The 280,571-nt window shown below is 36.4% G+C and overlaps 17 protein-coding genes and 2 long non-coding RNA genes across 40 annotated transcripts; 3 read left to right on the top strand and 16 right to left on the bottom strand.

The window, feature by feature from the left end:
• Positions 1-2,178: 2,178 nt before the first annotated feature.
• si:dkey-199f5.8 (beta-1,4-galactosyltransferase 3) lies at positions 2,179-25,843 on the bottom strand. The gene is made up of 7 exons (XM_048152367.1): positions 25,675-25,843; positions 14,459-15,526; positions 12,667-12,902; positions 8,563-8,750; positions 8,026-8,148; positions 4,126-4,230; positions 2,179-3,737 (listed from the first exon to the last, which is right to left on the bottom strand). Exons 2-7 carry the CDS (start codon positions 14,715-14,717, stop codon positions 3,569-3,571), a joined length of 1,080 nt encoding a protein of 359 aa, XP_048008324.1. The 5' UTR covers positions 14,718-15,526; positions 25,675-25,843; the 3' UTR covers positions 2,179-3,568.
• A 3,467-nt stretch (positions 25,844-29,310) lies between these two features.
• Positions 29,311-30,783, bottom strand: LOC125243080 (26S proteasome regulatory subunit 6B-like). The gene is made up of 3 exons (XM_048152368.1): positions 30,491-30,783; positions 29,756-29,811; positions 29,311-29,613 (listed from the first exon to the last, which is right to left on the bottom strand). The coding sequence occupies exons 1-3, from the start codon at positions 30,708-30,710 to the stop codon at positions 29,500-29,502; spliced, it is 390 nt and encodes a 129-aa protein (XP_048008325.1). The 5' UTR covers positions 30,711-30,783; the 3' UTR covers positions 29,311-29,499.
• A 266-nt stretch (positions 30,784-31,049) lies between these two features.
• On the bottom strand, positions 31,050-35,326 carry LOC125243081. Of its 2 annotated transcripts, none has more exons than XR_007178973.1 (3): positions 35,146-35,326; positions 32,796-33,016; positions 31,050-31,094 (listed from the first exon to the last, which is right to left on the bottom strand). It is a non-coding gene; the product is annotated as an uncharacterized LOC125243081 (long non-coding RNA). The 2 variants fall into 2 exon arrangements; XR_007178972.1 differs by lacking the exon at positions 31,050-31,094 and adding an exon at positions 31,333-31,541 and having other exon boundaries at positions 35,146-35,317.
• Positions 35,327-38,969: 3,643 nt separating this feature from the next.
• Positions 38,970-45,123, bottom strand: LOC125243660 (26S proteasome regulatory subunit 6B). Its single transcript, XM_048153453.1, has 11 exons — positions 44,993-45,123; positions 43,903-44,001; positions 43,581-43,767; positions 42,449-42,595; positions 42,217-42,326; positions 42,036-42,129; positions 41,646-41,813; positions 40,515-40,591; positions 40,249-40,417; positions 39,512-39,567; positions 38,970-39,383 (listed from the first exon to the last, which is right to left on the bottom strand). The coding sequence occupies exons 1-11, from the start codon at positions 45,026-45,028 to the stop codon at positions 39,270-39,272; spliced, it is 1,257 nt and encodes a 418-aa protein (XP_048009410.1). The 5' UTR covers positions 45,029-45,123; the 3' UTR covers positions 38,970-39,269.
• Positions 45,124-46,597: 1,474 nt separating this feature from the next.
• Positions 46,598-48,270, bottom strand: LOC125243709. The gene has a single exon (XM_048153520.1). The coding sequence runs from the start codon at positions 47,802-47,804 to the stop codon at positions 46,650-46,652; it is 1,155 nt and encodes a 384-aa protein (XP_048009477.1). The 5' UTR covers positions 47,805-48,270; the 3' UTR covers positions 46,598-46,649.
• A 3,089-nt stretch (positions 48,271-51,359) lies between these two features.
• On the top strand, positions 51,360-71,483 carry scn1ba (sodium channel, voltage-gated, type I, beta a). 3 transcript variants are annotated; one of them, XM_048153485.1, is made up of 7 exons: positions 51,360-53,145; positions 62,426-62,523; positions 62,979-63,145; positions 65,702-65,939; positions 67,689-67,830; positions 69,616-69,687; positions 69,777-71,483. In XM_048153485.1, the coding sequence occupies exons 3-6, from the start codon at positions 63,032-63,034 to the stop codon at positions 69,680-69,682; spliced, it is 561 nt and encodes a 186-aa protein (XP_048009442.1). In that variant the 5' UTR covers positions 51,360-53,145; positions 62,426-62,523; positions 62,979-63,031; the 3' UTR covers positions 69,683-69,687; positions 69,777-71,483. The 3 variants fall into 3 exon arrangements, with proteins under 3 accessions (XP_048009442.1, XP_048009440.1, XP_048009441.1); XM_048153483.1 differs by lacking the exon at positions 62,426-62,523; XM_048153484.1 differs by lacking the exons at positions 62,426-62,523; positions 69,616-69,687.
• LOC125243683 lies at positions 66,910-69,689 on the bottom strand. The gene is made up of 3 exons (XR_007179083.1): positions 69,569-69,689; positions 67,683-67,816; positions 66,910-67,524 (listed from the first exon to the last, which is right to left on the bottom strand). It is a non-coding gene; the product is annotated as an uncharacterized LOC125243683 (long non-coding RNA).
• A 3,853-nt stretch (positions 71,484-75,336) lies between the features above and the next one.
• Positions 75,337-112,280, bottom strand: gramd1a (GRAM domain containing 1A). Of its 5 annotated transcripts, XM_048152379.1 has the most exons (23): positions 112,094-112,280; positions 110,032-110,166; positions 106,188-106,638; positions 105,669-106,091; positions 97,441-97,639; positions 95,224-95,244; positions 95,041-95,125; positions 94,825-94,928; positions 93,604-93,699; positions 93,390-93,470; positions 92,454-92,572; positions 89,887-90,148; positions 88,302-88,464; positions 88,006-88,149; positions 86,231-86,352; positions 82,831-82,973; positions 82,640-82,743; positions 82,332-82,562; positions 81,363-81,447; positions 80,438-80,449; positions 80,204-80,311; positions 80,005-80,125; positions 75,337-77,388 (listed from the first exon to the last, which is right to left on the bottom strand). In XM_048152379.1, the coding sequence occupies exons 4-23, from the start codon at positions 106,082-106,084 to the stop codon at positions 77,293-77,295; spliced, it is 2,712 nt and encodes a 903-aa protein (XP_048008336.1). In that variant the 5' UTR covers positions 106,085-106,091; positions 106,188-106,638; positions 110,032-110,166; positions 112,094-112,280; the 3' UTR covers positions 75,337-77,292. The 5 variants fall into 5 exon arrangements, with proteins under 5 accessions (XP_048008336.1, XP_048008337.1, XP_048008334.1 ...); XM_048152380.1 differs by lacking the exon at positions 80,438-80,449 and having other exon boundaries at positions 105,669-106,638; positions 112,094-112,270; XM_048152377.1 differs by lacking the exons at positions 110,032-110,166; positions 112,094-112,280 and adding an exon at positions 108,687-109,961 and having other exon boundaries at positions 105,669-106,638.
• Positions 112,281-115,860: 3,580 nt separating this feature from the next.
• si:ch211-225p5.8 (uncharacterized protein LOC555567 homolog) lies at positions 115,861-120,811 on the top strand. The gene is made up of 5 exons (XM_048151864.1): positions 115,861-116,216; positions 116,624-116,790; positions 117,188-117,425; positions 117,511-117,670; positions 120,349-120,811. The coding sequence occupies exons 1-5, from the start codon at positions 116,165-116,167 to the stop codon at positions 120,392-120,394; spliced, it is 663 nt and encodes a 220-aa protein (XP_048007821.1). The 5' UTR covers positions 115,861-116,164; the 3' UTR covers positions 120,395-120,811.
• On the bottom strand, positions 120,697-122,680 carry LOC125242861 (PYD and CARD domain containing). The gene is made up of 3 exons (XM_048151865.1): positions 121,956-122,680; positions 121,268-121,312; positions 120,697-121,090 (listed from the first exon to the last, which is right to left on the bottom strand). Exons 1-3 carry the CDS (start codon positions 122,224-122,226, stop codon positions 120,825-120,827), a joined length of 582 nt encoding a protein of 193 aa, XP_048007822.1. The 5' UTR covers positions 122,227-122,680; the 3' UTR covers positions 120,697-120,824.
• A 325-nt stretch (positions 122,681-123,005) lies between these two features.
• Positions 123,006-128,371, bottom strand: caspa (caspase a). The gene is made up of 7 exons (XM_048151860.1): positions 127,978-128,371; positions 125,103-125,281; positions 124,744-124,920; positions 124,325-124,559; positions 124,095-124,211; positions 123,759-123,868; positions 123,006-123,642 (listed from the first exon to the last, which is right to left on the bottom strand). The coding sequence occupies exons 1-7, from the start codon at positions 128,246-128,248 to the stop codon at positions 123,535-123,537; spliced, it is 1,197 nt and encodes a 398-aa protein (XP_048007817.1). The 5' UTR covers positions 128,249-128,371; the 3' UTR covers positions 123,006-123,534.
• Positions 128,372-128,834: 463 nt separating this feature from the next.
• Positions 128,835-132,706, bottom strand: LOC125242859 (ETS1-related protein). Of its 2 annotated transcripts, none has more exons than XM_048151861.1 (8): positions 132,396-132,706; positions 132,074-132,157; positions 131,317-131,427; positions 131,150-131,227; positions 130,866-131,063; positions 129,987-130,226; positions 129,756-129,874; positions 128,835-129,425 (listed from the first exon to the last, which is right to left on the bottom strand). In XM_048151861.1, exons 2-8 carry the CDS (start codon positions 132,153-132,155, stop codon positions 129,153-129,155), a joined length of 1,101 nt encoding a protein of 366 aa, XP_048007818.1. In that variant the 5' UTR covers positions 132,156-132,157; positions 132,396-132,706; the 3' UTR covers positions 128,835-129,152. The 2 variants fall into 2 exon arrangements, with proteins under 2 accessions (XP_048007818.1, XP_048007819.1); XM_048151862.1 differs by having other exon boundaries at positions 131,317-131,394; positions 132,396-132,646.
• A 2,259-nt stretch (positions 132,707-134,965) lies between these two features.
• Positions 134,966-153,178, top strand: fli1rs (Fli-1 proto-oncogene, ETS transcription factor-related sequence). 5 transcript variants are annotated; one of them, XM_048151856.1, is made up of 10 exons: positions 134,966-135,154; positions 143,229-143,434; positions 143,914-144,083; positions 146,081-146,284; positions 146,458-146,529; positions 150,482-150,550; positions 150,674-150,736; positions 150,850-150,897; positions 151,990-152,073; positions 152,211-153,178. In XM_048151856.1, the coding sequence occupies exons 1-10, from the start codon at positions 135,137-135,139 to the stop codon at positions 152,732-152,734; spliced, it is 1,458 nt and encodes a 485-aa protein (XP_048007813.1). In that variant the 5' UTR covers positions 134,966-135,136; the 3' UTR covers positions 152,735-153,178. The 5 variants fall into 5 exon arrangements, with proteins under 5 accessions (XP_048007813.1, XP_048007815.1, XP_048007816.1 ...); XM_048151859.1 differs by lacking the exon at positions 134,966-135,154 and adding an exon at positions 135,263-135,405; XM_048151855.1 differs by lacking the exon at positions 134,966-135,154 and adding an exon at positions 135,414-135,657.
• A 2,756-nt stretch (positions 153,179-155,934) lies between these two features.
• On the bottom strand, positions 155,935-161,163 carry zp3d.2 (zona pellucida glycoprotein 3d tandem duplicate 2). 2 transcript variants are annotated; one of them, XM_048154130.1, is made up of 9 exons: positions 160,395-161,163; positions 159,852-159,967; positions 158,736-158,839; positions 158,485-158,659; positions 157,165-157,276; positions 156,924-157,012; positions 156,769-156,842; positions 156,222-156,457; positions 155,935-156,071 (listed from the first exon to the last, which is right to left on the bottom strand). In XM_048154130.1, exons 1-9 carry the CDS (start codon positions 160,917-160,919, stop codon positions 156,051-156,053), a joined length of 1,452 nt encoding a protein of 483 aa, XP_048010087.1. In that variant the 5' UTR covers positions 160,920-161,163; the 3' UTR covers positions 155,935-156,050. The 2 variants fall into 2 exon arrangements, with proteins under 2 accessions (XP_048010087.1, XP_048010086.1); XM_048154129.1 differs by lacking the exon at positions 155,935-156,071 and having other exon boundaries at positions 156,107-156,457.
• Positions 161,164-163,968: 2,805 nt separating this feature from the next.
• zp3d.1 (zona pellucida glycoprotein 3d tandem duplicate 1) lies at positions 163,969-171,450 on the bottom strand. 2 transcript variants are annotated; one of them, XM_048152672.1, is made up of 9 exons: positions 169,602-171,450; positions 167,137-167,249; positions 166,954-167,057; positions 166,689-166,863; positions 166,486-166,597; positions 165,241-165,326; positions 165,094-165,164; positions 164,284-165,013; positions 163,969-164,196 (listed from the first exon to the last, which is right to left on the bottom strand). In XM_048152672.1, exons 1-8 carry the CDS (start codon positions 170,154-170,156, stop codon positions 164,343-164,345), a joined length of 1,887 nt encoding a protein of 628 aa, XP_048008629.1. In that variant the 5' UTR covers positions 170,157-171,450; the 3' UTR covers positions 163,969-164,196; positions 164,284-164,342. The 2 variants fall into 2 exon arrangements, with proteins under 2 accessions (XP_048008629.1, XP_048008628.1); XM_048152671.1 differs by having other exon boundaries at positions 163,969-164,179.
• A 133-nt stretch (positions 171,451-171,583) lies between these two features.
• On the bottom strand, positions 171,584-216,323 carry dyrk1b (dual-specificity tyrosine-(Y)-phosphorylation regulated kinase 1B). Of its 3 annotated transcripts, none has more exons than XM_048152668.1 (11): positions 215,569-216,323; positions 186,409-186,554; positions 185,361-185,480; positions 185,045-185,233; positions 184,311-184,458; positions 182,373-182,659; positions 181,834-181,980; positions 180,148-180,309; positions 176,333-176,636; positions 175,009-175,112; positions 171,584-174,916 (listed from the first exon to the last, which is right to left on the bottom strand). In XM_048152668.1, the coding sequence occupies exons 2-11, from the start codon at positions 186,469-186,471 to the stop codon at positions 174,164-174,166; spliced, it is 2,277 nt and encodes a 758-aa protein (XP_048008625.1). In that variant the 5' UTR covers positions 186,472-186,554; positions 215,569-216,323; the 3' UTR covers positions 171,584-174,163. The 3 variants fall into 3 exon arrangements, with proteins under 3 accessions (XP_048008625.1, XP_048008623.1, XP_048008624.1); XM_048152666.1 differs by lacking the exon at positions 215,569-216,323 and adding an exon at positions 195,127-197,451; XM_048152667.1 differs by lacking the exon at positions 215,569-216,323 and adding an exon at positions 195,127-197,446 and having other exon boundaries at positions 180,169-180,309.
• Positions 216,324-219,336: 3,013 nt separating this feature from the next.
• Positions 219,337-226,563, bottom strand: alkbh8 (alkB homolog 8, tRNA methyltransferase). Of its 2 annotated transcripts, XM_048152670.1 has the most exons (12): positions 226,366-226,563; positions 225,211-225,445; positions 224,992-225,123; positions 224,718-224,813; positions 224,075-224,179; positions 223,927-223,997; positions 223,488-223,594; positions 223,094-223,245; positions 221,525-221,781; positions 221,255-221,404; positions 219,707-220,040; positions 219,337-219,602 (listed from the first exon to the last, which is right to left on the bottom strand). In XM_048152670.1, exons 1-12 carry the CDS (start codon positions 226,486-226,488, stop codon positions 219,559-219,561), a joined length of 1,806 nt encoding a protein of 601 aa, XP_048008627.1. In that variant the 5' UTR covers positions 226,489-226,563; the 3' UTR covers positions 219,337-219,558. The 2 variants fall into 2 exon arrangements, with proteins under 2 accessions (XP_048008627.1, XP_048008626.1); XM_048152669.1 differs by having other exon boundaries at positions 219,337-220,040.
• A 1,080-nt stretch (positions 226,564-227,643) lies between these two features.
• Positions 227,644-231,682, bottom strand: fbl (fibrillarin). The gene is made up of 9 exons (XM_048152677.1): positions 231,513-231,682; positions 230,455-230,640; positions 230,212-230,352; positions 230,032-230,126; positions 229,772-229,942; positions 228,713-228,845; positions 228,514-228,626; positions 228,246-228,391; positions 227,644-228,043 (listed from the first exon to the last, which is right to left on the bottom strand). The coding sequence occupies exons 1-9, from the start codon at positions 231,520-231,522 to the stop codon at positions 228,019-228,021; spliced, it is 1,020 nt and encodes a 339-aa protein (XP_048008634.1). The 5' UTR covers positions 231,523-231,682; the 3' UTR covers positions 227,644-228,018.
• A 4,682-nt stretch (positions 231,683-236,364) lies between these two features.
• zgc:162160 (uncharacterized protein LOC561782 homolog) lies at positions 236,365-266,384 on the bottom strand. Of its 5 annotated transcripts, none has more exons than XR_007178996.1 (5): positions 265,905-266,384; positions 246,925-247,058; positions 245,317-246,193; positions 243,593-243,720; positions 240,275-243,491 (listed from the first exon to the last, which is right to left on the bottom strand). XR_007178996.1 is itself a non-coding variant. In XM_048152674.1 (4 exons), the coding sequence occupies exons 2-4, from the start codon at positions 247,000-247,002 to the stop codon at positions 237,384-237,386; spliced, it is 1,311 nt and encodes a 436-aa protein (XP_048008631.1). In that variant the 5' UTR covers positions 247,003-247,058; positions 265,905-266,381; the 3' UTR covers positions 236,365-237,383. The 5 variants fall into 5 exon arrangements, 3 of the variants coding, with proteins under 3 accessions (XP_048008631.1, XP_048008632.1, XP_048008633.1); XR_007178997.1 differs by having other exon boundaries at positions 240,275-243,486; XM_048152674.1 differs by lacking the exons at positions 240,275-243,491; positions 243,593-243,720 and adding an exon at positions 236,365-237,739 and having other exon boundaries at positions 265,905-266,381.
• Positions 266,385-280,571: the final 14,187 nt, after the last annotated feature.

The following is a 280,571-nucleotide window of genomic DNA, read 5'->3' as shown; positions in this document are numbered from 1 at the left end:
GTGTTCTACGTCAGAACTCATTCTGCATCCGGCTCATTAATGGCCGACGCGTTCTGATGTAGAACCCGGAAGCACTGCACTGTTAGATTTTGCGCACAAAAAAGGATTCTCGTCACTTCATAATATTAAGGTTGAACCACTGTAGTCACATGGACTATTTTAATGATGTCTTTACTACCTTTCCGGGCCTTGAAATTTGGAATGACATTGCTGTGTATATAGGGAGATCAGAAACCTCTCAGATTTCATCAAAAATATCTTAATTTGTGTTCCTAAGATGAGCGAAGTTCTAACGGGTTTGGAAAGAGGGTCAGTAATTAATGACAGAATTGTCATTTTTGGGTGAACTAACCCTTACGATCATCCAACGCTATTCTTTTTATGAGGGTTGTAAAGATTTTTTTGGCAGCAGTTTAATCAGTCTTTTAAAAGTGTCATTAAAAACATCAGTTAGACCCTTTTAGAATTGCACAAATCTCTAAAACACACCAGTCACAAAACACATGAGACATTTAGTACATTAACATTTGTTTTATTAAATCATCATAAGGCCGCTGAGTAGTGTGCAGACTTCTTAAAGAGAAACAAATGCCCCGCGCTTAGAGCACCGCCCACTGAAGAACTCAAGATTACTGACGCCAAGTAAGGCACATTTAGAAACATCTGATCCATCACCCCACCTGAGTAATGTGCAGCCTGTCATCTGTACATATCAAACTATATCATTCATGGATGAGGATTTTCAAAGTACCTTCTATGATGATGATCTGAATAACTATCAAATATAAATTCTCAATGTGACGAATAAACATCTCGAGTCACCCATTACATCCCACAATAACTCAAATCAAAAGAGTATACAGTCATTACACTCAAGTGATATTCTACGTGAGCCAACAGACTTGGGTAAGGGACAGATTTAATTAACCTGACCATTAATGGCCACCTTAACCTTTTGTAATTAAGAAAAAAAGACTTACTGTTGAACAAAAAAAAGAAAAGAAAACATGCTTGTTAAAAAAAATGCTATGATTTTTTGGTATCTCTGCCTCAATGACATCCAATGACTTCTTTCAGTGACCCAACACCATATTTTTTCAAATGCCCCATCACAAGCTTCCAACAGCATACACATTAGTAAAGAAAGGAGCAATACCTCCACCATTCACATTCACACAGAGAACAGCAGCAATCGGAAAACAATGTATGATCAAGTTCTCTCAGTCTCACAAACACATTTGATGGACTGTCACAGAGTCTGTTTCACCATGAGACTGAACAATACAGAAGACATTTAGAGGCTAGACAAAGACAAGGCATGGCAAAAACAAGGTTAACGTTTGCCTGTGAAGGCCAGGATTCAGTCTTTAAATATAGGAAATGCACAACTTTTTTTCTTCTTTTTTCAGATTATGCCAATAATGGGTCTCAATCGTGAACAAGCAGAACAACCAATCTGTAAATTGTTTGGTTGCATTGAATGTGTTGTGAACATTAGCACATGCAATTAAAGGGGCTAGTTTACATAGGAATGGTTTTATGATTTGATAGCGCATACGATTCCATGCAACAATTTATGTAAAAATGGTTTTACAAACATTTGCGTATGAAATTTTAAATTCAACAATTTACGTAAGAATGGTTTAACAAATATTAACGCATTTGATTGAACGCGATAATTTACACAACAACGGTTAAGGACATTCACACATTCAATTTAATGTAACAATTTTCTTAAGAATGGTTTATGAATTTTAACATTTAATTTAATGCAAAAATTAACAATGATTCCAAGATTGTTGGCGCATTCGATTTTTTACACCAATTTACATATGAATAGTATGGAGCCCCGCACATGACATCAAGAAAAAAGTAAACTGTGCGCACAATTTACTAATTCGTTCCCGCGATTTGCTAAATTGTGTGCACGATTTACTATTTCATTCCCTCGATTTGCTAAATTGTGCGCACAATTTACTAATTCGTTCCTTCGATTTGCTAAAACGCGCACACGATTTACTATTTCGTTCTCTAGATTTATAAATCATGCGCATGATTTATAAATCAAGGTAACGAAATAGTAAATCGTGCACACAATTTAGTAAATCAAGGGAACAAATTATTAAATCGTGCACACGATTTAGCCTACTATTTATTTCCTGCACGTCATGTGCGGGGCTCCGTAGAATAGTTTTACAAATTTACGCAAGAATAGTTACGGACATTTGCGAATTTAATTTAGGTAAGAATGGTTTCACAAAAATTAGTGCATTTGATTCAAGGAACAATTTATGTAAAAATGGTTTTAAGAACGTTAGCGTATTCAATTCAATGCAACAATTTACATAATGATTTTACAGTTGTTAACGCATCTGATTCATTACACCAATTTACATTAAAATGGCTTTTACAAAAATTAGCGCATTTTATTCAATGGGACAATTTACTTACGAATGGTTTTACGAATAATTTACACTTGTGTTTCATAAATGAGACTTTCTAAAACCTTTCGAGTAACGAGGATTCTAGGCATTTCTAGGCAAATTCTTTGAATAAGTGTTGGACTGAAATGGGAACATGGGTTGAAGGGCACGCACTCTTCATGAAGCCAACCCCAACGGAAACAACATGATGCACTCTGCAATGACGTGGCATTCTCTCACCAAGAAGAGGAATACAGCTACATTCAGTAACCCTATTACTAATCCAAAGCAAATGACAAAACCAGACACAGCCAACCAATCATAAAAAATAAAAATACTCATGCAGATAAAATACAATGTGTTGAGTAATTCATGAAAATGAGAGGCAGCGCGTTGATTATAAAAGCCAACGTTACTACTAAGACAACCAAAGGCAAAAAGGAGAACATCAGTATATGTAGAGTGGTTATTACTACCAAAGAGGCCAGTTCTGAGTGCGTTACTTGAAATGAAAGATATAACAAAATATCACCCCACCTGCCTGGATAACAATACAGTACATAATCAGGTTGTTAAGTACTAATTTACTGAACAGGAAATGCACCAGACTCACAGAGTAGTGCGGCAAACAATGTTGCTTATGCAGTACATCGGCCTGCTTCGCTATTTCCATCATATGGCATTAAACAAATTTTACCCTCGTCCTCACCCTACTACAAGAGGCTGAACCTGCGATTCAATCGTCATGAAAGAAATGTAAAGAGAGAGTGCAGCTTGACTCTAAGGCAACAGAGGTTTTTAAAATGGTGCCCATTGGCACAGAGGATGTATGAACAGTCTGTCCGTCAGGAAACACATCCTTCCTGCAGAGTGGTTCATTACGGATTCTGCGAAGCGGTCAGTATATGGACCAGTTAATGAAGTTTCTGCAGCATCCTGACTGATAACATGAACCAGTGAGCACAGGATCAAAATGTCAAACTTTGGAGAAAGAAATAGAGAGAAAGGGCAGAGAATCATGGTACCACTAGATGGGCCCACCATTACAGCAGAAAAGTCTGTGGTGCAGTAAAGGCATGATGTCCCGTGAATTCACTGGCCATGTGCACGTGGGCGAGTGGTCTGCAGGCAGTGCGGCATTGGCGCTAGGACTTGTGCCTCTTTTTTTTGGTCGGGTGCAGCCCTGCCTCGGTGCCGATGTTGACCGTAATGTTGGTGTAAAGCGGTTGATAATCCCGGGACACGATCTCATATTCCACCGTATTCATACCGTCATTTTTCCACGTGTGCCGGGTCTTAGCCAACATGTTAAACCTGCATGAGAGCAAACAGCTTGAACAGAGGAAGTACTAGGAGATGATGTCATCGTTTTAAACCGAAAATGTGTTAAGGTGTGATCACATTTTTTTGTGGGCGAAATGCAGTCATTTCAATAGGAATGCGTGCGAATGGGAATTTCGCGCAAGGGCAAAATATTTCCAAAAATGATTTCAACGTTGACCAATGGAAAGCTGCTTGAAGCTGGTTGCTTCATATCACACTATTAACGACAGCCAATGAAGCATTGTAATCGAAATTTCATTAATGTGACCATACCTTTATAAATGTGCAAATTTTACAATGGAGGACTACAGAAAAATGTTGAAAGGCATCTTGTCAATGGTTGTTGTGCATTTATCAGATGGTTGTAATGTGACTCTACCTTTTTGGATTCTCTTCATTGCCTTTGTCATGCTTGTGTTTGATCATTTTATATCGACCCACTTTTAGAGACGGACGACTGATCAGCATTCCTCCAAGTGAGACCCTGAGAAGATGAAGAATGTTAGACAGCGTGCAAAAAAGCAGGAGACACTCAGGATTGAGTAACTCGTTCCTATTCGATTCATGAGTGTGAATTTCATTGAGTGGGCCACACCCTCAGGAATCTGCATTTGCAATGTGAATCAGAATGGCAGGAAGAGGACTTTACTGAATTTTATTCAAAGAAATTCAACACAGATAATGCATTCTGGGAAATGAGGAATTCTTCCACTCTGGTCCACAAAAGTTAATTTACTAAATGTGATGAAATACACTACAGTTAGCTTAGGGTCAGTAAGATTTCTTTTTGAAAGGAATGAATACTTTTATTCTAGCCTGGGTGCCAGCCCGAAACCCGCCCACAACATTTTTTGGACGGGAAGTTCGGTCTGGACTCGATCCATTGTGGAGTAATTATGCTCGGCTCCCAGAAGGCCGAGCCAATCAAATTGCCAGGGCGGGCTTTAATCGATGATGGACAGGCTATCTGCGGTTACGTAACCACCCACGTCATCAAAGAGCGCTTGGGTTGAATTGGTTTTCACCAACGATGACTGCAGCTGGAGAAGTAAGATGTTTAGATTCCGCTATCACGTCTGTAATAAAAGAAATCGACAGCGCATTAATTTTAAAAGACGAACAAAGAACCGCAATCAAGGCATTTGTCGATGGGAAAGATGTGTTTGCCGTCCTTCCAACGGGATTCGGCAAAAGTTTAAGTACAAGTTCAACATACGTCACTTACTGCGTTGCTCTGATTGGTTGTAGGTCTATCCAATTGAGTGCAGAGTTTTTTTTTTTTACTGGTTCGGTTAAGACACGCCCCATAATTCAAGCGCAATGGAGCAGTATCAGACTCACATTCTGCCTAGAATATGAGTATGACGAAGTCAGGCTTCTTTTATTCAGCAAGGGTGCATTGAATTTATCAAAAGTGACAGTAAAGACATTTATAATGTTAAAAAAAAAGATTTTTATTTCAAATAAACATTGTTCTTTTTAATCCTGACAAAATATATAACAGTTTCCCCAAACATATTAAGCAGCATAACTGTGTTCAAAATAATTAGAAATGTTTCTTGAGCACCAAATCAGCATATTAGAATGATTTCTGAAGGATCGTGTGACACTGAAGACTGGAGTAATGCTGAAAATTTAACAGGAATAAATTACATTTTAAAATATATTACAATATAAAACGGTAGTTTAAACTGTAATACTATGAAACAGTAGTGTATATAAACTAAAATTTTATAAGTGGCATTTAAAACATCTAAATCTTCAAACTTAAAAGCTTTTTAAACTTTTTTCTAGGACTGTCAAATCACATCCAAAATCCAAAAAGTGTGTTTACAAAATATACGTGTATACTATGTATAATTATTATGTGTACTTAAATACACACACATACATATATTTAAGAAATATTTGCTTGTATATACTGTATATATATTTATATTATATATAAATATGACATCATATAACAAATTTTCCGTAAATATTACACAGTACAGTCCAAAAGTTTGGAACCACTAAGATTTTTAATGTTTTTAAAAGAAGTTTCGTCTGCTCACCAAGGCTACATTTATTTAATTAAAAATACAGTAAAAAACAGTAATATTGTGAAATATTATTACAATTTAAAATAACTGTGTACTATTTAAATATATTTGACAAAGTAATTTATTCCTGTGATGCAAAGCTGAATTTTCAGCATCGTTACTCCAGTCTTCAGTGTCACATGATCCTTCAGAAATCATTCTAATATGCTGATTTGCTGCTCAATAAACATTTATGATTATTTTCAATGTTGAAAACAGTTGTGTACTTTTTTTTTTTTTCAGGATTCCTTGATGAATAGAAAGTTCAAAAGAACAGCATTTATCTGAAATACAAAGCTTCTGTAGCATTATACACTACCGTTCAAAAGTTTGGGGTCAGTAAGAATTTTTATTTTTATTTTTTTGAAAAGAAATGAATACTTTTATTCAGCAAGGATGCATTAAATCAAAAGTGGCAGTAAAGACATTTATAATGTTACAAAAGATTAGATTTCAGATAAACACTGTTCTTTTGAACTTTCTATTTATCAAATAATCCTGAAAAAAAATATTGTACACAAATATTGTGTACAATTGTACACATTAAATGTTTCTTGAGCAGCAGATCAGCATATTCGAATGATTTCTGAAGGATCATGTGACACTGAAGACTGGAGTAATGATGCTGAAAATTCAGCTTTGCCATCACAGGAATAAATTACTTTGTGAAATATATTCAAATAGAAAACAGTTATTTTAAATTGTAATAATATTTCACAATATTACTGTTTTTTACTGTATTTTTAATTAAATAAATGTAGCCTTGGTGAGCAGACGAAACTTCTTTTAAAAACATTAAAAATCTTAGTGGTTCCAAACTTTTGGACTGTACTGTACTGTACTGTACATGCGTGTGTGTGTGTGTGTGTGTGTGTGTTTATATATACATAATAATTATACACAGTACACACACATATATTATGTAAACACAAACTTTTAATTTTGGATGCGATTAATCGTGATTAATCGTTTGACAGCCCTACTTTTTTCCAAACTTTTTTCAAGCCAACATTCTAAGTCAGACTTTGCTTTTTGAGTTAAAAACTACGGTTATATGACTTTTAGGGCAGCACGATATTGGAAAAAAATGGACATTGTTATATTTTGTTTTTCTACGATATATACTGCAACATGAAAACAATTCACCAGATGATTTGAATAGCTGTATTTGGAAAGAACTATTAACTGTAGAATGACTGTGGTGATTTGAGTGCATCTGCATAGAAAATAATAAACATTACAAGCATAGATAAATACAATAGAACAGAGCAAAGATACAAATAAAATCAAAAGGGCTTTGTGTTTTTCAGGTAAGTCTAACAGTATTCAGGTACAGAAACTGCCAGATGTAAAATAACACTGCATAAATTAAATATAATTAATAATAACTAATGAATGAAATATAATTAATCTTTGTTAAAGCACAAAAGTGATTTTCCTTTTTGTTGTTGACACTAACCCTAACGGCAGCAGGAATGTTAAGCTGCTGTCACTTTAAGAGCTAATGCATGTATCCAATATAATGATATGTATCAGTTTTCTTTCTCAATTGTTTACGTTCACTTAAGACATAAGCGATGAGGATACCCGCCGAGACTGGCATTTTGATAATTTTGTGACGTATGTATCCATTCAGGAGTGTTCCGAATTGAGTTCTCTTTTGCGTCTTCTTGAGCTTGAATGCTTTAACCATTACAGAGTGAAAGTGTTTAAGTCTTGAAATATTCTAGCAAGTTTAAACTTTGCAATTAATCTGGGAATCAAACTATGGGGTCTGGTCCGTACAGATCATGGATCAACTACGATTCCTATAACTTGACATCACACATCCTGCGATGCGACTATCGTGGATGCACAAATCGCTCATGTCAATGCCGAAACGATATATTGTGCAGCCCAAATTAATTTCTTTGTATTTTAATTGATTTTAAATGTACAACATAACAGTATTTGATCATTTGCAAAGTGGCTGAGCTGGTAAGCCATGACTCATAATTTTAGAAAACATCAGACCACACAACTCACTCAAGCTTTGAACTTGACAAAGCTAAGAAAGACAGGTGGTTCACGGCCAGCTGCATCACAAAGATAGATCTCCTCCCACACAGACCGCTCCATTAATGTACACACCCACACACACACAAAGCATCTGTGCACACACTCAACTCACCAAAGCAAATAAACACTCAACCACTCACCTGACACCGATGTCATCGTCCTCACCACCCCAGCCCCAGTAATTGTTTGGAAAACCATTCATCTTGAGGTACTGATCAGGGGTCAGAGCTGACACTCCTCCAAAATACATCTTATAAGGCAGTCTGAGTGATAAAAGGAAGGAGAAATGGACAAAAACACTATAAATGTATTTATTCAGTTTAGTAAAGTGACTGGTTAGTGTTTTATGAGTGTTTGTTATTATTTTAGGGTTTTTTGTTGTTGTTGTTTGAAAGTCACAGTAAAACTATATCATCAATTATTTTTGCTGCTTTTAATATATACATTTTATGTGAGAATCCAATAATATATTATTTATTTATTTATTATTTTAATATTTAATTTGAACGTACATAAAATGGTAAGAGTCAAATTCTTATTTATTCCACAAATACATGTGTAAATTGATCTGATAGTAAATCATATACATGTACATAATCTATATGTGTAGGAGTTGAAGTAGAATACAGGCAAATGAAGTCAAATGAAATGCAGATAGAGAGCAGCTGAATACTGACTTGTAGCCAAATTTGTCCATGGCAATGGCGGCGTGTTTGGGGTGAGCATCGCAGACGTAGGTGTTACGGTCATCTTCGGGAATAAGGTCCACGTCATGAAAGAAGAGGCAGTCCCAATCCTCCTCCCTCATGGCCTCACGAAATCCCACGTTCATCAGCTTTGCTCGGTTAAAGGTGTAATTACCAGCCTACACACAAAGAGTGTCATTGTTATTGAACAAATTATAATGATAAGATATACAGACTCAGCAGTGTAGCCTGTACATACATTTATACTCATAAAAATGGGCTGAATCTAGAATGTGGTCAGGATTTTCAGAGAAGAGACTAAGGATTACGGTCTAATCCTTGCCCTCTTGATGTGAGGTGGGAATATCAAAGTCAGAAACATACGCAAAGAGATTATTTTCTTCTGATGGTAATCCATCGTTTTGTAGTCTATGAACAGTATTTATTTGAAACAGATTTTTTTTGTAACAATGTAAAAGCCTTTTCTGTCACTTTCGATCAATTGAACGTGTCCTTTCCGAATAAAAGTATTAATTTCTTTCTTTTAAAGTCTACAACGCACAAAACATGTGACTAAATAAAAGTTCAACTCAACTAGCGCAAATGGGATTTCAATCTCATCGAGCCTCTCAGGTCGGGAGCAAAAACAATTCAATTCAAAACTCTGCAAACATTTCATGCCGTACATCTATAATCCTACATAAAACTGTATTAACCTAGGAAACCAACAATAATAAAATCAAGAAAATGTAGCCCAGGGAAACAGGTCTGAATCTGGCACACTTAGGATCATTGTTGTTCACTAAAATGGGAGATCAGCAGGGGGAGAGCAAAAGATGACCAGCGATTGACCCGTCAGAGTGAGTTGCACAGGTTTGCATCTAGATCGACAGCAATAACAGGATAAAGTGATTACAACTGGCTCTTACAGGAAACTGCAGGAGGCACAGTTGAGTTGTATTAAAATAGAGCTGAATAACTGATATGTAACCAAGCAACAAATACATCTTTGTACAACATGTAAAACGGTGAGAGCACTGTCTAAAATTAACACTCAGCAGGTGCCGAATGAGAATAAAAATTTGCTTTGGTAACCAAAAAAAAACAATGTATGGCTTAAATTAAGGTCTGACCTTTGTTGATGTGAAGGACCCTAGTGGAAAATAAATATACTAAAATTATTTGAAATATATTTATTTCATGCCAAGTATACGACAAATACATTTACGTATTATGTACTTAATAAAAAATACCTTTTGGTATACTAAAGTACTACTAAATACTGCTATTAAATACTGCTAAATTGGAACAACTAACTTTGTACTTAATGCAATTTTGTGGAAGTAGTGCTGAGGTCCAACTAAAGATATACTGAAGTATATTTGTTTGTGCTAAAGTGGATCTATTGCAAGTATACTTTAGGTACACTTTAAATATCTTGCATTTAAAGGCAGGGTAGGTAAGAAATTTTGTTCCAAATTTGTTTAAACTTTCTATATATATACATGCATAATTAAAATGTAAGAACTCTGATAAAAAGAGTATAAAAATCGAGTGACTCTAGACCGTTTAATCTGTATTAAACACAGCTCATTATTTCCATCCGGGACGAAACATAGGATTGGCTTAGGCGGCTGTCACTCTCTCGCAACCATGGCAACCACCCTTTTGCCACACATGACCTGCCCACTTGCGCGCGCACGTTTGATTTGGGGAATTCAAGAGGCATGGATCCTAGGAATACCAAAACAATGGCAGAGAAACAGCAAGCAAAATTCACAGTACCGGCCTATGCAGTTAGTGAAGGCAAACCAGGCAAAAAAAGGAAGACAGTAACAGTACAAGAAAAGGCAATGAACAAAAAGTCTTTGGATAAACAAAGAAATAAAACGCGAGTTAATATCGGCGTGGCTCTCCAGCGATGGCGAGAACTGAGGGAACTCAAGGGGCTGAAAAGTGACTCCTTGATGGCTTTATTTCTGCTGGACAGGTAAATCTTTCTTTTTGTATTTTGATCATACATATTTTTGTGTTTATTTTTTCATGAAGCATGTGTCATTAGCACACGTAGCTGCGTAATATAGCTAACATAACATTGCTTAGCGAGCCGTAGTAGAGACGATAAATAATCTATAGGCCTAGCACAAGATGATAGCTATAGTGTTGAATTGTGCATAATTTTGCTTTAGATAACTAAATACATGTTTAACAGATAGTAGGCCTAACGTTACTCCGCATCTAGGAACTTTTCTTAGAACTATATTTACCCTCTGTCTAACTCTTTTACCATGTTCACCTGTAAGTTTACCTGCACGTTTTTTTTCGCCTTTGTTTTGTTTTTATATTCTCTACCTATGTTTACTGATGTCTTTATCTTGTATCTGTGTGTGTCGTACACACTTTGTTGTATGTGTGTGTTATTATTTTGTGTAATGCAGTTGTGAGTTGATATTTGAGTGTATGTTACTCTGTTTATCTGTAGAACAACGTATATGTTATGAATCTTACACGAAATTCATCTTCATCACAGTGTAAATGATGGTAATGGAAAAACGTGTATCATGCAACCTGTTTTTAGCTTTGCCTTATAGATAACTAACTCGTTAGCGAATTAAATTATGTTTATCTTCATAATTATAAAGTTATTTTTATTACATGTGATTCTGACATGATGTCACTACATGCACTGTGCTCCTTCCTCTCCGCTCGTCTCAGGTAAATAATGCGTCTTCCAGCTCAGTGGTCGGAGTCGCACGTTCATGCGTTTTGGGGGCGTGGCTTTGGAAGGAGCCCAGAAGGGAGGGGGTGGAGTGAATGGAAATAATGAGCTGTCTTTAAAGAGGTCTACAGACACTCGATTTTTATACTTTCTTTTTCAGAGTACCTACATTTTAAATATGTATTGATATATAAATAAAGTTTAAACAAATTTTGAAAAAAAAGTTTTTTATACATTTTTTACCTACCCTGCCTTTAAAGACAGATTTTATTCAAAGATCATACAGTCCGTATCAATAGTGACATTAAAACACATTTTAGGCTTAATATTAAGAAATGTGCATTGCGCAATAAAGAAATGCTCCAAATAAAATTTAATTCTAATTTTTATCAGTAAGTGACATGTCAGTAAATATGTTAATAGATTTAAACTATACTTAGTATGAAATAAATGTATTTTAAATATATCACTTTTTTACTAGGGGAATCAAATCAGAAAGATACAAATGGTCTACTACAGAAAAGATCAGACATTTTTCAGAAGAGTGTGATTAACAATTTCTGGAAAATTTACCATTAGCAATTTAGCTATGAAGCCTGAAGTTTTTCATTTCCTTTTTGTACTTCCTGAACACTGTCGTACTTCCTGAATAACAAAATGAATATGAGGAACAAACTTGCAAAATTGTCAATACACTGAGAGACTATTTAATGCTGAAAGTTACACAATGACCCATTGGCCGTAAATATTTCTTGCTGGTCATGGAACTGTATTTTGAATATTTACGAGCAGTACTTTTTTTTGTGTGTGGAAAACATTTAAGTTTAAAGGGATAGTTCACCTAGAAATGAAAATTCTGTCATCATTTACTCACCCTCATGTAGTTCCAAACCTGAATGAATTTCTTTGTTCTGCTGAACACAATGGAAGATATTTGGAAAAATGTCAGTAGCCAAACAGATCTCGTCCCCCATTTACTTCCACAGTAGGAAAAACAAGTATTATGGCAGTCAATGGGGGGGGCGCGAGATCTATTTGGTTACTGACATTCTTCAAAATATCTTCCTTTGTGTTCAGCAGAACAAAGAAATTCATACAGGTTTGGAACTACTTGAGAGTGAGTAAATGATGACAATTTTCATTTTTCGGTGAACTATCCCTTTAAGTTTTTGTCCAACCCACCTCCAACACACCTGAACCAGCTAATCATGGTGTTCAGGGCTGCTTGATAATTACAGACAGGTGTGTTGGAACAGGGTTGGAACTGAAATCTGCAGGACGGTAGCCCTCCAGGAGCAGGGTTGGACACCCCTGCTTTAAGTGTTTTCTGCATCACCAAATAAAATCACAATTATAATCACAGACTGCAGACACACCTGGTGAATGACATAGATGCCATAGCTGAGCTGCTGTCGCTGTAGGAAGGGATGCAGATAGTAGAGGAGGAACTTGAGGTGGTGCTCCCTATTTCTGTGGGGAATGATTACTGCAGTGCGATGGCGTGCCTCACAGTTTGGTGGCCTGTAGCGCCCCCCACGGACAACAAGCGGATTCTTCCTCTCAACCTCGGCAAGCTTAAGCCGAGAGGGGAAAGTGACATGAATTGGTCCACCTGAACATAAGAAAGGAGTGTGAACAAGAAGGATTGACTTCACTTTAAAGGGTTACTTCACCCAAAAATTAAATTACTCACCCTGATGTCATTCCACACCCACTGGTTCTGCTACGCCGTTTACGTCCAGCGCTTCGAGGTTCTACATCAGAAAGCCAGCTCATTACTCGCCGGCTCCTGCTTCAGCAGCACACGCACATGCTCACGTTACAGCGTCGGCCAATACTGAGCTGGCGCTCTGACGTAGAACCAGGAAGCGCTGAACGTAAAACAGCGTAGCAGTAAGGCAGGGGAGGAGAAGCTATTGTTGAATCAAGTCGTTATTTTTGTTTTGTTTTTGCACACAAAAAGTATTTTCATGGCTTCATAACATTAAGGTTGAACCATTGTAGTCACGTTGACTATTTTAACAAAGTTTTTGAATTATGATAATTACGTTGCTTTCTATGGGAGATTTTTAAAAAAAAACATGGATTTCATCAAAAATATCTTAATTGGTTTGTCTTTCGGATGAAGAACGACATGAGGGTCATGAGGGTTTTTCATGGTTTTTTGAAGCTTTGATTGTGTTTATAGTGTGCAATATAACATGTGTTCATGTTTCGCGTGTAAAAAAACTGTATTTTTCACATAATTTACTTATCTGTATACCGCTGTTTCCACTGTCAGAAAAACGGGCTGATGACTTCCTTGTTCTATGAAGTCCCTCCTTCAGAAATACGTAACGAGTTCTGATTGTGCCAGTGGTTCCTGTGTTGTGATTCGACAGCTCTGAGCGCACCGTGCCCGGAAAAGTCACGCCTCTTACCATAACGTGGAGATGCACGCGCTCAGTGTTATTGTAAACATGTCTTTAATTTTACCCTATCAATTTGAGCCGGAATCAGACCCGGTGATTGGACTGCGGGATGAAAATAACAGCGTTTCGACGACATGGCGACAAACACACTCTACAAACGCAACTCTTGTGTATTCCTGTGGGCGGAGGTTAGTTAAACTGTTTTAGTGACGTCATTAAAGAAGGAAGTAGAGGGATGTAGTCCAAACTGGCCGTTTGATGTAGGCGACTTCTGTTCAATAAAATATCTCGCTTGGCATTGAACTTTGAGCTTTAAAATTTTACAGAGTTTATTTATACTCTAACAACAACATTACACACTAACTAAAGTTTGAAACATGGGATCACGAAGAACGGGACCTTTAATTATTTACAAGGTTCCCATATCTTTTGACCGTTTAATTTTTTTATGAATCTTCCAGGTTTTTTTGGGGGGGGGGGGGGGGGGGGGGATACTTTATTTTTATTAATTTATTTATACATTTATTGAATAGCAGCTTTTTTTTCCTCAATTACAAAAAAATGGAAAACAAATAAGTAAAATTGAATAAATAAAATAGTGTGTATATTTCCCTTTCTTTTCATTTAAAAAAAATAATAATTATCAGTTATACCGGAAAGAAGCTCCTCTGCATTTTATTATGACACTGATATGATGCATTCACAATAGAGAGAGATCAGAAACTTGATACACTATTGAAGGAGTCATCAAACTCACCAATCAGAGGTGACTGCTTGGGGCAGTAGGGCATGTCCTCTTTATTAACAGGAGGACCTAAAAGGGAGAGGTTGGCATACACATCCGTGTGGTTGCGTCCACCGACTGAATGTCCCATCGTAGAATCAGGCTTACGGAAAATCCGGAAAAAATATGACACTCTTTTCTGGTAGCCTTCTCTGGAGAGAAGAGCCATGACCACTAACTGGACGCCCAAGAACATGATCAGGTAACGCCATTTGGACTGCAGCGTGTACATGGTGACGGAACCGTTCAGTGGAAGTAGTGCACCACGTTTGAGAGTCAGATGAACAGTCTGAATAAATTTAGGTTTGATAGGTTTGAGGAACTGAACTCTACGGTGGTCTCATTCCTTGTATCTCAGATACTTCAGACTGTGACTCTTTTGCATGCAAACAGAAGAAATAAATAAAACCGATATGTCTTGGAAAGCTATAAGGCCTGGAGATGTAAACAAAATCTTTTCAAGGATTGGATCAGATATGTGGAATAGAGGTAAACAATAGTTCAATGGAATATAAGGCACTTTAGATGTGATGAATGAAATGGCAAAGGAGAGGTATCATTTATTCTAACAGACGTTCAGACCTGCTGCAGGTTGAATTAGATTTGCTTTGCTCACTGGCAGTCTTTAGCCTATTAATGTACAACTCCAAATAGAAACTCCCAGTGGTCCTCTGGTGTTTTCATGATTCAATGATCTACTGAGCTTCCGTCAAGCTCCACCAAAGCCATAGGAATTGGAAGGTTGCGTTGACTTGCTGGAAGGAAATGGATTGTTTTGTTCCCAGAGGGTTCTCAACAGCAGCAGCCCTGTAAAAGTCTCATGGCCCCTACAAAATAAAGCATGGGTCCAGGGTACTGTTTCGTGTTGGTGTAAGATAGTGAGTATGTCTATGCGTCTTAGATGTGTAGGAGGGGAAAACAAAGAGGAGGGGGGAGGGATGACATCCAACACCCCCAGCTATTGTCTCATTCTGTTGCTGTGCAGGGGGAGGGTCCAACACCCCGTCCAACACCAGCTGGTCCAATGACAGGAGTCAGTGTCTGAAAAACAAAGAGGAAGACATGAGGAGTGACCCAAAACAGAGGCTTTACAACATGTTAAGTTTTGTTTATTTGCCTCCATACTGCATACTAATTCACTCATGCTTCTGGATGATCAGGGTACAAAACTTACAGGGGTCTTGACATTTTTGTGAAAATGCTGCTTTAATGAATAGCGAGACATTGGAATGCTTTTTGCAACTAACATGCGAAGAAAGCAGGTAAAGAATACCACAGTCGTAAGGATAGAAAATATACACTACAGTTCAAAAGATCTGGGTCGGTACAATTTTATTTTTGGGTCAATGATGTGACGGGCCATTTTTGTCCAACAGCCTTAATAATAATAAAAAAAGATATGACATCCAAAGTATGTAAGGTATGTATCTCTTTTATCAAATCCAAAAGGTATATATATTATTTTATATATATATATATTTTGCTACATATAAAGGTATTTTAAAGATTCTGAAGTGACAAAAGGTCATTTGGTTTAACCGTCCAAAGGCCAATACAGCCACTTATCCATCAATATCTTAAAATGTAATAGATGTATATATTTTTTTTTAACCTGGCATGATTTTATAACATCATATATCAACATAGTGCAAAATGGTATTAAAATTATGTGTAGAAGTCGTTGCTTTGTTATGAGAAAGAATGTCCGGAAAAATGAATTTCTTTGATGTCATTTGGAGTAACCAATATAAAGGGACCGTTTTGGATCAAGTCATGCGGTCAGTATCATGTGACAGGATGTGCCATCATTCAGACACCTGCAAAGGACCAAATGGTCATGAAGCAATGTAACTAACTCTCTTTTAACTTAAAAATTAAATTAAAAATTTATGTTTTCACTTGCCCATACGCATGTCCCGAAACTTCCGGTCATTCGGTACAACCGCTGTAACATTGAAACATGTTGTAATATTTTAAAAACTTGTACTAATTATAAAATGTTTGATTGTTCTTTTGCTAGCTAGACATCAGCCTGGTAGCAGTTTCTGAAAATATCGTCATTTGGTATAACCAAAAGTGTCATTTGATAAAACCGAAATTTTGGTTAAACTGGCTAAAATGACAAAAGCAGTGTTAATTGATTATAAAAAAAACACAATCTCATTGTTAACACTTAATAAAACTTTAAAATTAATTATGTTATTATTCGTCAATGACCCTTTTAAAGAAACTGATGCTTTCATTCAACAAGTATGCAGTCAAATGAAATTCAAATTATAGTAAAGACATTGATAGTTACAAAAAAAAAAAGTACAAAAAATAAATTGTTTCAAATAAAAGCTGTTCTGTACAAATTCTATTCATCAATATCATGCAAAAAAGGTGGTTTCCAAAAATTGAGCTTTACCATCACAGAAAAAAATAAAATATCTGAAATTAAAATAGCAGTTATTTTACATTGTAATAATATCTCAAAATATTACTGTTTTTGACTGAAATTGATCAAATAAATGCAGCCTTAAAAACAAAACTTTTTCAAAAACAAATCTTACTGACCCCAATTTTTTGAACTGTAATGTATATAATAATAATAATAATAATTTATTGAAATGGTTAAGGCCAGTAGGAAATATTTATAGCCAGTAAATTTCCTCAAATCACACCTCATTGGCAGGTGTGGCAAAAAGTTTATTTTGGACCCTATGTACAACAGTTGGAGAGCAAACACTACCAGCTTGTGTCGCTCCCCCCTCCGCTCCTCTAAAATGTGTTTAGATGAATAAAGCCTGCACTTGGTCATGGCTGACTTCCCAGACCCAGGCCTTGTCCAAGGGGAAGGAGGCAAACACCCTCAGCAGGATGGCAGGAACTCTGTAAGATCAGTCCCGAAAGCCACATCACCCCTGCTGTGAATTCTGTCCCACCACTACCAGGATCACTCGCTGGAAAAAGAGACCTGGGGCTTCAAACAAGCTTCATTTAATCTTCCTGACACAGTCTGGTGGATCTGTACCTACAAATCAATTACAGCTCATTAAAACCACCACTCATAGGCCGATAATCCTAATCTGGGGAATAGCGCAGGGATTGGCGGATTGGCACGAAGATGAGGCGACGGTGTGTGGAGAAGAGTCATCTCTTACTAATCTCATCTTCAGCTGATCCTTCTCACCCTTGTGGTAAGGCTTCAGTGCTTCCAGGAAGAATGAGAGTTGGTTTATACATCTCTATGTGATGAAGGAAGATCAAGGAGAGGAAGCTAAATAGAGAAGCAATAAGGGAAAGGTTGGCTGGGATACTGTAAATGGCAACTTTCCACTATGGTCATTTAAATGAAGTCAGAGAGCACGAGGTTTGACTTCGTGCTGACTAACACACACACAATCTGTCTCAACCTCACCCATTATAAATGGACATTAAAAGGTTATTTTCTATTCTAGTTTCTACTTAATGTCTATGAACAACATCTGTGCCATAATTACCACTGACAATCATTTCTAAAAAAAAAAACCACACATATTTATACATATATATATATATATATATATAAATAAAAAAATGATATTTAGACCATAAATACAATAAACTCCCTTAAAGAAGTCTTGCTTCTAAATTCATACCTTTTCAAAGAGAAGCTACATTTTGGTGCGTCTCTAAGAAATATGTTACATTGGGGTCAACCCAAAACCAACCACTGTATAACTACAGTACACATTGTCAAAAAGACAATCTGATATGTATTCATGAACATTAAGTACACAAAACATGCCTCATTTTGAGATTAACACAACTGATAATTATTATTTTTAGTTCAGTAAATGAGATTCATTATGTTGACTCAGTAACCACTGAATCATTCAGTGAAGGATTCATGACTGATTCAAGGTTTACTGACATCTTTTTTCTCATATTCAATTCAGAGTGTAAAGTAAAATATGATTTCTTGGTACTAGATATTTGACTACTAAACAGGTTTCCAATTCATAAACTGCAACATTTTTGTCTGTAGTAATTGACAATATACCAGATGTGGAACATAGTACACATTAAATTGAAAATAACCACAACGTTGCTTTAAACATCAGTGTATAACCTCCAAGTGATGCTCTGACATAATCTGGCAAGATAACCATCTCCGAAGCCAACTCAAATCTCATAATCTTTGTAGCATTAATGATACCAAAAATAATAATTGAATACGAGGCACGCAACGAAAACAAAAAGCCTTCTGGGAAGCGTAGTCAAGCATAGCATGTCTGTAACCTCTGGACTGGAACAAAGTAACAGTCTTACTAAGCCACATAGAGATAGGAAGAAAGATGGACAGATAACCTATATTAAAATGGGATAAAGAAGATGGAAAGAGAATAGTATGTCCTTTCCCTGCCAGAGCACGTCCCCCCCCCGTCCTCCTTCCATTCTGGATTCAAAGGGACAGCACTGACATGACTAACTCCATCTTCACAAGCCAAGACACACAATCTTTTATCTTATTCCTTTCACTCTCCTCCCTCACACAGCAGTGTGCATCTATACAAGTCAGGCACAATGTACCATGCCCAAGGGCTTTAATATTATATTTATATACACACAACATAGACCACTAACAAACACAGTATAATGGGGAGATGAATGGGTAAACAAAAAGTGCATTAACATAAATATAGTGAGAGATCTTTCCTGCTGCGCAGCCCGTGGCGACACATGTGACTTTGCTCAGCAGGACAGGAGAAAAGTGAAGAACTGCATGAGGCTTATATGAGGCACCAATAGTCAGGCTTGACTGAATAATGAGATTGCATCTGCGCTAGCGTCTAACAAGACTACATTACCATCAGCCAATAACTGTGGCTAATTTAACATAAGTGGTCATTCTGCTTTATGTATATTCTATTCTTGCCAATGGAAATTGGTTTCATATATTCTTTCTGGTTACATATATCATGTGAATTGTGCAAAATAATTTCATAACCTTATATATTTCTTATATTAGTTCATGTATAATCTTATTTTAAAATAAATTTGTAAAATCAAATTACGTGATTACGTAATAATCACAACAACAAGCTGGTTGTTTTTTTACATATAAATATGTAAATATAAATGAAAAAAAATCTCCTATTTTCAGCATGAACAATCAGTTTAAGAACATTCCTAGATCATTACTAAACATGCTACTAGAAGTACGAAAAGAAAGCAAGTATTTTAAGCAAAAGGAAGAGTGAATAAAGTTGAGAGGCTTCAAACCATAAGAATTCTAAGCCAAGTCAGTGAGACAAATGAAACGTCGGCTGGAGCTACACGAGCATCTGGATCCCATGTGTTAGATTATGAGAACGGTAAGAACAAAGGAGTTTGAGAAGATTGGATTCCCTGGATCCTGCAGCCCGCTGTCAATCAAATCTTAAGAGAAAACAATCCCTCGTTTTCCTGCTTCACTGTCACACAAGGTCAACAGTCAATCTATCAGCCAATTCACCAACATCTGTCCATGTATAGCAAAGCATGTTCCTCTAAAGCCTACAAGATCATTCAAATACACACCATCTGTACAGTAAGCTACAGAGCGTACAATAGCAATATGTAGCACAACACAACACCAGTATGTAACTTCACAATGCCTGAATGGCTGAACTTTTCAAACACGACTACAAAAGCCAGATTGTGTCACAAAAGTCTTAAAACAACAAACTACACCTTAAAAACAAATGTCATTAACACACGGACACATACAAGAGCAGACATCCAATGCTTGTTTGTTTTTCAGTCAAGTAAAACTGAATGTCCAAAGGCTTAGGTCTCTTTTCTAAAAACCTTTTTTAAAATAATACATCATTAGTACATAAAAATCCCCAATAAATTCTTAATCCCTCCTTATTCTACCTTGTACTATCCAGAGCAATGGCTGTTACTAGCACTTCTCAAGTTTATTGCCTCTTTACAGGGTCATAAATTGAGAAGTCAACTTTTCCTTGAGCTTTTGATATATAAGAGGTCATCGTACGAATATCCTGCACGTTTCAGAACTGAAAACTTCCTTGTTAGTCCAATAAAAGCTTTTATTGCCACCAGGCCCACTGAATGACTGATCCTGGAATGTGCCTATCTATAAATAGGTGAAACGCCACCTCCGCAGAAGAAATCAACACCTACTTCATCATTGCAGAATTAGCCCCACCCACTGGCATGTTAGTGAGATGAGGAGGAGAGAATAGCGATACAACAGGACAAAAATAACATTACCTTTCAAAGGATACTTATGCTAGGAATATGGTTATTTATTTTCAACAATGTCGTGCCATGATCTAAATCTAATGCCATAGATCTAATGTAATGCAGCACTTTTCACGATTAGTCAACCTTGAGAGCTGTAATAGTAAAATATGCTAAAAGAGCGAGTAATACTCAGCTATTTCAAATGGAAAGATGTTAGCCGGTCATAGCAGTGGGTGTTTACACTGAAGTCTCACAGCAGACACGCCCCTAAAACAGATTGGTCATTTTGTAAAAAAAAAAAAAAAAAAAAAAAAAAATTATATACTTTTTAACCACAAACACTCGTCTTGCACTGCTCTGCGGTCCGCCACGCATGACGTAATCATGTTAGAAAGGTCAAGTGTGACGTAGGCAGAAGTACCGATCCAGTGTCTAAAAGGAAACGTGCAAAGATTAAGTCAAACGGCCTTTACAAAAAAAAAAAAGGTAAAACAAAGATGTCGGACAATTTTGAAGTTGAAGGAGAAAATGAAATGTAGTTTTTCACCCTACCGCGGTACTTCTGCCTACGTCACGCGTGATCTTTGTAACGTAATGCATGGCGGATCGCAGAGCAAGCATTTGTGGTTAAAAAAAATTTTCTCTTTCAGTAGATAAGACCCTTATTCCTCGGCTGGGATCGTATAGAACCCTTTAAAGCTGCACTGAAACTGCAATTTGGACCTTCAACCTATTGGTCCCCATTGAAGTCCACTATATGGAGAAAAATATTGGAATGTTTTCCTCAAAAAACCTTAAATTTCTTTTCGACTGAAGGAGGAAAGAAAGACATGAACATTGGAAGAAAGAAAGACATTGGATGGCATGGGGGTGAGTAAATTAGCATGAAATTTTAATTCTGAAGTTAACTAATACTTTAAATCCAAAGCCATTATCGAAGGAAGACATAATATATAGACATAGTGTCGTCATCTTGTATGATCTCATACCTTTCTTTTTAGATTTGTCCTTGTGATCTGAAATAATGTTACCTTAGGGGGGAAAAAACATCTGCGCATTGTGGAAATTTGCATCTTGGTGCTTTCATCCAGAACGTTTAATGCAATATCCTGAAATATTTGCATAAAAAAAGACAGATGGAAATCCCTGAATATCACATGTGTGTGACAAAGAATTCCTGATCAAATTCTAGATCCAAAAGTACGATTTAAAAATTAATAAAATGCTAAACATAAATTAAAATAGTATAAAATGACACAGCTGGGCACAGACTGTTTCATAATTTCAAGTGTAAAAACAGGTCTGAACTCAAAGTACATCAGAACAACTAAAGGGAAAGAGGTCACACTTTAAGAACTATGGCATTTGGCTGTCACAACTTTCACTCTATCAAATCCGGAGCATTTATATAACATCTCTGCACATAACCTGAAGGGAAAGTAAATGCTATTGCTAAGCATGCCAAATCCAGACAGACTTGATGCAACAGAAAATGGGATCTTCCTTAATAATACACATACAACATCAGAGTTGTTTGCGTAAGCTATGGGTCCAAACGCATCAAGGAAAAAAATATCAATATCCTGATCCAGGATGGCAGCGGGAATAATGGTGACGCAAACAATCATTTGTGGTGCTAGAGGATTTAGTTTGTGCCCACGGCTAGAGTACCAGGAAATATTTTCCCTTAGCTATATTACTCAGCTTACTAAAGCTGCTTTTGATGTCTCAAATGGAAACAATGAGTGGAATCAACATAATGAAATTTATATGAAATTTCATAATGCATGAAGGTTTGAATTTCGTGGACAGAATTTGAAAGATGACACTTTGTTTCTTATCTAAACTAACAAAACACAGAGCTTATTGCGATTATTGGTGGTTAATGCTGGTTAGGCATGTGACGGTATCAAATTTTCATGTTGCGATAATTGCTGAAGCTTTTATCACGGTATACGGTATTATTATTGAAATAAGTTGCAAAAAAAAAAGTGTTGTCATAGTATAACAGGTTTAAGAACTTTTTTCTTATAACAAAAAGAACTCTGAATGTTTAAATACAATAACACAATACAAAAAAAATTATAAAGTAAAATATTTCAAACAGATTAAAGTGCAAAAAAATTATAAAGAACAACAGGTAACACTTTACAATAAAGGTTTCATTATTTAACATTAGTTACTGCATTAAGATTTAGCAATAGCTACTAATATAGCGTCTAATGCTGGTTAAAAGTGGTTAGGCTACAATGCATTACCGTGTGCGCCCCCTTCTGGATTGGAGTGTGGATCACCTGTGACTGACTGTATTCGTCATCTTACTGTATGCACCAAACCGTGACGATTCGGGAATCGGAAAAAAATATGTACCGTTACACCCCTACTTACTAATGTCCATACTGTCTGCGAAGGCAACAAGCTGGAAAGTCTTTGCAGAAAACATTCCGGTGACTCAGTAAACCAAGATATGATGATCCAGTGATTGAACAAGCATCATAAAAAATAAAAATAAATCACAGCACAGCTTCCACATGGTGACAGCAAGTACACAAAACCAAACTCTGCTGGGGATAACAAGTCTTAAAATGCAACTGGTTGATGAATTCCCTTGTTACATAAGCAACCAACAGAAGCCAAATATCTAGTGTAGTGAGCGAGTTCAAGAACATAAGATCTTCAAGAACGCCAGAAAAGGTTTTCAAAACCTAAATCCTTGTACTGTTTCCCAAAGTTGGAATGTAGAGCCAGCAAACATTCTGACTCCTCCCCAATGTCAATGTATAAAGTAGAAATTAACTATTAACTCTCAACAAGGGTTATAATTTCTTTGACCTTGATGGTTTAAAATGAGACGGCTGAGTCTGACGCAAAGCCACACATTTCACTGACCCATTTTGGATTTCGCTGTTCCTACTTTGTGACCTATACACCACAAAGCTACAGGGAGAGCAAAGCCTAGAGAGCAAGAAGAACAACCTGCTGCTTGGATCTGTAACCAAGCGATAAGATCCAGGGGGACAAAAAACGTCAACGCATTAAAAAAAAGTCATGGTATCACACAGGAAAACAAAGCACAGCTATTTATTATCAGGAATAGCTTAAGTGTGCAATAAAAAAGGACTAGACAACAGCTTTCGCCAGTGAATAACCACACGTTCCTACCTGGTGAGTTGATTAAATAAAAATAAAAATAAATTTTAAATTAAAAAACAGATTTCTAACAAATCTGTCTAGTCCTTAAGCAGTTCATAAATCACCTACAAAGGAGCACAAATATCATGAATTCATAAGCCTCCTTATCGCAGTATAAATCACCTCTTCCTCTAAGGAAGCTCAAAGCACTTAAAAGACATTTCATTCTTCATGATGTTTTCCAAGAAGTGTTTAAACAGACTAATTTAATCTACTCACTGTGACATTTACCTAAACTGTTCTGCCAAACTATCAACCAATAATTTATGCAAAACCTTTATGCATTGCAAAATACTATGAATTTGCATGGCAAAAGGTGAAAACAGAGCTGTCAGGGTAAACTACTGAACAGGTTTTTCTTTTTCGAAAATAAAACTATTAAAAAAACAAAACACACTTTATGTCCACTTCAAGTATTCCCACAACAGATGACAATCTTTTTATCCATTGTTACTAATGTTTATAGGACCTGAATTGCAGAACCTGTTCTGTCTTTACTTTAGATTGGGTGACATTATGTTCCACAATCTTGAGAAACCAAATACCAGATTAACCTGAGGAAATGCAAATAAACCTGTTCACCAGCACTAAGCAAAATGCTGGGAAACAAATGGTTATTTACTAAAAAAGTTGCTTATCATAACACATCAATAATCTGATAAACAAAGTGGTATATCTTATTCTGTAGCTGTAGACAACAGTAAAAATAAAACACCAGTTCACCAGCACTAAGCAAAATGCTGGGAAAAAAATGGTTATTTGCTAAAAAGTTGCTTATCATAACACATCAATAATCTGATAAACATAGTGTTATATCTATAGCTATATCTGTAGCCATAGACAACAGCAAAAATAAAACACAGACTGAAAGTAAGCATGTATTATATTTTGTAGTGATGGAAATCTACACAGACATTAGATAACATCAGAATTAGATAACATTAGAATTATATAACAACACATTTTTAGATAATTACTGATTTTTAATTGTTTTTTATTTCTGCTGTTCTTTAGGTTTTGCTGTATGGGGTAAATTTTGTTGTAAAAGTAACAAGCAAAACAACATAAAGTACTTATTTAAGTAATTACTTAAAATATTGGGTAACACTTTATAAATAAGTTCCCATTCGTTAACATTAGCTAATGCATAAACTAACAATGAGCAATACATTTTTTACAGTATTTGTTAATCTTAATAAAAAATACAGCAGTTTATTGTTAGTTCTTGCTAGCTGAGGAACCTTCTTGTAAAGTCGTATATATCCATTAATAACAACAGAAATTATAATAATATAAAATTATATTTTTCTTGATGTAGTTTATTGATCGTTAAGTAATTTTTGATACAAGTAGAACTTATAACATTTAAAAATCTAAGCGATAATCTAATAATCGCTAGCTGTCGATCTCTAATAGACATGAATATGTATCAAGATAAATATAGATTAGGTGACAGTTATGTCGTGATAATTGTTTAACAGTCACAGCTGGATATAATGACACACTATAGCCGCTGAGGTTGATGATGTAGGCGTTATTAGAAAGCTGTAAAACGGGGAAAAAAAGTCATTTGCCATAAACATGGTGTTGTTTCGCTCCTTAACTTGAGAGGAAACGATGCTGAGCAGCCCACCGTCACAGAGTCAGTGCAGTTAGCTACAGCAGGCTAGCACAACTGGGGCTTCTCACATACTCACTAACCATCCAAACGGTGGCAAAATTACACTTCAACAAAGGCCAAATGAGTGAAAAAGATCTTGATATTAGACTTGAGAACTTACCTGATTAAACTCGGACAGTTTGGTGGACTATTCGCCCAGATATTCCGTAACTCCTGCCTATTTGTATGACTTCGTCGACTCCGACTGTTGTCCTGTCGGAGTTGAAAGCGCCCAGCATGCACAGGAAGTGATGCGCGCTCACGTTGCTATGCTGTGCTGTAGTCAGCGAATGTGCGCGCAGACTAGGGAACTCTTCCCTTTTATCTGTAGTGAGAGTTGAAACATTTTATGGATGAAAACAACATCCTCTGCGTGTTTCTTTGTGCTATAACTCTGATATAACATTCGTCAAATAGCTAAAATCCATTCATCCATAATTATAGTGCATTAATGTAATGTAAAGCAGTCCTAATAGAACTTAACTGTCTCCTCAGGATGATCATGTATTATTGTGATTTCATCCCTGTAGCTCATTTCTAATTGTGGCTAAACTGATGGTGTTACTCAACCTATGTTACACCACTATAGTACCTCTTACACCAGCCAACCACCTTTCATAAAAGATTATTCCCCCCTGAAAACTTCTACTTCAATCTGAACTATAGATAATCATTAATGGGTAATTTATTTGACATCATTCCTTTATGGAAAATTAAGGTGCAGCAAAGTCACTGCCACAGTCAAAGGCTATGACACATACATATCAGTTTGACATAAAGTGCAGGTAAGATCATAATCCAACATGCCTATAATCAGTGGCATATAATAAAGTTCTTTAGCCAACTGATAAAAGCAGTAGCAAACAATGTAATTATGAATGAAGTGCAACAGCACTGAGCCTAAAGCAGAGTAGTCATTCCAAATTAATTCCATTAATTAAAATACACTTAAATGCCAATTTTAGATGTTTTTTAGATGACATAATAGAGCAGAGCTTTGTGGTTAGGGGCATAGGCGGCGACACAACAGATACTCTTTCACAGCTCTGTCCTACAACTGTCCAGGCCTGCTGAACCTGTTTGTATCCAAAAAAAAACATGGATGTACAAGACAATGGAGGATTGATTAGCCTACAAGTGGCAGTCATACATACTGATAGGTGAACCTCATTGCACAATACTGAGAGGGTCAATGCACATATTATTCATTATCAAACTCCATCTTGTGGTGAAAGCCAGTAATACAAATTGAGACTGAAATAATTCAACTTGCGGTTCAAAATAAAGAAATTAGGTTTGGTTTGAAATAGAGGTTTAATTGCATTAAAATTAAAACCATAAAAATGTGTTACTGAGTTAAAATATATACATATATAAACGTATTTTATTTTAGCAAAGCCAAGACAACATTTCTCATTTTCATTTAGTTTTAACTTAATGTACTAAGAAAAAAACTGAAACTGAAATAAAAAATGAATAAAAACTATAGACATTAAAAAAAAAAAAAAAAAACTAAATTACTAAAACTTCAACTAACATTAAAATGAAAACAGAATCAAAATTAATCAAAATATTAATAAAAACTATAAAAGTATCTGAATTATACCAAAATAACACTGGTTTATATGCAGTGCTGGGTAGTAAATTATTATATGTAAGCTGGGTTACATAGTCAGATTCCAAAAATTAAATGATCAATTATGAACTAATTCATTTGATTATATTATGTGTTAAAATACTCATAATCAGACTAGTTACATTTTTGCTGATTACATGACTACTTAATATTCACAAAATGGCAGTAAATGATTCATAATTCATTGATTCACCCTAATTCTTTTCTTTTCTTTTTTTTTAAATCAAACAGTAATCAGATTATATTACCTAAAATGTGTAATATATTACGTTACTAACTACAACTTTCAATTTTGTATTCAGTGATGGACTACAATTTGAAAGTCTAATCAGTGCTGTCAGCACAGTGTATATGCAGTTTGGTATATTAATTTCTACAATGGTCCAATATTTATACGTATTACATGATTTTTGCTGTTTCAGGATTTTTTCAGGAATCATAATCGATTTAAAGGTGCCCTAGATTATGTTTTTAAAAGATGTAATATAAGTCTAAGGTGTCCCCTGAATGTGTCTGTGAAGTTTCAGCTCAAAATACCCCATAGATTTTTTTTTTTATTAATTTTTTTAACTGCCTATTTTGGGGCATCATTATAAACGCGCCGATTTTATGCTGCGGCCCCTTTAAATCCCGTGCTCTCCGCCCACAGAGCTCGCGCTTGCCTTAAACAGTGCCTTAACAAAGTTCACACAGCTAATATAACCCTCAAAATGGATCTTTACAAAGTGTTCGTCATGTATGCGTCGGATTATGTGAGTATTGTATACTGTTATATTGTTTACTTCTGATTTTGAATGAGTTTGATAGTGCTCCGTGGCTAACGGCTAATGCTACACTGTTGGAGAGATTTATTAAGAATGAAGATGTGTTCATGAATTATACAGACTGCAAGTGTTTAGAAATGAAAATAGCGACGGCTCTCTTGTCTCCGTGAATACAGTAATAACCGATGGTAACTTTAACCACATTTAACAGTACATTAGCAACATGCTAATGAAACATTTAGAAAGACAGTTTACAAATATCACTAAAAATATCATGTTATCATGGATCATGACAGTTATTATTGCTCCATCTGCCATTTTTCGCTATTGTTCTTGCTTGCTTACCTAGTCTGATGATTTGGTTGTGCAGATCCAGACGTTAATACTGGCTGCCCTTGTCTAATGCCTTTTATAATGTTGGAAACGTGGGCTGGCATATGCAAATATTGGGGGCGTACAGTCGTAACAGTCGGGTTATGTTGAGATTCGCCTGTTCTTCGGAGGTCTTTTAAACAAATGAGATTTATATAAGGAGGAGGAAACAATGAAGTTTGAGACTCACTGTATGTCATTTCCATGTACTGAACTCTTGTTATTTAACTATGCCAAGATAAATTCAATTTTTCATTCGAGGGCACCTTTAAAGTATTGCTGAAAAGTTATCAAATAACCTTCACTTCAGACAGTATGTGCAGACAACTTTCTAGAGGAAGAACTGTTCATAATGAGTAGTTGAAAAACCCCTCCCAGTTGGTTTGAGTTTAATGTGGGACTAAATATTCACTATATGGTTCAAATCTGGACTCTGACCAGGCCAAAACATGAGCCTGATGGACTTTTTGGTTGTCTTTGCAATTTGGGCAAGAGCATTGTCTTGTTGAAAAATAACATCAGATTGTTCCTCTTTAGATAATGACTTTTCACAGTAAAGCAGCTCACCAATACCAGCAGCTGAAAAGGCTCCCCACATCATGACATCTTCCTCCATGGTAGAGATGCATTCATTATTATATTTCTCAAAAGATCATCAAAGACACCGCTCTGGTGCATCACCATGCAACTCTTGTTTTATCGTGATTCATCACTCGACACAACTCTGCTGAACCACTTCTAAATCTAACTTCCCATATTCATTGGGTCTTTGGTGGTTTTCTGAGACAGTGTTTGTCTAGCTGTCAAATATTAAAGTTCTTCCTAAATTCCCTTTAATTTCTGTGCTGAAACACACTGAAACTATTACCTGCCAGCATACATTAGGGTTGTTATCAAAAACATGTTTATTTAGAAAATTTTAATGGCTGTCTTTGAGAAGGTCTTTCTTCATTAATCAGAATACATAAAATGCTTACAAGATGTGTATGTTTGTTTTCCATCCATATTTTATATAATGTAAATCTGAAACAATCCTGTGAAATCAAAGTCCCAGTACAAGCAGTGTAAACCCTGAAGGTTTAAATCAAGTGTTATGTCCTCAACATTACACTGTACGTACAAATAAAGGCTGAAACAAACAGTAAAAGCTAATGCTGATATCTAGTTGAGTATTCTACTTGTAGAACTCGTGTTCCTGCTCGTCTTTCTTGATAACAGTCTTGTAAGCTTTCTCGAAGTCCTTAGCCAGCACAATGTAACGGTTTTCACGCACAGCCAGCATACCAGCCTGTAGACACAAAAGAAACAAGATTGGTCAAAAAAAGAGAAACATATGCTTGATGAAGAAATGTAGATCACAACTAAAATATAAACAAATAAACCTTTTTTTTTTTTTTCTTCAAATGAACATATAGTGTCTTCTAACTCACCTCCTGGCAAATGGAGTTGATATCTGCATCAGAGATCTTGTCGGGCCTTGCAACATCTGCATTTTGGTTAAGGGCAATTATAATCACATATAACAGTCTTATAGTCACATATAACACTCTTGTAATAGAAAAAACAATACCATTCAAAATTTTGGGGTCAGTAAGATTTGTTTTTTATGTTTTTGAAAGAAGTCTCTTATGCTCTCCAAGGCTTCCTTTATTCAATAAAAATACAGTAAAAAAAAAAAAAAATGGTAATAAAATGAAATTTAAAAAAAAAGTAAATTTATTCCTGTGAATGCAAAGCTGAATTTTCAGCATCATTACTCCAGTCTTCAGTGTCACATGATCCTTCAGAAATCATTCTAATATGCTGATTTGGTGCTCAAGAATGTTAAAAACAGTTGTGCTGATTAATATTTTGGTGAAAACTGCGTTCAATTTTTTTAGGACACTTTGATGAATAGAAAGTTCAAAAGAATATTCAATAGAACAAAATCAATTTTTGCAATATTATAAAATGTCTTTACTGTTACTTTTGATTTAATCGCATCCTTGCTGTTTAAAAAGTATTAATTTTTCAAGTTTTTTTTTTTTTTTTTACTGGCTCCAAACTTGTGTATTTTGTGAATTTTTTTATTTTACTCTCATGTATTGTTTTCCTAATTTCTTCTTCTAAATCATTAAATATAATCATATTCATAATGATAACTTCATTTAGGGACAAGAGGATACAGTCCTCCAGATCAACCTCTTCGGAGAGGTTCATCTTGCTGGTAATGGTGGTGAGCACCAGACGTTTCTGTCGACGGTCAGGCAGAGGAAACTCAATCTTACAGTCCAGTCTACCTGGGTGCAAAAGGGCTGGGTCCAGTGTGTCAGCCATGTTCCAGTAATCCATTTCCTTAGTCTGCTTGTCTTCAGCAAACTGTTTGCGGGCTTTCTTGTGCATCATCTTTAGAAGAGGCTTCCTTCTGGGACGACAGCCATGCAGACCAATTTGATGCAGTGTGCGGCGTATGGTCTGAGCACTGACAGGCTGACCCCCCACCCCTTCAACCTCTGCAGCAATGCGGGCAGCACTCATGTGTCTATTTCCCAAACACAACCTCTGGATATGACGCTGAGCACGTGCACTCAACTTCTTTGGTCGACCATGGCGAGGCCTGTTCTGAGTGGAACCTGTCCTATTACACCGCTGTATGGTCTTGGCCACCGTGCTGCAGCTCAGTTTCAGGGTCTTGGCAATCTTCTTATAGCCTATGCCATCTTTATGTAGAGCAGCAATTCTTTTTTTCAGATCCTCAGAGAGTTCTTTGCCATGAGGTGCCATGTTGAACTTCCAGTGACCAGTATGAGAGAGTGAAAGCAATAACACCAAATTTAACACACCTGCTCCCCATTCACACCTGACACCTTGTAACACTAACGAGTCACATGACACCAGGGAGAGAAAATGGCTAATTGGGCCCAATTTGGACATTTTCACTTAGGGGTATACTCACTTTCGTGGCCAGCGGTTTAGACATTAATGGCTGTGTGTTGAGTTATTTTGAGAGACAGCAAATTTACACTGTTATACAAGCTGTACACTCACTACTTTACATTATAGCAAAGTCTCATTTCTTCAGTGTTGTCACATGAAAAGATAAAATAAAATATTTACAAAAATGTGAGGGGTGTACTCACTTCTGTGAGATAGTGTATTTCACTGACCCATTTTGGATTTTGCTGCTTTTTCCTACTTTGTGACCTATACACCACAAAGCTACAGGGAGAGCAAAGCCTAGAGAGCAAGAAGAACAACCTGCTGCTTAGATCTGTAACCAAGCGATAAGATCCAGGGGGACTAAAAACGTCAATGCATTAAAAAAAAGTCATGGTATCACACAGGAAAACAAAGCACGGCTATTTATTATCAGGAATAGCTTAAGTGTGCAATAAAACAGGACTAGACAACAGCTTTCACCAGTGAATAACCACACGTTCCTACCCGGTGAGAGGATGAAATAAAATAAAATAAAAACTTTTCTAAATTAAAAAAAAAAAAAAAAAAAACCTCTCTTTCTAACAAATCTGTCTAGTCCTTAAGCAGTTCATAAATCACCTACAAAGGAGCACAAATATCATGAATTCGTAAGCTTCCTTATCGCAGTATAAATCACTTCTTCCTCTAAGGAAGCTCAAAGCACTTAAAAGACATTTCATTCTTCATGATGTTTTCCAAGAAGTGTTTAAACAGACTAATTTAATCTACTCACTGTGACATTTACCTAAACTGTTCTGCCAAACTAAATTTAAGCAAAACCCTTCTGCATTGCAAAATACTATGAATTTGCATGGCAAAAGGTGAAAACAGAGCTGTCAGGGTAAACTGCAGAACAGGGTTTTTTTTTAAAAGAACGCTTTTTCACAAGATGTGATATAAGTCTAAGGTGTCACCTGAATGTGTCTGAAGTTTCAGCTTAAAATACTGCATAGATTTTTTATTATTCAATTTTTTAACTGCCTATTTTGGGGCATCATTAAATATGCGCCGATTCAGCTCGTGTCCCCTTTAAATACTCGCGCTCCCCGCCCCCAGCTCGCAACTCTATAATACATTGCATAAACAAAGTTCACACAGCTAATATAACCCTCAAAATGGATCTTTACAGAGTGTTTGTCATGCTGCATATCAGATATAGTAAGTATAGTATTTATTTGGATGTTTACATTTGATTCTGAATGAGTTTCATAGTGCTCTGTGGCTAACGGCTAATGCTACACTGTTGGAGAGATTTATAAAGAATGAAGTTGTGTTTATGAATTATACAGACTGCAAGTGTTTAATAATGAAAATAACGACGGCTCTTGTCTCCATGAATACAGTAAGAAACAATGGTAACTTTAACAACATTTAACAGTTCATTAGCAACATGCTAACGAAACATTTAGAAAGACAATTTACAAATATCACTGAAAATAGCATGATATTATGGATCATGTCAGTTATTATCGCTCCATCTGCCATTTTTCGCTATTGTCCTTGCTTGCTTACCTGTATAAAGTCTGTGTGCTGCTCCAGACGTTAACATATGACAATAACAGATGACAATCTTCTTATCCATTGTTACTAATGTTTATAGGACCTGAATTGCAGAACCTGTTCTGTCTTTACTTTAGATTGGGTGACATTATGTTCCACAATCTTGAGAAACCAAATACCAGATTTTCCTGAAGAAATGCAAATGAACCAGTTCACCAGCACTAAGCAAAATGCTGAAGAAGAAGAAGAAGAAGAAAAAAAAAAAAAAAAAAAGAAGTAAGCATGTATTATATTTTGTAGTGATGGAAATCTACACAGACATTAGACTCAGGTGAATAATATAACAACACTCATAATGTAAATAGACTAATATAATTTTTAGATAATTACTGATTTTTTTAAATTGTTTTTTATTTCTGCTGTTCTTTAGGTCTTGTTGTATGGGGTATATTTGGTTGTAAAAGTAAAAAGCAAAACAACAAAAAGTACTTAAAGGGTTAGTTCACCCAAAAATGAAAATGATGTCATTAACGACTCATCCTCATGTCGTTCCAAACCCGTAAAACCTCCGTTCATCTTCGGAACACAGTTTAAGATATTTTAGATTTAGTCCGAGAGCTTTCTGTCCCTCCATTGAAAATGTATATACGGTATACTGTCCATGTCCAGAAAGGTAATAAAAACATCATCAAAGTAGTCCATGTGACATCAGAGGATCAGTTAGAATTTGTTGAAGCATCGAAAATACATTTTGGTCCAAAAATAACAAAAACTACAACTTTATTCAGCATTGTATTCTCTTCCGGAATTCTTTCCATTGAATTGATTCCATTGAATCCTTTCATCTGTCAGCGTTGGTAATGCACTTTTATGTCGCCGTGGTTGTTTTTGGTGATTAGGACATCCGCGACATTTTGAAGCATCGGAAATACATTTTGGTCCAAAAATAACAAAAACTACGACTTTATTCAGCATTGTATTCTCTTCCGGGTCTGTTGTCAATCCGCGTTCACGATTCCGCTTCTTCTTCTTCTTCTTTCCTGTTTTACAGCGGTTGGCATCCAGCTCATTGGTGCATTACCGCCCCCTTCTGCTCCGGAGTGTGGTTCATGACTCCGCAGTGACGCTGCTGGCGAGTTATCTGGTGCGCCCGAGCTTCGTTTACAGTCTGAGGGAGACGCACGCTGTATTCAAGCTATTCTACATTGTTTGTATTTTGGTATTGCTATATTTTTTAAAATGGTGCATTAGTGTGCATGTCGCGGATGTCCTAATCGGCAAAAACAACCACGGCGACGTAAAAGTGCAAATGATTCAATGGAATCAATTCAATGGAAAGGATTCCGGAAGAGAATACAATGCTGAATAAATTCGTAGTTTTCGTTATTTTTGGACCAAAACGTATTTTCGATGCTTCAAAAAATTCTAACTAACCCTCTGATGTCACATGGACTACTTTGATGATGTTTTTATTACCTTTCTGGACATGGACAGTATACATACATTTTCAATGGAGGGACAGAAAGCTCTCAGACTAAATCTAAAATATCTTAAACTGTGTTCTGAAGATGAACGGAGGTTCTTACGGGTTTGGAACGACATGAGGGTGAGTCATTAATGACATAATTTTCATTTTTGGGTGAACTAACCCTTTAAGTAAAGTAATTAATGTATTGGGTAACATTTTACAATAAGTTCCCATTCGTTAACATTAGCTAATGCATAAACTAACAATGAGCAATACATTTTTTTTTTTTTTACAGTATTTATTAATCTTAATAAAAATACAACAGTTTATTGTTAGTTCTTGCTAGCTGAGGAACCTTCTTGTAAAGTCTTATATTTCCATCAATAACAACAGAAATGATAATAATCAAAATATATTTTTCTTTATGTAGTTTATTGATCGTTAAGTAATTTTTGATAAAAGTACAACTTGTAACATTTAAAAATCTAAGCGATAATCTAATAATCGCTAGCTGTCGATCTCTAATAGACATGAATATGTATCAAGATAAATATAGATTAGGTGACAGTTATGTCGTGATAATTGTTTAACAGTCACAGCTGGATATAATGACACACTATAGCCGCTGAGGTTGATGATGTAGGCGTTATTAGAAAGCTGTAAAACGAAAAAAAAAGTCGTTTGCCATAAACATGGTGTTGTTTCGGTCCTCAACTTGAGAGGAAACGATGCTGAGCAGCCCACCGTCACAGAGTCAGTGCAGTTAGCTACAGCAGGCTAGCACAACTGGGGCTTCTCACATACTCACTAACCATCCAAACGGTGGCAAAATTACACTTCAACAAAGGCCAAATGAGGGGAAAAAAGATCTTGATATTACACTTGAGAACTTACCTGATTAAACTCGGACAGTTTGGTGGACTATTCGCCCAGATATTCCGTAACTCCTGCCTATTTGTATGACTTCGTCGACTCCGACTGTTGTCCTGTCGGAGTTGATAGCCCCCAGCCAGCATGCACAGGAAGTGATGCGCGCTCACGTTGCTATGCTGTGCTGTAGTGAACGAATGTGACTAGGGAACTCTTCCCTTTTATCCGTAGTGAGAGTTGAAACATTTTATGAATGAAAACAACATCCTCTGCGTGTTTCTTTGTGCTGTAACTTTGATATAACATTCGTCAAATAGCTAAAATCAATTCATCCATAATTATAGTACATTAATGTAAAAGAGTCCTACTAGAATTTAAAGGGATAGTTCACAAAAAAATGAAAATTACCCCATGATTTACTCACCCTCAAGCCATCCTAGGTGTATATGACATTCTTCTTTCAGACAAACATAATCAGGGTTATATTAAATAATGTCCAGGCTAATCCATGCTTTATAATGGGAGTGGATGGTGCCCCAAATTTTAAAGACAGAAAAAATGCACTCATCCATTATAAAAGAAGTTCACATGGCGCCGTGGAGGTTAATAAAGGCCTTCTGAAGCGAAGCAATGCGTTTGTGTAAGAAAAATATCCATATGTCAAACTTTATAAACTGTAATCTCTAGCTTCCGCTAACTGTCATATGCATGTTCACGAGAGAGTGGCATCCCAGCTTATGACGTAGGACGCATGCGCAGTGTGAGCTCTGGTGACGAACACAGAAGTGCAGAGGAGAGAGCAAAACAAAACACCGGTCACAAATTAAAAGTACAAAACTAGCCCAGCCATATTTGTTTGAACCAGAGTATACCAACCAGGAACTCCGAGAGATGGAGGAGGCTGCAGCAGCAAAACAAACTGAAAAACTGTTGGCCGAGGCATGTTTATATTGTCGGAGTAAATCCCAGTCAACTAGCGAAAACCACGTTAGCCAAACCCCACAAGTCACATCACCAAAAACATTAGGCTAAGAGGGAGACAACACACCCAGTAAGAAAACCGCGCAACTGAAAGTGGTAGAAGACGCAACAGGGTAGAGAGCTCGCAGCAGCCCGATGGCAAAACTCACAGGCAGTAACCCGGATATTCACAAGAAATCAGCATTTTAACACTAATAAAATGTAGAGTATAGCTCAAATAATTCGCTTCTTCACGTGGATTTTCTTTGCTGTACAGAACTTGGTTCTCGCGAGACTAGCATATTCTCACCGGAGCTCACACTGTGCACGTGTCTTTTACGTCACAAGCTGGAACACCACTCTCTCGTGAACGCGCATACGTCAGCTAGCGGAAGTTAGAGATTACAGTTTATAAAGTTTGAAATATGGATATTTTCACAAACGCATCGCTTCACTTCAGAAGGTCTTTATTAACCCCCCGGAGCCGTATGGACTTCTTTTATAATGGATGAGTGCATTTTTTCTGTCTTCAAAATTTGGGGCACCATCCACTCCCATTATAAAGCATGGATTATCCTGGACAGTATTTAATATAACTCTGATTATATTTGTCTTAAAGAAGAATGTCATATACACCTAGGATGGCTTGAGGGTGAGTAAATCATGGAGTAATTTTCATTTTTGGGTGAACTAAGCCTTTAACTCACATTGAGCCAATTCAATAAGGCTGTCTCCTCAGGATGATCATGTATTATTGTGATTTCATCCCTGTAGCTCATTTCTAATTGTGGCTCAACTGATGGTGTTACTCAACCTATGTTACACCACTATAGTAGCTCTTACACCAGCCAACCACCGTTCATAAAAGATTATTCCCCCTGAAAACTTCTACTTCAATCTGAACTATAGATAATCATTAATGGGTAATTATTTGACATCATTCCTTTAAGGAAACTTAAGTCACAGTCAAAGGCTGTGACACATACATATTAGTTTGACAAAGTGCAGGTAAGATCATAATCCAACATGATTAATAATCAGTGGCAGTAGCAAACAAAGTAATTATAAATGAATTAATTAAAATACACTTAAATGGCAATTTTAGATGTTTTTTAGATGACATAATAGAGCAGAGCTTAGGCGCATTGGCGGCGACACAACAGATACTCTTTCACAGCTCTTCCAGGTCTGTTGAACCTGTTTGTATCAAAAAAAAAAAAAAAAAACATGGATGTATAAGACAATGGAGGATTGATTAGCCTACAAGTGGCAGTCATACATACTGATAGGTGAACCTCATTGCACAATACTGAGAGGGTCAATGCACATATTATTCATTATCAAACTCCATCTTGTGGTGAAAGCCAGTAATACAAATTGAGACTGAAATAATTCAACTTGCGGTTCAAAATAAAGAAATTAGGTTTGGTTTGAAATAGATGTTTAATTGCAATCTATTAAAACTAAAACCATAAAAATTGTTACTGAGATAAAATATATATTAAAAAAACTTATTTTATTTTAGCAAAGCCAAGGCAACATTTCTCATTTTCATTTAGTTTTAACTTAATGTACTAAGAAAAAAAACTGAAACTGAAATAAAAAAATTAATAAAAACTATAGACATTTAAAAAAAATAAAAAATAAAAATAAAAAAAAAATTACTGAAACTTCAACTAACATTAAAATGAAAACGGAAAATATAAAAATAAAAACTAAATCAAAATATTAATAAAAACTATAAAAGTATCCCAAAATAACACTGGTTTATATGCAGTGCTGGGTAGTAAATGGTTATATGTAATCTGGATTACATAGTCAGATTCCAAAAATTAAATGATCAATTATTAACTAATTATTAATTTGATTATATTATGTGTTAAAATACTCATAATCAGACTAGTTACTTTTTTGCTGATTACATGACTACTTAATATTCACAAAATGGCAGTAAATGATTCATAATTCATTGATTCACCCTAATTCTTCTTCTTTTTCTTTTTTTTGAATCAAACAGTAATCAGATTATATTACCTAAAATGTGTAATATATTACGTTACTAACTACAACTTTCAATTTTGTATTCAGTGATGGACTACAATTTGAAAGTCTAATCAGTGCTGTCAGCAATCTATATGCAGTTTGGTGTATTAATTTCTACAATGGTTCAATATTTATACGTATTACATGATTTTTGCTGTTTCAGGATTTTTTCAGGAATCATAATCGATTTAAAGTATTGCTGAAAAGTTATCAAATAACCTTCACTTCAGACAGTATGTGCAGACAACTTTTTAGAGGAAGAAGAGTCAGTGTTGTTTCACTTAATGTTAATGACTTCAAACTGTTCATAATGAGTAGTTGAAAAACCCCTCCCAGTTGGTTTGAGTTTAATGTGGGACTAAATATTCACTATATGGTTCAAATCTGGACTCTGACCAGGCCAAAACATGAGCCTGATGGACTTTTTGGTTGTCTTTGCAATTTGGGCAAGAGCATTGTCTTGTTGAAAAATAACGTCAGATTGTTCCTCTTTCGATAATGACTTTTCACAGTAAAGCAGCTCACCAATACCAGCAGCTGAAAAGGCTCCCCACATCATGACATCTTCCTCCATGGTAGAGATGCATTCATTATTATATTTCTCAAAAGATCATCAAAGACACCGCTCTGGTGCATCACCATGCAACTCTTGTTTTATCGTGATTCATCACTCGACACAACTCTGCTGAACCACTTCTAAATCTAACTTCCCATATTCATTGGGTCGATGGTGGTTTTCTGAGACAGTGTTTGTCTAGCTGTCAAATATGAAAGTTTTTTCTAAATTCCCTTTAATTTCTGTGCTGAAACACACTGAAACTATTACCTGCCAGCATACATTAGGGTTGTTATCAAAAACATGTTTATTTAGAGTTATTATGGAAAAAATTTTAATGGCTGTCTTTGAAATGGTCTTTCTTCATTAATCAGAATACATAAAATGCTTACAAGATGTGTATGTTTGTTTTCCATCCATATTTTATATAATGTAAATCTGAAACAATCCTGTGAAATCAAAGTCCCAGTACAAGCAGTGTAAACCCTGAAGGTTTAAATCAAGTGTTATGTCCTCAACATTACACTGTACGTACAAATAAAGGCTGAAACAAACGGTAAAAGCTAATGCTGATATCTAGTTGAGTATTCTACTTGTAGAACTCGTGTTCCTGCTCGTCTTTCTTGATAACAGTCTTGTAAGCTTTCTCGAAGTCCTTAGCCAGCACAATGTAACGGTTTTCACGCACAGCCAGCATACCAGCCTGTAGACACAAAAGAAACAAGATTGGTCAAAAAAGAGAAACATATGCTTGAGGAAGAAATGTAGATCACAACTAAAATATAAACAAATAAACCTTTTTTAATGAATATATAGTGTCTTCTAACTCACCTCCTGGCAAATGGAGTTGATATCTGCACCAGAGATCTTGTCGGGCCTTGCAACATCTGCATTTTGGTTAAGGGCAATTATAATCACATATAACAGTCTTATAGTCACATATAACAGTCTTCTAATACAAGAAACAATACCATTCAAAGTTTTGGGGTCAGTAAAACTTTTTTTTTATGTTTTTGAAAGAAGTCTCTTATGCTCTCCAAGGCTGCCTTTATTTAATAATATACAATGGTAAAAAAACTGGTAATAAAGTGAAATATTAAAAAAAAAAAAAAAAAAAAAAAAAAAAAAATCCTGTGATGCAAAGCTGAATTTTCAGCATCATTACCATCTTCAGTGTCACATGATCCTTCAGAAATCATTCTAATATTCTAATATGCTGATTTGATGCTCAAGAATGTTAAGAACAGTTGTGCTGCTTAATATTTTGGTGGAAACTGCGATACATTTTTTCAGGATACTGTGATGAATAAAAAGTTTAAAAGAATATTCAAAAGAACAAAATCAATTTTTGCAATATTTTAAAATGTCTTTACTGTTACTTTTGATTAATTTATCGCATCCTTTCTGAATAAAAGTTGTTGTTTTTTTTTTACTCACTCCAAACTTGTGTATTTTGTTAAATATTTTCTTTTACTCTCATGCATTGTTTTCCTCATTTCTTCTTCTAGATAATTAAATGTAATCATATTCTTAATGAGAAAAAACTTCATTTAGGGACAAGAGGATACAGTCCTCCAGATCAACCTCTTCGGAGAGGTTCATCTTGCTGGTAATGGTTGTGAACACCAGACGTTTCTGTCGACGGTCAGGCAGAGGAAACTCAATCTTACGGTCCAGTCTACCTGGGCGCAAAAGGGCTGGGTCCAGTGTGTCAGCCCTGTTGGTGGCCATGATAACCTGTCAATGAAAGAATAAATCAGAATGTCAACAGGCTGATACTGTCATAAAAAAAACAAGAAATGATGACGAAAAAAAAAAAAAAATTCTCTCTAACCTTCACATTCACATTCTGGTCAAACCCATCCATTTGATTAAGGAGCTCAAGCAAGATTCTCTGCACTTCTCTATCAGCTACAAACATAGGGGGAAAATAAATAAATAAAGAAAGAAAGAAAGAAAGAAAGAAAGAAAGAAAGAAAGAAAGAAAGAAAGACAAAAGGACAGATTTTCAGTGAACAACAACAAAAATCTTAGTAGAATTGAAATACAGTGCATAACTTGTGAGGACAACAGTTTAGATTTACCCTAAATATGTTCTTCAGGATGTCATGAAACGAAGCATGATTGATGAGTGAATTATGACAATTTATATTTTTTGGGCAATATGTACACTTCTGTTCAAAAGTTTGGGGTCAGTCAACAAGGCTTCATTTATTTGATCAAAAATACAGTAAAAGCAGTGACATTGTGAAATATTATTATAGTTAAAAATAACTTTTCTATTTTAATTGCAATGGCAAATTTTGGCAAAGCTGAATTTTCATTTGGTGTGCTGCTTAATATTGCTGTGGAAACCATTTTATATTTTTTCAGGATACTTTTCATGAATAAAGTTAAAAAGAAAAGCATTTATTTGAAATTTTTTTTTAAATTATTTATTTATTTATTTATTTATTTATTTATTTCGTCACAAATGTCACTTGATCAATTTAAAGGGACAGTTCACCCAAAAATGAAAATTCTGTCATCATTTACTCCTCAATTTGTTCCAAACCTGAAAAGATATTTTGAAGAATATAGGTTGATGGACCCCACTGACTTCCATAGTATGAAAAAAAATAAAAAATAAAAATACTATGGAAGTCAATGGGGTCCATCAACTATTTGGTTACCGACATTCTTCAAAATATCTTTCAAAATATATTTATCAGGTTTGGAAAAACTTGAGGGTGAGTAAATGATGACAGAATTTTTGGGCGAACTATCCTTTTAATACGTCCTTTCTGAATAAAAGTATTAATTTCTTCAAAAAATAAAAAATAAATAAACTTTTGAATGGTAGTGTATAATATTATGAATAATAGTTTATTATTCATAAAAAAAGTTAAGATATCACATAACTAATATACCCAAGCAAAAGCTTTGAAAGGTAACAGAAGTTGGAAAACCTGAGAGGGACGCATACCTCCAGTCTGTGCATCAAAACGCTTGGTAGCAATGGCATCAATCTCATCAATGAAGATGATGGCTGGGGCATTCTCTTTGGCCAGTCGAAAGACATCTCGCACCATGCGTGGACCCTCACCGAGATACTTCTGCACAAACTCAGATCCCACCACACGAATAAAGGCCGCTATAGAACATAAAAACACAATTACTGAAGTTGTAAAATTACCACGTGCTTCAGATCTCATTTATTTCCATCAATGTTAAGGAATGAACTTCACAGTCCCCACAGTGAAAAGTGAAACCATATCCGTACCAGCTGGGCATGCAACGGAACGATTAAGCAACAAGAACAGTTTGGCCTGTGGAAAGCCGGCAATTGACAACCTCTAACCACAACTGAGTCTACCTGTAGTGTGGTGAGCCACAGCTTTTGCCAACATAGTCTTGCCACAGCCAGGTGGGCCATACATGAGCACTCCTCTGGGTGGGTCAATACCAATCTGAGAACAGAAGCAGAAACTGAGTGGACAAACAAAGCTGCTACACACCTACTTATTTTCCACAAGCACTTGAACGCACATACTAACCTGTTTATAAAGCTCAAAATGTGTGAGAGGTAGCTCCACGGCCTCTCTCACTTCCTGTTTCTGGATGTCCATTCCTCCGATGTCTGCGTACATCACGTCTGGCTTCTGATCTAGAATCAGGTAGAGTAGAAACGCATTAAAAGTAAAATATTAAGACGGAGGTGCAACTGACTTAAAAGTAGGGAAATTAATATAATAAATACAGGATGAACAAGGAACTGTTTGAGAATACCTGAAGTGAGCATCATGATGCTGCTGTCAGCCTCTGGAGGCAGAACGTCCACCAGAGCATTGCTGTGCTTGTGCAGCGCAACAGAGGCATTGGGCTTCAGCAGCTCTCTGTCAATTGTGCTCAGAATACGAACATAATAATTGGACCCTGAATAAATAAATAATAATAAAAAAAGTACCTCATTACTGACAAAGCCAAATTGTGTAGTTTCAAATAACAAAACATGTACAAATGTCATAAAATTTCTTATGTACACTAAAGCATTTGGCAGATTATTTTATCCAAAGCAATTTAAGGCTTGTTCACACCAAGAATGAGAACAATAAAGATAACTATAACAATAACTACATTATCATCTACACTAGCGGATGATATCGTTTGCTTGATGCATGCAAGAACCAATGAGGTTCATTCTCGTGTGTTACAGAGCACGTTTGAGTTTGTTCAAGCAGGTTCAGTTAAGCTTCTGTTTATGTTCACTGATCAATGTTTATATGTGAATAAAAGCCTAATATATCATACATATCATATAAATCGATTGAGTCTCTTCAGAAAATTTGGACTAAACCGCTCAATTCATATGGATTAGCTTTACAATCTCTTTATGAACTTCAAAAGTATCAAAGTGAGAGTTGCGCAGCTGTCAACAGAGGGACAAAAATATCTCAGATTTCATTAAAAATATCTTAATTTGTGTTCCAAAGATGAATGAAAGTCTTATGGGTTTGCAACAACTTGAAGGGTGAGTAAATGATGACAATTTTCATTTTTGGGTGAACAACCATTTAAGCTCTTTAAAGTTGGATGGATTCTGATGTTTTTATCATTTATCAGTTGGAAAAAATCATTCTGAATGTGATTCCAACAATATTGTTTATCTTTGCCATCATCATTACAGTTGTGATTTTTTTTTTTTTAATATATTTTATATCTAATAGACACTAATCTATCATTACATTATCATCCTTGGTGTAAATGGACCTTTACAGTGCATTCAATTTTAAGGTATGCATATTAAATTTCATGATTATACATGTTAAATTAAAGCCATTTTAAAACTTAAGACAGAGTTAATTAAAGCCTACTGATAATACTGTAATCAATATTATTACATAAAGATCAATCCTCTTACCTGTGGTCGAGCCCACAATGGCAGTATTCTGGTCGACTGCTTCCAGGAACTGTCCAATGACCAGAGGGATGCTCTGTATCCTCTTCACCTCCTCTTGGGCATGAAGGAACTCCTTCTTCAGATTCTTCTGTTCATCTTTAATATATTCCTCCTGCACCTCCAGAAACTCCAGCTCCTGCTGCAACTTCTGCAGTGTGGGAAATGAGGGTCAATTAATATTGGTGATTATGTGTCAACAAGTGGGCAGGTGTATTCAAATATTCAAAGGACAATATTGTGAAAGACAAGTAGCATGTCAATAACACAATCAAAACTCACAAACCTTATATCTGCTGTAAAGGTCCTCAAGATCTTCTGGTTCAGGAGCCAAGAAAGACAAGCCGGTCTGGGGCCTTGAATTCAGCAGGGCCGGCACATCATCCTGTAAATCGTCATCCAGAAAAAGATCACAAATACATAGGTGCAAAGCAATGTTTCATGAACATACAATTAAATTAAATCTAAAAGAAAGGTTTTTTTGTTTTTTTTTTATAATAATCAGGATGGAAATGGGGGGGATTTCCATCATTTATCAATCATTTAGCCCCCAAATGCAACGCAAATCTCATACATAAAAATAGTGGGACAAAATTTTGCTTCTGTGGTTCGAAATTATAAAATAAGGCCCCAACTAGGGTCCCGCAGTGAATCTCGGCCATTTCCACCACTGATAATAATAATAATATTAATAATAATAACAATTATTTTTATTAAACCTGACTTCTTAGTTAAAAATGTTTTTATTTAATTGTATTAATAACAATTTACAAATAATTAGATCACAACTTCACACATAATTAACATAACATGCATAACAGATCATAAATTAATGCATATTCAAACTGTTATAACGAGTATCAAGAAACTGATATATAATTTATATATTCATACATATTGAAAATTGAAAGTGCATGCACTACAGTTCTATTAAGCGTTATATAATGTTTGTCATAAGATGTTAATGAAATGACAAATACAACTGATAAACTGCTATGCTACATGGCTAACCTAGAGGTTAACCGATGTATAATGTGTGAACGAGTAAAGAAAACATTTCAAAATAACCATATATAGCTCAAATATGAACAAAAATAAATAACTGAATTTGACAGATTCGCAATGAGTACTAATCTTATGTAAATTAACGTGAGAGCACATGCTAACGCTAGCCGATGTCAGAGAATGGCATGACTGAGCATTTGCGGCGAGCTGAATGAATCGGCATCTTTTCACTGTTTATTTTAAGCTTCAGAGTCGTGTTCTTGCTATATATGTGTTTTGTTTGTGTAGGCTAGAACTTTTTAGAGATAATAGTGGTGTATATGCCAACCCTGTCTTTGTAAAATGCTTAAAAACACAGCATAACATCTCACCTGAGGTTTCTCAACCAACACTCCGCCGTCCTCCATGTTTGCTTGTAGCAACTGACGTCACGTCGCAGAATATATATATGAAGTTCCGTAAATAATCACAGGGTCCTAAAGGCCACCAATTTCTTACGTGTTATATATATGTGACCATTTTTTGAAATTGTGAGATACAACTATTTGAAAATCTGGAATCTGAGGGTGCAAAAAAAATCAAAATATTGAGAAAATCGCCTTTTAAGTTGTCCAAATGAAGTCCTTAGCAATGCACAGAGCTGGGTAGTAACGGATTACATGTAATCTGGATTATGTAATCAGATTCCAAAAATCAAGAACTTGTAATTAGAGTAAACTACTTTTTAAAATACTCATAATCAGACTACAGTTACTTTTTATGAATTACATGATTACATATTATTTACACAATAGTAGTAAGTTCATTGATTCTCTAATTTTTCTTTTTTTTTACCTTTATATTTTTTTCATAATAAACCTGCCGCTTATATACATTCGTGATTCTTCGGGTTTTTCCAGCGGTGAGGGGGAAATATAGATGAATCTATATGAAATATAGATTATATATATATATATATATATATATATATATATATATATATATATATATATATATATATATATGTGTGAAATAATAATAATAATTGAATAATAATAATATATGAAATATAGATAAAATATTTGATGTAGCAGTGATATTGCTGTGAATTTCATGTTTTTCAATATTTGGTTTTTGTAATGTTGCTGTTTTCTAAATTTACTTAATTTTAAGTAAACATGTTTTAAAATCATAAGATGTGATTTTGTTTAATTTAGTGTTACTATCAGCAAACACTAACAGGTACATTAGTGTTAGTATTTTGAAGTATTAACTGTCCATACATTGCACTTTATTAAAGAATATGTTGAGGCTCTTGTTGGTGAATAGAATATATTTTTTCTTTGTATCTGTCAAAATAGTACAAGATTATCCTACAATATGTGACATCATGTAAATGTAATCCAAAAGTACTCAGATTATGTTACCAAAAACGTGTAATTATATTACTGATTACAAATCTTGTCATGTAATTTGTAATCAGTAACTGATTACAATTCATAAGTAATCTACCCAGCTCTGGCAATGCATATCCACTCAAAAAATACATTTTTGATATATTTACGGTAGGAAATGTACAATATATCTTAATGGAACATGATCTTTACTTAATATCCTAATGATTTTTAGCATAAAAGAAAAATCGATAATTTTGGCCCATGTATTGTTGGCTATTGCTACAAAGCCTCAAAGATGAAGCCTTTTCATCTATTGGTTTCATTTGTGTGTATAAATCACACTTTTCATGCCCCAGTTGTGTGGGAATAATATTTAATCTACTGCCGTTGGATACAGAATGTTATTTCCATTAACCAAGGTTTGTAATGGCTGTTGTCTGTTGTTTCAATAGGCTGACATATTGCAAATATGATTGTTAAATAAGCTTTTTCTTCAATTTGTGCTATACAATTAATTGTGAAATGCTGTTTAAATAATGATTAAGCATTTTTAATGTACATTTCATCCTGTCACCTGTTTATCAACAAAGAACATTTTAGATGCACATTTTTTAATATCTTTTTCATCATGTTTTCTTTGCGTGTGGATGCTTTATAAGCTTAAAGACAGGGTCAGGGGTTTAAAACTGGTACAAGCAGTAGAGTCTGGCTTCTTGTCTACAAAGGAAAATCTTTTGACCAGAGGATGGATTCTTTTTGGTGGCTGAGTCCTCTTGATCTTGACATCCTCATCATGAAATGGACTCTGAAAAGACACGGGATTCCTTGCCACAACAACACTGCCTCTTTTCTGTGGGTCAGCAACAGGTTTCACAGGAACACAGGTTATTTCCAGAACAGACATGTTCACAGCAACAGGACGTTCACACAGAGATATGCGTTTGTCCACCTTCACTGGTCTACTTGCGAGACTGGGCAGTCGTGGTAAGGAAAGGTGAGCAATGGCTTGCAGATCAGACTCGCATGAAGGTTCTGCGATGTTTCTCTCCAACACATCAATTAAATTTGTACAAAGTCTGGGCCCTCGATGTCCTGGAGGTCTTTCATCTGAAACAGACTTCTGTCCTGCTAAAATATTCACAGAAACAGGCATGTTCGTGAACACAGGAACAGGGTGTTGGCGCAGAGACGTATGTTTGTCCACTCTCGCTCGTCGACTCGCAAGATCACCGAGAAGGGATAAGTAAGGGTCAGCACTGGCATTCAGGTCAGACTCACATGAAGGGTATATGATGTTTTTCACTGACATTTCCATGAAACGCTTAGGAGACCAGGCTCCTTGATGCCCTGGAGGTCTTACACCTGAAACTGATGTCTTTTCTTCAGACTCTGGCAAAAAGCAATGTCCAGCTGACTTGTTTTGTCCAGCTACAGGCTTCACATGAACATGGGTTGGTTCCAGAACAGGTATGTTTGTGAACACAGCAACAGGGCTTTCAGACAGAGACGATTGTTTGTCCACCCTCACTGGTCGACTTGCAAGACTGGGTGTTGGTGGTAAGGAAGGGTGAGGATTGGCTTTCAGGCCAGACTCACATGAAGGGTCTGTGCCGTTTCTTTCTACCACATCCATTAAATAGATAGGAGGTCTGGGACCTCGATGTCCCGGAAGCCTTTCACCTGAAGCCGATTTCTTTTGTCCAGTATCTGGCAAGACGGAAGGTCCAGAAGGTCTGCAGAAAATCTGTTTGCCTACTAGGCATAGCAGTGCCGGATTCTGGAGAGTATTTCTTTCTCTGTACCACATGTTTAAATGCTGGAGTGAAGATTTCTTCAACAGCAACAACAAAATTGGCTTGAATGAGCAATAAGCAAGCAATAACAACAGTCAGATGCTAAATTAAGGTCTTTTCACCAGGATTCTCTCTAATGTATAATGTCCATTATGATGTCAAAATCTAGAATAGAATGTAGGTCTTGAACCTTTGAGTTCACGTGCCTTCAGACACGTGACATTCTATTTATCCTTCTGATTTTATCTGGTCTGAAATGCACGCATTCTAGTGCACATTAATTTATTTTTTAACATCTTAATCGTTAATGTTGTGTCAACCTCGCCAAATAAATAAATATAAAGCGGAACAAAATCGTTTCGTAGCGTTTTGCAGACATTAAGAGGTTTCCTCACAGAAAGAATTGTAGCTCAGACTTAAAGTATTAACCAGGAAAAGCAATTCAATGTAGATATAATGCTATATATTTTACAAAATTATATATAAAGGTTTCATTTAAAGTAGCCTACATACTTTGCACGTGAGTATGATACAGTTCCCATTCTTTAATTTCGCTGTAATTGTGCCTCACCTCATTAAATGAAAGTGTGTCTCCCCCTAGAGGTGAAACCCCGGTATTACAACTAGCTTTAATTCGGTTCAAAATAAAATTAGCCTACTGTGGATTTACTCGAACTCGTTCCAAACCTGTAATTTATTCTGGCGAAACGAAAAGGATAATATATCTTTGTGAGGAACATATGAAAATTTCAGTCCCTTAAACTCCAGAAACATAAACATGCTCTTCTTATAGCTAATTATGCATAAGACAGGTCATGATGTTCGATTCGCGAATGAATCATTCGTTTATGTCAAATCTTTCATGACTCGGATCCAATGGTCTGTACTGAATTTGGTCTTTTAATATCGCTTTCCAAGTTAGCGTTTTAGAATATCCCCTTCAGACGACTTGAAATAGAGTGCCAATGTATGTATGAATGCATTGTAGTCCATCCCACTACTGCAATGCATCAATATGATAATTCCAGAGTGCTTTCCAGGTGAAAAAATACTATAGAAATGTATAGTAAATACTATAGCGTTTTTGAACCATACTGTAGTAAAGTACTTGAATTAATTTGTTGTGGTAATTATGTAGTTTCTGTGGTAACATTTAACAACTATGGTAATATAAACAAATTACTTTACCCCATACTGTGTTTTATACAACTATTATACTACAATACACTACAGTAGTGTAGTAAAAACTAAAGTACAGTATCTCTCAGAAGTGAGTACACCCCTCTCATTTTTGTAAATATTTTATAATATCTTTTCATGGGACAACACTGAAGAAATGACACTTTGCTACAATGTAAAGTAGTGAGTGTACAGCTTGTATAACAGTGTAAATTTGCTGTCTCTCAAAATAACTCAACACACAGCCATTAATGTCTAAACCGCTGACCACAAAAGTGAGTACACCTTTAAGGGAAAATGTCCAAATTGGGCCCAATTAGCCATTTTCTATCCCCGGTGTCATTGTTAGTGTTACAAGGTGTCAGGTGTGAATGGGGAGCAGGTGTGTTAAATTTGGTTTTATTGCTCTCACTCTCTCATACTGGTCACTGGAAGTTCAACATGGCACCTCATGGCAAAGAACTCTCTGAGGATCTGAAAAAAAGAATTGCTGCTCTACATAAAGATGGCATAGGCTATAAGAAGTTTGCCAAGACCCTGAAACTGAGCTGCAGCACGGTGGCCAAGACCATACAGCGGTGTAACTGGACAGGTTCCACTCAGAACAGGCCTCGCCATGGTCGACCAAAGAAGTTGAGTGCACGTGCTCAGCGTCATATCCAGAGGTTGAGTTTGGGAAATAGACTGCCAGCATTGCTGCAGAGGTTGAAGGGTGTAAGAAAGCCCTGAAGACAAACAGACTAAGGACATGGATTACTGGAACCATGTCCTGTGGTTTGATGAGACCAAGATAAACTTATTTGGTTCAGATGGTGTCAAGCATGTGTGGCGGCAATCAGGTGAGGAGTACAAAGACAAATGTGTCTTGCCTACAGTCAAGCATAGTGGTGGGAGTGTCATGGTCTGGGGCTGCATGAGTGCTGCCGGCACTGGGGAGCTACAGTTCACTGAGGGAACTATGAATGCCAACATGTACTGTGACATACTGAAGCAGAGCATGATCTCCTCCCTTCGGAGACTGGGCCGCAGGGCGGTATTCCAACATGATAACGACCCCAAACACACTTCAAAGACGACCACTGCCTTACTAAAGAAGTTGAGGGTACCTAAACCCTATTGAGCATCTGTGGGGCATCCTCAAACGGAAGTTGGAGGAGCGCAAGGTCTCTAACATCCAGCAGCTCTGTGATGTCGTCATGGAGGAGTGGAAGAGGACTCCAGAGGCAACCTGTGAAGCTCTGGTGAACTTCATGCCCAAGAGAGTTAAGGCAGTGCTGGAAAATAATGGCGGCCACATAAAATATTGACACTTTGGGCCCAATTCGGACATTTTCACTTAGGGGTGTACTCACTTTTGTGGCCAGCGGTTTAGACATTAATGTTCAAAACTGTCCTGTTACACCGCTGTATGGTCTTGGCCACCGTGCTGCACCTCAGTTTCAGGGTCTTAGCAATCTTCTTATAGCCGACGCCATCTTTATGTAGAGCAGCAATTCTTTTTTTCAGATCCTCAGAGAGTTCTTTGCCATGAGGTGCCATGTTGAACTTCCAGTGACCGGTATGAGAGAGTGAGAGCGATAACACCAAATTTAACACACCTGCTCCCCTTTCACACCTGAGACCTTTTAACACTAACGAGTCACATGACACCGGGGATAGAAAATGGCTAATTGGGCCCAATTTGGACATTTTCACTTAGAGGTGTACTCACGTTTGTGGCCAGCGGTTTAGACATTAATGGCTGTGTGTTGAATTATTTTGAGGGGACAGCAAATTTACACTGTTATACAAGCTGTACACTCACCACTTAACATTGTAGCAAAGTGTCATTTCTTCAGTGTTGTCACATGAAAAGATATATTTACAAAAATGTGAGGGGTGTACTCACTTCTGAGATACTGTATATTACAGTATTTATTACAGTTTATCAGTTCACTATAGTTAATACTACACTATGCTGTAACATTCATTAACAAAGTGTTGTAAATACTATAATTTATACCGTACACTACAATTTACTATAGCATGGTTCAAAAACACTATAGTATTTTTTCACCAGTGTTCTTATTTTTTCAAAAGCTTAATGGGCCTGTTTTAAATAGCAACATGGACACATTTTCCCCTGATAGCTATTCAAAATAATGTTGTATAATGTAAAATGTGTGTCCGGTTGATTTTGGCAGAGATGCTGCTTCGTATTAACATGATGGGATTGCTCCCAAATGTCTAGACTCTAGAATAATCTGTTCTCGAATGATCCGAGCGTCATATACTCTAAAATAAAGAATATTCGAGATAAATCGCGTTAACCCCCCAGACATCATGCTTTCCATCCATCCCACTACTGCAATGCATCAGTCTGCATATCCCTCCCCCATCCCTGCTCCCTCCCAGTCCCTCCTCGCCTATCCCAAACGCAGCATCCTTCCCTCTATACAGCATAAGATATCGTCAATGAATGCACCACGTTTTGTCTCAACGTGTGGTGCTCCGGTCCAAACGGATTCTTTTTGTGTGCATCATAATTTCAGTACCGAACATTTATGCAGAACAATCTGGTTAATTTTCGTGACCCTGAAATAAACGTGGCGTGACCGACAGATTGCGAGCGAAGCGACTTCATCCACTGAGAAGCCGTTGTTTTGGGATCGAAACCAGCTGAATGAAGACTAAACGTGGGGACGAAATGTTGTTGTGACTAAATACGTGTGGTAAACGGAAACGGTAGGCTGAGAGATATTCAAACCACAAACCAAGGACCCCGAGGTCACGTTTATTATTGTTGACAGGGGAAATACCGTCGACGTTGTTGGTATTTGCATCAGCCTAGGTAACGTCGTGCCCACTGAATATTTTTTTAAAAAGACTATAGGGAATGTAATTGAAATGATCTTTAATTCATACATAATGTAGACGCATGAATGATGTATTATTAGCATATTTTTGGTGATCATTACGCATATGCTTGATGGAAATACAGACGCTTTGGCGAAATAACAGATGGCATGAGCATAACTACATCCGGTCATAGTAAACATTTACTGCAACTTCATATGCATTTATTTAAATGAGAGAAAGACACAAACATTAAATAGGCAGCCTGCTAAATCTGCTGTTGATATTTTATGTACAAATCAATGTAAATTGCCTCATTTCATATACATTTAGCAGGTCATTTCTCTTCATATTTGGCTAAAAGTCTATAACTTATAGTTAAAGTTGATATATCCTTGCGTTCACACATTAACAGAAGCAATAATTCACAAAATACATAAGCAATAAATATCATTGAGTGTAGAAGTGAATGCCTGAATGTATGTCTGCATGAAGCCAAAGACACATAATCATTAATGAGATTCATTTTCCATTTTAAACTCACTGTGGCAAAGATTGGATCACTTCAAATGTTTTTTTCTCAGGTTAAATCAGTCAACCGATGTTTAAAATAGCGCAAAATCCTTAGTTAATGCTTGTCTTCCATCATCTGCATCAATTTCTCATTCAAAACTAGATCACAAACCTCAGCTCCAAGTCTTCCACTGTCAAGAAAACTTTGTCGTTTAGTGAATATCTCACTATATATTTTAGAAATCAGATTAGATATTGATCAGACTATTTTATCACTATAAAAAGTGTATTAATATCATTATTAAGTAAGTACTGGCTAACATAAATAGGTCAAGAAGAACAGCTACTGACTGAAACTTGAGTCTGGCCTCTCGGCTCTTTTTTCTTTCATGGAGTAACTGAATACTCTGGACTTGTTGGATCGATCTCCTGCACAGAGGGCGTCACATCTCATACTCCCTCACCGGACTCCCTTGCTCCTCATCAAAACACTCATCTCCCACCCGACAGGAAGGACGGGTGGAAAACCTCATCAGGGTCTGAATTAAAAAGGAAGCCCACTGTCATCTTCTTGCCTGAACTGTTTTCCACACTGTCAAGCTCATCTGTTCACAGATCCAGGGGACGTATTTCCTTCGCAGAGCTCCTGTCTCACTGTGGACTACTTGCAGAGACCTCCTGCTCTTCAGTTCGAGCCTGTGTTTTGTGTCTGTGTTTGTGTGTGTGTGTGAAAGACAGAGACACGACTCTGAAAGCAACGGCTATCATCTGTGAAGATGTCTGCAGTGCGGCTTCTGTGGGTCCCTGTGCTGTTGTGTTTAACACATGGTGAGTGTCTTAACCGCACCATCAAACAATTGAGACACATTTCAAACCTCACAACCTTTATCTCTGTCTGTCTGTGTCAATCAGGCCATGATAAAACTGCAGGTAGCTGTATAGCAGGAATACACTTTCAAGCTAAATTGTATCTTCTGCTGTCATGCATTGTGATTTTAAAGTATTTTAGATAGATAAACACACTAGACACTATAACAAAGATAATGTCAAATTACATCAGATATATACACATTTTTTAATATTATTATTTATAGATTTCATACTTATATTTTATAGTGTGTGTATATATATATATATATATATATAAATTTTGGTTTGACTGTATATATATATATATATATATATATATATATATATATATGTATATATGCAGTCAAACCAAAATTTATTCAGACACCTTGAACATTTCATTCATTAATTCAGTTCATTCACTATAGTTTAAAAAATGGTAATAAAATATGACAAGATCTCAGAGTTAAACTGTGTCAGAAAAAAACATTTCTTAATTATGTCAGATAACGCTTAAGCAAAACATGGTCAGGTCAAAGTGTCTGAATAAATTTTTGGTTCCAAATTTTTATAAATTTTACTGGTAGTCCACTGTATGAAGAATTTTTGGGTATAATATGTTACAGTTTACTTTATTTTGCTATCCTCACTTACATAAATGAACTATAGTGTCCTGCACCCACTAGTAAAAATATATAAAAAATGTCTGAATTATTTTTGGTTTAACTGCATATATATATATATATATATATATATATATATATATATATATATATATATATATATATATATAAATAATACACAGTAAATACATTATATATTAAATTATATATAATAAAAATAATATAATATATATAAAAATCACTGTATCATCACAAGAAGTAGCTCATGTATTGAATTATTAGATGTTATATTAAAAAAAATGCAACTGAAGTGATTAATTGTTTTCATAACTCCCAATCAAGGTATTTTAGCACCTGTCCAGTAGTAGTATGTTTTTGCTTTTTGTTTATGCAGTCTTAGCTCACAGCGGGTGTGTTTATGGGTTTTTCGGGTTCCCAGATTTTTGAGTAAAAACCCAAACCAGCTGTCACAGTTTATAGAGCGTGTGTTGATGCTAAAATGGAGCCATGGGTGATCGGGGTGGTCCAGACAGAAATATAGCTCTTGCCCAAGCTTGGTTGCTTGTGTCACAAGCTGTTATTATCTTCCAGTTGGTCGTGAATGCTTTGTTTTGTGTTGCGATTTGTGAATACTTGATTTTGTGGTGGGTGTTCAAAATATGTGGCTGTCAGTGCTCGTTCATAGCCTGAATATCATTCGACTTTGACTGTAAGAAGGGCAGTGATGGAAATAAATCGCTCTCTGGGGAACAGGTGTTGCCAGTTATAACGTAGTGATAGATGTCCTAGTTTACGCAGTAGGGATTTGTATCTCTCCTCTTGTGTTGTGCCGGGACACCCATTATGAGGATATCTGTATTTCCTGTACTAGTAGCAGGTTATGTAAATCCACCAGTTATCAGCTGCTTACATGTTAAACATGTTTTACCATGTCAAACCAATGGAAGTCTTTATTATTTTGTATGCTAATTATCTTATCTTATCTTATCTTATCTTATCTTATCTATAAACAAATGTAATATTACTTAATTTTTATTTCCTTAATATTTGATGTTATCACACTCTAAGGAAGGAGTAAAATTGTTGGAGCAAAAGGTTAAAAGGAGAAAGCCCAAAAGGAGAACTGTTACACAACTGTACTTGTGTAACACCATTTTGGTACAGTAAGTCATCTCACAGGATCACCAAAGAAAAAGAAATTTAAGAAACCAGTTTTATTCAGAGGAGATGAAACGGAGGAGTGAGCATAGGCAGATGGAGAGAAAGATAAACCATGTGTGAGAATGAAAGCGTGAGGCAGAAAGACAGTCCCCTGTGTTCGCCTTGTATTATATAGTCTCAGAATGTCCAAACTACAGTATCTGATCGGTCGGTGTAAATTATTTCTAAAATTTAATGGCAACGTCACCATATAATCGGATATTACAGCGACGTTCCCCCAGGAGCAACCTGAGGTTAAATGCCTTTTTCAAGGGCACAACGGTAATGGCTTATCATGACCTTCCCATTGCTGAGCATCAAATGAACAATCCATCAATTGATATTCCAAACCCATTTGCTGTTATTTTTTACCATGGAACAAAACAGAGATATTATTTAGAATTTTTGTAAGGTCATTTTATAGGGACCATGTCTGTCAAGCTCCAAAAAGGACAAAAAAGCACAATAAAAGGCAATAGTAGTTGAACAGCTGAATATGCAGAATGGATGTTTAGATTTTAGAGCTAATGGTGCGTTCAAATCATGTTGGAAAGATCATGTTTAAGAGTTAAATGGCACCACAAAGTCATAAATACCAGTGGGAATCTCAAGATTTTCTTTGAGCCTCGATCTTTATGAGTTGGGGGCGTGTCAGTGAGAAACATGGCGGAATACCACAATACTTGTAGGTATTTAGCAGTGATTTTGTCAGGCTTTTTTATTTACAACCAAATAAGCTAATTGTCTGCATGCACAAAATATGGTAGCATTGTAATATAACAATATAATATGTAACGATAAAGTTTACAGTGGCTTCCTAAATTAATTAAAAACATAAAAAAGCAAAACACACCGATGCACATTCTTTGTTCTTTATTTTCTAGAAGTAGAGTTAAAAATCCTTGCTGTATTTTTGTGTAGTAAATTAAGAGAAGGTACACTGCCATTTGCTATGACGAAAGTGACTTTACACCCAAGAGGACTTGAACACACATCAGACAAAGAAGATTATTAATAAATACAACATAAATCTGGGTCTGTTCCTCATAAGGATGGCTATATCTCTTTATAAAGTTTGGAGTCAGTATGTTTTGTTGTTGTTGTTGTTGTTTTTGTAAGAAATTAATCCTTTCATTCAAAAAAGATGCATCAAATTGATCAAAAGTTAAAGTAAAGACATTTATAATGTTACAAAAAAATTTTTTTCAAATAAATATTGTTCTTTTGAACTTACATTTGAAAATTATACAATTATATTACAATATTACTGTTTTTACTGTATTTTTTGATCAAACAAATGCAGCTTTGGTGAGTTAAAAAACCATACAGACCCCAAACTTATGAACGGTCATGTATCACTTACATTTTTAGAGCTGGTAAAGTGCCCATGCACTCACACAAAGATGATGTCCATTTACCAGCCATCAAAAAAAGTCCCATAGAGCATTGCTATTATCGACAAAAACAAGTAGTGCAGTCTCACAGTGGATATTTTATGTTGCTGTGGATTACATTATTTAGTGTTGAACTGTGCTACAGCATCCAGATTGTTTAAATGAAGACTAATGTAAATCAGGACCTGACATTATCACAGTCTCCGTGTGTTTCTCACACTGTGCGAGTCTCCACCGATCTCAGTAGACGCCTACTGTGATAACAGTTTCACTGGCTGTTTAACAGCTGTATCATATCCTGCTCTAAACACAATACTCCAGGAGTGCCATTAGTGTAAGTTCAGAGACCGTATGGCTTAGTGCTGGACGATGCTGTGGTTGTTAATGTATGTTTGTTGCATGTTAGTGAACACTGATGATTAGCTGGCCGTGAGTGTTCTGTTGTTCTGTAGGAAATGTGGAGTAAAGCAGTGGGAGGTGGATGCAGCAAAGAAACACTGGCAGAAAATAGTCTTGATTGAAATATGTGCACAGACCAAGTGAGATCTGCAATGCTTATGTAGTTTCTAATAAGGCTGCAAACTATATTGATGCCATATCTGCCTATGTTGGAATTGTTGGTTTGCATCTATTGTTACATTTAGATTACTTTTGTCATCATCTAGCGCTCACTTAAAGTAATTTCACTACTGTACATTAAAATGTTGTGACACAAATTAATTAGTAAAAAATGTAAAATTATTGCTTTTATTTATTTAGTTATATATATGATTTTTTTTTTTACAAAACAGTGTAGAATTTTAATATGGGCAATATATTATACAAAAAGATATATTTTCTTTATTTTGCTTTTTTTGCATTTTATATTTTCTATTTAGACAAAAAATATAGAATAACATCATTTGTAAATATATATTTTAGACAAAATGGTGTAAAATTTTAATATGAGTAATTTGTTTATTCATTTATTATTTATGAAAATAATTATCAGCTTATATCGACTCGAATTTTAATGCATCTTGATGAATAAACCCCTTTTACTTTGAAAAAGTTAATAAAAATATGCAAAAAGATATATATATTTTTTTATTTTGCATATTTTAGTAAAAAATGTAAAATTATTGCTTTTATTTATTTAGTTATATATATATGATTTTTAATTTTTTTACAAACAGTGTAGAATTTTAATATGGGCAATATATTATACAAAAAGATATATATTTTTTATTTTGCTTTTTTGCATTTTATATTTTCTATTTAGACGAAAAAATATAGAATCATAACACGTCATTTGTAAATATATATTCTGGACAAAATAGGGTAAAATTTTAATACGAGTAATTTATTGTTTATTCATTTATTATTTATGAAAATAATCATCAGCTTATATCAACTCGAATTTAAATTTTAATGCATCTTGATGAATAAACCCCTTTTACTTTGAAAAATATGCAAAAAGATATTTTTTTTTATTTTGCATATTTTTTATAAGATTAGTTTTTTTGCATTTTATATTTAGACAAAAATATTTTAGAATTATAACATAGGTCATTTATTATTTATGAAAATATATCAATCAGTGTTTTAATTGTAATTTCGGTGCATCCTGATGAACAAACCCCAGAACCCTAAGTATGAGCAATTATAATAAATAATGATTTAAAAGCAAATAAAGATTACAGTGAAGAAATTGTATAATAAAATAAACATGATAAAAAAAATGCCAAATGTATTTTAATTTCATTTAACAAGTATGTCTTGCTGATCAAGCAATCTATAATGGATCTACTGGCCAACTGTCAAGACAGCACTACAGAGCTTCAGCAGACAGGAAGGCTATTTTGCTGATTAGACCTAGTTGTAAAGCCTAGAAAGGCTGGGGGGAGAAGAAAGATGGCTATTAATCATTTAACAGAGGTTGAAAACGGAGGCCTAGAAACAGGCAAACCAATGAGGAGCAAGGTCTTTGTAATCTAAGCAGATTTTCAGCAGAATCCAGCACTATCACGCTCCTTCGGAAAGCAGTGATGCAGTTTTCTTACACGTACAAGTCTGGCACTGTGGAAAACTGTAGTGCATGTGAGGAAAGGTGTGTCTGAGTGCACGTGTGCGCGTGTCGGAAAGAGGATGAGACGATGGGGGAGGATGGAGAGAACGAGGATGCTAAATCTGGGCAAGGGTGAACAAGGACATACTGTATGAAGGACTGTCTCTTGTTGGTTTAATATTTATGGCAATTGCAGCCCACTCGTTATCCCAGCATCAAGAATTGATTGTGAGAAACCCAGTGTCTTAGAGCTTAAAAAGAAGAGGCTTCATCTTTAGATCTGGTCGCCTAGGGAAATATCACTGCCGTTTGCCATTTACCCTCAACTAGTGGGTCACCAACAGTATCATTCATTGTAGATTAATTTTAGAGATCAAAGACTAGAGTGGACGGAGATGAGAATATGTGGGTTCAACAGGACGATTGTTAGACCACAGTGACTAGAATACTGGCCAACATCATATCACATATTGGGCGACGTATCAAAGAGCTTTTGTTTCTATGGAAAGTCTCCACCCTGGAGCTCAGTGTTTGTCACAGGTCTTTGCCATTTCCCAAGAGACCAGAGTGTATATGTCACTGCTATACAGTTTGAGAGTGCTGGCTGGCATGGAAACGTTGTCCTCAGCTGCTTGTTTTCAAGTAGCAAGCCTGAATCAGCTCTCAAAAGGCTTTTTCTTCTCTTTCTTTGAATCTCTCATTGCACCCCACAGTGTTCCTGTAGCTCAAACAGTAGAACATGTTACGAACAACACCAAGGTCATGGGTTCAATTCCCAAGAAATTTATAACTGATCAAATGTTTATATTGAATGCAATGCAAAATTGTAGGTCTCTCACTTTTCCGTCCAAAAAAGCATGCTGAAGCAATTGTAAAATGCGCTTAAAGGGTTAGTTCACCCAAAAATGAAAATGATGTCATTAATGACTCACCCTCATGTCGTTCCAAACCCGTAAGAACCTCCGTTCATCTTCAGAACACAGTTTAAGATATTTTAGATTTAGTCCGAGAGCTTTCTGTCCCTCCATTGAAAGTGTTTGTATGGTAGACGGTCCATGTCCAGAAAGGTAATAAAAACATCATCAAAGTAGTCCATGTGACATCAGAGGGTCAGTTAGAAGTTGTTAAAGCATCGAAAATACATTTTGGTCCAAAAATAACAAAAACTACGACTTTATTCAGCATTGTCTTCTCTTCCGGAATCCTTTCCATTGAATTGATTCCATTGAATCCTTCCATCTGTCGGCGTTGGTAATGCACTTTTACGTCGCCGTGGTTGTTTTTGGCGATTAGGACATCTAAGACATTTTGAAGCAACGAAAATACATTTTGGTCCAAAAATAATAAAAACTACAACTTTATTCAGCATTGTATTCTCTTCCGGGTCTGTTGTCAATCCGCGTTCACGACTCCGCTTCTTCTACTTCTTTCCTGTTTTACGGCGGTTGGCATCCAGCTTATTGGTGCATTACCGCCCCCTTCTGCTCCGGAGTGTGGTTCACGACTCCGCAGTGATGGTGCTGATGTAAGACGCTGCTGACGTGTTATCCGGTGCGCCCGAGCTTCGTTTACAGTCTGAGGGAGACGCACGCTGTATTCAAGCTATTCTACATTGTTTGTATTTTGGTATTGCTATATTTTTTAAAATGGTGCGTAAGTGTGCATGTCGCAGATGTCCTAATCGCCAAAAACAACCACGGCGACGTAAAAGTGCATTACCAACGCCGACAGATGAAAGGATTCAATGGAATCAATTCAATGGAAAGGATTCCGGAAGAGAATACAATGCTGAATAAAGTCGTAGTTTTTGTTATTTTTGGACCAAAATGTATTTTCGATGCTTTAACAACTTCTAACTGACCCTCTGATGTCACATGGACTACTTTGATGATGTTTTTATTACCTTTCTGGACATGGACCGTCTACCATACAAACACTTTCAATGGAGGGACAGAAAGCTCTCGGACTAAATCTAAAATATCTTAAACTGTGTTCCGAAGATGAACGGAGGTCTTACGGGTTTGGAACGACATGAGGGTGAGTCATTAATGACATAATATTCATTTTTGGATGAACTAACCCTTTAATTCCACTCTTTAATGCATTAATTCAATCCTGGGATTAAGCGGCCATTGTGCAGTCTTATCTGGAATAAGTTGCATAATGTAATCTCTGTAAAAAGGGGTTATGTAATGACCCTGTCCCCGCAGTGACATTGACAGAAGTTTAGACGGCAATTTTTGACAGGTCTGACTGAAATGTCTTCTTTCTTCCCTCCCTTTATAGTGTCCTTTAATGTGCTTATTTCAATTTTTTAAAAATCCCCAAATATTCTTTGCTTTGCTCACTAAACATCAAAATTCAAATTTTAAATGCGTTATTAATCTTATTGTGATGAATGCAAATCAACCGATGCATAGAACCAAGCCCCTGTCCGACATTTTTTTCTTTTTCAATAATCTGTTACACTCAGATGTACATCAAAAGAAAGAAAAGATCTGACGCTACTTACATTTTATCATGACTTTAAAGTTAATAGTTAAAGGATTAGTTCACTTTAGAATTCAAATGTCTTGATCATTTACTCACCCCATGTCATCCAAGATGTTTATGTCTTTCTGTCTTTCTTCAGTCAAAAAGAAATTGATGAAAACCTTCCAGGATTTTTCTCCATATAGCGGACTTCAATAGGGTTCAATGGGTTGAAGGTCCAAATTGCAGTTTCATTGCAGCTTCAAAGGGCTCTACTCGATCCCAGATGAGGAATAAGGGTCTTATCTAAATATAAAAAAAAATTATATACTTTTTTTAACCACAAAACAAATGCTCATCTTGCGCTGCTCTGCGATGCGCCACGCATTACGTAAACACGTTGAAAAGGTCATGCGTGATGTAGGCGGAAGTACCTAGCAAGTGTTTACAAAGCAATCGGATAAAGACTTAGTCGAATGGCCTTTACAAAAAAGGGTAAAACATCGATGTCAGGCAATTTTGAAGTTGGAGGAGAAAATGAGATGGAGTTTTTCGCCCTACATCATGCGTGACCTTTCCAACGTGATTACATAATGCGTGGCGGAGCGCAGATCTAGTGCAGGACGAGCATTTTTTTTTAGAAAATGACCAACCGTTTAGCTAGACTGGACTCTTATTCCTCAGCTGGGATCATGTAGAGCCCTTTGAAGCTGCATTGAAACTGCAATTTGGACCTTCAATCCATTGGTCCCTGTTGAAGTCCACTATATGGAGAAAAACCTTAATTTCTTTTCGACTGAAGAAAGAAAGACATTAACATCTCGGATGACAAATGAGTAAATGATCAGGAAATTTTAATTCTGAAGTGAACTAATCCTTTAAAAACAATAATAACACTGTTAAATGAAATCTTTAGCAAAAATGTACAAATCCATTTTCATACTGTACATTACAATGTTGTGATGCCTCATTATTAAAATGATTTGTTTAATGATTTTATTTAGGCATGTAGTATAGAATTTAAATATCAGCCAAGGTATTTATTGGCTTGCTTAATAATTTACATGTTTTAGGAATGTGTCAGCATGATGTGTTTATACCCTTCCTCCCCTTTCCTCTGAATTTCTGTATTGATAATTGTTTTTCCTCCCCAAACTACCTTTCTTCTTCCTCTCCGCAGCCAATCAGAAGCCAATAAATCAATAATCTGTCAATGATAATTCGTGATGTGATGGATATAACACTGAAAACGTTTAACTTCTCCCTCTTTCTCGTTTTCTTCCTCTTTTGTCTTCCAGTTGTTGTGGCACCAATTTTGACTTTTTTTCTCCTTCCTCCTTTTCTATCAGCAATCAAGAGCAAATTATAAATGTTGTTTTACTGAACATTACAGCAAAGAGATGCCCGTAAAAAAAAAAAAACGAAATAGCAGGACGACTGTATTTAAAGCTGTAGCTGTGATTGATGTGTGTGCAATGTTTTCTGTCCCTCATCTCATTGCACATATATAAATACTTCTCCAGAGGTCAGAATTGCAAAAAGGTCATTGGTTGAGAGCGATGCAGATGTCTCTGTGGAAACTGCAGGGTGAAGTGTGAGAGAAAGATACTTGGAATATCAGGTGTGTTCCTTTCTACAAGTGTTTGCGTCTTCTAGGCATATATAGAGACTTGCATCTATATATGAAAATAGATTAATGACTAAAAAAGGGTCACAACTCACCGCTAACAATTTATTTCCCCTCAATGCTTTCTGAAGACAAAAAAAAAAAATTAAGTAAATACTATGCTCTGAGATGCACAGTTAATTAGGATGATTTTAACTGCATAGTTTTTATGAGTGGAAATAAAGCTTGCAAGAAAATGCTCTGCCTTGAACTAAAAGCCAGCATGCATAATTCCCAAAAAATGGGAACGCATGCAAAAAAAAAAAAAAGATAAAAAGAGAAGATTTAGACGTACTAATGCCTGTCAGTTCAAAACAAAAAAAGTGGGCATCAGTAAGACTTAGAGCATTTTAAGAAATGAAGCATATGTGTCTACGTTTCTGTCACTGAACGTCTTGTTCTTCCTGTAGCTTGGCTCTGCCATGGGGCGTGTGTGGAGGTGGACTCCGACACGGAGGCAGTGATGGGCGATGGCTTCAAATTGGGCTGTATCTCTTGCAAGATGAGAGGGGAAGTGCCGGCCTCTGCCACAGTGGACTGGTGGTTCAGGGCCAAAGGCGAGAGTGACTTTACACACGTGAGTATGAGACCAAAGACCAGATGTTACAGCTTGACTTCTTGTCTAAATATATCTGCTCCCCCAGTACAATGCAATACCTTAATTAATGTGCAGATGCTTTTTACATGTACAAAAGCTCTAGTACAGCTGCATGCCTACTGACATGCACACAATAATCAATGCAACTTAATTATTTCCATGGAAAAATAAATCATCTAAACCAGATTTGAGCAGATTTGAGACTGCTGCATTTTTATGCAAGGCCAAGATCATGCATTATTTATGACCATCTTCGTGGCTAGAAGTGAATTATTGCACATCATTTCTAGCAAAGAACATTCTCGAGCAGTATCAGTGGACACAGAAGAAGTCCTCTGCCGTTAGAACAACTAGTTCTACTACCTAACCTCCTAAAAACTGCAGTGTCCACACATAGGTGTTACCAGGGCTTGACATTAACAGCCGTCGAATGCGGGCGGATTTCAGCAGTGGCTTGTAACACAGCCATTCCTACTTGAAGGCTTGAATTTTTTATATATAAAAATATATATATTTGAAATATTTAATATTTTTATTCAGTTTCAGTCTTTTAAAAAGGCATCTGAAATAATAAACTAAGTGCAATGTAGTGTTGTCAAAAATATAGATTTTTCGATTGAAATATCAGAAAAGCCTCCAATACTCGTTTTCCGCAAGATAGATCGTGATCTCTCTGACAGCGAGTTGACACGCAAACCCGCCTCCCCTCTCTCACTCATTTCATTTGCTCCGGATGAATATTGTTTGTGTTACAGGGCTTGAATTACGGCGTGGGATTGCGCCGAATTTTACTCACACCCAAAGTGCGTGCCCATAAAGCCGCCTCTTAGTACTAAATTGAGTTCTTTTTCGCTGCTTATTGCACTTGAACAGTCAAATACAACAAAAAATAATGTCAAAATGGAGGTCTTGGCGGGTATTCACATAAACACAGTCAGTTATGTTTTAAGTGAAAATTAACAGTTGAGAAAGAAAACACGTGTAACAGTATAATGGATCCGTGCGTCAGGTCTTAAAGGGTTAGTTCACCCAAAAAAGAAATTAATGTCATTTATTACTCACCCTCATGTCGTTCTACACCGTAAGACCTTCGTTCATCTTCAGAACACAAATTAAGATATTATTGATGAAATCCGATGGCTCAGTGAGGCCTTTATAGAGAGCAAAGCCATTCAAAGACTTTTCAACAATATCTATATGGGCCGATTTCAAAACACTGCTTCATGAAGCTTCTGAGCTTCTTTTGTTTCGAATTAGTGATTCAGATCTCCTATCAAACGGCTAAATCATGTGACTTTTGTGCTCCGATTCACTGTTTCGATTCGTAAAGCTCCGAAGCAGTGTTTTGAAATCGCCCATCACTAGATTTTGTTGAAAAGTCGTTATTTTGGCATTTTTTTGCTGCACAAAAAGTATTCTCGTCGCTTTATAATATTAAGATGAACTCACATGAACTGCTTCAATTATGTTTTTAGTAGCTTTATGGACCTTGAGAGTTTGAATGGCTTTGCTCTCAATAGAGCCTCACTGAGCCATCGGATTTCATCAAAAATATCTTAATTTGTGTTCTGAAGATGAATGAAGGTCTTACGGGTGTAGAACGACATGAGGGTGAGTAATAAATGACATTTTCATTTTTGGGTGAACTAACCCTTTAAAGTGAGAGCAGCCTAATAAACCTGCTGCCAAATTATGAGATAATATTAAAAATATCTATATGGAAGTTTTCCCCATGCTGATTGGCTATTAACTTTGGAAAACCACTAGCCACAGTGGCTGTTGAGCAAAAAAGTTTATTTCAAGCCCTGGGCGTTACACAAGCCTCTTTCAGTGTTATGCCATAGTCCTTTGTGAGAGACAGTTTAGCATTGAATATTACTAGAATTGTATTTATGTAATAATGAAAGAGAATGAGATAATTGTTGGCTGTTAATATTTACTAATTTATTAATATTTTTTATTAATGTTTCAATAATTCTATCAAAATGTGAAATTATTGGTATATTAAAAGTAAAGCAAAGCAAATGCTTTGTCCTGCAATTTTTTTGAGGTTTCCACACTTTTTGACCAATACATTTCCATGACCTCTCCAGATAATCATACAGGATAAGGATTTGTAAACCACTTCATAGATATTTAAATGTAATAAAGTGTAAATGTAAAAAACGTAATCGATTATATTTCTTAGTGTCCAACAGCAATTATGTTATCATTGTGGTTTGTGGCAGATTTCACTCTACCAAAATCTAGCCTATGAACTGATTTAAAACAGATTTTTATCATTGCACTGACAATTTTAGAAAACCAAAATTGATAATTACATTTACAGCTTTTCCATGACAGTCATCTTCATAGTTCTCTTCTGTAGACAGGGGGCAGTGTAGAGCAAAATACAGACAACAGTCAATCACTGACCTTGTCTCTTTTAACAGCTATTTATAGACACAAAATGGTTGTTTTGGGTACTGGATCAAATATTGTGTCCTTCACACTGGTTATTTGCCATAGCAGTCTCACTCTTTTTTCTTACAATAGATCTACAGTTATGCAGATATGGAAGGCTATATAATGGACGACCGCTTCGTTGATCGCCTAGCCTGGAACGGCAGTAAAAAAACTGATGATGTGCAAGACGGCTCAATTTACATCCTCAACGTCACCTTCAATGACACCGGCACCTATCGATGCTTCTTCGACCGCACCCTCGTCTTCCCCAATTACGAGTTCCGCACCAATGCTACCAAGTTTATCATCCTCACTGTAGTGGGCAATGGTATGTCCATCAAAAGAGAATGAAATTTTTATGAAAAGAAACAAATGCAAACAGGTTTTGAAATTAATTAGGCAGGTACAAATCAGAGTAAGAGCCGGACAGAACACACACAAAATCCTCTGCAATACAGCAAAGAAGCACAAGGTTGTGTTCATAAAGACAGATGAGTCAACACGGAACAGAAATGCCTTTGTAATGTCAAAAGCAAGGACACCGTCATTGCCTTTACATGGCCCTGAAAGCAAAGTGTTTTCATAGCAGCAGCATCAGGGCTTTTTACCATCTGTGTCCTTGACTCACCAAATGCTTAGTGTTTTGAAAGCAAGGATTTTTAAGTATCTAATGCATAATTTTATTTGATTTTTTTCTTATTCAAAATTTACAGTATTTATTTTGTGGATTGATGTAGGAACATTAAACATTTTCTTTTAGCTTTTTCTGAAATCAGTACATTAACTTCCCCAATAATCCTAGTGTGTTTTGTGAGGAATTTATTATTATTATTTTTTTTTTTTTTTTCCAGCCTTGGCAAGTGAAAAGAACCTGTAACCAAACTACCTATGCTTGTAGGAAAACAATAATCAAAAAGTGAAGTACAAATCACTAAAGATGCTGATAATGTTCCATTTGTTGTCAACAGTGTTGTTTTTGTAAACTAAAACTATTATATATAATGTTTGTTAATTAAAATAAAGCTGAAATAATATAAAATACAAATATTAGTTGAAAAACAAGGGAAAATTAGCCTTGGCAACTAATGGAAATAAAATGTTTAAGTACTAAATAAAAATAAATAAAATACTGAAACTACTAAAAATGGAAAAAAAAAAAAGAATATTTAAAAAAAACTAATAAAAATGACAAAACTAAAACTGGAAAAAAAAGAATAATATATTTATAATAATAAAAATGACAAAACTAGATAGCAAAATTAAAATGAAAACTGAAAATAAAAATAAAAGCTATTTTTTTAATTTAAAAAAAAAAAAATATATATATATATATAAATAACTATATATAAATATTACTAAAATAACAATGGTAGTGTAAGGAAACCAGGATCTATGGAAGCCTATTTCCACAAATAAAAATAAAACGGTTGTTGTGTCTTTGATTTCTCTTGTAATAATGTTATATCTCACAATTAGGACTTTATTTCCTACTGTAAGCTTCATCCCCCGAGTACCTGTTATATTTTTGACTCTGAGGTAAAAACAGGCTTCTATAGGGTAAAATCCCAAACTAATGTACAATATTAAACATTTTGGCAGCCAGTGATCACAAGGCAAAATCTCCTTTTATAGTTTATGAGGGAAAAGAAAGTGTAGAGTATTTTTGACAAACACTTCTCCCCTTTAATACAATGCAAAATGAATGGCCAAATGATCAAATTGTAATTTTTGTTGGAAGCCACACTCAAAATCAACTTCTGAGGGACTACATTTTCGGTTTGACTCTTCTGCTGAGAACATCTCATGTCACATATGCTGACGTGTCTTTACTTCCTGTCAGAGTCTGAGTCAGGCCTACATCAGCACTGATGTCACTGCTGATGTGTCTGTATACTGACTCTGAGTGCTGAAACCTGCACAAATATGTACTTTAAACTTCCTTCTATCAATGTTTGATCATAATTTTAAGTGTAGTAGATCAAGTCTGATCAGACCAGGTGTTAAGGATTATATGAAAATGTCAAAGTTATGAAAGAACCAAATATTTGAATTGAATTTTCATCTCACTTACCCCTAGCTACACGAGGTATGGCGTCCATCTTATCTGAGATCATGATGTATGTGTCAATCATCGGGCTGCAGTTATGGCTGGTGGTGGAGATGGTCTACTGTTACAGGAAGATCGCAGCAGCGGGAGAAGAAGCGCTGAGAGAGAGCGAGTGAGTCACTTATTTGATCAAACATCCAATAAAAATGGTAATATTGTGAAATATTCTCAATAACATTATAATCAATGTTGAAAACAGTTGTGCTGCTTAATATATTAGTGGAAACTGTGAGACATTACCATTGAAAAGTCTGAGGTCATTTAAAGGGGTAGTTCACCCAAAGATTAATATTATCCCATAATTTACTCACCCTCAAAGCATCCTTGGTGTATATGACTTTCTTCTTTCAGCCAAACTCAATCCGAGTTTTACTAAAAAAAAATACCATGGCTCTTCCGAGCTTTATAATGGGAGTGAATGGAACCAGAGATTTTGAAGCCCAAAAAGCTCATCCAGTTTATAAAGTTTTAAATATGGATATGTTTATTACAAAAACCTGCGCTTCCATTCAGAAGACCTTTATTAACCCACTGGAGCTGTATAGATTACTTTAAAGGTGCCCTAGAACTTCTTTTTAAAAGATGTAATATAAGTCTAAGGTGTCCCCTGAATGTGTCTGTGAAGTTTCAGCTCAAAATACCCCATAGATTTTTTTAATTAATTTTTTTAACTGCCTATTTTGGGGCATCATTAACAATGCACTGATATATAGGTTGCGGCCCCTTTAATTCTCGTGCTCCCCCTCCCCCGGAGCTCGCGCTTGGCTTGAACAGCATAAACACAGTTCACACAGCTAATATAACCCTCAAAATGGATCTTTACAAGATGTTCGTCATGCATGCTGCTTGCATACATCAGATCATGTGAGTATAGTATTTATTTGGATGTTTACATTTGATTCTGAACGAGTTTGATAGTGCTCCGTGGCTAACGGGCTAAAGCTAACATTACACACTGTTGGAGAGATTTATAAAGAATGAAGTTGTGTTCCTTAAAAATGAAAATAGCGACAGTCTTGTCTCCGTGAATACTGTAAGAAACGATGGTAATTTTAACCACATTTAACAGTACATTAGCAACATGCTAACGAAACATTTAGAAAGACAATTAAAAAATATCACTAAAAATATCATGTTATCATGGATCATGTCAGTTAATATCGCTCCATCTGCCATTTTTCGCTATTGTCCTTGCTTGCTTACCTAGTCTGATGATTCAGCTGTGCACATCCAGACGTTCTGCCCTTGTGTAATGCCTTAACATGAGCTGGCATATGCAAATATTGGGGGCGTACACCCCGACTGTTACGTAACAGTCGGTGTTATGTTGAGATTTGCCTGTTCTTCGGAGGTCTTTTAAACAAATGAGATTTATATAAGAAGGAGGAAACAATGGAGTTTCATTGACTCACTGTATGTCATTTCCATGTACTGAACTCTTGTTATTCAACTATGCCAAGATAAATTCAATATTTAATTCTAGGGCACCTTTAATTATGGATGGATGAACTTTTTTGGTCTTTAAAATCTCGAGCCCCATTCACTCCCACTATAAAGCTTAGAAGAGCCAAGATATTTTTAATATAACTCCTAGTATATAATTATATACTATTTCAAAAAATTATATTCTTTTGAACTTTCTAGAGTCTCTCTAGAGAAATAATACAATATCTGAAGGATCATAAGACACTGAAGACTAGAAAAAAATTATATTTCCGCCTGTCTTTTATTAGTTTCCACTGCTTTTCTTCCTTCAAATCTATATTTCCCACAATCCCAAAGCGATCTATATTTTTCTGCAAGCTGCTGTTCTCAAAACAAGTTCTTGTTGCTGTTCTTTTCTTCATTACCTTTTCTCTTCCTTCTGCCTTTCTTTCCCTGCTTCCCATTCTCTTAGGGCGGAATATTTAGCTATAACCTCGGAGAGCAAAGATAATTGTGCAGGTGTAGCGGTGGCAGAATAACACAGGTGGGATCGTTAAATGTAACTCTTATGGTCACATCTGGACTTCCTCTATTTCATGTCTGTTTATCCATCTGCCTTTTGTTTCATTTCAGGTCCAAAAAAAGTCTCAAGCCAAAAGCTTGAAGATATGTCCACTATGACATCACCAACGGCGTCCTCAATCACCATCACCGTATGGCACCATCACTGCCATAACCACAGGGCCGCTGTTTTCACAATGACTGTGACAGAAACGCCATTCTAAACCATCAGGGAAATGCAGTCACATATTACTAAAAAATGAAGTGTTTTTACCCTAGACAACAATTTGAGGTTAACAAATGAAAGCATTTATTGGTTCAAGCATGATTCTGTAACACTGAACATAACAAATTGTACCGAACATGACTTGTACATACGTGTTTCAGCTTTTAACACCGTTTTGCTTTTTTCCACATGAGAACTCAGCTTTAAATGTGATGAAAATGAGCCACCAGTATATCTAAAGAGCCAGAGGACATCAGAAATATTATAGTGTATAAAAATCTGCAGGTCACTAGTATATTTACTGAGCCAGAGCGAAAACATATATATATATAAAAACATGATTTAATCAAATCGAATTATATATGTGAAAACATATCTATATATATATATATATAAGTATTCTAAAGATCACAAATATATATGTAATATATAAATAGGAAAAATAGAAAACTTATTAACATATATTAGGGGTGTAACGTTGAACATATTCTTTCGGTTTAACCACTGGAGAAATTTTCTGTATGCTAAATGTAATTTGAAACTGAGTTTCCCTCTTTGAATGAGAAACTTGTATTTCACAGTTGTATTCTAATGAAATTCACTCCAGTATTTCAATTTCTCAGTGAGTCTCAATTTATCTCCACAGACGAGCGCCGGTGTTGTCCCGACTTCTGACCCCCGCCAGATACCCCCTAAATCCGTGGGGTTACGATTAGGCAATCAAGTAGCGGCTTCAACGAGGGATAATAATTTGGGAGGGAGTCGAAATTAGGCACAACACCTGTGCACATTAAAATGGGACTGCAAGAATTCTGACTAAAATATACATTTTGCATCCAAAATTGGAAGCACTTCAAACCTCTTCCCAACAAAACATTGAATAGCAGCAGGAACAGTGTTTTGCAGCAGTATTGACAGACTTCTATATTTAAAGGGAAAACATAGTTTGTTCAGTAAAGCAAAAAAAAAAAAAAAAAACCCACCAAACTGTGACTTCAAAACCGAGGTACGTAATTTTTGCGTATACCGTTTCACCCCTAATATATATATAGAAGGAGAAATCTCATGTTTGGCAGCTAGGGACTGTGATTAGCATTGCATAGCTAATGCCAACTTAATAATAACAACGCACATCTACAACAAGAGCTTCCTATCTGTCTACAGTCCTTCTCACATACAGGGGACTTGAACCAGAACTAACTTAACTAATCACAGGTAAGCTAACCATAACTATTAAAACTTTATTTCTAAAACAATAGTTCACTTAAAGGTACACTATGGAACTTTTGCTGCTCTACCGGGTAAAAAAAAAAAAAAAACTGAATGCATTTTGCTGAGGAACATTGTTTTGGTTGTGCTTAGGCTCTGAGTGAGTGTACAGATGAATATGACCCTTCACAATAGATATTGCTTTACAGTGAACTCTGTTAGAGAGCTAGAGTTTATCTGTTTAATAAAATAACGTACCTTCACCACTGCCACTCCCACACCATACACATGTCAAGCAATAATAATATGGGGGCTGTTTACACGACACCGTTTTCAACTAAAAATGGAAAAAATGTTGTGTTTTAGCCATTCATTTACATGACAGTGTAGAAGAACAACACATTCGTGTTTACAACTGTGACAATGAGCGCTTACCAGGATCAACTAAATGCCGGATTTTCAAAAGTATGTGAAGTTTGCGGCTCCATTGTTGCAGTAAACTTGCACAACGAACTATTCACAACGAATAATTTATTAGATGCACGGCGGTCTGTTATTGTCATATTGTAGGGACATCGACTTTACATTTTCACGCCCCTAAACATGACTCGGAACCAGACGAACTGTGATTGGTTGCATTACATGTCAGTCAAACATCCTCTTGGGCGGTCCTTGGCCAATGAAAGCTGCGATAGAGTCCAGACCTTCTGCGTCAAAATCTCTGTGTAAACTGTGAAGGCATGCACATGCGTATTACGTGTTTAGTTTATCCATCTTATTTTTCAACATGGAATTAAAGGTGCAGTGTGTAAATATTAGCGGCATCTGGCGGTGAGGTTGCAAACTGCAACCAACGGCGCTCACCCCTCCCTTTTGAAGCAAAATAGAGAAGCTATGGTGGCCGTCTGGCCAACACAAGTCAAAGATGTCGTCGTCTGAGACAGCAGAGAGTACATTAACCAGTCTAACAAAGAATGTTCTCTGCTTCTAATAAATCTAATAATTTGTGTGTATTCAACGTAGTTACGATGCAAGCTGCCTCTAAAAACACGAACAATTTAGAAGAACAACACTATAGTGATGAAACGTGCTCTGTAGAGTGTTTGTCCATTTAGGGCTGCTGTAGAAACATGGCGACCTAACTTGTATGGGGACCTGTGGTGTATGTACTGTAGATATAAATGGCTTATTCTAAGGTAATAAAAACAAAAGTTAATTATGTAAGATCTTTATACACCACTGAAAACATAGTTAAGTATATTATATTGCATTTCTGTCAATAGATCCTCCCAAATTTTACACATTTATGCATTTTCTATGAATGTGCGAGACGCCCGTTTTAATAGCCGCCCGCAATAGGGAAGTAATGAGAAGAATATCGAAGTGCAGTAAACTATAAAAAATAAAGTGGATAGGCATGCACGTCTGGTGCGAGTGCTCTGTATAAGAATGCGAATATGCAGCCTTTAGCCTCCTTGTTAGAGCATCCGATTCCCACGCCGGAGACCCAGGTTCGAGGCCCGCGCAGAGCAGGGTGAGTAGGACCTGGGTGAGGGGTTACATTGGTGCCGTGACCCGGATGGGAGTGAGGTTTAGGGGGGTGAGTGTAACGGAGGCCAGCTAGTAGTCGCTGTGTGAGTAAACCTCACTCTGATCTCAAGAGATGCTCTAACGACTGACACTAGAGGTTGCAGTCTTTAGCCTCCTTGTTAGAGCGTCCGACGCCCACGCCGGAGACCCAGGTTTGAGGCCCGTGCAGAGCGAGGCGAGTAGGACCTGGGTGAGGGGTTACACAGGCGCGTAATCTTTCTTTACAAATTGACATCGCCAACTACTTGTCTGGCATGCGTAATACAGCGTTTTTAGTCATTTTCTCCGATCCGTGTGAACGGGGATAGTTTTGATAACGTTGTCATCTGTACAAAGAAAAAAAGTTTTCCTTTTTTTTAGTACATCGTTGTCATGTAAACGTACCCTCAGACTAGTGTTGGGGTGGAGATTATAGCATCATTGAGAGTTGGTTTAGTGGTGGGGTCCAAGCATGCCACATGAGTCCTGAAAAGTGAAGCCAAAGTGTCTTGTTCGCCCCCAGGTGGCTGGATGCAGTATAGGTCATAAACCCCGCCCTCTCTATGTAATGTAACGGGAAGTGAGACAAACTAAACTATCAACTGCAATGTTTACCTAGGAAACTCGTATTTACGATACTTCCGAGAGCACGTGGAGGCAGGATAAGTCACAATTTCCCGCGAAAATGATCCCGTCGGGTCTAAAATACAAACACTTATAATAGGCGTAGCATTGTGAATCAGGGTTAGACAAAAACAAGTTTTGGAAGGATTGATTACTTGACTTTTTTTAAATGTTAATTTTGAACAAAAAAGTTACATAGTGTACCTTTAAATTGTTATTTGCATTTACAAAACACCACAACCAGCTCTCTATATTTAGTCTTTACTGTCTTGGTATGAAACAGTAAAGATATTCAGCATTATAAAGCACAAAATATCTGTTCTGGGTGAAAAGCAGACATTGGCAGTAGCATATAAAGCTATTTAAATCGTTCTCTTAAACGAAACAAAAGCAAGGCATATGAATGTCACATACATGTTATAATCATAGACGTGAAGAAACTACATTGTTGTCTAAGATTTCATAGTCTAGTTCACCTACCGAAACTAACGTGATAAATATATTAAGAATGTGCCGTAGATTATCTGTCTGTGCTATAAATCATTTCTGTTGACCTGATCATCCCCTTCCCTTTTCGTTTTGTCTTTGCTTACAAGATAATCAAGGGCTGCATGAAATCAATTGAGAATGACTCAAAGATTAAAGGACAGACGCGCAAGTCTCTGGCTGTTAATGCATGATGATTTCAAATGAAAACTGAATGATAAAGCAGGAATCAATTGTATTAATTCACAAGTGCGGTAAAAACCTTCCAGTCTTTCCTCTCCCTCTTAGTAGCCAATTTTTGGTAGTGACTACAGGGGGCAGCACAACACTGCCAAAGTCTCGCTGCCTTTTATGCCTGAATGAACATTCTTGAGACTTCCTAGCTCTGGTTTTCTTACTTTTATATCTTTCATTCGGTGGTGGTTAAATTGGTAGATTTCTACTGCATGACTTTAGGTACACTTTTATGAACACCGAGTAACGCTGGATCCGTCTCATCATTCCTGACCGAGCAAAACCACCACCACTACAGCTTCTTTTAGTGCTGTGATTACTAAAACATAGATGGCATCATATTAACACTTAGATGTGTCACAGAATATCATCTGACAATGTCTGCACCTCTGTGGGAGTCTGTACAGTATATGCACTTAACGACTTAACGGCCTCAACTCCAGGATGCATTTCATGTTGAAGTGAAAATGTTGCTTGCCAAATAAATTATGACAAGACAAGATCGTATGAAATAAAATACATTTAAAAAAGCATCTGATGTTCTCTTTTTCTGAATGTTTGCTGTCTTGACCATTTGGGGCAAGTAAGAGTGTTTTTAACATTTCAAAAGATTCCCATTTCAAATACGGGCTGTTCTTTTGTCAAAAACAAAAAAAAACATATTAGTTTCCAGTAGCATATTAGCATATTCCAAATCAGCATATTAGAATGATTTCTGAAGGATCATGTGAAAATTCAGCTTTGCCATCACAAAAAATAATTTTAAAATATATTAAAATAGAAATCAGCTATTTTGTAACTTTTGTATTATTAAATTACTGTAATATTTGGCATTACTGTTTTACTTTTCAATTAATGATAATTTCATTATAATAAATAATTAATCATTATATTTGTACTTATTATATTTTGAAAGAAATAAAAACTTCAACTTGTTTCAGAGTAACTGATATAAACACTCAAATTAATATTAACACACATTAACTAAATTCTGAAGATTAAATTAATATTTCTTAACTTTCTGAATGTTATTAACTTATATAATTACTATTAATATTGAACATTAAACTGGTCTCTTAGCATTTTCTTTTCACAAAGCACAAATTCAGTGCATTTTCCTGCCCTTTTTTGATTCACATATATCGGCCAATAGCCGATTATTGGCTGATATATCGGTGCATCTCTAATATATATATTTTAGATAGATAGATAGATAGATAGATAGATAGATAGATAGACACACACACACACACATATTCTTTTCCAATTAGTAATTCACAAACATTTTCTCTTTTTTTGGCATTTTTATTATACATTTGTGACTGTCACAAGTCATCTTTACAATCGTGTCTATACAATACATCCCACCTTCGTTCTCTCCCTCCTTGACCCAAATAAATAGCACATGCTTTCATCACTCAGCAAGGGCTTTGCACAGCAGCGCCCGCAGACAGACATACAGACAGACACTCTGATAACACACTCAGAGGAGGGAGAGATCACTGAGGCTGAAGGGCAGGACAATAATGAAATGGCCGGACAGGGGACATCAGTAACAGACCATCCAAATGAAATAATCAAACATAAAACAGAGAGAGAGAAAAAAAAAAAAAAAAAATCAACTCAAAACATTTAGGTGAATCTCACCAAGCCTGTCAAGAAATTCAAAATAAAATCAAAAGAAAAAATAGAAGTTTTTTTTTTAAAAATTGTGACAATTTTTCATGATTTCCAATTGCTGAAGATTATTAATATATATATTTATATATTATGTTATTTATACCACTTGACAGTATTTGTTTTACTGCTTTAAAATGATGCTTGTTTTAATTTAAAAAAGTTAAAATAATATTAAAAATAGTTCGGACAGGATGATTTTTACTGCATTATAATGAAAAGCAACAAAAATAGATTTGATAAAAATGTAATTAAAAATAATTGAGGGGTGCTTAATTGTCAGGAAGAAAAAAAAAAAAAAAAAAAAAAAAAAAAAATATATATATATATATATATATATATATATATATATATATATATATATATATATATATATATATATATTAATTATTGATTTTGAGGTGAAGCACATGGACATGTTCTCTGTGAGATTCGCCTACAGTGTTGAGTGAAATGTACATCACAATACTCCTGACCTTGAGTTCTGCTTGGTCCTAAACGTCCAGCCCCAGGAACGACTGAAGTTCTCCGATCTGTGTGTATGTTCAGCTGCTCGAGCTAACAGTAACTCTGAACAGTTCAAGTTTGATCCCAGTGAAACTCTATAAGTTTCCCGACACCTCGACTACATGAAACAGCTCCTTTCACCCCTAAGTCATAAATACACAGGGTTTTAAAACAACAATAATAACTAAAACATTAGGGAGAAAGAAGCAATGGTTAAAACTGTAACATTGTGTAAAAACAATCGTCACTCTGATACTCTACCTTAAGTAACAGCTGCACGTTTTACTTTTTTTGCATTCTTTCTTGTAGATTAACTTCTAATTGTCATTACAATTTTTCCACATGATTATTGCTAAAACGGGAATTCATATTCATAGTACTCGTTCCACCCATTTCTACATTGGTCCTCGTTTGAGCAGAAACACAATGACGTTAGACTAATTCAAGTCTATTAAATAAATACTGTAATGGTCTGACACGCTTTGAGCAAGTTTCAGTAACAGCTCTGAAATCATCAAAACAGTAACAAAACAGAAGAGAAAATGAAATTTCTCTTCCATGAAAACATAAAAATACGTTCGTTGTGAAACGACAGGTTGAGAGGTCTCTCGGAGCAGACTGGAGGTTGATTTCAGACCACCTCAAGAAGGGAAAGACACTTCCCTCTTTGAAATCTTTAACGCATCTCTCCGAAGCTCTTTTTTAAGGTCCACGATGAATTGCAGTTTCCCACAAGCTCACGTTGAGCTTCCTCAGACACAAAAGCGGCTCAAGATGCAGCACAGCTGAAAGTCACAGATGCTCCCATACGTGCGTGTTATTGCTTCAGACCCAGAGTTCATGATATTCAGATTGACAGAAGAGTTGAGTTTGTTTGTAGTCCTGTAGCTGCTGCTGAGACACTTGGGTAACCTAAAAGCTACCCAAATCAATCCCAATGTTAATGTCACTGAGTTGAGCACCATCTCCCATCCATGATTTGCTCCCTTTGTGGACGCCTATGTCATGGTGACCAGAGTTAGTTAACGGTTCGGTGAAGGGGTTACCGTATGTTCTTCACTGATCCGTCAGTGTGTCCGCTGCTGGATCAGACTCCTGCTGCACCTCTGGTGTGATCATTCCTCTGTGGAGCTTCTCCAGAGACTGCTTCATCTACATTAGATAGATAAAACAACATGACATCAAAATGAACCCTTTTTACTTTCATAATAAATGTCATTTGTCTTATTTGTACACTATTTATCATAAAGAAAATCTAATAACCTAAGCCTAATCTGGTTTGTTGTCCCAGCCTGCTCTTTGAAAAGGGTTTTGGGCACTTCAGAGAGACATGGCAAGGTTCCGGCAAACCAGCTTAGACTGGTTTACGTGTTTTTTTCCACAGCAGGAACTAAAGTTTGTTTTTAAAACCTTTCATTGAAATGTATCTTTCTTTACATTTTTTGCAATAAAGAACAGAACATTTACAAGATTAAAGACAATAAGCTAAATATTCTAAGAGGGTTACACATGAGTTACACATTCTGAAATAAACTAAAGGAAGTGGAAGGATTTATTCTTTAAGTGTGTTTCCAGAATTTTTTATGTGATATCCCAAAATGCGCATAAAAATAGGTGGATGAAAGCTATTGTCAAAGACAATATACGAAGGGCCCAATTTTATCGTACTAAATGACAAAGCTGCTCATTTTCAAACTTTCTAATGGTTTCATTGACAAAAACTAGCGTGGAAATTTAGCAGTATATAGTATTTTATTCTAATAATTTATTAAAATAATGTTCTGAGTTAAAATATATAATTTTTATTACCAACGAATTTACATATTATATTTATATGATTTTTCTAGTCATTTGTCATTAAAGTCTTTTTTCTTAAGAGCTTGACATTACTAGGAAAAAAATATATTCATTATAAAAATGTCCTTGCCTTTTTAATATTTTATTAATTTATTATGTTTTTTTTTCCAGGTCTGGAAATCACAAATGGAAACACATATCCATGTTTTCCCAAGACCATGGGAATCCTAGTCCATAAATTAAAATAAGAAACATGACATCAGCTTACATCTTGATTTTTTTGTTGTTGTTTTAACATAAAGCATTTTAAAGTGGGCCTCGGACAGTTGAGAATCACTGCAGGACAAAATCTCAGAAAAAAGTACTAAAAAGAGTAAATGTTCACACACTGATCTTATTAATCCTAATTTCTTTTCAGAAAATACAAAAGTTTTGACTGCCTGATGAAGACCTGAGCATCTTAAAGGGTTAGTTCACCCAAAAATGAAAATTATGTCATTAATGACTCACCCTCATGTCGTTCCAAACCCGTAAGACCTCCGTTCATCTTCGGAACACAGTTTAAGATATTTTAGATTTAGTCCGAGAGCTTTCTGTCCCTCCATTGAAAATGTATGTATACTGTCCATGTCCAGAAAGGTAATAAAAACATCATCAAAGTAGTCCATAAGTGGGTTAGTTAGAATTTGTTGAAGCATCGAAAATACATTTTGGTCCAAAAATAACAAAAACTACGACTTTATTCAGCATTGTCTTCTCTTCCGGAATCCTTTCCATTGAATTGATTCCATTAAATTGATTCCACTGAATCCTTTCATCTGTCGGCGTTGGTAATGCACTTTTACGTCGCCGTGGTTGTTTTTGGTGATTAGGACATCCGTGACATTTTGAAGCATCTAAAATACATTTTGGTCCAAAACTAACAAAAACTACGACTTTATTCAGCATTGTATTCTCTCCCGGGTCTGTTGTCAATCCGCGTTCACGACTCCGCTTCTTCTTTCCTGTTTTACGGCGGTTGCCATCCAGCTTATTGGTGCATTACTGCCCCCTTCTGCTCCGGAGTGTGGTTCACGACTCCGCAGTGACGCTGCTGACGTGTTATCCGGTGCGCCCGAGCTTCGTTTATAGTCTGAGGGAGACGCACGCTGTATTCAAGCTATTCTACATTGTTTGTATTTTGGTATTGCTATATTTTTTAAAATGGTGCATAAGTGTGCATGTCGCGGATGTCCTAATCTCCAAAAACAACCACGGCGACGTAAAAGTGCATTACCAACACCGACAGATGAAATGATTCAATGGAATCAATTCAATGGAAAGGATTCCGGAAGAGAAGACAATGCTGAATAAAGTCGTAGTTTTTGTTATTTTTGGACCAAAATGTATTTTTGATGCTTCAAAAAATTCTAACTAACCCACTGATGTCACATGGACTACTTTGATGATGTTTTTATTACCTTTCTGGACATGGACAGTATACCGTACATACATTTTCAACAGAGGGACAGAAAGCTCTCGGACTAAATCTAAAATATCTTAAACTGTGTTCCGAAGATGAACGGAGGTTCTTACGGGTTTGGAACGACATGAGGGTGAGTCATTAATGACATCATTTTCATTTTTGAGTGAACTAACCCTTTAAAGGCATAGTTCACCCAAAAATGAAAATTCTGTCATCATTTACTCAACCCTCAAGTTGTTCTAAACCTGCATGAAGTTCTTTCTTCTGCTGAACTCAAAAGAAGATATTTTGAACAATATAGGTAACCAAACAGTTGTGGTGCACCATTGAATTCCATAATCATTTTTTTCCATACTTTTTTCCATAGATTCTTTAAAATATCTCCTTTTGTGTTGAGCAGAAGAAAGAAATTCATACAGGTTTGGAATAACTTGAGGGTGAGTAAATGATGACAGAATTTTCATTTTTGGGTGAACTATCCCTTTAAGTTTAACACAGGAACACACCTGATCCAGAAGTGAGACAGAAGACTGTAAAATCTGCTGCCATTTGTTCATCTGGGCCTGGTGGAACTGCCTCTGGAGCTGCAGTACCTGCGCCCACTCTCCCGCTGACTGGGGCAGAGGGCTGCGGAGAGAGAGATTATTGATTCAGCATGCTAAAATACAGCATGTGTGTATAGCCACTTGGTTAGTTTTAATATACCTGTCTGTTAAAGAGTACGAGTGCCAGGTCTCGAGCGTGTGTGCAGCCCGCTCGAGTGCCCAAAGTTTGTAGAACAGCATCATGTTCAGAGCCACCAGAACCACCAGACTGGAGGAGGAAGAGAGAAGCGATTTAAATATAGTCGTCTGTACTCAATGGTGTAATAGCAATCGTGTTTCGGGTCATGAAAAATATGTGTGTGTTTTCCTTGAAGCACAAAGACAGAGGCTCTACCTGACACAGATCCTATACGCAGGAGGAAGCGAGGAAAGCAAGATGAGAAAGAGAGGAACAGCAAGGAGAGATATTAGTACGCAAAAGAAGGGAGGAACAGAAAAAGAGACACAGACACTCTTTAGGTGATGAAGGTGTTATTATAAACGGCGTGTAATATTACTACGCATGGAAAAGTGTGTTAAAAGGGATAGTTTACTCAAATATTATTTCTAATATCATATACGCACCCTCACGTCTCACAGATTTTTTTCTTTAGTGGAACACAAAAGGAGATATTTAGCAGAATGTCCATGCTGCTCTTTTTATACAATGAAAGTGGATGGGGACTGGAGCTGTTAAGCACTAAAATTACTAAAAAGTATCATTAAAGTCGTCTATATGACCTGTATCCTATATTCAAAGTTTTCCAAAGCCGTATGATAGCTTTCTGTGAAAAATGTACTCATTTACGTAAATATTTACTGAATAATGAGCTTTAAAGCCCCAGTCCCCATCCGCTTTCATTGTATGGAAAAATGCAGCTAAAGAAATTCTGCTAAACATGACTTTTTGTGTTACACAGAAGAAAATGTGTTTCATATAACACGAGGATGAGTAAAAGAAGACAGATCTTTCATTAACGGGTGATAAATGATTCATAGGCTTCACACGGATCCTAAAAATAAACATCAAAACATGTTGTCCACCATGTTAGTTAATATGGTACATTCTAATCTTCAGAAATCAGAGCAGAGCTTAAAGTCCTAATGGACAGAAAAGACACTGCCACATCACATGATGACAACCTGGCAGCCTCAATGAGCTCAGATTGAATTTTGTTCATCTAAAGGGAGTCTGATGACATCAGCAGTTCACATTAACGCTGACATTACAAATGCACACAGAGTAATATTTACAGAAAGCCAAAGGTGAAAACACTCACATGAAGCTCACAATGAGCAGGATGGTGGAGATGCCATTGTTGCCGGCTCCACGCCACCTCTCTCCCAATTTCACATACTGAGCACCTGGAGAAAAGGAAAATGACTCATTAAACAGGCATGTGATCAGCTACAAAAAAGAAGGAAAACCTGAATTATTAATTATTATTATTCAAAATATGATTTATATTTTATTAAACTATAAAATGATATAATTAGAGCTATTTTAGTGGAAAATATATATAATATATATAAATAAATATATTTATAATACATATAAATAATATAATATATATATATAAATATATAAAAATATGGAAAACTACAGTAATTCCAGTAAAAGCATAAACAGGGATGTTATTCTTATTCAATTCTATAATATTTGAATATTGTTATTCAAAATATAAGTTTTATTTAATTCAATTTCAATTATATAATGATTAAACAAATCAAAAGACATTCTACGATTGACAGTGATATTAATAGCGATGTACTGTATTTATTAATAATAATATTTTTTTGAAGAGCAACAGTAAAATTAATATTAATATTTATGGCTGTCTTCAATTAAAAAAGTAAAACTTGAATTATTAATTATTATTATTAATTTTTATTATTATATTAGATTTATCTTATTACATTTTAAAATCATAATTATTTTTTTTTTTAAAAATCAATAAAAATAGTAATATTGTACTATAAAAAAAACTTTATAGTACAATTTATTTTACAGAACAACAGTAAGGGTGTCTTAATTTATTTCTTGCTTTCAAACATTTCAAAATATTTTTATTATATATTTTTTTCTCAATTATACATTTGAGGTTCCGTATAAACAGAAAAATCACATCCTTGAGTCCAGTAAAAGCAATTCCACATCCCACCACTAGATGTCAATGTGTTTCTCATGGACTCATAATCCACATTTTACGAAATTCAGTTCTCATGCTCCCCTGCGTCGACTGACTCACCAGCTTCTCTCCTTTCACGCTCGTCTCCAATTCCTCGGTCACCCCGGTCCCCACCACCTCCTCCCGCTCCATCCCTTTCTCTCTCCCGCTCTCCCGCTCGTCTCGGACAGTTGCGTTTGCGTCTGCGCAGGCCAGAGGGAGTCTTGGCGGAGTCTGTGGAAGGCACTTCCCCGGCACTCACTACGGAAACCTCCGACTGTAACAGTGTCTCCAACTTACACACCTCCATCTCTGACAAGGAATGGAGGGGATCATTTTTAGCACCAATTTCGCAATAAAGATTTACACTGAGACGAGAACCTGCTTACCCATGTGTCTGTAATACTCTTCAATGCCGCTCCAAGTGTTCTTCTCTATCAGAGCTTTCACAAGACTCCACGGTTGCTTCCTGTAGCAGATATCAGACGAGACCCTGCAGACACACACACAATGGGTCCCTCAGCGGTGTTTGCATTTGAAGCATAACAATACATGCATAACAATGGCCAGGAAGTTCTACCTGAGGCGGCTCTTGTGCTTGTTGACAGAGGTGAGGCAGTATCTGTGTACAGTGTAGAAGTAATCCTGGTAGGGGATGCCTGAGGTTATGACCTCTGAGTCCACCACGTAACACTCCCCCCGGGTGCTGCTCTTGTGGAGAGTCTGTGCAACATGACAAAATTCACCAAACTGACCTTACCACCTGCTTAAACCCGTCATTAAAGGAAAGTTCTGGGTTCTGTTGTCCCTCAGTTTGTAAAAACAAAAACTGTGTCTACATTAATGCACTTACAAAGGAAGTCTTTAGCATTTGGGAATATTAAAAGGCAGAAATATGAAGCTTGTTTTTTCTTAAGCATTCATATGTTAATGTGTGTTATTTGAGCTGTAACGGTGGATAAATCATTTTAGGGATGGATTTACTGTTCTAGGTGGATGAACTTCTAGTTATAAGTAAACCAAGTAAATAGGGCTTAACATTAATATTAACTAGGGTTGAAGAATTAAATTTAAAGGATTAGTTCACTTTCAAATTAAAATGAGCTCAAGCTTTACTCACCCTCAAGCCATCCTAGGTGTATATGACTCTTTCTGATGAACATAATCTGAGATATTTTAATAAATATCCTGATGCATCCGAGCTTTATAATGGCAGTGAACAGGGTTCACGAGTATGAGCTGAAGAAAGTGCTTCTATCCATCCATCATAAACGTGTACTCCATACAGCTCTTGAGGGTTAATAAAGGCCTTCTGAAGCAAAGCGATGCGTTTGTGTTGAAAAAAAATCCATATTTAACAAGTTATGAAGTAAAATATCTAGCTTCCACCAGACCACCTTTCGTATTCAAATTACGAAGAAAGAGTAAACTGGCGTCGCATCAGTTACAGGGAAGGTGTAGGACGTAGCGCAAGAAACTAGATATTTTACTTCATAACTTGTTAAATATGGATATTTTTTTTTACACAAATGCTTCAGAAGGCCTTTATTAACCCCCCGGAGCCGTGTGGAGTACATGTTTATGATGGATGGATGTGGATGGAGACACTTACTTCAGCTCATACTCGTGACCCCTGTTCACTGCCATAATAAAGCTTGTATGCGTCAGGATTTTAATGAAAATATCTACCATTGTGTTTATCAAGAAGAAGAAAGTCATATTCACCTAGGATGGCTTGAGAGTGAGTAAAGCTTGTGCTAATTTTCATTTGAAAGTGAACTAATCCTTTGACTGCACAAGTTTAGTAAGCTATTTTAGTCTGATGTTAACATAAATAGTCATGGTTTCACTGACAGGGCTTAGATTTAGCCAGGATTAGGCCTTTGATCAATTAGGACATTTAAGTAGCTTTTATAAACATGCCTTAGAAAAAAACATTACTGCATCTTGAGACAAAACAAGGTCACTGACATATTTTAAGATATGTCAGTGTAAGTTGCTTTCAGTTAAAACTGCTCAAACATTCATTTTAGTCTGAGACAAGGTTTAAAGAAATTGTTCACTCAAAAAAGAAAAATCTGTCATTATTTACTCACTCTCAAGTCATTCCAAACCTGTAAGACTTTCATTCATCCATAGAATGCAAATGAAGATCTTTTTGATGAAATCTGAGAGCTTTCTGTCCCTCCATTGACAGCATAATCGTTTTGAACTGCGAGAGTTTTACACTTTCTTCGTAAGTTGAATACGGAAGCTAGATATTTTACTTCTTAAATATGGATGTTTTTTTTACACAAATGCTTCAGTAGGACTTTATTAACCCCCCGGAGCCATGTGGAGCGCACGTTTATGATGGATGGATGTGGATGGAGACACTTTCTTCAGCTTCACACTCATGACCCCTGTTCAATGCTATTATAAAGCTTGCCTCAAGATATATATTAATATTTCTCAGATTGTGTTCATCAGAAGGAAGAAAGTCATATACACCTAGGATGGCTTGAGGGTGAGTAAAGTTTGGGGTAATTTTCATTTGAAAATGAAATAATCCTTTAATGCCTCGTCTGTGAAACAGGGGGTTAATGTTTAAATATTGTAGATATAAATGTCTATTTTAATACTTATTTTAGTGCAAAGCCTTAGAGCACAGACTGCATCTCTATAAACTGCATCTATTGTAATTGCATCTCTATAAATAATTTTTTGTTGTCAAAAGTCAAAAATATTTTTTGTGATGTCAGTAGCACTTGTATTTAACCTGCAACATTTCTTGATCTTGTTCATAATAGTCTATGATATAAAATAATAACAGTCTATTACATCAAAGATCAGGGTTAAAACTCCATTTTAATTGTATTTTAATGCATTTTAGTGGCTATTTTCTTTTAAATGTGAAGCAATTATTATGTGTTATCTACGGAAGAGAATTAGGGCCAAGCAATAATAAAAAAATAAAACCATCTCGAGACTTAAGTTGTTAAATTTCGAGAAAAAACTCGTTAAATTTTGAGAAAGAAAGTCGAAATAAAATGTTGAGAATAAACTCATTAAATTACGAGAAAAAAGTCGTTAAATTACGAGAACAAATTCGTTAAATTATGGGAAAATTGTCGTTAAATTTCGAGAAAAGTCGAGATAAAATGTTGAGAATAAAGTCATTAAATTATAAGAATAAAGTCATTAAATTACGAGAAAAAAGTCGTTAAATTATGAGAACAAATTCGTAATTTAACGAATTTGTTCTTGTAATTTAACGAATTTTTTCTCATAATTTAATGACTTTATTCTCAACATTTTATCTCGACTTTCTCTAAATTTAATGCATTTTTTTCTCGTAATTTAACGAGTTTATTGTCAACATTTTATCTCGACTTTTTTCTCGAAATTTAACACATTTTTTTAAAAATTTAATGACTTTATTCTCAACATTTTATCTCGACTTTTCTCGAAATTTAACAAGTTTTTTTCTCGTAATTTAACGAGTTTATTCTCAACATTTTATCTCGACTTTTTTCTCGAAATTTAACAACTTTAATCTCGAGATGGTTTTTATTTTTTTATTATTGCTTGGCCCTAATCCTCTTCCAGAGTTATCAGACTTAAAGGAAAAGTTCACCTAAAAAGCAAAAAAAATCAGTTATCATCTACTCACCCTCACATATTTTCAAAGCTGTATGACTTTCTTTTTATAGTTGAACACAAAAGAACTGTTTTTGTCCATACAATCCAAGTCACTGGGGTCCAAAACAATAATGGACCCCGCTGACTTTCATTTGTACAGGCAAAAAAAAAAAAACATTTGTCTAAATAGCTTCTTATTTGTTTGACAAAATGAAATACATACAGGTTTAGAACAACGTGAGGGTGAGTAAATGGTGACAGGCTTTTAATTTTTTGGGTGAACTGTCCCTTTAATAAAAATTAGGGAGACTGAGGAACAGCTGAGATTAAAACAAAGAAAAAGAGCTGTGTGGACCCACCTGTGTTTCCACTACAGGAGCGGTTTTTGGGCCCAGTGGGTTGTTGATGGCGATGGTGTAACTCAGAACTCTACTGCTGCTCCCACTGCTGCTGTCCTGCTGCCACTCGTGCACAGAGAGATCTGAACCAATCACACGAAAGAGGGAGAGAGAGAGAGAGAGAGAGAGAGAACAGAAGCAGAAAAAGAACAGTTAGGGAAGAGGGAGAAAGAAGGGTGTGTGATTACAGTCAGAGCACTTGCAGGGGCACAGAGAAGGGGGCAATTATCCATGCAGACAACATAGACAAAGAGCTCAGCACGGGAAAAAACAATTCTCACACTGTGGTACGGAGGCGATCATCTCTTGATTTATCATGAATATTTTTGACATTATTTGATGTACAAAGTTACCAAGAGAGAAAAAAAGAATGAGATCATGGTACTTTATGCTATAGAACACAGTGAAACCAAATAGTCGAGTTCTCATTATCCGCTCCAAAAGTCCCCTATAGGACACACAGCATGAAAAGAGAGAAAGGGAGGGGGGAAATAGGACACGTGGGATCTGAAAACTGCAGGAAAAGGCAATAACAACACAGCAGAACCGGCCATGCATAGAATAGTCAGCAACACAGTTGAAGATAAAATGCAAGCAGGAACTCCAGTCCACTAGGTGCAGCATTTCAATAAGCACAGTATGCTAAAGGGCTGCTACAGAGTGCTACAATAGGGTTCTGGGAGAAAAAAAAAATGTCATTCATAATCTTCTACATAACAATCGATAGAGCGGTGCAGGTATGACGTCAGAACCAGGAAGTCTAATTCGTTGCTGGTTCATTTGAGATTTTCCTATTGGGTTTTTCAAATGTATGTGTAAAATAAAGCCTGTGGTAAACATAACTTGACTATACTTTGATGTTTTGTTCTACAACTTCAAGTACACACACCCATAGCGAAAGCGCAAATTTTGAAGCAGTTATGTTAATTTTTGAAAATGTATGTTTTTAATAAACTAGATAAGACAGCTTGGGGTGTGAGTGTGTGCAGTGTACGCTGTAGAACAAAACGTCAAAGTATCATCAACTTATGTTTACCACAGGCTTTAATTTACACATAAATTGAAAAACCCCATAGGAAAATCTCGAAGGAACCAGCAGCGAATTAGACTTCTCGGGTTCTGACATCATATCTGCACCACTTAATTATACATTTCAATTTAATTAATTACATGATATGCTTTGGAATTAAACTTGCGTAATCTTTTAGGACACCGTGTCAAATTAGAAACTTTTAAAGACAAGGTTGTTTAACAATAATATATGCTTATGTAGAATCCATAAGTGTGTAATTTTACTTTTAATATGCTTATTTGCTGAACTTCCGACGCGAGACCCATCAATCAGAACTGTAACCATAGTAATGGGTTACAGTAACCTCATTTACTGAGGTACAGTATTTTTAATGTTACAACAATATGGGATGTAAAAGCATAAAAGATAGTAGAGATTTTTCCTGATCAGGAAACATTAAAAACACTATAAATCAAACTAATTTTATTATATAATTCACAATACTTCAATATAATTAATATCATTCATATTTACATTTTTATATCTATTTAATAATTATACTTTATAATTCATCAGATTAATTCATTTTATTCCTTGTCTTTTTATACCATTTTTATATATATTTTGTTAATTAAATATTGTACTGTAGTGATTCAAATCGGAAAATGAAAGTATGTAGAAGCAGCAAGAATGGAAAACTCAGCTTCAAAAAGACTAAACTGACCAGTGAAGTGACGTTGTGAGAAGAGGTGCTGTATGAAGTGAGTGTCTGAGAACAGAAGGTCGTAGAGCTTGTCAACGCTCATGCGAACAACCGTGTTGATATGCAGTCGGCCGTTGAGGTCCGGACAGAAAGACTCCACCTCACCTGTGGAGAATAAAAAAATTTTTAATCAAGGACATAGCTACTTAACACATTTATCTAGTCTGTACAGAGAATGGTTTCAAATCTTCTTTTTTTTTAATCTGAGAATTTAAGGTCACAGTTTGTTCTAAGAAACAAGGAAGACAAGCACTCACTCTCATCCTGAGTGTCAGAGGAATTGCTGGGGTCAGTTGGGAGCTCCTCATCATTGGTCATATCCAATGAGGAGAGGTTTCCCAGGCTGTGTGGGACAGTGGGAGGGGACTGAAGTGACTGATTGGCCGATTCTGACTGGCTGTCCCCACCTTCTTCCAACATCTATAAAAGGAAGAGAGAGTTGAGTGTTGTTAAAACTAAAAACCACTAAAAATCGTTGAAATAATTGAAACAAAACTGAAAAAAAAAAAGAAATTAAGTTTATGTTGAAGTATAAAAATTACTAAAACTGAAATAAAAAATAAATGAAAAGGCAAATAGACATTTTTAAACAACATAAAAATGCCAAAAGCATATAACAGAATTACTAAAACTAAAATTAAAATGAAAACATAAAAATATGAATAAATACTATAATAGTATATAAATAATATTAAAATAAAACTGTATCAAACAAAGTCATAGAAGTATAGGCAATACTTCACAATAAAACGTCTACATGACGTTTTTTAAAAAAAACTGTAAAAGCCTGAAATAAATGACCAAGGGTGTAAATATTTTTTCTGATAATGATTCAGTTCAATTATGATTCTTTACTAAATAATGCAATACATATTAAATTTGGTCACAATTATTACCAGTACATTTCTACGACTTTTCATTCATTTGTGATTTTTTTTTAATAATAATTAAAATTCAAATAGATTTACTAATGAATCATTAAGCATGTTTACATGCACAACAATACGCTGCTAACTACCAAAAATCAGCTGGAATAACCCGATTTACCGGTTTACATGCAAATCAATAACCTGGAAAAGCCGCATTTGCAAGACTAAACAGAAAAGACAAAAACGGGTTATTTCGTAACCATGTATTTCACACAAAGAGTATTCTATATTTATTATGCGAGTTCTGATGTTAAATAAAGCATTATGTCAGCGGGATACTTGCACAGACTCACTCTCTTCTCATATTTGAAGTTTCTACAACTGTACCACTGCAAGAGAGGAGAACACATCTTTTGTATTTCTTAGGGTCGGAGTCAGCGACATATTTCTCCTCCCCTACCACAAAACACTCTCGTGGCTGGATGCCCTTAAATCTGCCGTATAAGTACGCTTTTCTGTCACATATCACACATGCACACTTCAATAAGGCGACAGAATGCAGGTTAAGGTGTTTACACGGCAGGCGAAATCGGGGTAAGCTCTGTCGATCTGTTTATTTTTAAGCCGTTTATGACCTTACGTCGATAAAAGAAAACAGTTAAATGCATTTACATGACCACACGCGCTGTCAGTATTAAGCACAACCGGTTTAAAAACATGCATGTAAACGCACTTATTAAGACTGATTTGTTAACAGATTAATAGAAATGAAGTGACTCGCACAATGATTCACTCACAAACCAAGTAGCATACTCTGCACACAAGCAGCATTTCTAAAATATTTATAGCAGAAAACCCAATGCATCACAGTGCATTAATGGATTTTTGCAAACTTTTGTGTATAAATCTTCCGTTGTAATATTCTTTGAGCATAACCACGAGGGCTGGCATTTCACAGTAGTTTGACACTTACGGTTAAGGACGGGGCAGCTCCAGTGTGTGTGCTGGGGGTTAGTGAGCTCTGGGAGCTGGGTGGACTGGGCTCAGGTTCGACCGTGGTCCGAGTAGACGGCACCTCCACAGGCTGGCAGGAAGAGGAAGAGGAGGATGGAGGTGAAGATCCTGAAGCACAGGGAAGAATTGAGGCAGACGAGGGTGGAGAGGAGCCCACCGGAGCCACCGGCACTGATCCCAGATCCAGCAGGTCAGTGACGGAGACCGGCTCCTCACCTGGCCTACAGAACAGAGACAGTCAGACATAAGTGCCAGGCTTGTTAAAGGGGACATATTCTGGTACTAGACCTCTAATGTAGAGAACACCCTGATTACACCCTGATTATTTTTTGCAAAAATGTCTACATATCAACCATTTGGTATTCATCAACTTGGCCAACCTTGATAAATGACAGTAAACTATGCAAGTATGCAGCAGATGTTAGCCAATCATAAGAGAGACTTATAGGTACAGTTGCAAAAAACGGTACAATTGGCAAGGATTAGCAAGAGGGAGGAAAGTTGTCATGTCAAAACTAAAATGCTTGACTACTGGTATCATAAGTGGAGGGGGAAAAAATAAAAGAGAGAGTAATGTATATAATTTTTTAACTAAAAACTTAAAATAAAATATAAATTATTATTATTATTTATTTATTAGCAATGGCTATATTCATGGCAATCAGCAGTATCACTTCAATACACTTCAAATTGTTTACAATAATTTAACAATTCTGTCTTAAAAACAATCGCTATACAAAATCAGGCATATATACCAATAACAACAACATTAATAATAACAATTACATAGAGTCTTTCAATTGAATATTCGACAGAAATTCTAAAATTACTCCAGGAGAAACCTTTTTAAAAAGGTCCATTAATGTGTTCTCTGTATAAAACCGTTGTCTAATATTATTTAAAAAAGGACATTCTCTTAAAATATGTTTTACACTCGTGAAATTCTTACACAAATCACAGACCGTTTCTCTTCCCCCTTCAATAAATATGAATGAGTGAGTCTTGAATGTACAATTCGGCATCTCGTATATACAACCTGGTCATATCTGTTTTCAAAATAATAACTAATAACTCCTTGATTTAAAACTGGATTCACCTCATATAATTTGTTACTTACACATTCGTTCCATTCCATTTTAAAATAAAATATAAATAGATACAGGTACAATGTGACCTTCTGTCTTCCTTGTGTTCTAAGGTAAATTTAATAAACAAAGTTTTATAAAATAAATTAAAATAAATACAGGGACTTGTGACCTGTCTGTCCTTGTGTTCTACTGTAATAAATTATAAAATATTTAACAAAATAAATAATAAAATAAATAAAATTTATTTTAAAAATTATGATTCAGGTAATGTATATAATTAGGCCTTTTTGAACTAAAAATAAAATAATATAAAATAAAAATACTGAGTGTATGTATTTTGTATGTGGTATAGACAAACAGAGAGAGAGAGAGAGATAGAGCTGCACAATTCTGGATAAATTGAGATTCATAATTTTTTTTTTTTTTTCATGATTTTTTCGATTCATGATTTTTTTTCTTTATAAAATGGAGATAGCGATCCTCCCACGGTTCTGAAGAAAAAATTGGAAAACTAAACAAAATAACATGCAAACTAGAGTTCTGACAAAATGTTTGCTTTGCTTTATTTAAAAATATATTAATTTAAACGAAATAAGAAATAATTTGAATGGAGTCAATTTCTCATTCATAAAGATTTGTTTAGTTTGCGTTTGTGAATAAATCTTTTAAATTAATGATTCAATGACAAACACTCACTTGTTGCCACCTCCTGACGTATGACGATAAGAGATACAATACATACAAGTGTCAAAATACTTTCAAAAGATGATTTACTCTTTCAACACTACTGTAGACATCAGTGTTTATACGCAAACTATAAACTTTTATCCCAGTACACTTTTATCCTGTTTTTTAAATGTTTCAAATACATAAATAACGATAATGTATGGTTGAAAAGACTGTTTTTGAAGCTGCTTCATTTACATGGCAGCTGCTCTCTCCGGATCAGCGGCAGCGTGAACACAGATTTGAATGTTGCAGTGTGATGATCGTACTTTTAAAGGTTAACCAAAGTCCCTAAAGTCTTTGGTTTCAACTGTTTCACATCGCAAGCATCAGCAGCACGTGTTTTGTCGCTGCCCATATCAATGAATGAAGCGTGACGGCCGACCCTCTCATTTATTTACATGGGCAGTGAACAAAATACACTATGTTTAATCTACACTGACGCTTGCGATGTGAAACAGCCGTAATAGACATAGAATCATTGTTATTTAGGAATAAGATCAAGTGGGTGTTTGAAACGAGATCGCAATCTTTTAATGATTAATCGTGCGGCTCTACTTGTTAGACAGACAGACAGACAGATAGATAGATCTAAAACCAAAAATTAAAATAAAGATACAGGTACACTGTGACCTTCTGTCTGTCCTTGTGTTTATCAGGTAAATTTCATAAATAAAATTTCATGAACAGATTCCTCTCAGTGTGAACTCACAGCAGGCCGTTCATATGTTCAGCAGTAGGGGAGACATAGTCATCATCTTCACTAGTGAGCCCTAGCTCAGTGCCGTAACACTGGTGAACGATGTGCCATAACTCCTTAGGAGACAGAGTCTGTGGAAAAGAGAAATATAATATCAGTGCTTCAAGTAGAAGCTCAGTATGGACATTTACAGGCTAAAAATTGCTTCAATACCATTTCTGTGAGGCAGCAGAGGTGATGACCGATTTAATAGCTATTGCTATAAGCTAACAGAGTAACAAGGACAAAAAATGCATTACAAAAATTGTGTGAAATAGTACATTTTTATTAACTATTTTAATTTTGTTAATATATTATTTTAAATACAGATGTTATTTAACTACTTTATTAAAAATAAAGAATATTTATAATTAATATTTCCATTGACTCCGTCTGGCATTTTTGCTAAGTTGGTTGCAATGCATTCTGGAACAGATTTACAATTTTGTGATGCCTAAAAATGCTGTCTACGTAGGCAGCTTACTAGAGTTTGGAACAGAGCTTTTATCTAAAAATAATAAAGTACTGTTAAACACTTTTAAGTTATTTTTTAAATGTATGCATTTGGCAGATTTTTAACTATATTTTAACTAAAGAAATAAAGCACAGGAAAACATTTCAGCAAATGTAGCAGTTGTTGAAATGTTAGTTGCAACAATATAAGCTGCAGAAGCTTTATATTATTGTATCAATTCTAACAGACATGTTTGCTGAAGACTGAAATGCAACTGTAGTCACCACCTGCACCTTGCCAAGTGCTAATTATTATGGCCGATGGCCAAGCGACGTTGGTCGCCAGCCATATGAAATAATCCACATTCCGACAAAAACACAGCGCACATTCTGACAGGAGATTTCAGATGGTCATGTCTTATACACTAATAAAATGTGCACTAGTGTGATTCTTACCTTATCCATCAGTGCATTCTGCCATAGTCTGAAGATCATCATATAGCTGCGATCCCTTGCCCCAAATGACGTGAAGAAGTGCTGACAAATGCAAGATCGTATTTTAAATCAAAGGCATAGTATTTATTGGCTTAGGAGGTTCAAAATGCAGTCAGCAAAAGAAATCCATTAATGGCAATTTTAGCGTGCATATCCAATGTCTGCAGAGCGGTACCTTCTCGTGTTCAGTGCAAATCTGGATGGCGTTAGGGATGAGCTTGGCTGTCTTCTCCTTGGTCAGACTGGTCACATCTTTCAGCAGTATGGTTATCTGGTGATACAAAGAGGGAGAAAGAATATTAAGGATTTACATATGCGGTTCGCCTGAATTAACTGTAATATGACGTTCATTTGTTAAATCATCAACAGTAAAATCCAGATAACTTCATAATCCATGTACGAAGAACGGGCCCCAGGTCCGATTACTGACAGAGTAATTGTTATGTAAGAGAGTACTCTTTATTTTTAAGTACTCTTTATTGTTTAATTCCAATTCATATAAAATATTACTAATTGCATTGCATGTTGGATTTCAAGTTTCACTTAAAGGTCCCGTTTTTCGTAGTTTTTTGAAGCTTTGATTGTGTTTATAGTGTGCAATATAACATGTGTTCATGTCTTGCGTGTAAAAAAACACAGTATTTTTCACATAATTTACTTATCTGTATACCGCTGTTTCCACTGTCATAAAAACGGGCTCCTTCAGAAATACGTAACGAGTTCTGATTGTGCCAGCGGTTCCTGTGTTGTGATTCGACAGCAGTTTAGCGCATCTTGCCCGGAAAGGTCACGCCTCTTACCATAACGTGGAGATGCACGCGCTCAGTGTTATTGTAAACATGTCTTTAATTTTACCCTATCAATTTAAGCCGGAATCAGACCCGGCGATTGGACTGCGGGATGAAAATAACAGCGTTTCGACGACATGGCGACAAACACACTCTACAAACGCAACTCTTGTGTATTCCTGTGGGCGGAGGTTAGTCAAAAAGTTTTAGTGACGTCATTAAAGAAGGAAGTAGAGGGATGTAGTCCAAACTGGCCGTTCGATGTAGGCGACTTCTGTTAAATAAAATATCTCGCTTGGCATTGAACTTTGAGCTTTAACATTTTACAGATTTTATTTATACTCTAACAACAACATTACACACTAACTAAAGTTTGAAACATGGGATCACGAAGAACGGGACCTTTAATTTGATGTTAAACAACAAATATTGTTTTGATCCAAACAAATGTGCTCTCTCTCTCTCTTTTTTTTTTTTTTGCACTTCATTTGACTGACATACATGTGCATGCTCTATGAAATACTTGAAGTTTATCCACTAAGAAATTCAATGTTGAGTAGTTGTTGGAGTTAAGCACTAGTTAATGTTTTCAGTAATGTGAGGGTTACCGTGGTCTCCCATCGGAAGATATTACTATAGAAGCAGAGCCAGTTCTCAGACAGGTAGAGACGGCCCTGGAGCAGTATGTCCCTCTGTAGTGCGCATGAGTAGTCTAGATATGAAACAAAATAAAGCAGAGGCCATGTGATCATCACACTGAGAACTGTGCTGCACTTAAAATAATATCACTCATTACATTCTGCTTGCTTAACTCATTTACTCACCCACTATGAGACGCTCTGTATCAGGCAGCTTTTTAAAGAGTTTACGGAAGTCTTCATTCCTCTGTTTGTATGTGGGGCTGAGCACCTATATATCAGAGAGAGATATGAGTGGAGGGAAACTGCACTGTCAGCTAAAGCACAAAGCACTGAGGCATGAACTTCCGAACACCTCGGGATACTTACATTATACCAGCTCTGCATTTTCTGAAATGGAAAGGAAAAGATGAATGAGGGTTTTGATTTCCATTCTTTTTCTCAACAAAATCAAAATGAACCCCATTTAGTTTCTTTATTATTGTTTTGTTCTTATTTTGCACAATTCACCAGTGCATATTATTCCAAAAAATAAAGAAATAAAAATTCACATATGTTTTAATCAGTGATTATTGACTGCAAACATGAATATGCAATGCAGACTCTACATGTCCATCCAATTTTCAATAGACACTACCGGCAGAGAGTTTGAAATAATTAGATTTTGTTTGTGTTTTTTTAAAGAAGTCTTCAATGTCACATGATCTAAAACAAATCATTCTAATAAGCTGATTTGGTGCTCAATTATTACCAATTATCATTGGCACTCAAATATTATTAAAAGTGCCGTAGAACGTGTTTTCAAAAGACGTAATATAAGTCTAAGGTGTCCCCTCAATGTGTCTGTGAAGTTTCAGCTCAAAATACCCCATAGATTTTTTTTAATTCATTTTTTTAACTGCCTATTTTGGGGCACCATTAAATATGTGCCGATTCAGGCTGCGGCCCCTTTAAATTCTCGTGCTCCCCACCCCCCCAAGCTCGCGACTGCCTTAAAACAGCATAAACAAAGTTCACACAGCTAATATAACCCTCAAAATGGATCTTTACAAAGTGTTCGTCATGCAGCATGTCTAATCGCGTAAGTATGGTATTTATTTGGATGTTTACATTTGATTCTGAATGAGTTTGATAGTGCTCCGTGGCTAAAGCTAACATTACACACTGTTGGAGAGATTTATAAAGAATGAAGATGTTTATGAATTATACAGACTGCAAGTGTTTAAAAAATGAAAATAAGGACAGTCTTGTCTCCGTGAATACAGTAAGAAACAATGGTAACTTTAACCACATTTAACAGTACATTAGCAACATGCTAACGAAACATTTAGAAAGACAATTTACAAATATCACTAAAAATAACATGTTATCATGGATCATGTCAGTTATTATCGCTCCATCTGCCATTTTTCGCTATTGTCCTTGCTTGCTTACCTAGTCTGTTGATTCAGCTGTGCACAGATCCAGACGTTAATACTGGCTGCCCTTGTGTAATGCCTTGAGCATGGGCTGGCATATGCAAATATTGGGGGCGTACATATTAATGATCCCGACTGTTACGTAACAGTCAGTGTTATGTTGAGATTCGCCTGTTCTACAGAGGTCTTTTATATACAAGATATATATATAAGAAGGAGGAAACAATGGTGTTTGAGACTCACTGTATGTCATTTCCATGTACTGAACTCTTGTTGTTCAACTATGCCAAGGTAAATTCAATTTTTAATTCTAGGGCACCTTTAATGGTTGTTATTATTAATGTTGAAAACTGTTTTTCCTGATTAATATTTCTGTGCAAACCTGATCCATTTTTGATTAATAGGAAGTTCGGCAACACTTTACAATAAGGTCTCATTTGTTAACATTAATTAATGCGTTAACAAACATGAACTAACAGTGAGCATTGCAATATATTTTTACAGCATTTATTAATATTTCTTAATTATAGTTAATAAAAATGTTCATCTTAGTTCACAGTGCATTAACTAATGTTAACAGATATGACTTTTGATCTAAAAAATGTATTAGTGAATGCCGAGATTAACATCAACTAAGAAACAAAACAAAACAGCATTTATTTTATTTTATCTTACCGTTTTCAACATTGATAATAATAAGAAATGTTTCTTGAGCACCAAATCCACATATTAGAATGATTTCTGAAACTGTTATTTTACATAATATTAATAATATTTCACAATATTACTGTTTTTACTTCATTTTTGATCAAATAAATGCAGACTTGGTGGGCATAAGAGACTTATTTCAAAAACATTTAAAAATATTAATTATTCCAAACTTTTGACCAGTAGTGTATAATATCAAGTCCTGCCAAATGCTTCACTCAGAAATATGCCATATTACAGAAGTAAAATGGGTTTTGAATGTTGTTTTATGTGCATGTTAACTAGAACCTGTTTAATCGATTTCTTTTACATTTTTTACATGATTGGATGTTGCAACACTAGCATTCTTCCTGCCTTATTCACGCCGAACAGCACTCAGTAAATGGGTGGAAGAGCAAGCACTCATCATATCAGACATTAGCGCCGACCAACAATCTCACTGGCCTAGAGCGTGGCTTACCTTGGCATTGCGAGTGAAGTGGCGGGCCGCGAGCGGGTAGGAGGAGGTTGATGAGGAGGGAGTAGGAGGCAGGGGACTGTCTGAACCTCCACCACTCCTGTCCCCAACTGTCTCCCCTTCGCTGGCTCTGCCTCCCAGAACACGCCGGCGCAAGGAGGGTGAGCTGCCGGGAGTGCTGCGCGGAGAGTTACTGGCTGTACTGCAGGCGGAGGAAAAGAAAGGTCAGAAAGGAGATACAGACAGTCATCTGGCATTTCAGCACTCTGCTTTAACCGCGTTTAAGGGCAACTGGGTCATGCACAAGGAAACAACAAATAGGACAAGGTTTATCCACTATTGACCAAACAGCCTGTATTGATTGCAACTAACTGATTCTTAAAGGGTTAGTTCACCCAATAATGTAAATTCTGTCATCAATTACTCACTCTCATGTCACTTCAAACCTGTAAGACTTTTGTTCATCTTCAGAACACAAATGAAGATTTTTTTGATTATATATGAGAGCTTTCTGTCCCTCCATAGACAGCCTACTCAATTAAATTTTTGACGCTTCAAAAAGTTCATAAAGAGATCGTAAAAATAATCCATATGTATTGAATGGTTTAGTCCAAATTTTCTGAAGAGACTCGATCATTTTAGATGATTGAATTTAGACTTATAGTCACATGTAAACATTGATCAACGCACACATCAGTTGTGTGGTAAACAGAAGCTCAAGCCTCAAGCGAGGTTCATTCTCATGTGTTACGCAGCATGTTTGTTTTCGCGCACCAAGCAGGTTCGGTTGAGCTTCTGTTTATGTTCGCTGATCAATGTTTATATGTGAATAAAGGCCTAAATTAAATCTGTTCATCATATAAAGCGATCGAGTCTCTTCAGGAAATTTGGACTAAACCGCTCAATTCATATGGATTAGTTTTACGATCTCTTTATGAACTTTTTGAAGCGTCAAGGTTTCAGTTATGTAGGCTGTCTATGGAGGGACAGAAAGCTCTCAGATTTCATCAAAAATATCTTAATTTGTGTTTCGAAGATGAACGAAAGCCTTACGGGTGTGGAATGACATGAGGGTGAGTAAACTGACAGAATTTTCATTTTTGGCTGAACTAACCCTTTAAGGTACGACTAGTGTCTCTCATATGTTTTAAAATACAATCAAGCTGTCATTCAGAAAAAATTAAGCCATCACACTCTGAATAAACTGAGGGAGCGTCCAGGATGGGTCCTATACTACGAGTTCAGGTCGAAGACCAGGAATAAAGAGTGTATTTATATTAATAACACTTGTTTCCATAGTAGCATTCCATTCCTGTTCCAGTAAAATAAAGGTAACAACACAGATAGAGGCTTCTGTACACAAACACAAAGCCTTATCTGTTCACCAGCATTTGATCAGTCTGGTGAGACATTTAAATGGCAGACATATGAGACCTGTTTAGTCAAAGGAGTGCTGATACTGGCTTTAAGGCATGTGAAATCAATCCTTAATACCAGTTGTTCTTACTAGGGTTGCGTGATGCAGCAAAAAAGTAAAAATATACATATATTAAAAGTATATACTGGATGTTGTCTTGTGATATTCACAATTTTGCTTAAATTTTATGTCACCAGAAAAATCATTAAGAATATATTGCATATATTTAATAAATCACCCAGTCCTACTTGCTACTTGACACTTGTTACATACTTGATGGCACTGATGAAATTCAACTAATTTAAAGATGTTTGTATATATATTCTGGCAATCTTGACCACAAGTTTTCCTGTACGTATTGCATTTGAGTGGTGAGTTCAGACTAAATGTTCAGTGCAAGAAAAGTTTTGAAACCACCTTGAAAAACACCATACAAATCCATAACAGACAGTCAAACTTCAGGACATCGATTAGACACGCCTGCTGCAAGATGAGAAGATGACGAGTCACAGAAGACAATGGTGTAACAACAGACCCTTACAAAAAAAAAAAACACTGTGGCATTATGCAAGGATGCAACTTTGGGAAGAACCGAATTAAATAATTTAAGAATCACAAACTGAAAGCCCCATATTGGTCAACCACTAATATAATACACTGTGTCACAGAAAAGTACAACAGATTATACCTGTTGATAGGTAAATAGTAACTGTTTAATTGAACTTCTCTTTCAGGAATCTTTATCAAATCATCTATAAGGTCTTATTGATTGCTGTACTTTATCTTTAACAACTTTGACCTCTGCTGATATCTGCTTGGATTCCAGTCTCACGTTGTCTTGGTAACGGGAATACACTTCTCACTTAAAGGGGCAGTTCACCCAAAAAATGAAAATTCTGTCATCATTTTCTCACCCTCAAGTTGTTCCAAACCTGTATAAATTTCTTTGTTCTGTTGAACACAAAGGAAGATATTTTAAGAAAGTCTGTTACCAGGCTGCTTTGGGGCACCATTGACTTACATAGTAGAAGAAAAAAAATACTATGGAAGTTAATGGTGCCCCAGAACTGTTCAGTTTCCCACATTCTTCAAAATATCTTCCTTTGTGTTCAACAGAACAAAGAAATTTATACAGGTCTGGAACAACCTGAGGGTGAGTAAATGATGACAGAATTTTTATTTTTGGGCGAACTATCCCTTTAACTAGTTGATCTAGTGGGCTTCAAATGTGAAATTTTATGTTTTATTTGTCAGCAAAAACAGTCACACAGCAATTTTAATATAAGATCCTAACAAAAGCCAGAATAAACCCCTAAAAGTAAAACCCTTTTGTAACCGATAACTGTTTTTTTTAAGAGCAAGACTCGTTTCAAAGCAAATTCCTGCCTAATTTCAGTGAACTGGTTATTTCGTTTTAATGAACCGGTTAAAAAAGATCCAATCAGATTCAATTACATCATGACGTATTCACTATGTCATTGACAAGCACTCCATGCGTGTTGACAAAACTGTCATGCAACCAAGTAACAAAAAGTTGATTATCAGTACGTTAAATTGCTCATATTTCTGCTATATGGCTATTAAAGTTTTGTTTTGGTCCATTAGTTAAATCTTGTTCCACTCCAAACGCTATTTGTTTCAGCTCAATCATCGATTCTCATTACGAATCAGGCATGTTCAAAAGAAACGGTTCTCAGTTGAATGAATCAAGTAGTTCACTCAAGAAGCGCTTGGATTGATTCGGTCGAATTGATGAGCCGGTTCGAACAATTCATTCAAAAAGAACCGACTCAAATGAACGAATCGCTTCAGCAAATGTCAAGAAAATTGAATGGACGCTTTAACGCTGAAGCTGAAATACTAATGCCGCGAGCTTCAGTCACTGCGTAAACCAATGCAATTTATATAAAATAAACGCAATTTGCATGCTAAACGTGCACAAAGTAAAACTACAGCACGCGCCAATCTAATCCTCAATGCTGAACGTGCATTTGGGCACACCGGGATTGATCAAACACAGAATGTCGATGTCATCAGTGCGGTTTGGGGATGCAATCACAGTTGCATGCGTGTTAACGCCTAACCTACTACTGCACTGTGATGCAAAGAATAACTGATAAAAGTGAATCGTAAAACAACACTAGCATACGGATTTGTAGAAATACAACATTCGCATGCATTGCATAAAATAACTAACCATTTGCTACTTACTCGAACATGTCATTGGGTGTTTTCTCAAATCAATGCGTGCTGCCCACGTTTATTTTACAGTAGCCTCTCAATATGGCACTGCGCCGACATAACAGACGGTACATTCAGATTAACTAGCCGAATGCATGGAGACACCGCGTCCTCTGTTCATCCGCAGCCCGTTCTAGTCCAACAGAACGCGATCGTTCAATATCCCCATCCTAAACGAGGTACCAGACCCCCTCTAAATCGCAACGACCACAGCGGTCTCCACCATGAGCGCTCCGGTTATCCTAAAGCAACCTACACACTGGGCAAGAGGGGGAGGGGGAGGAGAAAAGAGGATGTTCTCTGTGGAGGAGGGAATCAACACCGTTTGAGGCAGTGGCCGTCTCTTTACCACCACACACCAGGGCCAACCCATAGGGGATTATGTTTAGAGTTTATGTGGAAGCACTTGAGTCAATAAAACTGGGTTGAAATGGCCCGGACACCCGGAGTTGGCACAAAGTCATTCAAATGAAAGGAATTATTCTGATGATCAAAAACTGAGAAGTTGGTTAGCCCTAAATGCACCCAGTTTATAATAGAGATAACGATCATCATGATAAAATTGCATAATAATCCTCAGCGGTCTGGCTGTCTCCATAATCTGTTTTCCTAGGAGAGGCTGCCATAATCTCAGTAAGAAGGGTTAAGGGATGCCAAGACATATAGATTTCCATGTCCAAAAACTTGTACTAAATAAAATGTAGCCTTAAGTAGACTTTTGCTTGTATTTGCTATGGACAAAAATGATAAAGCTACAATTTGCTATGAGCATTTTACTCCTTAAAAATTGGGGGGGGGGGGGGGGATACTTTGACCATGGGAGGTCACACTACCATATTTTACAAAATATAAAATCCAACCATATTTTACAAAATATAAAATCAATTTGTTTTTAATAATCTGAAATGTGCTGCGATTTATGCAGTTAATCTCAAGGAAGCAAAACATGCACAAAATTTGGATTTGTACCAAATGAGAGGGATACATGAGTCCAAGTTTATTTGTATAATGCATTTCCTACATGCGCTGTAGTTTCCTTTTAGCTTTAAATATTTTTTTTTTCCTTTGGACTGAGGGGAACTCAAATATATGTTTATGTTCATAAACGTTTCGCTTTATTAACCAGTATTTTACTTTTTTTTTTTTTTAAATATAATAATAAAATGTGACATAAGGCTTGTTCACACCAGGAAAGATAACGATAACTACATTAGCTCAGGCAACAAAGGTGATCAATGTCACTCTACCTTTCACTTCTGAGGCTTTAGTGGCATTGATCAAACACAGACAATGCTCTGCCTGTGCAATAATCCACTAGGATTGAGGGTTTGACGCTCAACGCAAGTCAATCTATTTCTGCAATCACATGTATCTGTAGGACACAGAGCGTTGAATGCGTGTGATCGGAGTAATGCAGCAGCACTAAAAGCATTTCGACAAGTTTATAAGAACATATGGCACACAGGACCACAGGCACATCATGGCCAAAAAGGCCAAAGCACTCCAAAGAGGCTTAGACAAATGAAATCTTCAGACTTAAGAAGCAGCCCATGAAAACAGAGTGAACTATCGGCAAGGAAGGAGAAATCAAAATGCATGGATTGGACAGAGGGTGCAGGTTTATTATATATATATATATATATATATTATTTATGCCACATTAGGCATATTAAATTATATATATATATATATATATATATATATATAATATATATTAATATAAACAATGCTATTTACAATTAATTGGAGCTGATGTTGGTGGAAAACCTAGAGTGTTCATGTCTGATGTTGTGCAAACCTGCATGTCAGGAATTTGCATTGATTTTGGACGGGGAAACAACCTACAGACGTTGCTAAACAAACAAGGCCAATTCTACAGTCGGCGAAAACGATTCATGCAAGTGAGCAATAAACAGGCTTTACCTCTTGAACTTAAGATTAGCACAGTTCTGTCTACAAATAAAGGAAGTATGGCTTTCCCAAAACCCGGTTTAGTTTCATCAGATGTAAATGATTCATACTGTCATACTCATTCATGCCTGTCTGAATCATTACAAGGATTATAATTGATACCTATAAAATGTATTTTGTATTGTTTTCAGACTAACAACGATTGTGTTCTGGCTAATTGTATGGTTTAAGGTTCTAGTAAGCTAATAAATAAATAAACACTTGCTAAACAATATCCAGAACCTTGTAAAAACATCACAATAGGCTCCAATTCAGAGCGAGTCTTCGAAACGGCTGAGCAACACAACAAAAAGAACTAGGTCAGTAAAACCGGTTGGTAGTTGAGAAGGACAAGGGCACAGCTGTTCATGTGGCATGCATAAAACACCTTTCGCTCTCCAAGCGTGTCTTTTCACTGGCTGACAGTCTTCACTGCAGCATCAAAACAGCGGCTTCTGATTGGGCAGCAGTGACATCACCAGAAAAGGCGGAACACTCCTACTGGGTAATAGTGATGTCATGTGTTCGAGAGTCAGACGGCTCAGACACAGCCCCACCTCCATCACTCCACTGCCAAGAGCACTCCTCCTCTTTTTTCTGTCACTCTATCATCTTCCTGTTATTCATGAACTCAAACCTCACATAATAACAGTGTTTCAGGACTCTCTGTTTAATTTGGTCCCTGGAAATATTTCTGTGTTTTAGCTGGACAAATTCACTATAATTATAACTAGCAAGTATGGTGTTTTTACATATGCATGAAGACAGTAACAGTTATTGAACGATGCCAGTTTACTAGGGAACAAATCATTACATTTGCATTGAAAGAATGTTCTGCGATCAATACAGGTTAAACTGTATTAACAGCATTTATGGCATTGCTGATTTTTTACATTTATATTTAATGTTAAATAAATATTAAATATTTCATATCAAGTACAAATGTTTACATTTAAAATGTAATTTATTTCTGTGATGGCAAAGCTGAATTTTCCACAGCCAATTATTTATTTATTTATGGTTTAATGTCATATCAGCAGCAATGGCTATATTCATGGCAATCAGCTGTATCACTTCAATACATTGTATACAATAATTTAACAATTTTGTCACCATACAAAATCAGACATATATACCAATAACAACAACATAAATAACAACAATTACATAGAGTCTTTCAATTGAATATTCGACAAAAATTCTAAAATTACTCCAGGAGAAACCTTTTTTAAAAGGTCCATTAATGTGTTCTCTGTATAAAACCGTTGTCTAATATTATTTTAAAAAGTCCACAGCCAATTATTATTGTCGTTCAATTATTAATAATGCTATACACATACATTTTTTAGGATGCTTTCATTAATAAAAAGGTCAAAAGAACAGCGTTTATTTGAAATAAAAATCTTTTGTAACATTATAGGATTCCAGACTTTCCACAAAAATATTAATCAGCAAAAACATTTTTGACATTAATAATAAGAAGAAATGTTTCTTGAGTAGCAAATCATCATATTAGACTGATTTCTGAAGGATCATGTGACACTGAAGCCTGGAGTAATTCAGTAATTCAGCTTTGCCATCACAGGAATAAAATTACATTTTAAAATATATTTTCTCATAGAAAACAATTACTTTAAATTGTAATGATATATTACTGTTATTATTAACTGTATTTGTGATTTCAAAAACCTTTCAAAAATCTTACCGACTCCAAACTTTTGAACAGTATTGTATATATGTAAGCAATAAAGTTTAAGCGTAGCGGAGTGCCTGCAACCCCTTCAGCCATGACTTATTCACGATACAGCACTAGCCTTGAGTACCTTATTGCTTTTATAAAATGGTTACCACACAATACAAATATTAAAGCCAAAAATATGTATCAGTGCAACTTTCATGAAGTAAACTCTTACTAAAAGCCTTCCTTCCGCCGGAAAAAAATAGTCCCTGACTGTGAACAGGAACAGTTACATTATTACATTAGCAAAAGCCATTAGATGACGGCAAAGACTGTCTTTATGAGTGTGTCAGTCAGTAGCGAAGACTTTTACATTGAAAAGACTGAATTGTTGTGAACACGGAATAAATATAAATATATATATTTAAATCCTGAAACTTTAAATTATATAATCACTCAAATAATAGACACATGAAAGTATTTATATTCATGCTCAAAAAATGAGCTTTACCTTTTTAAATGCCTAAAGTGCATGGCCCATTTCTTGCATTGCAAGTACCATAACTGAGTCCTAAACACAACTAAGGAACAAGTTCAATCTATTTCCTGTGGTAAATGACATTGTGCCACAAATACTGCTGAGCGAACAGAAGTGAAACAAACACTTCTTTAAATAAAGAAGTAATAAAAAATAAAATAAAATAAATCACACACATCAATGAAAGAAAGAGACAAAAAGACCATGCTAATAATCACGGATCTTAAAATGAAACTAACATCTCCTCCCTAACCAGAAGTGTTTCTTGAAGAGTTTCTACTCCTCTTCCCATTGCATCTGCAGGGATATCCCTCTGAGCATCTAGTGAGGATGCACTTAAAAAAAAAAAAGAAGCAGCTTAAGGGAATGCTGCTGACTGCGCAAGTGGGAGGGGGAAACACACTGACCTGCTGCTGTCACAATCTGAATCCTTGCTGAGAAGGCTACGGAGAGACCAGCGAGAGCGCCTGCTTAGGGAGGAGCTCCGTGACCATGAGCGGGATGGGGGTAGGAGAAGCACAGTGGGGCTGCCCTGCTCTTCCTCTTCTACATTAGAAACCATTGAAGGCAATGGAGATGCACGTGATGGGCTTTTATCTCTTTTCCCTTTCCCCTTATCCCAATGGTTCTCTGATGCATCTGCTTGCTGTGCCTTGGCTCTCTTCTTCTCTCGGTTACGGCTGCGTAAGTGGAACCGGTGTGGCCGTGGGCTTGGGGAGCAGGACCACGACTCCGTATCGGATGAAGGCGGAAGAATGTTCAGGGTTGGAATGGGAATGGGCTCAGCCATGGTGATTTCAGGTGGTGGTGTCACAGCCATCATACATCACCTAAAACTTTCTGCATCAGTCTACGGCTGACAGTTTCATTGAGTACAAGTTTTATCATGCACAATCATTCACTGAGAAGCACCAAATATTTCTTACTCTCTAGTGTCTTCGTCTTCTACATCGGGTCTGGAAATTCCACTAGAGCCCAAAATAAATATTCCATTACAGAAATACAATCTGATGACAATTGGAAAGGCAACTCACTGTCCTGAAGAAAGAAGTCAGCAGTTCAGCTTCCTTCACAGATGTACAGCGTATATACGGCATAATGTCCTGCAGCAGGAACTGAAAAAATGGGGTGGAGCCATCACTGAATTCTAATACGCATAAAAGTGTGCAGCCATCTCTTCTGCATGCCATTTATCGAAGGGAAAAAGATGAGCATTTGAGACTTGCACCCATAACTGCTTGATGTCAAATCCATCTTCTTCCTGTTTCTCTGCTGCTATTAAAGACTTCCTTCCACAAGCACAGATCACAACAAATGCAGTTTTGCAATCTGCCTTGTCATTGCGATTTGCACATCAGATATGATAAGATCATGTTGCTGAAAAGGGGAAAAACTATATTTGTCTTTTCGTCAAGCTACAGACTGAAAAAAACATTTTATTTGAGCTACTTCATATTTTACACAAAAACATATCTTTACAGATAAATTGTATAATATTTTGGTATATCATAATATATTAGGGATGCACATACAGTACTAACATCATTTAACACTTAGGGCTGATTTTAAAGCAATTGTGAGTCACTGTTTTATTTTAACAGTTTGGCCAAATGTCAAAGAGATCCAAAGTCTCAAATCTACATGCATAAGAAATATACATAAAGTATATTGAAAGTTTGGAATTGGTAATATTTTTTCATGCTTTTTAAAGAAGTCTATTATGCTCATCAAGTCTGCATTTATTTAATAAGAAAAACAGTAATATTGTGAAATATTATTACAATTTAAAATGACTTAAAATAGAATGTTTTTCTATTTTAATATATTTTTAAATCTGATGGAATTACTCCAGTCTTCAATGACTCAAAATCAATTCTTATCATTCAATACTGAAATCAGATGTGCTGCTTAATATTTTTGTATTTATTTAAAAATAAATAAAATAAAAGCATTCATTTTTCAATTAAAAAAAAACTTACTGACCCCAATTTTTTAACTGTAGTTTCCATAGTATTGCATTCCTAATATATTTCCACATAATTATTAAAAAAACTTTTTTTAAAAAGAAATTTCATTTTATTTAGCAGACAAAGCTTGTGTCAATGTATTGTTGGACAATATTCTCCCATATTCTTATGGTATAGCTCCTCTAAATGAGATCAAGATTGACAGAGCAGATCAACAACAACCTGCATACCCGGTACTAAGTGGCATTTAATACACGCAAGCTGTTGTTAACGTATGGGTGGAGTAACCGTTGGTTGATTACAGTACAATGTAGCCATCATCATCACTCTGTGATTGTTTGTCATCTGCCACCTGAAGGCTTTAAAAACACCTCTATTTAACTAGGCTGCTAACATGAAGGCTCTATCAAAAGAAGAGGTGAACCAAAACCTGCACTGTTTACCGTTTAGTTTTCTTATGTATGCTACTGCCTGCGATTAAACTTGAGTGTAAAACTTTAAGAGCTTAATCCAATAGAAAACATAATGAAATACCCAGTGAATTTTGAACAGCTGCTAAGTGCTCACTTATTACTGTATTACTGGATTTTATCATGTTGCTAAACTTGCTTCAAAGGGAACATAACACATTTTGTTCGATGGGAAGGCACATGTGAAGAGAAAACTGTTTTCTTTTCTAACAAATTGCACAAATATATTTGCACAAATATAGTGTTTACTGTGGGTAAAGAAGAAAAGGTTCCCACAACTAAGTGCTTTTAAGCAGAACTCTAGGTCTTCTTTCCTGTCAGTGGCACCACAAGCTGGTGAGCCATGCTGAGACAAATCAACCACAATGATACAAGAGATACACAGTGTGTCCTCTTTATTGTTCTCTTTCTTTCAGAGCAAAGATGCCTTCCTGAACTCAATGAAATTACCATAACAATCAAGCAATTTGCAAAGGACAAAACTTTAAATACAAATTCCTCCAAAAAAAAAAGTGAACCAAACAGTAGTAACATATTCTATCATGCCAAGTGAAAAATAACCAAATCAGCGGTTATCAAACATGACCTTTATACTTCTTAGGAAATTGTGTAGAACTTCCTGGTTATTTGCGGATTAATAAAAATTCCTGTGAAAACCTTCTACAGAAGAGTTTCATTATCATCGGCTTCAGAACAAGACTGACAGCCAGTTACTAAAGGCAAGGACAAGATCTGCCACTTTATTTACTTTCCTGTTTGAACAAGCTAAATCATGTCTAGGTTTTGTTTGAACAAATCAAACCAGAGCTGTTAACACTTTCACTTGCACATATAGTAAGTGTAATAAAAAAACACCACAGTGCAATAAATAAAAATGATTTTATAGTCAAATGAAGGACATCAATGATGCTTTATGAACCTAATAAAAGTCAAATAAGCCTAACTTAATAATAATAATAATAATAATATTAATCATAATAATTCCTACCTTCCATTGGACGAATTACCCCCATTGTTTTTTTCCTGTTCGGCCTCATACACCAGACGGGCGACAGTACGAGGGGTGATGTTAAAATCCACTTTTTCGCAAGAACACATCAGCACCCCTAATTTAGCCGGCAAGCTAAAAAAAAAGTAGCTTTCGACGCCAGTTTTCAAATTAAGCCACCGTTTTCTAATTATTTATTTCTGTTTAACTATTTCAGGTTAACATAACATACGCTGAAATGCGTAAATGTCAAATCATACTGCAGTAAACAAACCATGATAGACGTTAGCAGTTCTAACGAACAGGTCAGCTGTACTATTCAAGACAGTTGGGGAGAATACTAGTTGCTAGTTGGCTAGCATGCTAATGATACCGGTGGTAGAGAAAACGGTCCTCTGTTTACTTTTTCTTATCCATTAATTCGCCTTTCCGCCATTCCAAAATCCTAGTCACGACTCACAGGACTAGGTGATGATCTCATGGTTTGGTCTATTAAAATGTGCCTCTTAAAATCATGTATCTATTACATTTTAGGTTACGAACTTTTCATAAGTTTAAATGCTTCGCGAAGAGACAGTAAGATAGAGAACAGTTTCCAATGAGACGGGCAAAAAGTGGACAGGGGTAGATTCAGACGCCAAGATAAGTACAATGACGGTTTGTGACTTAAGTCAATTAAAGTTTGAACTCACATGATGAGAATCATAAATAAAAACATTCGCCGATATTAAAACACGGCCAAAAGCGGAAAACAATAATTAATGAAAAGTATACTTAATTACAAATACCCCCTCACTGGTTAGTTAATGGTACAGTCCAGCGAGAATCTCTTTAGTGTGCGCAGACAAAATCTAACGGGTGTTTTGGCGTTGTGTATAAACAGGCCTGTACACAAAATAATTCATTTTAAACAGCTTTAAAATGTTTAAAAAATACATAAATTAATGAATAGTATATATAAGACGGTTCACATTACCAACGCCTTATTAGGAGAAATAAAAGTAACCAATGTTCATGCCAATTCATCAAAAATCTAATAAAATGTATCAGGATGCAATTAATATACAGGCTAATAAATATAAATATTAGATATTCCTATACTATAGTACGTTTAATCAAATGAGTATCTGTCATTAATATTCAATTTTATTTCTACTCCACTAAACTTATTTATTTGCGTACTGCGCCCTCTTCAGGGCATTAAGTGTATAGCGCGTTTAACATAAACTCATAAAAGAGGAGGAATACCTTAAAAATATGGGAGTCCAACAATTATAGTTTGAACATATAAATTGGTAACAATAGTAGAAATTTTAAAAGAGTGAAGTATGATAAATCCGCTTACCTTGAATGCTCACTTCATGGCTTTTAATAATCATTATTCTGGACTCAATCAATGAGAGATGAGTTTGGAATTGATATTCTTTTCCCCTTTCAGCCCGTTTCTCGACAAGAATAGGTTCACATTGCACTCAAAAGGCTGAAGAAAAACACAGACACTTTATTATGACTATTAATTATGACTATTACTATTCTTAAGGCGACAGTCCATCCATATAGTAGGCAACCTTACCTGATTATAGGCTGAATGCAGGTAAAGTGGGCCATTTAAAGGATTAGTTCACTTTCAAATTAAAATTTCCTGATAATTTACTCACCCCCATGTCATCCAAGATGTTCATGTCTTTCTTTCTTCAGTCGAAAAGAAATTAAGGTTTTTGATGAAAACATTCCAGCATTATTCTCCTTATAGTGGAGTTCAGTGGAGCCCAAACGGTTGAAGGTCAAAATTACAGTTTCGTTGCAGCTTCAAAGGGCTTTAAACGATACCAGATGAGAAATAACTAGAGAGCTAGTTCAAGATGAGCATTTATGGTTAAAACGTATACATTTTTTAAAAAAAATTTTAGAAAATGAGCGATTGTTTCTCTATATAAGACCCTTATCGTCTGGGATCGATGTAAACTGTAATGTAAACATGTAATTTTGACCTTCAACCGTTTGGGCTCCATTGAAGTCCACTATATGGAGAATAATCCTGGAATGTTTTCCTCAAAAACCTTATTTTCGACTGAAGAAAGAAAGACATGAACATCTTGGATGACATGGGGGTGAGTAAATTATCAGGAAATTTTAATTTGAAAGTGAACCAAAGCTTTAAGTTTGATAGTACTGTGCTCAATGGGTTTACACTTTTAGAGCATGACAATGGTCTTTAATTAAAGAGACACTATTTCTTTAAATGATAAAATATTTTTGGTTAATGCACCTCAAAGGAGGACACCCTCATGGTTAAAGGTAGAAAACCCTCTGACATAAGATTTTATTTTCTAAATTATAAGGTTGCTTACTAAATGTAAACAAATATTATTGTGACAGTTCCTATTTTGTTTGTTACCACAGTTAACAGGAAATAAAATGCAAAGAATAAAATGTATTAAAAAAAAGTTAGTTTTCTTGTAAGGTATTTAAATATGCTGGCCCACTTTGGCTGAACATGTTAGATAAAGTGGGTCAAGTGGACAACCTTTAAACTTCAGTAATTATATTCAAATTCATTAAATAAAATGACATTCATTGATTATTTTATAGTTGTAATCTACTCTTTAGAAAACAGAAGTGAAGAAAGTGAAGAAAGAATGACAGGAGCAAAATGTAGATGCAAAACATAAAATTTTAAAATATGGACACAATTTAAGTTCATTTAAAGTGTTTAGAGAAAACAGAGACAGAAAAAAAAGATTTACAATATTTAGTTACAATTTTAAATGTTCCTCATATTCATTTTTTGTTAGCCTATTTGTTGTTGCATGTGTTATAGTCTCATTTTGAGTTAATTTTCATCCATTTTCTGATTTCTAAATATATTCTGATGATCTGATTTCATCAAATTTAATGTCAACACAACATTTTCTATCAGTTGTTTTGAATTTTACACATGCATTGAGTGAACTGATTAATTTTACTCATAGCCTAGGCTATATGCTTTTAGGTTTGTTAAATATGTTGTTGAATATGTTTGTTTGATAATATGTGTTAATACATCATGTATTTTTAAATGGATAATGTTTTAAACAGGATAATGTTTGATAAATCATGGATGGCTCACTTTACCAGAACAGCAGGCCCACTTTACCTGAAAAGAAATTTGTCAGGAAAAACCATATAAAAGCAAAGCCATCTCCTGTGTAGCCTACTTAAACCTTCCCTCAGATTTTAAATATTAACCGTTTATTTACGTGTCATTAGGCTAGATAAATGCGTAAAACTTTAGTCTAGCTATATATTATTTTAATGTAATATGCTCTAAAAAGGAACATATAAAATGTTCCAGTCTCCAGCTTTTGCTGTCAATAGGTTTCCGCGGGACCGTTTCGTTTATTAAATATGAAATAACCTTGACTCACCTCTTAATTCGCTTTTGACAGGGTTCCAACACTTGCCCTCTCTGTGTGTCGTGACCCTTTTACAGTCTATGGTCGTGACTCGTCTGATTTTATGAGTTGCTCGTGTTGGAGTAGGCTACTGGAGAGATTCCATAGAGTTGTGTTGCTGTGCGTCTTCTGATGGCATTGAATGGGTATTTGGAAACTCGAGCGGTGCTAAATATAAAAGTTCACCAGCTCGTGGGCGTCGGTAAGGAAATCAAGTGGGACACTTTGCTTACTGCCTGGGGTTTGTTTGGGGAGGGCGCGCTTGACGCTCGGGGAACCAAAACAACCTTCACTCCGTAGTAGTTTGTCAGTTACTCAGTAAACCTCTGACGCAATATGACATGACATGACATGTCAATGTAAATACTTTACCAACACACATACCTGGTCTGAAGGACAATGGTTTGACCAAAAACAAAACAACAACAACAAAAAAGAAAGAAAAACACTAGAATTCTTCTTTTGTGTGTGTGATTTAGCCTATTAAGCATATGATATCAGAACAAAAAGAGAAAAAAGTATAATTGAGATAGTGGAATTATTTTCCAATTTCCATCAGGGAAGATTTTGTTAACCTTGCTCTCAATGAAATGGCCTTGTGCTCCAGAGTAAACTGACACTGAACATCAGTGCCATGACAAGAAAACAGCAGACACCAAGGCTGCATTTTAAAATACAGTAATAACACTGAAAATATTATTACAATATAAAATAATTGTTTTCTATTTTAATACATTTAAAAATGTATTATTTTATTCCTGTGATGGCAAAGCTGAATTTTCAGCATCATTACTCCAGTCTTCCGTGACACATGATCCTTATTCAGAAATCATTCTAATATGATGGTTTGCTGCTCAAGAGACATTTCTTATCATTATTATCATTATTATCTGCTACATTTGCTACATGCTACATTTGTGGTAAGATTTTTTTTTAGTGAGAAATTAATACTTTATTCATCAAGGATGCATTTAATTGTTCAATAATGACAGTGAAGACATGTTACAAAAGATTTCTATTTAATAAATGCAAATAAATGCTGTTCATTGAACTTTCTATTCATCAAAGAATATACTAAAAAAAACCAATTTAAACATTTCCTCAGGGAGAACTATTGCAGCTTGTAAATCTTTACATCTCCCTTTTTATAGAACAGACTTTAGCATCTTTTGAAAAGGCCTCCATTGTTATTTACTTACACTCATTTGTCAGTAAAATTCTGCGGAAATTCAAGCAGAACTCTTTTGCATGTAAACTCTTGTGGCCCTTGTGACAAAACCCAGCATTTTGCAAAATGCTAAAAAAGCTATTTACATTTTTACTATTGGTACTATTGCTATTGATACTTAGACTTTATTTATCCTTATGATTTCACAGGAAAGCTGTTATAATAAACAAGTTTGTGTTTGTTGTTGTGAACATTTTGATTGCAATGTACATCTTTCAAACAAAGGAGGAGTATGCAAATATTTTCCAAGCACAATTTATAATGGAGATTTTATATGAGAGGAGCTATAGACTATTATAATTAGTTTCCATATTACATATAGCCTTCATGTTAATTCATTTTTTAAGAGCACTAACCACAACAACTCAAAAGGATCAGGGCTAGATCTCATTAATGTCCTTGACTACTGGCTTATGGTCCCTGAAGTTATCTCATAAGCTACAACATAACTACTACTACACCTAGTTATTGTGTATATATCATGTTCATTCCTTAGGTCTACCTATAATAATTAAAAAAAAAGACTTCTGAGAATTTTAACATTCAAAAACAAGTTATAGGCCTGTGTGCTGATTTAATGTGGCAAGCCATTTAGCTATTTAGCTATTCCTTAATACGAACTACTATTTTTGTTGCTATTTTTTAAATGTTAATTATGTATCTTTTTCAATTTCACAAGTAACAATTTATTATAGAAACTACTAGATATTAAATACTTATTATGGCCTACTATTTCAATTGTTAGAAACAGTTTTACTTACTACTAACTGGACTGTATAGCCATCCTTAGTCATTAAATGTAGGTTAGGCAATTTAGTAGAGGCTAGCAATAGCAAATAGCTTTGAAACCATTCGATCCCACCTTCCCTTCAAAGTGCTCAACTACATATAATAGTAAAGAACCTAAACAACTTAAAGAGCACTGACTTGTACCACCTGAATGCTGCAGATTCATTTTGCCATTGATATTGCCACAGAAACACATAATTCAGAGTCCAAGGACAGCTCCGTGCAACATCATGTGTTGCCATCTCGTAATTATGGTAATTATGACATGGTGTGAAAGTGAAATAAGCTCATTGTTTTGGTTCAGGAGGAACTGTAAAAGGTGGCTTCTGTTTTGTTTTTGGTGCACGGTGTCTGTACAACTCTACATAACATCATGGAACACGCTGATGACTTGTGATGTCTGCGCTAGCAGGATACACTTAGGTATTGTTATACATGTTGACAGGCAGGTAAGACATCCTATCATATATATTATTTAGACCACTTTTGTTATTGATTGCCATCAGGATGTGAAGAGAGTTTCAACCAGTATAACAAAAAGTGTTTTGGAAAAATGTTGCCTATACCCTACCTTTAAGAGCAAAATAGATAGTAGTGTCTTATAAATATATACTAGTAAGCTAATAAATACAAACTAGGTAGCCCTCTACCAGTATTAAAGGGTAAGTTCACCCAAAAATGAAAATAATGTTATTTATTACTCACCTTCATGTCATTCTACACCCATAAGACCTTCGTTCATCTTCTGAACACAAATTAAGATATTGTTGATGAAATCCAATGGCTCATTGAGGCCTGCATAGACAGCAAGGCCATTGAAACTCTCAAGGTCCATAAAATATATTTGAAGCAGTTCATGTGAGTTCAGTGGTTCTATATTAATATTATAAAGCGTCAAGAACAAAATAAAGACTTTTCAACAATTTATAGTGATGGGCTGATTTCAAAACACTGCTTCGGAGCTTTACGGATCGAATCAGTGGATCGTAGCGCCAAAGTCACGTGATTTCAGCAGTTTAGCCAGTTGATAGGAGATCCGAATCACTAATTCGATACAAAAGATTTATAAAGCTCAGAAGCTTCATGAAATCGGCCCATTTAGATATTGTTGAAAAGTCGTTATTTTGGTTTTTTTTGGTGCACAAAAAGTATTCTTGTTGCTTTATAATATTAAGATAGAACCACTGAACTCACATGAACTGTTTCAAATATGTTTTTAGTACCTTTATGGATCTTAACAGTTTCAATTTGCTCTCTATAGAGGCCTCACTGAGCCATAAGATTTTATCAAAAATATCTTAATTTGTGTTCTGAACATGAACGAAGGTCTTACGGGTGTAGAACGACATGAAGATGAGTAATTAATGACATTATTTTCACTTTTGGGTGAACTAACCCTTTAATTACGATACATTCTAAGTGAATTTTTTATATCTGAATCACAGACCTCCATATAATTCAATGTAATTTTTGTTAGCAATAACAATCAAACAGCTAGCGTATGTCACTGTTGGGATAGTGACTAGCAAGGCTACTAATGAAACTGAATATTTAACCTTCTATTGGATTATTTGCTATTAGTATTAAAAGTCAAGTAAAAACATAAAATAGAAAAAAATAGTTTAAGGGACTAAATGTTAAAACGGCATGCCACACGATTATTGGGTGATCGTATAGCAACTGGACGCCGCTCGTCCGAATCTCGCTTCTCAAATTCCGTGTTGAGTTGCAAGCACAAGGATTCACACGGTCTATACTTAGCTCTCCTAAACGTCAAAGTCCGCTGCAAGACACGATCTGTTTTTTAGTGTGACGCGATATTTTAAAACTTTAAACGCTTTTCTTGAAATACTTTGAAGGCTGAAGGATTATGTTTGGTTTAGGATAATCAACTGAAGAGTTTAGCCTGTTGAGCCCAGTAATGTTTAAGAAACTCTGATAATAAAGAAGAAAATAAACGTGAGACACGCTATTTCAAGAAAGGGATTTATGAATGCATCGGTTATACAGCTGTGTGAACTGTGAACATGTCACTAGGAATGATTTCATTTTTGGCTCTCTGCGTCTTTTTTATTCAAGGTAAGTTATAAAACATGCTAGTGTGAAATTATTTATTAGGGGTCATTATAATAATCATTATATTGAGTGGATATATTAGTGTAGTCATAAGATGCTCCTTATTTGTCTATTTATTGGGCTGCATTAATAACATCCCTCGTTAAGCCTTCTGCCGTTGAGTATTAGTCTCCGTGTAAGATCCTGTACATTTATTGCTCAGGAACGCAACGTTTTCAAAAATAAAATTGACGATAATGCACGATAAGCAAAGAAAGAAAATAACTCAATAACAAAAACGATAGGATATTAGGCTTTTGAACTTTCTTAGTGTTAATAATCTATGACCCTCTGCACCAGTTCACCTTTGCTTAACGCTTCTGAACTTCTTGCATCTCTTTTTCTTGCTTGTTCAATATGACTCATTTTAGTGCCGCAGGGCCAAACTGGATGTGCTGAAGTGGATTCCATGACAGAGGCTGTGGCTGGAGAAAGCTTTCTGTTGGGTTGCATTTCCTGCAAAAGAAGAGAAGAAGTGCCAGGTTCTGCTATTGTGGACTGGCACTTCAAACCAGCTGGAACTGAGGAGTTTATCCACGTTAGTACGGAGATTATATGGATCAGAAAGCCTGTTGTCAGGGTGTTCGCTCAGCTTGACATATGTAGAACTTCCAGTAAATGCTTTACTCTTTAACAAAAAGGTTCCAAAAGGGGGTTTTTGCATGCTATAGAAGAACCATTTTGGGTTCCTCAAAGAACCTTTCAGAGAACAGTTCTTAAAAAAGAACTTATTTTCTTAGTGTGAAGAACATTTTAAAATCTGAAGAAACTTTTTTTCACTATCAAGAATCTTCTGTTTAATTGCAAGGTTCCATCAATGCCAATAAAGCACCTTTATTTGAACATTACTCAGTTTAAATGAACTGAAAAGATCTTTAAAGACACGTTTAAATCTTTACGTCTGGTTTTATCATTAATATCTCTGTCCCTCTCAGATTTTCCAGTATGAATATCCTTACCCCAATATTCGTCATGAAAACTATGAGGGAAGATTAGAGTGGCAAGGGACTATGGGGACAAAGGATGTGCAAATTGGTGCCATCTTCATTCACAATGTCACATATAACGACACTGGGACTTACCTCTGTACCTTCCACCGCACGCTGTACCTTTTGCTGGATGAGGAGCATGTGATAATAAATAAGGAGGTGGAACTCACAGTTGTGGAAGAAGGTGAGACTCATTCAAGTCCCACTCATGGGTGACAAATTTGCATTTCAACTAGTAATTTGAATATCTGAATTTGTTGCTCCCCCAGCAAACCCTGAGCTGACGGCTGTAATCTCAGAGATCATGATGTACGTGGTGATCGTAGTCCTGCAGTTGTGGATGATTGGAGTGCTGATTTACTGCTATAGGAAGATCTATGCTGAGAATGAAGCTCGAGAGGCCAGAAAAGCTGCACGCTCTCAAAACAAGTAAGGCTACTTTTTTTTGCACCAGTTTATTTCAAAATAAATGGTTTGGAAAACAGTTGGGAAAACTGCACTGTAAAAAATGACTGTGATTTTAACAGTAAAAGACTGTAAAAATGCTGCGGTGAAAAACTGTCAATTGGTTTACAGAAAGTTTCTGTACTATATACGGTGAAAAACTGTAATAGATCTAACGGTACATTTAATGTAATTTTACGGTAAAATACCGTTAAATTCACAGTTTTTGGAAGTGAAAAATAACAATTCATTGTAAAATTTACAGTGAAAAACCGTAAATTGACATTCCCACAATTCCCTGCGTGACACTTCACATTTGATATATTTTTGTTGAAATAACTCTGTTTCTTCTTAGTTTTTCTCATTTTTTTTCTAATCAGTTGTGTACATTAGGGTTTTATGTTACATCTAATGTTGTTAAATTAATGTTTATTGCATTTTTAAAATTTCATGCATGTTACCATGATGGTGTTTAGTGTGTGTGTGAATGACACTGTGTGCACCTTCTATATATTAGTATTGTCCTCCTCAGCTTGTGGAAAAGCTGCTTGTGATGAACTTTGATTCATCATGTGACTCTCATCACCACTGGGTTTGGTGACTGTCAGTGTATTATAAAGATACAAAACAGATATTAGTACTTCATTAGGTTAGTAAATTAACATTATATCAGTTAATGAAATATGTTATTTTACCGTAAATTTTACTGGGATTTTTTTTACAGTGTACTGAAATCCAATGTTAAATATACATATTTAAAATGTAAAATTCACATGTAACTCCGTAAGTATGTTTACGGTTTGATGTCATTTTTACAGTATTGTTCTGGTAACCACAGCTGCCGGTATTTTTCCGTAGAAACAACGGGATTTTTTTTACAGTGTGTCAAAAGATGTTTTAATGTTTTTGAATGTCTTCTAATGCTCACCAAGGCTACATTTATTTCATGAAAAAATACATTAAAACAGTAATATTGTGAAATATGTTTTCATATTTTCCATATTTTTTTATTTGAATATATTTTAAAATGTAATTAATTTCTGTGATTGCAAAGCTGAATTTTCAGCATCAGTACTCCAGTCTTCAGTGTCATATGACCCTTCAGAAATGCTGATTTGCAGCTCAAGAAATATTTATTATCAATGTTCATAAAAAATGTTGTGCTGCTTAATATTTTTGTGGAAACTGTGATACACTACCATTCAATATATACCATTTCACTACCATTCATTCATAGTTTGGGGTGAATTTTATATATATACAGTACAGTCCAAAAGTTTGGAACCACTAAGATTTTTAATGTTTTTAAAAGAAGTTTCGTCTGCTCACCAAGGCTACATTTATTTAATTAAAAATACAGTAAAAAACAGTAATATTGTTAAATATTATTACAATTTAAAATAACTGTGTACTATTTAAATATATTTGACAAAGTAATTTATTCCTGTGATGCAAAGCTGAATTTTCAGCATCGTTACTCCAGTCTTCAGTGTCACATGATCCTTCAGAAATCATTCTAATATGCTGATTTGCTGCTCAAATAAACATTTATGATTATTTTCAATGTTGAAAACAGTTGTGTACTTTTTTTTTCAGGATTCCTTGATGAATAGAAAGTTCAAAAGAACAGCATTTATCTGAAATACAAAGCTTCTGTAGCATTATACACTACCGTTCAAAAGTTTGGGGTCAGTAAGAATTTTTATTTTTTTGAAAATAAATTAAAGAAATGATTACTTTTATTCAGCAAGGATGCATTAAATCAATCAAAAGTGGCAGTAAAGACATTTATAATGTTACAAAAGATTAGATTTCAGATAAACACTGTTCTTTTGAACTTTCTATTCATCAAATAATCCTGAAAAAAAATATTGTACACAAATATTTTGTACAATTGTACACATTAAATGTTTCTTGAGCAGCAGATCAGCATATTAGAATGATTTCTGAAGGATCATGTGACACTGAAAACTGGAGTAACATGCTGAAAATTCAGCTTTGCCATCACAGGAATAAATTACTTTGTGAAATATATTCAAATAGAAAACAGTTATTTTAAATTGTAATAATATTTCACAATATTACTGTTTTTACTGTATTTTTAATTAAATAAATGTAGCCTTGGTGAGCAGACGAAACTTCTTTTAAAAACATTAAAAATCTTAGTGGTTCCAAACTTTTGGACTGTACTGTATATATATATATATATATATATATATATATATATATATATATGTTTTAATCCACAAGGACAGTAAATTGAATCCTATCACAGCTTCCACAAAAATATTAAGCAGCAAAAACTGTTTTCAACATTGATAATAATAAGAACCATTATTAATAATTGAGCAGCAATAATAATTTATAATAATTGAGCACTAAATCAATATATTAGAATGATTTCTGAAGAATCATGTGACACTGAAGACTGGAGTAATGATGCTGAAAATTCAGCTTTGCATCACAGGAATATGTAATTAAAATGTATTTATATTTTAATTTATATTAAAATAGAAAACACTTATTTTAAAATGTAATAAGTGAGCAGAAGAGACTTCTTTAAAAACATTAAAAAAATTTCCAAACTTTTGAGCGGCTGTGTATAATGTTATTTATACCTTTCCGATTCAAAATTTCTTTTTTTTCATCTTTTGTTTTCACAGATTTATTGACTCAAAGGACCCTTGTGATGGCGTGTATTTGGAGTAACTACAGTTTTGGTTAGTAGGCTTATTAATTTTCAGTGAATAGAGACTAGGTTTCATGAAGTTAATGCTAATGAATTACATATTTCTATTGATACAATCCTCTGTATATTTCTAGTGACATTTCTATAGCATTGCATTGACTAAGCTAATGCAGAACACAGAATGATTAATAAACCACATGGCAATAAAACAGGTACAACATTGTATCAACAAGACATGCAAAGTTGAATCAGGAATATAAAGAGTCTGAATGAACAGACTGAAGAAACTAAAAGGGTTTGTGGAAAAGAAACAAACATCTGATTTCTTGACTTTGTTGTTTATTGACTGGTGATAAAAAGATTTAAGTGAGCAAAGACAATTTTTTCAAGACATTAGACAAGTGTTTTACTCCTCAATAAAGATATGATGGACCTGATTTTGTGACAGATTCACTTTCCCTGAGCCTCAAGCTCTTGAATTAGAAAGATCTCTGACTTCTTGAGAGCTTGATATAAAGCATCTTTCCCTCTAGCGCCAGCAGAGTTAATTGGGCCTGTTAATAACTCTCTCATCTTATTTGGTTTGGTTTTCTCAGCACGAATGTTACTGTAATCCTCGACTGAGATGACTTTCTTCTGAAGAAGTTCATCTAGGATGGCGTCCACATTGTTAACTCTTGCTATCAGTGCTGTCCAATTCGTATCGATGAATTGCTCTATAACAGAAAAGTAAACGTGCATGTGGTCAGATTGTGAGGAAATGATGATGGAGTTCATATTAATATGTTATATGTATTCTCATTTTATTTATTAGGTTATATATGAAAGCACTCATTGCCTTCAAAGAGTAAAGAGATTTAAAACCTACTTTAAAAACAGTTAGACTTACTCACCAGCAGATGGAGCCCCCGGGCCAGGTCCAGGAACAACTGGAGCTCCTGCAAAACAAGGGGAAGTTTATGATTCCCCATTTTCACGTTCCACATTCAAACCTCATTGTGCACAACAAACTATACATGGATTGTGATGAAGAATTCAGCTGTAATTGTTATTATAACCGATTGTTTAACTGGCCCTTAAGATTACTATTATCCTTTTCAAAATATTGCAATCAAGTGTTTAATGGGTGTTACACGGAGGTCAAATGAAATTGAAAGTAAAATTGAGTTCAAGTCTAGAAAACAATTAGAAATATGTAAATTAGTAAATAATTTAACGATTCTGATTCTTAACGAATCTTTTAGTAGGCCTACTTTTGGGGAACAATATTTACAACAACAACAAAAAAAAAAAAAAAAAAAAAAGGAAAAAAAAAATACAATTCGCATTAAAACCCTTTCCGTTTTACTTTTAAATGGAACCGGTTCTAATGTCTGAAGAACTGGTTAGGTTTCCAACTATTTATAATAATTAAAACATGAAACATAACTTTACTTCGCGTGCACTCTTCTCCTATTTGTCTTAAGATTCGGGCAGGTGAAGAATACTTCCGTCTAGTAGTAGCCTACTTTGTCTACGCTATCGATTTAAACGCCTTCCTTCTGAAATGAGTTTTGTATTATTTCATAATAGTTTACTTACCGTCTCCTATGTTCTCTCTGAGCTCCGTTGCCAGTTGATTACAGCCAATAACCTCTAATATTTCGAGTGTTACAGGAACAGCGCCTGGCTCTGTGAAAGTGTTCACCATCAAATCAGCGAGGTCTAGATGGTCTTGAACTTTTTCAATTGTAGCTTGTCGTACGCGCGGTTCTTCCTTCCGATCGCGCAATTTGAGTTTAAACTTTCTTAGATTTCCCTCCCCCAGATCCTCAAAAGTATTCTCCAGGTGTTCCTTCTTAGATTTCGGCATGGTGCCTCAAAGTTTCATGCACTTGCTTCAAGAGGCTTTTGACGTATAGGCGGAGAATGAACCGCTGCAAAAAAGCGCCCTCCTACGTGGTGATCATTTCAGCCGAGACGGTGTGTCTTACCTATAGCCAACTCTAAACATTGACTCATTTCCAAACCACTTTCTTGTAAATATACTGGGTTACAAGAGAGTGTATATATATTGGTATGTTTTATCTAAACGTTTGTTATCTAATGCATGACCCATTTGTAAAGTATGCTTAATTCTAATCTATTTAGTTATTAGACAGAACAAGAATCTAGATTCGCTGTTGAACTGAAGCTGCTCTCTTTTCCCATTTTGTATTTTTGTGATCCAAAAAGTAGAAAGAGGATTCAGATGAAACAATAAAATTACTTAAATCATATGCACACAGATGTCCCTGGTTCCTCTTGCATCAGTTTGCTCTAATTAACTAGGAAGGATGTGACAAAAAGTCAGTGGCCAACAGCGACTTGAGGTTGTGGAGTTCGCAGGTTTTCTCTGTGAAGCTCCACCCTCCTAAAACCATTGCTAGTTTCACACTATGTAAACTAATGCAACTGCTTTACTTCCTCATTTTTTGAAAGAATAACTAAACTGGTTTCCAAGGTACTGCAATATCTAATAAAAAGAAAATTTGTTTGAAAAGTGTGTCTGTGCTATATTTTATTATCTATACATTATAGTTACAGCTGTTATAAAAGGAAGAATATTAGCCAAACTATTTATTTTACAGCATTTGTTTCACCACAAATAAGAATTGTTCACAACTGTTTTATTCCTCAAAAGCCTGATGCATCATATTTGATACTCACAATTTAAGTTTTTTTCCCCCTAAAAAATATGTATGGATTCTAACAAGTTGCTTCTGTCCAGGAAGTGTTCATCTAGAAATATTACTAACAATATAAAAGTTATTCTTATGTTTAAAAATCAGTAAAGATTTCACAGCAGTTAAACTGAGCATTTAAAACACTTTAGGCAACAAATGGTTACAGATACAGACACATAAGTCACTCAACATATTTTTAGAGGGTGTGTTCATGGTCTCATATCACACAACAAAATCAAGTTATGTTTGTGTGAAATTGGACTATTGTGTATCAGAACAGGTTTTCTCTTCAGAGAAATGCAGCTTGGAAAAAAGCTGTTTAATTAAGGTTTTTCTTTTTTTTTTTAAAGAAGAACTATTTTCATACATCTGGAAAGACTTTTCAGGATTTGCTGGAGATACAAAGGCACGTGAGGGTCTATAAAATTCAGAGAAATGAATGTACAACTTGGAAATCAAAGTCCAGGGAACAGGTAGAACAACTTTGTCAGCGATGCTCTGTCTTTACAAGCCATTTGCCTGTAGCTTCCGATCATTTCTGCGTTCTCAAAACGTCTTAAAACCTGTAAAACGAGAAGATAATAAACATCTGTAGAAGGAAATTTTGCATGGCAATGTACACAGAAAAAAATATTTTTCAAAGGAACATAAGTTGCTCTTTCAGCAGCATTTCACTTACCTTCCTGAACAATTCCTCAATGTGGTCCTGATGTGCATGTTTCGTGAACACATCCACTATCAGTTGGACGTAAAACGTTCCATTCTGAACATGCCTGTAAGATTTGGTGTCTGTAGAACAATTTCAGAAGTGGAGTTAGGAGCTTTCAAACTTTCTTCAATAATGAAATGGATATTGTGTATAATATGTAGTGGTGGAACATATTCATAAATAAGTGTACTGTGCAAAATATTTTTGGTTGGTCATGATTCCATGGCTTATATTAGAGGTTTTATATAGAACCGTAAGGTTCATGACTCAATTTTAAAGAAGACTTCATGCCAAAAAGCACTTTACCCGGGGTGCAGGACATCAGAGAAATGAAGTCTTTCTCCATGTGCACAAAGTCATCGCCCTCTATTTCCATTGACTCATCGGGTTCACTGTCACTGGCCCACACGCGCCCATGCTCCCCTGAACAGAGATTTAGTTAAGAGTGTGTAAGCCATCTTCAAATAGGACTACAATTGATAGTGAGTCAAGAATATACAATGATGTCCTAAGAATTTTTTTTGTCATTTTCATACCTCCCCTGCAGGCTTGGATGAGAATAACCTTTGGTTTATTATGCAGAGCTGGACAATTCTTAGAGTTCAGATCATTGTAGATATCATCAACAGGGAAGGTATCAGGGTTGTCTGCTTTATGATGGACACCCAAAATGGCATCCCTCTTTCCGTGGGACATTATAACCACAAAGGTGCTGTCTGAAGATGCATGTTCTGGACGTTGAGCAAAGATCTCGACTGCTTGCTTCATTTCCTGCCAATCAAATAAACTCCATTAAATAAATCAAGAGTGCAAATGCAATTAGACAAACATTTTAGCTTCAAGTTCAATGTTTTCAATAAAAAAGCTCTATGTACCATGTGGATAATTTTCCCTAAATCAGTAAAAAACTGTTACTTCATAAGATGTGCCTTAAAATAACAGTTTTTCTTTGCACCTGTCCAGAGAGATTGTTGTACTTGACAACTTGATAATCCAGCTGATTTAACAGCCATTCCATGTTCTCTTCATCTCTCTCAGCCCCTCTCCTGGTCATAGCCTTTTCGTCGAAATCTCTGTTGTTGATAAGCAGGGCAAGACGTTTTCGTACAGACCTGTCTTTTGCTTCATAAATCTAAGAAAAACAACCAACAGAGTTGTTAATGCAGAATTTAATCACAACCAATACAATAGCAATATAGAGCAACTGCCATTCATGCTAAAGTAACATTTGACTGCAGATATATTATTAACATTATTAACATTTTATTCACCTGTAACGTTTGATGAATAGAATCATACTTGATGAATACTTGCCTCTTTTCCATTTTCTCCAAGAATTTTGATTTTAAATTGTTGGCTGCACAGAGTAATCTGTGATTCTCTCTGCCAATCGTCTGACAGAACAGGATCATATGGAGGAACAGCATCAACCTTCGGACCCTGACCTTGTTTGGCGTCTACTACATCCAAAGGTGGCTGAGCCACTGGCAAACCTAGAAAACAGAACACAGCTCATAACATATATAATATTTTCACCCCATGTTTTGACATTCCAACCTGAAACCTAGATTACAAGTCCCTGCATGCTCGGAAGTTAAGGATAATTGCCTGGAGCTTTGTGAAACTTTTGTAGAAAATTCAAGTTAATGGGCTGCATTTTAACAGAGTTAAAAAACAAAACAAAAACAAAACCGAATCATTCCAATTAATTTCAGTTCCATTAATAGTTGAAAAAATAGGCTATAGTAATTTATAGTAAATACTAAAGTGTTTTTGAACCATACTATAGTAAATTGTAGTATACTGTATATATTATAGTATTTACAACACTTTGTTAATGAATGCTACAGCATATTTGTCAGGGGTCGGTTGTGTGGAAACACACGCAGATGCAGAAACTTCAACAGAAAGGGCTTTAATGACACAATTCAGGAGATACAAAAGACATAACCAAACTTTAACGCAGATGAGAACCAACAGGGAATATATACAAGTCAAACAAAGGGGCAAACGAGACTAATTAACAAGACACACCTGGGACCAATGAACTCAAAACAGGGTAACTATGGGAACAAACTAATGGCGGGAAAAACTAAACAAAGAACATGTGAACAAAAGGAAACAAACAGAACCCTGACAATATTGTACTATTAACTATAGTGAACTGATAAACTGTAATACATAGGCTACTGTAGTATTCTTCAGTTTTTACTACAGTAAACTGTAGAGTAGGCTATTTGTAGTATAAGTTGTAGAAAACTTAGTACAGTATTCGGTAAAGTAATTTGTTTATTACTATAGTTGTTATATTACTACAGCAACTATAGAATTACCACAAATACTTCACTGTAGTATGGTTCAAAAACACCATCCACCTTATTCCTGACTAGCCTACTGCATTTCGAATTATGGGTTGCACTTCCGGTTTAGGGTAGCCTACTTCCCTTTAAAAAGACTGAAATGAATCGTTTCAAATCATAAGGTTTCCCTACAATTAAAGCTTATCCGTCAGTTTGACTGAATGAGCTGTCAATTTTTCTTTCGTGTTTTATTTTCAGACATAATGAGAATAACGTAACGCTTTGTATTTTAACCAAAGACAATAAAATTACACAAGACGTGTCACTCGTATTGTTTTGAATGGGAGAAAGTGAAACGCGCAATACTTTCTAAATAAGAGCCAATCGCCGACTGGTAAAGTCATCGCGTCACTGCAGCAGCCGTTAGAGTCGCCTCAGAAAAGAGGCACAGGAGACGCGCATTTACGTCTGCGCATTAGCTTGATCCAGCAAAAAAATAAAGTTTTTTTTGTCATTATTCGAGCGTTTGGAAAAAAAAATTATGGGACAGTTGTTGTTAGATTTGATTTGTGATTACAAATATGAAATTTAATCGAAAGCTTGGCAAACAGCTTTGGAGAATTTGATGTTTCCCCATTCAAAGAGCTGCATGATGCTACATGATGCCCAGGATGCCTGAGAGGCGTTTCACAGATGGCCGCCGAGTGAAATGACTTGTCTTAAAGGGACTTTAAAGCTCTTTTCAGTCTATCCTCATGATGAATGAATGAATGAATTTTGTCTCTTTTGTCATTCCGCTGTAATAGTATGAAAAAGGACAACATACAGGCTACTGCACATTTGTGGTATGTTCTCCCGATATAATTTACGATAGCCTATCCCATTAATAATTCACTGGAATGCAGGAAGAATCAAATCCTCACTCTTTCCAGGTTTGTTTTCACAGGTAAATACAATTATCTGTAAAAATGATGGAAATCACTTTGAAACAGTATCACGCAATGCTGAAGTTCATGAACATTTTTTAAGGCAACGAATACCCTACTACATAATACACTAATCACTATAGTTAGGCTATATTTAACCTGTCCGTTATTGCTTGGGAAAGAATCGCGCTTTTTCATGGCTTGTTGAAAGTACCTTGTTGATGCTTTTACACTTTAAATGTCCTTTTAATGTTCGTTGGTTGAAGGGTGAGTAGAATAACCCACTGTACCCACTTAAAAAAAACAACGTATCATTGCGTTCATAGAGCGAGTCTTTCACTGACTGTTTACAGCTTAACGGAAATTACACCCATAATTCATACAAAGCATCAAGGGGACGATTCCTAAACGAAAGACTTTTGAAAAAAAGTGAAAACTTTTATTATTATTATTTATTATTATTTTAGTGAAGCAATAATTCGGAGCTGTTTTTGAATTAATTATAAGTAGTAGCTACTAATTATAATTAATAATTCGTTTATAGATATTTACTTTCCAAACATATTAATATCTATCTATCTAGACGTTTACTAGATAGGCCTATCTATACTAAATATCTAGACCTAGGCTACATAAGCTATTTCCAGTTAAAAACACATTCGCACTGTCGGTCTTGCAGTGGGAAATGTGTTTATAACTGGAAATGACGTCAGCGAGACAGCGAGCGACTGTGAAAAGATCAGCAATACGATGACTTTTGAGTGTCTGTTACTGATAACTGACTGAGAATGTTAACACATTTTTTGTTGTTCAGTATTACAACTTTTAAGTAGTAGCTAATATTGTATTGCATTTATGACTTAAAAAATATCTAGGTCTAAATAACTTCCCTGTTCTGTTGATAGGCTATCTGCAACAATTCCTTCTGAACTTTGTTCTGCATTTATCATCTATTTTACTTACCGTCTCCTATGTTCTCTCTGAGCTCTGATGCAAGTTGATTACAGCCAATAACCTCTAATATTTCGAGTGTTACAGGAACAGCGCCTGGCGATGTGAAAGTATTCACCATCAAATCAGCGAGATCTAGATGGTCTTTAACTTTTTCAATTGTAGCTTGTCGTACGCGCGGTTCTTCCTTCCGATCGCGCAATTTGAGTTTAAACTTTCTTAGATTTCCCTCCCCCAGATCCTCAAAAGTATTCTCCAGGTGATCTTTAATAGTTTTCACCATGGTTCCTCAAAGTTTCGTGACTTTTGCAGTGGCTGTTGATGGATGTTTTGACTGAAGCTTGAACACACGCCTCCTGTGAACGCACTGTGTCTTCTGAAGGTTTGTTTCACTTTTGTCTGTTTATTGAGCAATTCATACCCCACCTATAGGTGACATTGCATAGGCGCCGGTGGCTCGAACACCCATGGAAAAACACGAGATATTCTCCATTCATTTTAAACAATAATATGATTTGATGATTTATGATATGATTGCAGGTTTCAGACACGACTTTCTTCTCTTTTTATAGCTCATTTGAGGCTGTTTCTATGGCGTTGTTTTAATAAATGTTGAGAGCGCGCATAATGCCCGAGCACGAATCTTTCCGCTCGCAGGCACACTCTCGCACAAAAGTGTGCGCGCGTTCTCAAATATACAGTGGCCACATGCCTCCCACCGGTAGAAACATAAATCGGCACCTAAACATGTGCCTTTTAGAAAAAATCTCACCATAAATTTTTTTGTCGGTCCTTAAGGTGGCAAATTAAAACATTTAACTCACCTGTAATAACTGTACATTCTAAATAAATTAAACAGAGTAACAACATTTTGTGAAAAGAAGTCTACTGTAACATTACATTTATTTACAAGAATTCACAATCTGATGTCAAAACATCAACTTAAGAAAAAAAAAAAAAAAAAACATTTACAAGATTAGTGTTCCAACGTCATAAGAGGTAGCTAACAATGTTTTCTAAAGGCACCTTACTGCATTTGATGGCTGATTTCAGATCTGTTGTCACTCATTCACCCAAATCAGTTTAATCTTTGAACGGAACAGTCAGTCATTTCTTTGTCATTACTTTTCCAGCGCATGGTTTTACTGTTCTTTTCAATCATTACAGGCATTTGAAAATGTTCTCCTCTAATGTGCCCAGGACTCTGTGTTTTCCTCCGGTCTGGTTGTGCTCACAGACTGTGGAGATGCTGCATTTGGTGGTGAGATGTTTAGACTTGCAAAGACCTCGTGAGCCGTTTTTCCAAGCATTCCTTGCACGTCACAGACAAAGCGGTAGACGTAACGTTTCCCTGCTGTTTTGTGAATGATGTTTTTGTGGTAGTAGTAACGCAGACCACGACTTAGCTTTTCGTAGTTCATTTTGGGCTTGTTCTTACACTGGCCCCACCGCTTCGCCACCTGAAGGATACAAGGGAGATCTTAAGCTTAGAGAATGTGAAAATACCAGATGTATAGATAACAAATGCCATTTTGCTTACATTGTCAAGATGTTTTGAGACTCTATCCCCTGGTTTCACAGACATGGCTTAAGCCTAGTACCAGACTAAAATGCAAGTTTGAGCTGTATTAACTGAATGCAACTGAACGCCGTTGCTTTGCCTCAAGATGCACACCAGTAATGTTTTTTTCAAAAGCATGTTCATACTAAGGCCTAATCCTGGCTTAATCTAAACCCTGTCTGCGAAACTGGGCCTATGTGTTGTGTTTTGGTCGAGGTACAAATCTTACCTCTGCAGGATCTGACATTTTAAACTCCCAGCCATCCCCAGTCCAGCTAATGAAAGTGTGGCAAGCAGAATCCAGCAGAAGTTCCAGCAGAAACTGCCAAAGCTGTATAGGCCCAGATCCTGATGAAGAAAAAAACAGTACAAAGTCATATATATTGACAAAGCCAAATGATTCTCATTTTCTGTTATGTAAAATATTTATCCTATAAAAACCTCTGTAAAAATTGCTCACCTGGGTAGGCGGACATTGGTGTCATTTCACCCTCCCTGTCTGATCTTTGAGCTGGTGCGCTACGCCTTTTGGCCACACGGGGGCAGAACAGCTCAGAGGATTGAGTAACTGGAGGTGATGAAGAGGATGTCTGCTGCCCAAGCATGGAAGTGCAGTAACTGGGTGAGGGGTAGTCGGACCAGTATGAAGGTCTGCTTTGCTGCTCTGCATCATACAAGGCATATGGTCTCTCTGTATCACCTACACAAGAAAAACATCAGTTAAAATTTCAATGACAATATTATATTATATATTATATATTATATATATATATATATATATATATATATATATATATATATATATATATATATATATATATATATATATATGCATTTATGTTATATCTTTAAAGCATATATAATTAATCATATGTTGACATTTGAATGCTTGAATGTCATCGATAATAGTTATTAATGTGTGTATATAGTTAATAAAAAAATAAGCATGTATATTATATGTGTGTAGTATTATATGCATTTATAATATATATTTCATGCATATATAATTAATCATATGTTGATACTTGACTGTCATTGATAATATGTATTAATGTGTGTATATATATATATATATATATATATATATATATATATATATATATATATATATAGTTAAAACATAAGCGCATATATATTTGTGTATATAGTTATGTGTTATCTCTCTCTCTCTCATATATACATATGTGTGTATGTCTATATATATATATATATATATATATATATATATATATATATATATAGACATACACACATACATACCATACACACACACACACACATGGTATTGCTGATAATGCATGAATATATTTTAAACAATATGTATCCCTAAAATGCCTACCCAAATGGTCCAGATTTCCAGTACCGGTTGCTCCTCTGTGACTCGGACCTTTCCCAGGTTGGTAATGGCTGCTGGTGTCCATCCCTGGGCTGAATGGGCTACTTTGTGCTGGAGTGCATAGAGGGACGAGGTTCTGGTAGGTTTGAGTAGATTCCTGAAAGGCAACCTGCTGCCTGTCTGCTACCATTCCTTCTGGAACTATGGAAAAATTACATTGTATGAGGCCAGGCCACTTAAAAGAAGAGTTTGTACATTGCAAATGTAAATATATATTTGATACTTACTATTAGTGTATGATGCCCAGCAGCTAAACTCAGGGAAGGAGTCCAGATTAAACAGTCCAGAGTCTACAAGAGTATGTCCTATTCAGTAAAAACACATCACATAAATATTTGTATTGTTTGCATTATGATATTAATGGCCAGGAATCTGTGCATCATGAGATGTTTACCTTTAGCACTGTGCAAATGCTCCTTCTGGGGCTCTGAATAGGTTTCTGGATACTGCTGTTGGGGAGGTCCTTTGCTGTCTAATAAAAAGGACAGGTCTTCACCACTGCAGTCTGGAGGTACATTATCAAAGATGTGAAATGAATGAGAGCCAGGAGAAATGCTGTATTCTAGAATTAACAATGGATCAATGTATGAAAGCTCCCATTAAGTTTTCCACACCTAGTCTGAATTGTGCTAGGAATAAAAGGGGCTGTGACAGAGTGATGAAGTAGGGTGTAGGAGAGGGGGTGCTAAATCTGTTTGAGGAGGAAGTCTGGAGGAAAGGATTAGGAAGAAAGGGAGGGAGCAGAAAAAAAACGGGTGTATCTTTAACCCAACCACCCCTTTTTTTTCTACATCCCTGGTTTGGACATTCCTAAATCTCAGAGCATGCATAGCCTGACATCCCCTTTTCCTGATGAGCTTTGAATTAGTGCACACAAACAAGATGTCAAGGTCTAATTTTTAGGGTTTTGACAGGGGTGTTGCAATTCTGGCTTTGGAGCTCAAGGACAACGGAAATGTTTTGCACGGACATTCAGGAAACAAAGCTGGAGAAATACTAAATCCCACAAAATCTGACAGATTTTTCCCTTGAGGGCAAACTGAATGTGATAACTGAAAATATGGGCATTTATGTATTGAGAGAGATAACAGGAGATTTCAAGAGATATTTAAACACTGTATGAAGAAAAATGTGTTGAATTAAGATTTTACCATATGAGCTGAAGTCAAAACCACCAGGAACCTCCTGAGTTCTGAAGTCTTCTGTGTAAAATCCAGCTTGATACATTTCCATATCTGAAGAAAAACAGCATAATTTAGATATTTAATCTCAACATAGAATGTATATTTGCTTCATTGGGTTAGTTTTGTTTGGTCCATTAAAAAAACTCTTATTCTCAAATCCTTTAGTATAATTTATTAAACATATCAGTGGGTGTAAAACAGCATTTTTAATCCCAGTCAGTGATTCAAACACTGATAATACAGATTAAGAATCTCAGATTACAATTGACAGAAGAATAGAAAACCTTACCTTAAAGTTCTCACAGAGTCCTTATTCCAGATATTAAGGATTTTCTACAGCCTCAAGCGCTGCTTTACAATCCTGTTGACTGTTGGTGCTTCACCCAGGACCGTTATAAAGAGGCCGTGCGCGACGGGGCGTGTCCGCGCGTCTTGTGAAGGAATGCGTCGTGACTGCGGTTCCCTCCTTTTACTAATAGTGACGTCAGACAGGAGTCACGACCACAGATTTGTTACCCCTTCCATTCATAGAAAAGGTGTCTATGGGGAGTAGAAAAAACATCACTAGACAGGTTTGACTGACATGTCCCTTCACATTTATTTTTTTCCAAATACAAGACCGTTTGACGTAAAAATTTCGATTTGACTCGATGTAAGATTAAAAGACTGAAGAAATGTTACGATATATTAAGGGTAGATTACATACTACGGTTTCGAGAATTAAATTACATTCCGTTTAATTGGGCCTACTGCTCTGAATAGGCCTTAATGTTGATCAATCACCTTGACGAAACATTGAAAATCTAAAACAATATCCTGGTGACAAGAAACTCAGGAAACAATATTGAAGAAACTGTGGAAAATGTGGTCAAAATGTGACTGGATCATCTACATTCAGCTTTCATTCATGAAAATTTTAAAATGGCGTCTACCATGAATTAGCTCCATAGTAGGCTACTAAAATCTACGGCTAGTACTAATAATAACAACAATTAGCCTAGGCCTACTATTATAATGATTTGGCAGGCCTGAATAGGAATGTAGATTACAACAGCAACCTTTTCGTTTTGTTTTGCATGTTACTTGTTTTAAGTTGGGATTTAGGATACGAAATATGTAAGAATATAAATTATAGGCTACATTTCAATTGCATTCAGTCGATTTTTATTGGAAATATATAACCTAATATTTGGCATCAAAGTGACAATACAAACCAAAATTTATTCAGACACCAACATTTAACACAGTTTATTCGCTATAGTTTAAAAAAAAATGGTAACAAAATATGACAATATCTCAGAGTTAAACTGTCAGAGAAAAATAATCTTGATAATGTCAGATAACACTTAAGCAAAACATGGTCAGGTAAAAGTGTCTGAATAATTTTTTTTGTTTCCAAATTTTTATTAGGCTAATTTTACTGGTAGTCTACTGTATGAAGAATTTTTGGGTATAATATGTCACAGTTTACTTTATTTTGCTATCCTCACTCACATAAATGAACTATCGTGTCCTACACCCACTAGTAAAAAAAAAAAAAAAAAAAAAGGCTATCTAGTGTCTGAATAATTTTTGGTTTGACTGTATAAAGGCCTAGCTGAGACTAGAACAATTAATGTTAATTTGTGGGTCTACTATCACCAAACCCATCTAAATGCATTATTATAAAGTTGCAAGAGGAGAAATGTTCTAACTGGAAGTTAGAAATAAGATCAATCAGAACCAGCAACTTTGACTTTAATGAGGCGTTCGTATCTTTAAAAGCCATTCAAGAGAACAATGGTCTGTAAAATTCCGAGTCGAGGAGGCCTGAAATCACGGCGTGAGTGCTTTGGACAGATAAGACCAACCCAAGGGTCTTGTATAAACAAACACCTCAGGCCATTTTCCTCCGGCGTGCAGAAAAAATACATCTGGAAAAGTAAGTTGCCAAATCGTGCAAGGGCTGAGTCGTGATTGAAGGAGCTCGCTCACTGAAGAGGATACAATCAGTGTCAAATTCCCATGGCACCTCCACACGCGCACGCCCTTGCTATACGTCTCTAAATTCACGATGTTTTTATATACAACAAAAGTTTACGTCTCTTAATGTTGTTACTTTTCCAGAATAATTAAGTTTAAAACATTCAACTATTAGCTAAGCAGCGTTTAAGGACTAAACGATTTCTGCTTTTATGAAGGCGTACACAATCTATATGTCCATAACGCAACGGATTTTTTCATTTGTGAGAGTTTTGGCGAACATTTATGCAGCTGTTGATTCATGATACTGATATGGCGTTTCATATCACTGGTTTGCGGTTTGAGAATTCTAACTTAAGTTGCGATTTCCTGTAGAGTAAACTTGGTATATGGGGGGGGGGGGGGGGAAGTAAAAACATATTTATTAATAGCGTAAATAACACAAATAAAGCTCATGTACAGTGGGCAATAAATAGCCTTTTAAGACAGACTATGTTCTTATTGCTGATCAATCAAATAGCAATGAAAAATGGCAAGATATAGCCTATCATGTGCAATATATATTGTACGTAAAAACAATGATTCAGGTAAAAATGCTATAGGCTACAATTCAAATATAGCTATAAATCAACTTTAGAGTTGCTATTCTTCGTTTAATAGATTTTCACCGCAAATAAAGATGGCAAAATGATTCTATCAATGTTAAAATGTCAGACGAATAAGTAAATAAGTGATTTTAAAATCTCATTATAATCAGTGAAGTTTAAACAGGGTGTTTGGGTTTAACAAATATTCTGAGAAGTTAGTGCAATGAGAGTTCACCAATAAGGAACAGAGCTAGATGCTTTTGTGTGACTTCACTTCCCAATTTTAGAAAGGAGAGCTCAAAAAGAAAAAAACCGTTGCCATCCGGTTATGGTCTAAGCGAAAATAGTATGGTTTGCGCTGATGACTAAATGCGCCTGTGCACACAAGTCGATGCGTTTCAGCTGGGTTATCAAAGTACCTACGTTTATTTAGCTTAAGTTTACAAAAGTATTTTCTTCATGAACTCCACCGAAATCTGCAATGGACTGTACTATTAAGGTAGGCGTTTGATCTGGTTTATTGTCTGTTCTGAAAATGAGTAGCGAGTGCGCAACCACCCACACGGTTAGCGCGACTACTGGTGAGAGAGGCAAGGCGGTGATGCAGGTCCCCACTCTTTCCTTCTTGTACAAAATTTCCTCTTCCTTCCCGTTCGTGGTTGAATGTCGGCTCTTTAATAACACAAGAAACCGCTACAACATTTAGACTCAGATAAAAAACGAAATGGTGTCCAGAGCGCGCGCGAGAGGGTATGCACAAATTTGTTATTCCATTCGTTTTTATTTTTTAACAGTTACGTTCTACTATGCAAAATGGCATATTTAATGATCTTTCCAAGGCGGTTAGGTACATGTAGCTAACTTCTTTTTCAAGTATACCATCTAAAGAACGACGAAAACTCAAGCAAATGCAAACTGGAAAACAATATACCGAATTTCACATATGGCACAATTATGGCGGGGCGCTCTCGAGGCAGGTGGCTTTATGGCGCCAACAACAAGGTACACTGTGGATACTTTAAAATCACGAATCGAATAGCGTCTGCTATTGTTATTTTGTATACTTTCAGCTCGTTAAATTGTTCATGACAGCTCGACAAGAACATATATTCATGTATATTAACTGTGATAAACTGCATAGACTGAATTTCTTTCGATTTCATTGGGATGGTGACAGTATGGCAGAGAATGGTGGCAAGCAACAGCTTGTGTTATTATTAATAAATTACTTGACTTAAAGTGTTTTATTCGTTACGAAAACTATCGAGTATAGCCAAGCTACATAATGATGTGAAGTTTAAAACACTAACTACCACAATCTTGGATTATTATTTTAGAAAATCGATAATTTAGGAGGTAAGCTTAATCTAGCCTATATTCATAAACATAAAAAAAATAAAAATAAAAAAAATCATGAAATCACGCTAACATCGCTAAAATCCCATGCCGGCATTATCCGCCGTATTGGAATTCATTTTAAAATATTTAGGCCTAAATAATTAGCCTACTGTCGTCAATAGGTTATTGTTTACTAGTTGTTTTCAGACTATTTTTATCATCGTATTTTCGTCTGCATCGAAACATCGAAGCTATATTTCGTTTTAAATGGACGTGGTCTTCAAACAAGAGTGGAAAAAAGCGCTATATAAAGTGTAAAATTAAACTTGTTGTTTCAAAGATTGTAACATCGCAAATATTCCAATTTAACGTCTTAGTTTGTTCGATTTGGCGAATAATTTGAATGTGACGCATTTGAAAGTCAGTCAGGGTTGTTGTTTTTTTTTTTATTGTTAATTCTGTTAGCTAAAATTGTGTTGATTCAACTTGTCGACTTTACGCAATGATACATCCCCTTTATAACAGAGCAGAGAGGCATTGCAACAATTCCTCTGTTACGTGTTTGTAGCTTTTCCATGCCTGATTTAGTTCTTTAAGGAATAATAATTTATAGCAAAGTGCTGGGCGCTTGTCAGGTGTCGTTATCAGAACTCAGCAGGCTTCCTGTCTCAAACCTCAGACTTTCCGCACACACTTCCGCAGTCTCTATTCGAAAAAAAGCCAACAAAGACTGACAAAACATAATTGATTTGATAGATGTGCGATGCCAATGCATTGTTCTACATTTTCAATTAAACTGTCCGGACTATAAACTGAAACAAAATCGAACGTGCTGCGTCTCCATGAGCTGTGGCGTTGTAGTAATGCAGGCTCTCCTCAAAAAAGCGCCCCCATCTTTACTTACAAGATGCTGCTGATTAAAACTTGTGAAAACCACAAAGTGTTTTTGCAGCTCAGAGCGCAGCTGCGTTTGTCTTTGCAAAATCAGCATGCCTTAACGTCAACTTCTGCTTTCTTTCACTCTCGCAAAACGAACATGACTAACATAACTGTGAAAGTTCTAGCTATGATTCATGAGCAATTCATAATAAAACATCTATAAAAATTAACATTACTATTATATTACACTATAAATTATAGCCTAACTTTTATAAAGTATAACTATAATAATTTGCATTATTATTAGTAGTGTTATTTATATTATTATGATAATGTTTATATTTTAAGTTCTAGTAATTTATATAGGCTATACATTATTATTTGTAATTTTTTTTTTTTACTAAATTGGCAAATCCTCACGCTGGTAGTAACGACTAATGTGGCTATTATGTCAGTAGCCTAATTAAACGACCAAACGAAACAAACAAAACGATTTATTCTCTCAGTCGTGACGGTCCCCGCTGTTAAAAAGTATTAAAGCTGTATTTGGTTTCGAAAATGTACTTACTGCAGTGTAATCACTCAGTCAAATGAGATGCAAACAATTCAGCAAACGAAAAGTGAACATGTGGTTGCCTAGGTGAGACTGGGGTTGGTTTGCACATTTTTCATTCTTTGTTAAATATCTCAGGCGAAACATGCAACAAAATTATCCAGATAAAATAAAAATAAAAATTCATGACTGAACTGTTATGGTGTGCAACTGTGTCCATAATCCTCAGGTTGTGGGATTGGTTTGCACACTGTTAAAGGCAATAGATGAAACAACAAACATAAATAATAAAAATGGTTATTGTAAACCAAACTGACACCACTTAACACATCTGGTATAATTATATATTTTAATGTACACTCTAAAAAAATGCCCAAGTTGGGTTGAAAATGGACAAACCCAGTGATTGGGTTAAATGTTTTCAGTTTTATTTAACTCAACTATTGTTTAAATATTACCATATGGCTGACTTAGAATGAACCCAAAATATTAAAAATCAGACACATAATTACTAGAGGCAACAATAATAATCAAAAGGTGAACATTTATTAATAAGCAATAATGTTTAATTATTATTCATTAAACTTATTATTAAACATATTAATAAATGTTAAGTTCCAACATATTTTGGGTTCATTTTAAGTAATTTTTAAACAATAGTTGAGTTAAATAAAACAACCCAGCAGGTTAGGCAAACATTTAACCCAACCGCTGGGTTTGTCCATTTTCAACCCAACTTGGGTTGTGTTTAACCCAGCCTTTTTTAGTGTGTACTATAATTTGCTCTTCCAGTTGTCATTTCTACCACATACTATTATTTGTATACCCTTATGAATGTTTTATTATTTTATTATTTTGTACTAACACTGAAATTATGCCACCTGCCTAACAAAATTAATTAAAAGTCTTAGCAAATCTTAATTAAAACATAAACAGTTCCTATATCTATTTGTTCTGAAGCAACTAACATGGATATATCAATTAATGGATATATTTGAAATATCTTTCTGCATGTTATTTTTTATAAAAGTTGTAGTAACCCTGTGCCAAACAACCCGAGTCTTTATTAATAATATACATCAAGGACATTTATTTTACAATTCACAAAATTAGACATTATTAACCCTCTGGTGCCGTTTGTTATTTTTGACCGATTTTTTTTCTGTCATCAGAATGGTACGAAACTTGGTAATGGTTTCAGCACTTGCTATGTAAACACGCACACACGCAAAAACAAACAAAAAAAAAAATAATGGAAATGATTTGAAAGGGTTGAATGGTCCTGAAAAAAAAGTCACTTGTATTGTTTGTGACCACATTGGAAATGAATGGGACACAAATTTCATCTAGTGGAAACGTTTGGTACTGCGCCCAAACAAAATCTTACCGAAAGCTAATTTAAAAGCTTTTTTTTTTTTTACATCATTGGAATGGTATGAAACTTGGTAATGGTTTCGGCATTTGCTATGTAAGCAAGCACGCACGCACGCAAAAAACAAACAAACAAACAAACAAACAAACAAACAAACATGGAAATGATTTAAAAGGGTTGAATGGTCCCAAATAAAAGTCACTTGTATTGTTCGCAACCGCATTGGAAATGAATGGAACACGAATTTCATCTAGTGAAAACGTTTGGTATACTGCGCCAAAACAAAATCTCTCCAAAAGCAAATTTTTTGAGATGTCAAGCTCAAATTTGGAACACAGCTTGTTTAGATTTATGGCTTTGATTTTCTCAGTTTTAGAGTAAAACATGTTTTGGAAAGTATATATTTCACATAAAATTTCTATATGTTTTTTTTAGTTTCACTTTTTTTTTAATGTATATATACAATCTGCCAAGTGTCATCTTTAAAAAGAGACCATACTTAAGTCTGTGCTCCAAAGCATTCAAGATTTATGACAGTTTAAGTTGGAAATGTCATTTTCAGGCCTATGCTCAAAAAGTGGTTAACAGGTAATAAATAGATCATAAATATTCCATAAACATAATTTAGTACCATAAAATCCCCTAAAAATACAAAATATTAGATTTAAAAAATATATTATTGAATTAAAATATAGTATATTAATGTCACTGAAATAATAATAAATTACGAGCAGCACCGGAGAGTTAAATATTTTTATGTTTTAATTTTAATTTTATTTTAAGAGTACATGTGGTCAACTAATATACCTGCAACTTTTTTGCATGTCTGACTTTTGCAATTTACTGTGATTTTCCCTCATACCTCAAGCCAACAAATTATACGTTTTAACCACGTTTCGACTACTAACATTTTATCACTAACACTGAGCCTGACGAAGACCTGACTGGTCAAAACATTGCGCTGTTTGGTAAAAGATTTTTGGAGCAGCAATTTCAGTGTGCGGACATTATTTGTCTTTGTTCATCGATCATCTTTTTGTCCTGCACCTGAGCCCTAATTGGATTTTTGGATGTGCACAACTTATTTGTATTTTTGATTCAAACAAATTATACTTAACCACAACAAACCAGAATATGATAATGCTGACAGTCTTGCTTGTGAAAAAAATTAACACATCAGCCTTTAGATGTCCCATTATAAGCAAAGGGACATTTCATAATCTGCTTTCATTACCAAAGATTGACCACAGTGCTCTTAGGTTCCTGTAACATGCATCAGATTGTACAGCTTAGAAAAATGAGTCTAAATACTCAGTTTACTAGTAATCTAGTAAATCTGTTTGCAATGAGTTCCACCCTTTGAGGGTGATTTACTGAGCGATTAGTTTCTGTGCAAAACCTCCAAAACCTGAAAGCACTGAGCATGTTTAAAGCAAGTCTCCATGCAGTGTAGCTCTACCACAAGCTTTGTTGTGACAAAATTTCTTTCACAAGACCAAATGGAGGTCTGTTGCAATTGACTTGAAAACACTGCACGCATGTCACAGGCACCCAGCGGCTCCAAGGACAGCACAACAATAGCATGACGGTTTATGTGCATCTCTTTTTGTTTTTGATGCGAGATGCACATTAATCTCACTGACCTCGACATTTTGCACACAGCGTGCAGTTTATGCTTGCTAAAATATTGTTTTTGGTTTCTCAGCAACAGAGACGATCTGAAACTCATTGAACAGGAAGTCAGTTGTGGCATTAGTGGCCAGGGTAGAGTATGTTTATGTTCATCACTTGAGGAGATAGAGCAGTACTATGTATGTGGTTGTGGTTTAAAAGGTGCATAGGTGCAGAATAATTTTAACTGCAGAATTAAATAGCAGGTGCTCCACTAGCTCAGTTAAAACTGGCCTGGTATCAACTGTTGTGTTTTAAGATGCAGAATTAACTGAATACATCAGTTAATTCAAGATCCAGGCTGTTTACATTTGTATACGGATTCAAATTAACCAGTTTAAATCAACCTCAAGTGAATTTTCAAATGGCGTTGGACAATGCAAGAGAGGCTGCGCATAAATTTCAGTGTATGTTGGCTCTCCTACACAGATCAGCAACAAGTTTAGCATCATCTGTGCCATTAGCTGAGGTTGCACTTCGTTGTTCGTTGTCGTACATGTGTAAACAAGACTGACGCCAGCAAATGCACGCAGACTAGGCGGTGCAAAAACAGTTTGAGCTCTCAGCTTGGCCTTGTTTTGAGCCTGCTTTCACTTCTCTACTAGAGCAGAGATCACAATGCATTTGATAGCTAGCGCTATTTCACGTCTAGTTCAATATAAGAATTGGAAAAAGAGGCAGTATTTTCATAGTGGATTATAATAGGCAAGAATATAAGACATTTTAAGAGAAACTAGTAATATTGACAGACTTCTTTCCATCCATCCATCCATCCATCCATCCATCCATCGCATGGTCAAGTCTACATTTAAAGTTGTGTTAATTCGTCTCAAATTTCTTTGAATTTCAATTCAGTGTAATTCTACTTCCTTCACTCTAAAAAAAAAGGATGAGTTGTTTCAATCCAAATTTGGACAAAACCATTGGATTAAATTATAAAAATTAAGATTTTAACCCAACAGTTGGGTTTGTCCATATTTGATCCAAATTTAGGTTGAAACAACCCAGCATTTTTTAGAGTATTGCATTCAAATTTGAAGTGCAATTCTTCATCCTGTTTGCTGCTTTGATTCAAATTAAGGGATGCTCAATTCAATTCTGATTTGACAACAAAACCCAACAACCAAAGATGGTGTTGGTTGGGACTGTATTGATAACATTCTTTCCTGGTAGATTTGAAATGAAAATTCTGTCATTAATTACTCACTCTCATGTCATTCCACATCCGTAAGACCTTCGTTCATCTTCAGAACACAAATTAAGATATTTTTGATGAAATCCGAGAGGTATATACAAGACTGCAATTTAACCACCACTTTCCAAGGTCAACAAAGCTAAATACATTGTTAAAATAGTCCATGTGACTGCAGTGGTTTAACCTTAATGTTATGAAGTGACAAGAATACTTTTTTGTGCAAAAACAAAACAAAAATAACTTTATTCAACAATAACTTCTCTTCTGTGTCATTCTCATATGTTATTTACGTTCAACGATTCCAGGTTCTACGTCAGAACGGTGAAAGTAATTTTTTTGTTGTTTTTGCGCACAAAAAGTATTCTCGTTGCTTCATAACATTAAGGTTGAATCACTGAAGTCATGTCAACTTTTTTAACGATAACTTCAATACCTTTCTGGACCTCAAAAATGGTAGTTGTCTATGGACGAGTCACATACCGCTCAGATTTCATCAAAAATATCTTAATTTGTGTTCCAAAGATGAACGAAGGTCTTACTGGTTTGGAACGACATGAGGGTGAGTAATTAATGACAATTTTCATTTTTGGGTAAGCTAACCCTTTAACCTGAAATATGCATAATATGATCCATTATATGCATATATCCATCACAATCACTTTATCAAACCGAACACTGAAACAGATTCTCACAGCAAATTCACAAAACGTCAGGTCAGGTGAAAGCACTTTACAATGCCGCCTCCTCCCTGTTTGGTGACCCTCAACCTCTCAGCATTCAGAACAAATTTGTTTTTCAGCTTTAAATGACCCACATTTCTACCACTCCTCTGTTTCCTATCTCATGCCCCATGCCAAAAGGTTTCACTGCACATGGGGGCCAGATTTCCTGTGAGCCACCGAAAAAGCTCAGTGCTGACGTATGTCAGCTCTAAAGACAATACTAAAGCCTTCTAAACAAGCTCCCTGAATTCATCTATAACACAAACATTTATTCACACACAAACACTTACATACATTTGAATGTTTAAAACGTCTTTTTGAAGTTTCAAACGGACACATCTATACCAGAGCAGTTCAGTGCAGACTAACATTAAACACAGGAAGAAAAGGCACAGAAGATGTCACAATTTCTAATTTGACTCACAACTAATTTCACTCATGCCAAGTCATATCTACCTGGAAGTCGAAAAACGCCCTAAACCATTCCGATAAACTGTTTTTTTTTTTTTAAGTTTCAGAATTAATATCGTGTTGCTGAACATTTTAGGTAGTATTTCTTTCAGTCAAAAGATTTAAAGGTAATTTCTATCAACTCTACAGTTTTTTCGTCCAAACCTTAACGAGTTCATGCCCCAAATCAATTCTTACGACATCAGTCACCGATTAGAAAGCCGCAGCAGAGCGATAGCAGCAGAAACCCGTAACATCCGTGTTCTTGAATTCCTGACAAAATGATGTACAGTTATTCCTATCCTTATCCTATGATTTGTTATTCACCTTAAATCAAGTGGTTGAGCAAATGTTTTTCGCTTACATAACCATTGTGTATTGTATACGTCACAGGAAGCTCTATCGGTGGTGAGTGAAGACCAGTCCATATTCGAGTCGCCCTTCAGCGGTCCCCAGGCCATGCACATGAAGGGAGAGATCACCTCGCCTGCAGTGTTCAGACAGGGTTCTGAAGACAGCGTAGAACCGACTGAGCCAGACTGGACCGGATCAGCCGCACAGAACCCTGCCAAGAGAGCAGAACACATCAACGGAACCAGGTGGGGTACCAAACACTGATGTCAGAATACCCGAGTATTCATCTAAAGGGCTCATTCCCTCAAATAAATTAATTCCGGCATTAAGTACTCACCTTCATGTAATTCCAAATCTATATGGTTTGTTTTCTTCTGTGGAACACAAAAGGATAAGTTTAAGAGAATGTCCAAGCTGCTCTTTTCCACACAGTGACAGCGGACAGTGACCACAGGCTGTCAAGCACCATAAAGTAGTCCATATGGATCAGACATGACATTTGAAGTATTGTATGACATTTAATTCACTTTTTTATATTTAAACCCGCCATGTCGCTGGTCACGTTACATGCGAGAGAAACCAGTGCCATTCAGTATCACTGATGTCAAACCTGTCGCAATGCATATTTGGATTTTTTGGGCTAAACCGTTCCTTTAACGTCAAAACTGTGCGCATTTAGAACAAAAACATTTAGATTTCCCGTTTTCTCCGTTCCATGCCACAGCCGTGAATCCCCAGTGGACTGCAGTGTGACTAAAAGGACCCGACACATGAGTAACAGTGATGGGGGACAGTTGGCCTACCAGGCCTCTTATCCAGAGCCACGGAGTAGCCCACAGACTGCCACCCCACCCAGCAGCGCCACAGAGGAGAAGAGGGTGATTGTACCAGCAGGTGAGATCTGTAGTCTCTATATAAGAGTAAAGGTTGTTTATATAGGAAAGTAGTGTCTGATTGTATATTTTATGTATAAGCTAAACTTCACAAGCCTTTTTACTTCTGTAATGGGACATAGACTAAAACTTTTTTTAAAGGAATTAATACTTATATTCAGCAAGGATGCATTCATTTGATCAAAAGTGACGGTAAAGACATTTCTAATGTAACAAAAGATTTCTATTTCAAATAAATGTTGTTCTTTTGAACTTTCTATTCTTAAAAATCCATCATGGTTTCCTCAAAAATATTAAGCAGCACAACTGTTAGCAACATTGATAATAATAAGAAATTATTCTTGAGCACTAAATCAACATATTAGAATGATTATTGAAGGATCATGTGACCGAAGACTGGAGTAATGATGCTGAAAATTCAGCTTTGCATCACAGGAATAAATTATATTTTAAAACATACTCAAATTAGAATACAGTCATTTTAAATTGCAATAATATTTCGCAATATTACTGTTTTTACTGTATTTTCTGTCAAATAAATGCAGTCTTTGTGAGAGAATTCTTTTAAAAAATTAAAAATCATACCAACCCCAAATGTTTGAATGTATGCAAGAGTGAAAAAGGATATTAATAAATAAAAAAATAAAATACAAAAAAAGAGAGGATATTCAAAAAATGAAAAAAGAAAAAAAAAGATTTTGTCCATAAGGAACTGATTGGATCATGTAGTACGTCTCTGTGTGTCATGGTAATTTGGTTAGCTTGGTAAAAATTTCAGGTTATAATTTTATGTAATTTTATTTCCTTTTGAAATACTATGCACCTACTTAAGATTAGGGACATGTATTAAGTTAATAATTGTATCAAATTTCAATTTTGACTTCATGTCGTCGGTTGTTGTTGTTAGCTAAACATTAGAAATTGAAATTAAGTTCAAATAAAACAGCAATATTAGATGAAAAAAATGCACTTAAGTACACTTAAATTGAAATTAGAATATAAAAATAAAAGCTAATTCAAAATACTAATAAATACTATAATAATATATAAATAACACTAACACTGGTTGACTGTAATGTTTTGTAAAATAGGAAGAATTTGACCACTGGACACATTTAGTCTGGAGTTGACCAATTTCTATAGCCAGAGGATGTATAGATGTCTAAACAAAGTTCTGTGGTAATGATGCAGTGACCACAGGATCTTGCATCACTTAACAACTTGTGCTTTGTGGGAAAAAGTCAGGTTTGTAACACAAGGGCATCAAAACACACTGATGCCCTTCCTTCTAGTAGATCCCTGTAACCCAGCAGACTAAACTACAAATGATTGCACAGATTCCAACAGAGATAATCACTCTTTGCTTACAAGCCAATTAGGATGCTGAGTTATCTTCAGGGAGGCGTTTTGAAGGTCGGTGTAACATTATTAAAAGGGCAGAATGGTGGAGTCGCTCCATGCATTGTGCGACAATGAGTGTATGGGATACCTCCTCATGAGTCACCCAGACCAAACAATTATAATGCTCATAATACTCGGATATGACGTCATATTTCAAGGACACATAAGAGTATGGTGGCTTATAACAGAAGGTCTGTAATACCTGGAGAGAGATATCCTTTAGCATTCCCATTCATCTCACTGGCAGCTGCTCCAGACAATGGTTTAAAAAAAAATAATAATAAGTAAAAAACCCCCCAAAACATAAAAAAAAAAAAAAAAAAATGTCTGCCAGTGAAGATGCTTTTTGAATCAGATGATGTAGTTATGACATTTACCAGCAGGGGCTAACTGAGTCACATTAACCATGACCAACCATGACCCCTTAGCATATAACGTTATAAAACCCTTAGTAAAGTACAAAAAACATCAGCACTATCTTAGTGAGAGTAGGAACAGCAACAAAGGGTGCATTGACTCTTCTTTTGAACTCTGATCAGTCCTGCCACAGCTGAAGCACTTGTTCCTCATTTTATTCTTGCTTCTGTCCTGCTTTAGACCCAGAAGTATGGACACAAGACCATGTGCGGCAATGGGTAGACTGGGCGATAAAGGAATACAGCCTATCCGATGTGGATGTGTCCCTCTTTCATACCCTAGATGGAAAAGCTCTCTGCAAAATGACCAAAGAGGACATGATGCGTCTTACTTCAGCATACAATACAGACATCCTGCTCTCCCACCTAAACTACCTCCGGGAGAGTAAGGAACTTCTCCATTAATTCCATATGTATAATCCATTACTAATTGTTGATTCGGTCAAGCAAACATCGGGAAAAGCTATAAAATGACTTTAATCATACTGGAAATGTTTGTGCCTATTTATTTATATACAGCAGATTGAAAGCTTGTTATCTTTACTACTGTTCACTCAGGTAGTCCCACTTTTTCCTACCCAACAACCCCAACCAATACACAACCACAACCTAGACTACAGGTGAAAGCTGGTAAGTTAAACTTCTTTGCCATGTTTTTAAGGATAATTTTATATAGTTCTGACTGCAAATGCTGATTGAATGAGCTGAATTTGGAGCCTCTTTATATACTTGCATAATATTTTATATTAATGCATCAGAGTGAGATATTTTCTGGAATTGTAATGATTCTTCCCAGTGAACTATAAGGTATTATTTGCCTAGTAATATTCTAATTAATTTTAACCACTGCATTATATAATGATCATACTGCAGTTTCTGCCCTTCCATAAGTATAAAATGCTGCGCAGAGGACGCGAAATGTGTGAGGAAATCCATTTGATTGTAATCTATGATAAATAATTGCAATGCTCTGGTCAACCGCTATAGATTTAGTGTCGCTATAGAGTTAGAACCGGTGAATGCGGTTTACAGGTTTCATAGAAAGAGAATGCTATGAGCGCCTGACGCCTGTGAGCAGCAGTGAGCCAAAATAAATCACACGTTCATGTTCAACATATTTAGCTATTACATCTGTTTAAATGCTTCAGTTTATTTTCATATTATAATATTAAAACAAATTGAAGCATTTAAACTAATATAATATATCGGTTTAAATACTTCAATTTGTTTTTATACATTATATTATATTATATTATATTATATTATATTATATTATATTATATTATATGCCTAATAAAGAATTGATCTCACAAAGGGATTGTTTAGGGCTCCATGCCATTAAAAAAAACCCTGATATAGACAATCATTTAAATTCATAAGCTATAAACAAACACTTACTTTTGATGGTTTAATGCTGTCTGTTGCCAATAATTGACCGTACAAAAACATTATGGTTGTCCCAAACCATCTCATAGTAACTGCTTCATTTTTTATATTATATATTATATTATATTATATATAAAACTGTTAGTTCCTGTCCTTGATTCTGACTGGTCAATAGAATGACAGCTTCAGCAAACACCCTTAGCAACCACTCTTAGCAACGTAAACAGTTTGTTCTTTATATTGTTCATTGACGCTTACTGTATTATGTAGAAGAGTATTGTAAGAAAGAGATTGAGTGAGCGAGTTTATTACCTGCATTCAGATTTAGCATTTTCCTTCAGGTCAGTCCTATGTTCATAATAAAAAATCTGTTTAAATGTCCGATGTATTATCTTGTCCTTTTAACAGTTAAGGGTTTTTTTTTAAGGGACTGACAGCTCTAGTCAAAGCATTTGTCTGTTGCATCCATAGACAGTACAAAAATATGGATGTAGTGTTCGTGACGTCACCCGTAGATTTTCTGAAGAGCATTTTTGAAGCAAAAATTAGGCCGCTGCCATCTTAGTAGGTCTCTCCCGGATAACTGAAAATGGGCAAAGAGGCGGGACGTGGTTGAAACTGAGGTGCCTGGATGCTGAAACCACGCCGCCTAGCTCGACATGATCATGTTAGCAGGCAAAGGAACTATATATCTATCTTAGATCTAAAATATTAATAAAAGATACCAAGTTATATCATTAGAAATTTCGCCTCTCGGGCATTCAAGTGCAGCTCCTATCTCTTTGAATGGGGAAACATCAAATTCTCCAAAGCTGTTTGCCAAGCGTTCGATTCAATTTCATATTTGAAGTCACCAATGAAATCTGACAACAACTGTCTCATAAATTTTGTTTCTAAACACCCGAATCATGACAAAAAAAAACCCTGTATTTTTCTGGCTGGATCAAGCTAATGCGCATGCGCAGTCCTAAAGTGCGCGTCTCGTGTTTCATTTCGGAGGCACGAGTCTGACTGTTTCTATAGGAACCGGAGCTTCTAACGGCCACTGCAGTGATGCGATGACTTTGCCAATCGGCGACTGGCTCTTATTTATAAGGCGTATATTATCCATTGTTTGCATCAAATTTCTTCTGAATGATCTGCTCTCCATCATCATTCTTCAAGAAATTATGCAACCTGAGCAGCGTTTATGTTGTAAAACTGTATATGATTGTGTATATGATTGTGTATATATATATATATATATATATATATATATATATATATATATATATATATATATAAAAACAAACAAATGAGCCCGCGTCCAAAGTATAATTTTTCAAAATGCAGCAGTTTTAGTTATAATGTCCAAGCAGTGCTGTCAGAGTTTTATATCCTCTTGCTATTGTCATTGTAGTAAATCTCACGAACTTTTAGCCAATGCCAAGACGATCCAACATTAACGTGTGTTCAGTTTATCTTCCGCATGTGTGCACATCTACACAGATGCACATCTGTCTCGACCATTAACGCAGCAAGCCATATTTTATAATTGTATAAAATAATCCAGAAAAAAACACAAACACAGCCAGAGATGACAAGATCAGCGGATGGAATTAGCTGAGGTAAAGTGACGGCTCATAGACAGCAGTACAATTCACCTGTCACTCAAGTGACCACGCCCTTTATGCAGAACTTTAAGGCTTAATATAATTTAAATGGATGAGTTATAAAAAAAATAAAAAATTTCACCCCCCTCAGAGTTGTCATGAAGAGCAAAATTAGCAGTATAGACCAAAACCACAATTTGTACTACCTGTAAACGTTTTTTTCTGCTGTAAAGCCATTTTAACATGGGGGTCAATGAGATTCTGCTCTCTTTTGAAGCCTGTCCCTAGCGGCCAGTTGATGAATTGCAGTTTAAGTCACTTCCGTATTGGCTTCAAGAGAAACTGGGGGAGGTTGCCACTTGGTTGTGTCTTGTTCCGTGTTCACAAGTCTTTTCAATATAAAAGTCTTTGCTACTGAGTGACTCACTCATAAATTTGCCGCCATCTAATGGCATAATAATGTAACTTCTGTAGCAGTTTACAGTCAGGGACTATTTTTATCCGGTGGAAGGAAGGCTTTTAGTGATTTTACTTCATGAAAGTTGCATTGATACATATTTTTTGGCTTTAATATTTGTATTGTGTGGTAACCGTTTTATAAAAGCAATAAGGTACGATAGGCTGTGCTGTATCGTGAATAAATCATGGCTGAAGGGCATTGTTAGGCATGACGCAAAGCTTACAAATTATATTATATTACATTATATAAATAATTGAACTTGTGTGGGATTTTTTTTAAAATGATTTTTTAATAGAATTTCTTTATAAATGTGCTTCATTTAGTGACGTCTGAATTAACTGCTTGTTTAAAATAAACATTATTTAATATCACCATGTTACATCAAGGGCCAAATCAATTAGAAATAGCACATTAAAGTTAAAAGTTACAACTGCATGATGTAACCACTTTTTGTGTGTACGTACATTGTACAGGTTTGGTTTAAAGAAAGTTTTTGCTCAGGTGGCCAAAATGTCCACCTTATAGACAAAAGTTTTGCTTAGCAAGAGAAAAAAAAAAAAAAAAAAAGAGAGAGAGAGGAAACATTGGTCACATGACTATTTTAGTTTAACAGACATTCTTAAAAACAGTCCTTACCAAAGCTAAAAATACTGTAAAGTACAGCCTCTGGTGGTTTACTTGTTTAAATGAGCTAAATAATGTATTGAAGTTATTGTAATGAAAAAATCCCATTGTCTAAGATCGAGTTTAGAGAGGTGCTATAAGGACTGTGGTTTGTTTCTTCAATGAATTTTGCCCCAAGTGTTGCAAGGTTTTTGAATTGTTGCATTTTCAGACAGGAAACAGCTGCATCAGGACAGGAAGTAAGGGGTGTAGAGCTCAGGTTAGGACACAATTGACTATTCTGTGGCAAAGAGAATCAGTTAGAACAAAAGGACATTCCCCCTGAGGAATTGTGTGCCATCTTCAGGGCTTCTTACCGTTTTGCTCCTGGCTTTGTTCTGCCCTGCGTTTCTCCTTTGGGATCTTTAATGCAGGGCTTCCTTCCTTCTGCGGCTGCCCTTCTCCTTACTCTTTAAAGCCATCCTTTCCTGTAAAATCTCCCTTTTGTTAACTGCTCCTATTCGACTTTGCCTCTGCACAGAAAACAGCTTTGAGGAGATCGGCAGAAGGAACAGTTGGTCCTCAAGCGCCTTGCCAGCTGTCCCAAAAGGTACGGTTGCTTCGTGTTCACAAAAACATTATAAAGTTACAAAATATTGTACAAATATGGAATTGTTTGCCATAACCACATTAAAAAAGTAGTAAAAAAAACCTCACCTTTTTAAAATCACAGGTTCTCCAATCGAACATCAGCATAACACCAGAATTACAGAGCCTCCACCACGACTTTCACAAGGTGGACAAGTGCACCTTTAATTCAATACTCAATGAAACTGCTTTTAATCGTCATTTTGTTTATAATACACATTGACAAATCTAATCAATACTGTATATTTTCCATCTTTGCAGACCCCTACCAAGCATTAGGTCCCCTTAGCAGCCGTCTTGCAAATCCAGGTAAGAAATAATCATGCAACTGTAAATGCATCGTCAAATTAACAACAAATGTGGCCTTTTTAAGAGTATGTAATATTTGGATGCAGTTTTGGCACAAAGTAATGCCCTTTCATTATTAAATAACCAAGATTATAGTCCAACCAAAAATTATTCAGACGTTTTTGATATTTTTGGTATATTTTTACTTGTGGGTACAGGACACTATAGTTCATTTATGTAAGTGAGGATAGCAAAATAAAGTAAACTGTGACATATTATACCCAAAAATTCTTCATACAGTGGACTACCAGTAATATTTATAAAAATTTGGAACCAAAAATTATTCAGACACAACCATGTTTTGCTTAAGTGTTAGCTGACATAATTAAGATTATTTTTTTCTGACACAGTTTAACTCTGAGATCTTGTCATATTTTATTACCTAAACTATAGTGAATTCAGATTTTCCATCACAGGAATAAATTATATTTTAAAATACATTACAATAGAAAACAGTTATTTTAAACTGTAAAAATACCATTTCACAATATTACTATTTTTACTGTATTTTTGATCAAATAAATGCAGCTTTTCAAGAGAGTCTTCAAAAACCATTAAAAAAAAAATCATGGCAACCTCAATCCTTTGAACATACAGTCAAACCAAAAATTATTCAGACGTTTTTGATATATTTTTACTAGTGTGTTCAGGACACTATAGTTCATTTATGTAAGTGAGGATAGCAAAATAAAGCAAACTGTGACATATTATACCCAAAAATTCTTCATACAGTGGACTACCTGTAAAACTGATAAAAATTTGGAACCAAAAATTATTCAGACACTTTGACCTGACCATGTTTTGCTTAAGTGTTATCTGACATAATTAAGATTAATTTCTGACACAGTTTAACTCTGAGATCATCATATTTTATCACCTTTTTTTAAACTATAGTGAATAAACTGTAATAATGAATGAGATGTTCAAGGTGTCTGAATAAATTTTGGTTTGACTGTGTATTTTTTTGACCTGAAGGCCTAAATAAAATATATAATAATTTACACCAAGCACATCATGATTAGTATGACTGTTTGCCCGACCTTCTTCACACAGAAACGAAACCATTCCACACCAAGATCCGAACGACCAAACAAAATTCTAACAACCTGCCCGTCACCAGCACTGAAAGGACTGTGGGTAGGTGTCTGACCGACCCACATTCTGTTTCTGTGTACAACATACTAAAAAGGTCACATTTGGAGAAAATAACAACTGCCTAAAAAGGCCTATCAATTCTCTGCTTAAGATCTCTGACACTCTTTATTTTTACGCAGGCTCTGGTCAGATCCAGCTGTGGCAGTTCTTATTGGAGTTGCTGTCTGACAGCAACAATGCTTCCATCATCACCTGGGAGGGCACAAACGGAGAATTCAAGATGACCGACCCAGATGAGGTGGCCAAGCGCTGGGGGGAGCGAAAAAGCAAGCCTAACATGAACTATGACAAGCTCAGCCGTGCCCTCCGCTACTACTATGACAAGAACATCATGACCAAGGTGCACGGCAAGCGTTACGCATACAAATTTGATTTCCAGGGCATCTCCCAAGCCCACCAAAACCATCCTCCAGAAGGAGGCGTTCTCAAATACCCGAACGAAGTGCCGTACGTGCAGACCTACCACAGCCACCAGCCAAAAATGAACTTCATGGGCACTCATTCAACCCCTATGCCGGTTTCCAATTCCAATTTCTTTGGGCCTCCTACCACCTACTGGAACTCTGCAACAGGGGTGGTCTATCCCAGCTCACCCATGCCACGACATCCCAGCACTCACTCTCATTTGAACTCATATTACTAAAACGGTCTAATTGTAAAGCCCAGGCTTTCGTACTCTTGGTTTTCTTCCTGACACATTAATATGCTGAAGAGAACTGAGAATAACAAAATAAACAAACAAACTGGCAACTTTTCAAGGATCCTTTTCCAATCCAAAAAACCTTTGTAGCAATATTAAACATCAAGTTCTCCATCTCATGGCATTTTTTATTTTTTTGTACAGTATATGCATAATCAAAATCAGCTGTACGTCTTCGGGGCTAAATTGTAAATATGTTTCGCATGTTTCATATAAGGCTTTGAAAAGACTGTTTCTGACATCCCCAAAAAGTATAATCATCTCTGTTTTAAATGTAATATGCCTTTGTATGCAAGTGCGTTTGTACAGACATTTTTTAATCAAATAACGTCACTCCCCTATGTGTAACATTATATTTTTAAACAATAAAACATGTAGCTCACTTAATGTATCCGTGAATTTTGTTATTGTAGACTACCCATCTATTCGTTGCATTGAAAAAAAAATAGCCCTCTCAAAATTTGTATGCTCAGAAGTCAATAAGTTAAATGTTAATTATTTTTATTTGTATACAGATTTTCACAATGGCTTTTGCTCTAAAGCATCTTTCTTTACTAAGAAAAATGCTGAATTCCTGTGACTGGGGCAAGGAAAAGTTGATGAGGAATAAACCTCACGCCCATGCTCCTCTGGCTGCTGAGTGTCAAGAGTAACAATCATCTTAAGAAAAAAAGTTTTAAAATTTGCTTGGTTAACTACTGCAAGCCTTGCATTTAAATGGTTCCTTTAAACATCCCATACCTAAATTCGATTTTACAGGCTTTAATTGTTCTCAGCACAAAATTTCAAACATTTGCATTATACTATAACATTTCTACACTTATGAAATGTAATATGAAAAGAATGCATATTTAAAAAAAAATACCTAGTAGTTGCTTTAACTACACTTCACATTATAATGCAAAATAAATAAATCATCATGAGAACCTAGAGGCCTACACATAAAAATATGTATATCGTAGCCACAAATTAATTCGTTCCCACTAATTATTAATATTTCAGCACTTTTTAACTAATTCGTTCGCTCGTTTTAAGTAAATCGTGCACACAATATAATAATTTGTTCCCTTGATTTACTAAATTGTGGCCACATTGTAATAATTAGTTCCCTTGTCGTAGTTCAATCAAAATGAGGGTACGAATACGTGGCCACGATTTAGTAAAACGAGAAAACAACATGACTTTAATGCGCAAATGCAATGCAGTGCTCCACTCCTCTCAGCTAAGAACAGGAAGCTGAAAATATACTGGACATGTGATCAAAAAAGAGTGACAAAATAGGGTGACCTGGCAATTTCTGGCGCAATATCAAGATAATGGAATAAGAATTTGTAGCAAGCAGCAGGAACTCATGGGCTCACCCTGCCCTGTTTATGTTAAATGCAGCAGGAAGTGTTTTAGTCTAGACATTTAAAAAAAGAAAAGAAATGTCACAGTCTACAGTGTAGTTTTTGCGTGCATTGGTGCTGATCAAACACATTTTTAGCAACTTCAAGGCACAATTACCATCTCACACCATATTTCAGTAGCTACACTATATTGCCAAAAGATTTGGGACGCCTGCCTTTATGTGCACATGAACTTTAATGACATCCCATTCTTAATCCGTAGGGTTTAATATGGAGTTGGCCCACCCTCTACAGCAGTAACAGCCTCAACTCTTCTGGGAAGGCTTTCCACAAGATTTAGGAGTGTGTCAATGGGAATTTTTGACCATTCTTCTAGAAGCGCATTTGTGAGGTCAGGCAGTGATGTTGGCTCGCAGTCTCCGCTCTAAATCATCCCAAAGGTGTTCTATCAGGTGCAGGCCAGTCAAGTTCCTCCACACCAAACTCGCTCATCCGTGTCTTTATGTACCTTGCTTTGTGCGCTGGTGCGCAGTCATGTTGGAACAGGAAGGGGCCATCCCCAAACTGTTCCCACAAAGTTGGGAGCATGAAATTGTGCAAAATGTCTTGGTATGCTGAAGCATTAAGAGTTCCTTTCACTGGAACTAAGGGGCCAAGCTCAACCCCTGAAAAACAACCCCACACCATAATCCCCCTCCACCAAACTTTACACTCGGCACAATGCAGTCAGGCAAGTACTGTTCTCCTGGCAACAGCCAAACCCAGACTCGTTCATCGGATTGCCAGACAGAGAAGCGTGATTCGTCACTCCAGAGAACACGTCTCCACTGCTCTAGAGTCCAGTGGCGGCGTGCTTTACACCACTGCATCCGACGCTTTGCATTGCACTTGGTATGGCTTGGATGCAGCTGCTCGGCCATGGAAACCTATTCCATGAAGCTCTCTATGCACTGTTCTTGAGCTAATCTCAAGGCCACATGAAGTTTGGAGGTCTGTAGCTATTGACTCTGCAGAAAGTTGGCGACTTCTGTGCATTGTGCGACCCATTCATTCACAAATGTTTGTAGAAGCAGTTTGCATGTCTAGGTGCTTGATTTTATACACCTGTGGCCATGGAAGTGATTGGAACACCTGAATTCAGTGATTTGAAAACACTTCACACTTCACGTCCTGGGAAATTGGCGCAAAATATCTGTAATAAAAATGGAAGATGCTGCAATTGGGAAAGCCACTTTATTTTTTTTGCATACATTATAAATGACCTGCGAATCAGAGTGCACAGATGATACGCAATAAACACCGTTGTGTTATCTTGTGTTCAGATGCCTGGTGTTTGAGGAATATAATCATGTAAGATGCTTCTGGGAGGGAATTAAATCAAATCATTTTGATGACAGACTTTGGCTCAGGCATTTCAGAATGACCTAACCAACATTTGAGACGCTGTGAAATGAGATTGGTCTGCTGGCTAGTCCAGTTATCCAATCACATCCACTACTGAGGCAAAGTTACGTGAGATTTTGTTGTGCATTGAGAACGAATTTATGCACATATTGGCGTTTCCATCCAGCATTTTTTTTGCAATATCCCAAAATGTGCATAAAAATAGGTGGATGGTATTTTGATACGTTACTGTGGCAAGCAGGGCAGGGCCAAGAGCCGTAGGAATAGAGTGAGGCGGGTGCGCCACACTGGTCTTGAGTCTCACGGAAAATCTCCTGAAGGATAAAATGGGGAGTGACGACAGTGAAGGACGAGAGAGGACCAGGCCTGGGACTTTATGTTGTTGTTGTGATTTAGTTTAAGCAGCAGTCGTCTGTGATTTGTGTTTATTTTATCATTAAAATTATGCAGAACATTCGCCGGTTCCCGCGTCCTTCGTCCCTGAATGTGAACCTCGTTATAGTTGCCTAAAATGACACTATAAAAAGCTAGAAGAGGATACAAAAAATGCAAGTTTCAAAAGTGCGTGTCATGTATTTATTAACATTTCAAGTGTAATTAAGCTGTGGAAATTCTAAATCAAAATGTCTTTATGAAGTCCTCTTTGTTTAAACCATTCCAAATACATCCTCAAATACCTCCTCAGATGTCCTGTGTGGCTCCACAATTTTGTCTTCTTCCTCCACCACCACAGCTGAGCCTGGCACAAAATGATGTGGTCCAATCTCTGCAGGTGTGGTTATTGGTGGGGTTATTACTTGAACAAAGCCTGTTCCCACATCCGCTGGCAGGAATGAAGTTGTTTGCTCTTCCTCGAATATGTTCAAATCAGACTCCATGATCCAGGGCTCACTGGTGATGACCTTACTGGACACTGTACATGGATTCATGAAAAAGGGCTTGTTGTAAAATCGTATTACTTCCATGATGTTGCAATGTCGCATGATGCAATATTATAAACTCAGTCCTGGGTCACTGTCCTGCAGAGTTTAGCTCCAGCTTGTCTCAACATTAGCTGGTTCAGGTGTATTTAATTGGGGTTGGAGCTGAACTCTGCAGGACAGTGGCCCTCCAGGATTGTGTTTGGAGACCTCTGATCAATGCAATGCTATGAAAAGATCTATATACCAACAACGTACTTCATAAAAACCAACTGACTGTTAAAAATACTAAGAGGTTTCTCACCAGACAGGTCAGAAGACAGACACGTGGAGTCGCAGCAGAGGCACACAGCATTTGAACTGTATAATTCTTCCCATCTGAACAAGAAATTATCAGAATTAGTAGTAATTCAGTTTTGAATGATCACAAACTCACAAAACAACCAAAACTCAGTATACCGTTTTGTTGTCTGGTTGTAAGTGCAGGACTTTGCACTTGCCGTTGGATTTAAGCTTCCGACAGACATATCACAATGCATGTAAAGATGCTGAGAATAAAAAGAACAGACAACCTCAATAAAGGGACTCAACTGTTATTCTGATAAAAAAAAAGAAAGAAAAAAATCTAAAGCCTGACCCTCTTGTTCAACATTTTTTCTGAAATTGTATGACATCAGCATATCATTTTGGCTCATTTTACCTTTCCCAAGATTCCGTGGAATAGAAATGCATCCAATGAGAACCGCACAACATTCCTTTGTTCACTTTGAATGAATCTGGACCACTTACTGCTCATGCTATCAATCATGCACCTGAAACAAAAAAGCACATAAATTTTGTCTTCAATTCCCCTAACCCTGTAAAGTCTGGCATATGTAATAACAGCTTCACAAAATGGAAACATTTTAAAATATAAAAAGAAAAAAAAAAAAGGTTGCCAAACGTGTTATGGCGTATCATATTTGATACATCAGGCTTTTACGGCTCATACAGAATGATATAGGAGAATGTGGAGCTCCTATTCGAGGAGGAAAAATAAAACATCTCAATTTTATCCAGAGGACTAAACTGAGCAAAAATCTGCAATTTGATGCAGTTGCTGAGATTTACATGGCCAAAAAGTAAAATTACATTTTGATAGCTTGTAAACTGAAATCTTTATAACAGTTTACCAGACTACTTACATAAAATGCTTATTATATATATATATATCTCCTAATAATATGCCTCAGGTGAAATTTAAATGCTTAGTTTTATGACCAAACCTCTGTAGTTTTTAAGTGTGTAAGGCAAAACATATAAAGCAATGCAATACAACAATACAATGATGTTTGAGAGATGCACAAATTTGTTCCTCAAAAGCCTGTATGACACATTTTAACACAATTATTCTTAAAAACAAATATATGCATGCATCTATATACACATTATATATATGCATGTTTGTTTTGTGTATAATTATTATGTATATATAAATATCAATCATTTATATATTTAAGAAAAATATGTAATATTTCTATAAAAAAAATTACATTTATATAATATAAAAAAATATATATAATATATTTTATTTTATATATATATATATATATATATATATATATAAATGAATGTATGTTTGTTTATATATACATAATAATTATACACAAAACAAACATGCATATTTTACGTAAACAAAGACTCTTATTATGCACACGATAATCACGATTATCGTTGAACAGCCCTAGGTGTTTCTTAAAATATAACTTACAATATAAAATGTATTCTTGTTTACTTTATAAAAATCAAATGATTACACAGAAAAAAAAGGCACATACCACAACCTGAAGGGGGACTTTTTAGAATTATACTAAAAGACGTTTTGCTTGCTAAAAAAGTATAAACTATAAATCAGACAACGTCACAGGCGTGTAGTAGAATGTGTACAGCAAATGATCATGTTGAAAATTTAGAGGCCTTCAAAATTTAGTTTCAAATATTATACAGTAGACTTTTTAGAGTTAAATGAACAAAGTGTTACCCGTGGTTTTCAATGACTGTGAATCGTGGCATGGACAAATGAGACCTGCTGATAGTCACATAGCAGGAATCCACAAACAGCCTCTCGTCCTCAGCAAGAGGGGGTCCATCTGCCTGAAAGTACATGGGGTGACCAATGGTGTACTCTTCTGTGGGGGATAATCTTCGCCACAGCTCTAAAAGACAGAGAGGTGATGATTCATTGACTGAAACAGAATGGAGTACTAATTTCACTAGTCAAACCTTATTTACCGTCACGGGGGGTAAGTACAATGCTGTCCACTGTTCTCAGGGGCTTGAAGTGGTTCTGAAGTCTGACTTGTGGTATGTAACCAATTTTGTATGAGTAATGATATCTAGAAAAAAAAAAAATCATGGGTGTTTGCTTGTTAAAAAAGTAAATCAGAGATTAAAGGATTAGTTCACTTTCAAATTAAAATTTCCTGATAATTTACATGTCATCCAAGATGTTCATGTCTTTCTTCAGTTGAAAAGAAATTAAGTTTTTTGATGAAAACATTCCAGGATTTTTCTCCATATAGTGGACTTCAATGGCCTCCAAACGGTTGAAGGTCAAAATTACAGTTTACAGCGATCCCAGACGAGGAATAAGGGTATCTAGAGAAACCATCGCTCATTTTCTAAAAAAAAAAATAAAAATAAAAATTGTATACATTTTAACCATAAATGCTCATCTCGAAATAGCTCTCTTCTTCTTCTCTATTTGAATTCCGGCAGTGTAGACACTGCTAAGTGTATTACTGCCCTCGTCAGGTCAAATATTGAACTAAATTGTCATATACAATATGCTAGAGCAAGTATATAACAATTAGTTCATTCTTTGACCTGTGGAGGGCAGTAATACACTTAGCAGTATCTACACTGCTGGAATTCAAATAGAGAAGAAGAGAGCTAGTTCAAGATGAGCATTTATGGTTAAAACTTTATATATATATATATATATATATATATATATATATATATATGTTTTTTTTTTTTTTTTTAGAAAATGAGCAATGGTTTCTCTAGATAAGACTCTTATTCCGCATCTGGGATTGTGTAGAAAATTTTGAAGCTACACTAAAACTGCAATTTGGACCTTCAACCATTTGGGCTCCACTGAAGTCCACTATATGGAGAAAAATCCTGGAATGTTTTCATCAAAAACCTTAATTTCTTTTCGACTGAAGAAAGAAAGACATGAACATCTTGAATAACATGGGGGTGAGTAAATTATCAGGAAATTTTAATTTGAAAGTGAACTAATCCTTTAATAAATGCATAAAATAGACAGAAATGTACTGCAAGTTTAGGTGGAACATATTTACAATCAACACATATGTGGTGGAACTAAGGACAGAGATTTACCGGTTAAAGTGACACTCAACAGGGAGTGAGAAAGGCATGACACGGCGGATTGGCCCATGGTCCATCACTGGAGAGTAGTGTAGTATGTTGGAATATGTTACTCTATTGTTTATTAACTGTATTCAAAAAGAGAAAGATAATTTCAATGCAAATATGGATGCCCTGAGTTGAATGAGTTCAACTATGTTGTGATTTTTTTTCAGTGCCTTAGTGCTATCATGAGTGTTTCTCTTTTTTCCCCTATAATATATATATATATATATATATATATATATATATATATATATATATATATATATATATATATATATATATATAATTTTTTTTTCTTTTTGCGATATTTTTAATTCTCCATGATTTATTATTACAGAATGTTTGCAAAAGCCTTATTGTTAAGTTGTTAAATTAAAATGTAGGCCTAATACACATAAAATATAATAAGCAACACGGACATACTACACACTTAGCCCCTTAATTATGGAGAAACATATGCAAATAAAGAAATGAAACGAAGAAGAAGAAAAAAATACTAGCTAAGCACACCTGTCTCTTACTGGCACACTGATCCATGTCGTAAATAAACACATGATAGTGCTTTGTAGTCTTGCTGATGTCACATGTTCCCAGTTTTAACTCGGACTGCAAGCCATCGAGTCCTAAAATTTGTTTGTTAACTCTAACGATCATTTTCTTCATTTGACAAACAACATCTACTGCTTTAGATCGACCGCGGCGGCGGGAGCTCGCACGCACTGTGGCGTGCGGGATGAGGACGTTTCTCGTCATTTCTGGCAGTTGTTCACGGCCTGATCCCCGCATTGGAGCGAACTGCTCTTTCTCCAGAAGTGGGATTCTAGAATGCTGGAAAATGGGAAGTTTCAAATACGGCGAGCTAAGATTGACAGCAGATCCGTCAAAATCTTCTTCAAATCTTATGTCCAGTTCTGACTCAGACTTCAAATTTCTCGCGTGCTTTGGCGCAGCTCGTAACGCGTACGCATATGTGGAGAAAAAGACCACTAAAGCATATATTACTGGAAAATAAAGCTTCATATCTCTAAATAGCATCGAAGTAATAATCACTGAAACAGTGTTGGTAACATTGACATATTTCACACGACCGAGACCGGGTAATTAAAGCACCTGTCGTCTTCAAGCACTGTTGATAAAGGTTAGATTCATTTCCAGGAACCGATTCTTTCGAGCAGGTCTCAGAACAGATTCAGCGTTTCTTTTACGTCATCACGTGATTCCTCACATCCAGGTTGTTATTATTATTTTTTTTTTGTTGTTGTTGTTGTTGTTGTTGTTGAGAAATTTACTTTAAAATCCTTCACAATTTTTACCCCAGTAAGTTGTTTTTTATCTAAGTTCAACCAGAATGTTCTTTTTGTGGATCTGAAAATGAATCTGTGCTTCATTTGTTTTTCAGATGTCCCATCACAATATCATTTTGGACAGAGATTTCAGTTTTGATTTTTACATCCTTTAATGCCTTTTTTGATATTACAGAAGAAATGGTCTTATTTCTGCTTTCTAACACTGGTTCTGATCCTTTAGATAATGCAGTCAAAATCCTCTGCATGCTTGGAAAAGGCCATATCCACAAGTCTAAATTTACAGCTTCGAAACCAAATTTCATTGTATTTTACTCTGAACTAAAAAGTTTTGCAGATGTAAATTTAAAAGAAACAAAAAACAATTAAAACATTCCAGATATTAAATAAGATTATGAAGTCACCTGTGAATAGAGATACAATGTTTAGATGAGATCTTTCTATCCCACACCTGAGTCATAACGAAAATCATTTTTTTTTTTTGTGAAAATTATTTTTTTTTATTATTTTATGTATTATCTGTTTACTTTGTCAATACTCTATGTCCCTCGTACCAAGTCATTTGTTCTTTTAATTGTTAAATTCAACTATCAATATATGTTGTTGGATTGAATGTTAATTGTTGTTACTTGAAAATGTGTGTGTGTATATATATATATATATATATATATATATATATATATATATATATATATATATATATATATACACATATACAGTACAGTCCAAAAGTTTGGAACCACTAAGATTTTTAATGTTTTTAAAAGAAGTTTCGTCTGTTCACCAAGGCTACATTTATTTAATTAAAAATACAGTAAAAAACAGTAATATTGTGAAATATTATTACAATTTAAAATAACTGTTTTCTATTTGAATATATTTCACAAAGTAATTTATTCCTGTGATGGCAAAGCTGAATTTTCAGCATCATTACTCCAGTCTTCAGTGTCACATGATCCTTCAGAAATCATTCTAATATGCTGATCTGCTGCTCAAGAAACATTTAATGTGTACAATTGTACAAAATATTTGTGTACAATATTTTTTTTCAGGATTATTTGATGAATAGAAAGTTCAAAAGAACAGTGTTTATCTGAAATCTAATCTTTTGTAACATTATAAATGTCTTTACTGCCACTTTTGATTGATTTAATGCATCCTTGCTGAATAAAAGTATTCATTTCTTTAATTTCTTTTCAAAAAAATAAAAATAAAAATTCTTACTGACCCCAAACTTTTGAACGGTAGTGTATAATGCTACAGAAGCTTTGTATTTCAGATAAATGCTGTTCTTTTGAACTTTCTATTCATCAAGGAATCCTGAAAAAAAAAAGTACACAACTGTTTTCAACATTGAAAATAATCATAAATGTTTATTGAGCAGCAAATCAGCATATTAGAATGATTTCTGAAGGATCATGTGACTCTGAAGACTGGAGTAACGATGCTGAAAATTCAGCTTTGCATCACAGGAATAAATTACTTTGTCAAATATATTTAAATAGTACACAGTTATTTTAAATTGTAATAATATTTCACAATTTTTTAATGTATTTTTAATTAAATAAATGTAGCCTTGGTGAGCAGACGAAACTTCTTTTAAAAACATTAAAAATCTTAGTGGTTCCAAACTTTTGGACTACTGTATATATATATATACACACACACACAATATTTTTTTGGTTTTTGTTTTCTGAGTGTTATTTATAGGCCTACATCCAATACAATACTCTAATTAATATATTATTAATAATATTGTTTTCATTGCTAATTTACATTCTTAATATTATTTTGGACAGACCGTTATGCTCAAATTCACTTTGGTGATGTCTAAACGTCCTTTTTCTGTGTTTTAGAAAGCATTTTTGGACTGATTGCCCTGATGTGAATAGCAACATACATACAGCAGGCAGGTCACATAAATCGACAGCAGAGTTATACCGAAATATGGTCACTGAATCTGACAAGGCAGTATAATAACGTTAACCAAATCCACTCTGGTAATGTCTAATATCCTTTGTTTCATAATCCAGAAAGCATTTTGGTCTGATGTGACTAGCTACAGACATACAGCATGGTCATCAAATCTGAGAGTATAGATTTCCAAAATCTGTTACTGTTCTTTATTCTTAGATACATGTCTATTGTTCACAAAATTAATTGAGATGATAATCAGTTATAAAATCTCTAATCTCTTATTTTCTAGAGGGTTTATTCCTGTTGTAACATGTTTAGGTGGAGGATCATCAGGAAAGTGACAATGACAGCCCTCAAGTTACAACTGACATCACCAGGAATAATATCAAATGAATCATATAAAACAGCTCCAAAACTCTTCAGATGCTGCTGCCTTGTTGACAATGGCATGGAACTTAATACATTTTCTCAGCTAATTTTTACTTTATTTATATGATACATTTGCATAATTCATCCTAAGAACTCTTTAGCTTAATTCCATAATTAAAGTAGTGTTGCTTATGATTTAGGCATGGTTTTTGTTTTTTTGCATTTTGAATTTTGCAAAAATCTCATTACTGTACTGTGCTGTATAGAGTTCAGAGTTTTGTTTATCTTTCAATTGGCTTTTCAGAGTTCTAATTATTAATTATAAAATCAGATTCAAATTCAAATTACTAAAGCTTTATGGTCATAAAAATCAGCTTAATTTTCTTTATGCATCTTTAGCATAACATATGACCTGAAAATATGAAGAATAAATTGTTAATTTAATAAGAGGCATCAAAAAGGTCACAGGACATATGATCAGAGAAAGAAAACTAATGATCAGTCAAAATTGTTTTAATATTCTGATGACAATACAGTGGATGTCATTACTGAAGAATTCCATATGCATGAATAATAGCTGGATGTCATTATATTATGCATTGCACATTTCTGAATTCAGTTGAATCCATGACCAAACACTGACTTTAAGTATGCCGACATCTTTTGCCCCAGAGATGCAACTCCAAAAAAGGTCCATCAGGGTTCCTAAAACAGAAAAAATGCTAAAAAACAAAAAAATGCTTAAAAAATATAAAGGATCTCTTATAAAATGCAGCTAAATTCAGAATAAATGAATTAAACCGTCATACCTCTGAGACCCTGGAACGATCTCAAATGTCAGCCCCCCATTTCTCGCTCACTGGGTTAGTTAATGTTCACCTTTATTCCACTCAATTGGTTCTTGTTTGCCATTTAAAAATATCTCTTCATCTATCACCATGTGTGAGGGTACTGTGCTTTGTACATGCTTGTTCTTCTCCAAACCTTCAGGCTGTATTTCATCTTTGGAAAGTTCTTCTTTGGTCTTGTAAATCAGTTCATTTTGTCCACTCTTTCTGGACCCTTTGTCATCATTAACATCTTCCGAAAGCTCTTCTATCAACTGAACTTTGGGCTGTTCAATTCTACTTGTGTTCTTGAGTCTCCCAGAATCCTCCTTGAACTCTACAACTCTATCCATCTGTTCCCCATCAGACATTACTTTTCCAGAACGATCACCCTCCTCATCCTTTAACTCTGTAGCAGTTGTTTCCTCTGTCCCAACAATTACTTCTACATCCTCATCTAAGTCTTTCATGGGCAACTTTTTATTTTCCTCTTTTGCTTCCATTTGTTTTTCAGTATCAGTCACAATCTCCACAGGGTAACCATCATCTTCTTCCTCTTCACCGATTCCTTCTGCGCTATTGAACTTCACCTCCTCTGTGTCCTCCTGAACACTGACCAATCCTTCCTCAGTCTTGACTATCGATTGTTCGTTCTTGTCCAAAATCCAGGGTAGACTTGTTATCACAGATTGTGTCATTTGAGGCAAATAAGCTGTTACAAAATCAATAAAACATTAAGGTATAGAACATTTTTATTTGAAGTAATGATAGTCTCTGATGCTTTCTACTTACAAGTTTCTCCAATTTCACATGTCGAATCACAACAAGCACAAACGGATGGATCAGCAAAGAGTTCGTCCCACCTATTGGGACAGGACAAGATTGAACTTCTCTGCATTAACACAGTATGTTGCACATATGTGAAATACAATTATTTACCTTCTCTCTGCATTGTTATAAGTACACGACTTTGCTGTGGCACTTGTGGCATTGTGAACCGATAATGTGCAATGCAGGTAAAAGGGCTGTAAAAATGAGGAAAAATGCAATCAACACATACATTCATATATTAAAAAAAATTATGAACATACATATCAGACAGGGGCAAGTTTTCACATGCGTCTTATATTGTAATTTCTATACAATAAAAAAAATCTCTCAGCCAATTCATAGGTTTTATAATTTTATTAACTTTTCCATTTTTGCAGTTTCTTATATTTCAGCAATAACAAATTGAAATTAGATTTGTTTTCATGCGTTTAGGGTTTACATTTTGCTGAAAAGTCCATCAAATAGCCTGATATGTTATAGAAGATGGCTTTTTATTTTAGACAAATATTCTGGAAATTTTCAGAATATTTGAAAAATTTGAAAAATGGAAAATTTGAAAACTTTTTTTCCCCCAGGAAATAACAACTGAAATGTTCAATATTCCATCCAAATGTTTAATATTTCACAAGTTATTTGCAGTCAAGATTTCAGGGTGTGCAACTAATAAACTGAATTTCAAAACCCTACAAATAATCACTGGATTTAAAGTGTGACAACTAGCCCCGGTCTCTCCTATATATGACCCATTTAAAGGGTTAGTTCACCCAAAAATTAAAAATTAAAAATCCAATAGCTTAGTGAGGCCTCCATTGCCAGCAAAACAACAGTTTCAGATGCCCAGAAAGCTGCTAACGACATATTTAACAGTTCATGTGACTACAGTGGTTCAACCTTAATGTTATGAAGTGACGAGAATACTTTTTGTGCTCTTTATGAATCTTTTGTTTCGAATCAGTGGTTTGGAGCATGTATCAAACTGCCAAAGTCATGTGAACCATTGAAATTTCGAAACATTTATGACATAACAAAGCCTAGTTTACGGAAATCACGTGACTTTGGCGCTCCGAACCACTGATTCTAAACAAAAGATTCGTAAAGCTTCGAAGCTTCATGAAGCAGTGTTTTAAAACCGCCCATCACTAGATATTTTTGAATAAAGTGGTTATTTTTGGTGTACAAAAAGTATTTTTGTCGCTTCATAACATTAAGGTTGAACCTCTGTACTCACATGAACTGTTTTACGAACGGAAAAACGAACGAAGGTCTTACGGGTGTGGAACGACACGAAGGTGAGTAATAATGACAGAATTTTAATTTTTGGATGAACTAACCCTTTAAGAAAGAAAACATTACCGTGCCAGTAACTTGGGGGAGTAAAAAGGCATCAACTGAAAACCTTATAATCTTTGACTGTCTTTGGAGAAAGCGAGAGAGACTTCCTTGAATTCTGCTGTCCTCCATACACCTGAAATTGCAGTTTGGTGTTTATTAATTTCTTTCTTCACTCTAAATGTGTCTTTAAGTTACATAAAAGCAAAGTGTACCAAACAACTTACCCAAAATTACTAATAACATTGTGTTGTGGAGTGGACTTTGGGTTTTTGGATGCTGTTGCATAGCAGGAGTCAACAAAAATCCTTTCGTCCATAGAAGTATGAGCAGCACTGACTTCAAAATACATGGGCTTCCCAAGGACAAAACTTCCATTTTCCTCAAGTCTTTCCCAGCGTTCTAGATGTCACACAGTTTAATAGACTGATGGGCACCAACATCATTAAGAGGTCAGACAAAACAGGAAATTATACAGGAGGAAAAGCTTACCATTACACACAGAAATACTAAACTTGGCACTGCGCTCAAAAATCTTGTGAAACATGTGCTCCCTCACCACAGGCTGGAAGCCTATTTTGTATGAATAATGAAATCTAAAAAAATGGAAAAAATAAAACAGATGAGGTGCATTTCATTTTAAAGACCAGAAACCTCTTCAGTTTCGTAGTTTACCTATTGTATAGGCACTGGATGTTTAACGTAAGGGGCATCGCCCGGATGACTGGCCCTTGAGTCTCTGGTGTGTAGTGCACCGTGTTAGAATACACGATCTGGCCTCTCTTCATCTGAGGAGGATCAAACATTGTTATATGGTATAGGTAAAATCAAGATAAGCACATTAAAGTCACCATGAAATCAAATTTGACAATATATATATACAGTACAGTCCAAAAGTTTGAAACCACTAAGATTTTTAATGTTTTTAAAAGAAGTTTCGTCTGCTCACCAAGGCTACATTTATTTAATTAAAAATACAGTAAAAAAACAGTAATATTGTGAAATATTATTACAATTTAAAATAACTGTGTACTATTTAAATATATTTGACAAAGTAATTTATTCCTGTGATGCAAAGCTGAATTTTCAGCATCGTTACTCCAGTCTTCAGTGTCACATGATCCTTCAGAAATCATTCTAATATGCTGATTTGCTGCTCAATAAACATTTATGATTATTTTCAATGTTGAAAACAGTTGTGTACTTTTTTTTTCAGGATTCCTTGATGAATAGAAAGTTCAAAAGAACAGCATTTATCTGAAATACAAAGCTTCTGTAGCATTATACACTACCGTTCAAAAGTTTGGGGTCAGTAAGAATTTTTATTTTTTTTTTTTGAAAAGAAATTAAAGAAATGAATACTTTTATTCAGCAAGGATGCATTAAATCAATCAAAAGTGGCAGTAAAGACATTTATAATGTTACAAAAGATTAGATTTCAGATAAACACTGTTCTTTTGAACTTTCTATTCATCAAATAATCCTGAAAAAAAATATTGTACACAAATATTTTGTACAATTGTACACATTAAATGTTTCTTGAGCAGCAGATCAGCATATTAGAATGATTTCTGAAGGATCATGTGACACTGAAGACTGGAGTAATGATGCTGAAAATTCAACTTTGCATCACAGGAATAAATTACTTTGTGAAATATATTCAAATAGAAAACAGTTAATTTAAATTGTAATAATATTTCACAATATTACTGTTTTTTACTGTATTTTTAATTAAATAAATGTAGCCTTGGTGAGCAGACGAAACGTCTTTTAAAAACATTAAAAATCTTAGTGGTTCCAAACTTTTGGACTGTACTGTATGTATATATATATATATATATATATATATATATATATATATATATATATATATATATATATATATATATATATATATATATATATATATATATATATATATATATATATATATATGTAGTACCAGTCAAAAGTTTGAAAACATTACATTACTATTTTAATAAACTTTAAAATGTAATTTATTTCTATGATGCAAAGCTGAATTTTCAACATTATTACTCCAGTCTTCAGTGTCACATGATCCTTTAGAAATCATTGTAATATGATGATTTGATACACAGTTATCATCAATGTGGAAACAGTTGTGCTGCTTAATATTTTTTGGAACCTGTGATACTTTTTTCAGAATTCCTTGATGAATAAAAAGTTAAAAGAATAGCATTTATTCAAAATAGAAAACTTTTCTAACAATATAAGTATTTACTTTATCAATTTAACACATCCTTGCTGAATAAAAGTATTAATTTCATCAAAAAAAGAAAGAAAAAAAAAAATTACTGACCCCAAACTTTTGAACGGTAGTGTATATTGTTACAAAAGATTTTTATTTTAAATAAATGCTGTTCCTTTTTTTTTAAACTTATTTATTAATGAATCCTAAAGTATCACAGGTTATAAAAATATTAAGCTGCACAACTGAAATTTCCAACACTGATAATAAATCAGCATATTAGAATGATTTCTGAAGGATCATGTGACACTGAAGACTGGAGTAATGATGCTGAAAATTCAGTTTGCATCACAGAAATAAATTATATTTTAAAGTTCTACTACATGCCTTCGGTTTTGATAGTTTATACTTTTTTTTAGCAGTACATTACAACCTATCAGAATCTCATTTAACTTTTTGGTCATACAAATATCTGCAACAAATTGCATAATTTTGCCAAGTTTGAGCCTCTGAATAAAACTGAGGTGTTTTTTAGTTTCCTGAGTAAAGCTCTATATTCTCCTATATAATATGAGACAAAAATCTGATGCATCAAATAAGATGGGCTTATTCAAAACAAACAAAAAAACACATATGCAAATTTAAGATTATTAATAGAATTTTTTTCTAGTTTATACAAATAAGTCAAATACAAATTTAAGTCAGGAATTGTGATTAATCACAAATATTTGGACCATTTTAAACAATTGACTGTTGTATGCTTCTGACAGTACTCTCATGGTGTGTTGAAAAAAAGATACTAGCTTTTCAATTAAATATTTTACTGATAGTATATTCCACATATTTATGTATTTTAACTGCATAAATATAGGCATCAAAATATATAGCTGCCTATATTTTAAAAACCTGGACCTTTAAGATAACTACTTACCTTTAAAGAGCTATCGCAGTCATTGAGGTCGTAATGGAAATATAAGAAGTTCTTGTCGGAGCGAGAGACAGGACATGTTCCCAGGTGAAATGAAGACGGTGAAACTCTGAAGCCCAGTAGTTTCTTATTCATGCGCACCGAGATCTTACTGTAACCACACCAAACCTCTACGCCACGAGCATTACGCACGGGAGACACTTGGTTTAACTGAGGCTTCACTTGAGGAACTAGAAGGCTAGTCAAAAGGTTTGGTAAGTGTCGTCTCTCGAAGTCAGGTCTAAACATCTCCATGTCAACTAGAGGAACTGGAACATGCTGGAACATCGGGAAAACGTGATATGGTCGCGTAACCGGAGGATTTTTTATAAACTCACTGTATTGTGTCCACGGCCTGACGGCGCCTGGCATGGGTTGCATGGCACGGACTTTCTGCTCCGTGGATACGACGTTGCTATATTCTAGGTGACCCCCGGTCCCATGAGTGTAAGCTTTGGTGATGTACATTATGCCAAGCAAGTACAAATAACAAGAAAAACACAAACTTATGCGCCCCATGATAGCTATTAACTCTTAAATGTGGACATAAAGGAAATAAACAAAACGCCGCAGAGAAGAAGGTGAGGCGCGCCCTGCAGCCACCTGTTGATTGATCACGAGACGGCTAATTACTCGTTTAGTCAAGAGAATCGGTTCTTTTGAACAGTTTATATATATATATAAAAACCCCACGTAATTCCGTCTCATATTCTCTAAATGTCAAACTGAAGCCTTATTTAAGCACAATGCTGTTTATAACGTGTTGATTATTAAGGTTTATTTTAAAAAAAAATGTTTATTGTAATACGTGTATCTATGATTTAGCATTATATATTACAGTATTGTATATATAACAGTACAGAAATTAATTTAGCTTACTTATTTTGGCTGTTGTACCTATTAATTTTCCATTCAACTCTACCCTAGCTACTTATTAAAGCCAAGTTTCATATGCGGTTTGATAAAATTGTATTTTTATTTGCTAAATCCTTGAATAATTTTACATTTAGCCTGATCAGTTGGTACTCTCCAAAAAACAACAACAAATAAACCTAACACTTTGGTCATTATGAATTGGACATGTTTGAATCAATTGAGTCGGCGACTCGAGAACCGCTCGGATCGATTCAGTCCGATTCGCAAAAGAATCGTTCATAGCAGTTTTTGTGAATCGGTTCAACCTATTCATTAAAATCGATTCGACGAGTATGCGTAGTTGCTACTGGGTCTAATTTGTTGTGTTCTCAAATTTATCCCATGTTCATTCAGTGTTATATAGGGCTATTAAAGTTTGCTTTTAGATTTCAACACAATATGTGGTTTGTAACTTACATGTTTTGTTAGGATCATGCCCTTAAAATCCATAACTGCAGGCCTCCTACTGTGTGGAAACGATTGTTTTGGTAGAAAGACGAATGCCATGTTAAGTAGCACCTTTTGACCAACTTACACATTATCCTTACACCTCTTAATGTGAATCCAATAATAGACTAGTTGTCTTAAAACGAGCTATTAATATAAAGTCTAATTCATTCCAGTGCTTCATAAATTTAGATACAGCTTCCAGTAACTATACATTAAAAATGGCATCAGCCAGCTTGAGACCAAACCAATATGATCTTCCTAATAACATATTAGTGTTCTCACTCAAATCGAATTGTTTGAATCTAGATTCTCCTCCACTTCAACAGAGGTTTCAGTTTATGTGAGGGTTTTATTGAGAGGTGACAGAGCAACAATTTGTTCTGGATATTGTCCCCCGTAACCCCTTCTTTTATAGATGGACATATTTCCTATACTCTTCAATAACGACCGAGCAGACACACAAATCCGCAGCTGCGTTTTCCAAAATGTATCAGTGCTCAGACACGTTTCTGACAGTGCGTGGTGAGTGTGACATTTATATGGTGACCAACGTTTGCTAAACATAACAAGATTAGAGGACCTACAGAGGCAACTCTCTCTTTAATAAAGAAACCAAAACTGATGATATCATAATACTTCAGACATTATGTTCTCATGATGGATGATGTTGAAAAAAATGACAAAGTAAAGAAGCCAGTGAGGCCAATTACAAGTTTTAACTGGTTATTAAGAACATAAAGGACAGCAGTCATCATCACTGATCTGAGCAGAATAAGGTAGTTTGCAGGTCCTGATGCCTCAAAGGTTGCAGGTTCGAATCCCAGTCATTAGAATTAACCTCGAAAATGACATTTCACCCTAACATTGCTTTAACGTTAACTGGATGATGCATGGATGCTATGTACACAGATTACAATGGATGAAGATGTCATCAGTTAATTAAATATATGGTATTGGTCAGTCATACTGAATGAGGCTCGCATCCAATATGAAGTTCTCACATGATGTTCGAATTGTCATGGATTTCTACACAGTTGCATGAGGCTTGAATTTTAGCTATACATATAATAAACCTTGATCAAACTCCTATAATCCTCTTCTGTTCAATTCCGTCCAGTGGCTGACCAATAAATCGAGGCACTTGTTTAATACCATGTTTCCGTTACATAATATAAATGTCAAGCTTTAACCTGTACCAAGAAAGAAAGCAAACAAAAAAACAGCAGAAAACAGATTTTTCTTTTTTTCTTTTTTCCTTGTTAAATAGTAATAAATACATGAGATGCAGTGGTTTATTTTTCATTTTTCTGAAGCAGGAGGGTTAAAAAGTTCTCATTTTTATTTATTTATTTATTTATTCATTTATTTATTTATCTGTCTGTTTTCTTTAGCAGCAATCCGAACATGGTTGAGAGTGGAGATAGCAGCCGAGAGAGAAGTAGTTCACTTTTTTTTTTTTGACTTGATGGCAAACAGCACTCACAGAGTGTTGTGAAGGAGGAAGGGGAGGAGGGGGAGAATAAAGACAAGAGAAAGCAAAATGAGAGGCAGGAAATGAAGTCAGAGTGGGAGGGGCTGCAGTCAGGAGGGCGTGACAGTGTCCCTTCATACCGAAGTATTCCGCCCTCCCGCTAAATATCGCCCCAGACTCTTCCTTCCAACAGAAACATGGGGTAAGCAAGAAAATAAAGAGAAAGAGAGCGCGAGAGAGAGAGAGAGAGAGAGAGAGAGAGAGAGAGAGAGAGAGAGAGAGGAGAGAGAGAGAGCTACAGCAAGATTTGGCTTAGCATATCCAGAGTTAATACAAATGTGTTAACGCTTTCATAGTTTTCTGTCCAAAACAAAGAGGGTTAGAAAAAAGAGAGAAAGAGACAGAAACCAAAGTAAGAGAGGGGTGAGAGAGAGAGAGAGAGAGTCTAGTGAGATGGTGAAGAAGAAGAAGAAGAAGAAGAAGAAGAAGAAGAAGAAGGCAGACTATTTTTTGAAACGAACAACAGGGAAGCATTTTGGTTTTCCTTCTGGCAAAATGTTTTGATGTTTTTCAAGACTTTCCTGTATCACTTCCTCCTTTATGTGAAGTCGAGTTACGTTCCCCCTCTCCTCGTGAAAGCGGCTCATGATTCAGCCTCCTCCTCTAGTTGTTAGTTGGTGTTTCTCACTGTGTGGCGACTAAAAACAGTTTCTGTCATTTGCTTTATTTCATTCGTAGGATTTGTTTCATAGTTTGAGATATATAAGCCAGTGTGTCAAGCGAGATAAAGACTGGAAACATTAAAAAAAAGTAACAAAAATGTGTGAGTGTATGTCCTGTGTGTGTGTGTGTGTGTGTGTTTGTGTGTGGGTTATGCTCAACTAGAAAAAAAGCAACCAAAAACAATAAAATGAAGCCAAGAAAGGAAAAAAAAAAAACTCAAACCCAGTTTGTTTGCTTGTTGTTTTCTATGCATAAGTATCATCTGATGAGCCCCAAAAAAAGAACTGTATAAATAAAACATTGAATAAATAAACCCAAAAATACCCACCTCTCAATTTAGATCTCTTTCTAACCCCTTCTCCCGTCTCTCTTTATGTAGTGATTCTTAATAAATTAAAAATGTACAATTACGGCAAAACCAGGAAAAAAAAAACAAACAAAAAAACAAACAAAAAAAATATTTAAAAAAAAAAGCATAAAGGTACTCTCTCCCGCTGCTGTCGTCTTGACAAAAACATTCAATTTTTTCAACACAAATCTCTCCTCTCCTCAAAAAACGGCAAATAAAAATCTCTCGCTGCAAACCTGTCCTGAAATCACATAAAATCAAATAACAAACGTTCCGAAACCTTCCGTTGCGACTACTTCGCTCGCTGCTCTTCTCCTTCAATTAAAGAAAAAACAAACAAACAGAAAAATAACGATAAAAATAGTTTCAAATCCCTCCCTTGACCTTCTCCCCATGCAAAACCAAAACAATGAAACAAAAAAACAAAATCAACTGTCTGATATTTCACAAGTTTTTCTCTGCGATTCTGTTACGTGTGGCCGCGCGCGTGTATGTGTGTGTCGTACGTATACTACGTGTCGTGTGTGTGTGTGTGTGTGTGTGTACGTGTGGCGCTTTTGTCACTGTTATGTTGTCGTTAAAATTTTCGTATGGCTTTTGGAATTTGTTCAAGATTTATCAAGAGTTGGCTGCACTCTGACCGCTCCCACTCCCGCTGCCACACACTGCCATCATGGCGGACTCCTCGGAGTCCGGCCGCCCCCCAGCTCCCCCGACTCCTCTGGGCGGGGGCCCCCCGGTGAGCATTCCCCCCACTCCGACGCTTCCCTGTGGCGGGTTGTTATTGTTGTTGCTGCCGGCGTAGCACGGAGGGATGTATCCCAAACCGGAGGCAGCGACCATGCTGTCCTGGGAGGCTGGGGCCTGGGGCAACTGTTGCTGGGAAGCGGAAGGGGGCTGCTGGGGGGCCATGACTGTCCTAGTCCGAAAGGCAGAGAGGCCCAGGTGGAGGTTGGAGGAGCCGTACTGACTGGAGTCCAAGCTCGACGGGGGCGGCTGCATGATGGAAGACTGACCCAGGTGGTGGTGGTGGGTGAGGCTGAGCTCGATGCTGTCCTGCATCTGCGGGGAGGAGACGGGCATCAGCGCTGGGCCCTGCTGGCCCTGCGAGGCCTGGCCCTGCGGCTGGTTCTGCTGCTGCTGCTGTTGCCGGAGCTGTCTGCCGTTGCTGTGGTGGCTGCCGTAGATGGGGTGGGGATGGTGCGGCTCCATCATGCCCCCCATGTTGCCCAGGAAGTGGCGCGAGTGCTGCGTGGCTGCAGGCTTGTGCAACAGCAGCTGCGGGTAGGAGGAGTCGCTGCCGCTGTTGGACAGCTGACCCATGCTGCTGTCCCCTCCTGGCCAGATGCGCAACTGCTGTTGAGACGGAGCCTGGAGGGAGAAGAAGCGACCAGAGGGGATCAAGACGAGTCGTTTTGGCATCTTAACGAGGAGCTGTGCGGTGCGCTAGAACGATCACTTACTTGTGGGCTCTGCATCTCGTAGTCTGTGTGAGTGACCGCACTGTTGTAGTACCGGTTACTGTACCGGTAATTTCGGTTGTCGTTGGAAGAACCGCTAGATCCACCTGGATTGGGAGCAATGAAAAAGAGCTCGTGTAAAACAAGTCATTTTCTAGTTTTACTATCCCCCAAGTAACAGGTTTAAAGGGCGGTCACACTACACTTTTCACTGCATTGACTTGTGGGAGACAGGAAACATGATCTCATGTGAATTTCAATTTTGTTGTGAATTCATATTGTAAAAGATCGATACATCACACCGTGTCCTCTCAGCTGAATTAAAAGAACAAAAACTTTAAATATGCAAGATTCCAGTACAACGGAGTTGATTTCATATTTGTACTTATTACACAGCTCTTTGAAATGCTTGATTCTGATTGGTCAGTCGCAAGGTCATCTAATGCCCGATAATGACTGTAGTCAATAGCAAGGCTGTTAGATTACCCAAAAATGACATTTCTGTCATCAAGTACTCACCCTTATGTCGTCCCAAACCCGTAAGACCTTCGTTCATCTTTGGAACACAAATTAAGATATTTTTGATGAAATCCGAGAGTTTCTGAACTACACATAGGCAGCAACGTCATTGAGGTCCACAAAGGTATTAAAGACATTGTTAAAATAGTCCATGTGACTACAGTGGTTCTAACAGTACAGTCGCTTCATAACATTAAGATTGAATCACTGTTGTCGCATGGTCTGTTTTATCGATGTCTTTAATACCTTTCTGGAGAATACCTCAAAATGTGTGCCCATGTGTGGTTCAGAAACTCTCGGATTTCATCAAAAATATCTTAATTTGTGTTCCGAAGATGAATGAAGGTCTTACGGTTTTGGAACGACATGAGGGTGAGTAATTAATGACAGAAATGTCATTTTTGGGTGAACTAACTCTTTAATTACCGCTCATCTGGGAATCTGAATCCGGTGCTTCTTTCATGTCTCTTGTGCCATCTTGTGCCTCAGATATCAACTATATTTACTGTAAAACTAAACTTCAGTATTAATAGTAGGTCTATGGTAATATTGTTGATACATTATCCCTTAAATGTCTTGTTCCCTAATCTAGGCTCAAAGCTGCCTGGGACCTGTTTTTCTTTGCAGAAGCTTTGCGTTAAATGAGCTAATAAAATATTTCAATTCAAATCAATATTTTGTGTCTAATTATTTACTTATAAAAATGGCTACTTGCCACATATGTTATATTATGTTTTTAAAAAAGACGGCACCATATAAATCTTGCACGTTCAAAATCTAGTGTGACCGCGGCATAACACACACTTACCGGAGCTGGAGACGGAGCTAGTGGTGGAGGTGGAGTGGCTGTGGTCCATGGCAGGGCTGGTGGAGGTGGAGCTGCTGGTGTTGGTGCCTTCATCCGTCGTCTTCTTAAAGAAGTTGTGCTGCAGCGCGTAAAAGGGCGTGATGCGCGTCTTGGGATCGTAGTCCAGCATGCGCAGGATCAGGTCCTTGAACTTCAGGTAGTCGCAGGGCGCATGGCCCTGTTCTCCAGCTCGCCTCCCCCCTGGACCTCCCGTCTCCACCCCCAGGATCTCATGCAGTCGTCGCGTGGCAGGTGGTTTATATTCCTGAAGTGACGAATCAACACAGAGGAAGGGAAGAGAATGAGGCACAAAAAAGTAGCATTTAGTGATGTGCAGATAACAGTTCAAATGTCATCACTTTTAAACATTTAAAAACAAAGGTTGATGAACTATCAGTCTAAGACCATGTATCCACCAAAGCATTTTTAGCCAGCTGAAAACGCTAGGCGCTCTTCTGAAAACGCCTGGCTGTGGTTGGTCGGTGTAATATTTGTCCCGCCCCTCCTCCACTGTGATTGGACGGCTGGTTACAAAGTGACAGTGATGAGCACTGCGTTTTACCCAAGGTTAAGCAACTCTCGGCGACCAGTAAAAAACGCAGATCGCTCAGCGCTTCAGCGTGAAATAGACGCTCAACGCCTCTTTACGCTTCTGCAGTTTTAAAAACCCGCCACTCCCATTGAAAACAATTGGAAAAAATATGTTAGCCTTGGAAAAAAACCCAAAAAACAACCCTTTGGTGGACACAGGGCCTAACGTATTATTATACTGGCCAAGCTGTATGATTAATTAATAGATAAATACTATATACTAATAAATATTAATTTTAGGGCAATAAACTTATATTATTAATGAAATACTATAAAGTCAACATGAAATGCCATTTGTAACCCACTTCTGCGCAAAACTGAATAGTTATTAGGGCTTGATTTTCATCCATTGGGAAATGACATGAGGTTTCATACTTTTCATGAACATTCCATAGCAAAATGGAGCCCGATGTCAATGCAAGTTTATTTGCAGTAACATTAACCAGCATTAAACCTCTGTGTTATCTAGAATTTAAGAATTTAAAGGGTTCACCCAAAAATTTCTGTCATTATTTACTCAACCTCAAGTTGTTCTAAACCTGCATTAAGTTCTTTCTTCTGTTGAAGATAAAGGAAGATATTTTGAAGAATGTTGGTGACCAAACAGTTGCTGGCCCCAATGACTTACATAGTATAGAAAAAAATATTATGGAAGTCAATGGGGACCAGAAACTGCTTGGTCACCAACATTCTTCAAAATATCTTCTTTTGTGTTCAGCACAAGAAAGAAATTAATACAGGTTTGAAACAACTTGAAGGTGAGTAAATGATGACAATTTTCATTTTTGAACGAACTATTTCTTTAAAGGCTGCAGTACCTACAACAGCAGCCTAAACCACTGCTGAAATAGATCAGGAAACATTTTTACTCTTTGGAATAATGTGCACTCGTGGTTTGAGCACAAATGTGTACTGAAAAATCAATTTTGATTTCATGTTGACTTTAATAGGAAACTAATCAGTTTAAGAAATCATTAATGAATGCAGATGAAGGGGGCTGAAAGTAAGATATGTTTGTGGTTTTGTGGGAATAATGACATTTGCACAAGACTTCTCAGTATCACACAGGGCTCAACAATGAGACTTTTTGAAAGAACTTCAGTTAAAAGAACTACACAAAATCATAAATCACTGTATGTCATAATTTTCCAGCAAAAATGTGTTCATGAATTAATGGATTACAATAAGATTTCCAGCTATTACGGCAAAACAAAAGCATAAAAGTTTACTACAAATAATGTATTTTTGTAGTAAACTTACTTCTTTTTTCTTTAAATATTACAATATTTGTGAAACAAATATTTTGCTTAAAAAAAAAAAAAAAATCCATATTGTTGAGCCCTGTCATATACATAGTTTGAGACTCTGACACTGACCCTGTGCTATTATACACTGAATCCTGGTCCATACATATTACAATAAAGACTTAAAATGTACCAACAGCTACATTGTAAAAAAGTACAAATCAAGGCTTTCAAATGTTTTTCTCTATTGTACACACTGAAGCACAAAATGCGTGCTAGAGCACTTGAGGCAAGTCTCTGGATGAGTTGGCAGTAAGTGCCAGACATTAATCCTGTAAAACAAAGTGTATTAGGACCTCATCCAGACTTTTACCCTCCACCTGCTATCAGCTTTGCGTCTTAATCTGCGGCCACATACGCACGCACACTCACACTTTCTACATTCTTAACCTGATGATACTTTCACTTATCTTTACTGGAAACAGGGTCATTCTAGCTACTGCCTGCACTCGCTTAACCTGTGACCCATGCGTATCGCTGACGTCACTACACTGAGAGCTGCTAAGTAGGGCTCTACCAATGTAATATATACATAGATATCAATAGCTAATCATTCTTTTCTAACAACATTGCATCTATACTGTAAATTTTTAAACTGATATTTTAGTAACACTTTACAATAAAGGTTCCATTTGTTAAAATGAGTTAATGCACTATAAACTAACATGAATGAACTGCATTTTTATTAACAGTATTAACAAAGACTAATAAATGTTGTAAACAATTTAATTCTAATTATTAGATCTTATTAGCTAATGCATTAACAAATTAAAATGCACAAATGGAACCTTGTAAAGCCTTACTATTTTATTTACACTACTGTTCAAATGTTTGGGGCCATTTTTTGTTTTTGAAAAAAATCTTCTATGCTCACAAAGGCTGCATTTATTTGATAAAGTACTATAATATTGTGAAATATTATAACATTTAAAATAGCAATTTTCCATTTTAATCTAATTTCAAATTGAACTTATTCATGTGATGGCAAAGCTGAATTTCCAGCAGCCATTACTCCAGTCTTCAGTGTCACATGATCCTTCAGAAATCATTCTAATATGCTGATTTGCTGCTCAAGAATTTCTTTCTTTCATTCTATTATCAATGTTGATAGTGATAAATATTTTCAGGATTAATAGAATGTTCAAAAGAACAGCATTTTTTAAACTGAAATCTTTTGTAACAATGTAAAAGTCTTTACTGTCACTTTAGTAAGTTAGTTTTGTATTAGTATTATTAAAGTATTCATTTCTTTTTTTCAAAAGAAAAAATGTACTGACCCCAAGCTTTTAAATGGTAGTGTACCGTGTATGGCCAAAAGTATCTGGACACCCAAACCTCATATGTACTTGATGAGCATTTAACTTCAAAACTATTAGCATTAATAAACAGGTGGTCCAGTCCTCTAGGTTGTCATTTTATGCTGTAGTATATAATATTTAAAAAAGGGTGGCCGCATATTTTTGGCCTCTTAGTTTACATATCTTGATGTGTATCGTATTGTAAGTGCTACTAACATGCCTGATCCAAACTGGAGACAGAATAAGGATGGTTGTGAAAATGATCATGAAGAGGGCAATGATGCTGATGAGGAGAACAGATGCTGTAGGTTGGGGTTTTGATTGACCTTGTGCCTCTAAGCAGAGGCGGGTCAGTGGAGAGAGGAGGAGGTTCACTAGCACACATTAGCCTTGTTTAATTTCATCCCCAACCTTTTTCTCCACCCTCTCCACCCTCCTCCATTTTAGTCCTACATTTCTCTCTTCCCCTCTCCCTGAGGATAAGATGAGCGTCGGAGCGGAGCAGGTGACAGTGAAGGAGGAAAGGGGGGGGGGGGTCTTTGGGAGGAGAGCGAAGGTTAAGTAGAAGCAGAGTTTTACTCACAGAGGCCGAAGGATAAAGTACCTTCTTAATGTCCTTGTTCTTCTTGACGGTCCACAGGCCGTCGGACAGCTTGTCGAAGTACTTGCGTGCTTTAGGGGCCTGATCCAGCATATGGTTGGGCGGGACCCCCAGCACCTCCACTATTTTATTCATCTGGTCCACCTGAGAAAGATACGGTACAGTGTAAGGGAAGGATCCAAATGGACTTTGTTGCAACTGACATGTTAGCAAGTATGCGTCTGCTTCATTAAATATCATATATATGACAGATCAATACATTCTGAAATACATTTATTACTTGAGGAGTTGATTACCAGTGTATAAACAGGACCTTGTGTTCAGACCAGTGTTATATTAGTATATTTCATAATATTTATTAATATTTTAAATTAGCTTTTATTTTTATATTTTTACTTTTCATTTTAATTTAAGTTATAATAATTTTAATGTGCTTTTGTAATTTTTAATTATTCTATTTAGCTTTAATTTATTTTTATTTCAGGTTTAGTCTTGGTAATTTCAGTAATTCAACAAACTTTAATTACACAAATTACACTTTGTTGACAAGTCAACATTTCTATTATTATTATTATTATTTTTTAAGTTTTTAATCTAATACTTATATATTAATTCAGCTTAATTTCATTTACTGGAAATGATTTTTAATGGATTTAAATAGAGATGCACCGATATATATCAGCCAATAATCAGTATCAGCCTATAAAAGCAAATTTTCACACTATCGGCCGATAGTTTTAAACAGCCGATAGTCAGGGCCAACATATCCCATCAATCAAAAGAGGGCAGGAAAATGCACTGAATTTGGGCTTTGTGTAAAGCAAATGCTAGGAAACCAGTTTTATGTTTAATATTAATAGTAATTATATGAATTAATAACATTCGGAAAGTTAAGAACTATTAATTTAATCTTCAGAATTTAGTTAAAGTGTGTTAATATTAATTTGAGTAATGGGTTTGTTTATGATACCAGTTACTCTGAAACAAGTTGATGAACTGGAGGGAAAGTTTTTATTTACATTTCTTTCAAAATATAATAATTAAAAATATAATGATTAATTAATGAAACTATCATTAATTTAAAAGAAGGTATAAAAGGCAGAACCCCCAAACTATCAGTATCGTTATCGGCAGATATCACTCTGAAAAATCGGTGGAGAAATTTAGTATCGGTGCATCTCTAGTTTTAAACATTGGTTAAACAGACTGCACTTTATATAATTGGTTTATATACATATGCATCCAACAAATGTCTGTGGGTGTCACATCGCATTTATAAGTGTCTTGCAGTGCATTTTAAGTTGCTGAAAATTGTTAAACTTTTTTTTTTTTACATAGTGCAGCACATCAATGTCAGTTTTAAAATCATGAACCCATTAGAATAAGTTGGGGGTGGGACGAGTGGCATTTTTTGTTTTGAATATTTACAGTAGCAACTTATCTGCTGTCTTAATGTCTTTAAAATAATTATAATAGTTTAATAATGCATAATGCTGACAAGCCTGGGAATTAAAAAACAACTTCCTTATATCCTGTTTGTATGCCTGTTTGAGTTTACTGAAGCATGGCTCATACAAGTGAAGTCTTAGGATAAGCGTCAAAGAAAGACGTACGCAGGACGTCACAAAGCTTTGCACAGTCATTGTGTGACTAATCCCCAAGCCGTACCTCATTGGAGCCGCTAAAGAGCGGTTCGCCCGTGTGCATCTCCACCAGGATACAGCCCAGAGACCACATGTCTATAGCCAGGTCATACGGCATGCCCAGCAACACCTCAGGAGAGCGGTAAAACCGACTCTGGATGTACTGGTAAATCTGAGGGAGGGAGAAAACGGAAATGAATGGCATGCACAAACACATGATGCACAAGTATGAGTACATTTTGACTTTTCTCCACTAGGGGGCAGCAGAAGCTGCAAGTTAAGAAGGGTGCAGCACTGCCACTAGGAATCTCAAGCAGTAAAATCCATTTCAGCTGTGGCAAAGTCCTCTAGAATGTGCTCTGAATGCACATCCCACCAACTAAGACCACTGCATGTTTTTCTCTCTTACAGGTGCATTTAGTCTTTAAAGGTTCACCACAGCATGTCTCCATTATTCATTTTTGTTTATTTAAATGCAAGTTCACTAGTTACTACAGTGTGCGACCTCACATCAGCCTGTTGTTAACAAACAGTGACGCCAATGGGCCTGAGATGCCGGCTCACCCTCTGTCCTAGCTGGCAGGAACTGCCAAAGTCCACAATCTTGATGGCACTGCGCTTGGGATTGCAAAGGAGGATGTTCTCAGGCTTGAGGTCGCAGTGGATGATGCTGAGCTCGGGCGTGGCCAGGAAGAGCAACGCCGTGCACAGCTGCTGAGCGAACTTGCGCGTCAGGTTGAGCGAGACGCCGCGGAAGTTGGTGTTACGCAGGAGGTCGTACAGGTTGTAGGAGAGAAGCTCAAACACCAGGCACAGGTGGTTACGGAACATGAAGTGCCTTTTTAAGTGGACTATGGAAACATAAATGAGAAAGAAAAGGGAGTGTTAGGGAGCCTGCTTTGAGGTTTCTCAAAGTTATCACAAAAAGAGTTGAAATAAGTATGTTTAAAACGAATGTTTAGCAAGTGAACTAGATATCAGTGAGATCCAGAATATCCATTATACTTTGCTTTCCGTCTATGACGGGTTTCCAAAGAGTGGGGCTCGAGAGCTTGTCAGGGGAGGTGGGGAGTAGGGATGGGCGATATGACGATGTCAAATTGATAGAGAGTTTCTTATATAGTTTATTTGTATGCAAATAGTCTATATCCGTGCAGCGCAGGACTGCTTAAACACAATAGAGAAGCAAGGAAACATGGATGAATGAGAAGAAAGTGCTTTATGACGAGTTATTAAAAGTATAATATACTGCGACAGAAAACTTAATTCAGTAGTGTATTCTGTGCGCTTTGGATGTGGCGGCTTTCTGTGGTGCACATCCGAAAAGCACTAGTGCTGAATTCAGTTCACTTTCACGGCTTATTGCGCTTGAACGGTCAAATATATTTATGGTGAGTACAATCAGTTATGTCAAAACTGAAAGTAAACAGTTGGGCGAAATTATATTATATTACATTATATTATCATTATATTGGATAAATGCATAAGGTCTTAAAGGATTAGTTCACTTCAGAATTAATATTTCCTTATAATTTACTCACCCCAATGTCATCCAAGATGTTTTTCTTTCTTTCTTTCTGTTTATGTCTTTATGTCAAATGCTCGTCTTGAACTGCTCTGCGATGCGCAACGCATTACGTAATCACGTTGGAAAGGTCACACGTGACGTAGGCGGAAGTAAACTCCATCTCATTTTGTCCTCCAACTTCAAAATCATCCGACATCATTGTTTTACCTTTTTTTTGTAAAGGATGTTTGGCTTAGTCTTTACACATTCGCGTTGTAGACACTGGATCGGTACTTCCACCTAAGACACGAGTGACCTTTCCAATATGATTACGTAATGCTTGGCGCATCGCAGAGCAGTGCAAGATGAGCATTTGTGGTTAAAAAGTATATAATTTTTTTTATTTTTTTTTAGAAAATGACCGATCATTTAACTAGATTAGACCCTTATTCCTCGGCTGGGATCATGTAGAGCCCTCTGAAGCTGCAATTTGGACCTTCAACCCGTTGGTAACTGCTGAAGTCCACTATATGGAGAAAAATCCTGGAATGTTTTGCTCAAAACCTTAATTTCTTTTCAACTGAAGAAAGATGACATGGGGATGAGTAAATTATCAGGAAATTTTAATTCTGAAGTGAACTAATCCTTTAAAGCGACAGCAGCCTCATATAGGCCTGTTGTTAATGTTAAGGAAAAGAAAATCATTCACTGCTTTTGACACAATATCTTTCATAGCTTTATTAAGAATCTGTGTATATGTAATTCATACAGTGCAAGATTAGGGCACCATCGTGTATGTTGTGTTAAGGGAGGCCCACTATCTTTGACTTTGAAAACCCCTCATGTACTACTTTTAGTCTTGTGTACTTATTGCTTTTGGGTGGCAGGAAATTCTCTTGCCATAAGGTCAAAGTTTTTTCTTTGGAAGACTAAATGTAGAGTAACAGCTGCTTGTTGTATTCTTGAACGTGTTGCAAATAGTGTCTGGTTTTTACCTATGTAGTACTTCATCTCAGTGTCATGTTTGTTCATGAGCTCAAGAAGCCGCAGCTCAATCTGGGCCTGGTTCAGGAAGGCTTTCTTGTTCTTGATGATCTTGATGGCCACCCACTCCTGCTCATGGTGGTCATAGGCTTTCACGACCTACACAAAAAGGAGCAAATTAGCGTATACTTGGCAAGATGTTTTAGATTTACTACAGAAAAATACAGTAGCAACGTAAGATTTTTCATGTATGATTTAACATTTTAAAAATGCACCCGTTCCTGTACACAGATTTTCGAATCCTTCAGATTTACTTTAACAAATCCTTATTTTGCCATTTATTTGACCATTCTAGTATGTAGTGTGGTTTGCTTATAATATGCATTAATTAAGAACATTTCAGCGTTTCTAATGTAATGAAACATTACCATGTTTTTGTAAGTTTTTTTTTTTTTTGACAGAAAAGTGTACATTTACCAGATTTGGGAACCAGTAGCACACTAAAAACTATAGTTGTGTAGAAACTGCCATCAGTTTTCCACCAAAACAAAATATTATCATGCTTATGTTGACTGTGTGACTCAGTTCCCTCATGGATCAAATGAAGTTAGTTTGTAGACAAAAAAAGGCATCACTTGCTAGTTTGTAGTTTTCCACACACCCTGTTGAACATGAACGCTGTTATTTCAGTTTGATTTTATGCCTGTATTCTTTTATCGGTTCTCATCTTCAGAGTCGTGCTAACCTGTCCGAAGGAGCCCTTGCCAATAAGTGAGTCGATCTCGTAGCGGTCCAGCCACTTCTCCCCGTTTTTCACAATATAGTCATAGTTGTCATCATCGTAGCCGTCGTTGTACACCTTGCGCTCTTTTTTGGTGCTGGAGTCCTCAGGCGGAACCTGCTGGGCTCGCCGTTTCTTCTTCGTGTAATACACCTGGAAAGTGAGCAAAACAATTAATATTTGTACCTCTGTTGTTACTTCACTAATAACTAGGGGGGTTGTTACAATTGGTCTTAATATATAGATAAGTGTAAATATGAAAGGCCTGAGCTGGATTCACCTCATTGATGTGCTTGTATGTCTTGATGAGATCGACTGAGAGTTTTCGTAGCGGGGCGCTGGCGGGATCTCGAAAACTCGGGGGAATCCTCCTCTGCAGGATGGTCATATCTGACAGCACCTGAAAAAAGTGACACCAAGACAACATTAAGAAAAAAGAGGGGCAACAGAGGAAGCACCATAACAAAAACAAAACAGTTAGATTAAAGGATATATATATATATATATATATATATATAATGTGTGTGTGAATATATATATATATATATATAGATATATATATATGTATATATATATATATAGATATATATATATATATATATAGATATATATATATATATATATATATATATATATATATATATATATACACACACACACACACACATATATATAAAATTTAGCTATACATATACACGCATACACAGAATATAAAATAAAAATAATATAAGAAAACCTAAAAAATCTTTAAAATGTAATTTCAAGTACTTAAATAAGTAGGAAAAGTTTACTAATAAATATAGCGATTAATTTAATGCATTAATTTAGTGTGATAAATTATAGATAAAATATTGCAATAATAAAAAATTCATTATTTATCATCCTCCTGACCAATACATGAAAACTGTAATAAGGCAATCTCCAACCTACATGCAATAATGACGCAATAGCTAATGACGTCAATATGCATGTATACATAGACCAATCATGAAATATTGCAAAATATAAGTACATGTTATGGGCGAACAACCCTTTAGTCTACCTCAAACTTCCAAGCAAACTCAACTGCATAATATAGCTGTGAACTTTATACCAGTAACAGGAAATAAAACAATATAACTTTTTTGTAATGTCTATGCAAGTCATTTAAATACAGTATATGCGAATATCACCGTGTAACTGTTATGAGTTTAATCAATTGCAATTTTTAATCAAAAAAGGACAAGTTACAAACACATCTTTACACATCACAATAACTTTGTGAATGGTGCTTTACATATGGGTTATATGATATCATTTAATTTCAAGGGAGTGCATGTTTCTGGTACCTGCTGCTGGTCGGCCATGGAGTGGATGTTACTGAAGGAGGGGTGGCTGTGCTGGCTCGACATGGTTGGCTCAGCGGGGGAGAAGCCCAAGGCGGCAGGCTGGCAGAGGGTAGAGGAGGGGGGCTTGCATCCTGAGCTGCTTCCACCTTCATAGAGTAATGGGAGAAAAAAACGAAAGAGGTTTCAGAAGACACATTGCTAAAGTGCATCGCACACGCCAAGCAAATACTGACATGGGTGTGGGGAGAAACACTGCACTGCAGGGGGAAGTAGAAATATGAACACACAGACTCACACACACCATATTGGAAGTCAAACTGAAGGCATTTTCAGAGCCTCTAGCTAAGAGATCTTTGAAATCTCCAACAATCGGATGGAACAGTGATAAGAATGATCGGTTATCCTCTCAAGAAGCTCCAGTTCATTTTGGCTGGGAAATTACAGCACCGTTCCTCAGGTCAGCATGACAAGCGTGCGTTGGAGGTGGGAATACTCTGTTATACACCTTCAAAGCCCTGAGAATGGTTTCCATATCAGAATAATTCTCTCAACTTTCTAAGCAGCATGTGTTTTTCCAACAGCTATGGGCAGACGATATGCAAACGCCAGAAAATCACTGTACAGTATGTCACTGCCAAACCGGTGGAACAAAGAAAAATGGTCGTGTGACATTGCACACCAAAATCTCAGTGGATGATGGGAGTGACTGGGAGGCAAGCAGAGCTATCCATGGTCCTGTGCTGCCACTCGTTGGCCAAGAATATGCTGCAGCTATTACTTTCAAATACAGGCTGCACATTAGGCTGCCTGCTAGAGTAATGCTGACCTCAAATTAAAGGTGAATCATTGTGAAAACATGTCATATTTCACCTAAAAAAAACCAACTATATTTTGCATATATTTTGTAGGTCCACAGTTACTTTTTTAGCATTGCTTGAAGCATTATTTTCATGACAATTAAGCTCAATTTCTACTGCAATGTGTAAAAATTATTTAATAAAATTATAATAAAATCAATTCAAATATTTTAATATTAATTCAAATTAATATTAACAAATATTAATTCAAAAAATTAAAATGCATTACAATGAATATTATCATGGTGAATTTATATTTATATATATATATTTATATATATATATATATATATATATATATATATATATATATATATATATATATATATATATATATATATATATATATATATATATATATACACACACACACACATGTGTATGTATGAATGCACCCAATTAAAGTAACAAAAAAAAATGTGTTGCATTAAATAAATGAGAATTTGGGGAAATGTGCTTAATTATCATGAGAATAATATCACAATCCAAAAAAACAAGCTTAATTGTCTATATGCATAATACAGTTTTTCATTTTTATGACCTACACATATTCTTGACCGGTTTTGTGAGATTAACCCTTATAAACTAGAGCCCCCAACCAAGAAATCTGAGACCATCGAGCATAAAAACTGTGTATATGAACCACATATATAAACATGAAACCTTTCACAATGTAGGCCAGTCAAGTTTTTGGAGCTAGTTATGTGTACAAAAGACCAAGGGACTAACGGAGCACTAAACTACAGGCTTATAAAGAATTAATGCTGTCCCAAATTTGATGGACTGAAATTTTAACTACAGGATGTGATTTTTTTTTTACCGACAATAATCCTCTAGCACATTGAACATTCATAATGTACAAAGGAAGTATTGGTCATCTCGGGAAAGAGGCGAGAATGTGCCGAGAGTACAGTAATTAAGTAAGATTGCTGAGTGCGGAAGCAGGGACGTAAACGTCTAACGAGGGGATATGAAATGGATGAGATATTCCACAGTGAATGCTTTTATTGCTGCTTTCAGGGGCTGACAGGTGAGGAGTAATGGGGGTGAAATTTATCAATGACACATTACAACTTGAAATAGCTGGGCGATCAATGGCCGTAGCTTAAACAAAGTGCAAAACGACACATCTGACCACCATCAATCCCAGGGAGTGATGGCAAGCATTGCTGTTACATGCCCATAGGAGGAGTCCCAGCACCAACTCACTGACAGCAAGCCTGCCTGGATATACATATGTGAGTCATCTCCAACTGGTTTCTTTCTACTCAGACCCTGTTGCAAATGGCAAAACAGCTAAATTAAAAATGTTTTAAATGCATCTAAAAAAACATGACTTTGTGCACTGCACTTAGAATCAACAAAATCCCACATAACAATTTCATTTCTAAAGAGTAAAAATCACTTTTATAATGCCCTGAATAAACATGCTCTAATTTCAATTTATTTCCTTGGCCTCATTTTCAAAGTGAAACAATGACTAAAAGAGTGTGATCTGCTGAGCACCAGGAAAAATGTCACACTGTGCCTTTAAATGCTGAAATGAACACATTGAGAACTTCCTGAGTGTGACACCCCCCTTCCTCTGCTCTGATTGGCAGAGGCCCCCTCCCTCTCTCCCTCCCGATTGGCTGCTGGTATCCAAGGGCTGGGCGGCGAGGTCTCTATAAATAAACCTGGTAGCTTGTGCTGTATCAGCAACCCTTCCCACAATGCCGCTCTCGCCCTCCCTTTCCCTGCCTGTTACCCCCCCCCCACTTCTCGCTTTCAATCTACGCTGATCTGGCCGTAGCACTCGCATAAATGTTGCCCCCGATGGGAACGAATATTAATAAAATATAACAGAGGCACATGCTCCTCTATAGACACACAGGTGCCTGGGTAGAATTTATTGTCACATACGCAAGTGTCACATCGCAGTAGTTAAATATATCAGGTGGTGGATGAAGTAATCATCCGCTGCAATTAACCATGCAAAGACCCCCCCACTAACCAACTCACTCCACATCCCAACAGCTGACCAAACACAGCTGCCAGCTGCCAATCATAGTGTCACCATGGCAACAGACCAGCCTACTCCCTGTCTCTAAGGCACAGGAAGAGGATGGTTGTGTGTGCATGCGAACAGCTGAACACCCCTCCCCATCACTCCCACCTCACCCTTCCCATGTCCGTATTGACCCCCTATCTTATTCCCTGTTAGGGTAATGGGAACGCTGGTGCTACTGAGCCAAAGTTGGACACACCATGATAGGCATAAAGGGAAAAGAGGACAGGGAGGAAACTCTGGGTATTATCCACAACTTATTTTGCTTTTTGCCCCACTTTGACAAACCATGTGAAAAACATGTTAAACGACAACAAAAGAGTGACTTGAGGGGCTCCGTAATTCCCATGCATCATATTCATGGAGTTCAATGAAGAAGGAAAAGCTAAAACTTGACCTTAGTATGAAGCAACAAGTTGGTGTTGCTTGAGCACAGAACACCAGACCACGTGCCGGAAAAAGGGACATTGTAGACATACAGTACATAGAGGTGAATAAGGCAAGGATGTGCGCGTCACATCATGCCTACAGTCTAATGTGCGTGTGCGTGGCCGCAGATGGCAGGTCACATGGATATCATGCCAAACACTGGAGGACTTCAGGATTCAGAAGCTAAGCTAAACTCTGCCCAACAATAGTATGGGTAGTTGTGAGCTGGTACGACAAAGATGAATGAAGAATGAAATAAACATTACTGACTGGGTCAAATCTCCCATCATGCAATGGGATGGTTTGTGATTTCCTTCATATGTGCATTTAAAGATAGGATAGAGCACACATGCATTGATCACCCAACTAGCACTGGGGAGTCATATTTGCATCTTACTAAACTCAACTTTGAGGAAATATTACTTATTTAAGCACTGAGTGAGCTTGAGCCAACACCTCCTAGAATCTCCCACCGGTCATCTCCACTTTTGATTCTCAGAACTCACTCATTTGCAAGAGGACACCATCCTCAGAGGGGCATCTGCAAAACTTTCAACCTTTCCACTAAGTTCAGCACCTCTTACTGTGTTATGTGATATAACCCCGTCCAACCTTTCCTTGGCGGCCAAAGCCCAAACAGTACCACTGAGAACTTTAAACAGTCAGGCCTCCATAGCTGAGTCAGACTCCACACTATTAATAAAAAGCCATCTGGGTGGACGCCTCATACAGTGACACTGGTAAATTGAGAGCTCACAAAGTGCATTAAAAATAAAATAAAATGAATTCCCCACCTCAAAATACATCATTAGCTATAGATGCATAATAACCCTCTGCAGAACAACCAACGCTAAAACAAGCACGTTGCTGTCTGAACGTTGGTATCTGACCAATGCTGATATAGATTTTTAAATTGCTGAATACATATGTATTTTTTAAAATCGGTAAAACTTTCATTTGTTAACATTAGTTAATCCATTAGCACTACCTCATGAACTAACAATGAACACTATTTGTTTACAGTATTTAATAATCTTTGTTAATGTTCTGAATAAAAAATACTATTTTTCATTGTTTGCACATGTTAGTTCACAGTGCATTAAGTAATTTTAACTAGTATTGTCAAAAGTACTGACTTTGAAACCAAGTCGGTACTGAAGTTTTAAAAATGTGACGCTTTGAGCGCTGTTGAGCAGATTCACCTGATTGGCCATTGTGTTCACGAGCTCATCAGATATGTCTGTGATTGGCTACAATGATCAACGCTTCAAAAACATGTTGTAAATAGACACAGAGCGCTTGCACAGATACACACGGGAGCATTTGAAAGCCGGCGTCTATTAGCAGACCGTCCGCTTACAGACAACTGCTTTCAAACGCTCCCACTTTCAAAAACTTCCATGTGCTTTTAAACGCTCCCGTGCATTGATCATTGTAGCCAATCACTGACATATATGTTGAGTGCATGAACACAGCGGCCAATCAGGTGTTTACGAATCCGCTCAACGCGTTACATTTTTAAAATTTCAGTACCGACTTGGTATTGAAGTCGCTACTTTTTACAACAATAATGTTAACAAATGAGACCTTACTGTAAAAATCCCAAAAAAACATTTGGCCAACAGTAGATTTTGCAAAAGTTTACTGGCCAAGCAAATATGGTTATTATCTAAATGTGATCTGAAAATGGCCTAAATAATAAAATAAACACTAAAGAGGGCCAATATATCAGTCAATCAGTATTTTAAAAAAAGTTACCATTTTATGCCATCACCAATAAGTTTAAGCCCGCTTGTCGTAAACAGATGCACGCTGACTGCTGTCATGCACAATGCTGAATCTCCACCCCTCTTTATCCTTGAGTTTTAAACACGAGCCGCGGGACCCTAAGGAGCTTACGTGCTGATCTCTCGGTGAGACTGCACCTTCACAGCTCAAGGCGGCTGCGAGCTCACGTTAACACCAGACTGGCTAATCTAAAGTGACCACCACTAATCAAGCGCCCCTTGAGTAAAGAGCCACTTGCTCCAGTGGAGGTGGATGTTGACACAGAACGAGGAGTGCAGGCATATTCACGTTGTTTACTTTCTTTCTTGGAAAGAGCACAGAAAGGATGATGAGAGAGAGTGAGTCAGGAGACACAAGTACAGACAGAACGACAAAACGAAAAATGTGAATACTTAAAAGTGTGTGTGAGTGACAGAAAAGGGGATATTGGGAGAATGATAAGGATAAGTAACTTCAGTGTTTACTGAGCTGGGGTGGGGTGGGAGGTGGGGTAATATCAGTAAGATGTTGGATGGATGGGGTAGGATCGCTGCTCTGGTCTTGCAGGTACACTGTGTATGCATCTGGTGAACAATAACATGTTTTTGTTCTGATTCAGGCCCACCACTAATCCAGCAGGAGGTGGGGAGATAGAGAGCCAATGAGCATGAAGGGCATTTGTCACTTTTTCCTCTGAATATGTGAAACAACAGATTTTATCGGCATGCAAAGATGACAACTATAGGCAGACATTTTTCCACAAAGGCTCATGCACTAGTATAGGCGAGTTTAATAGACTATACTAATTGGATCATTGAGGAAAACAGTATTATTTGTGGTTAAAATTAAGCTACAAAAAAGATCCAGTATGTTTGTGGCGCAAAGAAAATTAAACAGCTTTCAATGCTTCAAGAACGTCTCGAAAAGTAAATCAAAATATCTAAATCAACAGCCAAATGTGTAGATGTTATCACTAGATACATATTATTAGAACCAAAATAAATCAATTTAGCAACTTTTACATAAACCCTGAATGATATAAAATCAGAAAAACTGGACACAAAAAGGTAATCAAGCAGCTGTATAGCCAATACATAAAAACAAATTAAAAGAATTAACATCTAAATAAGGAAATTTTTGATATGTCAACAAAAACAGCCTATAATATGTGTTGAAATGGAAACTTTATATTTAACCACATGACAATAACTCTAGATTTCAATGGATTTTACATGGCAAAATGGCTCATTTCACCTTTAGACTGAAAATCGGCAAGCAAACAAACATGAAAGGCAGAGCGAGAGAAAGGGGCAAAGGGCAAGGAGTGAACGGGTTGTTTGTATGAATGTTGTGACTGTCTTTCTGTCTTTCACAGTCCAAACTCCATGCACCTTGATTAAGGGCTGTGATTCTGAGCTGATATGATGTCTTCAGGTGCCCTATCAGTTCTTTTCTTTGTCTCATATAGGTGGATCCACAGATTAGAAGTATTCCTGAAGCATTCCCTGAACCAAATGGGTTACATGCAGTTATATCTATCTTTAAAAGAGTTACTCAGGCTTCTGAAAGGCAGTTATACACATAGTGCTTGACACGCCAGACAAGGGTGGGGGGACAGAAATAGCAACAGGAGAAAAGTCTGCTGGATACACAGATAAAAATAAAAATTTAAGGCAGAAAATGCAAAAACACTTTGGATGATTCTGTTACTTCTCATCCCAAATATTTTAGCCAGTCTATTAACAATCATCCATTTGGAGGGAGGTTGAGGTTAAAAGTTTAGGTCCCCGTATCAACAAACAGCATATGCAATACACAGAGAGCAAAATGCCTGACAGTCTACAATTCTCTTTCAAGCCTGCTGTGCAACAAGTGTGCATATGCATTTTCACTGCAAACTTTTGGACTTGTCTTGTTTTGTTAAATAGCACAAATCAGGTCATTTAGTGCAAATGGGTTTATAACTACAAAAAGACCCAAAAGATGTCAAATTACGAGTCTACGGATGCTTCATGACATTATCTTCATGGCCGAAGTTAAAATGGACATTGGAGTTTGAAGCCAAATCCAGATTTGTGTGGTGTGGGGTTAGTACTTTGCAGTGGCTGTAGATTACTTGTTTGGAAACTTTCTTGAAATGGGCCAATTAAGCAATTATATCGTAACTGCATTAAGCAGCTTAATGCTTGACGGATAATTGAGTCCTTTAATTCCAATCCTGAACTGACAGAGAATGGGAGAGACGGCAAATAATGAAGGTTGTGCTAAACAAGCCTATGTCTAACAAACCAGCAGCCACTGTACATTGGTATATATCCAAACAATGGGCTGGAGATCACTGCACTTCTTAAGAATTCAATTCAATTCAATTCAGAACTATACCATTGCAAGCCTGTTTTATCAAACAATTGTCACTTATAATAAAGTCTTTTATTTTCATTATGGTCTTTATTTGGCTTTCATGTGGCCAACATAATATACTGGACAATAATTAAGCCCTCGCTCTACAAAATCATCAAATGCAACAATGCTCTTTGTCTGTAATACTGAATCTACATAAAGAACCAAACAAAAATTCACAGGACAGCAAACTGATACCACCAGTGGAATAAAAGCAAAAATCAAAAATAATCTGCCATGACAACAACCTTTTTAGTGTCATCACATTTGTCTTAAACATAAAGGCTTAAAATATGACTAACAAACCAAGAAAAGCTGTTTTGTGACGTACGTTGTGCATAATACAGTACATGCTGGTCTACAGAGCAGCATTCTGCTGCAGCTCTAAGATTCCCAGCAACAGAGCGATCACTGTGAGCTCACACTGCACGTAGAGCTCCCATAGCACACAGCACAAATTACCGCGCAGAAGTGACGCAAAGATCAAGCAGCCTCTGAAACCGTGCAAGAATGTGCCTATTCCCATGATTGTTTGAACGAGCGATGTTAAGACAATGAAGGGAAAAGGAGTGAAGTTCTGTAGGGGGTATCTTAAGAGTGTGAAACATTTAACCAATTTATGGCCGGTCTAAAAGGGAAATGCCTCTGCTTGGGCTCTTTTTCTATCTTGAATAACCCAATATTCATATATAAACAAAGTATTATACTGATTTTTAATTGTTAAGCATTTACAATTATGCACATCGTGCCATGCTTTATCTGCTTTCACTGACAAAACACTGACAATTAAAAGCAAGGTTGCTGATGTACGAGACAATGTTTTGACCAAACTGTATTTACATTCTCAATAGTCAACCAAAACCTAATGTACTTCCTCAAATTCCAAAGCTCTGTTATCATCACAATTCGCTTGCTTTTCCCCCTCAACATTCCATGCAGTTTTTGGTGTTGTTGACTGTATTTTTACACCATCAGGATTTCTAATGTTTACCATTGGCCAAAGGTAAATAAGAACTTCAACAGAAACCAATGTTTGACAAAGAACTGGATGTGAATTCCTGACCTGACTGAATGCCTTTCATTTTTACTTACTTCAACAGTTAAATAATGTATGAGCGGACACTGATTTCCCAACATTCATGCATGCTCAAATGTTAAGGCCACTGTCTTGTGCAGCACATGAGCTTTTTTATAGGTGCAAAGAGAGGATGTACTAACTTCTTGCCGGCTTCCGTAGCAGGTGTGACTGGGGTAAGAAGCGATTCTGATCCGGGCTTCCAATCCAGGATTCGGTCGGCAAGTTTGCGACCATTCTGTTAGAAGGCTGCGGCTTCTCCTCCACAGACGAAGTGATCACCATCTGAAATGCTTATGCGTTGGCCCGTGATATCCAAAGAATGACTCTAATCAAGTTCGTTGGGGATCCCAAAAAGTACTGAAAAAGTCGCTGACATCAAGTATAGAATAATCCTTCGCACATGCCTATAACTTCAGTAAATAATCCAGTAGGGTACATCCAATGGTAACTAAACTCAAGTTTGAACCGTAAAGGCAAGTTATAAAGATTAGGATTTAAATTTACGCACAAAAATATCTTTTAATTACTTGCGAAATCCTGAAGTGACAGACAGAAGAAACTGATGAACGAAAAAGGCACCATTAAGTTATTTCAAACACCGTTTCATTTCTGTCCTTGCTATTCCCTTTATTACTATAATATTCTAAGGCAATGGATTGGGTTTCAGGCAACAATGCTCACTTTTGGCATAAAAATATACATATTCAAACTATGTATATACTTTATAGAGCTATATATATACTCTGCAACACACACACATAAAGATATATTTCTCTGTTTATATGGGGATGAGCTTATTTGGTTACTAAAGTTTGCTTTACTTGTACTGTATCTAGATTCATTGTCTCACAATACAGAGTGGATTCCATATGATAAAATATCAATAACTTTTGGAGAAACTGTTCACAAGAGTGGGATAAGATTGAGATCCTTGTTGAGACAGGACCCCCCACTTCAATTTTCCAATCCAGATAATTCAGCAGCTGACAAGGAAACCAGAGCTAAACCTGGAAGTGTTGGTAGCCTTAAGGGTGTGGGTGGGGGTCTCAATTTTCAACACCATTTACCCCATCACTCTTGCTAAAAATAGCAGGCGTTTCTTATATTCTGTCTAGGTATCCTACAGTAGCTTAAATTAGTCAAAAAAGGCAGGTGCGTTTGGAAACAATGGTTGCCACTTTCCTCAGTTACAATCTCAATCCTGATAAGCAAAAAAATGCAGCTCCAGGTAAGAAAGATGTCAGTGATTTCCTTATGGGAAAAAATAGTTACCCTTCTCGCTTGAATTTAACTGGCAAAGTCTGCAGGTGTACCAGCGACCTTATTAGCTGTCAAGTCAAAAAAAAAAAAAGAAAGGGGAGGAGGAGCTCAAGACATGGGTAACAACAATCTATAGCTTGTGATAAATGTTTTCGTGGGCTGCAGGATCAAAACAAACACGTGCAAGCACAAATAACTACAACGAGTCAAAGTGCTGAAGTGCAAATTACAGGCACAAAAAATGCACAACTACTGGAGAAGGGAATAAAAACTAGCCGATACTTTTTCACAATACAATGTGGGTGAGAACAGAATTTAGTCTCAATTATAGAGCGCGAATATCAAACGAATAGACTGCGATTCCCATCGCTCAACCTCTTCAGTTCTGCAAAGAGACGTTTCGGTTGCGCGAATGTGCTTGGCATTTAAAAATAAAAATGATATCCAGAAATAAGTCCAAACAATCCAAACGTACAGTTCACTCAAAAGTTAGGATTTTAATGGTGGGCGCTCGCGCTGTTGTCCAACCGTGCGCTGTCAAGTCGCCTCAAAGAACAACAGATCACCGTTAAGTTCGCGACTGACAATTTGCAACTTTCCTTCGACCATAAAAATAGAAATCAAAGCGTCACCAAGCTTTTTTCGTGAAGAACATCAGCTGGCAAAAAAATAGACGTTACTTCCATCCTGAGCTGTCAATTCCGTGCAGTTTAGTTGGGCTTCCGCGTGCGCTTTCACAGATTCATCTGCCCTCGTAACTCCCACTTTTGGATATCAACCCTCAACCGTAACGCTCCTTTCGTTTTAAAGCTTCTCCTTGATATTTTTTTTTCCCCCTGTATAAAGTCGTTCTTTTCCACCCAGTCTCAAGTCATACTCGCTGCTTGCCCGTTATTACTCCTTGTTGTCGAGCCTCTCTGGCCGGCACTGGATCCACACCCTGCAATGAGGATTGTTCCATCCACATTCAAGTGTAGGGGGGGATATAGGAGAGCCACTCTGTGGAGGAGCTCGGTTGACGCAGCTCCACACGCTTCAATGTTTAAACACCAAAAGCGGAGGGCTGCCATGAGAACCATGAAACACGTTTCAAAAGGAGTGACGCATGACTATGTGCTTATTTACCCAGATTTCATCAGATCAAACAAGGCTTTACCACAAAACACATATTCACAAGCATTTAAAAAGACCCTGCACCCCTAATGTTCAGTTTAGTAGCGCCACCAAGCAGCTTCTCTCCATTTATAGTAACTCTGCAGATATAGATATTCACACAGCGCGCGCATATTATATATATATATATATATATATATATAGTGGTTTAATATATTTATATATAGGCCTACATATATTGTGCATTGTAATTGTGTTCAATGTTTTGTTTCTAATATATAAAATATGAAGACTTCAGATGCAAAAGCCTCTAAGTGCCATCTGAAATTTTCAGTTATTTCACTTTAATGGCATTGAAAAATGACCTATTAATTGCCATTAAAGTGAAATTACTGAACCTAAACATACAAGCTTGATAAAAATGCTCTTTTGCATCTGAAGTCTTCATATTTTCATATTTTTATATATATATATATATATATATATATATATTTATTAGAAACAAAACACTGAACACAATTACAATGCACAATTGTACAACAAACAAACACAGCTATAATGTTGGACTAACTTTTGTAATGTACAACAATTGCAAGAGTTTGAACCCTCTCAAAGGAGCTCAAAAAATGGGGTCTTAAAATTTTCACATAAAATGTTTCAGTAAGCAGAAAAGATTACACAAAGTATATATGCTAGTCAAAGGAAATTGAGTCAGCTATATCATTAATGTTAATTTACAGCTTAATTAACAGTAAAAGGTGACAAAAGACAAATCAGGTGCACAAGACTACCTTCAAGTTTGAATTAAATTACTGACAAAGTAAGCAACTGTAAGTAATTTAACGTTTTGCACAGAAAAAGTGTACAAACAAACGCGTCAAGGTCGGACTTGTTAAAAAAATACCCCCTCATGGAAATATCATTAATAATTAGCCTAAGAATTCATAGCTCTATTTGAAACATTTAATTCCTTATTTGTAACAACAGCTTTGGTAACTGTGTGTATATGATAAGGAAGTTATTTTTCTGTGCCCTTTAAGTTTCATCAAACTTTTCTGTGCTAAAGCGCGCACACACGCCGATGTTCCTTTCCACAGAACAGCTCCTCAAATCTCCCTGCCCTCCCTTTCTGCTAACGCGCGTTCATGGGTGCTACATTCTCCACCCCCTGTGTGCGCGTTCGTAGGGTCTGTTGCTATCCAACGCCACGGCAGCTTACGCGCGATTGGTCAGAAGTGGTCCCCGTTGCTGTTTGAATTGGTCAGCTTGGTATGTGGGCGGAGAAGAGACGAGAGACTGCCCTTTCCCCTAGCTCCTTGTTGTCTCCAAAATACGCCGCGGAAACAGGATGACGTGCCCGCGGAAATAACACAAGACTTCAGGTAGATTGATATGGAGGGGGAGACAACAACGAAAAGTTGAGAGAGAGAGAGAGAGGAATTGTCATCACACACGAAACAGAAGGCTGAGAATCTGTGAGAATGGTTGCATTAGGGGAAACTTTTAGTGATCATTAATCATTCATATTAATTTTTAACTTAGTTATCACTGCACTGAAGCAGTTATTAAAATGAAATTGTGATAAGGCTTGAGATTAAACAAAAATAAGAACAAGAGTAATATAATAATATAAATAAAAAAGAGCTCTAATGACAACTTGAATAACTTAAAAATGTGTACTTTAAACGAAAAAAAATAATGACAACGGGATCGTTACTAAAAAATTAAAACTTTATTAAAAATTATATATTATGGCCTCACATACAGTTTACGTTACTGTACTGTAGTTTTAATTTGCCCGCATTTGTACTAAATACAGCACATAAAATATATATTTTTAAATTTTTAATAGACCTATATATATATATATATATATATATATATATATATATATATATATATATATATATAAAATATATATACACATATATAGGTCTATTAAAAATATATTTTATGTGCTGAATATATATATATATTCAGCACATAAAATAGTTTTTATTTTTTAATAGACCAATTAAAATTATAATTATATATATATATATATATATATATATATATATATATATATATATATATATATATATATATATATATATTATAATTTGACCATTCTGTGGTTAGGAAACATGTTCAAACCCCATTGCGTGCGGGTTGGTAATTCCTCTCTGTTCTCCCCTAAAAGAGTATAAGGGAGGGGGTCGATGGTGGTGCAAAACGAGGTTAACCATGCCGTCATTCATCCTCCATGACTCCACAGAAGCTCGTTTATATGTATCTTTTCACGTTTCTTTCTCTTGCTAAGAGAAAAAGATCGATATGACTATTTTAAGTGATATGTAAGCGTATAACCATTTAAAATATTGAAATATCATCTATTAAAATAACAGATAATTCGTCCAATTTAAAATCATGTGCAAATTTTATATGGAATTATTGTAAAAAAGAAAATTCACACTAAGGAAAGATCAAAGGAGGAAACAAATATAAATACACTAAACAACAGGCAAATAGACTAATACAAATAGTATAAATGAAATTATAACCAGTGGCACTGAATGCATTTTTTAATATTATTTCATATATAAAAATGTTTTAAAAAAGATATAGTTTGCTTTCAAACAGACTTCAGTTTAAACTTCAAGATAATTCAACTTTCCTTCTTTCTCTCCGCCGCTACAGCAGTGCGCACCCCTGTGACAGCTGCGGCAGCCCCTTATGTGTCACATTATTATTTTGGTTTGTAAAGCATAAATGTACAAATAAACGTCTACGTGTATAAGTGAGCTGGTTCTTGAGAGGAAATGTGACTCGGTTCCAATAAATCACCTTTGCAAAGCTTCCAGACACCCGAGATTAAAAACGCAAGGCGAAGATTCCGGGACTCACGTGCCTTGCAGCAAAATTCCACCCGGCAACTACACATTGTACCATGGTAACAGCCCTGCCATTGGTCCCGGGTGCGTTTTGAAATGACCAATGGGAGGGCCGGCAGCGGGTGATGCGTGTTGCTAGGTAAACATGATGCAGTGGGAAGATACGGTAGTCGAACTTCAGTGAAGAAGCTAGCAAGCGCAAAAGGAACGGCGGGGTAACACAGCAGCGAATTACAATTACACTGCGGGGAGGTTGCCGGGGTTGTGTTTCAGCTCTGCTCACGCCAGAGATGTTTTTTTTTTTTCTTCTTGATTTTAAAGTGTGCATTACAGAGTTACATTTGTCTGTTTGAACACATGCAAGTTAAATAAGGCAACAAAAATGTGCTTTATAGGAGCAGAAGATGAGGACGGCATGCTGACCAAAACAAATCATATACTCTTCAGTGCTTTATTTTCAACCTCCTTATTGACAGGCAGAATGGCCAGATATACATCACAGCACTCCCAGCAAACACTTCCTATTGGCAAATGGCTCGTCTACCAACAGTGAGATATTTACAACTAAGTAAATCTGACCTCTTAGTCCCTAAATATTTAAAATAGCCACCTAAAGTGTGTGCTTTCTTTGGACCACATCTATTCCATATATCCAAGAGCAGTATAAAAAAACATGCCAATTATGGAATGAACACTTAAAACAGGTGGGGAACAGAACATCTTGGTAGATTCTTTGTAATATTTCTTGTAAAGTGCCCTCTGACATTCAAATGGCAAACAAAATGACAAACTTTTAAATATAAACTATGTTAATATTAAACTTTTAAACACTAAAAGTGATGATACACAGGGCAACTTTTTGAGCAATGTTGTTGTGGGCACTTTCCCATTGTGAATGGGCAACAAATTTCTCTAGATATCCAGAGAGAAATTTGTTGCCCGTTCTTAATGGGGAAGTGCCCAAGCAACATCTTTCGGCAACATTGCTCAAAAAATTGCCCCGTGTATCATCACCTTAAGTTTTGGTGTTTTTATTCAGTTAATCTACAAGTTGTAAGTGAGATAGACCTCTTTGTTGTGCTCAATAATTAAGTGGTTTAGTGATGCCACTCAATAGTATGGTATGAAAACACATGCACAGAATATGAAGCTGTAAAAAAAAACTTGTTTCCAAACAGAACAGTTGCCCTCATTACACTTGTGTTACCTGCGACAAAAATGGTCCAATGTTGCTAATGCCAAGGAAGTTCTGCCAAGAAACCTAAGATGGGCTAGGTTCAAGTTTACCATTACAGAAGTTTGAAGTTTCATCCATAAATAGGTTGCATGAGGTGCCATGCTTGAACAGTTCTGGATATGAACGCTAAAGATGTCCAACACTTAGGCCATGGCACCAGCATTTCAGAATCACTCTTTTAAGTCATAGCTGAGCTGTCACAACTTTAAGAATTAAAATACTTGCATAACTACAAAAACAATGCTAGACTTAATCTTTTTTTGTTTAAATTTTACATACATATTTACAAAAACAGCATCACATACACTACCATTGAAAAAAAAAAAAAAATGAATTTGATACATTAAATTGATCAAAAGTGAGAATAAAGACATTTATAATGTTACAAAAGAAAAAAATCAATTTCAAACATAAAAATGCTGTTCTTTTGAACTTTCTATTCATCAAAGCATCCTGAAACAAAAAACGTATCATGGTTTCCACAAAAATATGAAGCAGCACAACGGTTTTCAATAATAATATAATACTAATAATAAAGCACCAAATCAGCATATTAGAATGATTTCTTAAGGATCTTGTGACAAGGAAGACTGGAGTAATGATGCTGAAAAGTCAGCTTTTCCATCACAGGAATACATTAAATTTAAAAAATATATCACAATAGAAAACAGTTATATTCAATTGTAATAGTATTTCATAATATTACTTTTTTCCCGTATTTTTGATCACATAAATGCAGTCTTGGTGAGCATAAAGACTTTCAAAAACATTAACGAATCTTACCAACCCCAAACTTTTGAACAGTAGAGTATGATAGACACAGGTTTTGAAAAGTATATTTATTATACAGCTTTCTGTAATACTTGATTCTGATTGGTCAATTGCAGAATTTAGCAGTGAAATATTTCCGAAAAATGACTGCCTTCCAGGACATCACTGTATAACTGTTCAGTCATCCGGGAAAACTGTTTTCTACATAGTTGTGTCACATACTGTGTATGGCATCTCTGCACTTTTTATTATTTAAACTAATATTTTCTCTCCATGCATTTATTTATTAATAATAATCTTAATCAATTACCTGAAAGTAACTGTGTGTAATAACCCATTTCATATCGGGTCCTGATCACCCTATTGGGGTTTATTTTGTGATAATAACAGGTTGACTTTTCCTTTACATTATATTATTTAAGTTACAAAAGTTGATGACGTGATTATTACAGTCACAGCATGCTAAATTAACTATATTCTTGTAATAATACATGGGACACGGTGATAAGGAAGAGACAAAGCTTGACAGTATCTATCCACACGTGTCAGTGAACTTACGCCTGACCCTTTCGTGAAGCGAGACGCAGGAGAATCCCCACTGTTAATCCCTGATGAGCCTTCCCCCCACCCTGCCCTCCCTTCCGCAGCGCGACCTTTCACCTGAAAACCACACATAACAGTCACACAGTCAATGAGAGAAACAGCGAGGGCGCTGTCGCCCAGTCCACACCAGTGTCACCCCTTTTTGGTGCAATTAATCTAGTTTTTTAATGTGGGTGTTTTTTTCCCAACTAAGATTAAACTGCTTTAATGTATGCATTAGGGTTTCTAGAGTTCAGGGAGAGTTCATAAGAGTGATCAGGTTGCACATGGGTCATTCCTACAGGTGCCACTGGAAGCCTTGGGGTGACATAACAATAAGCAGCAACATATAAATATTACACAATTTTACATACAGAAATAAAATACAAAATTCCTTTATGTTACATACACTATACTAAAACAGAAAAAACAATCTAATACTACATAACTGGTGATATCAGTGCTTTACCAGGGATTAACAGAGAAAAGCATGCATAGGGCTGTGATAATTGAGAAGTTACTGGTGTTCCCTCCTCTGCTGCCTCTAGTGGCCAAGCCAAATCACTGCATGAAGGGAGAAGCAGCACTGGCAGTGGGAGAGAAAAGCCTTTTTAGTTCAGCACTTGGTGATTCTGGTAAATCCGTGATTTAAGGACGGGTTGGATATTGTTTTCACCCACTACCTTGTTTCTAAAAAAGCACAGACACACACACACACACACACACAAAGGTTTGTTTTGCTATCTTGGTGAGGAAATTCCATAGGCATAATGGTTTTTATACTGTACAAACTGTATATTATATCCCCCTACACTACCCCTAAACCTACCCATCACAGAAAACCTTCTGCATTTTTACATGTTTAATAAAACATTGTTTAGAACGTTTTTAAAGCTATTTTAAATATGAGGACTCATGAAACATGTTTACGTCCTAATACCAGTGTAATACCCATGTTATTATACAAATTTGTGTCCTCATAAATCATGAAAACAAGCACACACACACACAAAATACTGTCACCCCAAGGAGATGTTCTCCTACAGCATGTTTTTAATGCAACAATCATATTTGATTTTTATAGTCACAACTTCCTTCTCAATACATAAATGCATAACTGTTTAACTTACATTTTGGATTTCCAAAAGTCTTTAAAGGAAGAACTGAAAAAATGAGCGTGAAAAAGTTTTGAATTGATAAGGTCTGTAACAAAGTTTAAGGTGGGGTATGCAAGATTGCTAAACTTTGCATCACCTGAGAACAAATGAACACCGGCCTATGTTTTTATAGTTTTCTGTACTAAGATTTACAAATAGACTTAAAATCTCTTTATGAAAAGTTACGGCAGTTATACGCATGCAAACTAGTAGTATTTTGGTGGTTTCTTTTTAGATTATGTAGTATCAAGGTTTACAGAACCAAATTTACCAGCTCAGTACTTTACATAGACACAGGAGTTGATGAATGTGATCTAAAGGCAGGACTGGAATAAACTAAGGCCACTGGATTTGCCAAAGGACAAACCCATTAAAACAAATCAATCTAAAACACATGTCAAATATCTCCCCATTGCAAGGCATGAGTGCTATAGACAATCTATTTGAGAGGAAATGATGCCCAACTTGAACATTTCCAAATAACCTATAAAAGTTCAACTGCTTTGTCTTTCACCTCATGTTCACATGTAAGCAGCCAAATCTTTGGGAGGTTCAATGTAATTTGCAAAGCAAAACAAACCATTAGGGATACAAAAGAAGTAACTGATATATCTCTCAAACTAGTTTCAGGGCAGCATCCAAAAACAGATATCAAGGCGAATATCACCCTACTTAAAGACATCACTGTTCATTTGTGAACTGTTATGTAATTGATCAAAAGGCTTACACTCAATAAACAGCTTTAACTATCAATCCTCACATCGCTGAAAAAGTCTAGGGTGACTTTTTACCCTTCTAAGTTCTCTTGCCCTCTGGAGTTGTACTTTTTCAGTCATAGTAGTTAATGCAAAACCCCGACATTCAGGGCTAGAATCAAAATGTTCTCTTTCTTTAGGAGGTTTGAAAAAATTATTAAATGTAATTTAAGCAAATTATGTTGAATACATTTTTCAAATTTCCCAAAGACTGCTTACATGTGAACATGAGGTGAAAGACAAAGCAGTTGAACCTCTTGTATAAAACTATACAGCTAAAATATTGCCATTTTAATAAAACATGAATTAGCAACTGTAGCAACAGGTCAATAACTACTATCCACACAAAAGAATAAATAAATAAGTAAATAAAAAAATAGAATAAACCAATTTCAAACAGAAAAGTGACGCCCTCTAAATAAAACAACCATGTGCATATGTTATACAAAGTATGTTAAACTCTAAAAAGTCAAAATTTAATGAAAAAAACTCCATATATATATATATATATTTCATAAAAATGTTCGCATTCACATTTTCCACCTCTGAAATTACTTTCCTTTTCAGCTATCGTCACATGTTAGGCAGCATGGGCGTGTTGAAATAAAGCTGATCGATATCCAAATAGAATTTAGGCATTGTTTTAGCAAACTTACATTCGTATCTGAGTAGCGTCTGAATGATGTCACACTATAAAAGTAACTGTTTGCAGATGGTAATTTCAATCTAGATATATTTTGTTTTGGGTAATATCCATCTAAGCATTCATTTATGTATTAATAACACAGAACATGTCCAATATTCATTGGTAACTGAAACAGATTTAAAGCATCAAGTTCAAAGATTTCTTTAGTTATCGCACAGGTGGTTTTCTAGAGCAGTGCTTCTGAACATGCAAGGACCATAAGGTTGACAGCTGACATCCACCATGCTCCTCTTGGATCAAATATACCCCTAACATTTGAACTATCAAAACAGCAATTCTTAGACCTTGGTCCACATGAACACCTAACACCCTCTGCCACCTCGCCTTCTCTTCTTCTACTTCCACTGTCTGTTCTATTCCTCCTATACTGCACATACGATGTGATTAAGCTTCTGTTAAGCCAGGCATAATCTCTAGAAGCTCTGGCTATTTAATTCTTGCTGTGCCAGCTTAGAGCAGTCATGGAGCCTGGCAAGGGGTGTGTGCAGGCATGCAGGCACACAGACAGGCACTTTGGCTGTCACAGTCAGTGCATGAAGCAGTCTCGCACTCCCATGGTGACAACAGGGCCTTTTACATGGACACATGCAGTTTACCAACCATGGGCCTGAAAACAGGCATGTTTCAAATATAGGCTACCAAAACGCACATAAAGACATTTAAGGATGGGCACGTGTGCACATCAAGAAATGCATGCATGTGCACAGACAGCCAGCCTCTTGCATTCAAGTGATGAAGCAGACTGGCAAATTTGACAATTTGTGGAACCCATTTATGCAGTATGGGTTATCTAGGCCAACTCTGATGGATGTTGTCTATAGGTAGGCCAGCGTTTGGGACTAGGATCACCACAACCCTGCGTCCATCACCTTGGGTTAGGGTTTCCAACTACAGCGTTTCCTGAAATACAAAATAAACAAAGTTTCTGAATTGCTGTATCACCTATGTGTTTGCGACATCTAACATTTCTATCTTTGCCAGAGCAATCCCAAAAGACAGCTGGATCTTTGCATAAGATGGTGGCCAACCTGATGGCAAACGTCACAGTGACTGTATGCATCTTTGGATTAGAGTTGTCAAAAGTACCAACTTCGATACCAAGTCGATACTGAAATTTTAAAAATGTGACGCTTTTGAGTGGATTCGTAAACACCTCTGATTGGCCACTGTGTTCACGTGCTCATCAGATATGCCTGTGATTGGCTACAATGATCAACGTTTCAAAAACATGTTGTAAATAGACACGCTCTTCACAGAGCGCTTACACAGATACACGCGGGAGCATTTGAAAGTAGGCGTCTATCAGCTGCTTTCAAACGTTCCCACATTAAAAATGCTTTCAAACACTTCTGTGTGCTTTCAAATGCTCCTGTGCATTGATTATTTTAGGCAATCACAGACATTTTGTCACGCTTTCAGCACTCAAAGAGTCAAATTCAGTATCGACTTGGTATCGAAGTTGGCACTTTTGACAACACTACTTTTGATAATACCACTATTGTTATTGTTAACTAATCACTAAAACTATTTAAAATCATTTTTGTTCATTGAAATAAAGCTGAAGTAAAAAAAAAAAAAAAAAAATTATATATATATTATATATATAAATAGATAAAACTAAAACTTTAAAAAACTTAAACGAAATTGCCTTAGGTACTAAAAATACTAAAACTGAAATAAGTACAAATACATTACAAATACTAATACACCTCAGATATGATAAAAGGAAGCTCAAGCATACTTGCTAAAGAACCTATGAGGTTCATTCTTGTGCGTTACGCAGCACGTTTGAGCTTCCGCAAGAACCAATGAGGTTTGTTCTCGCGCGTCAAGCAGGTTTGGTTGAGCTTCTGTTTATGTTTGCTGATCAAAGTTTATGTGAATAAAAGCCTAAATTCAGTAAGTTCATCATAAAAAGCCATGCATTCTCTTCAGAAAATTCAGACTAAACTGCTCGATTCATATAGTTTTACGATCTCTTTATGAAGTGTCAAAGCGGTAGTTGCGTAGCTGTCAATGGAGGGACAGAAATCTCCCAGATTTAATTTAAAATATCTTTATTTGCGTTTCGAAGTTGAAGTCTTGCAGGTTTGGAACATCATGAAGGCAATTAATGATTTTTTTTTTTTTGGGGGGGTGAACTAGCCCTTTAAATTTGAAGGTCTGCACTCACCCCATCAAGTGATTCCAACTGATGCTACATCCTGACATAATTACAGAATAAGCGCTAAACAAGTTTGACTAATCAACACTGGTGCAACAGACTAAAATAAAACTGTGTGGCATGTTCTCCATTCCTCCTGATTTCCTTCCTTCTCTTTTCTCCTCTCATCTCTTCCCCCAGTCCTGACCCACTTTCATCTCCCTTTGAAGAGAGAGTGACCCAGCAATGTCCCTGATGAGGATCCTATACTGTTCTGCCCCGCACTACCCCCACGTCACCGTATCCATAGAGACATGGGCCATGTAAATACATCCCACATTCAACAACATACAAGCCTATTGAGTGCTGCCATGCCATTCCTAAAGTCTGTGTACGAGAGAGGAAGAGCAAGTGAGATTTACAACTTATTCATTCACAAAACTGGCCATAACAAACACAATATTAGTGCACTGATAGTGAGATAAACCATATCATGCTCAAATATGAATTAAAACAAAGTGTCTGTTTTTAAAAACAGTGCACTATAGTGACAGTAGATATGGTCAAGAAGGTTTAACTTCTAACTTTCTGGGCTAGTCTGCAATAAATGCTGTACTAAACCTGATACCTTGGTGAATTAAATCATAGCAACAGGGTGTGGCAGTATAAACATGGACATCATCACAAAAATAAATATATTAACTAAGCCATAGCTGCATATAGCATAGCTCAAGTTACCCAGTTCATCAAACTCCTAATAAAACTGTTTTTGCAATTCAACTAGTATCTGCCAAGAGGTACATGACAAATAATGTGAAAAATTTGAACTGGAGAAATGTATGCGTAGACCTGCATGCATCTCTCTTTCACATGTACTCACGATAAAAAAAAAGCCATTTTTTCCTGTGATGGCAAAGTTGAAAAGTTGAATTTTCAGCATCATTACTCCAGTCTTCTGTATCTCGTGATCCTTCAGAAATCATTCTAATATGCTGATTTGCTGCGAAGAAACATTTCTTTTTATTATCAATGATCAATTCTTTGATTAATAGAAAGTTCAAATGAACAGCATTTATTTGAAGTCTTTTGTAGCAATGTAAATCTCATTACTGTCACTTTTAATCAATTTAATGTATCTTACTGAATAAAATATTAATTTCTTAATTCCAAACTAAATGGTAGTGTGTGTGTCTGTTAATTGTCCTATGAATTAATGGTCAATTGTTATGTAATGTAATGTTATGTAATGTAATGTTATGTTATGGCTGATTTGATTTCAAATTCATCAAATTCAAAGACAGCAAGTATGATGTGCACAAAATCAGTTATTTGTTTAGCAATATTTACTCAAAAACAGAAAATGCACATTATTTACAAGTCTGTCAATGTTACATTTTGGAGCAGAGAGTAGGCTATATTAATTGGCCGATGAGGCACAGTTATCAGTCGATGATTTAAAATATCAGCCAAACAACCCAACTAGTGGATTATACATCAGTCTATCAGTATTATCAGTTTTAGCTAGTCTTGTTGTCTCCTTTCTAAACAAGTTGACAGCAAATGTTGTGTTGAAAAATGTTGTATGTAAAACTTATTTTTACCAATTTTTGCTCAATAGGTAAGCATTACAATTAGGCAAACTTATAAAGCCGGAGCTGAGGCCTAGCATATAGCACATGCTACACGTGAAGCAATGGTGCTAATGCAGGAGATGCAGGTTTGAATCACACATCCTGTCCCAATTCTCCTTCTTCCCGCCATCACCTCTCAAGTTGTGCCATAAATAAAATAGCAAAAGCCCCAAAACACATACTGAAAAAGAATTTTAAAAAACATAGAATACAGAATATAAAAGAATTTAAAACAACATTTGTACATCTCTCATCATAGTTTGATCTACATTGAATTTTACTAAACAACACAACAATAAAACCAATGCCTTTTTCACCTTGGGAACTTACAAATGAATTCCATGTTGTGGTCATGTCATGCACTTGACTTTAAATGACTATTCTCTCATGGTGCAGGGATTTGCACGGGATGGATAAAGATTACTAAAATGATGAAGAAAAGTCTATTTTGGGAGCAGCTCATAACATCTTTATCCCATCCAGCTCCACCAATGACTTTCTCGCTCTATCTCTCTCTGACACACATACACACATCCATCTTTACACCTTTCTTTTTTGTCTTTCGACTGAATAGGAGATCCATTTATCTTGATTTATCGAGATCTCTTCTCTCCCAGTTTATTCTACCTCCCTGTTACCTTTCCCATCTTCCAGACTCACTCCTCCATACATTTAAACTCATTCACCCTCACTTTCTCTCCATCTCAGAGCTGCGTTAAGCAGGTCAGCAAGGCAGGGATGCTGAGAGGGAAAAAAGATCACCACGAAGATGAGCAGCTCCTTCTCATCATATCATATCAAAATGCATATAGGATGCTAAAGCAGACATGCATACAGAGAGACATCATACTGATCAAACACACACATGCATCACAATAACTTTGCATCTGCACACAATGCTTAGATTACAGCAGAAATGTTCAGCTTCTTCAGGTTTGCTTCCACAAATACTGCCCTCAGATATTCATCGATGGCCTGCCTCTTTCTGGAAAATAGTATATAAGGTTTTTCACACCGGAGAGTTATAGGATCTAGCCACCAGGGCGGTCCCCCAAGAACTAAATTGTCCCCTAGGCCGGGCCATTTTCCTGGTTGGAACTCTGAAGTGACGTAAGCGGGCCGACAACAACATTGCGTGGTATTTAACAGCATCAACAATTGGAGGATGGAGGACGCCGTGATATGAGCTGTGTTTTTGTTGCAGGTTTCGTGATAACAGAGATAGAATGTAGACGTATAAGTTATGTGATTGAAAGAGCAAAAAGGAGGACTAAGAGACGAAATCTCTGATTACAACTTGCAGTGCTACATATCATCGAGGCTGAGAAAAGAACACAACGTGCCGTTGGTCCATCTAGCGCAGTTTTACATGTTCATGGACTAAGTTCGTGGAGTAAGTGTATGTAAACTGTGTGCTTACAAAACTTTTTAAAAATGACGGGTGCCGGTGTTTCGTATGGCTCGTACACGTACATCACTGAAAGTTCCTATTGTGCTGGGTTAGACCCTACTCTGAAGTAGGAGCTAATTTAGTTCCCTCAAAAGGCATTCCTTTGACTTAAATCGTTCGCCATGCCTGCTGTGTGAACACGCCAAAATTCTGCCAATATTTATAGGAACTATGAAAATGTCCCTCCAGTGCAAAAGCTCCTTTATGTAGAAAATATCTGAGGATGTCTACCCAGAAAATCTGATGGGGTGTTAACACAAAATGCGAGTGCAATTCTTGCAGCCATGATGTTGGGGAGTTGCTAAAACATTCTAAATAATTTTTAGCATGTTGCTATGCAGTTGTTAGGGTGTTCTGAGTGGTTGCTATGGCATTGCTAGGTGGATGCTTGCAGGCCAGAGCCAAGAGAGTCCCTATGGCTGTTCACACGGCAATATTTTCTGTTTTTTATGTTCTATTCAGACTACAAAGAATGGATGCGCCAGAAAGGCAACCTGTTCAGACTGTAGTTGATTTTGCTAGCACATCCGCAATGGTTGCCATACCTTCAAAACAAAATAGTATTGATTCATTTACGAAGGTGAATCAGAAAATTTCAGTTTCATCTGTTTGGGTTATGAAAAAAGGGATTTTATTCAGAAAGGCAATATATAAATGAAAAACAAGTTGCCTGTGTGAATAAGGTCTATGACATTCTGGTCGCAAGATGAGGCTCAAGAACATCTATCAATAAAAACCTTAAGTTAGTTCACTATGCATCTCATTAACAAGCCAAATTATTTTAAGGTATAATTTATTTCCACAGCACATACGATACAGAAGGAGTTACTTTAATACTAAAGGTTAAGGGTTTGTGCTTTAGCAAGCACTAGTAATTCAATTCAATTCACGTTTATTTGTATCGCGCTTTTCACAATACATATCGAAAATGCATGCGTCTACATTACAATTTAGAGTAATCTGTTATCAAAAATTGCGTTCTACAACGACTGGCTTAAGTCTACAGCACCTTGAATTTGATCTGGAAACCATTTTAACTGGTCAATGAAAAGCATTGCTGAAACTTACAGGATTTCTGGGCTTATCCACCTCAAAAACTGACCAAGACTGCATCATGTAGAGGTGGGGACTAGACCAGAATGACTCACTCACACACATTACTGCTGCTAAGGTGTACACCTCAGCAAAGCAGGCTACTCTTTGATATGTGCATGCAGTGGTCAAGAAAGAGTAGAGACACAGTAAAATGACATAAACACTCACTGAAACTCTCCCTACAGGGAATGGAAAGTGCCCACATCACAACCTGCACCATACACCGAAGCCAGACTGAGAAAAAGTGTCATCCATACTGTTGCAAAAGAGATTATAAGTTGGTCTGGATATAAGATATGTCCTATGTGATTTCTCTAAGAGTACCATCTGTGCTTTTAGGATCCAACTTTCCATTTCTTCCTACCTTCATCAAAAGTCACCAACTCCTGACTAAATTACAGCTACTAGCCTCTCTAATACCCTAGGTACTCACCAAGCCAGTTCAACATCTACAAAGCCCACTGTGTGCTTTTCATTACCAATTTATGAGCCACTGGAAGCAGGAAGAAAACTACATTAAAAAGGGACAGGCAGCAACAGCTTATGGAAGGAAGCTGGGAGCAAGCCATGCAGCCAGCTAAAACGCTCTTGACCGGAAGTCTTCTCTTGTGTGCCGTTTTTTGGCGGCAAGCTTTACTTTAGCTGTAATACAGGGTCACAAAGACCTGAATTAACTTGTAGTCCTGCAATGTGACTATGATCAGGGTTGAATCTGCAAACATAAAAAAAATCAATCCATCACTCATTTGGTTAGCAAATGACACCGTGAGAGATCCATTCAACTTATGCTCATCGACATCTCATGAATTACCTTCAAAAGAGACTATATAACTCCCAAAACTGTCCAGTTAAATTGTACAGACTCTAGTTTTGCAGCCTATGTTGGACTGGTTTACGTTCAACTAATTTTTATTTGTATGTTCAATGATGAATACACCTCAAAGTGACCTTTACGACTAAATGGGCAGGGCACCAAAGTGATGATACTCAGAGGTTGAATGAGTTTGCCGAAATGGTGGTTAATGGCTTTAACTACGATCCCTTACAAGACAAAGCAATTAACGTTTAAGATGGTGGCTGTAAACGCTGCTCCATTTCCCAATGCAATTTCCTTGTAATTCTTCAATTTGATATGTAAATTAATTATGTTGCTGTGGATCTCCTCAAATGAACTTACTTCTGGTCTTGGATTCAAGTCAATAAAAAAAAACTTGACTCAGGTCACTAAAACCCTTTCTCATCGGGCAGTTTGGAGGTGCAAAAGGACAAGTTCATCATAACTTGTTATGATACATATATTAATAGCCTGGAAAATCTCAATGAAGAACATAATTCAGTATATACTGTTATCATCCACAGAGCCACATGTTGACCCCGCATGCAATCCATGCTTTAGACAGAGGGAAAGCTTGTTAGGAGCCACATCCAAATCGATGTGTTAGGCTATATGCCATCTGATGAGTGAAGGGATTTGTCCTGACAGAGTAAGGGCAAAGTCACACAGGGACAGACAGACAGAAAGGGAGGTGGGTTATGGGAAAAACAGCACTTTCCTACTCTAGCTTTTATCGTGAAGCACTTTCCAGTGTTTGGAAGAGCCTAAATGTAGCTTATGCTGTTCATCAAAGAAGTCAGAGGCATACATAAACTGGGAGACAGTATATAAATGGTGTACTTGTAAGTTTGTGTGTGTGTGTCCTCCCCTCCCAGAGCTATCAAATTTAGGAGTATGTTGCAAGATGAATGGGGAATACTGCCTCAGGTGGTCTCTGAAAAGACTAACAAGCTTGTGTCCATCCCAGTTTAGTTTATGTCAGCTACAAGAAATGAGACATGTGACATTAACAGCAACTACAAGCCTGTCAACCAACCAACAGGAACTTCATGCAAAGCATCTTCGCAGGATTCACACCTGAAAGTTGTTACAAATTACACAGTATTGTGTCCATTTGAGACATGGTAAAACTTGCCTTGCATGCTTGATATCTTGTCACTGCTGAAATTCTGAAGTTAAAAATCTAGAGAACGAGCCACGTTTTACAAAATGCCTAATGAAACACATAAAAGCATTGACCATCTCTTTAAATGAAGAGATTCTTTTTTTCTTTCTTTTTTTCTGGCAAAAAGGCAGGCCCCTTTAAAGTAATTCCACAGTACATTTACAGTTGTTGCAAGATTTTGTACAATGAAGTTAGTTAGTCTATTCACAGCCCCGTGTCACTCTGCCACGGACACCAAAAGAAATCCAAAAACAGAGCTAGTCACACATAAAAATAAATGGGGCCAATAAAACAAAACAAAAAAAGAAACTAGAGAGGGTAGATTAATGCATGCTCAAGGCAGATGTTTGGAAAAGAGCACAAAAATGCATGAAAAAAGTTCGGGGAAGAGATAAAAGAGACTATTTTAAGGGACAGGTGGCTCCTACATTGCAACTAAAAGCATTATGCATTTAAAAAGACGTCTCAAATAAGAAAATCTCCTATAATATATGTCTTTTTTATTATAAAAACCTCCCAGACAGAGAGATGATAGCACAAAGTAGTTCCAAGAAGCCTAAATCCAAGATTCACCTATGATTCCACCCATTTTTGTTGGAAAAAAATCGACATGATCTAAAACCAAAGCATGAATTCTAACTAACACCGTGACAATATGCATGTTTAAACTATTCTTAAAGGTGACAACGTATAATGATGCAGTAAGAATGCTGATCGAGATGGCAACATGCAAAAGAAGAGCAGAAGCAGAAGTGTGTCCATTTTGAACCGGCATTGCTACTTCAGCACCACAGCAGAAACCTTGCAGAAACCGCTATGGAGATGAAGGGTGTAACGTTAGGCATAGCCAGATTTATCCACACACTGGGCTACATACAGACTTGGATACATGTGCCACATCCAAATGCATTGTAGATGTGGATAGTAATAAAAATCTCCCTCCATGCAACACGCTTGTGCACGTATGAACATTATGAAGAAAATTGTAACGTCACCCTATATATATATATATATATACACTGAGATCACTGGAATAAAGTCGCGCTTTTATCCTCAAAATATGACCTAGGGCGGTTATATGTTTTGTCAAACGGTAAATATATTAACCGATGCGTTGAAACCAACAAGATATCTGTCAAATTTCGATAGCTTTCAGGCATTCTGTGCACAAGATTTGCATCCCATGCAACACCGCAGTTTTGCATTAATGTAATTGTGGCCGAACTGATGCTCTTGGATTTTTTTCTTTTTTAAACAACCATTAAATGACGACTGGGTGTCTAAACAGACGTGATGGGCTAACCTGACTCATCAATCTGAGTAATGAATAGCGATAACCGAAAGATGCATTGAAGGTCTCATAATCGAACATGTTCATGGGTGCATGGCTGCAAACGCGCTTCATGCAATGGATTTGACTGATGCTTATTTTGTGTATATATCAGAGAATAAGCCGTTTCATACTCGAAATGGTTGAAATCAGATGAGAAAAGATATAATGCATGGTTTTAATCATTGCAAATCACATCCACTGTGACAAGCACCCGGGCTGCCATGAGTTGAGCCGCTGCTCTCTGGATGGCACAGGAGGATAACGTTTAAATACCTGCCCGTGGTCTTTTGCATCTGACCCAGTTTACATGAAGTAACAAGCCGAATATGTCCCCACTCCCCTGCCCAAAGCCCCGGCCTGTGCATCAGGCATCTTCGGGAACACGGTGTCTTGCGAGGAATGAGGAGGGAACAGGCTGAGCCCTAAAAAGACGATACTAGCGTGTCTGCATGTAAAGAAACCAACTGTAGTCTTACCTCAGCTTCGTGTCCAGCTTCCTGAAGCAGCCATTACCAGTATTCCCCCTTTACCGTCCGAACCTCCGCCACACAGGTACCGGGGCGGACCGAAAAACCGGCAAAACGACCCCCCTCCCCCCGAACCGCCACCCCTTCGGACGGGTTGCAACGATCGTCTCCCGAAAAAGACGAAACGCGCACGCTATCGTCTTGTCGTCGCTCTACAAGCCCTCTTCAGCACATTTGTCTTTCTTTTCACAGTCCCCCAAAAGCACAGATGAGCGCGACAGGAGCGTCTTCAAACCCCCGGCGCGGCCAACCGCCAGTTCGATGAGCAGCAGTACATGCAACCGTGACAACCGCCGCAATATTCCGCCTTGACGTGGTGTGTCCCGTGTGTTCGTTTAGAAACAAATCGCGGCAGTAACGGTGGTGGTGTTGTCTCGGCGGCTAGCTCTCAGGCTAACCGCGATCACATCGCCCAGCAGCGGCAGTATAGTAGCGGGTCGCTCGCGGTGGTGTTGCAGCAGCAGCAGCAGCAGCAGCGAGGGGGTGGAGGGGTGAGAAGAAGAGTGATTAAATGAAAATGGAAAAAGAAAGAAAAACGAATGAACTAAAAACCGGGGTTTCTTCGTCGCACCGCTACAATTAGCGATGTGCATTCGCCAGGGACCCCCCCTCACTGCCCGTTAATCTCGGATCGGCTCCGCGGCTGCTTGTCGCTTAGAGAGGGTCTGCACAGTAAAGCGCGTCCCCGCTACAAAGCGCGCTCGCTTCAGTGTGTGTGCAGTGTTCACAAAATGGCCGCCTAAACAAACCCGACAACGGGCTGCACCCAGCGGCTGTTAGCGTGATTTGCCTCGGCATTTGCCTGTGTAGGGGAGTAAAACGAGGCATTTACGGGAACAATAATTTAGAAAACGTGCTCTGGAGTGTCTTTTTGGCCCGTTTCGAGCTATTTGAAATTGATAGTTTGCTTGGAGCCAAGGCAAGTGAACAATGCCGAGGCAGTGGAGATGTGAAGCAGCTAATCTGCGACCATAAATGGTTATGGCTAAGAAAACTTTTTATCTTAATTTAGCTCAATATTTATATTTCAGCACAGCCGATGTGGGACTAGACAATGATGTGATGAATTACCTGGGAAGTTTTCACTAATATTTTATTGCGTCATTAAGTTACTTTTTACTTAAAACAGTTTAAACTAGCTTAAGATGGTTTGCTGGTTCGGTCGCAGGTTTCAGAGAGGTTTGGGGCATTTCCAGTTCCAAAAACTAGAAGACCAGCTAACTAATTTATGCTTTTTTTTCTGCAAAAGGCACATCCCGTTAACTTTTATTAATTTTAAAATACTTTGTCACAATATTTGACTTTACAGACTTTACAGACGAACAACTTGATGCAAAGTACGTTATGGACTTCATGAGCTTAAAAAAGGTGCAAAAGCATATTACATCAGCACTTTTGTCATATTGTTAAGCATGCTTAATACAAAACGTTGTTATTCTGTAGCGAGAACTTCATCTTTTCATATTGCTCATATAACAAGTCACACTAACTGACTATTGACACTAAACAAAGTATCACGTGTGTGTGTATATCTATACACTTAGCCTATAACATTATAGCCTATATATGTGTTCTTTATCTGTTTCAGAATCGCATCATCAAAATAGTGGGGTGCTCCTTCGGGAAAGCTTTATGGTAGTTAAGGTCGTTCAGTGGATGTGAAACTGATTAAGTTAACTTAAGTCTTTATATGCATCCTCTTTCATCACCATTACATGAATTCCCCATTGTTCCAGGCCAAGGGCACCATTTAAAACGGCCTGAATGTGTCAAGGTCAGAAATGTGACCAACTCCCCCCCACGCAAGACATTCACACCATATTTATAGGTGTCTATTGTTCATAACCTTTTAGTCACATTATAAGCTCTAACATTCACACGTCTGCAGGATTTCTGTGGGAACTTGAAGACTGAACGTGAAAATGACCCTTATGTCCCCTCTCTCTGTTGTTTCTTCATGTGTGAGACCTACTGTAGTTTATGATAAAACGCAAAGGTATACATTTAAATTGGATATAAGTTAAATAGACCGCCAGGTCAACCTGGGTTACTAAAATTTAAACATGCAGGAAGTTCGTCATCAATTTCAAGGTGAAAGTTCATAGAGCTACCTTTACCTCTGCATTACATTCCGATCCGATGCCATCTAGTGGTCTATACAAACAGTACAGTCAGTTAATAATTGAAAACTAGATACAAAGTTTTTCAGGACAAGTATACAATACAGCGGGACTCAGTAATTTTCTGAAAGAAATTCATATTTTTTTTATTAATTTTTATTTTTCTTTTACCTTTATTTAACCAGGAAGTCTCATTGAGATTTAAAATCTCTTTTACAAGAGAGACCTGGCCAAGGTAACAGCCAAACAATAAGACGATTTTAAAATACAAGTACACATTACAACAATATTTAAACACATCCTCTCAACAAAAACAATCACAAGCTTCCAATACCACTCTCTTTGTAATGCATTTAAATTCACCAATAGACAAATGTAGTTTTAGATCTTTTTGCAAATTATTCCATGCCCAGGGTGCATAATATGAAAAAGCAGTTTTCCCCAGTTCTGTACAAACTCGAGGTATGTTAAAAAGCAAACACTTGGAAGAGCGTAGCTGGTAATTGACAGAACAAAGACAAAGAAGAGTGCAGAGATAAGCTGGAAGTTTACCTAACATTGCTTTATAAATATTTTCTATATTTTCTATGTATAGATAATGCTGTCCAACCCACCATTTAATATATATTGCAATGATGAGTACGGGATTTTGCATTTGTAATAAAACGTAGTGAAGCATGGTATACCGAATCAAGGCATGTTAAAATAGAAGGCCGCATGCATGTATAATATATCACCATAATCAAGCACAGTTAGAAAAGTAGCTTCTACAAGTTTCTTTTTGGTCTTAAAAGTAAAATTATTTATTTCTAAAATAAAAGCCAAGCTTCAGTTTGAGTTTCCAGATTATAAAGATATTGATAATGTTACAAGGAATTCTACAAATAAATTATGTTTTTTTTTAACTTTCTCTTCAAAAACATACCAAATCAGCATATTAGAATGATTTCTAAGGGATTATGTGACACTGAAGTAATGGCTGCTGAAAATAAAAATTTTTTTGATAATATTTCACAATATTAGTTTTACTGTATTTTTGTTCAAATAAATGCAGCCTTGGGGAGCATAAGAGACATCTTTCAAAAACATTAAACGTTGCAATGCTGCATTTTCAACCTGGACAATAATAACATGGACAAAGTGCCATAATAGTGTATCGACATACTTTGTTATGGTGCTTATATTGCATCACTGTAGAATTTGTTAAAGGGATAGTTCACTCAAAAATAAAACAATCTGTCTTCTTTTACTCACTCTCAAGTTGATCCAAACCTGTATGAATTTCTTTCTTCTGCTGAACACTAAAGAAGAAATTTTGAAGAATGTCTGTAACCAAACAGTTCCATACTTTTTCTCCATACTATGGAAGTCATTGTGGCCCTATCAACTGTTTGGTTACCCATATTCTTCAAAATATTTTCTTTTGTGTTCAGCAGAAGAAATAAATTCATATTTGCGTTAAAATCATTCAGGCATAAACCAGCCCAAGTCAGGTTGACAGAGTTGTCTAATCCATTGCCGGAGAGTAATTCATTGAGGTAGGTATTGTACATATAAAGCAACATTTTGTTCTTCTTTACAAACAAGCACTCAACTATTCTTTTGTTGTCTTTTATTAACCGTCATTGCATGCAAGAAAAAACATTTCCAAGTGATATTAAAATGTACATTTTAAAATTAAATTCTGTACTTTCAGTATTTATTCAATGAACTAGAATTTTTTAATTTGTCCTATGCGATATCATCCTTTGATGAGGTATAATGAGTCTTCTCCAGTTCCACACACCAGTTACCCTGATCGTGATAGCTCCTAAGCACTTCAACACCTGCCACACCTAAACACAGTTTCTCCAGCTCTCCCTGCTGAAAGACATGATAATAGCGGTGAAATACCGGCCTCTGGCTTGTGTTGTCCACAGGGAAATCTGTGCTACTACTCGTTGCTCCCTTGTTCTTGTCCGCATTACCTTTTAAGTGCCACGGCACCAGGAGATCTTGTGAAAGGAAAGTTGTGCGGTTAGTATGGACATGGATTCTGGCTTGTGTTGCATTCCCAAAACCGCCCTCTGTGAATGTCATGTCTGATCTCATTTTCCCATCATGCTCCTCCTGTTGGTTCGACTTATATTCTTCAGTTTTAAGCTCCTTGCCATTCTCCACACTAGTTTCAGTTGTTCTTTCTTTCAGATACTTTGATTTCTGGTTGTTGTATTCCTGCTCCATAGCCCAAACATAGATCAGAGCTCTTCCTCCCACCTTTAATAACCGGATCAGCTCTCTGACAGCGGCCTGTCTTCTCTCCTAAGAACACAAGCAGTTTGTTCAGCATCATGTACAGATTTGCCCCAAACTTTTGAGCGGTAGTTTACACGGGACCAGACAAACAAACTGTGTTAGCATACTAAAGCACTATTGCTCAATCACATATGAAGGGGTTATTTCTCACACAGCATCAAAAGTGGCCTGTTTAATATCATGGAGTAGTTGATAACTCACCCAAAAATGAAAATTATCCCTTGATTTACTCACCCTCAAGCCATCCTAGGTGTATATGACTATCTTCTTTCGAACGAAGACAATCAGAGATAAATTTTAAAATATCCTTGCTCTTCCAAGCTTTATAATGGTAGTGAATGGGGGATGTGTTTTGAAGACCCAAAAAAATGCATCCATCCATAATAAAAATAATGCATACGGCTCCAGGGGGTTAATAAAGGCCGTCTGAAGTGAAGCGATGGGTTTTTGTGTGAAAAATATTCATATTTTCATATTAACTATACTAACTAGCTTCCCACAGATGGCTGTCTTTGTCGATTTGCAGTGGAAGATTGACCTCTGACGTGATGCATGACATAATGAAGAACGCAGAAGCACAGAGTATAGAGCAAAACTAAACACCGGTCAGGAATTAGAAGTCTAAAATGAGAATTTTTAAAGAGAAATGTCAGAGGATTTCGATATAAAAGAAGAGGAGCTTGAGTTTGTTGCACAGCCATATTTGTTTGAACCACGATAGGCGTCTAAGCTTATGATACTCCTACATCCTACGTCCTACATCGTGTCACGTGTTACTCGTGGCGGAAGTTGACTTGTGTACGGTTGTCTAGCGGAAGCTAGTTATTTTAGTTTATAACATTTAAAATATGTATATTTTTCTTACCAAAACCCATCGCTTTGCTTCAGAAGGCCTTTATTAACCCCCTGGAGCCGTATGGATCATTTTTATTATGGATGGATGAATTTTTTGGGGGGCTTCAAAACACATCACACATTCACTACCATTATAACCATTATAAAGCTTGGTAGAGCCAGCATATTTTTAAATATATCTCCGAATGTGTTCGTCTGAAAGAAGATAGTCATATACACCTAGGATGGCTTAAGGGAGAGTAAATCATGGGATCATTTTCACTTTTGTTATTACATTGTTAGTGGACATTAGTTATAATATAACAATCTAAAATATAACATGACCGCTTCAAGTGTTTTTTCCCTGAATTAGCGAGGTTTCTCACCTGTGTGGAGAAATGATGAATGACTGCAATGGAGATGCAGGCATCACAGCTGCCACTGCGCAGGGGGACAGACAGCGCATCTGACACGAATGCCTCATGACCTCGTTCAATGCTGATCTGCACCAGATTAACACTGCGGTCGCAGCCCACCTACAGATGGACAGACAGGTTACATCACAGTTTAAGTAATAGAAATCATCATAATGTAAGTGATAACCATGAGATGTTCAACCAAGTTCCTGGTAAAGTCTGCTGTGTTGTATTACTTACCGACATCACTTCAGGGTTGATCCCCAGGTATTTGCCGTTGCCGCATCCGATGTCTGCCAGAACACTACCAGGTGGCAGGGACAGTAGGAAATCTCGCACCTGAGGCCACGGTGAGTGTCGTGTGCTGCTGAAGTGGGAGGAAATCTCTTCATAGACCTGATGGACATACTGCGACTCCAAACGACACGCATCGTCTTCAGCAACCGGCACAGTTGGTAGAGAGGGTAGCTGTTGGCTATCACATACAGATGGATAGGCTACAACAAGAAAGAAATAGACTCTTGTCATTTTTACATCTACAAAAAAAATACACAAATGCAAAGTGACATTTATATACTGTATGTGTTTTTTTTTTTTTATGTATATTCACTTTCATTCAACAAGTTTGGGGTCAGTATATGATTATTTTTAAAGATGTCTCTTATGCTCATCAAGTCTGCAAACTGGCGCCGCATTCGTTCTGTAAGTAGAATAGGGAAGGCGTAGGACATACAGCGTAAGCGTTTTGAAGAATGTGGAAACGGGAGGAACGTTCAAGGTGATATTTTGTGTTTATAAAGCATAAACGGTTGTGTTTTTTTCAAAAATGACCGAAAGTTTTGCTAGATAAGACACTTATTCCTCGTCTGGTATTGTTTAAAGCCCTTTGAAGCTGCAGTGAAACTGTAATTTTGACCTTCAACCATTTGGAGGCCATTGAAGTCCACTATAAGGAGAAAAATCCTGGAATGTTTTAATCAAAAACCTTAATTTCTTTTTGACTGAAGAAAGAAAGACATGAACATCTTGGATGACATGGGGGTGAGTAAATTATCAGGAAAAGTTTATTTAAAAGTGGACTAATCCTTTAACCCTCTGGTGCTCCTCACACTTGTCCTCCCGGTCAAAACTTTTTTTCCCCCAGGAAAATCAATGTAATATATTTATGATTTATGTTCAATCTTTTTTTTTTAATTAATATTTTGTATTATGAGGGAATTTTATGGTGCTAAATAATATTTATGCAATAATTATGATCCATTTGTTTTCACAATTTTTAAAATTCAATACAGTTAATAAATCCATACCAATTTTTAAAAATTGTTTTTCAACTTATAATTCATTGCTGTGTGCTTTTTTTCCTGCATCATGGCTGATTTGTAGATTGTACCCTGAAAAATTCTCTGAATTTTCTAATGTTTTTTATTTTATTTTATTTTATTTTATTATTTCCCATTCATTTCTATGGCAGTCATTTTTGACCACAAGGAGCCTAAGTTACTATTTTTTTAAGGACCATTTAACCTTTTTGAATCATGCCCACAATTTTTTCCTGTGTTCACATAGCAAGTGGCTAAAAAGTCGCCAAGTCACATTCAGATGAATTAAAAAAAAAAAGTTTTTTAAATCCAAATGTAAAATATTTTGGTCCAAAACAACAACAATGCATCCTTGCTGAATAAAATTATTAATTTCTTTCTAAACCCCCCCCCCCACTTACTGACCCTAAAATTTTGAACGGTACTATACTTAGATAAGACTTTTTAAAAAAAAATGTAGCTTGCATAAGTAAATACTTCACACACTCACCACAGTTGCAGGGTGAATGCCGGATTTTTCGGAATGTCAGCGATATCCTGGTACCACGGCGACTCAGGGTCAGATTACTCAAGTCAGAGGTCATGACCCCTGACCCTCCAGCCTCCAACACTGGTACCACATCATACTTCCGAGGCGTTATGCTGACATGAAACACACAAAACATGTTCATCTCTCCCTAGAACAAAGAATTTATAATTATATTATGTTGAATATTTTGTAAATAATAGATAATCATTAATTAATTAAATAATTATATAGTAATAAAATGCAAATTCAAAGACAAATCAAAGAACATATGGCTGTAGTGTTTGGTTGTTTGCATATTTTTGGGCATATAGTGTATATAAATTGTTGATTAAAAAAAAGAAATCCCGTTTCTCACCCGTGAGTCCACAGATAACGACTCTCTCCTTTCATCACTAGCAGACTTCTCTCTGGCAGCACCACAGCGACAGAACGCCCGTCAGGATGTTTAAAGTCCATTACTGTCTATAAGAAAATGGGAGGAAAACAGAGGAAAGATGTTAAACAGAGATATCCTCGCATGTAGGAAAATCATGAGGTTCATTTTCCATCTCCATCGTCGTGTTGACAAAGGAAAATCAGATAATCAATAAAGTTGCTGTACCCCATAACCAATCAATAAGGCTGCAAACAGGTCTGGTGTAACAGAACACTATTCCACACTTTATCACACTGACCCACTCATAATACTTATGTATGAAACAATCGTTGTAAACAAATAAAAGAAAACAATTAAAAAGTAAACACATGCTCATAATCCATAATGACTGACATTTTAGTGCTTCGTTTATTCATACCTTTGTACCAAGACTCAAGGAAAGGATGGTGTCTTCAAATGCAGAGTGAGTGTCCACGTGAGGAGGAATTCCTGTAATAGGCAATAACATTTACTCCTATAAACAGACATAAATCCCCCCTCAGCTGCGTAAATACATGATGTACTACCTTGTCCACTTTGGTATTGGTTTACAGTGAGCTGGTCTGGGAGGACACTTATGTGGCCATCAGCCAAACATCTTTGTAGTAAAGCATCACATTCAGCAGGCAGGCCTAAAATGACAGGTGTCTATTTAATATATATATATTATATATATATTATATCTCCACACTACCATTCAAAAGTTTGGAAAAAAATTATACTTTTATTCAGCAAGGACACATTAAATTAATCAAAAGTGACAATAAAGACATTTATAATGTTGCAAAAGATTTTTATTTCAAATAAATGTTGTTCTTATGAACTTTCTATTTATCAAAGAATCCTTAAAAAATTCAGTTTTCATAAAAATACTAAGCAGCACATCTGTTTTCAACTTTGATAAAAAGAATTGTTTCTTGAGCACCAAATCAGCATATTAGAATGATTTCTAAAGGATCATGTGACACTGAAGACTGGAGTAATGATGCTGAAAATTCAGCTTTGACATCACAGTTAAAATTACATTTTAAAATATATTAATATTAAAATTTTTTCATCAAATAATTGCAGCCTCTGTGCATACGGCACTTCTTTACAAAACATTATCAACACTTGTTGAATATCTGCAACTACTTTATTATGATCAAAATGTGGAATTTTTATACTTACCACCTGGTAAGGGCTTGTCTTTGTCCACGTTATTATTATCGTACCGAAACTCATACCCATAATGCTTCACACTTCTGTGTTTCAAAGCTTTCTGCACTGATATACAAAAATAAAGACACAAATAAACACACTATTATTACTAATATGTTAATAGGTTTGCCTTCTTCAAAATATTATCTAAGGGAAAACTCTGCTATATATATATATGAGAAAATATATTGTTTTTAATGCTGATTTGCCATAAATCTGAATGAGGACATCAAGTATCTCTCACCCGTGACATCATCAGTATGTGGTGTCCAATCAACAGCCTGCAGCAGTTGCAGCTCCTCCTCTAGAGACACAAAATCCTCCAACACAGACAGACCAGGAGGCAAAGCACAGGATACACTCCTGTCACCGTCCACTGACAAACAATCGAAGATGAGATACATATTAGACACACTTTGGTCAAAGCTCAACTGAAAATAATGATATGACCTGTGTGAAGCACCTTTCTCCACATAGCTGAAATAAAGTGTCACACTTTGCTCCTGACACTGCAGTGCTCGTCCATTGAGAAATGTATATGCATTCTGGCCTGCTTCAACTGATGAATATGTTACAAATGCATATGGTTTCGCTGGAGGGGTGAGAAGCGTCTCAACAGGACCTCCCTCTTTAAGCACCTCCAGCAGCGACTCTCTGCTCACTCCATTCCCCAAACCTCCATTAGACACCACCAGATGCTACATAACAGACATTCATGAACAAACACATTACTGACTGCTTTTATGAGTAGTAGGTGAAATTTCTATAATATACTTAAAGTTCTCTATTTTCGTGCACTAATTTTGTACTTAATATACTAAAAATTCTTCTTTAGTACTTCTTAAGAACATTGAAGTGTACTCAACTGTGCTATTTTGAGACACCATGAAATATGAACTAAAATGTGCTTTTAATATACTATCTCTATATTTAAAAAATATATTTAAATACCACTTATAGTACATTTGAACCTATAGTTTACTACAAGTGTTAACTAAATATATTTTTTAAATACAGAGAAAGTATATTAAAAGCACATTTTAGTTCATATTTCATGGTGTCTCAAAATAGCACCGTTGAGTACACTTCGATGTTCTTAAGATGATCTTAAGAAGTACTAAAGAAGAATTTTTAGTATATTAAGTACAAAATTAGTGCACGGAAATAGAGAACTTTAAGTATATTATAGAAATGTACTTTTTTTTCACCTGGGTATACAAAGCAATGCACTGCATATTTCACCATTTGAGAGTTAATGTGAACACTAAAATAAGTCAATTTGCTATGACCTCTTAAGTTAAGCTTGTTTAAGTTATTTGGCAGCTTATTTATCTCAATGCAAAGTGATGCAAAGACCTGCAATAACCTTTATTCAATGTGGGTTACTATCCCTGGTGGTGACTTGACTGAAGAAGCCACAAATCATTTATATATTTCATAATTTTACTGCACTCGTTTTAAAAAGTAATAACAAACAGCTAATATTTGTCAACACTGTAAGATTAGTATTCAGAAAAGACGACATAATGACAGGAATATAGCAGCAGTACTCTACATTTAAACTGACTGGATCGATTTATATCTTTCTGACAATTCAGGAAAAGAAGCTTCATAGTACCTTTGTGGGATGTGACACTGTGCTTATACCCTCGTGTTTCAGTAATATGTGACTGGCTTTCATTTGCCTTCGAAGCAGTTTTTTCTCCTCTTTAGTTCTTCTGACACTTCTTGAGCTGTCCATGCTGCTCTCCGTTGTGCTACCTCATATTTGATCCCCCGTTCGCACGAACTACAATTGGTTCCTAGAGGCGTTTGTTTCTGTCGTTTATCTTAAGATTTTTTTTTACTTTAGTTTTATCGTTTCCATTCTTCGGCCCTGACATTAGAACGTTAAAATTAATCTGTCTTTACGTTGAAAGATGTCATTTCCAATGGCTGAGTGAATACAGAGCCACATCGAACCGTAAATCACGCTATTTTCACAGGTCTGATTGGATTTGATCAAAAACGGTCAATATTGTTGCGCATAAGAATTAAGAATTATCGTCAACCTCCTATATAATTTTCAAACTTTGAGAAATGAACTGAAACTGGCAACTTTATAATTTATTGACGGTTTAATATTTATTTACACTGTCTGCTTATGTTCACAAAACTTCTAGACAAGGAAACATAATGGACCTTTAATTCAGATTCCTAATAATTTCTATAAATCACAACTCTAACTAGACACGCTCACACAGTGCCTTGCAAGAAAAAGAAAAGTGTTGCTGGTTTAAAGGGATAGTTCACCCAAAAATGAAAATTGTGTCATCATTTTCTCAATCTCGAGTTGTTCCAAACCTGTATGAATTTCTTTGTTCTGTTGAACACAAAGGAAGATATTTTGAAGAAAGTCTGTAACTTAGGCTGCTTTAGGGCACCATTGACTTACATAGTAGAAAAAAAAAAAAATACTATGGTAGTCAATGGTGTCCCAGAACTGTTCAGTTTCCCCCATTCTTTAAAATATATTCCTTTGTGTTCAACAGAACAAAGAAATTTATACAGGTTTGGAACAACTTGAGAGTGAGTAAATGATGACAGAATTTTTATTTTTTGGGTGAACTATCCCTTTAAGGGGAGTTTAGGGCACTTGTCAGATAGGATGGGACCAAAAGTTTGACTAACCTAAACCAGCTTAGGCTTTTTTAGTAGTGGTCATACAAATTGACCCAAAATGAGTATTAACCCACATCTAGCCCTTATATTATGGCCTTCTGAAACAGCAGCAAAACAAGAGGAAGTTTTGAATTGTTTCAGAGATTTGTGAGGTTACAAACATAATACAGAAAAAAAGGAGAATCTTTAAACAAATGTGTTTTCTGTAAATGTTCCACAAATAACAGCCATGACATTCGATTGTTAAAATATTTTTTACTAAAAATATTCAAAGAAACCATAACAAATGTCTGCTTTGGAAAACTTGATTTAGCTGACAACACATGTAGCTTCCAATAATTCTTACAAGCAAAACACAAAGTTCATCTCTCAGTACAGTATATTACATGACAGATGATGATCATACAAAAGGAAAAACAGGAGTAGAGTTACTCTCCATAAACAATATGTTGCCTGTGCCATTCAGAGGGATACACTCCCATCCAAGTGGAAACAGGAAAATGGTTCAGATATATCAGTCTTTTGTCATCTGCTCTGGGTCCATCTAGTGGCTGAAGCAGTTATTTCAGGAGCAAAGGAGGATGTGAAGTGATGAAAAATGACAAGACCCTCATTTCTTCTGCTTGGGTGGTGGTCTGCAAAAATAAATAAATTTGCAAAACTGAACTACACAAGAAACATTTCAACCTACAAGGTGAAGTAACCCAATTGTAATTCAGGTCTAAATAAGCAGCTGTTCAAACTATGGGCCACATTATTGTGCAAAACATTCTTTTGCTTTTATTTTTTATAGTCTGAATGTTCATGGCTCTTTTAGGTTTATACATGAAGACTCACCTGTAGATTCCCACAACAACTGCATGATCTCTCTCATATGGCTCCAGTGTCAGCTGTTCCTGAGGTTTCATGTTCTCAGAGCTCATCTTCTTCACTTCTGACGCAAACACTGCCTCTGGAGCAGCTGTTGAGTCAATGCAGTTAGCCTGATGGAGGGAAAAAAAAAAAAAAAAAAAAAAAAAAAGTTAACAACTGAAGACTGATGAATACTAAGTTTTACAGCAGCAAGAACATGATTAATGTCGACATATTAGCAGCATTACACTACCTTGATGGAAATAACAAAATGGCCTCCATTTTTCAGGAAATTGTGTGCATTGAGGGCGACGATTCTTGTTTGGTCAGGCTGAGCAACATCGGCAAAGATGACGTCCACCATGCCTTAAAGAAAACAAGGCATTGCTTTAATAAATAACCTTGCAATAAGCATTCTTTACCTTCCAAATGTTCACATCACAGGAACTTACCAACAAGCATGCGGTATTTGTGCGGGTGTCGTGCATCTTCAATGATGGGAATAATGTTGGTTCTCTTTTTGGCCACATTCAGCAAGTCTCTGCCCGATCTGTGAGAGAACTCGACAGCGTACACCAACCCCTCCTGTGAGTGAATGAATAAAAATTAGACAATGTCAAATAGTTCCAGAGATACTGTCTAACAGTGTCATGTCTGACAAAAGACAGCATCGTACATCTAAATAACTATAACATTAACATTAACTATTAATCAGTATTGTTAATTAAAATATTAAAATCATTTTCTGTGAATATAGTGCGTAAATAAAGCTGATATACAAATATTAGCTGAAAAAATTAAAAGAAATAAAAAATGTTGGGATTTTGGCAACTATCTGAAATAAAGTTTGATGTACAAAAAATTACTGAAACTACATCCGAAACAAAGAATATATAAAAAACTAAAGTGACAAATTAAAACTAAAAATAACTAAAATATAAACAAAACCTCAATTCAAAATATTAACATTATAATAATATATAAAGAATCACAAAAATCACTGTAAATTGCTTCTATTTTTTAGCTAAAATATATAAAATGTTTTTTTTTTTTCCTATGTTAAAATGCTATTCCAGCTTAATCAACTATAATACATTATAGCAACTATAATATAACAATACCTGGAATTATGCCAAACACACACTTCAACTTTAAATGTTTAAGAGTTTTATTCGCTGATGTTGTGTGCAGATGTGGACTACGGAAGATTAGGGCCAAGCAATAATAAAAAAATAAAACCATCTCGAGATTAAAGTAATTTTAATGTGAGATTAAACTTGTTAAATTGAGAAAAAGTCAAAATACAATGTTGAGAATAAAATTATTAAATTTAGAATTAAGTCGTGTTTCGAGAAAAAAAAAAGTCTAAATAAAATGTCGAGAACAAACTCTTTAAATTTTGAGAATAAAGTCATTATGTTTTGAGATAAATCTCATTAAATTGAGAGAAAAAAAAAAAAAAAAAAAAGTTAAAATAAATCGACAATAAAAAAAATAAGTCCTCCACATACCGGTCCAACAATGTCAGAAACATGGGATACAGTAGTCCCTGACGCAGCTCCCAAGTACATGACCTTTGCTCCCGGCTTGATGTGGATCTGGTCAACACCTCCTAAAATGGCTGCGGCCAGCTTTGACCGGAAAGGATTCCATGCTCTGTACTCAATTTTAGTTTCCCCTTCCTTAAATCAGGAAAAATTAACATGCAATGAATACAATGCTTTCTAGACTTACTCTAGCGAAATTCAGAGACATGCTACTACATGCTCACCTCAACACTTATTCTCTTCTCTCCGTACACAGACTCGCCAATCACCATGTTCTTTGTGACCAGGGCATCCTCCTTACCACGGCAGATAAAAACTCCTGTCATTTAAAACAGAATGTTAGCATGTAACATTGTAAGCAACAGCAAACTCAATTCAAGAAAGGTGTGACGTTGATGACCCACCTTCATGTCTATGGGGCTCTACGGTCACCCTTTTGCCCCCTCTGAACCCTCCTCGTCCTCCTCCTCTTCCTCTAGGAGTGCCACGGCCACCCCCTCGTCCACGGAAGCCTCCTTCACCTCCAGGAGACCTGAATCCTCCACCTTTACCAAACAAGACACAAAGAAATGCATCAAAACACAATTTTTCTGGCATGTCAGACAATACCAAAATTAAATAGAAAAGGAAATTAACATTTTGCTTACCACCACCTCTACCTCCTCGAAATCCTCCTCTTCCACCCCTGTCTCCTCCTCCTCCTCCTCCTCTTCCTCCGAAGCCTCCTCTACCTCCTCCAAAGCCTCCTCTACCTCCTCGACCTCCACCTTCTCCGAAGCCTCCTCGACCTCCACCAAAGCCTCCTCTACCTCCACCTCCTCTCGGGCTGAATCCTGTCAAGAGAACTCAAATATTAATTCATTGGACCAATAACAGTAAGACTTTGTTTACAAGAAGAAGAAAAAAATCAGGCAGAATGATATAAGACTGTAGTCAGCTGCAACAAATCAAACTTTATATTAGGAAAATCTTCAGGTAAAATAACATTATGATTAAGTAGTTAAAAAAAAAAAAAAAAACACATTATTGATATTATTATAAACAAGGGTTGCAACAGGGCCCTGGTGTTTAAATGCCCTAAACCACTTGTTCACAACTACACTACATACAAAGTTAAAAATCATTCATTGGTAACTTTGGGGTTGTGTCTAATATTTACGTCTTTGCTAGAGGTTGTTCACTGAACCAGAACTACTTTTTTTACTAGGTTGTCGACGTGAACATGGTCTGACAGAGGAAACAACGTGTTTCTCAACAATGTGTGTAAACTCCAGCATGAAAATAAGCCTTGAGCACATTGTCCAGTTAAAATCAAATATATTCACTTTTTATTTAATAATAAATACAACGCAACTAAGTAAAGTAATCTTAGAAACAAATTAATAGTTTCTCTAGTTAATAGCCATGTGGGGCTTTAGCACCGCGTGCGCGGCATGGCTCACGCGCAATGTTATACACTGCAATAAATATAGTCGAAACCAATATTTTCTTTATAAAACCACACAAAATGTTTAAATACATACTAATAAAATAACAAACAATGTCATTACATCTCATAGAAAAGCGTTTAGTGCACGAAAACTTTAAGCGCGTGGCTAACTTGGCCGGCATGATAACACGAGCAAATCCAACATATAAACACTTATGTTTCATCGCGCGACCTTAAAATCCAAAATGAATGCATCGAAAACTATAAACAACTTACCTGGTTTCATTTTATCGTACTATGTGTGGCTAATCCTGTTTTAATTACACAAATAGCTGCCGATAATAGAGTCGTGCAGCTCTTTCTCCGGAATCTTTCAGCACTGATCAGGTGGCCACATGTGCGTCGAACGTCTTTCCCATAATGCACTTGCAAAAACGTGGTTCTTGCTCGTTGTATCGCCTTCTAGCGGGAAACATTGAAACTACAGTCATGCAACTGCGTCATTCATGTGATTGTAATGAGCCAACAGTGCATCATTGAAATAAATGGATATTTTCGTTTATGAAAGACTACACACTTAAACAAATGTTCTACCACATGTTTTGTAGAAATTGTAATTATACCATGTTTTGGGCAGAATTTTGTAAGTTGCAGTAGGCTACAATGTAAATATATAATGTTTCATGAATATGGTAATCATTAAGCACTATGGAATTAACATGTATTTCACTCGAAAAGCACTTTGATCAGCTTCTAATTAAATGTTCTATCTAGAGCAATGTATAATGGCTATCAAGCTGCACTAATATTCATATAATGAAACAAAAGGAACAAGTCAGCTGGGTGTCCACGGACTTTAAAACTCAAAGGACTTAATTAATGAGGAATCACTTTATAAAAAGAGCTGATAGAGAAAAACAACAAACAGAACAAATTAAACTTCACACTGAACTCTGCAAAAAGTATTTTGGCTTAACCCATGCACCTGGTTATTGGCACTTTTTTTTCAGGAAAAACAGTACTCCTTTTATGTTCCAAGGTCACTGGGGAAATTCTCTTTTAGGAAGGAAGTATGTACTTTGAATTATTCACTATAATGTATAGAAGCCACTGAGAGCAGTTAATCTCATTCTTTAAAACTCTTGAGCTCATGATTAGAAAATATCATTTGTACTTTAACAATGACCCCAACAAGATTTGCTTTAGTTTCTTATATAACCCGAATTCCGGAAATGTTGGGATGTGTTTTAAAATTTGAATAAAATGAAAACTAAAAGACTTTCAAATCACATGAGCCAATATTTTATTCAATAGAACATAGATAACATAACAAATGTTTAAACTGAGAAATTTTACAATTTTATGCACAAAATGAGCTCATTTAAAATTTGATGCCTGCTACAGGTCTCAAAAAAGTTGGGACTGAGGCATGTTTACCATGGTGTAGCATCTCCTCTCAAAACAGTTTGAAGGCGTCTGGGCATCATGAGTTTCTGGAGTTTTGGTGTTGAAATTTGGTCCCATTCTTACCTGATATAGGTTTCCAGCTGCTGAAGAGTTTGTGGTCGTCTTTGACGTATTTTTCGTTTAATGATGCGCCAAATGTTCTCTATAGGTGAAAGATCTGGGGTCTCATTTATAAAGCGTGCGTACGCAATAAACGGGGCTGGAAACGTGCGTACGCCAGTTCCCACGCAAAGGTTGTGATCTAAAAAACCAACTTGACGGGAGAATGTGCGCACCTTTAAAGGTGCCCTAGAATTAAAAATTGAATTTACCTTGGCATAGTTGAATAACAAGAGTTCAGTACATGGAAATGACATACATTGAGTTTCAAACTCCATTGTTTCCTCCTTCGAAATCTCATTTGTTTAAAAGACCTCCGAAGAACAGACGAATCTCAACATAATGGGGGGGTGTACGCCCCCAATATTTGCATATGCCAGCCCATGTTCCCAACATTATGAAAGGCATTAGACAAGGGCAGCCAGTATTAACGTCTGGATGTACACAGCCGAATCATCAGACTAGGTAAGCAAGCAAGGACAATAGCGAAAAATGGCAGATGGAGCGATAATAACTGACATGATCCATGATATCATGATATTTTTAGTGATGTTTGTAAATTGTCTTTCTAAATCGTTTCGTTAGCATGTTGCTATTGTAGGCTACTGTTGGTTAAAGTTACCATCATTTATTACTGTATTCACGGAGACAAGAGCCGTTGCTATTTTCATTTTTAAACACTTGCAGTATGTAGCCTATAATTCATAAACACACAACTTCATTCTTTATAAATCTCTCCAACAGTGTGTAATGTTAGCTTTAGCCACGGAGCACTATCAAACTCGTTCAGAATCAAATGTAAACATCCAAAAAAAATACTATACTCACATGACCCGAAGCATGCATGTAGCATGCATGACGAACACTTTGTAAAGATCCATTTGAGGGTTATATTAGCTGTGTGAACTTTGTAAATGCACTGTATATAGAATCGCGAGCTCGATGGGCAGGGAGCACGAGATTTAAAGGGCCAGCAGCCCCTGAATCGGTGCATAGTTAATGATGCCCCAAAATAGGCAGTTATAGGCAAAAATAAGCAAAAATAATTTTAAAAAATCTATGGGGGTATTTTGAGCTGAAACTCAAGGTGACAAGGTGGAGATGCATGTATGCACAATCTTCCGTTGACTGGGATTTATAAAGGGATTTGTGCTCAGGAAAGATTTTTTTTTTTTTTTTTTGTGCGTACACAGAATCTAGCTTTTGTGCGTACGTACACTTTTAGGATGAAATCTATGCACAGTTTTATAAATGAGACCCCTGGACTGCAGGCAGGCCAATTCAACACCTGGACTCTTCTATGACGAAGCCATGCTGTTGTAATAGCTGCAGTATGTGGTTTTGCATTGTCCTGCTGAAATACACAAGGCCCTCCCTGAAATAGACATCGTCTGGAGGGGAGCATATGTTGTTCTAAAACCTTTATATAACTTTCAGCATTCGTAGTGCCTTCCAAAACATGCAAGCTGGCCATACCGTACGCACTTATGCAGCCCCATACCATCAGAGATACTGGCTTTTGAACTGAATGCTGATAACATGCTGGAAGGTCTCCCTCCTCTTCAGCCCGGAGGACACGGCGTCCGTGATTTCCAACAAGAATGTCAAATTTGGACTCGTCTGACCATAGAACACTTTTCCACTTTGAAACCATTTTAAATGTCCATTTTAAATGAGCCTTGGCCCACAGGACATGACGGTGCTTCTGGATGGCTTCCTTTTTGCATGATAGAGCTTTAGTTGGCATCTGCAGATGGCACAGCGGATTGTGTTTACCGACAGTGGTTTCTGGAAGTATTCCTGGGCCCATTTAGTAATGTCATTGACACAATCATGACGATGAGTGATGCAGTGTCGACTGAGGGCCCAAAGACCACAGGCATCCAATAAAGTTCTTTGGCCTTTTGTCCCTTACATACAGAGATTTCTCCAGTTTCTCTGAATCTTTTTTATGATGTTATACACTGTGGATGATGAGATTTGCAAAGCCTTCGCAATTTGACCTTGAGGTACATTATTTTTTTAAAGTATTCCACAATCTTTTTACACTCTTTCACAGCTCTGCCTATCTTTACTTCTAAGAGACTCTGCCTCTCTAAGACTTCCCTTTCATAGCTAATCATGTTTACAGACCTGATATCAATTAACTTAATTAGTTACTAGATGTTCTACCAGCTGAATTTTTTCAAAATTTCTTGCTTTTTCAGCCATTTTTTGCCACATGCCAACTTTTTTGAGACCTGTAGCAGGCATCAAATTTGAAAAGAGCTCATTAAATGGATAAAATTGTAAAATTTCTCAGTTAAAACATTTGTTATGTTATCTATGTTCTTTTGTGAATAAAATATTGGCTCATGTGATTTGAAAGTCTTTTAGTTTTCATTTTAACTTGTGTCATTTAAAACTTGTGTGTTAAAGTCCCCATGAAATCAAAATTGACATTTCTTTCTTTTTTTAATGGAATATTGCAGTATTTATTATAAATTTATCCAAGGACATCATCATTATTATTTTTTTAAAATCCTGTGCCCTCATAATCTTTAATTAAAATAATTTACTCTCCCTTCTTGCAGCGTTTTCTCATCTCTTCTCTGATGATGTGTTTGGCGAGAAGGCAGGATAACCTGTCGCTCACATGAGATTCACCATCCAATCAATTCCCAATAGACAAAATCCCCGCCTATACATTTTTCTGTTTGAGAAACTGCTCTATTTTAAAATGTAATAAATGTGATCAAAGCTGAATTTTCAGCATCATTACTCCAGTCTTCAGTGTCACATGATTCTTAAGAAATCATTCTAATATGCAGATTTGGTGCATATTTGCTGATTTTTTATAATTATCATCTATGTTGAAAACAGTTGTGCTGCTTAATATTTTTGTGAAATAATTTTTCAGGATTTTTTTGATGATAGAAAGTTCAATGAACATTATTTATTTGCATTAATTAAACTTATGTATTTAATTTAATAAAGTATTTATTAAATAGAATTTTTGAATAAATGTCTTCACTGTCGCTTTTGATCAATTTATGCATCCGTGATGAATAAAAGTATTAATTTCTCTCTTTATTTTTTAAAATCTTACCACAAATGTTTGAATGGTATGTTTCTACAAAAATGTTAAGCAGCAAAAACTGTTTTCAACATTGATAAGATGTTTCTTGAGCAGCAAATCCGCATATAAATGATTTCTGAAGGATCATGTGAAACTGAAGACTAATGATGCTGAAAATTCAGCTTTGCATCACAGGAATTAATTACATTTTTACATTTATTAAAATAGAAAACAATTATTTTGAATTGTAATAATATTTCACAATATTACTGTTTTACTGTATTTTTCATTCAATAAATGCAGCTTTGGTGAGCAGAAAAGACTTTCAAAAACAAACAAAAAAAGTTTCCAAACTAGGGAAGAAAAGACTATTGCAACTTCTATTTCATGCCGACTTTAGGTCCTGTGTTGTTGTAATGTTTCATCACAAGCGGTTTTAGATGACTATGTTGTTTTAAAATATAATTCTTATTATCATATTCTCATAGAAACTGAGATAGTGTCTGAGAAGGATAATCTTTTTATTTAATTGCTTTATTCACTTCTTGTAAATTAAAACAGAAATTGAATTTTATTAAATCTGGTGTAAAAAACAAAACAAAAAAGAAGAGCTATAAATAACAGTGAGGGTGTTCCTCAAGTGGAAATATGAATGGTAGACATAAGATATGGAAAATGACTAAAAATAGTAGCTACAATGTGTTTACATTTTAAACAAAATAAATGAGCAACAATTACATTGTGCGTTGTGTTTGCTGGGTGTTAATGTCCAAATTTTAGTGATTGTGATACATATCTGTTATTCAAAGAAATCCAAAAATTATTTCCCATCATTAACACTTTGGCACATCTCACTAGAAATTGTCAGCCAATCTAGACATATGGTCAGCCAACAGCAGAGGTCGCTGTAAAAAAAAAAAAAAAAAAAAAAAAAAATCGACATTTTACTTATTACAGATATTATTTTCTATACATGAGCATATGTTTATGATTCCATACATAATGTGCAATTGTAAGCATATTCTATGCATATTCAATATTCCCTTTATAGAGAATGGAATGTCCTTCATTAATAAAACAGAAAAACAAATGACCACCGTTTTTCCATAGAAAATGCTGTAGTGTAGCTATAAGCACCATCTGGGGCAATAAATCGCAATCTCTATAAATACAATGGATTTGGAAATACTTATAAACCTCAAAAGCAATGATGCAAGCTCTTAAGCAAGCATAGCACAAAGCTGCAATTATTTACATCTTATTTAAATAAATTGCATTTAAGTCCAAGCTGAAAGAGGTTTGAAGTATTTTTGCGCCTAAAATGTAAAAACTTTACCATGTGCAATTATGTTCTATTCTTGAAAACAGTTAATAACAGTAGTACCAGTGTGGGGTCAATGACAAAATGTAGGCCTATAGATGTGTAACTATTCCTCAGTTTTTGTGGTGTTTATGTGGCTGACGTGAGCTGTCTATTTTCATCTGCCACACAGGGGCAGCAAAAGACTGCAGATTGCATTAACTCATTCTTGCTCATATTCCATTCTGTTCACATCACCATTGCTAACAGTCTCTTCTGCTGCTGCTTCTTCTTCCTTGTCATCCTCCTCGTGCATCTCCTCTGGGCTTAGGGACTCTCCCAGGGTTGCTGGGGGTGAAACAGGGGGAGAAATAGGGGGCAAAGGGATAGCTTCCCCTTTCTTTGCCAGTTCTGCTAGCTCCCGTGCGGAGCAGGAAGGGGTCGGAGAGGGATAAGTGTGGTGGAAGGTGTCATAATCCACTTCGTAGAATCCCTCCTCCAATGAGAGCACAGGGGTAAAGCGTTCTCCCCAAAGCACCTCTGAGTTCAGGTACGAGCTGCGGGCTTGACATGTCATTCCTGTGGGGAAAGACAGATGAAAACGCTCATGAGCACAGAAAAGAACAACAAAAATAGCAATGAAAACAGAAAGAGGCTGAATCCAAATTAGACCTTCTATGGTGTGGACAATCAGGCTAAATTCAGACTGCAGGTTTAAGTGGCCCAAATCCGAATTTTTTGCTCATATGCGACTCGGGTCTGTTTTTTTTTTTTTTTTTATTACAGTGTGAACAGCTGAAATTACACGGAATCTGTTAATTTAGGCCACTTCCATATGTGGTCATAATTTAAATCAGATACAGGTCTGATGTTTTGCATTGCGGCCTCAGTCTGAACAGTCATATTGGGATTCACGCGACTTTTACGTCACTCTATATATCAAAATTTGTCACAATTCTGCCCTGATGGGAGTCACTCCAAAGATTTTACCGGTAGTTCTTTGAATAGTCAGTGGAGGAATGGTGTGCTTTTCTACTCAAATATGACAGTGACAGCTCTATACAAGCAAAAAATGTGGGGAAAAAAAACAGTATGAGAAGAACTTTGCTCTCTTTCTCCTCATCTGCATCCTTCTTATCGCCTGCACACAAATTCGCTGGCTTCTGCAGCACATCACCTGATAGCTGAACTGACTTCAGTAAACTCCTTGTTTACTTCCATATATGTGCCATTATAGTTCTTTTGTGCATGCGAGTCAGTTCAGGATCGTGACCTCTAATTTGATATTGGCCACATTTAAAAAAATGATGTGAACATCCAAACAAAAACATCAGATCTGAGTCAAAATCGGAATTGAACACTTGCTTGCAGTGTGAACATGACATTAGTTTATTAGAGAAAAATTAGAGACTTGAAGAAGCAAATCTCTTGTTAAATTAAATCCAAAGTAGGACAAAGAGCAATATTTGGAAAGTTAATTTTTTTAATTATTTATTTAGAGCAATACTTGAATATATAGTGGCTCTAAAACAAATGTAGACAATTAAGACATAGGCCTCCTTATAAATGTATGTATAATGTATAGATGTCTTTGCATCAGGCCTAATTGACAAAATGTTTAATTTCAAACCGTATCTGAGTTTATATAAACATAGGCTATAAAAAAAAAATATATATATTTTTGATTAGATACATACTGTTTTTTTTTTAATATTTTGTTATCTAATGCTATGACATAACATTTTTACTGTGGCTTAAGTTTGTAATATGTAAAACAGAATTTATTATTATTTCTTCATTTTGAACACTATTCAAACTATTGAACACTATTCAAATATCTGTTGTTTTATCATTTAAAACCTATGCTATTATTTGATACTTTGTTAAAAATACAATTTTAGTGTGTGTGTGTGTGTGTGTGTATATATATATATATATATATATATATATATAAAACTGATATGTGATATGAGCTGAAAATGTCTACATGATGCTGTATTGTGGAGATAAAACTGTAATGCAAAAAAAATATTCCAGTTTTCATCTTGATGAGGTCAATTCGGTATTGGCTACACATGAATCCCTCAATAAAACCCACTTCTGTAACATTTGCTGAAGAACTACCTGTTCCATTTCATCTTCTTCAAATACCTAAAGATCACAGTCTAATTGTGCTTTTGACCTTTTAAAGTTAGTGATGATCCTGCCAATATGTCAACAGAAATGTACTGTAAGCTTAATTCATTAAAAAAAATCATGTTTCCTGTGAAACACGCAGACATGTATGCACTTGTTCCACTGAATATTTATGTGCACACCACCTAAAAATAGAATACAAGCTTTTTAATCATCTGCTTAAGTGAACCTCAAATAAACGCATCAATTACTCCAGAGACATGCTGTGACAAACAGAGCAACAAAACACTTTCAACAAGCATTTTCAAAAACACACATAAGTAAACACACACAGTGATGTATAGCGGCTGTCATAATGAATATAAATGATATCTAGGAAAACCTCAGCAGATATCATTCATCAAACACATCAAAATTCATGAGATTCTCAGTGTAATAACCACACTGGGTAAGCATCTAACTATATAATCCATGCATACTACTGCAAAACCACAAGAGAAGTTTCACTTTCAGTGATAATGCTATGCAATTGACTTTAACACCTCCATTCGGACATTTTAAACTTGAAGTTTATTAATTTAAAGACATTTCACTGTGAATAAATGCTTTGGGCAATTCCAAAACATTAGACAAGAACCCAAGTAGAAGCAGAACCAAAGCCTCGCTGGTACTAAAGCCTTAATTTATTAAAGGAAATTGGTTTTAAAACATCTCAAAGCCTCTAAGGGCCACATCAAACAGGTTCTGCTAAGTGCAGCACCCCGTGGGCAGTTTAAAAGGATTTATTTAAGGGTATGTTCTGGGTTCAACACAAGTTAAGCTCTCTTGACAGCATCTGTGCCATCGACTACCACAGACAATAATTTCATCCCTCAGTTTGTAAAAACGTGTTTGAAATAATAAAAGTCTATGGTGCAACTAATTCCAGAGGGTTTAAAAGCTGAAATGTGTGAGGCTGTAGTGAAACACACGAAGGAGTAGAGGAACAAAATAGTCTTTAATAAAAAGGAACACACAGGACTTTGAACACTTAAACATAGATTGAACAAAGAACGGAACAAAACACAATACATGGGGAGTCAAACAGAGGAGGGAGGGAGGGAGGGAGGGGGATCAGGTGGAGGACGTGAAACAGTAGCAGGCAGAACAGTCCATGGGGAAATGGAGGGAGGGAGGAGCTAGGAGCAGGAGGAGCCAGGCGAGGACTCAAAGCTCAGCCAGGACGATGGCCCACAGTGGAGTTGACGGAGGGAGGAACCAAGGTTGGAGACTTGGCTGATGACTCCAGGGGGGCGACTGACGGAGATGAGGTCGATGGAAGTGGAGCCCAGGGCGCAGAAAGAGGGAAAGACCAAGGAGGAGTCTGAGGGAAGGCTGAGCCCGATGGAGCTAATGGGGTGTAGGAATAAAACGTAGCTGAAGGCCTGTTAAGTCTATGGCACAGGCAGGGTGACGTCTGACCAAGGCGCAGCCAGAGGGACGAGGGAGCCTGGTGGAGCCGTAAGGATGGTGGTCCCAGGTGGAGCCGAGGGAGGGAGGAACCAAGGTGGAGCCGACAGGTCAACGGGCCAAGGTGGAGTGACGGGATTGATGGCTGGAGGCGGAGTCAGGGGATCCTCTGAATGGGCAGAGCTGGAGACCGTAAGACCTGAGACAAATCCACACAAATGAGTGGCATCAGAAGAGGAGCCGAGAGACTGAAGCAGCGGAGGTGGAGCCGAGCAACTGGCTGAGTTTGGAAGAGGAGGTGGGCGAGAGAGGCTGGGTGGAACTAGTGGAGGCACAGAAATCTTCAAGCTGGGCGGAACCAGCGGAGATACAGGAGACTTGGAGCTGGGCGGAACCAACAGGGACGGGAGAATAAGGGAAACATCCTCTTCCAATTTAACATAAAACAGTTAGCAGAGGCCAGCTGCAGCTCACCCTCAGTGGTGGGTGTGTGGGTGGGGTCTTCCTATATTCCCTCGTACTCCATGAGCAGTCCCACACAGTGTTGCCGGCTCACGCACCTGGTCCTGGTGATGGTTGACTTAGTCCATGGTTGACTGGCTCTTTACTGGCTAGTGAGGGGGGAGCAAAGAAAGAAAGAAAGAAAAAAGCCGCAATCTAATCTTTTCAAGGTCCGGTACTCTGTCAGGGTGTGGCTGTAGTGAAGCACATGAAGGAGGAGTAGAGAAACAAATTTGTCTTTAATAAAATAAACAAGGAACAATCAGGAGATCGTCAGAGAAATAAACTAACACAACCACTTAAACATAGATGATACCAGACAAAACTGAACAAAACACAGAGCTTAACTACACAGGGAGTGTAATCAAAGATAAAACGGAACAGGTGTGGGAACAACCAGGGAAACCAACTAGAAAACTAAGGCAGGAACAACAGGAACAGAACTGAAACCAAAATGAAACCAAAACTGAACATACACATTACAGACAGGCATAAATTGGAAATAACTTTGCACAGATAAGAATAGAAACACTTTTATCACAATTAATACATATAATGTTTAAGTTTTGTGTGTATTTTAGCATTTATACCAGTGCAACAGAGAGCTGCCTGGAAGTTTCCATTACCCTGGTTGCCGCGACAAAAACCAAATAGGATTATTTAAAAAAATAAACAATTAAAAAAGCAGTTACTAAAAAAAATGTATGATTCTTACATGTTTTATCTACATGTTTATCTTCACAATTGAACACAACTTTTATGAATTTTGAATCCTAAATACAATCGGCAGAAGTAAAAAGCAAAACAAACTACACCACAGTTCCATGATTTCAATGTCACTAGCGTCAGACAACTCTTTAAGTCTTTATTTAAAAAATGTTTTCCCTGAAAATTTGAGTTAGAATAGTTTGCGAGAGCAAGATTCAAACGCAATAAGGCCCTGAAAGTGGACTAGTGAATAGATGAGTTTTCTTGTTCAGTGTGATGACATTTAATGTCCCCGACAACCTCTTTAGTCCCATTTTGCCACTTGTTAGCAATGGTCTATTTTTTTTAGTAAAAGCTTTAAAAAAAAAAAAATAAATAAAAAAATCACAAGGGGTACTACTGATGTATTTTATGTCACAGAATAAAAATAAAAATATCTTGAGCTTATGTTTTCCACAGATCTTACTTCAGCCATTTAACCAAAAACTCACTTACTTCAGGACAACGGAACCTGCCAAAATACCTCCAGGCCTACAAAAATACATCATCCCCGCAGCACTCTATGTCTTTTCCCATAGACCGCTATTGTTAATGCATTATTATAATTATTATTTTTTCTCTGTTGTAAGCGGCAACATGTTCCAAACCTGTATGACATTCTTTCTTGTATGGGATACAAAATAAGAGATTTAGAAAATTGTCTCAGTGCTGTTTTGTCCATACAATGAATCATACAATCCATATATGTTGTTTTGAACCCCAATGACATTCATTATATGGACAAGAACAGTTAAATTCTTCAAGATGTCTTCTTTTGCATTCCACAGAAGAAAGTAAGTCAACAACATGAGGGTGAGTAAATGACAGATTTTTGGAGGAAGTATCCCTTTAAGAGTGAGCTGTTGCTGAGGTTCAAGCTTAAATTAAATTTGTTATGAGAACAGTTATAATTGTTATTAGACCTGGACCAAGTTCTGTATCTCCCTGATGTCATTACCCTTATTGGCCAATCTTAAACCTCAATTATTTCATTACTTATCACTGTCAGACATGAAAAGAAATCAATAATTATTCTCTATAATTTTCCAATTTCATTAGGCCTTGAGGTACAGTCATGACCTGAATAGTTTGGTATTATTTCTGATACTGATTCTTTTACTGTTATCCTGCTTTTTGTCTAATAATAGATAGGTTAAACCTACATTGACTGAAAGTGGGATGCTCTTGAATGTCAGATGTGAGACAAAAAAAGTTTAACTGCTCTGAACAAGTGTGATGATTGTGGACTGAAGCTACTCACTGCATCCCACTCCTGAGCAATGATTCATTATTTTAGATGTAGGAGAGAGTGTTTTTTGAGCCGTGTGTGTATTTATGTATGTGTGAGAGTGAAATGCATTATAGTTCTTTCAATTGTCTTCTGCTCACTAATTTCCCTGAGGCGGATCTATTGACACGCCATGAGCTTGTCTTACTGAGAAACATCTCAAGAGTCCTCCATCTTCCTGCTCCATGCAGGCAGCAATATCTGTCTATACTGACACAGAACACAATGCAAAAGCTAATTAGCATAGTGTAATTGCAACTGCTGTCACATGAATACACTGTCAATATAATTAGCGAATCCCATGAAAATACCATATCACGCCCTGCTGTCAGCATTCTGTTACCAGGGGAACTGTGGTAAATCTGGTCACTTTTCATGTTTGACTGTCAGGCAACACCCATTTAAATACTTCTGATTCATCCAAGGAGCTCTGATTTACCTGGAAAGAGACATCCGTTAACATTCCCATTCATCTCAATGGCAGTAACTCAGCCTGTGCATCCAGAATCACTTTGGGAATTATTTTTTCCCATTACACATTGTTAAAGTTAAAGTTCACCCTAAATTGAAATTGTCATCATTTACTCACCCTCAAGCTGATCCAAAACCTTATGACTATCTCTCTACCCTAGAATACAAAAGGTGATTTTTTCCCCCTCCGAAGAATATCCCGGCAACTCCTTTCAATATAAAGTAGATGAGGACTGAGACGGTCAAGCTACTTAAAGGACCCAAAAGCAAACATAAGATTTTCATAAAAATGACTCGCATGCTATATTCCAAGCCTTCTGAATTTTTCATATTTAACCTTTGCAACCAGATCAGAGAGTTTAACTAAATCACTCTTATTCATAAACAAATCATTTGTTTTTGTGAACTGGATCAACAGATTAATTCAACTCCAAAATTATTTGATGCCCTGTTCATCACACAAAGTAATTATGCTTCTGAAGAATTTAAATATAGTACATGATACATAGAGATACACATTATAAAATTTCATGATATCATTTTGTAGTTCTTTGTTGTCATTTTTGAGCTTGACAACTCCACTTTCGTTACACAAAATATTCTTAAATTATGAAAAAAATTGTATTCCATGGAAGAAAGACAATCATATAGGTTTTAAATGACAATTTTCATTTTTGGGATTTTAATATTTTATTATATTATGTAAAAATGTACATTTAAAATAAATAAATATATATATATATTTTACATTTTTAAATTGAGAACTGGTTAATCATCTACGGTAACACTTTACAGCAAGGTTCATTAGTTAAACATTAGTTAATGTATTAACTAACATGAACTAACCATGAGCAATACATTTGTTACTGTATTTACTAATCTTCGTTAACGTTAGTTCATGAAAATACAGTTGTTCATGTTAGTTCACAGTGATTTAACTAATGTTAACAAGATTTCAATAATGTATTAGTAAATGTTGAAATTAACATTAATAAAGATGAATAAATGCTGTATAAGTGCATTTCATTATTAGGTCATGTTAACTAATGTAGTTAACTAATGTTAACTAATGAACCTTATTGTAAAGTGTTACCACATCTACTTTAATAATCAAATATTTGTCATTTAAATGCTGCTTTTTAACTGAAATACATGTCTACTTTTTACAGAGCCTTTAAGGAGACATGGTGGTGGAAAAAAATATTAGATAGGAGGAAAAATAATAAGTTAATGCTTTTGCGTTTACTGGTAAACTGTGTTTGCTCACCAAACCTTTGCTTTCGCTTGCAAAACGTTTGTGTTCTTTGAGATTGAACGCAAAGTTTCTCGAAGAAACGCAAAATATTTGCGAGAGAACGCAAAAGCATTGCCAAATAATTTTTCCTCCCACATATTTTTTTTTTCTTCACCATGTCTCTTTAGGGGGTCCGTAACTTTTGAATGCCAGTCAGTGGAGAAACATGTTGTTTTGCTTGCATAACAGTGTAGTTATGACATTTGCCAGCAGGGGAACAAGACTCATCATGTTACCCACGCTCTCTCATTCTCTGTGATCTACACTCACCTGTGGCCTCTACCATTCCTTCCAGGATGACCACTATTTCAAACTCTTCTCGTGCCAGTTGCTCCTGAGAGATGTCCCAGAAGGGGCTGTTCTTGTTGATCTCATGGCAAATGATCAGCGGTGACACCAGAAACAGTCGATCGTCCCCCGTATCAAAGCCCACATTAATGTCCGTCTGGTTTAGGGGGATGAACTCTCCTTCCTTGGTCTGTTTAGATCGGATGAGCTTGGCCCTAATGGAGGCCTCCACTATGTGCGAGTTTCGCAAGTCACCGACACGGAACATCAAACACAGTTTGCTGTCCCGCACGGATATCACAGCTGTGTTGGAAAACATGAGCGTTTCGGCGCGTTTCTTTGGCTGTGAGATTTTCACAAACATGCAACCCACCATGAAGGCATTGACGATGGAGCCCAAGATGGCCTGCACCAGAAGCAGGATGATTCCCTCGGGGCATTTGTCCGTTATGACACGGTACCCATAACCGATGGTGGTCTCGGTCTCGATGGAAAAAAGGAACGCAGAGACGAAGCCATTAAGGTTATTCACACAAGGTGTCCACTTGGCGTCATCAGTATGGTCCAGATCTCCACGGATGTAGGCGATGAGCCACCAAATGAGGCCAAAAAACACCCAGGTGGTGGTGTAGACCAGCGTGAAGACCAGCAGATTGAAGCGCCACTTTAAGTCCACTAGCGTGGTGAAGATGTCTGTCAGGTAACGGTAGGTTTCGCGCACGTTTCCATGGTGGACATTGCACTTGCCGTCCTTTTCCACGTAGCGCTGCCGCCGTTTCTTCAGCGAACATCCTGCAGGATCAGAAGCGTCTCCTCCTCCCACAACTCCCCCGACAACCATCGTACGGTCTGTGGGGATCTACCGTCATGTGCGAGTGAATGAAGCAAAAATAGAAAAAGAAGACAGAAAAGAAACATCAAAATAAGCTAAAAGAAAAAAATAAACTATCAAAATATGGTAAACAAAACTTAAAAGCAGGACAGTTAATATCAGTGTTGGTGAGTAACTAACAAAAAGTAGTGACCCTACTGGTTTAGTATGTTTGTTTGTTTTTTCAAAATAGAGTAGCCTTTTCAGTAACAAGCTAGTTTCCAACAAGTGGCACTGTAATTCATCAGTGATGCATTATATTGATCAAAAGTGTAAAGACAGTAAAGACATATATGTTAATATTTCCATTAAAATATTAAGCAGCAGTTTCTTGAGCACCAAATCAGCATATTGATGATTTTTGAAGGATCAAGTGACATTAAAGACTGGAGTAATGATGCTGAAAATTCAGCTTTACCATCACAGGAATAAACAGTTCTTTTAAATTGTAATAATATTTCACAATATTTCTGTCTGTCTGGATTTTTTTGATCAAATAAATGCAGTCTTGGTCAGCATAAAACACTTCTTTCAGAAACATAAAAAAATCTAAATCAACCCCAATCTTTACAATGCAGTTAGTCGTTAAATTGACTGTAGCTGAACTACTGTAAACTATGAGCTTGTAACTTAGCAAGCAACAGTTCCAAGGTAGCTTCCCCAACATTCATACATGTAAAACAACATAAAAGAATAGTAAATGTGATAACTGAACTTACTTTATCATTGGAATCAATCCATTTTTTTGGCAGCTTGATGCCCTGTTTTTCCACATCCTGGCCCTTAAAGCTACTCATGGCCCGGAAGCCGTAGACGTCGTCACTGATCCAACACAGTAGCTGGAGCTTTCCAACTATTAAAATCAAACACATGAAAGCTAGTAGGTGAAACTCGTAATGGACAGCAAAGATTGGAGTAATTGGTCTCACTTTACATTAGGTGGCCTTAAAAAGGGATCGTTAACCCAAAAATGAAAAGTGATCCCATGATTTATTCACCCTCTAGACATCCTAGGTGTATATGACTATCTTCTTTCAGACAAACACAATCAGAGATATATTTAAAATAGGGCTGTGAATCTTTGGGTAGACAGCGATTCAATTCGATTCACGATTCACAGGTGTTCGATTCGATTCAAGAACAATTTTTGTAAATTCGAGACGATTCACATTAAAATTCGATTCGATTCGATTAATTCGATTTGATTCTGCATTTTAATATGCATTTATAGGGGTATTGAAATGCTTCCCTCAACGTGTTTTAGTCAGGGTGTGAATTACACAGTGGCCTTCAGGGGGTCAAAGAATAAGGGGAAAACAAACAAACAAACAATTGTTAACATTGTTAATGTTAGTTCATGTTGGTTCTTAATGATGCTACATAACTTTATTTTAACAGCCTATAAAAATTGGCATATGTGGAAATTTACATAAGCCAAAACTTTAAAAGGGCTTTAAAATTATTTTTAGGCCTAGTTCATGTTAAATATAGTGGAGGATAGTGTTAAAGGCTACACAACCTGTTCCAGGTACATTAGAAATACCAATGCTTACATGGAGAGACTATCATGCACTTTCCCAACTAATCTTAAACTAACTTTTCTTCACGGAATAGTTATAAAACCCATCTCTGTTCTCTTTATATGGAACATTTTCCTTATGGTGATTCTGAAAGAAAACGCGCTGGGTTTCTACTGTTGCTATAGTAACGAACGCAACTTTAACGCGCATCTGATTGATAAACCGCGCGCTCTTATGTCAGTGTTGTTAATGTTGTAGTTATTTCAGCAGTTTCCTCGCACATTCAGTTTAATGACATTAAGTTCATAATTTCATTTATCATTCATTGAACTGTGCGTATGCATTTAGACACTTACATTATGTGTTTGCTCCGTCCATGCAATAAATGCGCGCCTTCAGGTAATGTCAACGAACCATTTCCGACTTTTCCACGCAATAAAAGCGTTTTATTTCAACAGTAGTGACCGCGCAATGACTTGGCAGCTTTATCAATGGCTTGAACAGTTTGACTCAGGACTACTGCTGTCTTAATAGAGAACTGTCATATGCTCATGTGAACAGCTGTGACCGTCCTGAGGAGAGCTCAAACGTGGGCTACGGACTGAGCGCGCGCGCAATCCAGTGAGAGGCGGTAAAGTGCAGCCGCGCGTATCTGTGAATGAGAGCTGTGAGGGAAGGCGCAAAATGACGGCGCACAACGTCTCCATCAATTTGCGCATGTAGTAATTTAATGTTTATATATTTTAAAGTACTGAATCACTATAGAATCGCGATTAATCCGATTCTTTGCATTTTACATCGATTATCGACCGAAATAAACGATTCACGATTCAAAAAACATGTTTCAAGATCGATGCATATGCATCGTCAGGATTTGTAATCGATGCATCGAGAAAACGAGTGAATCGTACACCCCTAATTTAAAAATATCCTGTCTCTTCCAAGCTTTATAATGGTAGTGAATGGGGGGCCTGTTTTGAAGCCTCCCCCCCCCCCCCCCCATCATAAATATGATCCATACGGTTGCAGGGGGTTAAAAAGTTTTTGTAAGAAAAACATACATATTTAAAGGTCCTGTTTTTTGTGTTTTTTTGAAGCTTTGATTGTGTTTATAGTGTGCAATATAACATGTGTTCATGTTTCGCGTGTAAAAAAAACACAGTATTTTTCACATAATTTACTTATCTGTATACCGCTGTTTCCACTGTCATAAAAACGGGCTGATGACTTCCTTGTTCTATGAAGTCCCTCCTTCAGAAATACGTAACGAGTTCTGATTGTGCCAGCGGTTCCTGTGTTGTGATTCGACAGCTCTGAGCGCACCGTGCCCAGAAAAGTTACGCCTCTTACCATAACGTGGAGATGCACGCGCTCAGTGTTATTGTAAACATGTCTTTAATTTTACCCTATCAATTTGAGCTGGAATCAGACCCGGTGATTGGACTGCGGGATGAAAATAACAGCGTTTCGACGACATGGCGACAAACACACTCTACAAACGCAACTCTTGTGTATTCCTGTGGGCGGAGGTTAGTCAAAAAACTGTTTTAGTGACGTCATTAAAGAAGGAAGTAGAGGGATGTAGTCCAAACTGGCCGTTCGATGTAGGCGACTTCTGTTAAATAAAATATCTCGCTTGGCATTGAACTTTGAGCTTTAAAATTTTACAGATTTTATTTATACTCTAACAACAACATTACACACTAACTAAAGTTTGAAACATGGGATCACGAAGAACGGGACCTTTAAAACTTTATAAACTAAACACACTGCGCAAGTCGACTAGTGCCAAATGAGTAACCCCCCTGCCGCGATGTATGACGTAGGATGTATCGTAAGCTTAGACCCCTCTCGTGGTTCAAAAAAATAGGGCTGGGCAACAAACTCAAGCTCCTCTTCTCTTATATCGAAATCCTCCGTCGTTTTAGATTTCTAATTCATGACCGGTGTTTTGTTTTGCTCTATCCTCTGCACTTCTGCGTTCGTCATGCGTCGGGTCAGAGGTCACTCTTCTGCCGCAAATCAATGCGTAAGGTCGTCTGCCGAAAGCTAGTTATTATAGTGAATAAAGTTTTAAATATGGATATTTTTCTTACAAAAACCCATCACTTTGCTTCAGAAGGCCTTTATTAACCCCCTGGAGCCGTATGGATTACTTTTATAATGGATGGATGCATTTTTTTTTTTTTTCACAAGCATTATAAAGCTTGGAGAAGCAAGGATATTTTTAAATATATCTCTGATTGTGTTCATCTGAAAGAAGATAGTCATACACCTAGGATGGCTTGAGGGTGAGTAAATCATGGGATAATTTTCATTTTTGGGTCAACTAATCCTTTAACTACTATGTACTTACATTTAAATTAATTTCTGTAATTACATTTATAATTACACGGTTGACCCATCCCTTACACCTTAACCCACCACAAAACCTACCCATACCACCAAACCTGTCCCTATCCTTACCCATTTCCCACCTCAATAACAGCATGTACATAGTATTTAAGGCCACCTAATATATAATTTGGGACTGAGTAATTTACCACAAACGGTGAAATAAATGTGCATGCAAGTGGTCTTAATTATGCTCAGTGTTAAATTATGTTGCTCTACAGTGTTGCTCACAATTAGTCTGATTTGTCTGTTTTACACATCAGTGCAGTTGTTTCAGCACTGAATATATTTAGAGTTTGAAGTAAAGCAACACTGAAAGAAAGTTTTAACACGGAATGTTCTCAGAACTTTCAGAATGTTCAGAGAACATTACAAAAATTATGTTCCCATAATGTTTGAAAAATGGTACAATAGAACATTCCCTTAATGTTCACATAACCAGGAAAAAACTTTTAAACATAAAAAAAAAAAAAAAATCTGGATGTATTGAACGTTCGGAGAACACTCAGAAATAAACATCCTTAGAACTTAATCAAAATCTTTTGTTTGTGAACAGAACAGCTATGTCGGTCCACCAGCCCAGACTAAGACTAAAGCAATACAGTCTATTCAGAATGGGTTTTACCATGAGTATTTTGCATACAAAATAATAATCATCACATATTTGAAGCCCAATGACTTGATAGTTGAACATTTATCCCCAAAACCCCAAACGATTCTGTATCAGCCTCATCTTTCCTACAAATCCGTATAACGCTTTATTTCCACATAATTGATCATGTTCACTGACTGTTGAATTCCACATCTGTTACCACACGTTAGCCATTAGCTCAGAGTCTCCAGTGACACTGTGGCTCTCCCTCTCTGCCCAAGCATCACCCAACAGCACAGACAGCAGGTGTGGGAGAGTAACAGTGGGTTTTTTCATATAGCACACATGAAAGCAATATTAATAATGGCAGGCTCCATGGGGAACCTGGAGCAAAGCAGTCTGAGGCAGATGGGGACAGACGGCACCCACTATGATATCCGATCGGACATACATATACTGATCCAGAGAGAGAGAGAGAAAGAGAAAGATGACAGAGGGAGAGAAAGTGACAGATAACAACTCATACGCAGATAAACTAAAGCAATGTGAAATGATTTATTGTGTGAACTGAACTGATGCACTATTTATATACAGTGCTGATATCTTGACTTGTTTGTTTTGCCATTATTTTGGCTTGACAAATTTCCTGTTCAAGATTAGAAGGGTGTGTAACAAATATCTTTAGGAGCCAAGAAGACAAACTATCACTATTTAGCAGGACCGTAAACAAGCTAAAAGAAACTTTATACATGTTGCTGAATACTTTCTTCAATGCGTCCTTCAAGCAATAAAAGGCAATTTTGCTGGTTACTTGCTATTTTTGCTCCTCTAATGAAAAACTACAGCAGAATTAACAGTTCCATCTCCAAGCAATGCAGAGTAGTGGTGAAACTAATTGAAAACAACGTTTTTAAATTAATCATTTGAGTCAATGATTCAATGACTCACTGAAAAATACATTTGTTATGTTCCTGAATGAATCAGTTGCTGAATTTGGAAATGCATATTAGCACACTCTCACTATTCCTGCAATACACAGATATGGTAAAAATTGAAAGAGTAGTATGTGGTTCTGAATTCAGAAGTTTTTTTGAATAAATCGGTTAGATGAATGACTCACTCAAAAAGCCGATGGCTGCATCTGATATCACATAATTCCTTACTTTATAGTAGGTGAAAAAAAGGATGCGACAAACGTACTCATAAAAGAGTAGGCAAAAAGTACCTGGATATCCTTCTACTTCTGGCAAGATTCTAAAGTCTGCATACAATGGACACTTTATTATCCCATGAGGCCATGGAAGAGGATTTGTGAATGGCAGTGAAGAGAGAACTAATGCTAGGTCACATGATAATAACAACATGGGGAATATAGTACATCCAGATTACATGCATACTACACATATTCAAACTATATAGAACATACTTGTTAAGCACTCGCAAAGTAAGTACTTATTCAAAATAAGTACCTACTCAAGAGAGTATGCAATTTCGGATGCAGCCAGTCAATTGTTTAATTCCTGAATGAATGATTGTATTTGAATGAATCGGTTGAGTAAATTAATCAATGATTCACTCATAAAAATGGACACTTGTTACCATGCTCTGCCGTATCAGAAAGAGTCACTGAAAAATCTCTGTAACTGTTGTATAAAAAAGTATTAAATATTTTCTAATGTTTAAAATTTTATTTATGATTAAATAAAAGTAAAACTAAAGACAAGTACAGTTTTCACGATGCATTACAAATACAGTTTACACGATGCATTAAGAGTCGGGGGATGAAAACTTTTGAATTCAAATATCAAGGTAAATTGTACTTAATTTTTCTTCCGGGAAACATGCAAGTATCTTGCTTCCGAAGGGCAGTACTACATGAAAAACAAGTATTTTTAAACAAAATAAGAAAAATTGTGACATCTTCATCCTGTTCAAAAGTTTTCACCCCCGACTCTTAATGCATCGTGTTTCCTTCTGGAGCATCAGTGAATGTTTGAACCTTTTTAATAGTTGAGTTTGAGTCCCTCAGTTGTCCTCAGTGTGAAAAGATGGATCTCAAAATCCTACAGTCACTGCTGGAAAGGGTTCAAATATGCAAAAAATGCTTGAAAACTGATGAATCTGCAGGAGCTGGAGGATTTTTCTGAAGAACAGAGCTCAGTTTAACTGCTCAGAACAAACAAGAGACTCATGAACTCATCACAAAACAAAAAAACAGTCATGGATCATCCAGGTAACCACACACAGTACTGAAAATCAATGGTTCACATACTTTTGAATGGGGCCATTTTAATAAATTCAGCTATTTTTTTTGTCTTGTGAACTAAATGCAAACATCTTTTATGTTAAATATCTTACTCAGGACAGTACTAAATAAAAAATAACATGCATTTTGTATGATCTCTCTTATTTTATTCAAATTATTCACATTTTCACAGATTCTGCAAGTGGTTCACATACTTTTTCTTGCAACTGTAAATATTTTGCCATTCAAAGGTTTGGGGTCAGTAAAGAAGTCTCTTATGCTCACCAAGGCTGCATTTACTTGATCAAAAATACAGTAAAAACAATAATATTTTAACTGTTTTAAATATTTTAAAATGTTATTTATTCCAAAGCTGAATTTTCAGCATCTTCAGTCTTCAGTGTCACATGATCCTTCAGGAATCATCCCTGAAGGCAATTCATTCATTCCTTCTGCAATTCTGTCTTCTACCTCAATTTAAATTCAAATTAAATTCAGGAACTGAACTGGGATTTAAAACCACATACCTAATTTAATTCTAAACAGCGCACAAACCCTGGTGTTGCACCTGTTTATGACACAGGCTTAATGTTGTAATTAGCAGGATTGCATGAACAGGCTTTACCAGAACTTTTGTGTGGAACTTCATATACAGAACAGCGAGTGCAAATCAGTAGAGATGTCATTAAGCAGTCGCAAGCAGACAAGTCAACTTGACTTCAGAAAGTTAAACTAGCAGAGGAGAGATAGGTAACTTTGGTCATTAGGTTTTGCCATTTAATTGGATAAGTGCCGAGGGCAGACACTATAAATGACCACACTGGAGAGACAGCAGCAATGCTTCCTGCTTTTTGTGTCTGTAGCTTATCCTTGGGTCAACACAAACTAGAAACTGCCAAATTTGGTTTGACCAAATCAACACCCAGGAGACTGAATCAACCAGGACACTGTCATCTCTGCCCTAGCTACATTTTACAGTCAAACACCCTGCAGCTCGGCCACAACTGTGCCACTCTGCCTAAACTGTTGCATCATCACAAACAGGAACACTGGATTGCACCAGGGGTCATTGTAAAATGTCACCAACTGGAGTGAGCAGCAGGAGAGCACTCTTGCTCCTCTGTGCCTCTCACTGAGACGACCACGACAAGCCATGAGGAACTGAAGCATGTCGCCTCTTTTTGATCATGGTTTCATTATTATGACTTAAATCTCTACAGAGCTCTAAAATGTAGGGTTGTGCGATTATTTGAAATCGTAATGTGAGCATGCACAATTTTTAAACCGCAGAAAGCAATCTGAATGCAGCACATCTAAAGCTAGTGTGAGAACAGAACAGAGCGGGTTTAGCGTTACGACGTGGAAAAAGCACAGAAAGAGGGAAGGTAATTCAGGGCAGGATACGGCCAAAAGAAAAAAAGAGAGATAATGTATCATAGAGCTAGGTAATTTGCAAGACCTGTGAAACTATCGTTGCGGCAAAACAGGGTTTTTGATCACATTGAAAAACAATGGCACATTCTGAACCCGGTGAACATAAATCAATAATACAGGCGTTGCGAACTGCAGAACATACAAAAAAAAAGTTTAATAAAGAAAAAGGCATAAAGAAATAACTGACGTCATCAAGTATCATTTATAAAAAGATATGGTGAATGCAAATATCATCAATAAAGCAAAAAAAAAAGAAGATGCAGACAAGTACAGTATGTGTTTAAGGAAATAGTTTCAAAATTGTGATTAAAATCGAAATCGCAATATTGATAAAAAATCATATAAAGTATTTTTTGTCCATATCACATAGCCCTATTAAAATGTACACATTCCATATAGGCCTAATATCATCATAAAAATATACATTTTTTACATTTTCTGAAGAAAATGTAAGTTGTGCCCACACAAAACATGCTGTTATGGTGCTTTATTACTAATGATGCTTGTTTATTTCTGAAACAAGAACATTTCCACCACAATGTCATTTCCACTATATCTCAAAATATATATTGTGTTTAATAGCATTCTGTGGCAGAAATGGCAAATTTACAGCCAGCTTTATATATATATATATATATATATATTTAAATTAAAATGAATAAATAATATTTTTGCATAATTTGACTAATTGAAAGTACTAAAAAGAGTAAAATTTACCTTTTGGTTTTGTCTCCTATTTTATCTCATGTCTTGTATAATTCTGTAAACAAGTACACTAAATCTTGAGGAGAAAATAGGGGGGAAATTGTATAAATAATTATATAAATAATTTCAGACAATAAATATTTAAAGTCCCTGTAAAGTCATTTTAAAGTATGTGTTCTGAGTTTGTCACACCGCAGAAAAATGTGTTATTAACCACCCAGCCAAATTTGAATGATTAAAAAAATCTGCAAGTAACGTAAATTAAATAAGTTATCAAAATCTCGAAAAAATAGGGCGCGCTCTCTTCTCTCAAACGCTGGGGGTGTGTCCGCTGTTGATGCTGAAACCACACCCACTCGCGAGAGCTGCCGTCTCAACTGACTTGAGTCTAATGAGTCAAACATACTGATGCATATAAAAAAATAATTTAGAGGGTTGCACATTTTAGTAGAGTTACTGTGGACTACCTTCTAATTATAACATAAGCAAACTTGGCAACTTACACTCATTGGTGGGCACGTACTGCCGACTGTTGTCGAGTCGACAAATGAGACGGGAGGATAAAGGCCGGGACCGGAGAGCCTCTGTCCAGCCCCATATATCATCGGTTATCGGCGGGAAGGTAGGAAGGCCGAGGTCTGTTCAGTCACATTCACCAAAAACAGCGGATTATCTGTGAATCCCAGCTGTCTGATGAAAGTTTGTAAAATTATCCGGTGTAGAACAATCACTTTAGAATCCTTTATATCATCGTTTTAGGAAATTTAAATAAGGAGACCGAGCATATTGTATATTATAACAACCATGTAATATGCATTTGTGTGACGAAGGCATTATTAGCTAAATGTGCAAATGGCTGTATAACTGTAATGACACTTGAGATTGAGCGAGTGAACCACTGTAGAGTAAGAGGCGGCGCCACGCTCGACAGTTATATAGTGTTAGGGGAGGGGCTATGCTCGGGGGTCCAAGTGTGTCATCAGACCCCCGTTTTAGCTCCGCCCAAGAAATCCTGAGCAGAGACTTGGTGAAAAACTGTTTAACGCTCTAACTTCACAATTAAGCATTACACAGTTCACAGACTTTGTAATGTGTTTCAGCAATACATTTGTAACATTTATAAAGTGTTTAGAAAGAATTCTCAGAATTGACTTTATAGGGACTTTAAATGTTTTTTTATTAAAAAAATGAATATATAATTATTAATTATATATTGTTTTTATTATATATATTACAATTCTTATGGTACATTTTTATAGTATATGACAATGTCTGATTTTGGGACAAGAGTAAAACAATAAAATCTACATAAAACACATTCAAATAGTAAAAATAAATTATAAAAAGTAAAAAGTTTCCAAGACATATATATGACGTTCATTTAACAAAAAACAAACAAACAAAAAAAAACCCTTAAAATCTGTTGGTTTAAATAAAAATCAACCCCTTGCACATAAATGTGTAATAAGCGCCAGTAATTAAAAGTCTCTTTATAAGAGGTCACCTTTAAAGGAAGACTGTCTGAGAGATGGCATATAACTTCGGAGCAGAACATGACTATTATTTCAGTCTGCCTTCTATTAGCTGAATGACTCCAGACAGAGAAGACATAAAAATGACTATAATGCTGAAATACATTGCACAGCGCTCAAGGGGAGATCCATTGAGATAGCTTAGACTGATCTTCGTCACCCGCTCTGACCTTCACTCAACCTTTATCCACCGTTGTTTAAAAGTGAAATGTCTTACTTCGCTTGCTTTATGATCTTCAATCAGTGGTGAGAAAAGCCTCTGACTACCTCAAGGGCAAAAACAGGCTTTTCTATTGCCAACCCATCCAGCAGTGGGAAACTGGTGACATAGAACACTAACTCACTGCTACCACGATTTGCATAATTACCTTTTCAACAATTTTTACATAATCCCTCTGTTTCTGAGATAGACTGGATCATCATCGCCAATGACGGCTGAAGAGTTCACCTTGAGTTCACATTTTAGCTGTGGTCTAATTGCATCATGGATGTCCTGTGTGTGTATTCAAGTATTTAACTGCACTGCATAAATTCACTGATGTGACTCTTCATCCTTTGCTAATGCTGACATAAGGAAAGGTCTGACGTTCTGAAAGCTTGTCTGATCATTAAATTGGATTTCATAACCTTTGATATGTCGAACCACTGAACCCTGCACCTCAGAAGAGAGACTCTAATGGTTTAAACTTGTTTATGATGCGTCTTTAAAAGCCGATAATAGTTTGTACAGAATTTCAGAGGAGCACAACATGGGTCTGTGTACCTTGAGATATCGCAGAGCAAAGAGGACAATGACAACGCGACAACAGACAAGAGAGAGCAGGTTACTTTAGGTAAGAAACAAAGTTTTAGCTTTGAAATTTCTTAAAATGAAATTCAAACAATAAATACCGTTTTGTGCCTCTTTAATGTGTCGTGACAGATCACCGTAGCGCCTCAAGCGACACGTAAACTGATCATCTCGTCCTAGTTTTTGCAAAAAAAAAAGAATGAGAATGAACATCAGAGGGTATGTTATTTCAACCGCAGAAAGACGTCATTTTTCAAGTTTAAGTCCATTGACTTGAATCTACTATCTCTCCTGTCTGGTTTGTTTGTCAGACAAAATGGCGGATTCGGTGTTATGATTGGTCAGATCGCCTGTCAATCAAACCATTCATCATTCATATATTCATATAGTCATTCATATATATTATATATACGTTCCGATATATTAAGCCGATAAATGGATTATTTTTCCTCCAGCTGAGACACTTCAGATGTGCACTGTCCACCATGATGGTTTTGAATTGCTTGAAATATGATTGAAATCAATTCTAACAAGAAAATACAGTTAAGTGCAATGTACATTGTGTGCTTGGGAAGTGGCTTTTAATAGTGGAACTTTTGTTTTTGTAATCAGGCTCTCAAAAATTATATAAAAAATTTGGTTCAGGTTTATCAGCCAATATATAGGTTATCAGCTTTCAAATATAAAGAATTATCGGTTATCGGTGTTGGCCAAAATGTTCATATCAGCGCATCCCTAGTTCCCTAGTACAGATTATTAAAGCATTTATTGCATCTACACTGCATACATTACGTTGCACAATTTTGCAATAAAATTGAAATTGCACACTTAAGACAGTATAACCTTCTGAATGGACTGTATGTTTAGCCTTTTTTTCATTCAGCACAAATTAAATATGGCATCTACTATGAATAAAGTCCAAAGACAGGTTATCTATCAATTTGGTAGAAATAAATGCTTGAAAATAAACAAGGTTATAATTTCTTAGTGATTAAATCTATATACAATATTGTTCAAACATTTAGGGTAAAAAAATACTGTAGTAAAGAAATGTTACATAAGGTTTCTATTTCAAATGAATGCTGTTCTTTTAATGTTACTATTAATCAAAGTTTCCACAGTTTCCACAAAAATATTAAGCAGCACAACTGTTTTCAACATTGATTATAATAAGAAATGTTTCTTGAGGATCAAATCAGCATATTAGAATGATTTCTGAAGGATCATGTGACACTGAATACTAGAATAATGATACTGAAAATTCTGATTCCGATTTAAAAAAAAGACAACAGTTATTTTAAACTGTAATAATATTTCACAATATTACAGTTCTTACTGTATTTTTTATCAAATAAATGCAGCCTTAGTGAGCAAAAGAGATTTCTTTCAAAAACATTAAACATCTTACTGACCCCAGATGTTTGAACGGTAGTGTAAATCCTATTTAATATCTAACTACAGTGAAAATCTAATAACATCCTGTACATACAGTCAGTACACAATAAGGCAGGAGGGATACATAAAAAGCAGGAGGGAAAAATGTCCATAATGTACGCTGTCAGAATGGAGATGGTCTCTCATTATGCACTTGTGTATTTACAAAGCCCTTTTATCAGCAACAGAGGGCATCTTCATCTCAAGCGAAAAAATGATGTATGTCTATTCTCTGTGCGAAACAACAGAAACACACAAGCAAGTGGAAAGGAGAGAGCCGTTGAACATGGGCCAAAAATAGACATGCATTTCCAAAGCTTTTGGTTCACTGATGCCACTCACAGTGCTCGTGTAGCGCAGGTAAGGGTTCTGACATCATAATTTCATAGATATCATCTTATGTATCGTTAATTAAAGGTGCCCTAGAACTTTTTTTAAAAAGATGTAATATAAGTCTAAGGTGTCCCCTGAATGTGTCTGTGAAGTTTCAGCTCAAAATACCCCATAGATTTTTTTTAATTCATTTTTTTAACTGCCTATTTTGGGGCATCATTATAAATGAGCCGATTCAGGGCTACTGGCCCTTTAATTCTTGTGCTCCACGCCCACAGAGCTCGCGCTTGCCTTGAACAGTGCATAAACAAAGTTTACACAGCTAATTTAACCCTCAAATAGATCTTTACAAAGTGTTTGTCATGCATGCGTCGGATTATGTGAGTATTGTATACTGTTATATTGTTTACGTTGATTTTGAATGAATTTGAGGCTGTGCTCCGTGGCTAACGGCTAATGCTACACTGTTGGAGAGATTTATAAAGAATGAAGTTGTGTTTATGAATTATACAGACTGCAAGTGTTTAAAAATGAAAATAGCGACGGCTCTTGTCTCCGTGAATACAGTAAGAAACGATGGTAACTTTAACCACATTTAACAGTACATTAGCAACGTGCTAACGAAACATTTAGAAAGACAATTTACAAATATCACTAAAAATATCATGATATCATGGATCATGTCAGTTATTATCGCTCCATCTGCCATTTTTCGCTGTTGTCCTTGCTTGCTTACCTAGTCTGTTGATTCACCTGTGCAGATCCAGACGTTACTGCCTGCCCTTGTCTAATGCCTTTTATAATGTTGGGAACATGGGCTGGCATATGCAAATATTGGGGGCATACACCCCGACTGTTACGTAACAGTCGGTGTTATGTTGAGATTCGCCTGTTCTTCTTAGGTCTTTTAAACAAATGAGATTTATATAAGGAGGAAACAATGGAGTTTGAGACTCACTGTATGTCATTTCCATGTACTGAACTCTTGTTATTTGACTATGCCAAGATAAATTCAATTTTTCATTCGAGGGCACCTTTAAATGAGAAGAAAGCTAAATTGAAGCCTTTTAAGGGATAGTTCAGCCAAAAAATGAGAATGAACCTCATTGGTTCTCGCACATCAAGCAAGGATGCTTGAGTTTCCGTTTATCATAACTGATGTGCATTGATGAATGTTTATATGTGAATAAATGCTCTGTTCATCATATAAAGGGATCGAGTCTCTTCAGAAAATTTTGACTAAACTACTCAATTCATATGAAAATACTGTTTAGTCATGATAATGTTGTTCCAAACCTGTGTGTCTTTCTTATTTCTGTAAAACAAACAACATTCCACTGATCTGCAATGTATGAAGAAAAAAAAAGAAGGCATTATGAGTAAATTATGACAGAATTTTCATTTTGGGGTGAACTATCCCTTTAAGCAGGGAATTTTTTTCCCCCTCAGAGATCTGGCACTCTTCTGAGACCCATTTGAAAAAGTTTGAGCCTTGGATTTCCCTTAGGTAAGGGATGTCCTCTGGGAAAATTGCTTGTCCTGTTTCATTTTGAGTTTAATTACAGCCTTGGGTTACATTCTACGTCTCCATTTCATCTCAAATGAATAAAAGAGAGCTTAAAGGGACTTAAACAGGGCCTTACCATTTCCTCATTAATCTATAGAGCCGGAAGGCAATCCATTACATTTATGAAGCGCTATGGGTCTCTTTTAACCCGAGGCGAAATCATTACCTCAAAGAATGATGCCTGTCTCCATACAAATGGTAATTAACTGAGACTATGATGGGATAGAAACATACATTGCTCATTATTTCAGAGTTCAATATACCAAATTATGGCAGATGTATGGGTTCAATTTTGAACGTATTATTAAGCAAATTTCTGTCATGAATTCTACAGCTAGAACTAGAAAATAAAGACTTGAATTTTGAATCTTCCAGCTTATAAAACACCCAACAGTCCTTCTGTTCTCTCCAACCACAGTTCACACTAAGAGCGTAACCATGTCTCACTTAAGTTCAAGGTTGCCTGGGGGTTTGTGCTACAATGTAATGGACTGTAAGCTGTGAACTCCATAAGTGAGAGACTCCACACGCGTTCACCCCGAGTAGACCTTGACACAAGCAAAAAAAAACAACAACAATGTGAGCCGGGATGTCCAGCCAAACAAAAGATGCACTGCTTGAGCCGATCTGCACTGCTGATGTCAAAGACCCTGATGGCTATATGTGGAGAAAGAGGTGAAATATCACAGCTTTCTCTGAGCATATCCATTACACTGCCTTTTGAGAGAAAACTAATGCAACTTTGGGTGAGTTACATAACTTACTTCAGTGCAAATATGCATTTATGGACCTCACTGTATTGCAGACCTATTCTCTGCTGTTTCACATCCTTGTTACAGTATGTGATTGTCTTCCACGTGCTGTATATAATCACAGTGCTGTGCATAAGTGTGCTTAAAAATGAAAACATGTGGGAACGATCTTTGACTCCTGCGGGGGGAAAAAAATGGTGAACAAAGTCAAAAGATCAGGATCATTTACAAGAGTTAATTTATGCTGCGATCAGTTAGAAAGTAGGGAGTTATTTCTGGTAATACTAAAAAAAAACCCACATCAAGGCTTTAACTAATCCATAAAAGTGGTTTAGTCCAAATTTTCGGACTTGATTGTTTTATATGATTGAATTTAGGCTTATATTCACATGTAAACATTCATCAACTCACATATCAGTTGTAGTAACGAAAGTCTTACGGGTTTGGAACGACATGAGGGTGAGTAATTAATGACAGAATTTTAATTTTTGGGTGAACATTCTGTTTAAAGACATTGTTCAAAATGAGAATTCTGTCATCATTTACTCACTTTCATGCAATGACAGTAAATGGGGTCCCAAACAAGCAACCCAATTATATATTCAGTATATCAGGACAAAAACCCCATGAGCAAAAACTGCCAGATGTGGAATGGAAGTGCCACTGAAATTAATGGAAACACTAACGGCCAGTTAGTCACCAGTTCAACCAGGAAGAAATGAGCTACGTGGGTGAAATCACTTCCATACATGATCACCCTCCTCATGAGGTGACAATGTGTAAAATAAATTACAAGACAAAAGCCAGTTTGGGTGTAAATAAAGAAGAATTTTTGAAAACTGTTTCTGCTCCAGTGACAGTCAGTGGGATCAAAAAACGCAATTGGACCCCACTGAATTTCATTATATGGACAAAAAAAAAAAAAAAAATTTTCTCTTCAAAATATATTCTTTTATGCTACACAGAAGAAATTAAGTCATGCAGGTCTGGAACAACATGAGGGTCAGTAAATTATGACAATTTTAATTTTTGGTTCAACTATTCCTTAAAACAATGTTGTTTCTCTCCCTCTCGATTTTGATTTGTCTTTGCTAGACATAATTTCAGACAAATTTAAACCCAGAAATAGATAAGCATTCCCACGTATGTCCCAATCATGTCCCAAACCTACTAATACACCTCTCAAAAGATGGTAGACCTCGTAGCGGCTGGATGTTGTTCACCTTTGAAATGATCCCCCAGCAATCCAAACATATGCAACTGTAGTGGCTAGGAATCATAATACTAAATTTGCCTGTAGGTCTGGTGAGACTTTGCCTTTTTAAAAACATTAATATGAATAACAGGGCGTGATGAGCTCACAGTGCCAGAGGCTCACTCCCTGTCAGTTCTAGAATGATGATTTATTCAACAGCCTTCTAGAAGCGTGAGCAACAAACGGCTGGCTCCTGTACTCCCATGAAAACCATGCTCAGGTTTATGTCTAAATTAATCATTCATGCATGTCAATTATTTAGGCACGCATGTAATTCTGATAGAGAAAGCCCTATTTTTCAGAAGACAGCTGTAAACCACATCAATAAACAACTGTCTTGCATACTGGTAAGGAAAACGTAATGAATAAAAATGCAGTTTAAGTGAAATTTTTGTAATTTTGAGCTGTCTTAACTGAAAGCAGCTTGCACTGACATATCTTAAAATATGTTAGTGCCATTATTTTGTCTCACGATGCACACCAGCAATGTTTTTTTCTAAGGAACGTGTATAAAAGCTACTTAAAGGGATAGTTCACCCAAAAATGAAAATTTGATGTTTGTCTGCTTACCCCCAGGGCATCCAAGATGTAGGTGACTTTGTTTCTTCAGTAGAACACAAATGATGATTTTTAACTCCAACCGTTGCAGTCTGTCAGGCGTATAATGCGTGTCAATATGAACTCCATCTATAAGAGTCAAAAAAACATCCATAGACAAATCCAAATTAAAACCTGCGGCTCGTGACGACACACTGATGTCCTAAGACACGAAACGTCGGTTTGTGCGAGAAACCGAACAGTATTTATATCATTTTTTACCTCTAAAAGACCACTATGTCCAACTGCCCTGCGTATCTGGTTAGTGAGGTCAGAAAACGCGCTCTGACAACGTAAGTGATGTCAATGATATAAATACTGTTCGGTTTCTCGCACAAACCGATCGTTTTGTGTCTTAGGACATCAATGTGTCGTCACGAGCCGCAGGGTTTAATTTGGATTTGTCTGTGCATGTTTTTTTGACACTTATAGATTGAATTCCCATTGACATGCATTATAGGACTGACACACCGCAACGTTTGGAGTTAAAAATCATCATTTGTGTTCTACTGAAGAAACAAAGTCACCTATATCTTGGATGTACTGGGGGTAAGCAGATAAACATCAAATTTAAATTTTTGGGTGAACTATCTCTTTAAATGTCCTTTAACTAAGGCCTAATCCTGCTTTAATTTAAGCCCTGTCTGTGAAACTGGGCCATTATATCATATACAAATGACTGAAATATAATATATATATCTGGATGAATAAGGGAGACTGAGTTGTCTGGCTATCACCAGACCAAGCTCAATTTAAAATTGAACATTGGTCTGGGGAGTTTGCTATGTATTTCCTACTGCACAAGAGGCTTGATCAACGAGCATTATTCACGCAATTGGATAGTCCCTTAACCAATCAGATCAACGATCCGGGTGACGTACTTTTGCAGAGCGACGCGAAAACTCCAGACAGGTTTAGTTTGTATTGGTTTGTAGCATTGATCAGCGGTTTGCAGAAGCAGCAATGGCATCGAGTGATTTTTGCAGGTTGTGCAAAAAAACATGAAAGTGAGTGGTATTTACACCCGGTCGAGCGATTTGTTTGCTAAACTAAAGAAGTCATTTAGCATCATTGAGAGGTTAAAAGGAATTGGACTGACGGTCGTGCGGGAGACGTCATCGTGTTATACCCGCCCAGAGCCATAGAAAGAGCTCTGAACCCGCCAATAGCGAGCAAGGTGGATAAGCCAGTCTGTGATTGGTTCCCGCAAAAGTGTAACAGATGCAGCAGAAATGAATGTATGGGTTTCCAGACTGAGTTGCGGGGCGAAATCAAATCGCCGGCAGATCAGGCTGGGTTTACCCAGTCTAGAGACTGAGGTGAGTAACCAAAGATCAAGGTTTAGCTTGTTAGCATTCTCCATTAGCCCCTGCTACATCTGGCCTCAAAGAGCATCTTTTTTCATTAGCAGTCATTCAAAAATATCAGAGTATTCTGATGACATTTCAATTGTGAGATATTTAAAATGTCATTATTTTCAAACAACTGCAAATATTTCATTATACGATAGTAGATATTTCATAATTGGCTGATTCTTTTTTGGAGGCTCTTAAAATTTCAAAATTGAATTATTTTCCCCTGTCTGCTGCATGTTATAGCTCAGGATAGTTGTTAGTAAAGGATTTGGGACTGTGCACTTCATCTTGTATTGTCATCAGTGGTACCATGATATAATTTTCATGATGTAAAAAACTGGAAGTATAACCGAGCACCCTTGAGCAAAGAAGGGGTCCTTCACCAGCTGAAGAAGGCAAGTGCCAGTGAAATAAATGGAAACGCTAATGGCCGTTAGTCACCAGTTCAACCAAGAGCTACAGGATGAAATCACTATCATACATGAACACCACCCTCCTGAGGTGACAATGTTTAGAAATATAAAGAATTTACAGGACAAAAAACGTAAAAAAAAAAAAAAAAAAGAAGAAAGAAAAAAAAAAAAAAAGAAAGAAATATTGCAGCTGACCAGGCTGATGAGGGTTGTTACACTTTTCATATACCAACAGAGGTTTTTTTGCAAAAAAAAAGGTGCATACTGCATTTGCAACACACACTGTTATGATTTAGCCTTGTTAGCATACTATATCAATTTGTTGGATATTTGCTTCCAAACTGTACATTCTGACTGAAATAAATGTTTCCTTTTCATTTACCTTCATTAATTAAAATGAAACGAGGGTGGTGGGATGGCATATAATTAAGTTAAATTTATTACCACAATAAATAAATGACTAAACAGTCACAAATGACTATGTTTGTATCCTCTAGTGAGGTATATAGCATCAGTGCTCTTTGTATTTGACATTAACTTGCACAGTTTTGGGACAAATAGTAGGTCTCTAAACTACTTTAATTTGAAGTAGACGAATATGGGAATATTATACATAACCATGAGACATAGCAGGGAAAACACCGGGCGACAGATGTTGAAACTCCCCGGACATACACTGAGGTGATCTGTCAAAAGCCCGTCAATAAAATGTAAATCTTGAAATATCAACAAAACAATCATGCAGCAAGTAAAGTCATTAAAAATCAATCGAAATACTCACTTTCGTAGTTCAAGTTAGTTCCTTGCTTGGCTTCCCAATGGCTCTCCAATCTGAGCTCATTTAAAGAGAAGCGCGCGCGCCAATATTTCCTTTAAAACATTGTCTCCGAGCGCATAAACAGACAATATGACGACGACTTGTAGGTCTTCAACCCGTTTCGGTTTAAACCACGTCCCAAAAAGTCGGACGAATTAAATAATGAGTCGCGCAAAGCTACGGTTGTTTATTCTGGCCAGCTCTCCAGTTCTCTCCGAACGCGGGCAGATCCACATGAAGGTGTGTGGAAGGGATGCTGGAGGATAGAAGTGTCAGTGCTCTCGTTCAGATCGCAGGAACAATGTGCACGATGAGGTGGAATTGGTAGGCGAAACACAGCAGCATGAGCGAACGTGTGATACACATGTCCCCTCCCACAGTTCCTGCTTCTTTCCAAGCGCGTGCGGCACACTAATGCATTATCTCAATTCAGAATAATTCAGCATAACGTCTGTGATGCAACTGCACAGTGCGATTAACGACAACATCTTATGTCTCATGGCAGGGGACACATACATGAGTAACATTAGTAATTATTATTTTTTGTCTTTCTGTGGATATTTGCTTTATTCAAACTATACAAAAGCAAAATTCAGCCGACAATGAAAATTCTGTCATCCATCTACACTTTCTTTTGTGGAGCAAAAAATTATAATCAATGTTGTTTGAATGCCAACATTCTTCTGAATATTTTCTTTTGTGTTCTGCGGAAGATGAGAGTGAATAAATGATGACAAAATGTTCATTTTAGCTGTTCTGTCTTTTTAAGAAAAACACACCAATAAGCTCCATTTGGCCCAATTCATTTCTGTACTTTGTTTACATATATTTCTAAGAGAATATTATTTTTCATGAGCCACCAGCAGGTTGTTATATGGTAGAATATTAATCATCATCGAAGTTCAACAAGTACGGCATCTTACCTGAAAAATGTAAATGAGAAGACCTGTGGTGGAAAACAAATGCACTACATTTGGAAAGAAAAATATATCTATATAGACTGCTCAAATAAATTAAAGGAACTCTTTGAAAACACATCAGATCTCAATGGAGAAAAATATCATGCTAGATATCTATACTGATATGGACTGGGTAATGTATTAGGAACGAAAGGATGCCACATCGTTCGGTGGAAATGAAAATGATCAACCTACAGAGAACTGAATTCAAAGACACCCCGAAAATCAAAGTGAAACAATTTTGCTGAAATTTCATTGCAGCAACTCAAAATGGTACTCAGTAGTTTGTATGGCCCCCACGTGCTTGTATGCATGCCTGACAATGTTGGGGCATGCTCCTAATGAGACGACGGATGGTGTAATTTCCTCCCAGATCTGGAGCAGGGCATCACTGAGCTCCTGAACAGTCTGAGGTGCAACCTGGCGGCGTCAGATGGACCGAAACATAATGTCCCAGAGGTGTTCAATTGGATTTAGGTCAGGCGAGCGTGGGGCCATTCAATGGTATCAATTCCTTCATCCTCCAGGAACTGCCTGCATACTCTCGCCACATATATTGTCGTGCACCGGGAGGAACCCAGGACCCACTGCACCAGCGTAGGGTCTGACAATGGGTTCAAGGATTTCCTGATGCTTAATGCCAGTCAGGGTGCCATTGTCTAGCCTGTAGAGGTCTGTGCGTCCCTCCATGGATATGCCTCTCCAAGACCTTCACTGACCCACCACCAAACTGGTCATGCTGAACGATGTTACAGGCAGCATAACATTCTCCACAGCTTTTCCAGATCCTTTCACGTCTGTCACGTGCTCAGAGTGAACCCGCTCTCATCTGTGAAAAGCACAGGGCGCCAGTGGCGGACCTGCTAATTCTGGTGTTCAATGGCCAATGCCAGTTGAGCTCCACGGTGCTGGGAAATGAGCACAGGGCCCACTAGAGGACGTCAGGCCCTCAGGCCGCCCTTATGAAGTCTGTTTCTGATTGTTTGGTCAGAGACATTCACACCAGTGGCCTGCTGGAGGTCATTTTGTAGGGCTCTGGCAGTGCTCATCCTGTTCCTCCTTGCACAAAGGAGCAGATACCGGTCCTGCTGATGGGTTAAGGACCTTCTATGGCCCTGTCCAGCTCTCCTAAAGTAACTGCCTGTCTCCTGGAATCTCCTCCATGCTCTTGAGACTGTGTTGGGAGACACACCAAACCTTCTAGCAATGACATTGATGTGCCATCCTGGAGGAGTTGGACTGCCTGTACAGATATCTAGTGCACGTGTTGTTAATTTCATTAACACCAAAGTAGCTGAAACTGATTAACAACCCCCTCTGCTACTTAACTGACCAGATCAATATCCCAGGAGTTTAACTGACTTGATGCTATTCTCTGATTAAAAAGTGTTCCTTTAATTTTTTTGAGCAGTGTATTTAGAGGCGGATTTTATTAAAATCATGTTAATGACAACAATCATGTTAATGGCTTGGTCATACCATATCACCACCATATTTATATGATACTCCAAGGTAATTCAAAGATACTATTCAAAACCAAAAAAGTCCAAACAAACACTAATTCCACAGTGCTGTTTTTTAAGTTTTATGTGTCACTGCATACTCTATTAGATGAATTCAGGATAACTGGGACACTTTTTGCCATTGAGATGACTAGGGAAAAATGTCCCAATTATTCTGAATTCACTATATTTATGATGTCCCCAAAAGAAGCTCTGAGTAAAAACTGTTCAGTCGAAGGTATCAATAAATTTGGTTTCATTGTATCTGCAGATAATAGCAACGGCTGACACTGGCACTATAATTTTTTTGTTCCTGCTCCATGGTGCATATATTAAAGTTATAAGAGCAAAGAGAGAAGACATCACAATTGGACACCATGAGGCCGAACTCTGCAGAGGCCCAGATGAGATAGGGATGATGATCAGAGCGGGACGTCTACATGATGCTCTATAGCACAGAGAGGTCACTGAAGTGCAAAGCTATAATGATCTATGATTACCTGTGGCAGTTTTTGATCTTGACTTTTCCGCTGTATTAGCCACCTCTGCAGGGATGGCAGAACAGACGGTTTGCGGAAATAGCTTCTTTTGCTATTAACTCCACCCCCATTACCCAAGAGACTGGGGAGGATAGTCATGAAAAAAAAAAAAAAAAAAATCATGAAACAGCACCATCATTGAAAATACACTGTCAAGTTATCAGTTCTTTTTTACTTATTGACCTTTAGCAATTGTGTATGCAGCTTCAATCTGAAACAAGCCTTCTTGAAAGATCAAAAGCATGCAGGGACTTTTACTGTGATGAATACTACACCATTGTGTTGAGCTCAGCTCAGGGCTTTATGTGGTGTATTTCACTTTTCCATTACAGCTCAAGGGGAAGGTAATTCCTCCACTATCTGACATCACAGACCCGTTTTATTACGCACCACAAGTGTAAAACATGAGGACGATGTCTGAAGTATTAATATGTGGACTATAATACAATGACCTACATATACGGGTTTTAAAAAGCTTATGTTTTATGTTCACACACACTTTATATAGCATCACAAGTCATTATTTATCTGACTTTAAGTTAAAGTGCTTGTGGTGACTGCTTCACGTAGAGAGTTTTTATCTTAGTGATAAAGAAAGTGTGTGAGCCTCAGTTTTACAGCATCAGCAAAAACAATAACAGGTTGATATACAGTATGTTCTACTGGTAATTTCACCAAATAATGACAATTTTTGGCCTATGCTCTGTTCAGTGCTTTCATACGTCTTTGGAATTCTTAGAGCTTTGTATTTTTTGGTACTTTTTATCATCTTATCATCTTTAACATCCACCTTATTGAATTCTGCTCAACATTTCCTTAAAGGTGCTAAAGAGGATGTTTTGTTTTATACATTTTTGCAATATTACTTGAAACTGTCTTTACTAACTGATAAAAGACTATGTATTAGGTGCACTTAAAGTAATAATATTAATATACATCATCTGTGCACGAGGTAGGGCCTTAAAAACATCAGCCAATCGTTTACGCGATCATCGCGTAAACGATTGGCCCTCTGGCTTGTCAATCACTGCCATTACGTTCATTGTGAGAGACGTGCGTGGATTGGCCCTCTGGCTTGTCAATCACTGCCATGACGATCCATGTGAGAGACGCGCGGCTGCGCGCTCCAGTAACTTTCCACACTCCACAGGCGCCACATGCAATGTTTTTGTCAGGAGACAGGAGTAACAACTGCAGATTATGAGTTACCTGCGGTGAGTCCGACATAATGAATCCACTAAGTGTGTGCGCGGCTTTAAGTCAACACTCTCGTGCACGAGTTTTGGGAGGCGTTCCCTCTAAATGAGCTGTGAAGGAGGGGGGTTGTTCTTACCCATGCGACTAAAAGAACCTCTTTAGCACCTTTAAGTGAAAATCACTAGTTTTAAAAGGTTAGTTGAGGTGTGAGATATACATGGCTGTTTAAAAGTTTGGGCACAATAACATTTTCTTTAAAGAAATTAATAATTTTATTCAACAAGAACCCAATAAATTGATGAAAAGTGTGATTAAACATGTATATAAAAAATCTATTTCAAATAAATGCTGTTCTTTTGAACATTCAAAGCATCAAAGAACCTTAAAATGTATGGTTCCATAAAAATATTAAGCAGCACAATTGTTGATAATAATAATAAATGTTTATTGAGCACCAAATTAGCATTTCAGAATGATTTCTGAAGGAACACGTGACACTGAAGTCTGGATTAATGATGTTGGAAATTCAGCTTTGCATCATAGGAATAAATTACAATTTTAATATATTCAAACAGAAAACAGTTATTTTAAATTGTAATATTTCACAATATTACTGATTTTACTGTATTTTTTTCTGTATAAAATAAATGCAGGCTTAGCAGGCACAAGAGACTTCTTATAAAACAAAAAATTTAACCGACCCCAAACTTTGGAACGGTATTATATTATATTATATTATATTATATTATATTATATTATATTATATTATATTATATTATTGTGAGTGTGTGAGAAAACATTTCTTTAAATATTTACAGATCAAGATCTTCATATTTAAGACTTAAAGCTCTCTCCTCCCGAAAACAAAAGGCATGGCATGGTGTGGATATTAAAGATGAAATTACTAAGTATGAATGGAAACAAAAAATAGAATGAAAATTCAAAAGGAAACAATTAATACACATTGTAGACAAATATAATATAAATGGATATTGAGGTTGTACATCACAGCTTCAGTATTAGATTCAGTGCTACCTGATTACGCATTAATTATGGGAAAAAGAGTCACTCTATTTAAATGTCTTTGGTTTATTAGATTTTTTACAGGAAATTGTAACCTCAACAATAAATAAAAATGATAACTTTTTTTTATTGCAGTCCAAATATAGCCAAGATTTTCAACTTGATGGTTTGCTACATGCTCTGGCTATGAAAAAGGGTCTTCTAGCCTTTAAAAAGATATGAAGGTCATTTATCGAACTTGTGGAAAGTTATCATTTTGCTAAACTGGAGTGACCTACCTATTTGACATGGAACAGACAGTTATGCAAGCAGCAATCAGTGCCTTTTTGTCTGAGACAGAAATAAGACAGAATTGATCATTTTTTCATGCAACATCCCTTTAAGTTCCTGTAGTAAGAAATATCCACTGTATCATTTAAAGAGTACAACAGAGCATTTTCAAAATGTCAATTAAACAAATAAATATTATCTGGGCAAAAAAAAAGAAAAGAAAGAATTTGCTTTTAAAAAAAAGTACTTTTAAACATAATGACTTGAACTGGGAAAACAAATCCTGCCTCCCAGGAATTTGGTCTTGCAATTACTGTACCTTTTAAAATTCAGACACACAATGTTCATTCAACAACACAGCAGGATGCACTATCTCTGCATATCTCATCATAGTGGAATGTGGCCCCAACTGCGGCTTCATGTCCGTCTCAATCACTCCTAAATAGCCCATCACAATGACTGTACATGCCTAAATGCTGGAAATGTATCTATTCCAGTCTCTGCCTTCAAGGGTTCGTTTGTACGATGAATAACCACTTTTTCCTTCTGTGGCCAGAGACGTATGAGGAATGAATAAGCAAGAGGGAATTTGAGAGAGAAAGAGGGTTGAGAGAAGGGCAGATAGCTATCAAAGCCAGAAGTGAACGACGATTTTTATTTTGATGAGCCAACACGTTCCCAAAATTACATGGATGACCTGGTGGACACTTCAGGGGCTTAATCTCACTGCAAAATTACATAATAGGGACTTATTCCGAGATAAGTGGCACAAAAAGACATGCCCTCATGTACAAGTGCAGATGTGACTGTGATGAGACGGGCTGTTTTAAACTCACAACATTAAAGCAACAAATAAAAATCTGCTCAGAAGGATGAGGCTTACAAAGGTCATTTTCTCTGAAATGTTTTAGGAATTTAACCACCATGCTCTCGAAAGTGACTCCAAGGCCATTTTAAAAGCTCCAAAAACATACTTAATATTTAAAGCTGCAGTCCGTAACTTTTTTTGGTTAAAAATGATCAAAAATCAATTTTTGAGCAAGTACATAACCAGCCAGTGTTCAAAACTATCTCCTTACCTTAGCCCAATTCACAATGGTAAGCTTGTAATAATGTTTTCTAATTCGAGTGGTACTGGTAGGTTTCAGGTTCATCTTTGCGTCATTACGTCACGTCTGTTTACATAAAGAAGGAGTCTCATCAAGTAGGCTATGTCATGTGAGGATGCTGCTGGTAGCGGATCATTTATATCTCAAAGCAGCTGGAATAATTAAACTTAGCATTTTGGTAACAGATTGTATGGTATGTAAAAAAATAAAGAAAATTCAGTCATTTGAAATCTGTCCTGTATGACTTTCCTTCCTCAGTGAAAACAAATAAAGATATTTTGATGAATGCTGGGATCTAAACAACAGTGGACACCATTGACTTTAACTGTATGAGAAAAAATGCACAGAAGAAAGAAAGTCATACAAGTTTCAAACTTCATGTGAGTAAATGATGACAGAGGTTTAATTTTTGGCTGAACTATCATTTTAAGAGGTAAATGGCTAGTTAATTTTTCATAATGTTCAGTATGCATTTTAAAGAGGTGGTTCATTGCGATTTCACTTTTTTTTTAACTTTAGTTAGTGTGTAATGTTGCTGCTTGAGCATAAACAGTCTCTGCAAAATTACAGCGCTGAAAGTTCAGTGCAAACAGAGATATTGTCTTTCTAAAGTTATGGCAGTTTAATGCCTACAATTAAGACTGGTTTGGACTACAACAAGCTTCTTCCCGGGTTGGTGACATCATAAACCCTGCCCACGGGAACACGCAACAAAGTGGGCGAGGCCATGTTGAGGGGCATTATGGCAGCGGAAGAGTTGTCTATACCGGATGCGTACAGCGCGACGCGTCAAAAGATAATAGAACCCATTATAATCAGTGATATTGTCTACACTGGATGCGGCGCGGAAGACAGCTTCCAGAAACTACACGAGTTCAACGCTGGATTTGCACCAAGGCTATTACTGAAAGATGAAGCAATTCCCACTTTAAAAGCAAAAGGTGCTGTTTAAGGGCCCCTAACTGTAAGTATGTTTCATTGTTTGTACGTTTTAAAAGTATTATGTTGCTAATTTTTGGTTGCATTAAGCACCAACACGTTTTTGCTTCGCTAGTCAGTTAGTTAAATTCTATTGCATACTTCTCCAACAAATGACAACAAACACCAACAAACCACTATGTTCATAGACAAACAGTTGTTTATGCTATAAATTAAATGATACCTTTACAAAAACGCTACTATTCAGCATGTATTCGGCTGCAGTAAAGCTTTAATCAGGATAAAACCGTATATTGAAAGCTAACATAAACAGCAGTAACATTTACAAGTGACAGCATATCTAAACACTTTGACATAAATACAAACAGAAATACTTACCATTCATAAATATCCTTTAAAAACCGTGCTTGCAGAGGTTCTGCTTGACCCTCTTCATCATTACTGCTATCTGGGTCTGATTCGGGCTTAATTTGATAAGGCAATATTTTTTCCATTATTTACATTTCCACTGAAGCACATGTAACAACTAATGGTAAGGGGTGTGGCGTTTCCGCAAATCACAATACACTGGGCCAACTAACCAATCTGAGCCCATTGCATATTTTGGAGGGAGTGGTATCATAGAAGCAGGAAGTCAAACCAGCCATTCAAATGACAATGAAAACAGCAGTGTAGAAATAAATATATGAAAAATACAGCGTTTTTAAAAAAAAACGAAGCATTAAGATATAAACACAGTCAAGCCTAGAAAAAAAACAGTGAACCACCCCTTTAAGAGTACTAAAATGTGACAGAATATGTGGAATTATTGCAGACAACAATATGCTGGTAAACGATTGGTATCGTTTTGTTGCTGCTTAACACGAACAGTGATTTTTTCTGTCTCTAACCCTCTTTACACTTCACATTTAGACGTTCTAATTCTAACGTGGCTAAAAGAAAGGCTGCTTTCTTGTCAAAATACCTCATGCATTAATGATTCAAGTTCTTTTGCAAATGGAACACACTTTAGGCAGTGAAAGTTAATGAAAGAGAACAAATCTTGTCAGCGCCATTGCTTCAGTAGGCTACGTGAGTATGTGCATGTGTGTCTGCGTGGTTTTAAAAAAAGCCCTGGACCGCTCTGCTGAAAAGGGCAGGCTAAGAAAAAGAGAGAAAAGGAGAGATACAAAGAAAGATCTGAAGGCCAAACATAAATTTGATTAAACTAATTTGTCTGATCGGCTTCAATGATCAGAATTCCCACAATAAACATGTCATATCATCACAGCCCCTCACTGAAATCAGGTCCCGGCACTACATTAATTGAGCACCAAATGACAATATAATAATCGCTCCATTATTGCAAACTTCAACCTCCGCAGAGATCAAACAGGAAGTATGAGATTATTCATCTGTATTACATTAGCTTCTCGCTCTCTGGATCAGCTCCATCTCTCTTCCGTCTCTTCTAATCATCCTTCTCCATCTGACTCAGACATGTGACCTGCACTACAAGTGACCTCTGTTTTCCTGCCATTTTCTCTCAGAGTCTCCTTAAGATATATGTGCAAATATCCTTAAAAAGACAGGGCACCCAAAAATGAACACTCTATCATCCAGATTCTCACCCTCATATCACTCAAAAGATGCATGTGTTAGTTTATTCTGTGGAACACAAAAGAAAAAAGCAGAATACATAAATCTACACATATTGTATCTAATCTACCCTAAACAAAATGTATCAAAATATCATTATGAAGACTCTACACTACAAAAATATGAGTAGACTGCCAAAGGTGCTGCAGCACAACCACATCCATGCTCTATCTTGAGGATACAAAATGCTTCTCGAATCTCTGTGAAGTGTCAATGGGATTTACAAAACGCCATTAAAGGGATAGTTCACCCAAAAATGAAAATTTGATGTTTATCTGCTTACCCCCAGGGCATTCAATATGTAGAACACAAATGATGATTTTTAACTCCAGCTGTTGCGGTCTGTCAGTCGTATAACGCATGTCAATGGTAACAAAATCTATGAGAGTAAAAAAAAATGCAAAGACAAATCCAAATTAAACCCTGCGGCTCGTGACGACACATTGATATCCTAAGACACGAAACGATCGGTTTGTGCAAGAAACCGAACAGTATTTATATCATTTTTTGTTACCTCTAAGGGTGTTTTCACACCTATGTATCGCTTGTTTTGTTCCGAAACAGGGACTAAATTTGTTACAATGTTGCATTTTCTTCTTGGTTCGGTTCGCTTTCACATGGCAACATTTCAAAGCGTACCAAAATGCATTCAGGCAAGTCACATCAGAGTACAACTGTCCTCTTATTGGTCAGAGTTTTCGCTGCGTCATCCATCAAAATAATGATTGACAAGCTAGCTCCATGAGCTTATTGTGGCTTTATTTGTAACTGTCGAGACACACACAAACACTTTATAAATGTAGCCGTCTCTCCCGCAGTTAATTCATATTTGCTGCGGCAAATTCAATCCCGCGCTCTTTCTCTCTCTCTCCATCTCTGGATTTCCCAGCGCTGTCTAGTAGGCGACCTGTTGTCCGTGTGTCTGTCGAGAGAGACCATTTGAATTTTATAATGAAGCAGAGCGGGAATTGAGACTTCGTCGGGACAGCATTCTCGCACGGAGAAGTGTAATTACACACCAGAGGCGCTCGTTGGCTTTCAGATATTGTAAATAATGTGCTCACTTACAGAATCAGACATTACTCATTTTTATATCATATTTTCCGTTATGAAAATTATATCATTTGGTTCGTTGGTCCGTTAACTGGGTCGATTGCTTTCACATCTCAAGCGAACCGCTCCAGAGTTCGTTTGAAAGCGTACCGAGACCACCTCTTCAAGCAGGTCTCGGTACGCTTGTTTGGTCCGCTTTTGGTGCGCACCCGAGTGCGATTGCTGCTTTCCCACCTGCCCAAACGAACCGCACCAAAGGGGCAAACGAACTCTGGTACGATTCAGCCGAACTAAATGAGGCAGGTGTGAAAGCACCCTAATACACCACTATGTCCAACTGCCTTGAGTGCGCACACGGCATCCGGTGCGTGAGGTGTGTACGCGCTCTGGCGTTGTTTACGCAAGCGCCAGAAGTGATCTCTCGTGCATATACGTCACTCATTTAATGGGTGTGTTGATATCCAGCCAAAGAGCAATCAACCATAACTTCAGGCGAGCAGGCTCAGAAGTTGGGAATCCACTTCCAAATGAGTTCGCGCGAGAGAACGTAATCTTTTAGTTTTAAGACGGTTTGAACAATCCAGATAAGCGCGAGTAATACCACTTTGATTATCTGTCGTACCTGCAATGTTTGTGCACTGTGTAAACAACGAGTGACGTATGCGCGCGAGAGATCACTTCCGGTGCTTGCGTAAACAACGCCAACCTCACGCACTGGATGCTGTGCGCGCGCTCAAGGCAGTTGGACATAGTGGTGTATTAGAGGTAAAAAATGATATAAATACTGTTCGGTTTCTCGCACAAACTGATCGTTTCGTGTCTTAGGACATCAATGTGTCGTCACGAGCCGCAGGGTTTAATTTGGATTTGTCTGTGCATGTTTTTTTGATAGATTTTGTTACCATTGCCATGCATTATATGACTGACAGACCGCAACGGTTGGAGTTAAAAATCATCATTTGTGTTCTACTGAAGAAACAAAGTCACCTACATCTTGGATGCCCTGGGGGTAAGCAGACAAACATCAAATTTTCATTTTTGGGTGAACTATCCCTTCAAAAGACGGGACAGTACCCACTTTATTTGGACCAACTTGCTCTTCAGAATCTCAACCTGTAAGTATGATTAATTATTATTTAATTATTTAAAATACGTAGTTTTGTGTTTTATATTGTGTAGGTCACCTGGCTTACTGAAATACTGTTGTGGCTCACTATTACCTAAAACATTAAAGCAGATGTTGTTCTTACTACTCTGAGTGATGATAAAGGATGGAGCCAGATTTGTTTTACAAACTTTAATGTTACATCAGTCATTCACGTTAGTGCTCGGCTAATGTATGCGCTGTTATGATACAGTTAATGGTGCAGGTTCGAGGAAAGGAGGGATTTAGAGAGACTGAAGCATCGGATGAGTCGTTTGAGAATCATTGAAAAATGTGGTGTTATGCAATGTATATTATGAGAAAATTTAAAGCTTTTTTGATGCATGTAAACCTTTTATAGGAGATCTCCAAAACAAAATTAGGAACCTTTAAAATAGCATAATAGGGACACTTTAAGATACCTATTTCAGTGACATCTGTCAGGTAATAGAGTTGTTAAAAAAAATAAAAAAAAATAAAATAAAGTTAATTAGTGTTTAAACTAATTTTAGTTTTTTCTTCATTTATCAATTTTACTCTAATTTTACTTGACTTACGATTTTCAATTATTTTAATTTAATTTATTATTATTATTTTGCATGTGTAAAGCACTTTAAAGGTGCCCTAGGTTGTTTTTTTTACAAGATGTAATATAAGTCCTAGGTGTCCCCTGAATGTGTCTGTGAAGTTTCAGCTCAAAATACCCCATAGACTTTTTTTTAAATTATTTTTTTAACCGTCTATTTTGGGGCATCATTAAATATGCACTTATTTTTTTCAGCACGGCCCCTTTAAGAGATGCGCTCCCTCTGCACCACGAGCTCTCGACTATATATACATCGCATAAACAAAGTTCACACAGCTAATATAACCCTCAAATGGATCTTTACAAGATGTTCGTCATTCATGCTGTATGCATGCATCGATTCCTGTGAGTTTAGTATTTATTTAGATGTTTACGTTTGATTCTGTGTGAGTTTGAGGCTATGCTCTGTGGCTAAAGCTAACATTACACACTGTTGGAGAGATTTATGAAGAATGAAGTTGTGTTTATGCATTATACAGACTGCATGTGTTTAAAAATGAAAATATCAACGAATCTCGTCTCCGTGAATACAGTAAGAAACGATGGTAACTTTAACCACATTTAACAGTATATTAGCAACATGCTAATGAAACATTTAGAAAGACAATTTACAAATAGCACTAAAAATATCATGATATCATGGATCATGTCAGTTATTATTGCTCCATCTGCCATTTTCCGCTGTTGTTCTTGCTTGCTTACCTTGTCTGTGCACAGATCCAGCCGTTAATACTGCCTTTCCTTGTCTAATGCGTCGAATGGGCTGGCATTATGCAAATATTGGGGTCATACATATTAATGATCCCGACTGTTACGTAACAGTCGGTGTTATGTTGAGATCCGAGTGTTTTCCGGAAGTCTTTTAAACAAATGAGATTTACATAAGGAGGAGAAAACAATGGGGTTTGTAACTCAATGTATGTCTTTTCCATGTACTGAACTCTTGTTATTCAACTATGCCGAGGTAAATTCAAATTCTGATTCTAGGGCACCTTTAAGTTTCCACTGTGCATAAAAACTGTGCAGTCTATATAAATAAGCTTGCCTTGCCTTTAAGGTGTGTCAACATTGTGTCAGGATATTGAAGGTCATAGAAATGAACGTTTCGGACATGAATTATTATGTCAGTCAGTCAAGCTAGTATTTTATTTATGCATTTGGCAGATGCTTTTATTCAAAGCAACTTACACTGCATTTTATCGGTTCATGCATCTTATGGGAATAGAACCCATCACCTTTCTGTTGCTAGTGCCATTCACTACTGTTTGAGCTACAGGAATGTATAGAAAGTCATGCAAATCTGCACACATAAAAGTGCTTTTGCTGCAAACAAATTAAAGCTTTCACTGCCTTTTCAGCCGACTATGCTCAAGGTCTCATACTGTACTGAGAATGACACAAGACTGACTTATAGCGTCATTTAAGAAGACGCTAGCACACACACACACACACACACACACACACACAGAGAGAGAGAGAGAGAGAGAGAGAACACACTGACATTCTGCTGTTGTCTGAATCTGTTCCGCTAAATGACTCACTTCAATAGTTCGGCTTTAGAACATCAACATGCTGGTAGACTTCTCTCATTCTCATTCTCTCTCGCCCCTCACTTTCTGAACACAAAGCCGCTAAATGCTATCCTTTCAAAACCTCGCCAACCCTGTCGAGTCTAATGAGAACATCGGTGCAAAATTGGCATTCCATTTACGCAAAGGAATAACTAAAAATGCTGACAGATCAAGGAACATAAAGGCTATAACAAGAGTCTGCAGCCAATCTGTGCAAATCAAGATCTCATTTCAAAGTCCAAAATTTGCTCTGTTGGATTCACAAACAAGGACAGAGATCTGTCACTGTGTGGCATGGAATGAAAATATCAGACACTTTAAATCTTGGCAGCCACAGAGCATCCGAAAGCCTGATGTTGCAGAGATCACCACCTTTGAGAATTCTGTGGATGTTTTTCAGGTATTTTAAGCAGGAGCAACTGAAGCCACAGCATAAACAGTTCTCCATATAGACCATCATGACAGTGACTGAAGCGATTTCAGTAGTTTTGCTATATCTTCTGCCATACTGAGCAACTAATTTAGGCTTTTCTAATCTCTTCAGCCACACACACCCTATCTGCAAAAGTTTTTCCTTGCATATCACTCTATATCGGTCAATACTGTCAGATAAAAAAAAAGTCAAACAATTGTCAGAAATATTTTAATAAAATACATTTAGTTTAAATAAACACTACTGTTCAAAATTTGGGGTCAGTAAGATGTTTATGTGTGTGTGTGAAAGATATTAATACATTTAATCAGCAACAATGCATTAAATTGATCAAAGGTGACAGTAAAATCTATTTTATAAAGGATTTCTATGTCAAATAAATGCTTGAACCTTTCATGTATCAATGAATTCTGGAAAGAAAATATGGTTTTCACAAAAATATCAAGCAGCACAACTGTCTTCAGCATGTACAATAATAATAATAAATGTTTCTTGAGCATCAAATCAGCATATTAAAGGTCCATGTGCCACTGATGACTGGAGTAATGATGCTGAAAATTCAGCTTTGACATCACAGGAATAAATTACATGTTAAAATATATTAAAATAGAAAACAATTGTTTTAAATTGTAATAATATTTCACAATATTAATGTTTTTGATCAAATA

This window comes from Megalobrama amblycephala, linkage group LG13, assembly GCF_018812025.1.
Source record: "Megalobrama amblycephala isolate DHTTF-2021 linkage group LG13, ASM1881202v1, whole genome shotgun sequence".
NCBI lineage: Eukaryota > Metazoa > Chordata > Actinopteri > Cypriniformes > Xenocyprididae > Megalobrama > Megalobrama amblycephala.
The sequence above is the reverse complement of the archived record's forward strand: the minus strand, read 5'-3'. Positions and strand labels throughout refer to the sequence as shown.

Excerpts from the sequence above, each read along its gene's own strand:
- gramd1a (XM_048152379.1), bottom strand. The coding sequence starts at position 106,084 with ATGATGGCTGTGACACCACCACCTGAAATCACCATGGCTGAGCCCATT. Across the intron at positions 95,126-95,223 it reads AAATGCAGAGCTGGTATAAT|GTGCTCAGCCCCACATACAA; the intron begins GTAAGTATCCCG and ends TCTGATATATAG. Across the intron at positions 93,471-93,603 it reads TTTGCACTGAACACGAGAAG|CACTTCTTCACGTCATTTGG; the intron begins GTACCGCTCTGC and ends TGCATTTGTCAG.
- caspa (XM_048151860.1), bottom strand. The coding sequence starts at position 128,248 with ATGGTGAAAACTATTAAAGATCACCTGGAGAATACTTTTGAGGATCTG. Across the intron at positions 124,921-125,102 it reads TTGGAGAAAATGGAAAAGAG|ATTTATGAAGCAAAAGACAG; the intron begins GCAAGTATTCAT and ends TGTTTTTCTTAG. Across the intron at positions 123,643-123,758 it reads TTGAGGAATTGTTCAGGAAG|GTTTTAAGACGTTTTGAGAA; the intron begins GTAAGTGAAATG and ends CTCGTTTTACAG.
- zgc:162160 (XM_048152674.1), bottom strand. The coding sequence starts at position 247,002 with ATGAGTAGCTTTAAGGGCCAGGATGTGGAAAAACAGGGCATCAAGCTG. Across the intron at positions 246,194-246,924 it reads GGATTGATTCCAATGATAAA|ATCCCCACAGACCGTACGAT; the intron begins GTAAGTTCAGTT and ends ACATGACGGTAG. Across the intron at positions 237,740-245,316 it reads AGGAATGGTAGAGGCCACAG|GAATGACATGTCAAGCCCGC; the intron begins GTGAGTGTAGAT and ends CTTTCCCCACAG.
- si:ch211-225p5.8 (XM_048151864.1), top strand. The coding sequence starts at position 116,165 with ATGTCACTAGGAATGATTTCATTTTTGGCTCTCTGCGTCTTTTTTATT. Across the intron at positions 116,791-117,187 it reads GAACTGAGGAGTTTATCCAC|ATTTTCCAGTATGAATATCC; the intron begins GTTAGTACGGAG and ends TGTCCCTCTCAG. Across the intron at positions 117,671-120,348 it reads GCTGCACGCTCTCAAAACAA|ATTTATTGACTCAAAGGACC; the intron begins GTAAGGCTACTT and ends TTGTTTTCACAG.
- LOC125243080 (XM_048152368.1), bottom strand. The coding sequence starts at position 30,710 with ATGATGCACAAGAAAGCCCGCAAACAGTTTGCTGAAGACAAGCAGACT. Across the intron at positions 29,812-30,490 it reads AGAGGTTGATCTGGAGGACT|ATGTTGCAAGGCCCGACAAG; the intron begins GTATCCTCTTGT and ends ACCAAAATGCAG. Across the intron at positions 29,614-29,755 it reads TCAACTCCATTTGCCAGGAG|GCTGGTATGCTGGCTGTGCG; the intron begins GTGAGTTAGAAG and ends TTGTGTCTACAG.
- fli1rs (XM_048151855.1), top strand. The coding sequence starts at position 135,610 with ATGGCGGGGCGCTCTCGAGGCAGGTGGCTTTATGGCGCCAACAACAAG. Across the intron at positions 135,658-143,228 it reads TTTATGGCGCCAACAACAAG|GAAGCTCTATCGGTGGTGAG; the intron begins GTACACTGTGGA and ends TATACGTCACAG. Across the intron at positions 143,435-143,913 it reads GAACACATCAACGGAACCAG|CCGTGAATCCCCAGTGGACT; the intron begins GTGGGGTACCAA and ends TCCATGCCACAG.
- zp3d.1 (XM_048152672.1), bottom strand. The coding sequence starts at position 170,156 with ATGGGGCGCATAAGTTTGTGTTTTTCTTGTTATTTGTACTTGCTTGGC. Across the intron at positions 167,058-167,136 it reads ATCCAGTGCCTATACAATAG|ATTTCATTATTCATACAAAA; the intron begins GTAAACTACGAA and ends CCATTTTTTTAG. Across the intron at positions 165,327-166,485 it reads TCCCCCAAGTTACTGGCACG|CCCTTTTACCTGCATTGCAC; the intron begins GTAATGTTTTCT and ends TCATTTTTACAG.
- alkbh8 (XM_048152669.1), bottom strand. The coding sequence starts at position 226,488 with ATGGACAGCTCAAGAAGTGTCAGAAGAACTAAAGAGGAGAAAAAACTG. Across the intron at positions 223,246-223,487 it reads CGTTATCTGTGGACTCACGG|CATAACGCCTCGGAAGTATG; the intron begins GTGAGAAACGGG and ends GTTTCATGTCAG. Across the intron at positions 221,405-221,524 it reads TCAACCCTGAAGTGATGTCG|GTGGGCTGCGACCGCAGTGT; the intron begins GTAAGTAATACA and ends GTCCATCTGTAG.
- fbl (XM_048152677.1), bottom strand. Across the intron at positions 230,353-230,454 it reads TCGAGGAGGTAGAGGTGGTG|GTGGAGGATTCAGGTCTCCT; the intron begins GTAAGCAAAATG and ends TGTTTGGTAAAG. Across the intron at positions 228,392-228,513 it reads ATTTTGTTATTTCCATCAAG|GCTAACTGCATTGACTCAAC; the intron begins GTAGTGTAATGC and ends TCCCTCCATCAG.
- zp3d.2 (XM_048154129.1), bottom strand. The coding sequence starts at position 160,919 with ATGCTATTTAGAGATATGAAGCTTTATTTTCCAGTAATATATGCTTTA. Across the intron at positions 159,968-160,394 it reads AGTGTGCCAGTAAGAGACAG|TTAATAAACAATAGAGTAAC; the intron begins GTGTGCTTAGCT and ends TTTTGAATACAG. Across the intron at positions 157,013-157,164 it reads TCCACGGAATCTTGGGAAAG|CATCTTTACATGCATTGTGA; the intron begins GTAAAATGAGCC and ends TTTTATTCTCAG.
- scn1ba (XM_048153483.1), top strand. The coding sequence starts at position 53,094 with ATGTCTGCAGTGCGGCTTCTGTGGGTCCCTGTGCTGTTGTGTTTAACA. Across the intron at positions 65,940-67,688 it reads CCTCACTGTAGTGGGCAATG|CTACACGAGGTATGGCGTCC; the intron begins GTATGTCCATCA and ends ACTTACCCCTAG. Across the intron at positions 67,831-69,615 it reads GAAGCGCTGAGAGAGAGCGA|GGCGGAATATTTAGCTATAA; the intron begins GTGAGTCACTTA and ends CCATTCTCTTAG.
- LOC125243709 (XM_048153520.1), bottom strand. The coding sequence starts at position 47,804 with ATGTGGTACAGAGAAAGAAATACTCTCCAGAATCCGGCACTGCTATGC.
- dyrk1b (XM_048152666.1), bottom strand. The coding sequence starts at position 195,268 with ATGGTGATCACTTCGTCTGTGGAGGAGAAGCCGCAGCCTTCTAACAGA. Across the intron at positions 184,459-185,044 it reads GCAAGGGCTCCTTCGGACAG|GTCGTGAAAGCCTATGACCA; the intron begins GTTAGCACGACT and ends CTTTTTGTGTAG. Across the intron at positions 182,660-184,310 it reads TGAGATGAAGTACTACATAG|TCCACTTAAAAAGGCACTTC; the intron begins GTAAAAACCAGA and ends ATGTTTCCATAG.
- LOC125243660 (XM_048153453.1), bottom strand. The coding sequence starts at position 45,028 with ATGGAGGACGGCGGAGTGTTGGTTGAGAAACCTCAG. Across the intron at positions 42,327-42,448 it reads CATCATGATGCTCACTTCAG|ATCAGAAGCCAGACGTGATG; the intron begins GTATTCTCAAAC and ends ACCTGATTCTAG. Across the intron at positions 39,384-39,511 it reads TCAACTCCATTTGCCAGGAG|GCTGGTATGCTGGCTGTGCG; the intron begins GTGAGTTAGAAG and ends TTGTGTCTACAG.
- LOC125242859 (XM_048151861.1), bottom strand. The coding sequence starts at position 132,155 with ATGGAAATGTATCAAGCTGGATTTTACACAGAAGACTTCAGAACTCAG. Across the intron at positions 131,064-131,149 it reads CTGGGCATCATACACTAATA|TTCCAGAAGGAATGGTAGCA; the intron begins GTAAGTATCAAA and ends ATTTTTCCATAG. Across the intron at positions 130,227-130,865 it reads TGGAAATCTGGACCATTTGG|GTGATACAGAGAGACCATAT; the intron begins GTAGGCATTTTA and ends TTTCTTGTGTAG.
- si:dkey-199f5.8 (XM_048152367.1), bottom strand. The coding sequence starts at position 14,717 with ATGTACACGCTGCAGTCCAAATGGCGTTACCTGATCATGTTCTTGGGC. Across the intron at positions 8,751-12,666 it reads GCATCTATGTCATTCACCAG|GCTGGTAATTACACCTTTAA; the intron begins GTGTGTCTGCAG and ends CTTTGTGTGTAG. Across the intron at positions 4,231-8,025 it reads GACGATGACATCGGTGTCAG|GGTCTCACTTGGAGGAATGC; the intron begins GTGAGTGGTTGA and ends TCATCTTCTCAG.
- LOC125242861 (XM_048151865.1), bottom strand. The coding sequence starts at position 122,226 with ATGCCGAAATCTAAGAAGGAACACCTGGAGAATACTTTTGAGGATCTG. Across the intron at positions 121,313-121,955 it reads CAGAGAGAACATAGGAGACG|GAGCTCCAGTTGTTCCTGGA; the intron begins GTAAGTAAACTA and ends CTTGTTTTGCAG. Across the intron at positions 121,091-121,267 it reads CCCGGGGGCTCCATCTGCTG|AGCAATTCATCGATACGAAT; the intron begins GTGAGTAAGTCT and ends TTTCTGTTATAG.